The sequence below is a fragment of the Podarcis erhardii genome (assembly GCF_964252035.2).
Source record: "Podarcis erhardii genome assembly, chromosome: 3".
In the NCBI taxonomy this organism is placed as follows: domain Eukaryota; kingdom Metazoa; phylum Chordata; class Lepidosauria; order Squamata; family Lacertidae; genus Podarcis; species Podarcis erhardii.
The window spans coordinates 70488687-70732479 of NC_138507.1; the positions used below are offsets into that span (position 1 = coordinate 70488687).

A 243793-nucleotide genomic window follows, 5' to 3' on the forward strand; every position below is an offset into this window, starting at 1 on the left:
TGTACTAATGCAGAATGACAAACAGGATTACTGATCTATTTTAAATAGTAGGCAGGTGTCCCAACTACAAGATATAGACTGAGAGAGGGTCCCTTATCCTCCAGAAAAAGGACTGGTGGGAACATCCATACATGGACCTAGCCAAGGGCAGCAGGGAGGGGCGGCTGCCTCAATAAAAATCAATAAAAAATATAGCTGAGGCTCTGCCCCCCTAACAAAAATCCTGGCTACACCCATGCATCCATATAGAACTTACAACCTCAAGATTTTAGGGGGGGGATCCTAGTGAGGCACTCTAGAGTTCTTTGGGAAATACTATCCAAGGAAAAGAGAATAACCTCCAGAAAAATAATTTGGAGGAACCCAATTTATTTCACCCTGATACTGTAGAGCTTTTACACTGACCTCTGGGGAGAAAGATAGCAAGAGACCACACACTTTGGAATTAATGAGTGTTAAAATCAGCTTGATAGCCCATGCACTCACAGGGCAAAACAAGGCAGATTGTAGAACATAATAGCTGAAGAGCCACAGGGGAAAATGCATGTGCCAGACAGATGCCTTCTACAGGTATGCCAATATGAGAAGCCAAGATGGTGGAGTTGAGAGTATAGAATGGCATATTAGAACATAGTGTGCAATGTGCATAACAGAAACAGGAAGGATAGGAAACGAACCAGTGGGATACGGTTATCTGAATACAAATTTAGCAAAGAAGAGCATACTGAATGGTGTCACTATGTCAAGGTGGCCATAGGGTCACAACAAATTATAAATCTCAGACAAGGCAGACTCCCCTCACAAAATCACTTTAGGTGAGAATATCAAGTATTATTGCCATCCTGACCAAATTGTCTTGGGTGATTATGGTGGAGAGAGTGTAAAATCAAGCAGGCACCCAACGTTGGCAGTGTGCTAATGGGCAACAACTCTCACATAAATCTAGTATGTTGTTCTGGTCACAACAACGAGGTAGATTCTAGATACCCTAAGGACTGTGACCTAGAACAGTTGGTCATGGAACCAAACAGGTGAAGTGACTCTGGACTTAAAAGTGTCACCCAAGACCTGGTGCAAGGTATGTTCTTAAATCATTTGGAAACTGACCAGTGCTCTCAATTTCTACGTATAAAAATGGACAACTGCCAAGCAAGTCCAATGCAATCCCATTTGATTTCAAGAGGAAACTTTCCACAAAGATTGGTAAAAAGGAAGTTGAAAGTCACAAGAAGGTCAAATCTCTCCAGGCGGCTTGGGAGCTGTTCAAAACCACACTAAGCCTAGCTGGTATAGCACAGATCAGGAAAGGCACCACCAAGGCCAAGAGGATGCCAGCATGGTTAACCAAGTCAAGAAGCTTTTAGAAGGCGGCTTCCTTCAGAAAATAAAAGTGTTGCCCAACTGAGAACACAGAGCTTTGATAAAGAAATGGAAGCAGACAATGGGGGATGCAGAAGAGAGATATGAGCGGCACCTCCCTTTAAAGACTTAAGTCCAACAATAAGCATTTTTTAAAATATACCAGAAGCTAGGCAGGCAATGGGACTGAGACTTATCAGGACTGGGGGGGGGGGCGCGGTTTCCCTACTGGCAGACCCCCTTTAATAGTTTCTTTAATAGTTTCTCAGAAAGGAATCTGGATAGGCCAACAGGCGAATCCTACCTTGGGGTGGGGGGAGAGAAACTAGGCTGTCTAGATACCTTTTTATACTAATGAAGTTGTCAATGTATTTAGAACGGGGTGGGTTAAGTAAAAGATTGGGCAACAAATCACACTTCAAAATTATTTCAAACAGTCAAAACTACATTAGCTAGTTAGGTTGTACTTGCTTGAGGAGGCTTTGATTTCAAGAGCACGTGCAGAGTGCCTTGCAGGGAAGAGACTTTGAGAAAGGGCAAAGCTTTACATTGCATCTGGCTGGATGGCTCCACAGAGACAAATGAACTGAGGGGATGCTTCACATATTTATAGCCAGAAAAGCCAACCCCCTTCCTTAGAATATATGGTGAGCAACTGGAGAAAGAATATCCATTTCTGATCACGCAAGTGATCCTAAGTAGTCAGTCAGATTCATACTGAAGAGGCTGGTCCCACCTTAATGATTCTGGACTTCTATTACAAAAGAACTAGTTTAGAGGAAATATATATAAAAAATGTCCAGTAGCACCTTAAGACCAACTAAGTTTGTTCTTGGTATAAGCTTTTTGTCTGCATGCAGACGAAAGAAGTGTGCAGATCTGAAGAAGTGTGCATGCACACGAAAGCTTATACAGTGGTACCTCTGGATACAAACGGGATCCGTTCCGGAGCCCCGTTTGCATCCTGAAGCAAACGCAACTCGCATCTGCATGCGTCGCAATTTGCCGGTTCTGTGCACGATGTCATTTTGACCGTCTGCGCATGCGCAAGCAACAAAACCCGGAAGTAATGTGTTCCGTTACTTCCGGGTCACCTCGAGCACAACCCAAAAATGTTCAACCTGAAGCAACTTCAACCCAAGATATGACTGTACCAAGAACAAACCTAGTTGGTCTCTAAGGTGCTACTGAACAATTTTTTTAGTTTAGAGGAGTTAGCCTACTACTAAAATAATACAAAAGATTTAAACTTGAGACGAAATTCAAGATACTGCTTCCTCAAAGGTTCTGAATGCCAGGCACTCTAGGGGTTACTGTTGGTAGTTACCAAATTGACTGAAATAACCATTGCCAAGTATCAGTGACTGTATACAAATCTACTGTGCAACCACACTTTGAATACTGCGTACTTTTCATCATTCCATTTCAAAACGCTTACTGTAGGGTTGTAAAATATGCATTAATTGGCAAATGAAATAAGAGGATTGAAGCAACATAGGAAGGAAAGTTTCATTTGGAGCTTTTTAGCTTAGCAAAAAGGCCATGGGGTGGGTGGAATTAACATGTATAGAGATAATAAATGGTGTGCACTAAGTGGATAGGGTGTTTTCTTTTTCATAATATCAGAACCCAGTGTCATCCACTGAAGGTGGATTTTGGAAGGGTTTAAGTTAAATGCTTCTGCAACACACAAATCATGAATGAGGTCTGGAAAAGCCATATGTAATTGCATGCCAATGTATGGAAGTTTGCACTAGAGTTTCAGAGTTTTTGCTTTGGTACTGTGTCACATTGAAGCATAAAGGAGTTTGACATGTAGATGTAAGGCACCTTGGAAACAAAATCCTACCTCTCCCAATCATTTTCACAAAGCATAGCAAAAATTGTACTGTGACAGTGTTTGACATATCCATTCTAGTTAAATGCACTTAAAGAGGATGGTTGATGTTTAAACCAGCAATTCAGAATTCCAATTCTCCCACAGAAAATGCTTAGATGTCCTCTTTATCCCATGATAAGCACATCTATGGATTTCCACTATGGAAAATTTTCAGTCACTTCATTTAAGCACATTCCTGAGGCAACTATATTTTTTGTCAATACTTCATGACCACAGCAAAATGTACCACTTGCATTTTTTAAAAAAAAAACTTCAGTGGCAAGAGCTGTACATTCACTATGAGAAAGGGGCCACATACTGTATACTGATAAGAGCACTATAAAGCTTAAATGACTTTCAAGTACATGCTTTTATCTATTACAATGAAGACAGCATATTATAATGAAGGGTTCTATATAAACTGAAGTAAAGAAAAGCCCAACAAGTCTGCACAAGACAAACACAGAAGGACTAAATAAATTACATTATTAAAAATCTTTATTTAGGTTTGGTCAGTACAGTTAAGATAATATTGGAGTCACAGAGCAATATGCATTAACAGGATACAACAGTTCTTAAACCGAGTAACTATGCACACAAAATTCTTAAACATTCGGTCACCTAAAGAGAACGCACAGATGCATGGTGGCAAAACTGGAACACAGACTACTACAGGACTCCTTCACCAAGTTCATTTTAGTTATAAAACTACTGTACTGGGCAAACTTGGCAGTCATTACCTCACAACTATTATGACAATTTGAGTGTTATAACAGTATGAGTAAAGAATGCCCTTACGCAGCACAAGTTCTAGATATACACAGATTTGTACAGACATCATTGTGTTATACCTGGAAATAAAATTCGTTTCAACTTCACATTAACTCAAAAATATCTTGAGCCTACACAAACATCCTTTTAGCAACATTCAATGTAATTGTTAAAATTTCAGAAGTGGCAGAGGTATCGAAGCAAAAAACCCACAAAGGCAGAATTGTGACATATATGCACTAATCTGAACAGTTCTGGACAGTTTCTTCTCCCAATTTAAATGACACTATATAAAAATGTTGCAGAAAAAAGGTTACAAAACTGAACCCTGTACATTGACATTTGAGTCCAAACCATTCTGAACATGACGAGACCCCGCAGTTCTGTTACCTTTCACACTGACTGTTTTCTCCTCTTGAGAATCGTGATTGGAGTCTGTGTCATTTGAATGGTGAGTTAGAGAATTCTCACTACCAGTGGGAGAGTCTACACTTTCGTACCCAGTACTGAGTTGATTTATATAGCTACCAGATCCTCTGCCAGTTCTATCTTCAGAGTGGTTGGAAAGCTTATTACCATTGCTTGGTGAGGGTGGAAAGTCATCCTCTGTTCCACTGCCCTCTCTATAAAAACCAGGCCCAGCTGTCCTCTGATGAGACGAGCTGCCATTGCTTGGTCCATTTGCCATACGACTGCAGTCTTTGCTCATGGCTTCTCCCTGGTCTGCAGTTTCTGAAGTTGGAGTCCGGCTGCTACCTGGGGCTGAGGTTTGTGACTGCTGCTGCTGCTGCTGCTGATACTGAACCAACTGCTGGCGAGTCTCCTTCAATTGTTGCTGTAGGACTAGAATGGTACTTTGCATACCTTCTACTTCCTCATCAAGTTGGATGATGAAATCATTCAGTTCTACATGAAGAAAAACACATTTGGAGCATACACTTAAAATAGCTCATTTATGTATCCTAAAACTACCTCAACTTAGTTAATAACATATCCATATGTTGATGGCTTTGTGTACATATTTTTCCTAATCTACATAGCCAATACAGAGCTCCAAAAAAATAACTTCCACATCCCATGGTAGGACAGCACAACCCAATGGGTAGCACACACTCATGGGCATATACAAAGAAAAAGAACTAGAGAAAAATACAGAGCAGAAGACATTTCATAGAATGTTTGTTTTAATCTCAATATGCCTACCAAAATGATTATAAACGAAGCAGCAAGTTCAAGCAAATCCAAATGCAAAGAATTTTGCACCAGGGCCCAAATGCATTATCAGGCAAAGATTCTTCAAGGGGAAAAAACTGTTACAGCTATTGATTTGTTAAGATATCTGCAAAAGCTCCAAGGTTAAGGGATGGCAGTCCCAACCTGCATGGTTACATGTGTCTTCCTTATAACTTCTGGGCATTTTGCCTTAAAACATTTACTCTTAGCATACATCACCACATTTATACGTATTAATTTGCATGATCTTCTATGCTATCTTTGGAAGTGGGGAAAACTGGGGTTCCATGGCAAATAATGTTCTGTTTTTGCACCAGTAATGTTTCTGTACCATGATCCCTCATATAAAAACCTATGTAGTATATAATCACTAACTGTACATTTAAAAAAACTTCACTCACAGTGTTCATACCATAGCTGTCAACTTTTCCCTTTTTTAAAAGGCAATTCCCTTATTCAGAATAGGATTCCTCGCAAGAAAAGGGAAAAGTTGACAGCTATGGTTCATACATATTTGGCAATATGAATAAATGTAATATCAACATTCTCTTTGGAAGTTTGCTGTTCATCACCAGCCTGATAGAATGATACTAACAAGTATGCCAACACAGGCAAACATTAGCAATAACAACTTCATTCCACAAACATACAATCGTGATTTTTTCGGTATTTTCTATTATTAGAAAATTTCAATACCCAGTCAAGAGCAATTTAATTTCTCTAGTGCCTACAATCCTACAACTTGCCCCCAAAACTATTTCCAATGAAGGGTTAAATCCGTGTAATCCCTACAGCAAAAGTTTCCGCTAGTTGTGATACAAAGTGCTAGCATTATACCAAAGCACGCCATGTCTCTAACTCAAGACATCTATCTACAACTGAAGGTAAAATTCATAATAATAAATTAGATACTAATTTTAACTTTGTATGACTTCTTCTGGAAGTGTGCTGGTCAGAACTGGGCCAGAACAAAATTTATAAAGCAAACTCTGTGATCCTGATAACTACTTTAGGTACCCGTGTGCCTGTCTGCCACCAAAAGGGGCTTGGGTTGCTTTACAATGAAAAGCAGACCACCATGTTTTATCACATAATGCTGTTGTACTTTCCTCAATTTCAAATTAGTCTTCTGCTGTGTAGCAAAGAAGGCTTCTGTTTTAGAATAAAGTCCACAGCACCCTTGGAGGGCAAATTATCAAACACACACATATGCAAGTAGTCACACGTGACTATTTCCTAGTGGAATTCCTTCATATTCTAGTCAATCTGTTATTTCACATGTCACACTACATTTACCTTCATGAAAAACTAGCTTTATGTTTAATTTTTTGTGCTTCCATGGAATTTGATTAAATGAGCTTGAAATTATCCCTTTATTCATAATGTTTAAACATGCTCTACAGTGGAAACATAATACCCACATCATAACATTAACTGGTGAAGCCTACAGATAAAAGGCACTTTTTCTATTTTCTTTATTAAAAAAAACCCTTACCATCCTGACTGCTTTTAAGCTCCTCACTATATTTCTTCTGTAAAGCCAACTCTGCCTCAAGTTGTGCAATACGTCCTTGGGACAGCTGCCTTCCAAGTTCTTGATTCTCCTGGATAAGCATTCGACACTTCGCCATTAACTTTTTGCCTGTTTGGCTGTAAAGGAAAGAGCCATCTATCACAAAATGAAGACAATATTCTCTCATCTCCCTTTTTAAAAGTAGTTACTGAAGTGGTATTCCTGTATGTGTCACGCTACAGTATCTTACTGCCAGTTGTCATTGTACAAAGTCTCCCTATAGATACCAGAGGCTGATCCATCATCGTCTGCTGATCTTCTGGCCCTGTTCCGAGAAACTGAAAGGCAAGTTCTACAGTTGAACATTTTAAATGATCGAATGACTTTTGTTGTTCTTATACTCCAACTACAGCATGAAGCAATTTTCAAAAGAAAATGAACTTAGCTGTGCCTCTAAGGAAGGGGAGGTGGGAGAAATAAAGCAGTGTTGGACATAATGGGTTGCATCCAACGAAGTCCTAATCAGAGTAGACTCACTGAAATTAATCATGGCCATTAATTCCAATGGGTCTACTTTGAGCAGGACTAGCACTGGCTAGAACCCAGTATAGTCAATGATCTGGCTTGCAAGCAATGAACAATCTCATTTTACCAATATACTGGAGGCTCTAGTCATGACTATATGCAAAATTGCATGACTCTAACATCATGTTGCATAATAATGCTTTACAAAAGGCAAACTTGCCATACCAAGAATGCAAATGAGCAGAAAAGAATCCAAAACCTTAGGAAAAAATGACACAACCGCAGAGTACCAATAAAGGGGGGGGAGGAGAGGTTTTAGTCATGCTTAGAGATCGAGTAAAATCAATGGGACTTATTAATACCCAACTTGTCCCATTTAAATGGGCTTGGATCCAATCCAAAGGACTGAGATATGATTCAGAAGGGGCTCATCAAGAAATTTATTTTAATCCTCTTTCAGTGTTGTGCTAGGTATGCTGCTCCTGTGATGAGCAATGCAACACATTGCAATGCAGTCTTACCATTTCTGGTAAGTCATCATAGTGTGTAGGCTACTCTGCCAGAGCAGCACCATAGCCACGAGTCCACAGAGCTGTGGCCACTATGTGTAAGTGATCTGCAGGAGTTAAGCAGCACACTGCAGGGTGTTTAGCAAATAAGTTACAATATACTTTCCACAAACAGAAGCAGCTAGATCATGCCACTGTCTTACATATTTTAGCATATAACTGATTAATGCGCATGATCTAATTTATAGAACTGTGAGAGCTAGTTGCTTTCTTTCTGTGTGACTTCACACAAAAATGCACAAATAATATGCTATATATACACTTTTGTTTACATGTCCAGGATTTATGCAATCTTGTTTCAGTTCAGGAAAACCACTCAACATATACTAAAAGGCATTTCCATGTTTTGTCTAACTAAAACATGCAGCTGTGTTTTACATGAAACACTGCAGTTTCAGACATCATGTGATAGCATATGGCAAAAGGATACACTGCTCAGTGATATGAAGATGCTTTGCAGGCAGAAGAGCCCATTCTGATAGAAGGGCTGGGGGGGACTTCTACCTAAGATATTATAGACCTTAGTAATGCAAGGAAGATTCCAAAACTAAAGGAAACAAATACAGCTTCAAAATTTGTATGAAATAAAATCATGGGTCTTAAAAATTGCAGTTAATAGTTTCATGAACAAGGTAAGCTATGAAAATGTGACATATGATGCAAGAACAGTATTAGAACAAAATTTAGAACCTGACTGTGTCTGCACAATTTATTATCCTTTTAAAATATGTTGTTCTCTATAAAGGTTCCTGTCACTTACATTACCTATTTTTCTCTGGCTGGGACACATATTCTTGAAGCTTACCTATATGGATCTACTATAATCCCAGCAAATTTACGTTAACATTTCATTTTCCTTAATATGTATTCCTTGCAAATCCTGTATGCACCTACCCCAAAACTTTAAGCAGATATGTAACTGTTTCACCACCCAATTCTCAGCTTTTTTGCCTGTTCATACTGCAATCGTGGCTAAATAAAAGTTCAACGTTTGCAAGTGTTCTCTGCTATAATTCAAGACATAGAAGGGTACTTCACACAAGGCATTTTCCTACATAAACCTGTTCCACATAGGAAAACTAACCTTACACCATAATATGACATGTGCATGTGTTCTGAATACACGGAACCCACTGCTAATCACACATGCTAAGTGTGCATGTGCTGAAGTACATATCAGTATGCATCACATGTTATGGCATATACCTATTTTTTCTACATGGAAACAATGATCAATACAGAAAACAATTTGCATGAAGTGACCCTTGGTTATCACACAAAGCTGATGGCCAGGATCCAAAGAGCTGCTTTAAGTATACAAGAGGGGATTGAACAGCTCCTGATTTTTTTAAATTTTCTTTAATAACAGCCCTCATTAATTTCTGAAACTCTTCTCAGTTTCAAAATCATCCCTTGCATTATATGAGGCTTTGGTTCAAGAAAAAAAAAGTCAAAACCCTCAAACTCTTTGAAGGATGGTTCTTTGGATCTTGGCCTGTGCCTTCAAGAATTTCAGCCATTTCAGAATATCCATGATGCATTCTTCATGTCCACCTCCAGCACAACATAATCTCTTTAAGAACCTACATAGGAATTTAAGTTGCTGCTTATGTTCACCAAACTACTGTCTCGTATAAAAAAATCAAGAAACTATTTCTGTCAAGAAAGAGATTATAAATGGGTGAGAATGGCAACAACAGTAACAAGCTAACAGAATTGCAGGATGCTGCTGCAATGAAAGCTACCACCTATTTAACAAATCAAATATTCTGGTAAAGTTATAATTTTTAAGCATTTTCCTGTTAACTAGGAAGCCTCAATGATGCCACCCCCATAATTAGCATCACTATTGGATATTATGTGTGGTATCAGTGACAGTTAAAATATAGCATTCAGTGATTTCCCCCACTTTATCTGGAATCCTATGAACAAGGACAATGCAATACAATACTTAAAACACTGTTGAAACAGTCAGCTCTTGAGCACAGACAATGATCCACAAAAAGTGATGTGCAAATACAAGAACTGTTCCTTTGACCCTTCAGAACCACATTAATCTGTAGAAGAGTGAGCTAGTACTTTCAAGTATCAAGTCAAAAAGAAATTTTGGCAAAACACATGGAAGACAAATGATGAAAATATTTCTTGAAAGGGATAAATTAAGATCCCACCCCTTAGAGCTTTAAAATGTGTAGCAAAGTCAATTGTAAGGCATATCAAATAAAACTTAAATGTTTAAAGGGACGCGATTTCACAGTAAGTGGAAATATGTATATATCAAAGACCTGTTCAAGACTAAGATACTCATTTTTCTAAAAATCAAGCAAAACTTATTTTTTCCAGATGTCTATTTGAAGTGAAAACGAAGTAAGTTCATACTTAGGTTCATGTCACCTTAAGAACCCAAAAACATTTGAAGTCACCATCCTCTATCCAAACATGAATTGATTAAGCTAAAGTTCACAAATAATCTGTATGGCATCCCACAATTAAAACATACCTATGAGAAATGATTTTTGATTATACATTTAACAAGTTTTACAAAGTCAGTTGCAACATATTAAGACAGTTTTTGCTGTTTTCTCTGTTGGTCTTACCTCTGTTTTGATGCTAGACCTTTAAAAGATTTTCCATAGCATCACCCCAAGATGTTTGAAAGATGCAATTTGTTTTTGCTTCAAGGTTTTCTTTCGATGTAGACTCAATAATGGACAAAGCTTCATATACTACCACATTTCATATGCTGTAATAATTATCTAAAGCAGAGCTAAAAAGTACTTCTTAGAAGTATCTTTTATTTAACTCAACCAGTACTGCATTGGGAATGCTGGAACTGGAACATTAAAATATTTGTTCTTATATTTTACCTGCTATGAAACAGTCCTTAATTTTCTTTCTGTTATTATATATTGACTATTATAGTTCAATTATATTCGGCAGTCTTTCCATTGTGACCTCAAGAATGCACACTAAACTGTCCCAGACTACCATTCCTGGAAATCACTTGGGACATGATGAGGCATCAAAAAGTATCAACTCTTCTGAACTGATGCCAACCAGTGGGATGCATGCAATTTGCTTCAACATCATCTCTCTTCCAGAGAACAGGACAAAATCAAGTAGCAGCCTGTTCTACATATTTATATTCATACTACATGAAAGCTTCCCATACAGTAGTACGAACAGCAGTGTCCCCTGAACTATGCAGTACAACTATTTCAAGGCACATTTTATAGAAGGCTGCAGTACAAAAACTAGTTATACAGTGGAATGCAAATGCCCCAAACAAACTCTGAAAGTAACTACTACTGCAGCACCTTGCATAGCCTGCACATAGTGTCTCAGGATAAAAATTATGAATGGCACTTCTGCATGGATAAGGGCAGTAAAAGAATCACAACTAGTTTGGGGTTAGATATACTAGTTGAGATCCAGGATGTACACAACTGCTTCAACAAGGTTAGGAAGATGTAATTAAATTGCAACTATACGTACAGTACTAGATTTAGGAGTTCACATATTGCCAGCCATCCACAGAACAATTTGTTATTCAAAGCCATGAAAAGGTTCACTGAAGTCCTATGGAACCCAAATGCTAGGAAAAATCAACACTGACTGTGTGCGTGTTCTCACAGCTATTCAAAGCCGATTACCAAATGTGATTTAAACAAAATTCACCTCATTGAGTTTTGACCCAGCAGTTCAGTGAACAAGGAGGAAGTCCACAGTCTTATTGGCAAAACTGACTTAATCAGTCTCTAAGTCACTAGGTTTAGGGTTAAGAGCGAAGCATATTCCATTTTAATGTTTTACTCGAATTTGACATGATCAATTCATGATTTAAAATCTCTAGGTTCTCCTCCAAACTGTCTGTAGACATAGTGTGCCACAGACTTTAGACTTCTGCTTCTCCCTCTATTTTCTTCAAACAGAACCACTTCGCAAATGTCTACATGTTCTAGAAAGGGCACTTTTTCTGAGGTGGCCACTTCTTCAGAATAGTCCGACGCTGTCAGGCCTCTGAAGCAAAGGGGGGGAAAAGCTGAAACACAAGGTTCATCTGATAAGTTTTACATTAAGCATTACAAGCTGGACAGTATAAGAATGTGGCTTTTGGCTCAAAACGTCTGAGTCTTGGTGTGGAAACGAGTACGTGGTTGTCCCACCAAAGCATTCTCTGTCAGGGAAGTCTTGACTGGGGAGTATGTTTTGTTTACCTATCAGGTGTAAATTTCCAGGCACTCAGTTCATTTTGGGCTTGTTCCAGTTTGTCTTTAGTCTGTTCCAGTTCAGCTTTCATTTTTAGGAAAAACAAGTTGATGGCTGGGTCCACCATTGTTGATCTCAGTTGAGCAACACTTGGCTGCTGGACTTGCTTGAGGTACTGGATCTGATTCTGCATAAAAGGGGGTAAAATGATTACATTGGCATTTATAAGCTTTCATGAGCCAACTTAACCCATTTCAGTCTGATACCCCCATACAATAAGGATCTCATAATATAACATTTTCTTGAATACAACTGAACACCGAAACTGACAGGAATGCACGGAATTTGGATGCTTAGAATGGATCCAAAGAACAGGGCAATTTTGTGTTTGTTCCACCAGCATACTGGGTTCCTAGGATTTTTTTTTTATCATCTCTGTATCAACCTCCAGGAACTACTCCAAAAATTTAACCCATAGCACCTTCAGATCATCCACCACAATCAAGCGGTATACACATTTTATAAAATAAATGAATCTACATATGCCTTTTATTTGTAATTTTACACTTTAAGCTCCTCAAAAGCCAGAGCTATAAGTTGTTCTCAACTCAATTTTAAGTTGCACTAGTAGTAACTAGTAGGCTTACATCAAGTTCTCTAACATTGGCAGTAGTTTTCATCTTTGCATGCACTTCTGTAAAAAGGCAGGTAACATCAAAGAGACATTTGACTGGCCAATAAATATGTGGCTTTGATCCTTTTTTGGGGGGGTAGAATTTTTAAAACCATTTTTTTTACCTATCTTAGAGGAAATATGAACTTGCAGGACAGATCTCTTCAAAATTCATTGTTATTTGAATGAATACTACATTAGAGAAAATTCTACTTAACACATTTTCTTCTGCCAATATTTATTACTCAATGAACACGGGTACTGTGATATCAGTTGGGAAGTTCTAAATCAGAGTAACTTTTGTCTTCTTCTAGAATCCCCATCTCAAAGTGCTTTAAAGGAGCTACATCAGTGCTAAGAACCACATAGCTTGGCAAAAAGTATGAAATACAGCTTGCAGAAAAGGTGGCCAAAGCAACTGCTAGCCAATCTCTGATCTGAAAATATTTATGCAGTAAACTGCACAAAAAGTAATGAACATAAATGTATCAACTCCCAAGCTATGGACTGATAAGTTTGAGATTCTGCAGCATAAATAGGCATATAGCTAGAAATACCTCCCTAATCACAGTGATATTTCCCAAAGCCAACCAATATCCTAGTCTTGTCTGCTAGAACTATTCACAAACTGGGAAGCCAAGCTCTGCTTCTACATTCATACAGGTACACCTAAATTAAGTGAATTAAGTAAAACGACAAATTACTTGAAGGAAGTCATTCACAACGAAAAGTGCTGTTCCTCTTACTGTAGGTACAGAAGACAATAGTAAATACTGAGCCTGCTTCCTGAAATATCTTTGGGACTCCATTAACTCACTTTGGAAGTAGAGAAGACATATATAGATCAGAACAGCTGGGTCATCTTCGCCATACACCACCACAATTTGGCTACACAGAAGTTGTTTCAGCTACCTATGCATCACAGCAGAATTAAATGTGCACAGCATTTTATTGTTGTTATTTTAAAAGTAGCTATGCTTTGCTTAGGTCTGCTACTAATCTAGTGTAGTTCTCAGCCACTTAAAAAGATGAAGGCATCATGATTCATTAAAGTTTTCATTCTGCCAGGAATGTGGCCTTTTGACCAAAAAGACTCTGAAAAAAAAAACACTCATGCAACAGGATAGTTGAAGCAAACACCACAGGATGTTAATAGTATTCCACATACAGGATGTTAAGCTAAAAATAAATATATCAACACAGACACATTCATCTGCAACAAGTTGAAAAGCTTCACTTACAGTACACTCTTGCATCTCTTGTTCCTTAGTTGCCAGCCGCATCACTAGGATATTTTCTCTTCGAGCAGATTCTTGCTGTTGCTGCTTCAGCTTTTCTTCTGACTCTCTCAATCCAGTTACATCATTAGCTATTGTTGAATGGCAAAGCAAACAGTAAAGTTTTAGTGGGAGCCTATAAAGACCTTAAACCAAATTTTTGTCTAAGCAAAACAACTTGACCATCAAATTTGTTTGCTTCTGCTCCCCTATTGAATCAACTAAACCCACATACAAGAATTTAACGGGGAAAGGAATAGCTCTTCTACAGCAAGCAAAGCTGCACAAACACAGCAAAGATCAATTAGGAGATTCCTACCCTTTTTCTACCTTCCTTTTTCCTGTCAGCTGTCAACAACAGGTAGGACCAGTAGTCTATTATAAAGGAACTCCCCCTCCCTCTCCTCTTCCCCTACTTCCTCCTGAAATTTGCTTCAGAGGGTTGCTGGAACCCCCTGAACGGATTAGGAGAGAAAAGGGAGGGTAAGTTCCAAAGCACAGCCAGAAGTCCCTTCACTAATGAAACTACTTCACAGAATGCCACGCTTCATTTCTATTTCTAGGGACTAGTGATGATATTCCAGCTGAACTATTCAAAATTTTAAACGATGATGCTGTCAAGGTGCTACACTCAATATGCCAGCAAATTTGGAAAACGCAGCAGTGGCCAGAGGATTGGAGAAGATCAGTCTACATCCCAATCCCTAAGAAGGGCAGTGCCAAAGAATGCTCCAACTACCGCACAATTGCACTCATTTCACACGCTAGCAAGGTTATGCTTAAAATTCTACAAGGCAGGCTTAAACAGTATGTGGACCGAGAACTCCCAGAAGTGCAAGCTGGATTTCGAAGGGGCAGAGGAACCAGAGACCAAATTGCAAACATGCGCTGGATTATGGAGAAAGCTAGAGTTCCAGAAAGACATCTACTTCTGCTTCATTGACTATGCAAAAGTCTTTGACTGTGTCGACCACAGCAAACTATGGCAAGTTCTTAAAGAAATGGGAGTGCCTGATCACCTCATCTGTCTCCTGAGAAATCTCTATGTGGGACAAGAAGCTACAGTTAGAACTGGATATGGAACAACTGATTGGTTCAAAATTGAGAAAGGAGTACGGCAAGGCTGTATATTGTCTCCCTGCTTATTTAACTTATATGCAGAATTCATCATGCGAAAGGCTGGGCTGGATGAATCCCAAGCCGGAATTAAGATCGCCGGAAGAAATATCAACAACCTCAGATATGCAGATGACACAACCTTGATGGCAGCAAGTGAGGAGGAATTAAAGAACCTTTTAATGAGGGTGAAAGAGAAGAGCGCAAAATATGGTCTGAAGCTCAACATCAAAAAAATGAAGATCATGGCCACTGGTCCCATCACCTCCTGGCAAATAGAAGGGGAAGAAATGGAGGCAGTGAGAGATTTTACTTTTTTGGGCTCCATGATAACTGCAGATGGAGACAGCAGTCACGAAATAAAAAGACGCCTGCTCCTTGGCAGAAAGGCGATGGCAAACCTAGACAGCATCTTAAAAAGCAGAGACATCACCTTGCCAACAAAGGTCCGTATAGTTAAAGCCATGGTTTTCCCAGTAGTGATGTATGGAAGTGAGAGCTGGACCATAAAGAAGGCTGATTGCCGAAGAATTGATGCTTTTGAATTATGGTGCTGGAGGAGACTCTTGAGAGTCCCATGGACTGCAAGAAGATCAAACTGATCCATTCTTAAGGAAATCAGCCCTGAGTGCTCACTGGAAGGACAGATCGTGAAGTTGAGGCTCCAATATTTTGGCCACCTCATGAGAAGAGAAGACTCCCTGGAAAAGACCCTGATGTTAGGAAAGATGGAGGGCACAAGGAGAAGGGGACGACAGAGGACGAGATGGTTGGACAGCGTTCTCGAAGCTACAAACATGAGCCTGACCAAACTGCGGGAGGCAGTAGAAGACAGGAGTGCCTGGCGTGCTCTGGTCCATGGGGTCACGAAGAGTCGGACACGACTTAACGACTAAACAACAACACTTGTGAGAAGCAATGATTTATTTTTTTAGGTGCTCAAGTTAGCCTACTCCTGCAACAAAATATTGTACCATCTTAAAAAATAACACACTCTCTCTCTCTATATATATAGGCAAAAGCTTTTGTAGAGTTAAATTCGTGAGACACCAACATAGCATGTTTTAACTATTAACAAAGGATATTAAGTTCATAGAAGATTACATAACCTCCATAACAACTAGAAAGCTGAAAAGCAGTTGCCATGTTTAAAGGACTTAGAGGCACTTAAAGGGGATTAGACCATTACTGTGATTGCAGTGTCCCACAAACAAAATTCATGCTGTGGATCTATTAACATCTACAGATGACAGAGACAGCACATTGAGGGTGACAGAACTATAGTCTGGTATTTAGCTTTGTCCTAAAACTGGTAAAAACTTTCTGCTGCCAGTACAAACACACCAATAATAACGGCTTGGAGTTTCCCAAGACCCCAACTGGGAGAAAAGAACTGAACTTTTCTACAAACTGCATTTTGTTTGATATCAGTCAACAATAATTAAACTCATAATTATAATTAAACTTGAGATAGCGCTCTCTTGGGTGTGTTTAGAAAAAAGCTTGCTTGTCACTCTAGAGGTATCTCATGGTAACCTGTACAACTATTCTTTGGTGCCCAATTGTTGTTCCCAGTATTAATCCCAAGGTGGATATGTAAAGGCAAGCTTCTCTTTCCAGAGGGACAATTTTGACATTCAAATAGCTTAAAATAACCTGAACTCAAATCCCAAGGATACAGAGGAGTTCAACAACACTTACTTAAATACCACTTTACACTGATGTTTTCTGACTGAATGGGTTTATGTTAACAAATCAAACAAATCTGATTGCAAAGATTAAAAAAACCCCTCTTAAGTAATTTTATCTGTATCTGTATAAGCAGGTACTGACAGAGAAACTGTGGCTCGCCAAGATTTTGTTGGACTCCAGTTCTCCTCAGCCTCAGGCAGCAGAACCAACAACCCTATGATGGGAAGCATACGACCATATCTGGAGTGCCACAGGTTTCCCGTACCTGACTTTACAGCAAGAACCCATCGTATTGGCTTAAAGAATTCCACAATGATCAGAAGATGCATATACACAAAATATGATACACTTTATCATTCATTCTATATTAATGTTTTTCAAGAACAGCATACCCCAACCTGGTGCCCTCCATATGTTTTAAACTACTCCACCGCAACCAGCAGTCAATAACCAGGAATGATAGGATTGGAAGCCAAAAATATATGGACAGCACCAGCTGGGGAAGGCTGGTCTAAAACCATAGTTCTCAAACTGGTCTTTAGCTGTGACTGCAGAGGAGACCACAAAACATACATGATGGCTACAGGCAAGGTCACAGCACTGTGATTTTATGACAGCATTTCAGAAATCCTGCTTAAGCCTCCTGAAACAAAAGTAAGTATTTAATTATCAGATGCACCCACAGCACTTACAACAGTATCAGTTTAAGCAAGGGTTTCCATTTACTGCAGTTAACCAAACTACTGCAGACAGTAAGTGCTGGCTTAACGAAGATACCCAATGGGAAACCCAACGCCAGTCCCACTCATAGATCTCCTGAATTCATTTAACTTTAGCAGAGGCACTTCTAACACACCAACAACTTCTGAAAAGACTACCAAAAACCTTTAACATTAATTTGAGCCAGCCACTTTCTCACCTCCTCCTATGGGTTACCTGGAATACTTTTGTACAAAAGGGATGGCAGGATAGGAGACTAGATTAGGAAGCTTACACCAGCTGCTGCTAGTTATGTGTATATTTTATTTATGTCTGGGTTTTGTTTCTTTGTTGGGGTTTTTTAAAAACATAAACCACATTTAAGCTTAGTAAACACTGTATACCAATGACTTAAAATGTGGCTTGTGACACATCAATTTGAACAATGTACATCAGAGATAGGTTACTTAAGCCTGAGTGACTGAACTGGTAATGCCATTAATATGTCTGAACTCTAAGTAGATAGATAAAAGTAAACCTTTGAAGGGAACTACAGTTCTAAACAGTTTGTGGATCAGCTTGACCAAGCTTACTTAAAGGGCTGTTCAGATACTTTTCTGAGCTGTACAGAAAACCCAACCGCTTCCTCTTAAAAAAACTATTTTATTTATTATCACTTCTATTTTGCAATTGAGTTTCCACTTACAGTTAAGGTCTGTATATTTGCCCTCCAGAGCTTGCACATATGCTTCATACTGCTTCCACCTAATGAGGAAGGAAAATTGTTTTTGAATCTTAAATTATTAAATTATGGCATGCTTGGTGCAAAGTGGGAGTACAGACAAGATCACACTTAAACACACAATAGGGTATTCATTAAATATCTTAAGCTCTTTCCAACCAAAAACAATGAGCTATAGACAATCTCACATCTAGCACCACCCTAAGCACCTTTCCACCCTTCATTTCTGCAGTATTAAAACAAGTTTCTAGCCTCATATGTGAAAGACATGGAGAGTTTATTTCTGTTACAAACCCAAGACTGCCAAGGTGCAGACTCTTGGTCATACTCTTACATTCTTTCCTCTGGAATTCTCTATACAGTCTGAAAGTATATCAAATGACTTTTTTCCTTTTTGTATTCTAACTGCAGAATTTCCAGCTACTTGCCTTTGGATAAACAATGTTCTTTTTCTCCACAGCCAGTAGGAAAAGGTTTAGTGTTAATCTTTCTACCTCATTAAACTTAAAATTGCTTTTTAGTTCCCTGTTACCATGAAAATGGAAGTTATTCAAAATGAAACAGTTAAGAGATGCATGGTTTTTAAGTAGAAGGTAGCCTATCACTTTACCTTAAGATCAACTCCTCTCTAGGTAGAACCTTGAAGTCTGTATCACTGAGGCGAACCTACAGAACAAAAATAATCAAGTTCAACTATTTCCTCATGCGATAGTGAGAAAGAAATACAAATGCTACAGCTTTCAAGCTTACCTTCTTCGGAAGTGGTTCTTCATTAGTCATTGTGAATTCTGCATAAAAGAAACAAACACTATCATTATTTGGTCCTCTTACTACCATAGCCAGCATTTTTATGCCACCTGAAAATAATGATGCACTCCAACTGAACTGAGTCCACTGAACATAGCATTATGTACTTTCCAGAATTATGAAGAATTGGGCTCTATGTATTAGATCCAGACTACCCCTGGGCAGATCACCACCCAAAAGATTCTCCCATTGGAGGAGGTGGGGAGCCAACTTCTCCAATCCCTCCTGAAAAACTGGGTCAGAGGGTCCTTGGGAGATGGTGATGGCAGTTACAGGAATTCCTCTGCTGAAACTGTCTCTTGCTTTTTCCAGCAAGAGCCTCTGCTGGATCTTGGGTTCTTTCTGTCCAAGAAAGCAAATATATGGATCCAACCTCCTGTGTTGAGTGTAACTGTAACTACAGCTAACAGAAAGCTCATTTCACAGCACAGAAAGGGTTTACATGTAAGTTACTGGTTTAAGCATTTTTACAGCAGTACTAGGTATCTGCTTATACATATCTGCTGCAAAGTCTGAGAAAATGATCTGAATTAAATCCTACTGAAATCCATGACTTTTTAATTTTTTAAAACGTGTACTCTACCTTATGACCCTGCTGGGTTTCTGAGTTTTGTCCAATTAACACAACTATTATTTTGTATTCAAATACTTTTTCTGACATTTATAAGCTTTCCATATCTAATGCATGTTATGTCTCTATTGCCAAAAATCTTTGTAAATAATATTGATACCAATTATCTAATCATTAGTTATTGTCCCATATCTTCACTGACACCCTGTTTCCAGCTATACCGTGTCCTTGTTCCAAAGTTTTTCTGGCAAGAACTTTCCAGGAAAAGGCACTTTTGAATGTATTCCTGCAATTAACTGGCACTACGCCTACCTCAGAGACAGTCAGGGAACCACTATGTTGTGCTGAATTTAAAATCTGAACTTATCTTACTTGATGCTTAGCTTATTTTTTTAGTTCTTTTGTTAATAGTGTTTCATAGATGGTAATTGTTTTACTGATGATTTGTAACTGTTTCATTGATTTGTTAAGTATTATATAAGATTTATTCTGTATTTGTAATGTTCTATGATGTTATTTTTATGTATTGTTTGTATGCTGCTGGGATTCATTTGAATGAAAAGCAGCATAGGAAAATAATCAATCAATCAATCAATCAATCAATCTTTTGCAACTTTATTTGGGAATTATTCAATCATGAATGAGTCTTGCAACACCCAGATTAAAATGTTGATAAATCCATATAGGATAAAATATTTTCCTTAAATTACTAGCAAAGAGCAGGTACTTCTAAGAGCAATCAATATGTTTTTAAATCCCCAAGTCTCCCTCAGCTAGACTCATCACAGTATTTATTTTAAAGTCTTAAGGGGCCATATCTCTGGGCAACCTTCTGAGGGCTACATGCCAGTGGTGGTCAGGGCCTGAAGCAAAAGTGAGAGAAGGAATAAATGTACATTTTGCCTTTGTACAGTGGGCTAGCATCTGCACACACTCACATACCTTCTGTTCTTTATTCAGGTAAGCAACAGGCATTATCAGACTTCAAGAATACATTCATGACAGGCAAAAACACTTGAGGAGAGTGCAAAGCAGGATGTGGCCTAGGGAGAGGTCTGATGGCCAAACAGAGGCCTAGAGAGCCACTTTCATCTCCACGCACGCACGCACACACACACGGATCTCTATCCCTTTTATATAGGTAACTCATAAAACCAGTCTTTATTCATGGCTTCATGTTATTGTGTAAAGCTGATCAATAAGAACGAATTGTTCTTTCAGGATTTGTGAACTCAGATTTTGTATTATCATATCTGTGTTCAAGATGGCTATAGAAAGAAGTCATACCTATAACTCATATTAGCCAATGGCTTTAGTGAAGTTGCACACCACCCTGTGATCCTCGATAAGTTCCAATTTTTCTATTGCAAGTAAGCATCAATCCCTCTTAAGTCATTGTAGCTGCAGTGTTCAGTGCACATACTCCACCTTCAGAACGTGATCAGATCCATACTAGATACCATTCCAAAAGTAACAAACCCCATATTCATACCCAAACAACCTCATGAATGCAAGGACATGTGAGTATTATTATTTCCGCTGTTTTGCATACATTTTATTAACTATATTTGATTAAATAACCAAATTAAACTGTTTCAACATCAAAATGTAAGTTAAATATAAAGGTATTTAATTGAAACACTCAAGTATGTCATCTTAACTTTTATGATTCTGTCAAGTCACACATGTAAAATCTTTTGTCAGTTTTCATAGTATTTAAGAAAATAGACAACTGTGCTGTCATGTAACTAGATTTTATTTTCAGTGTATTATGAAGAAATTCTCTCATCCCTGACCCACTTCTGATCTAAGCTAAGCATCCATCTCCAAGCAACAGAGCAATCCAGGCTGAAACAAATATGGTGGCAGTTATGAGGAAAGTGCTTGTCTGTTTAAGTGTTCCATGCACATCCTATTATGTATAAATGAATGCATTTACTTCTAGAGTCAACTCATTCACGTTTTAACTTAGTATACCAGTGAACTCTTGGTGAGTTGTGACAGATATCAAATTTTTGGTTATGGCAATCAATCCAGACATTGTAAACTGCACCTGAAAATTACCTTGGGAAGGGGGCACCCAGTAGACTCCTTAGAATCTGACACATTGTGTAAAAGTTTATTGTTCTCAAAGGATATAAACTGGCTTGAACAGAAATATTTCCAGTAGTCAGTCTACAAATTCTACGTTGGAAATGCATCTGTAACATTTGAGATGTTACAGCATATACTGTACTTGTTTCGTTCCCCAAAGAGCAACCGAACTCTCAATAAATTGATACCACTGAGCAAGTTTGCACCTTAGCCTTACAATTTGGAAAAGTATACTGCCAAACCCGTATTTTCAAACAGACTTTTGATTAGAAAGCAAGTGTAACCTACATTTGCTTGGAAAAGTTAACAAACAGGGTTTTGTTTTGTTTTTTTAAAAATCTAATTATTGACTTTAAATTATTTATAAAATCGCTATTTTAAGCAGCGACAGTTCAAACCTGCTTTCTCTCTTGCCCCAAGTAGTGATGCCTGCAATCTGAGGAACCCATTACTTTCTAGCGAGCCAAATCGAGCCTAAATAACCCATCCATGTGACTTGCAGTCCAATCCCATCCTTATTTACTTCGAAGCCCCATTTATTACAGTGGCGCGGACTCCAATGCAGAGGAGGAGTGCAGTCTAAAGCTTTATAACCTTTCATATTCTGCGTGGGGAATGTCTCTCTGTGTGCATCTACCTGTCTATCTACATCTACGGCTGGCTTCCGATTCCCCCTCTATCCAAATGGCGTAGAAATAAAAACGTGTCGCCAAGTCCTTTCAGGTCTTACGGATAAAAGGCCTCCTCGTAATTAAGAAATCATCTAACGAGTATTTTAGAATCCCAGGGTATCCACGCTCCTGTCTACGAAGGCCGGTCCATAGTAAACAAGACAGGCGAGCAGAGGATGCCCGTCCCAAACAAGCTATCTGAAAAACGCTTTGGGGGGGGGGGAGTGTGTGGAGGCTTTTTTGAGGGGGGTGACGACAGCCATGAGGAAATGCCCGTAACGCAGGAAAAGGCGCCGAGTTTAAGGCCCCCCCCCCCCCGCTTCGAGTTACGCTAGTCCGGGAAGGCGCTCCCCGCCCCGCCCGTAGGATGGATGCCCCTTCCCGCTTAGGGCCGGCGAGCCTCGGGTCTCTCCAGGAGCCGTAGTAGCGGGGACTGCGGCGGGCGGATGCGGCCCGCGCGCGAGGAAGCGGAGAGAGGCCGCCACTCACCTCCCGCCCGTGGCGGCCCCGAGGCGGCGGCGTCGTCGTCGTCGTCTCCCGGTTGCAGCGGGTGCCTCCACGCCGGGGCTCGTGTCGCATCAATCAAGCGGGCCCAGCAGCACCTCTGCTTGGAGAAGGCCGCCGCCAACACCGCCGTCGCCGCCGCGCCAGCACCACCACGCTCGCTTCCCGCCCCGCTCTTTATTTGCTGCTTCGCTGCGCTACAAAATGGCGCCGGACAGGGAAATGAGAGGAGCCGCCGCCTCGCCCCTTCCTTGCCTCCCGCCTAGTCCTAGCGAGAAGGCAGAGCCGCCCGCAGCGCCGAGCCAACCGCTGCCACTCACCCACGGCTCCTCCCCCTCCCTCGGCCGCGCGCTCCCTCGCGCCGCCTTATCAACACTTACCGGCCCAGCGAGAGAGCGAGAGCGAGCGAGCAACTGCCCCTGCAGCAGCGCTTCGCCTGGCGCCGGGACTACTTCCCTCGCACGGCGCTACTGCCTCCCCCCCCCCTCCTTCCTTGGTTCAGTCTGCTTTTCTGTTCTCTCTGCGGGAAAGAGCCGCTGTTTGCGCGGAGGAGGGGGGTGGAGTCAGACGTAGGTATTCGGCCAAAGTTAGTGGGGGACGACGACTGAATGCCCCGCTTCAGTCTCTACGCAGTTGCAAAGCATGATGGGAGGAAGCAGGGTGGGTAGTAGCGTCGGCGGAAGGATTCGGAATCGCACCGTCTAACCACCTGCAGGAGTGAGGCCGAGCGAGGCGGAAGGAGACTTGATGTTGCTGGAGAAAGATAGTTGCGGCGGAGGCGGTGAAATTCCTACGCAGGAATTTCTTTTGAGTCCACAGGCTTATTTTCCGAAGGAGTGAAAATGGAGGAGTCGAGTCCGTTCCTATGCAGAATTTGGAAATCGGTGGCATTGAAGGGTCGCCTACCCGTGCACGCGATCGGGCTGTAATATTGGGTTAGAGTTACGAAGTGCCCGTAACTCCCACTGAAATAAGTGGAATTGCAGAATTATGTTTGCATCCAGGAACTTGACAAGTTGTATCTTTTTAGCTGTTGGGTACAGGACTCGCAACTGTGATACATTCTGTACCCATGAGGTTAATTAGAAGGGAACCGGTAAAGTTGATTGGCATTAACTTTAGAACTGACAAATTCATTCATAGAATTTGCGATTAATTTATGGAATTCACGGGCACAGGATGTAGAATATCTTTTAAAGGGATTCTTCTCAAGTTAGCCACCTTAGCTAAACAGTCCATAGCTGTCAACTTTCAGATTTCTAAATAAGGGATCAAGCAGCCTCGAAAATAAGGGACCAGCAGCCTCACCTGTCCCGGGGACAGTCTATGGGGTATCTAACAATCCGGGATAGCAGTGGGAACCGGTGCTGGAATAAGGCAATTTCCCGCAAAAAAAGGGAAGGTTGATAGCTATGAAACAGTCTTTGTGGTCAGAGGCAAAACTGAGTGTTGGAACAAAAACAACAGGTGAAAGTTGTCACTTTTTCTTTAAAAAAAAAAAAATTTAAAAACCATTTTAAACGAAGATAAGCCAACTACATACAGAGAATCATCTATGAATACCCTACAGCACTTTGTCAAAGTGTATAACAAACACAAATTAATATATATTAGCCACCATCACTTGAATGGTTGTCCACAGCTAAAAAGTTATTGTATCAGCATCAGTGGTCTGCAGGGTTTATACAAAAGCAGGCGGGGAGGAGAAAAAATAATAATTAAAGTATGTACTTCATTCAAGTCAAATTGTGCTGTAGGCCATAGGCACTGTTCTGCTATATGCCTCATTCTTTGTAGAATCTGTAAAGTCAACCCAGACTGCATAAAATTTACTATATTTCCCCTGGCCTCTTGCTATCTTCAATTTTCATGTCAATTTCCCCAATACTGCTACCTGCCAGATCACCCTATACCACCGGTCCTGGCAATGGTCGTCCTTAACAAATTGGTTCTAAGTTCTTTGTTTCTAATTCATGGTATATCCTGTACAGGTTAAGCAGAGCCAGTCCTGGGGTCATGGGTATTGTCTGCCTTGTGATCAAAGATATCTCTGTAAAAACATTTGGTGGGAATCAAATTGGGATTTAGAATTGAAGAAGAGGCATAATTCCAAGATTGCAGGTTTGATTCCCGTAACAGACAGCTGCACATTCTTATATTACAGGGGGTTAGACTAGATAATCCTCAGGGTCCCTTATAAATCTATAATTATAGCAGCTGCTGTAAGGGATGTCATCGTGTACTTTTGTTTCAGGTAACAAAATGTTTCGGTCTAGCCCTGAGTTAGGGTTGGAAGGAAAAGTAAGTATTGCATATAATTCAATTCCCTCCCAACCGTTCAGTTCTCTCTTATCTCTTTTTTTAAGAACCTTAACAAAATTTTGAGAAATACGGTGTATTATTCTGTGTGACATTTAAAGTGGGGCAAATGTAACTTGTGAACAATGGCAATGGGCATTATGCAAAGAAATGTGAGAAGGAATTTTTAAAGTGTTTTATTGTAGTTTCAACCTTTGTAAAACAACCCTTTCTGTGTTTTCTTAGCAGTGTTGCCTCCAGCATGTTGGCAGGAGTAAAATAAATAAATAAAGTACACTCATCACTAGAGGGCAGATCTGCTATATTATGAACAGAAAAAGAACTCTGGAATTAACTAACTCCACACACACATTTTTTTAAGGGGAAAAGTGTGCCTGTTCCCTATAGGCCCGGTAGAATTACCAGGGTTTACTTAACAGTAGCAATCCATGTTGTAATTCTGTGGAAATATCTTGTTTTCCATGTGTAAATATTAGTACGTTGACATGGAAGCCCCCACCTAACACTAATAGTATTTCAAAGTATCTGAAATACACCTATGCATCATTCTTACAGGTTTTTTTTAAATTCATCATGGGGTTTCCGTACTTGTATCTGCTAAGGATGGTGATGCAACAGGAAGAGCATCTTCACATGTGTCTGTGGTGCTATTGTTTAATTAAACGACAAAGTGTAAACATATCATCCTTATTCACTCAGAAGTGACCCTAAATCAATACGTTCAATGAGATTTACTCCCAGGTAAGGTACTTAGCATTGCCACCTTAAACTGTTATGGATGATGCTAAGGTCCTCTGGAGATTCTAGCTCTACAGAAATATGAGGGAATTGTGTCTCAGAGGTCCCGGCACTACTCTGGCATTACAACTCCCAGGTTTTATTACAGGGATGAAGGAGGAGAGAATAGTTAAATTTACACTTTAAGCTGTAGGCGTACTCACAGAAACTATTACTTCGCTTTTCTCTTTTTAAAAAAAAAAAAAATTCAAAAGGAAGGCTATATGTGGCAGTTGAAGAAAAGTGAAGATTGAAAACAGTATCAAGGTGGGTCATGGTATGAACAACTTTTAACAGAACCAGGGCCAATAAGATGAGCTTGTTCAGAATTTTACTGACAAGCAGAGTTGCCTAAAGAGGTCAAAAGTGGTCAACAATTGCAAAGGGAGAGACTCATAGGAGGTCCAGGCAGTGGGCGACTGTTCATGAAGGCAGCCTCAAAACAAGGAATATTAATCCTGGAGGATATGTATCAAATGATATTAGATAATATGTGGTCATAACTCATAAGATCAGGACACAAGAAAGGTGAAGCAGATGCCACAGCTGGAATTCATAGCTCTTAAAGCATTGGAGACTGGAGTAGTCTTGACATAGTGGCAGGGAACTCACAAAAAACAATGCCCCAGTGTAAATATGTAGTTACAGGAGTAACTGCTGTGAAGGGGGTTATAATTCAATCCAGTCATCTTGGATAATGTTTGTGTCAGAGGTTCTCAGATGGTGTTCTGTGAGCCACTGGTAGTCTTAGGAGCTCCATTCAGGTGGTCTGTGAAATTCAGCTTTATCATTGGTGGTGGGACCACAACTGGATGTCAAACTCAGCCAAGAGCATAAGGTCAAACAGATTCCTCACTGGCCTTGCAGACAACTTCGTTGTCCAGAAAGTGGGAGAAGCAACAAGAGGAACAGCCATTTTAGATCTGGTCCTAACCAGTGTTGATGACCTGGTTAGTGGGGTAGAAGTGGAAGGATCATTAGGCCCGAGTGATCATGCTCTTCTGAAGTTTACTATACAGCGGAAAGGAGCAGCCAAGCATACTAGGACTCAATTTCTTGACTTTAAGAAAGCCGACTTCATAAAACTTAGGGAAGTGCTGGGTGAGATCCCATGGACAGTAATACTAAAAGGAAAGGAAGTTCATGATGGCTGGGAGTTTGTTAAGAGGGAGATAGTAAAAGCACAACTTCAGGCAATACCAATGAGACGGAAACATGGAAGGTGCCTAAAGAAGCCAGGGTGGCTATCTAAAGAACTTTTAACTGAGTTAAGATTAAAAAAGGATGTGTACAAAAAATGGAAAAGGGGGGAAACCACCAAAGAGGAATTCAAACAAATAGCCAGCACGTGTAGACACAAAGTCAGAAAAGCTAAAGCACAGAATGAACTCAGGCTTGCTAGAGAGGTTAAAAGCAACAAAAAAGGCTTTTATGGGTATGTTCGTAGCAAAAGGAAGAACAAAGAAACCGTGGGGTCACTCAGAGGAGAAGATGGTGAAATGCAAACAGGGGACACAGAAAGGGCTGAACTCCTCAATGCCTTCTTTGCCTCAGTCTTCTCCGATAAAGAAAACAATGCCCGACCTGAAGAATTTGGAGCAAATGATTCAGCAGAGGAAACACAGCCCAGAATAACTAAGGAGATAGTACAAGAATACTTGGCTAGTTTAGATGTATTCAAGTCTCCAGGGCCAGATGAACTGCATCCAAGAGTATTAAAAGAACTGGTAGATGTGATCTCAGAACCACTGGCAGTCATCTTTGAGAATTCCTGGAGAACAGGCGAAGTCCTGGCAGACTGGAGGAGGGCAAATGTTGTCCCTATTTTCAAAAAGGGGAAAAGAGAGGACCCAAATAATTACCGCCCAGTCAGTCTGACATCAATACCAGGGAAGATTCTGGAGCAGATCATTAAGCAAACAGTCTGTGACCACCTAGAAAGGAATGCTGTGATCACCAATAGTCAGCATGGATTTCTGAAAAATAAGTCACCTGATCTTGTTTTTTGACAGAATTGCAAGCCTGGTAGATGAAGGGAACGCAGTGGATGTAGCCTACCTTGATTTCAGCAAGGCATTTGACAAGGTGCCCCATGATATTCTTGTAAAGAAGCTGGTAAAATGCGGACTTGACTATGCTACCACTCAGTGGATTTGTAACTGGCTGACTGACCGAACCCAAAGGGTGCTCATCAATGGTTCCTCTTCATCCTGGAGAAGAGTGACTAGTGGGGTGCCACAGGGTTCTGTCTTGGGCCCGGTCTTATTCAACATCTTTATCAACGACTTGGATGATGGACTCAAGGGCATCCTGATCAAATTTGCAGATGACACCAAACTGGGAGGGGTGGCTAACACCCCAGAGGACAGGATCACACTTCAAAACGACCTTGACAGATTAGAGAACTGGGCCAAAACAAACAAGATGAATTTTAACAGGGAGAAATGTAAAGTATTGCACTTGGGCAAAAAAAATGAGAGGCACAAATACAAGATGGGTGACACCTGGCTTGAGAGCAGTACATGTGAAAAGGATCTAGGAGTCTTGGTTGACCACAAACTTGACATGAGCCAACAGTGTGACGCGGCAGCTAAAAAAGCCAATGCAATTCTGGGCTGCATCAATAGGAGTATTGCATCTAGATCAAGGGAAGTAATAGTGCCACTGTATTCTGCTCTAGTCAGACCTCACCTGGAGTACTGTGTCCAGTTCTGGGCACCACAGTTCAAGAAGGACACTGACAAACTGGAACGTGTCCAGAGGAGGGCAACCAAAATGGTCAAAGGCCTGGAAACGATGCCTTATGAGGAACGGCTAAGGGAGCTGGGCATGTTTAGCCTGGAGAAGAGGAGGTTAAGGGGTGATATGATAGCCATGTTCAAATATATAAAAGGATGTCACATAGAGGAGGGAGAAAGGTTGTTTTCTGCTGCTCCAGAGAAGCGGACACGGAGCAATGGTTCCAAACTACAAGAAAGAAGATTCCACCTAAACATTAGAAAGAACTTCCTCACAGTAAGAGCTGTTCGACAGTGGAATTTGCTGCCAAGGAGTGTGGTGGAGTCTCCTTCTTTGGAGGTCTTTAAGCAGAGGCTTGACAACCATATGTCAGGAGTGCTCTGATGGTGTTTCCTGCTTGGCAGGGGGTTGGACTCGATGGCCCTTGTGGTCTCTTCCAACTCTATGATTCTATGATTCTACTACACTGGAAAGCTGCAGTAGTAGTAGTTCCACCAAATATAAGTACACACTGTTTAATAGTGAAATCAAATGGGGAAATACCCCAATCTAGAACCATATTTTATTCACTAATTGTTTTATGTTGGTGCAGAATTTGTTGTCAGAACTGTTCTAATAAGTTGATGTATTTCAGTTTTCTAAACTGTTGCAGAATTGTTTGTGATACATAAGAACCATTAACACTTCTGACTTCTCAATAAATCTTCAAGTTATTAAAAAGGCATGTGATGTGGAAAATGCGGCCACACATTATGTAACTATATTGTTTGTTTGTTCTGCATTTGGAAACCTCGTAAGATATCGTAACCAAATTTTGCATGACGGTTCCTGAGATCAATAAGCAGGTTTGTGTCTATGTATGCATGCCATTTTGAATCAATATGATGGACTGAACCTTCCAAAACTGCACTGATTTTTAGTGCATTAGTATTCCCAAGCAACACTGGGTTCAAGGTGCTAGTAATGTATATATTGGTGGTAGTGGGGTGTTTTTAAAAAGTTGGAGGAGCAAAATAAAAAGTCATCATGGCTACTATCCTGAATACACTTTTGAGTATTCCCTCAGACGTCAGCAGTTTTTACTGAAATAACACAGGATCATTTTGACAAAAAGGCATTACGAAATGAACTACTGATAACCACACATACACCCCTGCAACTATTTGTTAATGTTTATTTAGTGCAGCAGGAGTGGTAGATTCTTGGCTTCAAATTTTTGCTGGCATTCACCTTCAGAAGGACCTCTTAACTTTCATAGTTGCTGATTTACCAACTTTTCTAAACTCTATTATTTGATTACAGTAGCAGTTCACCTTAATATGACATTTGACCATCATTTGCAGTGATGACATAGGATGGTATCCAGCAAACTTGTTCCAGTCATGTAAGGACTTCCACTTGTGCCCTTGTACCTCCCTCTCCTCCTACCATCCTGCCCCCAATCTGTTTTAGGGGTTCCCCTAACCCTGCAGAGCAGATTTGAGGGAGTGCACAAGGAGGTGAGAGGGAGGGGAAGAGAACAACTTCATTGCAAACAACCCATATTATATCTTTTTGTTGTATACAGTACTTTAGAATATTCAGAGTACTTCACATAGAATATCATTAATTTTACGCTATCACTGTAGGATCAATTATTATTATTCCCATATTGCACATAGGGGACTCGGGTGGAGAAACAGAAGTTTGCCTTTCGCCTACTTACTCAACAAACTGAATTTCACAAAGGAAAGGGAAGGTGGTATGGCTGCTATAAGCCTGCACTGCTTTACTGCTGTTTATCAGCATCAGTAGCGTGAATACTCAAGAATAAGAAGTCTCCTTTGAAAAACAGAAGAGAAAGTGACAGAGCACCATTTGTCACCTACATCTGCTAGCTAGAACATATCATCAATGAACTATAGCCCATTTAGGACAAGGATGCTCTCCTGTCAGAGGCCTTGGGTAGCAGGCCTTTCCTTGCTTATAGATCCCCCCCATCTACTTACAGCAACAGGCCAGATGGTAGTACCACCAGATCTGCTAGTGCATTAGCACACACATTTACACAAACATCTCTTGCACACATGTCCACTGAAGGGCTAATTTAGCAGAATAAAAAAGTAGCATTCATGGATTCTTTACTGGAGATTATTATGTCCACATATGCACTTGGATTGGCTTTGATAACCTTAGGTCATTTGGGAATTTAACACAGACCAATATTAGTATGCTTGCTGCTGCTTGTTATAATTGTAATATTTATTTTAAAATGACTAAAAGTTTAGAGCTGGCTTCATGCCAATATAAAATGATTTGCAAGTGATAATACAGTTTTGAAGCTTGAAACACCACTATAGAATAATGCTGTACGCAAGCAAGGCCTGGACACTATACAGTGCCTGGACAATATATTTAATTACCATTGCAGAGATTGAGGTGAATAAGCGGAGAGTTATCAAATAGGAATTATGAGGGAGAGTCTTAAAGGCCCAGCTTTGCAGAAATGGAAAAACCAGAAAAGGTTCCATGTCATGAAACAGAAAATTTTGGTAGATAAGAGGAAAGTTGGGATGCAGTATTTACCCATCTGGTAACAGAAGAAAAAGGGAAAAGGCAGGGTTCTTCACTGTAACTTAGAGGTTTACTACCACAAATGGACTAGCAGTTCACAATGGAGCTCAATGTGATTTGTCGTGCATGTGATTGTTCAGATCTTTTATAAGACAGAATTTAATATAGTTTTATTACATACTATGTAGTAATTCATGATACTTATCTGGTTGGATACTCTTTAGCATTGCATCATATGTTCCAGGGTTGAATCCTGGCACTGAAAACAGGTTCCAGAGCCAAACTCTGTCTATGTGCTGAGTTTAAGGCACACTAGTTTGCATGCTCATATGGGAACTTCTATTGGCAAATCAGATCAACAAGGAAGAAATTAATGGGGAGATCATTATCTTGCACAATGACTTTCAGCAAAGCAGAAAAACAAATCTTCTATGTACAATGTTTTTGGTGAATCCTGAAGGTGCAGGTCTTTACCCTGGTCTAGGACCCCTGAAATATATATTTTCAGGACCAACACTATTTTTTTGCTATTGTGTTTTTTAATTGTAAGCTTTTTAAATTTTGTAAACTGTGTTTTTAATTGTTGTAACCTGTCATAGGACCTTAGGGCGAAGGCTGGGTAATAAATTTAATAATCATTATAATTATAATGTTAAGAATGAGTCTGCATTTTAAAGCAACTTGACTGATGATTTACCGTAGGTATTAACAAGCAATATGAAAGGAAAAGTTAAGAGTGGGCATGGCTCTTCTAGGTCTTGGTTGAGACTTTACTTTCTAGAGTTCATGTCTGATTTAATGTTAAGGTGTCTAGAGCTTAAGGATGCTCCTTAAGGATGGAAAAAGAAGCAGCTGGCTGTTTGACTTGTGCTGATAACATTGTTAGAGTTGTTATGTTGTAAACAAGTAACAATAAATAATTACAACAAATATTCTTCAGATTAACAGCACGCACAAGCTGGGGACCCTATTGTGAGGACAAAATGTTGTTCGTCTAATCTCTGATCTCCTTGGGGGGGGGGCAGGGAATAGAAACGATGATAAATCGATCATTTCGAATCGGTTCAGCGGGGAAACCCCGTGTTAACCTCCCCTGGGCTCCTGGGAGGAAGGCTGAGGGAGTGACAACTGCAAGTCCTCAGATTCAGGTAGGTAGCCGTGTTGGTCTGACGCAGTAGAAATATATGTAAAAATTTTAAAAAATGTCCAGTAGCACCTTAAAGACCAACTAAGTTTGTTTTGGGCATAAGCTTTCGTGTGCATCTGAAGAAGTGTGCATGCACACGAAAGCTTATACCCAGAACAAGCTTAATTGGTCTCTAAGGTGCTCCTGGACAATTTTGCAAGCCCTCAGTGAAGCTTCCCGCACACTAGCATCCTCCATCTTTTTGGCACGGAGACGGCATCACCTTCAAAGCCTCTCTGGAAGCGAAAACGCAACCTCAGATCCCTCCCGCCTGTCACGTGACGGCACGCTCAGCCGAGCCCTCCGTGACGGAGGCGCTCGAGGGGGTGGGAGTAGCCCCGCGCAGCCAATGAGAACGCGCGTGGCATTTTCGGGCGGTGCGAGGCGGCTTAAAGGCCAGGCTTAAGGTGCAGCAGGACCAGCCGCCGAAGCAGGACCTGGAGGAGGCATGGATGCAAGCGGGGAAGGTGTTGTGCTCGTGGCTGCTGTCAGGACCCCGGTCGGTGAGTGGGAGGGCGCGCAAGGCCGGCTGCGGCGGCTTTGGGCCTGGAAGGAATATTTTGCCCAATGGAGAAGCTCCGCTTCCTTTCTGATCTTGATCATTGATGTAAACCTCCAAAATGTATTTTGTCTAGTTAAGTTTTTACCTCTATCTTCAGCCCATTTTATTTTATTCTATTGCTTATGGCTAGTGGCTGATGCAAACAAGGATTCTTCTGATCTGATCTTTTTGATTGCGGCTGGAAAGCGAAGCATTCGCTATCGCAGTGCCTGCCCAGTATCATTTTAGCGCCCCTCCAGTTGAGCTGTAGCCCATTTCTCGTGGAAAGGGAACTGCAGACTCGAAGGAAGGGTGGGGGCAGTTTAGATTGGCCAGCCCTTCGTGGGTTTAAGAGAGGACGAAAGAGTGCGAGTATCCGAAGATGAGCTGTCGTTTTGATCCATTAGACGTCATCCCAAATCAACGTGCTTCTTGGCCCTAATCCAAAGTTAAATAATATTTTTGCGATTGCAACTACATGAAAGGTGGGCGTCTTGTCAATTTTGACTAAACTCTTCTCTGTTTTCATGAGGACTGCAAGCTTCTAGAGCCATTTCCCCCAGATCGCCCAAACCTAACCATGCAAACATGTCTTCTCGGAAGCCAGCCGGCCGCGTTGAGTTCAATAGAACAGGCAACCTAATCTTCATTTCGGAATTTCTCATTTTCGTGGAGTTCTTGTGGCGTAGAGCCGGTGGTAAATATTAACGTGGTCACTCCAGGCTCCGCCTCGCCCAGTGATTGGGTAGGAACTGTAGAGCCACCGGGTGGAGCAGCCCTGTGATTGCTTCGTGAGAGGCGCTGACGAATCGCGCTCTTCCTCCGATTGGCCTGCGCCGGGTAGAACCATGAAAGCTCGGCTCGCTTCTGTTCTCTCATTAGATTAACAGAACCTAATGCTGCTCTTTAGCCAGTCCTCTGCACAGAGATGGCTGCAAGGTAGTAGCAGTGCCGGATTTACGGATAAACTAAACAAGCTATAGCTTAGGGCCCCACTCTCTTCGGGGCCCCTAAAAAATTTAAAGGGAAAAAAAACACCTGGATGTACATTTCCAAAATATAAGATAAAAACAAATCAAATAAAACCTACATACAGCAACAGTGTTTTGTGTTGTATAGGCTCCTATAATGTAAGTAATGGGCCCCGCCTGCTAGCCTGCTCCCTAAAATAGCACTAGTTTGCTCATTTATATACATCGGGTGCCTATGATGTAAGTTACTTTGATAAAATACATATTGTTATGTGCAAATGGCTTTAGATACCTGTTAGATCCATAAATTACTATATAGCATATATTCAACACCAAAAACTGCAACAATTTGTTGTTGACAAAGGACAGCTGGACATATAAAGGGCCCCATTCCCTTCAGTAGCTTAGGGCCTCATCAAACCTAAATCCATCCCTGGGTAAAAGGATGTGGCTCTTGGGTCATTGGAGAGGGGGATCCAGGGTCGGCAACTCGCTTTGGGAGAAAGCTGCAATGCCAACTCCTGATCTCAAAAATGCAGCTCGAGTACCTCTGAACATGTGCAGAGTTGTTTTCAACATTGATTACATATGAGGGGCGTGTTTCCTCTGTGTGTAAACGCAGGACAAAATAGATTATTGCCTCTACTTTAATGCAGCCTCTTATCTGCTTCGAAAAGTTTACTCTTTTGTCTTCTATTTAAAAATCATCTTTTCCCACTCTTGATAGTTTATTTTTTTATTCTCCATACTAACTCTTAATATTCACACTAGTTATTGCACAACTTAGCTTTAATACATCTGCCTCTCTTTTTTTTTATTTGGCTTCACGCCAGAGTTTCCAGTTTGACAATGAATACCTTTTTTTAACCCATTTTGCACAAAGCAAGAGTGAAGAGCGGCACAGGCAGTGTGTGTGTTGTGGGGTATGTTGCATTGAGGAGAGAGTGCTTTCCCACCCCCAATTTAGATGATTTTGAGCATGAATGACTGAAACTGAAAGACAGCAAAATAGAAAACAAACCAAAGGGAGCCTTTATTTGCATAATACTCAATCATGGGCGTAACCAAGGGGGGGTTGGGAGGCCAGCTGCTCCCCCCATGATCGATTAAAACAGTAAAAATACTTAATTAACTGAAGTTCTGCCCCACCACCACCACATGAAGCCTGCCCCTCAACAATAAGTCTGCTCCCACCAACATAAATCCTTACTTATTGGGAGTTAGTCTTATTTAAATTAGTGAGACCAATTTCAAAGTCAGCATGGACAAGATTATGTTTCACTTATGCACAAAGATTTAATAGGAAACATAATTTGAGTCATATGTACAGTTCCAGTTATGCAACACCCCACCCTATATTACTTCATTTACATATGCCTTACTGGACCTGGATTCACAAACCTTTTCCTAAAGTACTTATTTTGTAGTTGAAAAAGGCCTGTCTGTAGTATAACAACTTAACTTGCATTTTATCTAGGATCCTTCAATGGTGCCTTGTCTACTTTGCACGCCCATGAGCTGGCTTCCGTAGCCATCAAGGAAACCTTGAAGAGGGCAAAAATTGAACCTAAAGAAGTATCTGAGGTTATATTTGGACAAGTCTTGGCTGCAGGTATGTCTTAAGTGAACCAGTTTTCTCAGGTGCTGGTCTGGGATCTGTTTTGCCCTCTTCACTAGGGCTTTTGTAATACTTAGGCAAGATATGCATTTATACTATGAGTCATATTTTTTAATCTTCCTCTACTGTACAACTTACCTTCTCTTCCCCTGTGTAAGTAGGGTTGCCAGTTTACAGCAAGTTGTCTTGTAACCTTTCATTGCCCCTGGCAGCCAGAGATGAAGTAACTGTGACTGCTCCTTCTCAGGTCCTGGCATCTGCCCTCTCTGTCACAACATATAGGACTCCCCATGTGCCACATCAGTCAGAACATGTGGGGGGCCACACAGCCAGAGAAGAGGCTTCATTGGTAAGCCACAGCTCTCTCACCTCCGGCAGCACCGAGGGTATTCAAGCTACAACAGTTTGCTGGATTGCAACCCTACCTACCAGTTTTATTCATCTCAATGCTGGTATATCAAATTTCCTGAGACCAAACACTTGGATTTTATTTGTGAGCAAATGGTAGCAAACACCCTCATTTACTCTAATTCATTTAATTTAAATCTCAGAAGGTAATGCCAAAATAACCTTACCTCAGGTTGCATCATAACTCATGGGAAGTTGGTTTATAAGGAGCAGTTGTCTTCTAAGGAATAATTGCTTAGTCGGAAGAGTTTCCCTTATCTTGAAAGGTCAACATCTAGAGTTTAAAAGCCTGTCACAACCCATCCCTACATGGTAACCAAGGGGTGGGGAGCCTTCTTCAGACTGAGGGCAGCAGTCCCTTCTGGGCAGGGGACGCATGTCAGTAGAGAGGGGGAAAGAGAAGAGGGAAAAGTCGATGGAGCAGTTGAGGTGAATTTGCACAGTAGGCTACTTTCTCCACACTCGCACATCCCTCTCTATCCTCCACCCCAAGAGCCAGATAAAGAGCTCTGAAAGGTTGTATTTTGCCCTTTGGCCTGAAGTTCCCTACTCTCCCTCATTCTGCGAATGAATCTTATAAAAATGTTCTTTGCCCACTCCTGAGTTTCCAGTCCACAATAATCCTATTCACTACCTATGCTCCCCCTGATACCTTCTCAGTCCCTAATCATGGTTCATACTTTCTTCCTAATCCCTCGCTTGCTGAGCCCCTCACAGTCTTCCCCCATCCAAGCTAACCTGAGATGGTCTTCCATGGTTAAGCGTCCTCTAGTAGACAGTTGGGGGAGGGCTAAGGTGACATAGGGTGCCCTCATAACAATTCTAATTGGCAGAACTGTTGTGCAGGGTTGAAAAGTGGTCAGGAAGCAAGGAGGTTTTATTTTGACTCCTGGAAGGTGCCCAGAAAAGGAACATGAAGACGGAGGGAAGGTGCAGAAGTTGTGTGAGTGGAACGTGGGAGTTCAAAACTAAATGAAGCCCAGCTCATAGGAATGTTGTAATTTATCCTGAAGGCACAGAAGCCCTAAATCAGGTGTCAGGGAAGAGCAGAAAACACTCTTGACACCAGTAAATCCAGAGCAGAGGTGACTTGAGCAACCCAAAGGCAGGTGTTGAAATGCAGAGTTAAGTGTAGGTTTTGGAAAGCAGTGTCTGGTTCTGCAAGCAAGAGCCAGCTACCCACTTAAGAACAAAACAGGATGCTTGAGAATATTGTAGCCAAATGGTGTTTCTGTGTCCTTTTTGCCTTTTCATATGGAAAGGAATGGGGAGGGCCGAAAGTTGGGCAGGGGGAAGGAATGAGAGCAATTGAGCCTGGTTGTCTCTGCATGCTGATGAATTCTTTCTATTTCTGCAGGTGCTGGTCAGAATCCTGCCCGACAAGCCAGTGTCGCCGCTGGGATTCCATATGAGATACCTGCTTGGAGCTGCCAGATGATATGTGGTTCAGGCCTGAAAGCCGTGTGCTTAGGCGCTCAGTCCATCATGATAGGAGATTCCAGTATTGTAGTGGCTGGAGGCATGGAAAGCATGAGCAAGGTGAGGCTTTTGCTGTTCATAAAAGGGCCCTCAGGCCCTCAGACTTAGTTGGTTTTTTTCAGATTAGTGGTTTGGAACAATTCTCAGGGCAGAAAGATTTGGACTAGTTCAGAATAGCCATTATTTGCATAGTGGAATCATTATGACTGAAACAAGGCTGGGTCTAACAACATCCCCAAGCTGTAGACATGGGGCGGCAGAGAGAGTGTGTAATTCATTGGTTCAGTTAAGTAAAATTAGACTCTGGACTTAATTGACTTAATGGGGGCTCCCCTCACTTCAAATCACAGTCCTGCTGTGTTAGAAGCCTTCCTGCTCATTCCCCTCTCTTTTTGCCCTAAAGTCCTGACATCACCAGTGGTGCAACCCCATCCAGAACAGGTAGGATCCTTTTCTAGTCAACTACTTCGCCAACTGAGCATACCTTGGATGTCTCTGGATTGACCATTTGCCCATGTATGGCCTGCTCAGATCATCATCAGTCCTCCAAGGGCTCTGGAAGAGGTATACCCTGTCACCTCCTACGCGATTCTTTCAACTGGGGTTGCATCTTCCATAAGCAAACCTTGTACTGCGGCCCCTTCCGTAGACCTCATTTGTTTATAGAAATCGGAATAGCTGTGACATGACGAGGGACTGGCCAGAAGAGACTTGATTTCCACCCACCTCCAAACAACGTCATTCTTAGAATTCTAAATGTGTCAAAATGATTTCCTTGTAGGCACCTCACGTCATTCATATGCGCAATGGATTGAAGATGGGGGAAGCCTCCTTGCAGGACACTCTGATCTTAGATGGTTTGACAGATGCCTTCTACCACTACCACATGGGTATAACTGGTAAGCCGTATGATTCTTCCAAATGGCATTGTCAAGTGGGTGGGGGAAGAGTCTAGTTCAATATTGGATATTATTTTTATTTATTAAATATTAGATGGACCATTTCAGCTTTCGCATTTCCTTCAGCAATAGCTTTAAACATTTATTTAAGCAACAGGCATACCTTTCCAACAAAACAGATTTGATTGTGTCATGAGTGAGTAAGCACTGAACGTTGGAGGCAGCAGGTTCCTATAGTTCATTACTGAACGTTTGATGCAATTAAAGCTGTGCTGTGCATATGGCAATGTGACTCTTGCTGCATCTTGATAATGAGTATATACTCCCCAATTCCTGGTTTCAGCTGAAAATGTTGCCAAGCAGTGGCAGGTTAGTCGAGAGGAGCAAGATCAACTGGCTGTACAGTCACAGAACAAGGCTGAAAATGCCCAGAAGGCTGGCTATTTTGATAAAGAGATTGTTCCTGTTCCTGTGCCTTCTAGGAAAGGTGAGTATGTATTCAAAGCAACACCTGTTCCGGGTGCAGGGCGTATGACTAGTTATCATGATCTGGATCTGTTTCTGTGCTTCAGTTCTTCCTCTGTTATCTGGGATAATGATCTAACTCAGAGGTGGGCGGAGTCTGGCTACAAGATTAGTAATTTACATGGTCACTGTGAGAAGTAAAGCGGAAATGATGGATGGTAACCATTTTACTGCTGTCCAGCTGCAAATTAATTTTTCAGAGGTCTCCTGTTTGAAACGGTTCTGAGCCAACATTTCCTGACCTTCTGAGAGCCAGTGTGGTGTAGTGGTTAAGAGCGGTGGACTTGTAATCTGGGGAACCGGGTTCGCGTCTCCGCTCCTCCACATGCAGCTGCTGGGTGACCTTGGGCCAGTCACACTTCTCTGAAGTCTCTCAGCCCCACTCACCTCACAGAGTGCTTGTTGTGGGGGAGGAAGGGAAAGGAGAATGTTAGCCGCTTTGAGACTCCTTAAAGGGAGTGAAAGGCGGGATATCAAATCCAAACTCTTCTTCTTCTTCTTCTTCTGAAACTTTGTCTTAAAGTCTAATTCATTTAACAGTACAGTGGTACCTTGGGTTAAGTACTTAATTCCGGAGGTCTATTCTTAACCTGAAACTGTTCTTAACCTGAAGCACCACTTTAGCTAATGGGGCCTCCCGCTGCACCGCTGGAGCCAGATTTCTGTTCTCATCTTGAAGCAAAGTTCTTAACCCGAGGTAATATTTCTGGGTTCGCGGAGTCTGTAACCTGAAGCGTATGTAACCTGAAGCATATGTAACCTGAGGTACCACTGTAAGTCAAAAGAGAGGTGTTGTTGCGTACCTTTGTACGTATTGGAAGTAGACAGGAGCTCTAGGTATTCTTCCGTGGGAGCACAGAGTTGCTATGAGTTGTTGTGTGAGTGTGTCTCCCCATTGTACTGCAGTAGAGGGCTGGCTCTGCAAGCACAGAGCGACTGCTTCCATAGAAGTGAATGGGAGAGGACAGGATGGGGGATGGGTTGGGGGCAGGGAGATGAATTTCCATTTGGATAGGGTACAGAGATCTTAGGTTCCATTTTAACTTCTACATACGTAGACAGTTCTTTCTGAAATACATGGTGCCTTGCAGGTCCGGTTGAAGTGAAAGCGGATGAGCATCCTCGCTCTGGTACCAAGTTGGAAACGTTGGCAAAGCTCAAGCCTTTTTTTATAACTGATGGAACAGGAACCGTCACCGCAGCAAATGCCTCAGGTTTGTTTAAGATGTTATAAACCATTTTTAATAGTGCATTTTAATTTTGTAACCCATCCCAGGACCCGAGGGTGAAGGGTAGGTAATTAAGGATCATAATGGTTACCACTTAAATATAATGCTTAAAATGCAGCTGCTTCAAGCAAATTTTATTTAACTTCAGACAGATACAATCGGGAATACTTGGGGCAGGGGAAAGGCATGTATTTTCTCCAACCACAGCTTGGGGCATTGCAGTGGGGTGGGGGAGGGGGAGGGGGAGGGGGAGGTGGAGGTGGTTGTTAGGCCTTTCCTCAGTAGAGACTTAGGACTCTACTAGACTGGTAAAGAAAAAACAATTTATATGCATTGTATGTGTGAGAACATTGTTTTCCCGTTTTTCTCTACCTGTTTTCCCTGTTTAAATTTACAATGCTATACAATTTACAATGCTATAAACTGAAACGCTTCTTTGATGTGTCTAGATCCAGCCTTAAAGACCAGTACAAAGTACTGTTTTTAAAATGCAGTTTGCCATGCAGAATCCCAAAAGCCTCTTTTAAAGTGTTGTGTTGTCCTTCAAAGTTGAAAGGCGTGTTTCTGTCCCTCATGAACCCTCAAAGGGGAAAACTCAGTATGGACTGAGCATGCTCAGTGGGCATGGGATGCTGATGACAGACGGCGGGAGAAATGGAAGCCCTGTAGGAATGAGATGGGAGTGTCAGGAATTCTGTACATTTTCTTGCAGGTCCTACTTGTATATACTTAACCCGATCTCAAAGTGCTGTTGTATATGTAGCCAATGCAGCAGCACCAAGCTGGGAACCCCCACCTTTGTGGAAGTACAAAGAAATGTATAAATCTTTAGGGGAAATCTGCAAGGGGAGAACCCTCAAAACTTCCCAGTGAGGAATAAGCGTGCTCAGTGGCCACAGGATGCTGATGGGCTGGGGCTGGGGGAGGTGAGAATGGAAAACTGGGATGGATAAGCTGGAATGTTTTGAATCCCGAACAGGGGAACTGAGCCATACCGCAACATTTTGTGGCAGGTCACACTTTTCAATATACCATCCTTAAACAATTTGGTTCGCCTAGGGCTTGCCAATCGGAAGGTCGGCAGTTTGAATCCCTGCGATGGGGTGAGCTCCCATTGTCCAATCCCAGCTCCTGCCAACCTAGCAGTTCGAAATCATGTCAAACTGCAAGTAGATAAATAGGTACCGCTCCGGCGGGAAGGTAAACGGCGTTTCCGTGTGTTGCTCTGGTTTCGCCAGAAGCGGCTTAGTCATGCTGGCCACATGACCCGGAAAAACTGTTTACGGACAAACGTTGGCTCCCTCGGCCTGTAAAGCGAGATGAGCGGAGTGCCACAACCCCAGAATCATTCGCGACTGGACTTAACTGCCAGGGGTCCTTTACCTTTACCTAATACTGATAACTTACTGATGATTACAATTTTGAAGAAGATAAGTGTTCCTATCAACCACTTTGAAGTTGTTGTTTTTTTACAATCAAGTGGTGTATAATTTTTATGAAATAAATGACTAAAATATGACCAGTTACAGATAGGTAGCCGTGTTGGTCTGCCATAGTCAAAACAAAACAAATTCCTTCCAGTAGCACCTTAAAGACCAACTAAGTCAGTTCTTGGTATGAGCTTTCGTGTGCATGCACACTTCTTCTGGTATCTGAAGAAGTGTGCATGCACACGAAAGCTCATACCAAGAACTGACTTAGTTGGTCTTTAAGGTGCTACTGGAAGGAATTTGTTTTGTTTTAAAATATGACCGTTATATTTGTATACGAGTCTCATTTGCCATTGCTTTCCAGTTGTGACATTGGGGGTGGGGGGAAAGCTCTAGTAATGTTTGTGGGGAAATCTACCTGTTAAATTTGGCACACTAGGTCATGGGGATAAGGATTTGGCCCACTGGCTAGAAAAAGTTAATTCACTCCTGTGCTAATAGGCAGCTGAAGGGCAGAGGGCAAAAGATTTCTACTGTGGTAGTTCTATCTACTTTCAGGTTTTACTCTACCTGGAGAACGCTTTCAATGGCATGTTTTGAGTCTCAAGCCGTGTCCCCTCTCTCTCCCCCCCCCCCCGCCCCACTCCACTCCAGGTCTAAATGATGGTGCTGCAGCTGTAATTCTCATGAAGAAAGCTGAAGCCCTTAAACGAGGTCTTGCCCCTTTGGCACGGATTGTATCCTGGGCCCAAGCTGGTGTAGATCCTTCTGTCATGGGGATTGCGCCTGTCCCAGCCATAAAGAAAGCTGTAAGTAATATATTGGGAACAGGGCGAATCTTTTCAGAATACAGTGGTACCTCAGGTTAAGTACTTAGTTTGTTCCAGAGGTCCGTTCTTAACCTGAAACTGTTCTTAACCTCAAGCACCACTTTAGCTAATGGGGCCTCCCGCTGCCGCCGCACCGCCAGACCACAATTTCTGTTCTCATCCTAAAGCAAAGTTCTTAATAAAATGATTTTAGAATGTTGTATCATTTTACTTTTGTTAGCCGCTCTGAGCCCGGCTTCGGCTGGGGAGGGTGGGATATAAATAATATTTATTATATTATTATTATTATTATTAACCCGAAGTACTATTTCTGGGTTAGCGGAGTCTGTAACCTGAAGCGTATGTAACCCAAGGTACCACTGTAGTTGGTTAGTCCTGAGTAACAAATCTTGTATTAAACACTCTACTTCCTCCCGAACGATATACTGTATTTTTCCGTCTATAAGATGCCCCCATATATAAGATGCCTGCTATTTTGGGGGGCTCAGATTTAAGAAAATGGGGGAGTGGAGATGTATCTTTGCATAAGGCGCCCTTTAATTTTTGACATTTTTTTAGGGGAAAAACCTAGTCTTATATACGGAAAAATATGGTAATTTTAAAAATGTTTTGGGCAGTGCCATTTTTCTAGAAAAAGAGGTGCTGGAACTCAGCATGAACGCCTCCCTTGTTCTCCTATAATGGCAATAGTGCCCACCTGAAAGGTGCCGGAACAGAGTTCTGGCTGAAAAAAAAGCCCAGATTTTCAGAAATCTTCAGTTGATGCTAAATTACTGTTTTCCAAGCAATGCACTCCTTTAGTTTCTATGAATAAATCTGAGACATTGGCACACATCGTTTCTGTGAGACTCATGCTATTTAATGAGCCTATGTGTAAAATTTTACATCTTCCATGTTAATGGGAAGGCTTCAAACAGTATTTTTAAAGTCAATAACCAACTGCCCATAGCATTACCCTGTTTTCCTAATGTCTGGAATCTAGTTGGTTATATTCTGCTTCTAAAACCTGAAGGCACACAGACCAGCTTTGCTGCTAATTGCTTGAAGCCTTGATGTTAATTACTTGTTTGCCCTTCTGCAGCTGGAAAAAGCAGGTTGGACAGCGGATCAGGTGGACTTGTATGAAATCAATGAAGCCTTTGCTGCTCTAGGTTGTGCAGTAACAAAAGAGCTAAAACTGAACCCGGAAAAGGTACGTCCTGAAAGCTCAATACTGGAATCATCTAACCTTATCTGACAAAGGGAGAGATAATTAGGTACAGCCTCTCTCAGATAAGGTGGGAGGCATTCAGAATAAATTTGCATATATTGGGGGTTGGTGAATATAGAAGGGCTCATTTCATTTGCAGAAGGGGATGATTTGGGGGGTGGAGAGCCTCCTACTTGAAGAAAAGTGTACACAGGTTTGGTAGGTGTTAAACTGTTGAGGGACGGGAGGGAAGGAGGAATTTACAAAAGCCGTTTCCTTCCTCCAGTGCAGGAATGGGGAAACTCAGGCCCAGGGGCCAGATGCACCTCTCCAGGCCTTGAGACTGACCTTGCCAGGCCTTACCACTCACTCTCTGAAGAGTGATTTTGCCTGCCAGGAATGCGTCCTTTACTACAATGATGCATCTCAATTGCATCAGAACTTGGTCACACCTCCATGCCCCTCCTAGTACTCCACCAAGTCTATTGGCTACCAGCCATCACTGGAATGAAGGTGCCTGTGTTGCTTTGAAGAAACTGGGGGTCACTCCCCTTGCAAATAGACAGTTTACCTCCCTCAACTCCCAGGGTTGTAGCCATTTTTTTCTGGAATAAATGCTGCTCATCAACACAGCTATTGCTGCCGAACTATTGCATTAGTGACTTTCCTCCCCCTAACTTGTCCTCTGGTCCTTTTTCTGACTCTACCTCTATTTTTTTAAAAAAAACCATTACAGATCATCTCTCCAGTGAAGGCTGGTTAGAATGTCATTGAAGCATCTCGTGTCTCAAACACTGCTATAATTTCCCTTCTTGCCCCTTTGTCTGCCTTGTTCTATGGTATACTTTATATTTAACAGGGACACTTAATTTTTGTGGCAGGTGAACATTGAAGGTGGGGCTGTTGCCCTTGGCCATCCTCTTGGAGCATCTGGTTGTCGGATCCTTGTTACGCTTGTGCATGCACTGGAACGAACAGGTGGAAAACGGGGGGTTGCTGCTTTGTGTATAGGAGGAGGGATGGGCATAGCCATGTGTGTAGAAAGATAATGGAAGTGTTTCAGTAATTCTGTATTTGTTGCATAGCTTCTAATTAAAACTGAAACTGTCTTAACTGCCGCCTCTTCCTTCAATCACTGTGACAACATCACTATCTCAGTTCCATCATTGCAAATGCTGTACCAACTTTAAATTACTAGTACTGTGTTGAATATAAACAAGTCAAACATACTGAGATCCATATAGTCACGGGATAAATATGGCTTAAAATAGCCAATAGCCAATCTGGCTGCTGCAGAGAGCACCTTAGTGGGCAGAATCAGTCTTTTGACTTCAGGAAAAGTTAAGCTGTTCTTTGCCCCACCCCAGCACAGAGCAAAAACCTTGGATACTGCAACTTTAGCGCTAGGCATAACTGCACAGCATTCCTTGGTGTAGAGAACCAAAAGCGTTGTATAGTGACTTCTGTTAAGCCCTCAAAAGCTCTTAGCCACCTTGCATTTTATTGCGTGCTTAAATATCAGAACAAATATGAGGACACAGCCATTTTTTAATTTTAAGTAATTAAGCAGAAGTGCAACAGCTTCATTAACACACTTGTACATACAAGACTACAAAGACTTTTACAGGAACAGTTAGAATAAAAATGCATTTAGTCTTCAATTGCTCCAGAATGAACTGCATCTTCATAGCATCCGCCTTTATCACCTTTACTTTCAGGGTGCAGCTTAATAACATCATCGATTCGAAGAATAGTAATTGCAGCTTCTGTTGCAAACTTCAGACTCTTTGTTTTAACCACAGTAGGCTCAAATACACCAGCCTGCTTGTTGTCACGTGGCTTTCCATTGATTAAATCAAGACCAATCCTTTAAAAACAAAGTTAATTGGTTTAATATTCCCAAATGAAGAGCTAACTTTTAATCCCAATTTTGTAACATTTTTGATACAGCGAGAGCAAGTCAACATTTAGCTCCTGTGCTCTTCCTCAAACTTTCATCCATTTTTGTCAACCTTGTACCTGAACGAAGTACACCACCAGAAAAACCTACCTTGGCAAAGCTGCTGTTACAGACACAGTGCTTAAGTCATTTTTTAAAGATGATTTGTATTGAGTGCTGGCATATTAAGATTAGAATTAACTATATATGATAGCTATATGTTATTGGGCTTGTGACAAACAATTCCACTTCTTTCTGCACTGTCACTTACCATTTCAAGTTTTTGCGTTCTGGATTCACTTGAGCTTCATTGTGAAATGCCCTGAGTTTTGCAACAAGATCTATAGCATCTTGAGCAGCATTGACTGCTAAAGTGTTTGGAATAACCAGAAGCGATCTTGCAAATTCTGCAATAGCAAGCTGTTCACGTGATCCCTAATTAAAAAAGGATTATATATTAGCATTTCAGAACTGTAATGCAAAAGAACAATGCCTTATTAGCAATAAATAGTCTATTGTGCTGAAAGTTAGTTGAAGTGATCCCATATAGGTATTCAGAATAAACTTATCCATTTGTAAAATCAATCTTACATTTAAAAATTCCCAATGCATCTTTCAACAATTATTAAGTGAATTATGGCTGCTCTCAACTGAAAAAAAGAACTCCAAAGCTACAATAAAACAAAGTTCACAGGCAGAAGTGTTTCCAAACATTTATTAACTAGAAACTTACCAAACATTTATTAACTAGAAACTTACCATGCTGGTTGCATAATTTTCTAGGTAAATAGAAAGTGCTGCTTCAACTGCACCACCTCCTGGAACCACAGACTTTGACTCTAATACTCTTTTGACAACACAAAGAGCATCATGCAAGGATCGCTCCATTTCATCACACATGAAGTCATTTGCCCCTCGTAATATAATGGCAGCTGTAGTCCGTGCCTTAGTACTGTTTCAGAAAGAAAGTGAAAGGTCCTTATTCCTGAGTTAGTTATCAAAAAAATTAATAGCTAATCTAACCAACCCTATTTAGCTATATTTTTGAGTTACTCATTTTTCATTATGTAGTTAACAACAACTGAATTGTGTCCAGTTTTATCAAGAAAATTCATGGTATCAGACTAATTACAGAGGACTGAAAGTAATCTATCCCACACATATAACTGCTCACACAATTTAAAAGGCATCATGGCAACTATCAAACAGGAAATTTCAAAAGATGTAGCAAAATATGCTGGTGCCAATACTTTATACAAGAGAATAATTCTTACTTCTTGATTAAGATTAATTCATCATCACAAATTCTTTCTTGAACCACTTCTTCTGCTTGTCCCAACATTGACGCTTCAAAAGTTTCTTCACCTTCCAGATTTGCCAGGGTTGAACACAGAGTGGCTTATAAAAAACAACACACAAGCAAGGCCTTTAGTATGCTTCACAAAAGCCACTTTCATTATGCCAAACAACCTCACTCATATTTGGGTTTTTAAGGTCCAACAAGTAGCAGTAAGCAACGTGTTTCTATATATTTAACTTCACTACTAACAAGACTAGCAAGCTGTGGTGTTAAGATTCAACGCTGAGATGTCTGTAGTTACCTCCAGAAGCCTTAGCAATACGTTTAAGATCTCTTTTTAGAACTCTGCGTACTCCCATGGCACCAGCATCCGCAAAGTATTTCAGACACATATCATCAATTCCACCAGTAGTCAAAACGACATTTGCGCCTGTGGCCAAGATCTTATGAATTTTCTCTTTAGTGATGTCAGCCTCTCTGCATGAGAGAGTAGGCATACATTAGTTAAACAGAAACAAACTCAAATATGAAATTAGTGGCCGAAAAGATAAAATGCTCCATAAAACTAGCTGTGATTTAATGTGCGATCTATCTTCCCAATTATATTAATATCCATTTCATATAAAAGACTTTCCAGACACGCATACAGGGCCTCTGCTAAAGATCTTTAAAGATCAAAAGTAGCATTTTGAAATGAGTTGGACGCCTGTGCAATTGACATGTGATCATAATGCCCAGTCCCATATAAAATCTTTGCAGATATATCTCAGATTAACTGCAGTTTCCAAACCATCTTCAAAGACAGCATACTATACAATTGTCTCATTACATACTATACAATTGTCTCATTTGAAGGTTACCAGAACATTCATCACCACTATAAGAGACTGGTAAATTAATAAAGTATACAACTTTTCCATCCAAACCTGTGAGATAGCTGAGTTAGTAAAGCTAAGAGTCCTATGCTCTCAGGATTATGGGTTTAAGACCCATATGGGACAAAAATATTCCTACATTGCAGGAGGTTGGACTAGATGACCGTTGTGGTCCTTTCCAAATCTACTATTCTATGATGCAAAGGTTGCTAGACCCCACAAAAAGATGGAGCTACATCAGATGTAGCCCTACCGCAACCTTTTTTTGTAAGGTGCCTGCCAGGGTATTACTGGCACTAAAACTAGGATGCATGAGCACTGGTCAGATAATAAAAGTTATAGTCAAAACATCTGGAAGGCACTAGGTTTGAGAAGGCAGCTCTACTGCTTTCAGTTATGGTACACAATTACAAAGATTATGGAGCTCCTTATTCAGGTAGATGAGGAAGCAAACTTGTGGGAAGGTAAACTGATTTAATTGATTTCAAATTAGCCATGAGCTTAGATTCACACACCAACACTTAATTAAAAGAAATCTGCTGCTGCTCTTTATAATCAACTTGAATTGAGCTGATTCCTTGCAAGAATAGTGATAGCTTGGAATACACTGCTTCAAAATTCTTAAGATTCCATATTTGCCCCTTGTTCTTTTTAAACATGTTTCACTATCTAAGACAACCTATATATACACACACTATCATTTTAGTTCCAAGTGTCCCCCCACAGCATACCTCTGCCTAATCTGGTCCAGTTTTTCAGGATCTGTGACTACGATCTGAACACCAAGCTTCATTTTAGTCTTCTGTAAGCTGAAGTCAAGACATGCAATCTTTGCATTTACTATTCTCTTGGGCATACCTTTAAAAAGGAGAAAAAACATACCACACATCCTAGGTTGTTTATTAAAATACAGTATTTCAAAATTATTTTTAAAAATCAAGTTAGGAATATTCTTTAAAATGTGCTATTAGTAATTCTTGTAGCAAAGTTATTCACCAAAGACCCATTTTCTTGAACCCCACTCTGTTCATAAACCCTCTAGGCTAAATCAGTGTCCATCCATTCAAATCATGCATTATTGATACACATTTATACCACAAATCTTTAGACATCTACTAAAAAGTGAGTCCCACTAAATTCAGAGGGCTTACTACCAGGTATGAGGGTGCAGAATTGCAGCCCGAGACAGAAGAGGACCAAGTGTCTCCTACAGCTTATTTAGTATCATACTTTCATGTTAAACACAAGTGTTAACTATATTTTATGCCATCTACTAACACTTAGGATTCCTCAGAAAAAGAAAGTGCATGTACTAACACAAAACTCTATTGGTTTGTTGATAAGAATGTGACCTTACTTTGGGAGCCCACAACACAGTTCAACGCATAGCCATTTACAAGAATGCTCTCTTTCTGACTGCGACCATGTGCCTTCAAAACGTTAACAGAGTTGATGGGATAGTGTGCTTGCCCTTTTGAATCTGTGTATTTTACTGCAAGTGCAGCATCCACTACCATGTTGGCAAAGAAGTCACTGTCACTATAAGAGCACTGTTAAGGAGAATAGGAGCAGTTGAGCATCTATTGAATTTACTGCACATCTCACATTAAAAAGACATTATAAATATCCAAGAGGGTTTCATAGCAGCTAAGACTAATGCCATTATACAGATGCAAGTTCTCTGGAAAGACATTCTTAAAGGAATGCCAATGATATCAGGATTAGACCATGCCTTTATGCCTCCCCCACTACATATCTAAGAAAAGTTGCTATTTTTCTCTTCAAGGCAGCACTAAATACTTTGCTTCCACAAACTGAAAGGATACATTCCAATGATTTTGGAGGACATTGATGTTTTAGCTGCATTAATAAGGCAGTCCCTGCCCAGCTCATCTGAGTTAATAACAAGGTTCTCATTGATGTATCGAACTGCCTCCCTGTTGAATAAAAGCACAATTTTTACAAGGTAGTTATGATTTAATTTTAATACTCTCAATGCTTTGACTACTTACAGAAATTATAACATTAACAGTAATTTCATCTCTTTGAAAATGGAATAAAGGCTGAAAATGAGTTATTTCCTTCAATGGCCAGCCATCATTGCAAGGATAGCTTATGAAAGAGTTTTAAAATACTACGCAACATATAAAACAACCAAGCTGAACCCAGCAAAAAATAAAATACAACCTGGATCAATTAGCTTAATCACAGCAACTTAAGGCTGCCATCCTATGGTGGCTTAGAGGGTGCGCGAGGGTCACAGACAGAATGGATCTCCTACACCTGCAGAAGGAGGCTGATCATCTCAAATCTCCTTCTGCAGGTGCAACAACCTCTACCATACTTGCTGCTCTGACAGTGGTCAAAGACAAAAATGTGGTCCTGCAGGCTTGTGAAATGAAGAGGACATTTGAATCAGTCCTGGGTACACTTAGACAGCACACACACACAGACGGGACTTAGTCCAATACACCTGGAAAGCATCAGGTTAGGAAATGCTGACATATAAAGCCTATGGCAGCTGTTCTGCCAATGTATCTCTCCTTACCTTCAGCATAAATTGCATATATGATTGGCCTGTCAGTTAAAAACCCTACATAAAGTAAGTCTTTGCCTGGTGTCAAAAGGATAGCAAAATGAGTGTCAGCTGATCCTTCCTACAAAGGACATTCCACATGCAGCATAACACCAGTGCTCTTTCCCTACTTGCCATCCACCTTTCTTCTGATGGCTGGGGCCATTAAATGTGCTGTCACAAAATAACATGCTGCCCTAAACTAAAAATCTTAAAATTCAATAAAACTAACAGGGAAGGTTGAAATTGCTCAGTGGTAGATTTCACCACTGAACAGTTTTCTTACTTGCAAGCGAGACGATATCCGCTAATGACAGAAGTGGGGTGAATTTTCTGTTTAACCAACTCATCTGCATTTTTCAAAAGTTCTGCAGCAATGATCACCTGTTAGAAATAACAGAGACACGATTTAACAATATGCAAGCTATTCTGTGAAAAAATTACAGCATAGTCAAGGCATAAGCTTAATGAAAAAAGAATGATGGTCTTAATGTGATAAGTTCATTCTCTTTAGCAGATAGAAGGTATCATTTGCAGGTCACACTTCTTGCTGGCTCTGGAGGGACCATTAAATTAAATTTCACATCCTTTCTACTTTTTCCAAGATTCCATGGCTTAAGAGGATTTGGCGCTGGCCTGGCAGAGTTGCCCTAGCTTATCCTGTCCACCACTGCAAACAGCAGCAGCTTTTGCTGTATGGGGCCCACTTCCGCTCATAGCCTGGAAGCTGAGTTCTCACCCCAAGTCCATGGCTGCAATGTCTTCCTCTTCCTCTTCAAAAGATAAGCACTTGAGAATACCTAGTGTCTGTGTAAGGGAGACATATCCTATCAGATGTCTGCTCCTTAAGAACCACATGTATGTGTCCAAAAACCCCCAACCAGCCCAGGCTAGGTGGAAGTGACACGGTAGAGAAGAAAAGAAAAAAAAAGCCTGTAGATTATGATGCAAGGATAAACATAGCTCAGTATATGCCTGTTGTCTTGTGGCAAGCAGGACCAGAAACTGGGTGAAGAAACAGAAGGCTCTTAATGCAGAACAGCATTTTTCATTTGCTTCCCCTCCAATTTTGACACAGTTCTATTACCCTATCAGTAATAACCAATGAAGTCAGAAATGGAACATGGGTTGTCCCAAAGGCATTTAAAGAGACTGGCCTGGCTACAGAAATGGAATCCAAATATGGTCTAAGAATTGTATTTGTTGGTTCTGTTGCTGGGCCAGACTTTAACAACTGCAGTGCTTTCCCAGGCAAATCTTCCAAAGAGGAAGTTGCTACTTTTGCTTGCTGGGAGATGGGGAAATGATGGCCCCATTGTGTTTCATTTGTAGGTGGTTACTTCTGGCTACTGCCAAAGCAGGCAGATAAAAACTAAGGTTTGTTCTCATGTTAATGTGAGAAGTTACTGAGTTCTTTGTGTAAATCACTGTGTGCACGAGGATGAAGAAAAAACAAATAAGCATCTTTCAGAGTACAGAAGAGAGTATACTCATCCCTATGCTGTACTGATGCCAGTCTGTCATTCAGAATAGCCAATGCAGTCCCAAAAACTTTATTCTTCTGCCTCAAGCTACTCCATCTTTTAATTGCACCACACCCTTACATGAACTTGCAAGAAAGAATAATCCTTCTGACAGTAATGTGTAACAGGTGTGTTTTCTTTGAATCCAAACTACAAGCATGCCCAAAATAATTAACAGTATGTACGGCCATTTCATATAGGATGAATACATTGTCAATATTCTCCTTCAGACCTTTGGCAGTCATTTATTTATCCCATAAGCATAGCCACGTATTTTGCAATGCAAATAAGTGGTAGTCAAATGGGAAGACTTTCTCTCCAATTATAACAGTAAACACAAGTAACCTTGTAAGTGGGTTCAGGAGCGTAACCTGTTTAAAGATAATTCATGGGAGAAAGGGCCGTATCTAATGCGGCAGCTCCTCTGGCACTAGGGATGTCTGTGTGCACAACTGGTCTTCAACTTCCCCTTGTATCCCTCTAGCCTGCCGTGTGCCCTCAAAATCAACTCTAGAGGACTGGAGGACCTTCCAGAGTAGATTCCAGAGGTGCAAGAGGGGAGGAAGAAAGGAAACCTAAGTGCTACTGCACCAGTGGAACCTTGCTAGTGCAACATTAGATACAGCCCAAGATCTTTTAGAGGAGCGTCTCCACCCCCATCGTTCAGCCCGGACACTGACGTCCAGCTCCGAGGGCCTTCTGGCAGTTCCCTCCCAGCAAAAAGTGAGGTTACAGGGAACCAGGCAGAGGGCCTTCTCAGTAGTGGCACCTGCCCTGTGGAACGCCCTCCCATCAGATGTCAAGGCAATAAACAACTATCTGACTTTTAGAAGACACCTGCAGACAACCCTGTTTAGTGAAGTTTTTAATGTTTTGATGTTTTAGCACAGGGGTCAGCAACCTTTTCCAGCCATGGGCCGGTCCACCGTCCCTCACACCATGTGGTGTGCTGGACTATATTTTGGAAATATATATATGAATTCCTATACCCCACAAATAACCCAGAGATGCATTTTAAATAAAAGCACACATTCTACTCATGTAAAAAAACGCTGATTCATGGACCATCCGTGGACCGGTGATTGAGAAGGCAATTGGGCCGCATTCGGCCTCCGGGCCTTAGGTTGCCTACCCCTGTTTTAGTGTGTTTTTAATTTTCTGTTGGGAGCCGCCCAGAGTGGCTGGGGAAACCCAGCCAGATGGGGAGGTTATAAATAATAAATTATTATAGTTCTAATTCAAACACATTAAGCTGGAGTATGTAGTTTTTAAACTGTTTATCAAGTCTGTGTTAATTATGGTATTTCGGCTTGACAGGTTGATTGAGCATACTTTGTTTCAACAACAATAAATGAATAATCTATGTGAAACAGGCTTTTATAAAATAGGCTAAGGAATAAATAGACATAGCAAACCTAACATTAAGTGGTTGCAGTATTTTTAAAACATCAATACAGCAGGTTAATTTATTATGTATCTAAAATAAATCATATATATGCTGTTCAGATTTCAAAGCAGACCTGAGTGGGGCAGCACAGAACAGTATTGTGCTCCCAGCCTTTTTTCAGTGCACATGAATCTACAAACATACACATACCACAGAGGTGGTCCCATCTCCAACTTCTTTGTCTTGTAGCTCTGCCAGTTCACACAGAACTTTTGCCGCAGGATGCTCTACCTCCAGCAATTTCAGAATAGTTGCACCATCATTAGTAATGGTCACATCCTAATATTCCAGACACAGAAATAAATAAATGATTGTTACTTAATATTAATCACAATTATGAAATATAATAGGAAACATTATGCAAATAATCATAAAGAACTGCTTAAGGGTCGCTAGGGACTTGCTCAGGGGTCCCTAGTTTTGGACTAACATTTCTAGCTGTCAGAAAATGTCACTGCCAAGTTCCTCTGCCCAACATCAGCCAAGGAAGCCCCCCTCCATCCGATTTTCCTCAGGTAAGGACAGGCTGGGAGAACGTCACCTTTGGCTGACCCTCAACATACAGTATCAGCACTAAGCAGCCTGTTTTTTGCTGCAGGTTTTACCAAGCAGCAACCAAGCAAGATCCCACCTCATTTTTCTGCTTCAGAGAAGGAACAGTTGGTGAGCTTACTGGTTTGGTCCTGCACATTTTGGTCATACAGCTACCAAATAACCTTCAGCTTTCCTTTCAGTATTGGAGCTGAGAAGAGGACAGGGATAACTGTGAAGCTGTTGGGAAAATCACCACCCACCCCTTTCAGCTTCAAAGTGAGGATGGAGACTGGTTGCTTTTTACTCTCACTACGATGAGCCAAAGTCCCACAAGTCTTAATTAAATGCCCATTAAAGGGACATTTTGCCCATATTTTGCAAGGCTGCTGAGAATGGATAACTGAATTAGCATGTATATTTATCCAATTCTGTTTTAAGCCAAACCCTTGTGACCAACAAGTTATGGAAATTATTTGAGTACAGTAATGACCATTCATAACGTAAGAATATTCTTCACAACTGAGAGCAGGGCAGTGGGATGGGGGAAGTGAAGACAAGCTACAACAATTAACCATGATGTTGTTCACTGCTCCTGCTCAAGCTGCACAGAAAAAGCTATTTGGTTCCTGAAATTAATTCCAATTGTGCAGATAAAATATAACTGATAGAATTCTACAGAATGGGGTAATAAGTGTGTGAAAACGGTCCAGATGCAATGATCCCCAAGCATGCACCTCCAGATGATGATGATGATGATCATCATCATCATCATCATCCTCCTCCTCCTCCTAGTGCCCAACCATTTAAGTAGCCAACAGCCAGGTACAAAATGTGCCCGGCGAATTTTGAACACTGAAACACATTAAAAAACATATTTAATCCAGGATAATTTTACAGACTTACTGAAAGACATATCTTGGTTGCACAGTGCACTTTTCTCTTAAAATGTACTCATAGAAAATAGTGTCTACTTACACCAATGTCATCCACCAACATTTTATCCAAACCAACTGGGCCAAGAGAACTCTTCACAATATTGGCAATGGAAGCAGCAGCCATAACTGTTCAGAAAAACAGATACATTTTCCTCTCAAATAGCGCCAAGTGTTTTTCTTAAAACAATAGGTTACGTGATACAGATGCTGCCATATATACACTTATTTAAATCAAATCCTTTTAGAAAAATAGTTAATTCTGGTTAAGAAAACCAAACGTACCACTTTGTTTAGTATTTAACTATAGTTAAATACTATACTGTATACTGTACCTCAATGTTATTTGTCCATGGTTTGAATGGGGGAACAAGTGTTTTGCGGAGAACCTCTAAGATGAAACAGAGCCTCCACAAGTTGTTCACAATCCATCCAGTTTTTCACAAGGAATGGACCACACAAGCATTTGTAATAGGCATTTTCTAGTGTAAGCACAGATCCATTATAACAGTTCCATGCACAGTGTGTCTAAATCTTCTCTGCCTCATGTGCACAGCTGAACCAGTCCAAAAGCAATTAAGTACATTCGCTGTCTTTATAATACTGTACTATGTTCTGCCATTTAATATAGGAGGAAGACAGTGTACATTCTTCTCCTTCAGACTATGGCAGGCTTTTCTTTATCCCATAAGCATAACCTCTTATTTGGTAATGCAAATAAGTGGCAGTAGAATGGGAAGGGTCCAACTCCTATCCGAGCACAGATTCTAAATAAACTTGTACCTGAGCTTGGGGGAATAGCTATATATTTTAATTCAATAGATTAAATGCAGTTTATAATGTTATAAATATGCACAATAAGGCTCAAACATGTTTTTAAAACAAATATAACTTTTTGTATGAAAGATTAAAATGCAACCTCTCACCACAGATAAACCAAATGCCAGCAATAAGCATATCAATGCAAGATCTCAATGGGGAAGGGGAAAGACAATGCTGATCAGGATTTTTAAGTTCCCCTCTACTTGTTACATCATCTACCACTACTTGGGATTTCATGTAAAATGAGAAAAGCACAGGTAACTTTTAGCTTTAAACAAATCTATATTCACTAGCCTAAATCTACAGTCACCAGTGATTTTTAAAATAATAACCTATCCAGCAGTTTATGATCATAGCACTTCTTAAATGAAAATGTGGTTTCAACGTTATCGTGCAAGATAACACTAGTACAGATTTTAAATGACATTATTTTGAACTAATGGAATTAGGTCAACTGATCACACGTTAAGATTCTCTTGTCTGCATTACACTCTGACAGAACTTTTAACCCATGGAGCCACGTGAAATTGAAAATTACATCCCAATTTAATGTTTTAATTACAAATCAGCATCAATAATTATTCTTTTTGTGGTTCTGCTTTGAAACATATTTTTTCAATCGGTTACATTTCCTACCGGAATAGGAGTGGGCTGCCGATATCATGGCATGGTTTCTCATAAATCCTCAATGCATCCAAATCGGGCTTAACAATGTGGCTAACCAAAGAGACAAGCTTCGGAAGCGAGCCCTGCCATATTAGGAAGCGAACTGCGCGCCCCGTCACTGGAGGCTGACGGAAAAGGAGCGGCTCCATCGCACATGCAAAAAGCGAATTATTTCACGAACGCGAGACCCGAGGCGTGGCGAGAGGAAAAAGGACTTGACCAAGTGACTCTCAGTTTGATCCTCCCGATAGATCTCTCCCCCTCTCTAGAGCCTCAGGAAAAGGACGCCTGTGGGGCAACCCAACGTTCGCCGCCTTGGCCAAAGGCCGCCCGTTAAGCGCAGGGAAGCCGGTTTCGCCTCACACGCGCGCCCGCCCCATCAGCCCCCGGGGCCCTAGCGGAGCCGAAGCCACCGTTAGCCTCCTGAGAGGGTTTCGGAAGGCCCCGAGGAAAGTAATGACCATTCCTTCTTTCGTTTTTTGTTTTTTTTACCGTTCTGCGTGCGGACATGCTCGCCGGTGCCCCGCTCTCCGAAAACCGCCAAAGGCCCGTCGAACGCCATCTTGACGAACAAAGAGAGCGAGGCGGCAACGCGCGTGCAGCACTGCAGACCTCGCGGCGCAAGGCTTCCTGGGTAAGCCCGCCCCTCAAGGCGGCGGCCGTTGGGAGGCTCCTAGCGTCGTCTTCGCCGGAAGGGCGTAAGAGATGAACCAATGAAAACGCGGGGCACAAGTTTACTCAGAGCCTGTCTTTTGAGTTTTGGATCGTGATTGGACCTTCCGCCGCAAACGAACGTTTCCTTCCTGTTGCGTAGCAACAAGTGAGGCGGTTACATGTGTTCTAGAAGATTCTAGAAAGTGGCCGGGATCCGAGGAGGCTCGCTTTAGGAGAATTCCCAGGTTGAATAACCACTTAGCAGCTCCTTTCCCAACCATTTTGAAGCCACTTTTGCTTGAGACTCACCGCAGCTTGTCATGTTGGGGGAAGCTAGTGATATTCCAATGAATTATTATAAATATTTATTATTGTACTGTTTAGAAATTAATCTGATAAATTCATTCCGGCAAGCGCCCCCCCCCCGCGGCATCCTTTCACAAACGACAGAAAAATCAGAGCCGTAGTGCGCAAGCGCACTTTGGATTGACAAAATCAAGCTACAGGGAGTTGGTGTCAAAATCGAAGACGTAAGAAAAAGCGCCGGACCGCTCCTCCTACGTAATAAAGGCTGCGCCGGATATGAGCGCACTGTTCTCTCTGTGAGCCTCGATCGACTCTACGGAAAAGATAAAAGAAAATGTAGAGGGAAATCCCATTGAAGAGGCGAATTCTGGGTTTTCGGTGGAAAAGCTGGTTTTAGCTGTGAAAGGGAGGAGGGGAGGTTTTCTGTGGCTCCTATACGGAACCCAAGTCCCCAAAAGACGTTCCTACTCTTTTACAGATCTTATTTCGTGTATTCCTCGCTCCGTTTCTAAGCATTTAAGGCATGCAAAGTCCAATGCCAATATAGTCCATTCTTGTAGCTTGAGGGAACTAAGATTGAAATATCGCAGGTTAGAGATGAGTTTATGAGACTGATTTAGATTCCCTTCCAAATCCTCCGTGCAAAACGCCGCTGGGTGTGTAGCAGTGGTAAAACTGCATAAACTGCCCTCCTGCAAACTCTTCTTCCAACCCAAATTCTGCGTCAGTTGATTGCAGATGCCTTGCATTCCTTTTACATGCTGAAAGCGCTGCACAGTTGCATGTGCAACAATAGATATAGGGAATATTTTATTTTCGCTGGCGGATCTCAGTTCCAATCCGGGAGAGGGAAGTATCTGAATATATCAAGTCTCTCATTTCGAAAACTACGGTCCCATCTACACTCTCGGAAAGCTATGGGTCTGTGTACCCAACATCAAGCCATTAACTCAAAGCGCTGTTCGTTTATAGGACCTTTCTATGGAGGAAAGCGGGTGGATTTCCTTGAATTGACCAATCAGAAGTAGGGTTACAAACTTGTGGCAGTGCCTTGCCCCCGCCCCCGGGGCGGAAACGGATTTTCTCTCCTATGGTTTGCATATAGATAGAGCTAAGGTGTAGAGCTGAAGCTCCCAGCTTCCCTTTGTAAAAATGGTGCTGCCATGTACCCTGTAGCGTGTGCTTCTCCCGGCGTGATGGCACTGAGGAGGTGGCGGCCTTTGCAGCTGAGGATCGTGGCTAGGGCATTCCCGGCAGCTGCTCAAGGTGCTGAGATTTGGATTTGAGTGTTAATATAGAATTCAGATGGATCCTGGGGAAGGAGCCCATTTAAGTGAACGGGAGCCTTTTCTAGTTTGGTCATACATATATTTTCTGGGAAGCTAACTACTGACTTCGGTTGAAATTTCTTTCAATCGTATACAGTACTTACTAGGTTTGTGTTCGATGATCCGATCCTAAGCATATATTCTCAGGAGTAAATCTCACCGAGAATCTGCTAACTTTTAGAACACCTGGGGTGTTCCGGGGAAAACTCAAGCACGTCTTACTCTGAGGATCGATGCCCAACTTCCCGTTAGTAGAAACTTACTATGTGCTTGTTGTAGTATTTGTTCCTTAACAAAGCTGCATGGCTTTCCCTCTCGCCCTTTTCTTTCAAAGGAGGAGCTACTGTGCAGTAAGCTTCTGCCTGGTTTTACTAATATCTTTGCTGAGGTCACATAATGCAAAGGTTTTGTTGACCTTGTACGCTGGAAATATTTCTGTGCACTGGGTTGTGTTAAACTTTAGTTTTTCTTTATTCATCTGCAGGTATCAGATGTAGTTCTTCTATTCCCAGTTCCAGACCTTCTGCCAAAGATGAAGAGAATACAAGAGAAAATGAGATTGTTGCCCCTGACTTCGTTAACCGTAATCCACGTAACTTGGAACAGTTATCTCTAGCACGGAAAGAGCGAGGCTGGAAAACCACATGGCCAAAACAAGAGTATTGGAATAGGTAGGTTATAAAAATGTAACACATAGAAGAATTCTACAAACATCTGAAGAATATTTTGCTAAGAAACAATATTTTCTTGTTCAAAGCTTTTCTTTTGTCTCCTGATACGTTTCTTCTAATCTGCAGAGAGCAATTGTGTTATCATGTTGTCACGCTCATGCTCAATGTTCTGAATCTCAGCCCTCTTCACAGTCATCCCTGTGAGCAGAGGACCTAAACCTTGCTTCATGTATGCTTTGTTGCAGTGTTTGAGTTTTGATTTGAGACTTGGAGAGAGGAAGAGGTGGTATTGTGTCAAAGTTGGCAGGGGGGAGTTCCAGGTATAAAGCATAAGGTTCTCCACTATAAATAGAATTCTTGGGAAACTTGTCATTGATACTATATCAGAATAATTGTTGTAGTAAAATAATGAAATGCTGTTTTTTGTGCCTTGCAATTCAGGTTACGACTTGAGCGAACACAGCATCATGTGGAGGCCTATGTTGTGCACTGCAGTGGTCGCATTGTGGTCTCTGCCTCCACTAGAGAGTGGGCCATAAAGAAGCACCTTTATAGTACTAAAGATGTCACAGCCTGTGAGAATGTGGGGCGTGTCCTAGCACAACGCTGTCTTGAAGCAGGAATCAACTTTGTGGACATTAGAGCTACAACTCCATGGGAGAGAAGTGGTGAGGCGGTAAGTAGATTACTTTGGAGTTTTAGGCTTCTGTTAACCTAGAAACTCCTCTTACGTTTTAAGCTCTTATAACAGCCTTGTTCACAGAGCAATTAATTTCTAGCAATGGAGTGCTAAGTGGTTCAACTGATGACAAGCAGTCTCCCTTGGTGTACTGTTTCACAATGTGAAACATGTCTGTATAGTGTTGCTAAATGTCACTAACACTAAAATGTGAAATTAGCATTGTTCATGAGAGAATCTCTTGAAGGATTGGGATAATCAATGGGAAGGAAGAATGTGTACCAGAAAGATCTTAATTTCACTTATAAGCTAATAGGGTCTGAACTGGGGGTGGTTGACAATGAAGCAGATCTTGGCGTCATAGGCGATAGCTCAATGAAAATGTCAACTCAGTATGTGGCAGATGTGAAAAAGGCATGAAAATTTTGTGCCAGGGATCCTTAGGAAAGAAAACAAAACAGCAAAGTCATAATTCTGTTCTTCAAATCTGTGGTGCAACGGCAGTTACAATACTGTATAAAGTTCTTGTTGCGCCACCTCAAAAAGGATATTATAGAGCTGCCAAAGGATAGGAAAAGGACAGCTCCCCTATGATGAAAGGTTACAGCTTTGTGGGGGTGGGTTGTGCGAAGGGGGGAGGTTAAAGAAAAGTAAGGGGATACATGATTATGCATGGGGTGGAGAAAGCAGTTAGAGAGGGTCTTTTCCATCTCTCATTGTATTAGAACTTGGGGCCATCCAATAAATGTTGGAAGATTCAGGACAGTGAAGAGGAAGTACTTCACACAGTGAATACTGAACCTATGGCATTTGCCACCACAGGATGTAGTAATAGCCACTGGCTTGGGTGGCTTTCAGAGCAGAATGGGGAAGTCAGTGCTTTCAACAGGTATTAGCCATGATACCCTCAGAGGCACCTGGTTGGTCACTTTGATCTATCCAGTGGGATCTAAGAATTGCAACATTCTGTATGTTGAATATAATAACACAAATTATATACTAAAGGTTGTGATTTAATTGTTTTCTCTTTTTTTAAAAAAAGGTCCAGAGATTCCAAAATGCTATGGCAGAGGGCGGTGTTGTACTGAAAGAACTGCAAAGAATTTATGAATAAGTTGAAAATTCATAAGAAGATGCTGAGAAATACTTTAGAAAAACCTGAAATTCTGTATTTTTAGGGGAAACACATTTTCTTCCTATGTTAGAATGCTATTGAAACATTTTATGTTAAATAAAGATCTAATAAAATGATGTTGGTGGCAATTGTTGGTGATACTTTTTTTAAAAAATATAGTTTTACACAAATTGGGCTGCAGCTGAAACCTCTTAGAAATAATTTCAGAGCAGTATAATCCTGCTGCCTTTTACAGCTTCTTGGTCATTGGTCCTGATCCATGAAACTGAAGCTTGATTAGGGCGCTCTTGCTGCTTTTCTATCAAAACTACCCTCATATAAAAAGGATCAGAGAGTGATTAAACAAAACAGAAATTAATTAGCCTGTGGTAACAGTGAAAAAAGTTACTGTTTGCTACTACTGCATGTACAGTTTAGTATTTTGCAGCTATTCTTGCCAAAAAACTATTCAGCAAGATGAACAGACTGGCCAATTTGGACTGTTTCAGCACAGGAATACATAGTTGTGTTCAAGTAGTGCAAGTAGATAAATAGGTACCGCTGCAGTGGGAAAGTAAACAGTGTTTCCGTGCATTCTGGCACTCGTCACAGTGTCTTGTTGCGCCAGAAGTGGTCAATCATGCTGGCCACATGATGCGAAAAGTTCTGTGCAGACAAATGCCGGCTTTCTCGGCCTGAAGCAAGATAAGCACTGCACCTCATAGTTTAGTTTGACTGGACTTAACTGTCCAGGGGTCCTTTACCTAAACTAGTTATGTTTTTTTGCTGTGATAAGCTTCATACCCGCTTTGACAAGAAAATCTAATGGGTGCAATTTGTCTCTGGGACTACAATTTAAATATACAATGAGGGCCTGTGACAGCAGTGGTTCATATTTGCCCTATTCATTTGCACTGGTTTCAGTCACCGTCCAGCAGGGGTGCCAAAACTTTTTTCAAATAGGGCCAGATTTGATGAAGTGAACATGCGTGAGGGCCAACCAAAGCTGGATTAGGCCCTCAAAACGGACTTTGGACATGCCTGCCCTACTGTGACAATAGCGTCTATACCACAATCAAGTAGGCCCCGTAGTCACCCTTACAGCTGAAAGTCAGTTGGGAGAAGTTAGGCTAACAATAAGTTTATGGTCGATCTCATTTGCATTTAAACATGCCATTTGCACTAATGAGCCTTGATCTTTGAATTAGCCTAATTTATTCTGCTCCTCAGTTTGTTAAGGTCAGAAAATCAAACTAGAACGGTTGATTTAACATCTAATTCTGTCACCAGGCCCATAGTCAGAAATGTTGTATTTAATCAAAGTTCTCACTGTTTATCTATTATCCCAGATTCTGAACAACTGTGTCAGTTATCCAATACATCAGGCAACCTTTCTCACGGTATATTGGTGAGGTGTATTACCCAAACCAAAGTGTTTTGAGTCTGGAGATTAATGGTTACATTGCGATTTAATCTTTCAAAGTGAGTATTTGAAAGTTTACATGTGCTATGGTTTATTTCTGAGTACTACATACACAGGATTTTCCTGCTTTATTTGCAATTCTGTTTATATGGGGTAAGGCCCAATTTTTAAACAGTCCTGATTACATTTAGGATCAAGGCTTAAATACTTTCACATTTTATTTATAAACATTTAAATAAAGTTTAAAAGGGCCCCCCAAACCCTTCACTTTTTAATACAGTATCGCTGCTGTCCATTTCCGCGAAGGATGACTCCTGTCCATTTAGCCACCGTGTGACACAAATAAGTCAGATGCCATTTCCCATATCAAGTGGTATGAGGGAAAGTTTTGGTTGCTTGTTTTTCCAGATGACTACGCCGGTGTTAAAAGTTCCTGCAGCCCTAGTTGGGAAGAAAGTGGGTGTTCAAGGAGAAAGGGGTTTTGTGGGAAATGATGGGTGAGGCGCCCCATGAATTTTTGTTGGGACAGCTTTTTTAAGGAGATCCGTTATTAACTCTGAAGAAACGTCTCCACCCCTATGGTTCAGCCTGGACACAGAGGTCCTCCTCTGAGGGTCTTCTGGCGGTTCCCTCACTACAAGAAATGAAGTTACAGGGGACTAGGCAGAGGGTCTTCTCGGTAGTGGCACTCTCCCTGTGAAACGCCCTCCTATCAAATGTCAAGGAAATAAACAACTATCTGACTTTTAGAAGACATCTGAAGGCAGCCCTGTTTAGGGAAGTTTTTAATGTCTGATGCTTTATTATATTTTTAATATTTTGTTGGAAGCTGCCCAGAGTGGCTGGGGAAACCCGGCCAGATGGGCAGGGTATAAATAAATTATTATTAATAATAATAGTCATTATTCTTATTATTAAAAAAATAGCAGGCGGGCATCAGGCTGAGGAAGGCTGTTATTATTATTTCCTGTGGGTGCCTGTTTAAAATATAACATAGCTAATTTTCTCACTGCAGATGGCGTCTGCTATTGTGAAGTAAATTGTTGCATGGACAACTATAAAAAACAAAATAGTCACAACACCAGCACATTTTGCCTATATAGCCCTACTGCATGGAAATATTTGATACCAAATGTTGGAAAACAATGAAATAGGCATACTGGTAATTATCTTAGCCTAAGATTATCAGGTGTTGACGAGATAAAGAACTACTCAACTTTTAGAAGATATCTGAAGGTAGCCGTTTAGGGAAGTTTTTAATGTTTGACGTTTTACTATGCTTTTATATGTGCTGTAAGACGCCCAGAGTGGCTGGGAATAATAATAATAATAATAATAATAATAATAATAATAATAATAATAATAATAATAATAATAATAAAGTTGTTGAGCCTTTGGGGGGAAATCATGGGTAAAAACACCCCCAATGCGAGGAACAAGCCTTCGGGGGGGCGGAGAGGCACCTGCTAAGGGCATAGTTTCTGTGGATCTGGGGAGGGGGCAGCCCATGAGTCGACCACCTTTAAAAGCTCAAGGGAGGCAAAACCAAGGCTCGCGTCCAATTCGCGTCGGCAATTCGCGTCGCTCCTCGTTGTTTCAAGGCGATGGGCGTGGCTTCCTCCCGGCTCTTCTTGTGGGGCGGGAATAGTCTCGATCCGCACGCGTGTCTGGAAGCGGGATGGATGTGGGAGCCGGGGAGTTTGAGGAGCAGTTGCCGAAGCTGCAGGAGCTCATCCTCGGCTGCGACTTTGTCGGTGAGGGAGATGCGGGGGGGGGGGAGCTATCCCTGCGAAGGCGGGGGGTGGGGGTGGGCATCTCCCAATGGCCCTCGGCTGGTCTTGGGCTTAGTTGATCGAGCTGCGGTAACGGGGAGGAGGAGAAGGGAAGGGTCCCCTGGGCAGATCTGCCCCAGTCCAAGCCTCGACCTGCTTGCATGGAAGCAAACCCCACTGAACTCAGTGGGAACCCGCTCACCCTCTCCAGGATTAGTATTTTTAAACTATTTTTTTTTTTTGCCACAATTTTGTTTTATTTATTTCATAAGATTTATACACCGTTCCATATTAAAGGAAGCAGTTTACAAAAACACACACAATAAAATCATGACCGTGCTTTAAAATATTAAAACATTACCTCAACTTTCTAAGCATCCTGGTAGGCTTGTCTAAACAAGAGTGTTTTAGGAGGCCTTGAAAATAGTACAGTGAAGGTTCCTGCTTGATTTTCTTTCTTTCTTTCTTTCTTTTTGTATTTTTAAACTAATATAACGGCAATCGTTGCAAGCATACTGGGAATTTTACTTCTGGAGGGAGAGCCAGTGGATCCCTTAGCAGAATGCACACGGCTTGTGCCATGTTAAGTCCCCAGAATTCATTAGGGAAGGGGAAACCAAGGTTAGTGTTTGCAGATCTGCTTCAGAGTAGCAGGAGTGGCTGGGGTGAGCTCTCAACTGCTACTGAAGGAGAGTTGAGAGGATAGGTGGCTTTAAAAACAAATACAGTGGTACCTCGGGTTACATACGCTTCAGGTTACACACTCCACTAAGCCAGAATTTTGCACAATGGAAGCCCCACAGAAAGTGCATTGCAGTACACCAGTCTTGAAAGGATCGGTAGCTTGTCCACAATAGTTCAGGTATCTGATTCCAGGACCGGCAAGAGGTTTTGTACCAGCCAAAGCTGAAAAAAGGTGCTCCTGGATACTTGGACCTCCAGTGACAAAACTGGGTCAGGAAAAGTGAGTATTTGCAGCTGGTCATTAGTGTTGTGCCAGGACTAACAATCAAGGTAAAACTAAATTCCAAAAGTTTTATTGTTATAATAGTTACAATTCTGATGAAACTTCTTAAAATCAACCAAACATAGTGGACTGGTGTCTCATGCAAAGTACTTGAGAGCATTGATGGAACCGGCAGAATATAAAATTACAAAAAATGCTCACAGTCTATTTAGGAGTAGTGGGGAAGGCAAATAGTTTAGTTTGGTGCCCTTTGCTGTGTTCAATTTGTTCTTTGTATTTTGCAGGCCTTGACATGGAGTTCACAGGTTTGCATTCTACCTTTCCACCCAGTAATCAGCACAGGTAAGTTTGTCTAACCATACAAATTTTCAGATGATGTGTACAGGAGTACTATAAAGGTGCATACACAACATGGAAGTATTTTATGATTTTCTTCCTCCCCTCCCAGCCTCTTTGATTCACCTGCTGAGCGCTATCAAAAAGCCAGACAGAGCGTCCAGCAATTTACAGTGAGTCAGCTTGGTGAGTTCTTTTTGAGTTGCTAAAACTCAAATGTAAATCCTATACATGCAGTATGAGTGAGAGACTGAGGGACATTAAGGATCTGGGTGAGAATGCTTGTGGTTGCCTTGTTTTGGGTTCTAGTGGGAGATTGAAAGGGACTTAAGTCCAGATTACCTCTTTTCCCTCTTTGAGCAAGGCATGAAACTGTTTCCAAAGGGCTTTTAAACAGACCAGCACTGCACTTTGAAGTCATGATAATTGGGGCTGCAAAACACAGCATCAATTAATGTTACCATGAAGTCATTCGACTGACAGGCAGAAAGCTCTGCCAAGTTTGGCCCACCAAGGGGTGAAGAGATAATGATGTGGCCTCTTGGCCAGAAAAGGTTCCCCAACTCTGTTTTAGAGGAATACTCTGTTTCCTGCATTGTTTGTTCAGAGTTACCAGAACAGAGGTGTCTCTTTCTCTAGGTATTTTGGGGGGTTGTGGCTCTTCTAGGAAGTAGTCAAGATGGAATTATTGGATATCTGCTGTGCAAATATGATTCTTGGGGCAGTATGGGGGAGTGTAATACATCTATGAACAATATAGATATAAGTCCCTCATAAATAGCCTCTCTACAAACACCTAAGCTTCCTTGCAATGTCTGCCAGTATTTGGTGCTAAAATTAAGGCCAATTTAGCTTTCCACCTGAAAGGTTGCTATTGTCATTTTCAGTAAATGACGAGATGGGTGGTATCCTTACTAATAGGCAAATGGTTCTATCATAGCTTTAGCCAAGGAATAGAGAAGAACACACATTTGTCATCGAAATGTCACTGTGTGCAGGTGCCTGTTTTGCGTGATAACATTTTACATTTTTCTTTCAGGTTTGTCAATATTTTCCAATGAAAAATCCAACAAGTACGTATAGTGTTTTCTTGTCAATGGTTATATTTAGCTGGTGATCACGGGATAAAAATGCTGCCTTTCAGCCCTTTCCCAGCAGAAATCTTGTTAGTCATTCTGCTTTCTTTGCAGGTACGTGGCTCATTCCTATAACTTTTTTCTCCTTCCCATGACATTTGGCCAAATGGATTCTGAGGTCTGTTTCCAAACATCTAGCATTCAGTTCTTGTCTCACTATGGTTTTGACTACAACAAGGTATGTTTTCTGTTACAAATAGACTAGGCAAACAAAATGTGGATTTTTGGACTTGTTTTGCCATTTAAGTACTGTTACGTCTTCTACTTGCACAACAGGCTTTCCCTCTTCTCTCCACATGCACCTCCCATGCCTCCTGAGTGGGTGGGTTGGAAGACCCCCCCAGAACAGCATGTGTGGTAGGAGGGAGGGGTCGTTCCATCTGGAAGCTGGGGCTTTGTTGCACTTGAGAATTTTAAAGCACTTGAATTTTTAAATTAATACTGGAGTACAGCCACTTACAGGATTGGTGTAGTCAAATGAACAGAAGGGATAGTTCTGGCACCCATATTCCTTTAACACAGAAACTTTCTGAGGTGTAACTTTTATCCTCCCTTCTCTCCCCACCCCCAAGTTTCTTAAAGATGGAATCCCATACATGAATGAAGCACAAGAGAAGAAACTTCAGCAACAACTTTTGCCCGGGAGCTTGATGGTCCACAGGTAAAACTGATCTTTCTGTGAGAGTCTGTGGAGCGTTCTGGTAAGTCCAGGTTCAAACTGGCTCACAAGTTTCAAACAGCTGCCTTGCTCTTCTATCTCCAGTACCTTTGAAAAGGACAAGCTGAAAAAAGTGATTGATGAAGTAACTTGCTGGGTGTCATCAGCAGAAGCGAAAGATTCTATGGTTCTACACGATATATATGGTAGGGGGCCTAAGCTTAGGCACTTTTGATTTCGTGTCCCACAGCCCTTGACTGAATTTGTTACTTGCTCCTTGCCCCACACCTTGAATTTTTGTATCTTTCCCTCTCACCCATTGGAGAAATAGAACCTTTGTTTTGTTATCACTGTACCTGTTATTTGTGAGTCTGAACATAAGGCTATGTACCATTTTTTTAATTCTGGGGTGGTGGGGAAGCACTACTGCAAGACCTGGCACCTTCACTGATGCAGCTTCAATAAAGAAAGAGAGAGAGAGAGAGAGAGAGAGAGAATACTACACTTAACAGAAAATGGATATGAAAATAAATTGGACTTGATAGTATCCCTTGCAGGGGCAGTATCCTTTTCCTCCATGCCCACAACTCTCCTGAAAATGATATACAGTATACTACTCTCAACATGTTCCAGAAAAACATGGGATTCTAGGAGAACCACTGCAAAATGCAGGTGATGTGACTGCATACATTAGAGAACACCCAAAACCTTCCTTGCTTGCCATAGAAAACTAGCCTTGAAATGGAAGTTTAAGCAGGATTAGAACACTGCTCTCTGGAAAGCTATCTTTCAACAGGTAGGGAGGGTTTAAAACATACCGGTAGTAGGATAGAACCTTTTTTATGTACGCTACAGCAGCAGCAAGAGTACTCATCGCAAAGCATTGGAAGAGGCAAGATCTACCCACCCTGGAAGAATGGCAGATGCAAGTAATAGATTATATGGAACTGGCTGAAATGACCGGCAGAATTCGAGATCAAGGAGAAGAGCAGGTGGAAGAGGACTGGAAGAAGTTTAAAGCTTACCTTCAAAAATACTGTAAAACCTTTGAATGTTGAGGACTTTGAAAAGGAAAAGAAGGGGTTCTAGTGATTGAGTTAAATAAGAGTACAAAGGGAGGGACAAAGAATGACAATGAATAAAGAATGATCTTGCTGAACTAATTACTACATAGAATACAAGATCGGGAGGCGGGTGGAAGTAAGGAAAATATGGTTTTGAAGGTTATAATTGGAAAGTGAGCTTTTATTTCTACGCTAAAATTTCTTTTTTCTTTTCTTTTTTTGTCTATGTTTTTCATGTTTTTCTTTTCTTTCTTTTTTTTGTAATGTCTATGGAAATTTGCTTTTTTTGTGTGTCATTTTGTGTAAAATGCAATAAAATATTATTTAAAAAAATAAATAAATAAATAAATAAAACATACCGGTATGTGTTGAGAGTGGAATCTCACAATTCATCCTCTTCCTACAAACTGCATTTTAAAATAGTACAGTGGTGAATTGAGAGATAAAGCCGTCTGAATGCCTGATCCTGTGTGAGTGTGTCTTGCTGCTTGTAACACCTTAATTGGATATAGACTTGGACAGTAGTGAAATCACTGCAGGGAACTGCTTCTTAAATGCAATCTTAAAATGCTGTACCATTTTTCTAATTCAGCCATCTGAGTGTTAGTGAAGAACAATGAAGCTATATCATGCTGTTCATGTTTTTTCTTCTTATAGGCTTCCAGGTGTTTGAAATACAGCTGATTCTAAGACGAGCTATTCAAGATATTTGGACGATTCCTTTAGGAGGTCAAAAAGTAAGTTTCATATTGTCGTGTTTAAAATGGAACTGGTGCATTCATAGCATCCAAGTCCTAGGAATACGGACATCTTGTCTTTACCATTGTGCAGGTTTCCATATATAGATCTTTGAGAATTCTTCTAAACTTTTGGCAGGAGTGTATAAAAACAATTTGGCTAGTATTTTTCCTGAGGTTAGATCTTTCTAAATAAAGGTCTTTAGGTCACTGGAGGCAGAACACTAAATTGGCTCTGTTATACTTTACTAGGCTGCCTCCCTGTTAGCCATTTATGGTACATCTATTCATTAATTGGACTCATTCCAATCTGGGTTCAGCCCTAGCGACAGTGGTTCCAATCCTACCTTCAGGACCGAGTCCAGAGAGCAGCCTTGGGAAGAGTGCCTTTCACCCCCCTGACGACTATGCTATGGGGTGCCATAGGGAGTATTTTATATCCAGTGCTATTTATATCCAGTCTACTGATGACACTCAGTTCAATTTCTCCATAACATCTGAATCAAGAGGGGCTGTGCGATCCCTGGGCCATTGCCTGGATGCAGTGGTGAAATAGATGAAGAAAAACAAGCTAAGCTTGAATCCTGGCAAGACGGAGGCACTCTGAGTGAGTCATACCTGTGTATGAGAAATTGGTTAGTTGCCTGCTGTGGGATGGGTTTGCACTTCATCTGAAGCAGCAAGTTTGTGGTTTTGGGGTCTTCTTGATCCAGCTTTGTCACTGGAGGCACAGGAAGCCTCAGTTGACCAACTGTGGCTGGTTTGACTGCTATGGCCATTCCTGGACCAAAGTACATTTATGCAACGGTTATAATTGGCAGTCCGAGGCCAGGGTGGTGTGATGAAATCTCAGCAGTTTACGCATGTGGGCTGATCCATAGGTGGTGCACAAAGCGCACACTTGCCAACATACAGCCTCTGTCCTGTCTTGCTTCAGGTGATGGTGAAGAAGATAAGTCCGCAGCATCGCTGGCAGCTGGAAAATACTTCTTACGATTCTTGTCAGAGAGAGCAAATTCTGTTCTCTGCAAGGGGTTTCACCAACCTTTTCCAGACACTAGTTAAAGCAAAGAAGGTAGATCCCACTTTCTTTAGGGTTTTTTTTAAATAAAAGAATAACAATTCAGATGTAAAGGCACAGTGGCAGAAAATTCAAAATAACTTTTGAAAAGCTTAACAGAATATGTATATATAAAGTTATACTTATACAGGTGATATCAATTAAAATTGTACTGGCCTAGTGATGGTTGAATTTTTATATATGAAATGACCAGAGCCATTGAAATTCAGCTGGTGATCTGTGATAAGCTCAATAAACTGATCATCGCTAGGCCTTTATTTTGTAAATTGCATTTCCTTTCTTAAAGGGCCTAGTATAAAACATATTCACATTAACCACTGTTCAGCAGTGCTGTGTTTTTGACAATCTTACCTTTCTCTCTGCAGCCACTGGTGGGACACAATATGCTGATGGATCTTCTGCATCTGCATGAGAATTTCTACAAGCCCCTCCCTGGTAATGTCACTTCCAGCTTCAATCACAAAGAGACTTTTGTATCCTTCCCCCAGTAGGATCCTTGCTCCTGATCCTTACCTTTGCTTTAGGAACTGATCTATTTCTGGTTATTGGTCAAGCTATTGTCAGCAGCTTAGTTGTTCATTAAGAAGCAAACATCGCCATCTTCTCTCTCTCTCTTTTTTTTAAAGAAAACTACGATGAATTTAAAAAGAACATACATGCCCTGTTTCCTGTTGTCATGGACACAAAGAACATAGCAAAGGCCACCTGGAAGGTAACTCTCATAGGCTGCTGATGCTCAGGATTGCCTCTCCTCTTGCCCCTCTCTCATTGTGTCAATGCAAGGGTCCATGGCTCAGCAAATAAGCACCTAGTTTGTATGCCGAATGTCCCAGGTTCAGTCCACAGCAAAGGATCTTGGCTACAGCTAAAAGATGCCTTTTGCTTAAAACATTGGTGGGCCACTGCCGGTCAGAGTAGACAAGACTGGCCTAGAATAGTTTAAAGCCTGGCAATTCCATATGTTCAGAAAATGAGCAAGGAAACTCCAATTTTGTCTCCTTCCCAAAGAGCAGTGACAACTTCTGTCTGTCGTCCACTATTTCTTCCCAGAAGTGGAGCAGCGATCTGCATTAGTGGTACTTGAGGGTTCTTAGTTCCATCCTGTTGTTGGGATTGTAACTCTTGTCTCTTGTAACACCAGTGTTTTTCCCACATGAAGGCAAAATGTGCACTGCAGACAGGACAATTCAAAGTGTTGGTGCTGACCTTTAAAGCCCTAAACGGCCTAGGTTCTGTATACCTGAAGGAGCGTCTCCACCCCTGTCATTCTGCCCGGACACTGAGGTCCAGAGCCGAGGGCCTTCTGGCAGTTCCCTCACACTGTGAGAAGTGAGGTTAGAAGGAACCAGGCAGAGGGCCTTTTCAGTGGTGGCGCTCACCCTGTGGAATGCCCTCCCATCAAATGTTAAGGAAATAAACAACTATTTGACTTTTAGAAGACATCTGCAGGCAGCCCTGTTTAGGGAAGTTTTTAATGTTTGATGTTTTATTGTGTTTTTAATATTCTGTTGGGAGCCGCCCAGAGTGGCTGGGGAAACCCAGCCAGATAGGCAGGAAATAAATTATTATTATTATTATTATTACGGTTAAATTCCTGACTGTGGTTGTAATTGTCACATTCAGCTGGGCTTTAGGGGAAGGGTGCATTATGGGACTTGACAGGTTTTCTTTGATGTGGTTGGCATTCCCAAGCTTGTATACTTGGATGCCTTGGGAACAACATGATAAACTTAATGATTGGAGGTGGGAGGATGTGCTGAAACTGTATGGCCAAACAAGTGGAAACCTTGCCTTTTGAGTCAGTGTGTGAATGAGAAGGTGATAGGACAGCAGTTTCTAGTCTCAGGTTACGGCTTTGATGTTCTATTCCTAAGGGCATGTTGTATGTTACAATCCTGGTATGGCTGCTGCTAAGATTTCTACCTGTGCGCATCCCAGTTACATGAAATAGCATACAGAACATTTCAAAGTAGCTGATTACTGATGAGACGCAGGTACCTCCAACTGACTGACCCACAGTGAACCTCTAGTTTCAGTTGTTCAGTAAATGTGCAGTAATCCTGTATCTTTATGAGGATAATGATGTTGGAGGGGTCAGGGCCTTAGAAGACAAACAATGGTATAGGAAGCTTCAACAGACATGTTGCACTAGAGTAGTTGATGTCCTATGCACTGCAATCCATTGTTACTTTGTGAACCTCCAGCTCTTTCCATGTCACCAAAAAGCTTTAAAAAATTCTTCCTTTTAAACAGGAGTTCCAGTTTCCTCGAGCTGAAAATCTTTTGGAGCTTTATAAAGTTCTGAACGGGTGAGCCATTTTATTTGTGTGTGTGTGTGTGTGTGTGTGTGTGTCGCCATTGGATTTATCACTAAGTTAGCCTGCCTGAAAAAGAACTATAACAAGTTGTTCCATAATTCAATCAGGATTTTTTTGGGGGGGGTGTCATGCCCTGCAGATGTTGACCCCGTGATCAGTTTAGATTAGGGTAGATGGTACTTTGTTCTTCCGTCAAATGTCTCTGAAGAAATTACACATTGTTTGCCCAGTAGTCCTGTATCCTCTGAGTGAAGTGCCCCTCTTAGGCTGCAGATCTCAGGGTAACATTAAGAGGCAGCGAATGGACAACTGCTCTGTAGAATTTAAGACCATGGGGAGCATAATTACAGATTGGGGAAGGGGCTTAACACCTGATAGGAGAAAATTAAAATTGTTGTCTTCTTCCAGTTTTGAAAATGTTTTGCATTGCACAGTGATTAACACCTATCTGACCACAATTGGTTTTTTAAATAATTCAAACATCCCTTGCCTCTTCTAAAAGAAAAAGACAGCCCAGTGTTTCTATTTCACTGGAAAGGCAAGACAAGGAGGACATATGATAACTTTTATATAAATAGGCACAATGGCTATATTCTACTTCTACTGTTGGAAGTAATATACCTTTGAATACCAGTTGCTATTCCATTCAGGTTGTATTTGCGGGCTTCCCATGGTTGGCCACTGATAGAACAGGATGCTGGACTTGGGTCTGATCCAGCAGGGCTCTTCTTAAGAACTGAAAGCTTGACAATTGATACCTTTCAGCAGTGACATGAATCCCACAAACCAGCCTTGTCCAGAGATCTTTCATGCAAGCGACTGCCTCAGATACGGTATGTCTGGCTATGGAAACAAATTCTTGGCGTGTAGTCATTAACCTGAATAAGTACTACGATTGATACGTTTTCAGTTGCTTTTATCACAGAGCAAAGTCACGAGGAGCTTTGAACAGGATTGTGATACACATAGCTTTGCATTTCTACCCCTTGCAGCACACATGCACCAAACTGTTCGTTCTGCCCTTGTTCCCTACCTACCATATTTTTCGCCCTATAGGACGCACTTTTCCCCCTCTAAAAATGAAGGGGAAATGTGTGTGCGTCCTATGGGCCGAATGCAGGCTTTCGCTGAAGCCTGGAGAGCGAGAGGGGTTGGTGCGCACCGACCCCTCTCGCTCTCCAGGCTTCAGGAAGCTATCCGCAAGCCGTGGGAGAGCTGTGCGAAGTCGCACAGCTCTCCCACGACTTGCGGAGAGCTGCCTGCACCCAGAAGCCTAGGGCGCGCTGAGCTCAGCATGCCCCAGGCTTCGGGCTTCACGCAGCTCTCCCACGGCTTGCGGATAGCAGCCTGTTCTGGGGGCTGGGGTTGAGGGAAGCTCGGGCTTCCCCCACCCCAGCCCCGCACCTGGGGGGGGGGATAATTTTTTTTTCTTTATTCCCCCCCCCCAAAAAAAAACCTAGGTGCACCCTATGGGCCGGTGCGCCCTATGGGGCGAAAAATACGGTACTACTACTGCAGCCCACAACACTGGGAAAATAGATGCTTAAGGCATTCTGCAAGGCCAAAATCAGCAGTGAACCTCCAACAGGCTTTGCATGATACTACTTCTACTGGCAGACCAAACTCAAGTGGGATGTGATCACAACTTAATGATGGGATCTGATGATATTCCTTCAGAATCCTTGTAGAGACTGCCATGCTCTAGATTCTTAGAGGTGGGAGGAAAACGGCAACATAAAACAAAAAGAAACACGATAGGTTGTCTGTGGAAGTTGTTTTGGGTCAGATCATTATAGACTATCTGGGGAGATGTTACCTTTTCTGTTTTGTTGGAAACCTTTCAGCTACAAAGGAGTCTCCTCACGAGGCAGCCTATGATGCATTTCTCTGCGGATCAGGTATGGGTGTAATTTTTTGTGTCTAAAATACCCCCTTCCATCGGCATTGTGCTAGTTCAACATATGGGGCAGTCTGTCTACTTTATTAATAAAGAAACTGTACAACCGGATGGGCGGGGTAGAAATAATAATAAATACATAAATACATAAATACATAAAAATAATAAAAACCTCTTTTGGATATGAACATTTGTGACAGAGGGTTTCAGAGCAAAACCTCATGTTCTTCCTGAATGACATATTTATTCTTATTTTAAAGTTTCTAACAATTTAGGCACTGTGCAGAGTTTTTTAAATAAATAAACAAACAAGCAAGCAAGCAACCACTGCCTACAGGCTTACAATCAAATGGATATGACACAAAAGAAATAGAGAAGGAAGAGAAAAGCAAGACAAAAAACTACCACGTATACATACATATCTAATATTGACCGGCTAGAATGGCCACTGGGGAGAAGTGGTCATTTCACTGGCAGAGGTTGTTTACCTCTCTCAGTGGAATAGTAGTTTGTCCCAGCTGACCCTGTGGAATGTGCTTTGAAGCCTGTCCTCTCCCTCAGGAGCAGCCAAATATAATTGTGATCATAACTCCTAACCTGTTATTTCTCTTTTCATAGCAAAGGGTGGGGGGGAATTGGCACGAGCAGAGCTGGAAAAGCTCTTTATGTGCAGTTTTTCCTTTTTGAAAGTTAGTAAAGGAACTTCTTGTAGATCCTATGCCTCACTCAGCACATGAATGTTATGGAATATTTGAAGACTTTTATTTCCTTTTAGTAGTGATAAGTACCTAGAGTATAAGATACAGTGATTTGGCTCCCGGAAGAGGCCAAATCAAGCCAATGTGCTTTTCCCTTTGAAGCTCTACAAGGCAGTCTTCTTTGTTTCTGCTTTATTGGTTTTAAGCAGGCTTAGGTAGCTAGCAGTTCTTCTTCCAGGAGCTGGTCACCTCAGTCCTTTATAGAGGCAACTAGAAGCTGCAGGGATGCTGTTTACATAACCAGCCAGGAGTTATTGCTGTTTTTCCTTTCATGAAACTAAAGAGGTACAGTGGTACCTCAGGTTACATATGCTTCAGGTTACAGATTCTGCTAACCCAGAAATAGTGCCTTGGGTTAAGAACTTTGCTTCAGGATGAGAACAGAAATCGTGTGGCGGCAGCAGGAGGCCCCATTAGCTAAAGTGGTGCTTCAGGTTAAGAACAGTTTCAGGTTAAGAACGGACCTCCAGAACGAATTAAGTACTTAACCTGAGGTACAACTGTACCGTGCAAAGATTTCTGCTTGCGCAATGGGACTCCCCTCCTCATGTTTGCCCCTGCATCCCTCAAAATTGGTTTGGAAGAACCCTCAGAACAGTGCAAGGAGGAGGCATTATGGAGTGCTTGTGGAAACAGACCAACTGAAAGCGTGGGACTCTGAATCCCCTCCTAAGTCTTTTTTAGTAAAGGTTTGAAGGCCAAAAAGATTGATGTCTTATTTAATCAACTCTCAGAACAATCTAATTCCTATTTTTGAGCATCAAAAAGCTTTTCTAGGAGCCTCCCCCCTCCCCCCCAATTTTGCAGTCTTATCATTTATAAGTTGCTAGATGGAACAATGGAATTATTTATTTTTCCAGTTCTTCTGAAAATAGCTCATTTGCTTCTTGACAGAATTTCTTGGTAAGTAAATAGCTTGAATGTTTCCCACTTCTGAATAATCTTTCTCACTGTATAATCTTTCTCACTGATGGACTTAAAATTGGTTGGAGGTGGCCTAGAACCCTACCAGTTTCATGGGCAGTGGCACTTGCTTCCCTAAGAGCATTGTGTCGTCTTTCCTCCTTGGCATTGTGTTAAAACGCACCTGAATGCTCCAGACCAGCAAACTGCTAAAACTTCGGCTTTTATAGAGCTGGGTGCACTTGCTGATGATCAATTAAGCAAGGACATTTGATTAGCAGCCCCTGTCCGCTACTTAGCCTATTAATTCCTATGGAAGCAGTAGGGGTATACTTAGTTTTTCTCCATTTTGGCTTTATTTTTGTTAAATAAATAATGACACAGTGTAATATATCGTGTTGTTGTTCATCTGGGGTTGTAGTTACCGAATTTGGGGTTGTATTTACCTAATAATGATTGCTATTATTAGGGTGCACTTTCTTTTTCTTATGACTGTATTTAGTAGTAACTGCTTGGTGATGGGTTCTGAAAGGTGATTTTAATATTTAAAGACAGGTCCTGTCAGCAACAGACCTTAGAAACTGTCATCAAGCACCCTTAAGACCCCCAAAGTAAATATCAGTATTCTCTTAATGTACGGTATAAAATATCCCTTTAATAAAATTAAAAAATCCCAGTTATCATACCAAGCTCCTGGGGGGCTTTAAAGACATTCTAAGGCAGGCTTCCTCAACCTCGGCCCTCCAAATGTTTTTGGCCTACAACTCCCATGATCCCTAGCTAGCAGGACCAGTGGTCAGGGACGGTGGGAATCGTAGTCTCAAAACATCTGGAGGGCCGAGGTTGAGGAAGCCTGTTCTAAGGGACCAGGTAGCAGTAGAAAGGGGTCAAATTGAGGAACTCTTTACTTTGGCATGGACTTCCATGAAATATAAAAATTAAAGAATTTATTGTATTTTATAACATTGGAATGTGTTGTGTGATGGTACTCTAGTTTCAGTTTGCATTACTGGGCGGAGGGAATTGCTCTGAGGCAGGTAGTAGAAGAGACCTTACCCTTTTCTAAGAAAAATAGTTGTGTGTGTGTGTGTGTGTGTGCGCGCGCGCGCATGCGCGCGCAATCTTAGCATTCCTAAGTTGTTCTAGTATATCATTTATTTATTTATTACAATCCACTGCTTCTCCTTAATTTAGTGATTCAACAAGGACTGCTCCCTCGTTTTCTCAGTACCTTGATGTATTGGCTGCATGTGTGAATCAAGTGAACATTATCCGAGCTGGTGTTCGGAAAATAGTGAGTATGAAATGTGAAAAGATTCCAGTTAGCCAGTTGCTAAGAGAAACCACTTGTGTAACATCTCCACAAGCTCAGATGGAATAGGAACAGGGAGCAGGAGCTCTTGTGAGCTCTGTCGTTTTGGAGATAGTTTTGTAGTTTGCATGGCTGAAGCCTGGGATATTAAAGAACAGAAGATGAGGCAAAGAGTGATGCTAAAAGGTGGACCCTCCAGATGTGTTGCCTCCAGATGTACCTGACCAGTGGTGAGGAATAATGGGATTCATCATCATCATCAAACCTTTTATTGGCATCACATACAAACATCCATAGTAAATCAGTACAAAGTTACCACCTCCCCAATGTCACAGAACATTTGTCAAATGAAAAGAGGCAAAACAGTCTAACGTTACATCTCTAGGTCTCCAGGAAGATCAGACGTCTGCAATGTGTTTCTGCGACAAAAAAACAAATAAAGATATTTAGCCACTAATTTGGTGAGCTTCTGTTCGTTCCCCAGTAATAGAAAATGTGTGACCTCCAACTCTGGTTTCCATTTGGGGATGCAGAGTTGATCTAGAAACTGCTGGCGGAGATCAGCATATAGTTTACATTTAAGAACCACATGAGTAAGAGTTTCCAGCAGGTAGTCTTCACATAATTTTTATATTTCATAATATAATAGAACCATGCAGTTGCACACATGCAAGGACACAAAGTAAGCTCATTTTATTAAAGTGCCCCAAACTTTCCAGAAGCTGGACAGAACAGTATTTCTTCATGATGAGGAAAGAAAACACATGCCCATGTCATCTGACAGACAATACAAATATTCATAATTTTCACAACAATACACTGTTTATCCTGTTCATAATTCTTGATCTTGGAGCTGGGGTGAAAATTGTGCGACTGCATTGTTGTACATGGTGATGCAGACTTTGGTTCAAATATACCCGGTGGGTGCAGTTTTAGCATACTGAATATGTTTGTATGCACATTTTTATATAGGATCACAACACTATAGTTATTATTGCAGTTAATTTATTAATCACCTTCTAAACCAGTGTCTCAAGGCAACACACAAAAAGGAAGTTAAAGGCTAAAAATCAACAACAGGAATGTTTTTGCCTGGTGCCTTCATTACATATTTTTAGGCGCCAGGGCAAAAACCTTCCTTCTCTCTCAGGCCTTTGGCTAATTAAGCAATTAATTGTTCTTGTTGTTGTTAATAATAATAATAACAGGCAACCAGAGCAAACCCTGCAAGCAAGGCATTATAGGTTGGCAGTAGTTTGCCCCCACAAGTTTGCCCCTAGCCACTGTGTTCTGCCCCAGATGCAGCCTCTGAAGGGTAGCCCCACATAGAACAAATTGCAGGGTCCAACCATGAGGTTGTCAATGCATGGGCAACCATGGTCAAGCTATCCTAATCCAGGAACAGGAAAAGCTGTTGGTAAAAGGCACTCCTAGCTACTGAGGACACCAGCAAACAATAAAAGGACTTGTATTCCAAAAAAAAGTCAGTCTACAACATCCTTGGCTCTTCCCTTCCTCAACCTAGCTAACAGTTCTTCATAGTGTGATCCCTTGTGAGGTCCGGGGCCTGGCTGCGACAACCAATGAGGGTGAGTGGACTTTCCCCTTCCACCCTCCCAGAGCCGTAACCCCAGGGTGCTCAAACCACAAATAAATAGCAAAAACTATTTTGGGGGATGTTCAGTGTGACTGATTTTTTTAAAAAATAACCACCAAAACCTGATGTTAAGCATTAATGTTAAACCACCAATTCTTACCTACCACTGTGTTTGTGTGTGTTGTGTTTGGCATAGTTTATTGAAATGTTTCATAATATTTAGACCCTTTTGTGAATCTTCCTCTTGGTGCCTTCAGTAGCTGAAGGGTTAACTTAATTCTTTTCTTAGAATTTTTCCGGTATGGATGACCCTATAAAGCTTCCACCACTCCTTATCATTAATGTGCGAGGATGGCCTGGGGTTGATGAAGAGCAGATCTATCGGGAGTTTAAAATCTTCTGCAGATTTGATGTGCGGCGGCTAAGGAGGAACCAGTTTCTCTTACTCTCCAATAATTTTAAAAAGTATGTGATCAAAAAGCAGTTGTTATTCTGCCAGTTTTCTCTGATATATGTTGGACCAGACAGAGTCTCATTCCAAAACATCTGGATTCAGTTTTACTTTAGTGATCCTCATGCAGCAGGGGAAGTATATGCTTATACTCTGCTCAATTGCCACACCCATGTATGCTCCTGGGTATTTGAAATGCTTTCAAATCCAAGGGTGCAAGAAACACAATGATACCCTTTGGAAGTGGAGGAAATCCAGTGTCCACGTATTTTCAAATTTAATGTAATTTCATATATATATACGAAAGCAAATATATATATATATATATATATTGCCGTTTTCAAGAATTTACAAATACAAATCTTACAATGTCATACTTCTAATACAAATACAGATCAAACTCCCCTTCCCCCTTTTGTGGTTTCTTCTCTTATTGAAATTTGTAACACTGCATTTTCCACTTTACTCCATTTCTTAATTATTCTATAATTAATAATACTTTTAACTGCTTGACTTAAGCTAACCCTACCAACGCACTTAGTTGCATACCACGATTTTTCAAATATTCCACAAATATTCTGCACTCCTTAATCATCCCCCCCCCCCGGTTTCTTAACACAACCGTTAATTTTGCCATTTTGGCATAATCCATCAAATTAATCAGCCAGTCTTACTTGGTTGGAACAACATCCTCTTTCCACCTCTGGGCAAAGACCATTCTGGCTGCGGTTGTAGCATACATAAATAGGTTTCTACGGTCCTTTGGAATTTCTGTATTCACTATCCCTAAAAGAAAAGCTGCTGGTTTTGTTTTGTTTTACTAAAAGTTATTTTGAACATTGTCTTCAATTCATTATACGTAGATCATTTCCCAGAAGGCTTTTGTTCACTTACAGGACTACCACGTCTGATAAAAATTAGCTTCCTTTTCTTTACATTTCCAACACAAATAAATACCAGGAGATAAATACCATCTATCCATCATTTTCATATATTTTTCTTTCAGTGTACATAACATGCTGTGAATTTTCAATCAACATTCCACAACTTATCCCATGCAGCCATTTCAATATTGTGACCAATGTCTCTTGCCCATTGAATCATCACAGACTTCACCTGCTCATCTTTTGTTTCCCATTCTAACAACATTTTATACATTATAGAAATTACTTTGTCAGTATTCCCTAGTAGTGCTCTCTCAAATTGCTTAATGCAATTTCCAGGACATCTTGGAGGGATTGCTAGTAAAGCAGAGAAAATAGAAACTTTTCTTCAGATTCTTTTTTTTTTTTTTACAAGATCAAAACATATATGTATTAGACTTTTAAAAGTATTTTTGAATTTGCACTCATGGGGTTTTGTAGGGCCATAGGTTGCCCGCCCTTGCTGTATTATTAAATGGCAGCAGACAGAGGAGTATATGGTTGCTTCAAATTCAAGCAGCGCCTGAAGGAGGATATTCTCAGGGCTTGCTTGCTCTCAAGTGGGGGGGGGCAGGATGGCACAGGAAAGGCTGGCATTGCAAATTGCCCTAACCTGGGTTTGTACTGGGGGTGATCTTGGGAGTGGCTGAGAGGTATTCTCTTTATTTTATTTTTTTAATTTCCCCCCAAAGTTGTAGAAGCGTATAAACAAAACCATCACACACCACCTCTTTGGTTGTGGGCTCAAAAGTGGGAAGAGAAGGGCACTTTTTGTTTTGTTTTTTTCTTAATAATAATAATAGTAATAATAAATTATTTATATCCCACCCTCCCCAGCCGAAGCTGGGCTCAGAGTGGCTAACAACAGTAAAAGTAACACAGTTTAACTAAAATCACAATCAATTAATAGAAATAAAATCTAAAATCAATTCATTCTAAAATCAATTCAGAATCAAATTAAGGGCAACCATTGGAGTAGAGTTCTGTGAGGATTACCAAAGGAGGCGGTCAGACTGTGCCTCGGCCAAAGGCCTGGTGGAACAGCTCTGTCTTGCAGGCCCTGCGGAAAGATGTCAAGTCCCGCTATAAATAGGGGGAGAAAGAGGGTGTGTAGGCAGATGGAGCCTGCCCTCCCTCATGACAGACAGTCAACATGTGGGCATGAGAGCTGCAAGAATAGGGATGAGTGACGGTGTGTTTAGTATGTATTGTCCATAAATAAATGGCAGGTGGGTAGAGTCTCTTTTGGGAGGGAATTGTCCGGTGAAAACAGCAGTTGGATCAACAGATTTACAGCTTCAAACAGCACCAGTTTGGGTCCAGAAGCTAATTTTTGGCTATCAGATCATTCTTCTTCTTTGTAGGTCAAAGTTGTACTTTTCTTAATTATTCTTACAGTGTCAGAATGGTTTTGAGAGAATATAAAAATCATCCCAACGTGCAGATTTCCCCATACCACCACTGGAGGCATTCTCCACAAGTGAATTTCTTCCTTCAGTAAGTAAAGTTAACTTTATACATAATCTCATTTTTTATTATTATTAATAGAGGCCTTGATGAAACTTAGCTTTTTAAAGTTATATCTCCCCCCTCCCACCCAAAAGTGAGGGAAGAGAGAGTGAAATAAATCCCTTCCTATTCTTGACAGTTTGCTGCAAAGCATGGATCTGGGTACATGTAGCAACTCTATATCTGTACTCAGTTTTATTTTCAGTACTTTAGGAGGTGGGAGACAAAATCTGAGGTGGTGATTAGGGGTGTCTGGAAAAGGTACATTTTCTGGGCTTCTTTTTTTAAAAAAAGAACTGTTTTTATTGATGGTTTTGATATTTCTTGTGAAGCACTTAAAGGTTTTACTACAATCAAACAGTATATAATTTTTGGTATAAAAATAGACATTGGAAGTCATGCTTGTGAAAGTGAATATAAAAACAGAGTTGGGGAGGGCTCAAAATGTTGATTGTTGTGGCTGATGTTCTCCTGGATATTCTTCTCTCTTTTCAGAATTTGTGGCGTTGTGACCTCTTGGTCTCTACTGGCATTCTTCCTTGGAGGATCTGCCAATTATGCTTCATAAGCAATCATCTAATAGAAGCATTTTTATCTGCTGTGTGTCCTTTTCTTCCTCATCATCACTGTAAGCGATACTTACAATATATTAAAATACATTGCAGTTCTCTAGTAGTCCCAAACCTATGTGTGGTTCCTAATGTGGGAAGTGCGATGGAAGAGCAGGCCATTGTAAAGTAGCGGATAAGGAGGGGTATATTTCTGTATTAAGATTTTGCTAGAAGACAGTCCATCATTCTCTGTTCCCAGCTGCATCTCAATCTGAATAATTGTGGTCTTTCAGACAGTAGATACCTGCACATAAATTTTCTCCCTTCCTCCTTTCCTCTCCTCCACTATGATTCTTTCTGGTTTTTGTATATATCGGCTACTCTCTGATCCTTCTTTTCTGTGGCTTTTGCCGAAGTTTATGTCGTGATTTGAGAATTCAGTCTCATTCTGTAGTCGTCCAATCACTGCAACACACTTCAAAGTTTTTTTTGGTAAGGTTAACATTTTTTAACCTTCCACAGGTCTACCTCTCTTTCAACGTCCTTGTTCTTGACCCCCTGACATAGCAGAAATGGACAAGTATCCTCTGGCTCAAATAAAAGATGCAGTTGACTCTGCTGTAGATCTTGGGTGGGTTAGATAGAAGTGACGAACAGCAAGATAAATTATCTGTAATTCATTTATTCTGGAGATTGGAATGCAAGTCAGCTCTCCTCTTTATATGAGGAATGTTGTTTGGTTTCTGAGGTGAGGCTATTTTCAAGTCTCCTCTTCGTCTGTTTGTGTTGTTTGTTCTGTGTTTGTTTCATAATTCAAAGCTCTCTCTACAAAAATCTCTAAGGCTTCTGAGGCGTTTTGCCTGCTCCACCATCCAATAGCAAAATATAAAAAAGGGTTGATGCTGCTGGTTATGGAATCAAATAACACAGAAAATGTAAACACTGGTATTTCTACTATATCATCATGCCAGTAGTCTATATTTTCCAAAAGTCTAGCTGACGCATCAAAAATTAGAAACAGAATAACTGTCGCTGCAATCGTCTTGTCGAGCATTGTTTGTGTTTTCTCCTGCTTTTTGATAAAAATGGCCACAGTACAAAAGACCATGATGGGCACAAAAATCAGGAAGTCGGTGATAACTTCAATTGTTTTTGCAATATCACAAGGGAAAGTGTCTTCATTCATAAGTGCATAGAATCTTGGATAGCATGTAAATTCTTCTACAAAAGATATTATGCATGAGAAGGCCCACAGAATAGCAGACACAATAGCTGAGAGGTTCTCTGGTCTGTGACGTTGACACCAGACAGGGGAAAAAAGTGACAGATACCTTTCAGCACAGAGAGCTGTTAATATATAGAAACTAGAGTTGCGTCCAAGAATATATGTTATCTCTAGAAAACGTGAAGTGTGTGCATTGATAGGAGCTGGTTCTACAAATAATGCAAAATAACTCAACAGATAGAGAACAACAACAAAATCAGCCATAGCCATATTCATGACATACACATTAAACTTATTCTTCTTGATCATATAGCGAAGAAACAAAATGACCATTCCATTTCCAACTAATCCCAAAATGCAGATTGGAATGCATATGATGATCATTGTTTCCTTTGTGTTGCCTTCATTGCTGACATTCTCGTTCTCTGCATCAGCAGCATGGGCAGATAGATTGTTTTTCTGTTCCAGCATGAGATGATCAGTATGTTCAGTAACTCTTCTCAACCTGCCAACATGAAACACATTTTGTGTGATTATTAGGTGCTGAAATATTGTAAAAGAGGCGGCAAAGTTTCAAGAGGATCTCCTGTCTGACAAAGACATTTGTGTTATAATGTTCACTAGTATTTTATTTTTGTTTTTAAGTTTGTAATCATTCATCTTGTTTTTATTATTGCTTGTAAGCTGCTCTGAGCCCGGCCTTGGCTGGGGAGGGCGGGGTATAAATAAAAAATTATTGAGACTTCCAGGTTAGCACCATCGCCTAATGGGGGATTCCCTCCGAGCTCCGGAGGGAATCGGCTCAGTGGGAGACGGGTCCTGCCGCGGCGGCGACGCGGGGACCCTTAGAAACCACAGGCGCGGAAGCCTGTGGACCTAGTGACTCGGCGGGCACCATTTGCGCCCCCCGACCCGAGAAGGAGCCTTTTTAAAGGCTTCGGAATGGGGGACAGGGAGAGGCGCGGTGCTGAGAGTCGACTGCTACTCCTACTGAGGGAAGCCGCATGCCATGGTCGGAGAGCGCTGACTTTTTCCTTTGAACATTTGGACTTAAAGTAAAAGCCTGTGAGTAATACGGAAATTGGATCTATAAAAGAAAGATTTTTTCTGAATTTGGCACGATCGGGGAAGACGCAAAGAGGAAGTCCGTCTCCCCTGCCTTGTAAACAACCTGAAGCAAGGACTAAATAATTAAGGTCGAGAGAATATCTCCTTTTTATTGGATTAAACTAATAATTACACGGATTGATAGTATAAGTAATTGTACTGGAGGATAAGAGCTAACTTTGAGAGCTAAAGTGCCCCCCCCGAGACCCGGGAGTGATCCGCGAGAGGAGCCTGCTGAGGAGACATAGAAGATTTTGACAGCTGTCAAATTAGCTGTCAAAGTGGGAAAAAATAGAGAACTTTGTTTCTGATGTTTTTGCTGGTTACATTAGCTACAATAGAGTGATAAATTGTTGAAAATAAAGAAGAATTGAAACAAGTTAACTGGACTTTTGGGCTGGAAGTGTAAGGAATACTTAATAACCAGAATCCCTCTAGAGGGGGTTCAGGGACACTACAAGAATGGAAATAGGTTGAAAAATATTAGCTGATCTGAACGAGGTTGCTTTTCTTGTGAGAAAATTGGTAGAGCAAAGTCATGTTTTGTCTACAGTCCAGGCAGCTGAACAAGAAAAGAAACTTGAGAATTTTGAGGAAGTAGAGAAAGAGATATTTGCTGAACAGGAGCAGCAGGAAGGAGGGGATGAAATGCTGCAGAAGGCAAAGGAGAGCCGGAGGCCTGTCAAGATGGATATAAAAGAAAAAAAGGACTGGATGATGAAAATTTGGTTTGAATTGAAGGAGGAATGGAAAGATCTCCCTTTGTGGAGATCTGAAGATTTTGGGACATTTGGACCTAAAAGGATTAAGAAACAAGTTTTGAGCTCCACCTTTAAATATGGAGGTCTGGCCGGAAGGAACATGGACATTTTTGGGACAGAGCCCTTCCGAGATTTGGTGGTTAATACAAAGGACTATCAAAAAAACCGGCAGAAAGGAACTGAGAGAGAATTAAGAGCCTCTGACGTGAGGAATCCAGGCTGATAGTAGATGGACTAATGGACAATGGTTTGGGGATTGAAACCGGGAAAGGGAGGGTGGGGTTTGGGAATCCGAAGGGTGTACAAATATATTCTGATCCTTTCTATTGTTTCTTTCTTTGCTTTGTTACTAGTACAAAAGTGGGGAATTCGTGGAAGGGAAACTGGGTCGACCTTAGAAAAAGTCTTTAAGTATCATGATTAATGCATATAAGTTAAAATTTGATACATAAATTGAATTAAATATAATAACAAACTAGGGTTAAAAATTAGGGATAAGAACTTGTTGAACAAATATTTGGACACGGAATACAAGAAGGGGAGGTGAGGGGAAGTCGTAGAAAAAAGTTACTGAAAATAAGGATTGTAAATGTTGAATGTTTTTTAATTCTGTCTTTTCTCTTTTGTTCTTTTTTCCCCTTTTTATTTTTTTTCTGGAAAGCTGTTATTGGTTTTTGTGTATTATTTGAAACCCCAATAAATATCATTTTTTAAAGAAAGAAAGTAAATAAAAAATTATTAGTAGTAGTAGTAGTAGTATTTGCAGGAAATGATCTCCCTTCTCTTCTTCACTGGCTGCTTAATACTCGATTGTTCAGGGGCCTATAAACCTTCAATTTAGGGGACATGGGATATCGTTGAAGTCTACAAAATGTGATGTAGCCTTTCATTGCCATCTATTGCTACTTAATAAGCCTTGGCTCTTTAGACACGTCTGCTATCTCATAACTCTTGTTCCTGTCATCCAATGCAAGAGAGGCAGTGGATGTGGTAAACCAGTGTTTGGAGCCAGTTCAGGAACAAAACCAGGGACTCAGCTACATTAATAAAGAAACAACAATTTGAATGTGCTATAAACATGCAACACGAGATGGTGCGAGAGAGCAGGACATTTATATATGTGTTTTTCCATTGTTGTTGTTGTTGTTGTTGTTGTTGTTATAAGGGTCTAATTTCTGACTCATTTATAGCATTTCCCCCCTCTGTGTAGATCCACCCCAGGTTGACAAACTGAAACTTAACATTGTAACTAACATTGTATTATTTCAGCAAGAGGGGTTTCAGATTCATGCAGCATTTTAAAATACCTCACAAATCATCTTAACTGCTCTGATGCATTTGTTAAGGAGAATGTAAGCTGGGTAGTTAATGCACATAACAATCAAGCATCATGGAGAATGTACACATGATTTGCCCATGAAGAAGGAATTGTGCACATTTCCTAGTTGATATACATAATCTCCAATAGGCCTTGGAAAAATCTGCCTATCACAATAGTTATATGCTTGACTTCCTTTGTCAAGCTGTGGATGTTATGCAGGGTCTTTCCACTAGACAACTGCATGATATGTCTCATTATATCCTTGGAACTCAAACTTCCATTTGTGGATCTTAGCAACATATACAGGTGTAGCTAATTCATCAGGGCAAACAAAACAGTTTCTGAGTCAAACTCAGGCAAGAAAGCCAATTAAAATGGATCCATGTAATAGGTGTTTTCCTACAGAGGCTGGAACTGCGCAGTGACAAGGCTTGGTGGTGGTGATTCCGGCCAGTCTCGGAGTCCGGGAAGAATTTCTTTAGGAGTGGTCTCAGAACCATTTATTTTAAGATTGTTGGAGCCACAGTCCCCTGGTAGATGTAAGAAGAGAAGAGAGGCAGGAATTGAGCAGCCCTGTGGTAGGCTGGATCCATTCAGACACCTTGTTCAAAGCTCAGGCTGGAACAGCTGGAACTGTACAGTGGCACACAACAGGACTTGACAGCATGTTCGATACCTCTGTGAAGCGGTCTGCACAAGTTTTGTTATACAGACCACTGCTAAACATTTTGAGTGTGTGCAGAGTACACTTGATGATAAGCTCTGCCTGTGTTTTGTCAAGTTCACATTGAGACTTCCCCCTCCCCCTTGCAAACCAACCATTTCATCGCCCTTGGCTCCCTAGCAAACTAGATGACCGATTGTGCCCTACAAGAATGAAAAGACACTTGGAAGCTATCATATGGACACCCTTTTAACAGAGAGACCAGGGCACCTTCCCAACCTGGTGCCCTCCAGATGTTTTGGACTACAACTGCCATCTCATCTCTGACTATTGCCCATGCTGGCTGGTGCTGATGGAAGCTGTAATATAAAAAAAATATTGGGACCATGTTGGCACCATGTTGTGGAAGCCTGAGCCATAGTATTTTAATGCATCTTTTTATATTATTTTAATACTATTGGTATTTATAATTCCATTTTAATAATTTCCTTTTCTGTTTGTAGCTTGTTCTGTTTTACCTGTGTATGCTGCCTTGAGTCCTGGACTGAGAAAAAAGTGGGACATAAATAAATATTATAAGGGTGGTGATGATGATGATGATGATGATGATGATGATGATGATAAGACAGGTGATTGAGGCATATTATTTGTGCTGGCTGCTTGTTCACAGGAAAAACAGATCAGTTCAGATATAGCCAGAATTATGAAACAGGCAAGTTCCCAGAATTCCCGCTAAATGAAGAGCTAATGAAACTAATGAAAATCTAAAAAATCAAACTGAAGTGAATGACTGCAAGAAATAAAAATAAATGCTAGTATGATTCCAAGGTTCTTTTCAACTTTCTTTGGTTACATTTCCGCTCACTGTAGGAGTTGTGAAAGCGTGACCCACCTCACTATGATGATGCGTGCTGTATGTAACAAAGAGAATATGAGAATCCCATGACCTCATAGCAACTGTTAGCCATAGTCTGGTGATGTGCGCCATGGCATCATTCTGGATCCATTTCAACCTCGCATCAGCTTTGGGTTTGACAGAGAACCTGACTTGATTGTCCAGGTAGATGCCTGGTAGAAGACTAGTAGGCAATAACAGCACAGATGTCTCAAAATAGGTGTGATACAACATTCCATACTTACTAATAAATAAGTATCAGCATTCCGCAGTAGCTGAAGTTTTTGAACCATCTTGGGGGGGCAGCCTCATGTAGAATGTGTTACATGCTTTACAGTCTGAAAGTCATGAGGGCTGCAGCCCTAAACATATTTACTGGGGAGCAAACCTGGTTGAGCAGAACGAGACTTGCTTCCATATAAACATGACCAGGATTATATTGCAAATATGGATGGATAGGTATCTTTATTCCAGTAGTAGGTACAGTCAGTGTATCAGCCAAAGCTGAAAGAGGTACCTCTGTTCCATAGCTTTTACTTGGTGTTGCAGGACCCATGTTGTGATAGTGATCACTTTCCCCTGTCTTCCACCCCAGACACCATGTCCAGGACTGATGACTGCCATAGTGTGCTGCTTATTAAATAGTTCAGGGTCTAGGGCAGTGGCTCCCAACCTTTTTTTGGCCATGCCCACCTAAGCACCTCTAATATCCTGATTCCCACCCCCCCGCATGACATATAATTCTTATTATTCAAAAAGTGAACTCCTATTCACGTGGAGGAAGCCTAAAAGGCCATTCACTGTTCATAACTCATTCTTGAATTGCCCCCCCCCTTAAAAACCAAATTGCCCCCCTGTGGGGCGGGTGTGTGCCCCACGTTCGGAACCATGGGTCTAGGGACTTCGCCTCAATGTGTCTGATCACCATTTTATAAAGAGGCGCACCCACCAAACAGCATGAATACAGGAGTATGAGAGGAGTTGTGAGTTAATTAAATTTAAAAATTTAAAATTTAAAAAATTAATTTTAGGCTGAATGAGGGAACTGATAGATCTAGCAGCACAAAGGATCAACTGTTGAATTAATTTGGACACAAGCAACTGAGCAAGCGAGGGAGGGGAAAACAACTAGCAATCAAATTTCCATTTCATTCAAGGGAGAGAACCAAGTGCTGCACCAAACAAACAACAATTCATTGGGGGAAACCGGATGACCACAAAAATCCTTTGCATCAAACACCAATCAACAGCTGCAGTTCTTGTACTCCACCCAATCCCAATCCCTGCTCAAGATAGAGGAAGTTACAGTAGCCTGATGAATCAATTATAACTCTTCAGAATTTTTGTCATTTGCAAACATGTTGCTTAAACACTGTGCTGCTCAAAATTCAATGGCAACAGACTAAATTTGCTTAGAATGATTAAACACCCCCACAGCAACTGAGCAAGAATCCAACAAGCACCATAAATTCCCGAGATCTGTATTCACCAATACAAACTGAAGCAGTCCTGACATCAGAACAGCCATGGCAAGCCTATGAGGTGAAAACCCTTTCATTGACCCCCATAAACATTATTTTTTTTAGTTTTGCTTCGGGGCAGCCAGTGATGGTAGCCCGCGTTATGCTGCGAGCAAACCAATCACCCTGCTATATTCAGTCTCTGCCGAAACAGAAAAGGTGGTGGTAGGGTTATAAACCAAGGCTGCCAGATGGCTACTTGCTCAACACAGGAAAAAATAATAAGCTCAGGAAAAAAGGGGGAGCTATAAACCCAGGCTCCTAGATGGCTAGTTGAGCAATGCTGAAAAAAACTAACCAAGCTCGTTCCAGGAAAATGCATCACATGACCACTCAGTTCACCTGAAGCACAATAGTGCTTGCAGTAGAGGTCTTCACCAAACCACATGGTGATGGATGGCACACGTGGACCAACACAAAATGGTCCCACTCGGATTCCTTCACGAGCCAATGCAAATCCACATGCAAACCTCAACTGGCAACCGGGAGGCACTCTGAAATCTGGGTGTGAATTTGACTTTGTGGCAATTTAGCTTGGAGCTGCTGGTTGCTGCCACTTGCTCTCCCCACTCCTCGGATGTTTCTCGCTGATCTTCAGCCTCTTCTAGCACTGTTGTCTTTGGCCTCTTACAGTGGCCCACACAGCTCCATTTGCAGCAAGATCTGACAAGGAACTATGTGCAAAGGAAGAGGCGGGCCTCATGTGAGGAGCAGACCCAAGTGAAGCTTGCTGTTCAGTTGGGTCCCATCCCCCATTGCATGAGCATCTGTCCCTAAACCGGCTCACCATTGGCCAATTTGGCAGCAGGCTTAGATTCAAACTTCTTGCTGGTGAGTAGGCCCTTTTGGCCTCCCGCCTGCCAGGAACCCTCCACTACATCAAGTCTGAATCAACCCCTTGTCAGATCTAAAGAAGGAGGCGGATGGCCCACAACACTGCTGCACCTATTACGAGGTAAGTGGACTTACTGAATGACTGCATTGAGAAAGGTCACGCTCAGTTTTTGGCGGCACAGCCACTTCTGCCCCCACTAATCTGTTGTGATGGACAGGCTACATGCAGAGGAAGGGTGGGAGGCACCATCTGGGGAACCCAAAGGGAAGAAGACTCTGATCCAGGGGATTCGTTGTGGGACGAGGAGGAGTGGTCAGAGGGAGAAGACTGAGCGGAGGAGTTGTCAGAAACTGAAGAGATAACATGGTTTTGTGAGCAGGAAGGGTCTTATGTCAGAGAGCAATCCAGAATCGGAGGCAGAAGCAAAGGCTGGAGAGGAAGGGAGGGCAAGAGGCAGAGATGAGGCTGATTGCTGAAGAAGCCAGGGGGTCTCCCCCTCCTTCTGTGACCAGCTTGCCTCCCCCTGGGTCACTAAGAACCAGAAGACGTATGAAGAGGGTGGAACAAAGACAAGGCATTGGAGTCTCAGATTGCTTGGGAAGGACCTGGGGAAGGTGGAGACGTTTAGTTAGACTTACTGGGAAGAGTTGCTATGGTCACTAGGCTTGGCCTCCTGAGCTTTTCTGTTTCTTGGAAGAGAGTTAACCATGTGAGTTATTGCTGTCCTGCTCCTGGCACCTGCCCTGACATATGTCACCTCTGCTGTCTAGTTTTGACTATAGTCCTCTACTTTCAGCCCATCTGCTGCCTCTGCCTAGGTATCCACCCAAAGGAGAGAGTGGCCCTAGTGCCATGCCTAGGTGGGTGTGTTAGAATCAATGTAAAGAACAACCTTAAAGTATTTGAAATAAATTTATTCTGAAACTTGGAAGGAACGTCGTTTTTTTCCTCCATAAAACATACACATTTATTTTTTTTAAAGAAATTACTTCTGAGGCCAAGGATATTGTCATGCCTGCTCCTGGTCCGCTGCTGTTGGCTCTGATGTGTCTTCAGTATCCTTTAAAGCCCTCTCAAGAAACATATAGAAGGGTTCAAAGCCTTTCTGCCTCTTCCAGCTTCCAACAATGAGGAATACAAAAGGAATGGTGCTGCAGGTACAAGAATCCAGTAACAGACTAATGCTAGTGAACATATAATAATCTATTGCACTTACCCAAAGTGAAATAATATTAACAAGTCTAACTGGGATAGTAAGCAAAAGAATAAGAATTGCTATGGCCACAATGGTTATGTCAAGTCTTGCTCGATGCTTTTGCTGTGATCTTTGCATTCTGATCCAAATGGCAAAAGAGAAACAGAAAATGCAGGAGGAAAAAATAATGACCTCCACGATGAGTGCCAGCACGCTTGCAGTTCTACAGGTGTTATAAGCCCAAGTACTGACTGTTGCATAGCAGGAAAAATATTCCACCAGTGACTCTAGGCCAGAAACAAACCACAAAATCACACACATCATTACCGAGAAATGCTTGGTCCGGCGATGTTGCCACCAGACTGGGAAATAGACAATGAGGAATCTTTCAGCAGTGAGAAATGTTATGACGTATATATTTGTGTCATATGCAAATATATGAAGTATCTCCATTAGACGTTGAATCACTAAAGAGGTTTCCACTCCTACGAGAAGAAAAGCAGCCACTTCAAGGTTAGACAAGATTACAATAAGGTTTGCAAAGATCACACTCAAAAAATATGGGCCTAACTTTGGCTTGTTGATCTTGAAGCAGTAAAGGCACAAGACAATTGCATTAGCTATTAATCCAATGATGCAGATGGGAATAGATACAGCCAGCACGTTTAATCTGTAGAAGTATGAAGCTTGCATGTATTTGACAGTATTCTTGTATGCATCAGTAGTGTGGGAAGACAAGGTGCTTGCCTTTGCCATCATGACATTATTGATGTTTTCCATTTTCCTTCTCAACCTGTGGAAATCAAATACAACTTGTAATTATTAAGGTGCTGATATTTATGTAACAGAGGTAGGAAATTTTGAAAAGGACCACCTGCTTGACAATATTCTAGTTGCCTATGTTTCAGCTGAGCACAGCTCAGTTCGAATTTGTGATCTCGCTTGCCTGGCTGCTTTGTACTGGATTGTAAAAGAGGGATATAAGCCTCCATTTGGAGGTACAGTGGTACCTCGGTTTAAGAACAGCCCTGTTTACGAACTATTCAGTTTACGAACTCCGCAAAACTGGAAGTAGTGTCCCAGTTTGCGAACGTTACCTTGGTTTACGAACAGAAGCTGAACGGTGGAAGGGCACCAGCGGCAGGAGGCCTCATTAGGAAAAGTGCACATTGGTTTAAGAACGGTTTCCATTTAAGAACGGAGTTCTGGAATGGATTAAGTTCGTAAACAGAGGTACCACTGTAATGAGAATGTCTGGCCACAACAAAATCTGTTGTGGACTTCCACCCACTCTTTCTACAGAAAGGTCTAGCACATATCATCCCCATGGATATTCCCTAGAACAGGGAGGGAGAGCACATGCCCTTCCAGATCTTGCTGAATTTCAACTCAAGTCACCCCTGATCATTGGCCATGTTTGCTGGGGCTGATGGAAGCTGTGGTCAAACAAAATGCGAAGGCTTAAACATTCCCCATCCCTGTCTGGGAAGACCATGCCCTTCAGGTTTGTCTGTTGAAAGCACTGGTAGGCCAGCTAACAGGTGCTGATAGTGAGCCACTCCTTGCCAAAGAATTGTTGAGAGCACATTAAGGGCTCATTTCCACTTGCCCACACTTGATGTCACATATGACTTCAGGCATGGAGACGGTGGGCATGGTTGAGGGGAAATGACCTTGTGGGCCAAATTGGGAACTGTGACAGGGATAATAAGGCCCATGCGTCAGAGACCCCCCTGCTGCCTGGTATAAAGAATGCATTCTCATGGCACATAGTAATCGCTGTTGTGTATTATCCCCCATCCCCAAAGGTAATGTAAAAAGATTAACACAAAGTACTCAGAAGCTCAGCTCATTTATGCAGTGCAGCCCTATTTCATGAGTAGTCTTGATTAAGAAGGAGAAATTAGACAGAAAAAGCTTGGATTTGTTTGATATTTACCTGTGTTTGATATTACTGCAATTACTGCCTCAGATCTGGTCTTTACGAAATTTCAAGTGACTCATTTAACATAGTTTTGAAGAGGCTAGTCAGTTGTTAAACAAAGACTTTAGAAATTTAGAGGGGAATTTGGACTAGGTGCTTTGTTTTTCCTGAGATTCTTAATTCTTTTTTACTTCTTTCTTTGTAAATAGTATTTCCAGAATGGTTAATTCCAAGGTGGCTGAGTATATAGAACTGGAAAGAAATTCAAAAGTTGTGTTATTTCATAGCAATCTAGATTGCTGTTTGTATCCTGACTGCTGTAGGACTCTATAATCTAACATATTATAACAGTAGTTTTGATACTGACTTTTTTAGAATTCTTCAGAGTTTTAAATTGTGTTTGTGTTTCAAATGATAAATGCTGGATAGTGTACCATGGATGTTTTTTTATAACCTGTTTTGCTCTGGATATTCTGTTGGGGAGGGGACTGATGTGTGCAATCATGGGTAGCAACTAACAGAGATATGGTTTCTGCACTATTGTAATCAAATTGAGAGAGAAAGAATACCATGATTTTGTTATTCTCGTAATGATTCAAGAAACATTGGACTTACTGCTTCAGGTCTCTGGACGTTAATCCATCCACAGATTCCAGGAGCTTCTGACATTCTGCACACCCATTGGATAGCAGATATTTTTTCAAGAATCTAGTTACAAATTTGGCCTCTGCTGGTCAATTGATCCCATATCCCAAGATAATCACAAAATATTGCTCAGACAAATCTTGTTCAGGCACAAGGTGGCACCATTGGATGGAATCTCAAAGTGAGGACACCACTTGTAGAATCCATCAGAGATGGTACTAAGGTCAAGTAACCCCACTGGACCAGGACATTTTCCAGTTTCTGGAGTAGTTGCCTTCATGTAGTAGTTGGATGCATAGTCATTATTGCTGCTGCAGTACAGGCCTGTTATGTGTCCATGTGACTACTATTCCTTTTCTGTTGTTAAGCTGTTGGGATTGGCAGGAACAACTGGCATTGAGGCCATGGAAGATGTGGTCACATGGGATGATGCCTAGCACAGATACTTTTACATGAAACTTCCTCAACCTGGTGTCCCCAGATGTTGGTCTCCAACTTCAGATTGGCCCAGGAAACATGGCCAGAGGTCAGTGAAGGTGGGAGTTATGGTGAAACAACATTGGGAGGTCGCCGAGGAAGGCTTCTCTAAAGGACATCTGAGTGATCCTGGCTTTACCTTCTCTCAGAACTGACTTACATCGTGGATTGGAATCAAAGTGGACTGAGGGAACTCCACCCCACTAAACAATCTTAGCAAAGCACATAGCTATGATGCGTTTTTGCTTCAAGAGACTTATGACTTTCCCATTGTAATTTTGGAGAGAAGTGCTGATAGGCAAATGACTAACAGATATCAGTTTTTCTACCTTTTTAAATCTTCCTCTCTTTGCCCCTCTGCCACTTCCACCAACAAAAAAAGGGGCAAAGTTGGAGGCATATTATTTGCGCAGTGATCTGCTTAACCAGGCATAGGCAAACTCGGCCCTCCTGAAGTTTTGGGACTATAACTCCCACCATCCCTAGCTTAACAGGACCAGTGGTCAGGGATGATGGGAATTGTAGTCTCAAAACATCTGGAGGGCCGAGTTTGCCTATGCCTGTGCTTAACTATCTGGTCACTGACAGGATACTCAGAATAAATAGGCCACATAGAATCAGAATTAAGTCTGGCAAGTTAATTACTTAGGTAATGATGGCAGTAACAAAAATGTAATGGTTACGAATCAAGCTCACAAAAGCAGCTGCAAGACAGAAAAGACAATACCGGTAGATGCACTCCAATGTTCATTTCAACCTTCTTTGATCATACTTCTGCTCTGTACAGAAAACATTCCTACAAAGTTGTGACTTGCTTCACTATTGTGAAGTGTAACAAACTGAATGTTGGAATGGATACAGAATGATATCACAGATGAGCTAATGCTCACCTTGGCTAACAATTGCTGTGAGGTCATGAGATTCCAACATTCAGTTTGTTACACAAGTGGAATTTCAAGCCAAAGAGCTGCTTGTGTTGCTTCTAAATCAATATATATCAGCATGATACTACTTTAAAAACTTAATTCATTTTTTATATTTTTTTAAAACATTTAAAATGCAAAACCAAAAAAAAATAAAATAAAAAAAAAATTTAAAATGCAAAATCAAACAGAGCGATGACCTATATTTCCAGTGAATCTTAGTTTGTGAAGCTCTGCCTTTAATATTTATAAGTAAATATAATTGTAGCTGTTGTGTGCTTAATGCAAACTCTCTGAAGAAAGTACAGTAATATTAATCCACAAGATATTCATCAAACGAAGCAGATTTACTAAAGCCAGTGCAATAATTTCTTTGTACCAGTAAAGCTGTGCTGCTGCTGTGAAGAAAAAAAACGAATTCCATGCTAGGGAAAGGAATCGAAAGGAATTATGCTGATACCATAATGCAGTTATACAAATCTATAGCAGGATTGCCACACATCCAGAATCTTCCGGACATAGCCATGCCGGTAGTGTAGATTTTGATGAATTTGATTAAAATAAGCTCAACAACTTTTGTGTCTGGATTTTCACTTTTTGAAACATGGCAATCCTAATCTATAGTGTGACTGCATTTGCCATACTGTGTACAATTCAGTCAGTTCACTTCAAAAAGGTTATTGTGGAATTGGACACAGTTCAGGAACAGTTCAGAAAAGGGCAATGGAAGTGACCAAGGAGGTGGTGTGAGTTAATCTGTGAGTTAAAGGTGCAGCTGGATAAGGCTATTAATGGAGGATAAGGCTATTCATGGCTCCTAGCTACATGTCTTGTGTTCTACCTTCACTGTCAAGAGACACTATGCCTCTGGCTACTAGCGGGAAACGAGTAGGGGAGAATGCTGTTGTGCTTATGCCTTAACTTGAAGGCTTCTCCCAGGCACCTGGCTGGCTTCCATGAGAAGGGGCCGAGATGGGGTGTGGGCCTGATTCAGAAGGCTCAATTTATGTCCTTACGTTTTTAACAGTCTCAAATATCTGAAGAGTAGTATTGCTAATTCCCCAAAATGAGCCTTTTCATGAATACGCATGGACAACACACATTTACAGTGGAACTTCAGTTTTCGAACGTCTCCGTTGTCGAACGTTTCGGCTTTTGAACGCCGAAAACCCGGAAGTAACTGCTTCGGTTTTTGAATGATTTTCAGAAGCCGAACATGCCACGTGGCTTCCATTTTGAGTTTCCCTGTTGTACTGACGATTCCGTATTCAGTTTTCAAGTTTTGAATGTTTTGGAAGTCGAACGGTCTTCCAGAACAGATTACTTTCGAAAACCAAGGTTCCACTATACATGCGTGTATAGATACAGGAGCAGAACTGATCATAGCATGGCAATGGAACATACATGTGTGTATAGATACAGGAGCAGAACTGACCATAGCATGGCAATGGAAGTGTTACGGTGAGCACCTGTACTTAAGATCTTTTCCCTGCAGCAGTGATAACACCAAGAGGTCTCTTTCTTTCCTCTGGGCTTCCAGACTCCTCACTTTCATCCTCTGTTGCCACTCCTAACCTCTTTTTCGTATTGATTGCTTGCCCTTCTCAACTGTCTGATCGTCTTGTCCACACTTTTGCTCTCCCTTGAGGACCTTTACTAAATGACCACATTGAGAAATGGTGATCACTGTCAGTCTTTGGTGGCTCAGTCACCTTTGCCCTCTAGTTTTGACTATAGTCCTCTACTTTCAGGCCACCTGCTGCCTCTGCCTAGTTGGCCACCCAAAGGAGAAAGTGGCCCTAGTGCCACACCTAGGTGGGTGTGTTAGAATCAATGTAAAGAACAACCTTAAAGTATTTGAAATAAATTTATTCTGAAACTTGGAAGGAATGTCGTTTTTTCTCCATAAAACATATACATTTTATTTTATTTTTAAAAAGAAATTACTTCTGAGGCCAAGGATATTGTCATGCCTGCTCCTGGTTCGCTGCTGTTGGCTCTGCTGTGTCTTCAGTATCCTTTAAAGCCCTCTCAAGAAACATACAGAAGGGTTCAAAGCCTTTCTGCCCCTTCCAGCTTCCAACAATGAGGAATACAAAAGGAATGCTGCTGCAGGTACAAGAATCCAGTAACAGAGCAGTGGTCGTCAACAGATACCAGTTCATTGATTCCACCCAATATGAAATAGCATGAAGTAATCTAGTTGGGACACTGAGAATCAGAATCAGAATAGCTATGACTACAATGGTGATGTCAAGTCTTGCTAGAGGCTTTTGCTGTGGTCTTTGACTTCTGATCCAAATGGCCAAAGTGAAGAAGAACAAGCTGGGGAAAAAAACGATGGCTTCCATGATGACTTCCACTATATTTGCAATTGTACAGATGGCAGTGTTAACATTAACGATTTCATATCTTGGATAGCAGGAAAAATATGCCATAAGTGACTCCAGGCCAGAAACCATCCACAAAATCGCACACATTGAGACAGAGAAATCTTTGAACCGGTGATGTTGCCACCAGACTGGGAAATAGACAGTGAGAAACCTTTCAGCAGTGAGAGCTGTGAAGATATATAAGGTGGTATCATATGCAAAAATATGAAGCATCTCCATTACACGTTGGACTACTGTAGGGGTTTTCATGTCTCCGAGAAAAAAAGCAGCCACTTCAAGGTTGCACAAGATTATAATAAGATTTGCAAAGGTCACATTTAAAAAATATGGGCCTAACTTTGGCTTGTTGATCTTGCAGCAGTAAAGGTACAAGACAATTGCATTAGCTATTAATCCACCAATGCAGATGGGAACAGATGCAATCAGCATATTTAATCTGAAATAGTATGAAGCTTGCATGTATTTGACCATTTTCTTGGGTGCATCAGCAGTGTGGGAAGACAAGCTGTTTGCTTTTGCCATCATGACATTATCAATGTATTCCATTTTTCTTCTCAACCTATAGAAATCACATATAATTTGTAATTATTAAGGTATTGAGTTTTTCAGTATTCCACTTCCCAAAATCTGGCAGAGAATTGCCAATTTTGAATTTATTTATGCTCTGCCTTGTTTGGCTGCTTGTAATAGGCGGATATCAGAATTCATCCCCCACCCCCCATGAGGAATGGTTGCAGCGTTCAGGACTTTCTAGTTTAGCAAAAATATGAGTAAGGAGTGATTTAAGTGACTCAGTTAATATAATTGGGGGGGGGACCATTTTTTTAAAGCAAAATCTTAGAAAATTCAGAGATGAATTCATATTAATGCTTAGTTTAAGTGGGACAAAGCACTATCCTATGGTAGAATACTCAAAGTAAGAATTTCAAAATAGCTGTTGCTGTTGCTGATACTGATTCTGCCTTCCCTTGTCAGAGACATGGCTCCTTCTTGCCTCCCTCCATCCCCGGCAGCCGCCCCCTTCCCCAATCGGGAAAGCCATGCTAAGTCCGCCTCCTCTCTTTCATTAGCATCGTGCAGACCTCTCCCCTGATGATCTCTCCCAGCAGCTCCATATAGATGTTAAAAAGCATGGGGAAGAGGATGGAACCCTGAGGGACCCCACAAGTGAGAGCCCAGGGGTTTGAACACTCATCCCCCATCACCACTTTCTGGACACGGCCCAGGAGAAAGGAGCAGAACCACTGTATAACAGTGCTCCCAGCTTCTCTAGATGGTGCAGAAGGATGTTATGGTCGATGGTATCAAAGGCTGCTGAGAGATCCAGCAGAACTAGGAAACAGCTTTCACCTTTGTCCCTAGCCCACCAGAGATCGTCAACCAGCGTGACCAAGGCAGTTTCAGTCCCATGATGAGGTCTGAATCCCGATTGGAAGGGATCCAAATGGTCCGTATCCTTCAGGCATGCTTGGAGTTGTTCAGCAACCACCCGCCCGATCACCTTGCCCAAAAATGGAAGATTTGAGACTGGGCGATAGTTGGCCATATTAGCCGGGTCTAAAGATGTTTTTTTAAGAAGCGGTTTAATAACCGCCTCTTTTAGCGTGGCTGGGAAGGCTCCCTCACAGAGGGAAGCATTCACCACCCCACAGAGCCCATCGCTCAGCCCTTACCGGCCCACTTTTATTAGCCACGATGGGCAAGGATAATGGAGACAGGTGGTTGGTTTCACTTGTCTAAGCAGCATGTTCACATCCTCAGAGGTAACAGATTGGAACTGATTCCATGCAACTTGACTAGCACTTCCCCACTCCGGCCCTGCTCCCACGGTGGAGGCTACCTCTTTCCGAAACTGAGAGACTTTATCTGCAAGAAACTTTGCAAAATCATTGCAGGAGATATTGGGGTCTTTTCTAGGCCCCGATGCCAAAGGCGGTTCTGTTAAATTGCGAACCACCTGAAAGAGTCTCCTGCTGCTACTTTCTGCATATGCAATAGAGGTGGTGAAGAAAGTCCTCCACGCTATCGTTATTGCCACTTGGTAGGCTCAACATTGAGCTCTAACCTGTTTCCGGTCCAATTCAGAATGAGTTTTCCACCACTGGTTCTCTAGCCGTCTCAACGACTGTTTCATCGCCCTCAGCTCCGGGGAAAACCACAGGGCTGTCCAGGCTCCATGCAATTGGAGAGGGCGCTTCATAGCCAGACAGTCAATAGCCCTGGTTAACTCCACATTCTAGCAGGCCACCAGGGAATCAGCTGAAATGCCATCAACATGGGATAAAACATACCCTACATTCTCTGGAAACCATTTCGGTCCATTAAGTGGTGGGGGTGGACCATCTGAATCGGTCACACCTCCCTGCAGAGGGGAAGGGTCGTGGAGAAGTCCAGATGAACCAGGAAGTGATCTGACCATGGCACTTCTTTAGTTTTGATTTTACTTAGTGTCAGATCACCCACGTCACTAGAGGTGAACACCAGGTCCAAGGCATGTCCGCGGTTATAAGTTGGGCCAGACTTATTCAGGGACAGCCCCATGGAAGCCATGCTTTCCATGAAGTCCCGAGCAGCCCCTTGTAAGGTTGTGTCAGCATGGGTGTTAAAATCCCCTAGAAGAACCAAACTAGGTGTCTCCAGGAGAACATCCGCCACAACCTGAAGCAAGTGTGGACCCCGCTTCCTGATGCTAGGCCTTTTCCCATCCGGCCTAGGGATGGGACACTTGCTTCCTCCACACTCACAGCAGCCGCAGTAAGGCATTTTAAGGTACAGTGGTACCTCGGGTTACATACGCTTCAGATTACATACGCTTCAGGTTACAGACTCCGCTAACCCAGAAATATTACCTCAGGTTAAGAACTTTGCTTCAGGATGAGAACAGAAATTGTGTTCCGGCGGCGCGGCGGCAGCAGGAGGCCCCATTAGCTAAAGTGGTGCTTCAGGTTAAGAACAGTTTCAGGTTAAGTACGGACCTCCGGAACGAATTAAGTACTTAACCTGAGGTACCACTGTATATGTATTTTAAGATTAGCAACTGCTGACTTCAACGAAATGCTGAGCAGTTGCAAAAACAAGCTAACTCCACTTGGAGGCCTTTCATATATTGCCTGAGCAAAATGGATTCCAACAAAAATGCAGTTTAATAGTTCAATAATAAAAGTTTCGCCTTCACCCCTTCTCCCTCGTTAGCAGCAACTAGAATTTTAATATTTTTGTTATGGGGAAAATAAAGTTTATGTTCTATTATGCTACTGAAACTTTATTTTCCCCATAACAAAAATATTGTAACTTTTCCTTCAGGGTTTTTTTTTTGTGTGTGTGTGTGTTTTGCGATAACAGATATAAGATTTTCTCATTGCCCCTCTGTCATTCCTACCCATCACAAAAGTACAAAGGCTAGGTATAGATGATGAGGGGAACTAGCAGAAATGTAGGTGTTTAAAAATCAAACTCACGTAAGCAGTAGCAAGACTGAAGAGTCAGTACTAATGTGATTGTACTCCAATTTTCATTTCAAACTTCTTTGACCATGCTTCTGCATAATATGATCAGTTCCACTCCTATGAAGTGTGACTTATGTAACAAACTGAATACTAGAATCTCATGACCTCACAACTACTGTCAGGTGTGATATAGTTACGCTCACAGTGATATCACCTTGTACCTATATACATATAGCTTCAAATGAAGAGAAGGAGACTGCTTTGATTTCCCTGGTAGATGACGTGTACCTGGAGAGAGAGTATTTATTTATTTATTTATTGAATTTATTTATTTATTTATTTATTTATTTATTTATTTATTTATCGAATTTATATACCGCCCTATACCTGGAGATCTCAGGGCAGTTCACAGAACAGAGTTACCTCATTTCATAGGCACCGACTCCTAGGAGCCAAGGCAGTTTGAGCCCCCCCCCATGTGTATTTGGAGGGGGCCAGGGTGTTTGGCCCCACCCCGGCTCCTCGCCACATTGCATAATGTCACACCAGCCCACCCCCGCCCCCGCATCCACTGGAGAAGCCAGCGCCTCTGCCTCGTTTGTTATCTCAGTCCTCTGGAGATCTTTTCATATCATCAGTCATCGTAACCTCTTCAACCGTCTGGACTGGTTCCGTTCCTGAATGGTGGAGAGATACCAGAAAGTGGGACTGGAGCCACTCCTTGCATGGTTTCTAAAAAAGTTTTGAAGGCTTCCATTTCCACCAAGGGAAAGGAAACAACTTTCTTACGGTCCACATATTGCACATGGAGATTCTCTAACCTCTCAGCCACAGCAGAAGGCAGGCGAACAATGCATCGTGGAGCATTTGTCCTTAGCCCTAGCTCAGAGACCTAGTCAGGGTTACAAGCCCTGCCCAACTAAAAAGGCCACAATATTCTTTAAATTAAGGTCCAAAAGCCTAGGAGTGGGGGAGAAAAGTCTTTGCCCGGCACCTAGAACTAGATAAGAATGGTTTCAGTTGTGCTTTCCCAGGCAGAGCATTTCCCATGCAGGGGCCATCACAGGAAAAGGCCTGCTATCTTCTTGCCACCTTCCAAACCTCCCATGGAAGGGGCATATGAGGAAGGGCTGCAGATAATGAGCTCTGGGAGCCTCTGGCAAGATCTTGGACAGCTTTGTGAAATCTTGTGAGAACTTCAAGGGCCTGCAGGAGAGTCTCCCAGAGCATGGTAAGCAAGGTGGAGAGCTTAAAAGCTCTCTCTGTGCCTGGTTTTCCCACCACAGAAGGAGCTTTTAAGTTTTCCACCTTGCTAACCAGATTCTGGGAAGCCTTCCTATAGGCTCTGGGGTGAACACACTCTCTCTCTCTCTCTCTCTCTCTCTCTCTCTCTCTGTGTGTGTGTGTGTGTGTGTGTGCACATTTTTATTACTTTTCAGTTACAATTCAGTAATAGCCTCATTATAAGAATACCAATTTATAATACAATTATTATCACCAATCGTTCAAATACTGATAATTTAGATAAAGATTGATGGCTTGATAATTTGCTTTAATTCTGCATTCAAAATCTTATTAATTTCCATTACATTCTGATCATAATAACAATCCCTTATACAACAACTGGAGTATTAATAACTTCTATTCATGTTGACACATTAAATGAGTTCTAAAACTGCAAGCGAGGAACTCAGACTATATCTTTTTTCTTCCTGTGTGTGGCAATTGTTCTGTCCATTGTGTTTCTTCCTGTCCTTGTAAGATGTTATGTCTCTCTTCGCCCCCCCTCCCCCCCGGTTGTTGCTGTTATCTGTCATGCCTTGGACAGAGCTGATATCCCACTGTTGTTCCAGAAATTTCTCCATTGCTCCGTCCCGTGCTTTGTTGTTTTGCAACTTTAACAACAGCTGCAAAAGTCACTCTGTCCCAATAAATAACCTGTTCTCATCATTTTTCCTCTCAGCCTGGGAAGAAGAGTGGTCTGTCGAACTGTAGATGACTCAATAATGAACCTTATCAATTCCTTGGCAGTTTGCAGACTCCTTTCATCCTTCTGTCCAACTGAGGATATATGAGCAATTATACTTCCAATTAAATTAAATTCCAAGTCCTCTTATAAATAAATTCCAAGTCACTCCATAAATAATAAAGGGTGAGGAAGAGTCAGCTCTAAGTTTCCATTGTAAACCTTTTGCAAAATAGAACTTCCCTCCCTTTTTCCTTTTTTTAAATACACACAGTTCCATTTAATGTTATATTCCATATGTATAATCCAATTTCTTCCATCCTTGCTTGTACAAATATAATTTGAACTAACATTCAGAGGAGGTTGCGAAATCATAAATGTAGAGAACTTTAAATAAAGAACTATAGGCTCCCCTCCCCACATCTTTTACACCTAATGAAGTCTTATCTCGAGTTCAAACCTTAAAGTCCTTGCAATTGGTTTTGTTCCACAGTTTGTGATCTCATCTCTTCTAGCACGTTCCTGTACTTTAGTCCAATTAAGTTCTAACGAACAGGAGAACCTCTGCTTCTTAATGGCAGCATTGGAGAGTTTTCACCAGGCAAAGTGATTTTGCACTCAGCGCCTCCCTGCCCCCGCATTCCATATCAGAGCAAGAGCCAGGTATTGAGACGGACTGCGAGTGAAGCCCATTTCCCCCATCCCTGGGGGGGAATTTGCAAGGAGAATTACCCTCAATCATCCTTGTTTTTCCTTTGCCAATGATCTCCTGCTGTCGTGGGGTCTGGTTCCATTAAGGCAGAGCGGAACCGGAAGCAGATCTCACCAGAATCTTCATAGGGAAGGCAAAGCCTGCTTGGCCCTCCAGCTTCAGAAAGGTTGGGGGTGCTCATGCAGGGATAATCCTGGGGTAGTTTCAACTATATATAATTTAAGTTTTATGTGCAACCCCCAGAACGCAACCACCCCAATGTTGTGGGTCAACTGTACTGCCTAATATTTTGAAAATCTCTAAGTAGTGTCATGTCTGTCTGTCTGTCTGTCTGTCTATCTATCTGTCTATCTCTATCTATCTATCTATCATCTATCTATTATCTATCTATCTATCTATCTATCTATCTATCTATCTATCTATCTATCTAATATTAAAACAAAAACACAAACCTAAAGCCAATAAAGCAACAGTAAAAACACAAAAGTCATATAAAAGCAAGCATACAGAAATCCAGAAGTTTCAGGCACATAAAACAGATGGCATGAGTTGGGGAAAATATGTACATGCACATGTTTATATGAACAGATCTGGCGGCAGCATGGTTAGCCTATGGGAGATACCATGGTGAGCTCTTGCACTTCAAAATGTTCCGTTCAGCATTGACAACACCAGGCTACTTCTCTAGCATTTGCTTCAAAGGTTTTCCTCAGAGATGTATGTACTGGATGCTGTTCTCAGTCATTCCAGATATACTTATATATCCACCAACATACTTCTTTTCTCTGGGCTTCCTGGCTTCTCGCTTTCCTCTTCTATTGTCCATTCACCTCATGAAGCTGTGATAGCTCAGTTGGTAGAGCATGAGACTCTTAATCTCATGGTTATGGGTTCAAGCCCCACATTGAAGAAAAGATTCTTGCATTGCAGGGGGTGGACTGTATGACCCTCGTGGTCCCTTCCAACTCTACAGTTCTCTGATTCTATTTGACCTCCTTTTCATAGTGGTTGTCTGCTTGCCTTTTTCCGCTGTCCAGTTACCTTGACTGCACTTTTGCTTCCTTTGTAGGATCCCTGCTTATTGACCACACTGAGAAATGTCAAACTCTGTGTTTGGTGGCTCAGTCACCTCCGCCCTCTGATTTTGACTCTCAGCCCACCAACTGGCTCTGCATAAGAAGCCATCCGGACTGGAGATTGCCCTAGTATAGGGCCTAGATGGGTGCATTAGAAATAATGAACACAACATCAAAGCATTCGTAATAAATTTATTCTGGAACTGTGAAAGAATGTCCTTGTTTTTCTATAATCATCTGATGCGGGGGTTGGGGGGGGGGAGGTTGGCTTCTGATGCCAGAGATATTTTCAGGCTTGCACCTCATCTGTTTTGGTTGACTCTGGCATGTTTTCTGTATCCTCCAGTGCTCCCTCAAGTAACATATGGAAGGACTTTAAGGCTTCCCACCTCTTCCAGCATCCAACAATAAGGTACACAATAGCAATGGCACTGCAGCAGATTGAATCCAGTAACACAGTAATGATTTTCAATGTAGTCAAATCTACTGGGAGTTTCCAAAATGAAAAAGTAAATGTAGCTCTGGTTGGGACATTGAAGATAAGAATCACTGTTGCTATGGCCACAATGGTAATGTCAAGTCTTTCTCGAGGCTTTTTCTGTGATCTTAGGGTTCTGATCCAAATGGCCAAAGAGAAAAACAACACGCTGGATGGGACAAGAACCACCTCAGTTATTAAGGATATTATACTTGAAGTTCCACATTGAGATTCAAATTCCTTAGCGGTTATGAAAAATTTTGGGAAGCAGAAAAAAAAGTACAGAAGTGACAGATTGCAAGACAACATCCATAAAATCACACACAGTATGGTTGAGAAATACTCAGGCCGGTGATGTTGCCACCAGACTGGGAAATAGACAGTGATGTACCTTTCAACAGTGAGAGCTGTAAAGATGTATAAATTGGTGTCATAGGCACATATATAGAGCATCTGGATTAGACGTTGAATTGGAGAAACTAGACGTACATTTATAGAATATAAAAAAGCAACTTCAGCACTGCAGAAGCTTGTCAGAAGATTTGCAATAGTAAGATTTAAAAAATAGGGGGTTAAGTTAGTGTGTTTGATCTTGTAGCAGAAAAGCCAAAAGACAATTACATTCGCTATGAATGCAAAGATGCTGACTGGAATAGTTGCAATAAAAATTGTTCCAAGCTCCTTGGAAAGTCTGTAGGGTTTCTTGGTTACACCAGCAGAGCTGGAAGGCGATATGTCTTCTTCTGGTATCACATTATCAATATAAGCTATTATTCCTTTCAACCTGTCAAAATCAAACATAACTTACAGTTACTATTAAGGTACCTAGATTTTGTAATAGCCGTAGGAAAGCTTCAAATGATCACCTGTCAGGCAAGGATGTTCTTGTTATTAGATTCTACTCCCACAATTTTTGGCAACTGGAGGGAATTAAGTGAATGGGATAAGGATCTTACCAGTAACTGGCTGGTGGGCATAGATGTCTAGGGACCTGTAGGTCAAGAGGAGGCTTTCCCTCTGAATTTCTGTGCTCCCTTTGCCAGACTTGGGCTGAGTAATACTCAAGCAAATGAGAATAAGAAGTCAATGCTTTTGGAGAGAGTAAAACAAAGAGTCTTGTTGCACCTTAAAGATTTATATTGTGGCATAATTTAGATTTGATGAAGTCAACTCTAGACCATGAGAGTTTCTGCTATGATAAACCTGTTAGTTTTTAAGGCAGCACAAGACTCTTTATTATTTTTGCTGCAACGGCCTCTTATGGCTAACCCTTTGCAATATTGGGGGAGGGGGAGAAAAATATTCACAGGCAAGTGGCTGTCCGAATTTCTGCCTTTTCTCTCCTCTTCCCCTTTTCATTCCTTTGCAACCATCACAAAATATGAAAGCTGGCCATATACTTTTATACAGTGATCTGCTTCACAATTTGATTACTGAATGGATGTTGTTGGGAGAAGCAAGTAGAGATACCCCAAATTATCTCTGGCAAGTTCCTATAAAGCCTGTTAAGCAGACTTGATGAGACTAACATGAATATAGATGTTGAGAATCACACTGAAGTAAGCAGCTGCAAAGCAGAAAAGTCAATACTAACATAGTTGCACTCCAATTTTCGTTTCAACCTTCTTTTCTCATTCGTCTTCCTCTCACAGTAATAGAATTCTGCAAAGATGTGACCAAGTGCCACTATTATGAAGTGTTGGTTGTGTAACAACTGAATACAAGAATTTCATGACCTCATAGTGACTGTCAGCCACAACATGATTAAACTCACATACTTCTCTGTACCTATTTAAATCTGGCTTCAGATCAAGGAAAGAGACTGCTTTGATTACCCTGGTATATGACCTGGAGAGATAGGGTAGTGTGACTTGATTTATTATCTCAGTTCTCTTTCTGCCCTGCCACACTAAATGACCGAGTTCGTTCCAATGCAGGAAGGGTATTATGTGGCCCCAGTAGTGGTGCCAATTCCACCAATCAAAGCTGTCAAGTGGGCACATGTAAGAAAAAGCGATCTTGTAGGTAAACTGATCCCAAATTATTAAATTATTAAGGGCTATGCATATGTATATATGGGCCATGGGTGGCACTGTGGTCTAAACCACAGAGCCTAGGACTTGCCGATCAGAAGGTCGGCGGTTCGAATCCCCGCGACGGGGTGAGCTCCTGTTGCTTGGCCCCAGCTCCTGCCCACCTAGCAGTTCGAAAGCACGTCAAAGTGCAAGTAGATAAATAGGTACCACTCTGGTGGGAAGGTAAACGGCGTTTCCGTGCGCTGCTTTGGTTCGCCAGAAGCGGCTTAGTCATGCTGGTCACATGACCTGGAAGCTGTACGCCGGCTCCCTGGTCAGTAAAGCGAGATGAGCGCCACAACCCCAGAGTCCTCCACGACTGGACCTAACGGTCAGGGGTCCCTTTACCTTTATGCATACTAACAGTAACCTGGACTGGTAGCAAATCAGCAAACAGTACAGATCTCTCAGCACAGGTGTTATATGCTGACAAGGCCCTTTCCTGTCAGCAATCGTGCTGCAGCATTCTGCACTAGCTGCAGGTTCCAAATCAAGCACACGGGAAGACCCACATACAGCACATTGCAGTAATCCAGCCTTGAAGTAACCAATTCAAGAACTACTGTGGCAAGGCTTTCCTGGTCCAGTAATAGCTGTCAAACCAGTCACAGCTGGTCAAAGGTACTTCTAGCCACAGAGACTACCTGAGCCTCCAGTGACAGCTGGATCCAGAAGCAGCTCCTTCAGGAGGAGTGCAACCCCATCCAGGGTAGGCAGCTGACCAGTTTTTGAGACATGGGAACTCCTCACCCACAGTGTCTCCATCATGCCAGGATGCAAGCTCCGCTTGTTTTTCTCATCTATTTCACCAGCGTGCCCAGCCAAATGGCTCAGGAATTGCACGGCCCCTCCTGATTCAGATGTTATAGAGAAATAGAGCTGAGTGTCATCAGCAGACTGATGGCACCTTGCCCTAAAACTCCTCATGACCATCCCCAACAGCTTCATATAGATATTATATAGCACTGAAGAGAAAATAGTCCCCTGCAGCAGCCCATAACATAGCTGCCAGAGAGTCGAAAGGCCAGCCATGCAGGATGACATATGTTCACTTGCTCCAGATCCAACGCATGCCTGAGACTTTCTACTGTAAATATAAGTATTTTACCTGCATAGTTTTTACTGCTGCTGTAGCTGAGAACCAATTCAAGACTACCAATAAGTAAATCCTATTTTAAGCTTGCTTCCACCATCTGTTGTCTGATTTCTTTGTTAAGCGAGGTAAATGAGAAGGGGGAGCCAGCTTCAATTTTGCTGCTAAGAATGGGACTTTGTTCAACCCACACATGTGGGCGCCTGGAGGGGTAAATTACAATTAATATATTCGTTCCTATCTATTAAAACCCATTCCACAATATACAGCTGAGGGATTGGGCTACAGAGTAGTAAGCTGAGACCCAGTGCCATACATATCCCACACTGTCGGAAGTAGGTGATAAATACCTCAGCTACTCTCCTCCCTCTGCCTCTTCACTGAGGGGGAACTCCACCAAACCAAACTTCCCCTCAACCTAGGTAGGGTAATATATTCACTATTTTAACCTTCATTTTTGTCTGTTCCTTATATTCCCTTGCAATGATATACCCCCGGTTGTGGTCTGGTGGTTCATCCTAGTATTCTTGGAAAGAAGGGTTCCTGAATTGCATACAGGGCCAGATTTAGGTTTGATGAGGCCCTAAGCTACTGAAGGGAATGGGGCCCTTTATATGTCCAGCTGTCCTTTGTCAACAACAAATTGTCACTGTTTTTTGTGTTGAATATATGCTATATGGTAATTTATGGACCTAATAGGCATCTAAAGCCATTTGCACATAACAAAATATGTATTTTATTAAAGTAACTTACATCATAGGAGCCTACACAACACAAAACACTGTTGCTGTATGTAGGTTTTATTTTATTTGTGATATATATATATATATATATATATATATATATATATATGAAATGTACATCCAGTTTTTTCCCCTTTAATTTTTTGGGGGGACCCCAAGAGAGTGGGGCCCTAAGCTATAACTTGTTTAGCTTATATGTAAATCCGGCACTGACTGCATATCTTAAGCCTGGTCAACTTGGCACACAGAGCAAAGCTGTTGTTCAAGGCTCACTATTTAACTCCATTCCCTAACTGGGCTGTGGCATTTCAATACCTTTTAGATAGACACAATGCCTATCTAAAAGGCATGGTTACTGCTCAGTCCCAACTGTGTCTATTCAGAAGTCAGTCCTATTGAATTCAATGGGGCTTACTTCCAGGTATGCCGAGTGAGGATTACAGGCCTAGTATTTATTTAGCAAAACAAAGTTGTCAGTATCACCAGGGTTACTCTCCAGTTTTCTTTTCCACCTTGTTTGATCATACTTCTGCATTTCGTAGAAGCTTAATCCTGCAAAGATACACCTCTTTGGTGATTTGAGGGCCCTGTTACCCCATCTGCAGATGACTTTTCCATGGTCCCTAGGTGAGTATTGTAGCCTACAAGTAACAAACAGTAAAAGAAACAAGTCATAATATATTTATTCAGGAACCAGAAATGCCAGTCTATATTCTTTGACTTAGAAGCCTTTTCAGTTCACATTTGAGGCTCTGGTTGCTTCTCAGTCTCCTCTTGTTCTACTTGAGTTCTCTCTGCTTTGCCACTCAAAGCTCTCTCAAGAAACATATGGATGGGCTTCCCTCTCTTCCAACATCCAACAGCAAGATATATGAAAGGGTTGATGCTGCTCTTGATGGAATCAAACAACAGAGAAAGTAGAAATGGGACTGGTGCATCTAGTGTTTGGTGCCAATATGCGATGGCATCAACAGTTCTAACTGTGAAAGAAAAGATAAGAAATACAACAGCTAAGATGGTGATGGTGATATCAAGTCTTGCTGGAGCGCTTTGCTTGGCTTCTCTTTGCATTTTGACACAAAGAGCTGCGGTAGAAAAAAGCATGATGGGTTGGAAAACCAGAAAAGTTATTGTAATTTCAAATATAGTTGCAGCTGTACAATCTGCTCTCTCTTCGTTGTGAGATGAAAGGAACCTTGGATAGCAGGAAATATAGGCCACCAGTGACACCAGGCAGGACAAGGGCCATAACACGGCACACACAATGATGGAGAGGTACTTTAGCCTGTGACGTTGATACCAGACTGGGAAGAAGACAGTGAGGTACCTTTCAGCAGTGAGAGCCGTTACCAAGTAGATGCTGGTATTGTATCCAAATAAATATATAATCTCCATTACACTTGAAAAGTAGAGATTGACATAAATTTGTGCCAAAAATGTGATAAAAACCATAATGTAGTAGATGTTTACAATAAGATCAGCAGCTGTCAAATTGAGAATATAAACTGAGAACCTAGTCCTCTTGATCCTGAAGCAAAGAAGCCAGAAGTCAACTCCATTCCCAATTAATCCCCAGATGCAAGTTGGAATAGATAAAATGATAATTGTTTCCAAGAAATATTGCTTCTTTGCCCAGTTCTCCAGTTGTGCATAAATTGTATTGATTGTAGCAGTGTGGGAAGACAAAGCAATTGCATCTGTCATGGCCTTAATGTGTCCACCAATTCTTCACCTGCTATAAATCAAACACAATTTGTCATTAGTAAGATGTAGTGACAGAGGTAGAAAACATCCAAGAAGATCACTTGACAGACAATATTCCAGTCCCATAAGCTTTGGTTCATCGTTCAGTCTTCTTAGTCGTGCTCAACTCTCCGTGACCCCATGAACCAGAGCATGCCTTGGAATTTCTTCTCAAAGCTTCTCCTTTTGTGCATGGAGTGTTCATGGCAAAATACTGGAGTGGGTTGCAAGTTCCTTCTCCAAAGCTTTGGTTAATAAAGGCTAAACTGGAATTTATTTTCCTCCCTAGGCTGCTTCCTCGGTACAGGGGCTTTCTGCATTCATTTAGATGACACGGGGGTGCTTTATCATTACACAATTTTCTGTTGCCTTTCGCTGCTTCTATGGTAAGCCCTAGCAGGTATCAACCATCCAGATACTCCCCCTAAAATATCACAACCTCCAGAAGATAATGCACCCCAGATCTACATGTTTGAAGGATTCTGTACCTGTTTTCTCAGTACAGACAGAAATTACAGTCAGTACTGGATTTTTCCAGAAGTCATCTGCAAAAGATGAATAGGAAACAGTCAAATTTGAGTTACAGGTAGGTAGCCGTGTTGGTCTGCCGTAGTTGAAACAAAATAAAAAAAATTCCTTCCAGTAGCACCTTAGAGACCAACTAAGTTTGTTATTGGTATGAGCTTTCGTGTGCATGCACACAAAAGTTCATACCAATAACAAACTTAGTTGGTCTCTAAGGTGCTACTGGAAGGAATTTTTTTTTTATTTTGAGTCAAATTTGAATATGTTTCAGCTATACGACCCTTCTGCAAGGAAATGTTTTGTACCAAATATACTCATATGCAGAAAAGCATTCAAATAGTCAATATTGCTTTACATAGCAATGAGGCTTTATGGTGGTTCAGTTTCTATCAAGTACCAGTGCTCTGTCATCTAGCTGTTGCGGGTAAGAAAATACAGCCTACCTTGCACTGGAAACATATTGAGCAACTCGCAAGAACAAACTCATTTTAGAACAATCACACCCTCAGGTTTTTTTAATGAAGTGAATGACAAGGTATGCAATTTCCTCATAATCACACACACACACACGTACGTACGTACGTACGTACGTACATGATGCCATTTGGCTAACTTCCATGATCCAAACTTCTGTTTCATGAAGTTAATTCAGGATATCTAAATGTGCAAAATATCCCAGTTCAGACCATCATTCCTCTCTTAATAAGCTTAGGTGTGCACACACCTTTTGCTCATGCAGCTCTTTCCCTCCTCTCTTCACAATGTGCAGCAGTCCAACCCAGGCATCTCCAATTCAGCACAGCTTTCTGTTTCATCTGAAATGAGAGTTACCAGGTTTCAAACAAGCCAGTCCTGAAAGTGCCTTAAGAGCCTTGGGCTCTGACACACCTTTCAATTTGTGCAGCCAAGATGGATTTACTAGTGACAGCAATTGGTTATAGGCTTTTCCCGCTAAGGGGCCCATATCTTGACTTCTACCGCCTCCGCAGCAATCTTTTGTGGCGCAGTCAGTTGTGCCATCTCAGGACTTTATCATCTCACAGTGCTGCATGTATAGACCAGGCCTTGCCCTCTGAACTACCTGCAAGGCCTGTATCAAGCAAACTCCGTCCCAGGGAGTCACTTGGCAAAGTGCATGCCTATTATGAAGAAGCCAGTTGAATGTGGTGAAAGCCCCACTAGTAGGGCCAGAAAAACACAAGTAGGATACAAGGCATTATCTGGTTCCTAGGCAACGTTCTAAAACAGGACTAGCAGGTGTGGCATTTGCCTCCTAGGTGAGTCATAAGGAAAGAGTTAAATGAGTGTGATGTGATTGGCCAGAGAGAAACTGATAGGAGGAGTTAGAGTTAGAGTCTGTGTTGTGTGGAAGTCAGTTGAGAGTTGGGAGTTGGTGAAGGAAGAGGGAGGATAAGTCTGTGGGTTGGTCGAGTTGTGTTGTGAGGGAGTGAGAGGAACTGTTAGGTGGAGTCAGATAGTTAGTTGGGATAATCAGTTTGAAGTTGTTAGGAACGTATAGGACAGTTAAGGAACTAAGATTAAGAAACTGACAAGAAAAATTAACTGAAACCTTAAACTTGTTCATGCTAAACAATAAACTTGATTATTTGTTAATGTTAACAACTGACTGGACTCCGTGTGTACCCGTGAGAAACGGGTTGGTGGCAGCGAAGAGGCAATCACAGTGGTGGCACAGGGATCAATAGACCGTCAAACGTCCCGGGACCCTGTGTGATCGCCACAAAAGGCAAGAAAGAAGGCAACATTTTCAAATAGATGCAGTCATCCAAATAGAGTAGGCTAATCTGTTGATCCAGCAAAGATCAGGAGCTCACTGAAGGTTTATAAATGTGGCTGCCCAGACAGAGTGCTTAGCTCCTTGCCTGGGTAATTTTTCACATGTTGGCTCTGGAAGTTTTAGGAGTACCTTGACTCTGTCACAAATTCTGAAACGGAGTTGTTGGAATCTGAGGAAGGGGGCTGCAAATATGGTTGCAAGGGTTGTCCAGCAGCTCTTGTGGCACAAGGGCTTCTGGTTGGAGGGGGTCCTTCTTTGGGGTTTGAGCAGAAGGGAATTTTCTTGCCATCTGTTTCATCTGTGGAGTTCCCACTATGTTTCCAGATTGTGGGAGTTTGACTCCAAGGTAATGTAACGCAATTGCATCTTCTGGAGAGAAGATGTCAGGGACAGGTGTTGGATGAAAATGTAATTCCATCAATTGCTTTCTCCTCTGACGCTGCCACAGCTATACCCAGGCCTCATCACAGTACAAAAGGTGCATGTACAAAAGGTGTACAGTGATCTACCCAACACCATGGTTATGACTGAAGGTTCTTAGGAAGGGGGGGGGGATCAAATTCAGTCTAGCAAATTCCCAGGACATTTGTTAAAGACATGTAATGATGTGACTAATGAAAATGATAAATAAAATATAAGCATAGTTAAAGCATTAAAAACATTTTAAAACACCAACAAGCATAAAATAATGAGCTTCAAGATAAACAAATAAATGCTACCATTATAGTTAACCTCCAGTTGTCTTTTCAACCTTAGGAAGCCACTCTTTTACTCTTCTCAGGCGCTTACTACTGCAAAAGTATGAACCACAGCACTGTGGTGATGTGTTCCTATGTAATAAATGGAATGTAAGAATCTTATGACCTCACAGCAACTGTTTTCTGGAGTGTGGGAACATCTACAATTTTATCACCCTCAGACATGGCTTTTTTAAGACTCGCAGAGGCCCAGGGGCAGAATTTCATTTGAGGGGCCCATGCTCTTCACTGTACTCTATGTCAGTGTAATTTCTCTTCCTCAACAGTTTAAAAATCATTTTATGATTTTTAAAAAAGCTGTAGTTTATTTCAGAAGCGGTAAGTTAGGGAAAAAACACACAAACAAAATTCAAACACAAACATGGTTCTCTGCAGGGGGATAAACAGTTCCTGCCAGATTTCCGGATTTCATTTTTTACTTATACCCCACCTATCTGACTAGGTTTCCCCAACCACTCTGGGCAGCTTCCATTATATATAAAAAGGTAATAAATGCAGGTGGGTAATAATGCAGACGGAGTCCAGAGAGAAAAGAAACTGATAACACTTTACTGAGGGAAACCTGACGAAAACAGTATTTAATACAAGGAGAAATAAACACAGTCATCTTCTTGTTCTGAATTCAAACTTTGTTCATAACAGGAAGACATATAACTTCAAATACAGGGGGGAAACTATATCAGAAATACACGATCAATTAGAGCATGCAGTACCTCAATACGCATCATGCCACTCAACGTGGTTGCTAAGCAGCACATCCAAACACCTCCCTCTTGCCTAGTTGGCTTACTGAAAACAGAATTAATCCTTAGATTACAAACTGAATGACCCCTGTTGTTACATTTCTAACATGGAGAAGGTTAAAGCAGCTAGGGAAAGTATTGAGGGTTTCAGCAGTGAGTGGAAAGATGCTGTCTGCACACCAGAGGCTTCGTTGACAGAAGGTTTTTAAAATAGTTCTGCTGTAATTATATTAGAATAGAAGTTTTTCCAAATCCAGTTCTATTGTTTCCTGGTTACTCTTTGATCCAAATCTCATGCCCATTGTCTCATATATGTATCCTGGTTCTGATCCAAGTTTAAACAAAGGCTATAGACTCTTGCAATTATGCCTTTATGCAAGATAAACAGAATTTCCCACTTGTTCTCCAATTTTGTATTAGTACCACTCCAGCCCATTCCCACAAAGTGGTTTAAAGGGACATAACTTATAGACAGACTTGCAGGAACATGGGATATTATATACCGAGAGCAGAGGGCAGCAACATTTGCTTTTTTGAAAAGTCAGACAACTTTCTCCACTCTTCATTCCTTACTGATTAAAGCAAATACTTTCAAAGGGCAACACTTCAAAAATCAGCTCATTGCAAAAGGAATTGTCTTTTTTAGGCTAAATACATTTCAAAGGAAGTAGAAAATAGGTTTAACTTGGTAATAATTGTAATGATAAAGTGAGAATGGGGTAAATATGCTTTCTTAATACATATATTTTACATGTTCGCTAGAGTAGGAGTGTGGCACCTATGGCCCTCCAGATGTTGGGTAACAACTCCTATAATCCCTGACCATTGGCTGTGCTGACTGGGGCTGATGGGAGTTGGGAGTCCAACAACTTCTGGAATGCTACAGGCTACTCATTCTTGCCCTAGAGCAGTGGTTCTCAGAGGGTGTGGCAGGAGAGGATAGCAAGTGTGGCAGGAAAATTAAGGACAAGCAAAGAAGCATTTAAACATTCCAGCGTAGTAGAGTATAGCATCCACACCTCTCTTCAAGAGCATTGGCTGTTCTTATACAGTTCTCCACAACATATTGTTGTGAACAGGGTTTTTTCAACTCTGACAAATATGAAAGATCACAAAAGAGAAAGGCTTATTTGTGTTGATGAGAGTTTGTTTCAAACTAGACCTAATATAAATCAGATTACCTAGAAAAAGCAAACCCACACCTTTCATTGAGTCTGTATACATGCTTAATGTACATATGGAAGGGGCTTGTTTAAAATTACATTTTGGCAATGAATGATTCATGTTCTTATGTAGCTGCATTGTTTTAAACTTTCTGGATGCCCCACAGTCATATTATAAAGTAGTTGTGTTCTACAGTATGTTATAAATCGTATTACTGCTAGGAGTTGTTTCTTTTTGTTTTCCAAAGTATTTATTATTGATAAAACATTCAGTGTACTGAAAGCAAAAAAATTTTCTGAAAGTGTGGCCCAGAGGAAAAAGTTTGAGAACCACTGCCCCAGCAACAATCCTTACTAGCTGGAGCTTATTTTCAGTTTATATTTTATTGACCTTTAAGCTGCACTTTTACATTAACTCCTCTGTACAGATCTCTTATCTGGGTCATCTGCAGACCGTCTGCCTTTGTATTCAAGATTCACTTCCTTTCTTCCAGATGCTTGTTGATGAACCACCTTGAGAAGCAACCAACTCACTTATGCCCCAGCAAGGCTCATGTACTCTTACACCTCTACTTTCCTCTGTCCTTTCCTCACTTTCCTTATTCTCTATCACATGACAAGGCACAAATGGCTAAGGACCAGGAAGACTCCTAGGTGAGGAATCGGAATAGGAGCCTAGAGAATTATTAGAATTAAGGAAGAATCTAAAGTATCTGTAATACATTTATTCTGGAGCTAGTATTCCCACGTGTAGAATAATTTTGCAATATACCTCTACATATAATCCTTTCTATCTTATGTCTGAGGCCCAGGTCACAGCCTTTCCTGTATTCATTGGAGCACTCTCAGTTCCTTCATCCAAGAAAGCTCTCTCAAGATATGTCTGGATGGGCTTGTTGCCAACCTCTCCTTTTGTTGTATATCCAACAAAAAGATATACAAAAGGGTTTCCACTGCTGTCTATGGAATCAAGAAAATGTAAGATTAAAAAGAGCACTGGTACATGTATGGTTGGAACCCAACGTGCCATGATATCAATGATCCTCACGGAAGCAGCAAACAGAATAAAGAGGAGAACTGTGGCCACAATGGTGATGTCCAGCTTTGCCGGAGGCGTTTGCTCTGTCCTCAGCATTCTGATCAGAAGGATCAAAGTGGAAAAGACCATGATGGGAAGACAAACCAGGAGGTTGAATATCACTCTGAACATTTTTGAAGGCTCACAACTTGCGTTCTTTTCGTTGACCGTGGACTCAAATTGTAGATAGCAGGCACAATACAACACCAGTGACATCAGGCCGGACAGACCCCATAAAATGGTGCACATAATTTCAGAGAGATACTTTGGCCGTCTAGCTTGATACCAAACTGGGAAAAAGACCATGAGGTATCTTTCAGCTGCAATAGCTGTAAGCAGATAGGTGCTGGCATTGAATCCAAATGAATGCACCAACTCTACTATATGTAAATGGTATATGCTGATCGGAACAGATTTCAAAAATAAAACGAAAGCTGTTACATAATAGGAGAGTACAGTAAGATCAGCAACTGCCATATTCAGGAAATACACAGTGAAGTTAGTTTTCTGAATCCTGTTCCAAAGAAGCCAGAAGACAATTCCATTGCCAAGTAATCCTAAAGCACAAATTGGAATAGTTATTATCATAATTGTTCTTTGCATGGCGTAGCCAGTATCCAGTTGTCCTGCGGGGTTTTTGACTCCACCAATAGTGTGGAAAGACAAGGAGTATGACTCTGCCATCTTGGGACTGTTAATGTATGAAGCAATTCTCTTCAACCTGCCAAAAATCAAACACAAATTGTCATTATTATGGTGTTGTGAAGTAGTGATAGAGGTAGGAAACCGTCAAGGCAAGAATGTTTGTATTACAATATTCCACTTGCCACTTTGGAATTTTCTCCCATGGCTTTCTTCTACATACTGGACTTTGTGTCTTTCTTTAGAGAGCACAGGCCTACAAAAACTGGTATGACCTTTCATCAGTTTCTGCAGTAAAACCTTAGTATGCATAACTCATCCAAATGAAACAGCCTTGCACAACCTGGTGCCCTCCAAACATTTTGACTGCAACTTCCATCATCCCTGTCCACTGGCCATGCTGGATGGGGCTCATGGGAGTTGTAATAAGGTGCGCAGCCTGGGAGTCATTTTGGACTCACAGCTGTCCATGGAGGCGCAGGTCAATTCTGTGTCCAGGGCAGCTGTCTACCAGCTCCATCAGGTACGCAGGCTGAGACCCTACCTGCCAGAGTGGTGCATGCTCTAGTTATCTCCCACTAGGACTACTGCAATGCGCTCTACATGGGCCTGCCTTTGAAGGTGTCCCAGAAACTACAACTAATCCAGAATGCGGCAGCCAGACTGATGACTGGGAGCGGCCGCCGAGACCACATAACACCAGTCTTGAAAGACCTACATTGGTTCCCAGTACGTTTCTGAGCACAATTAAAAGTGTTGGTGTTGACCTTTAAAGCCCTAAACAGCCTCGGCCCAGTATACCTGAAGGAGCGTATCCACCCCCATCGTTCAGCCCAGACACTGAGGTCCAGCTCCAAGGGCCTTCTGGCGGTTCCCTCCCTGCAAGAAGTGAGGTTGTAGGGAACCAGGCAGAGGGCCTTCTTGGTAGTGGCACCTGCCCTGTGGAACGCCCTCCCATCAGATGTCAAGAAAATAAACAACTTTCTGACTTTTAGAAAATATCTGCAGGCAGCCCTATTTAGGGAAGTTTTGAATGTCTGATGCTTTATTGTACAGTGGTACCTCGGGTTAAGTACTTAATTCATTCCGGAGGTCCATACTTAGCTTGAAACTGTTCTTAACCTGAAGCACCACTTTAGCTAATGGGGCCTCCTGCTGCTGCCACGCTGCCAGAGCACGATTTTTGTTCTCATCCTGAAGCAAAGTTCTTAACCTGAAGCACTATTTCTGGGTTAGCAGAGTCTGTAACCTGAAGCGTATGTAACCCGAGGTACCACTGTATTTTTAATATTTTGTTGGAAGCCATCCAGAGTGGCTGTGGAAACCCAGCCAGATGGGCAGGGTGAAAATATATCATCATCATCATCATCATCAAAAATAGCAGGTGGGCATCAGGTTGAGGAAGGCTGTCATTGATTATTATTTCCTGCAGGTGCCTCTGTTTAAAATATAACATAGCTAATTTTCTCACTGCAGATGGCATCTGCTATTGTGAAGTAAATTGTTGCATGGACAATTATAAAGAACAGAAAATAGTCACAACACAGCACATTTTCCCTACTGCATGGAAATATTTAATACCAAATGTTGAAAAACAATGAAATAGGTGTAATTATCTTAGCCTAAGATTATCAGTTTCACACTAACCCAATTTCACCTAAATACTAGCATCCTGTAATGAATAGCTGCAATAAAATACAATATATCTGAATTGGTAACTAGACTGGGCAACTTTATTAGCATGTACAGTACCAAATTTGGAATTCAGTTTTTATGTAATAAAATTATTGTGAAAGAAGAAATGAGTTAATGGGAATATCAAAATATAATACTGCTTTGGTTTGACATGCAGCCCGAGGGGCTCATGTGAACCTCCATGTCTTTTATTGGCAGCCCAGATTTTAAGGGATTAAGGAGGACTATGGGAAGGGAGGGAGAGAGAACTGGCAAAAACCAACTCTTTCTCCTATCCTGTGAGAAAAGTAGAAGGGGAATTCATGGTAATTTGGGATCCAAGCAACTGTTTTTGTCTGAGCAATGACAGAATATGTTTTTCAAGCGATTATTTCAGGGTATTTTGGAATGCCTTCATGACTTGGGAATAGGTATTTACTACTTGTCCATCACTTTACATGAAAGCAGTTATGCTTCTCTCTTGAAAACATGAATGGTATGCCATATTTGCCCATCGGACAGCTAAAAGATACTTCCCATGCCATCCTTAAATCCTCATGAACCCTTCTTTTTGTGTATCAGGTTTGTATTTGGCAGGAGGCAACATTCCTCCAAAGGACCCAGTGTCTTGGTTTCCACAGCCTAACTTTTAAATCCTCTGTTAATTTTGCTTATATTTATGATTTGGGAACATGGGCACACTACTCTTTGCTTAATGGCAAATGGGAAATGAGCAACTGTTTTCCTATGAATGTCAGCAGGGCACCCCAGGACAACCCCTACTCAGGATCAAAACAGGAGAAGAATGAGAGAAGGGAATGTGACACCCTCAGCTCTAAGACTTCAGCTCTATGTCTGACTTTCCAGAAGGCATATCTTTCTGAGTGGTCATGGTTTTATCTTCTCCTGGACCAGACATACCTCTTAGACTAAGGGCAAGATCAGTAGACTGAAGCAACTCCATCCCAGTGAAGCAAAAGTCTGGGCAAAGTCTCTAGCTATTGTGAAGTAATAGATGATTGAACTGAGGGGCCCGCTCATATTTGACTATTAAGACTGGTGGTCTAGAAATCTGTACACCATACTAGAAATGTGCCTTCTAAAGTATTTATCTCCCTATGCCAGTGAACTGGAAATAAATGTTAACCTTATTTCTGTAGAGAAGGCTTCAGAGGCAAGTGCCTGATGGAAATAAGACATCCTCACTTTACCTTTGTTTCCCTCATCCCTCCATTTCCACTCAAGGTACAGCAGTGATCTGTTTGACACTGTGCTCCTTAAAAATTCTCCTCTGTGATGCCTTTTAAACAGACGCATGTGAGTAATGAAACTCTTGGCCTTTCTTTTAATAAAATTAGTAAGAGCAATTGGAAGACAGAAATATGAATACTACCGTGATTGCTCTCCAGTTTTCTTTTCAACTTCCTGTGTTGATGCTTCTGTCCTTCTTAAAACTGTACTGCTGCAATTGTACGGCCCTCCTCAGTATGATGATGGGCGCCCTATGTAACAAACAATATGAGATTTTCATGACCTCACAAGAACTGTTAGCTGCAGTATTGTGAAGATCACAATATCATTACACTGGATGCAGCTTCCTACTCCAGTTTCAGATGGAGACTTTCTTGATCAGCCTGGTAGATGATGATTATGATAATTATAGATAACCTGCTCTTGGGCAAAGATAGAGATACATCCCCCCTGGTCCTCTCAGCAACTTTGATACCATAAGCATAGTTTCTTCTAGCAATCTCATTGTGGTTCTGCTGGCGGGAAGATACTTGAAAGTGGTGATAATAATTTTAATAATAAGTGGTTTCCACAGCCACTCTGGGCGGCTTCCAACAAAATATTAAAAATATGGTACTATGCTACTGCTTTCCATGTTAGAACTCTCATATGTGGCTTTATAAAGTTACAACCAGGGCTTTTTCTTAGTCAAAACTAACTGGAACTCATTTCAGGTACCTCTCAGGTGGGCACCATTGCCATTATAAGAGAACAAGGGAGGCATTCATTGTAAGTTCTGGAACCTCTTTTTCTAGAAAAATAGCACTGGTTACAACTCTTAATATCTTCAACTGTTAATGCTTCTTAATATCTCTTTGAGATTAATAAATAATGATAATATGAAGCCACAGGGTGATGTCATCCAGTAATTTCTGGCACCACATAATCAGCTGTACCCCTTTCTAAAGACAAAGGTACTGGGTCACTGTTTTGTACGCTTTGGAAATCTCTTGAAATGACTACTAGGACAGTATTCAACTAAAAAAAAAATGCATTGAGTGGACACCTTCAGCTTGCACACAGGGACTTTCCTCTATATTTTCTACCGTGTCCTGCAGTGTCCACAAATCCGATCCTGAAAGTTGGGGGTGGGGAACACCAGAACAAACTCAAGGTTTATGGGGGGGGGGATGTTCAATTGTGCAGAGAGAGAGAGACAACTTGCACTGGCAGAATGTTTGCCTTAGCCCTAGGTTGAATACAACCTCTAGAATGCACCCTGTGTGTAACTGCCTTTTAGGACAGCTCAGAAATGTCAATTTGTTCTGAATGCAGCAGCCTGGCTTTACTATTTATTGTATTAGCTGCAAAATATCCTCTTTACACTGATTTTGTATTTACTTTGTTGGTCATCAATGTATTTCTAGGCCAAATACAATTCATTTTAACTTCCAGTGCCCCAAATGATCTCATACTAGATATAGAATAGAATATAATCTCTTCCCTGAACTCTTTGAGTTGGGATCTGCTTGAGAGCTGTTATTTCAACTGCCGCTTCCACCTTGTGCATGATTAACAACTACTTGAAATACAGCTCTGGGAGTATTTTTTTTGGTGGCACCTATACAGTAATGTAGAATTTGCTCCCTAAGAAAATTTAAGACAAACTTAAGTCTCATTGATTTCTTTGGGCAAGATTCAAAAAATAATTGCAGTAGTGGGAGTCAGCACAACTGGTCCTCTCCTCATGCCCCTCTGCTCTCTCTGAATCAGCTCTTTTGGGGGGGGAGGGTCAGGAGAACCCCTAGAATAGCACACAGGCAGGGAAATGGTAGACTGTTCCACTGGAAAGCAGAAATGCTTGTGCTGTTGTAACGATTATATTAGTGTGACATTAAATTTCATATGACTCTAAGCTTGATGGAGTATGTTTCCAGTCATGTGAAAACAGCATGCTGCTGAGATATTGGTCTGTATTTATATTCCATACCTTATTTTTAATCAACTGTTTTATTGGAAGCTTTGATTGATGGAGGAATTTAGGACTGAGGAGAGCCTACCATCTCCAGAGCAGAAGGAGGGCTCTGGCATGAAATTTAAAGGTGGGTCCTGGTTATACTGTCATATGTAAATTGCCAAATTAAGTGAGAGTGAAGTCAGAAACGGAACAGATCTCTGTTGGGGTGGAAATCCTTTATTGAACCCTGGCACAATGTGGTGCATTCATCTACAGACTGTTGTAAATATGCTCATGTAACACAATACATTTGTAATAAGATTGGTTTAGATATATGTTTAATGTATATAATGAAATTCAAACTTAAAAAAAAACTTCAGTAACATTACTCTAATAGCTTCTAGAGCAGATTTGGGGAACCTGGGGCCTCCCAAAGGCTGTTGGATTCCAACACTCGTCAGCCCCCAGCCCATATGGGCAATGTTCAGTGAACGTGTGTTTGTTGTGTCACCACCACTTCTGTCTCATCCTTCCAGGATCGATGAAACACAGCAGAGAATGTCTCCCGAGACCTCTGCTGTTTTCGTCTTCCAACAAGGAAGTACACAAAAGGATTAATACTGCCGTTGATTACACTAAGAATGCAAGAAATATTAAAGAAAGCCCCATTTAGTTTTTTTCCTGGATGCCAGTATACGACAAAGGCTGAGATCCTGAGTGGCAATGCAAAGATGAGGAAGAGGACAACTGTGATAACAATGGTAAGGGAAAGCCGTGCTGAAGATCTTCGCCATACTTTGACCAACAGGCTTAGACTGCAAAGGACTATTATTGGAATAAAAATCACAAAAATTGTGAGAAGGAATAGATTTGCTATGGCATGCTTTCTGTAACATGGTTCTTCAAATGAAAAATAAACTCCCCAGCAGGTGAAATATTCTACACCAGTCACCACACAAGAGAAGATCCATAGAAGAGCACATAATATGGCCGAGAGATGTTCTGGCCGATTACTATGGTACCAGAATGGGAAAAAAGCACCAAGACACCTCTCGATGCTAATGACTGTTAATAGGAAAAAACTGGTGTTGTAGCCAAAAAGAGCCAAGATATCAATTACAGGATATATGTAGTTCTCAAAAGTTAGGTCCCCCCATATAATCACACTGAAAACAATGTATATCGTGTAAGAGATGACTACTGTGAAATCTGCAATGGCCAGGTTCAGTATATATACGGTGTATGTATTCCGTTTGATTCCACAACACAGAAACCGGAAAATGGCTCCGTTGCCAATTAGTCCCAAAATGAGGACAGGCATGGAAGCAAAGGTCACAATGGTGATGATGACTTCATCTCTGGCAGTGTCACTTCGTGTCTCATTAGCAGTATGATTAGAAAAGGACCTTGTCTCTGTAATCAGAGTGCTGTTGCACCCAGGTCCTGCTTGTGTTGGCATCTGGCTGGGCACTGTGGGAACACAATACCGAATTAAATGAGCCTTTGGCTTGGTTCTTATCAGGACACTTCCCAAATGTTCAAGAATGCTGTCTTCCCTGTGAAAAAAATAATAACTCCATTATTAGGTTGCTCAGTATTAGATCTGCAGATAGGCATTTCCAAGTGTTCCAAGGAAATGACACATGGGGATAGTATAGAGAGTCCCTAAAGGTATGGAAGAGAAAATTCCTCATAGATATATAGTGGTACCTCGCAAGACGAATGCCTCGTAAGACGAAAAACTCGCAAAACGAAAGAGTTTTTCGTTTTTTGAGTTGCTTTGCAAGACGGATTTCCCTATGGGCTTGCTTCGCAAGACGAAAACGTCTTGCAAGTTTGTTTCCTTTGTCTTGCAAGTTTGTTTCCTTTTTCTTAAAACCGTGCATTCACTTTGAGGAGCAACTCATAACACGCGGTGTGGTAGCCTTTTTTGAGGTTTTTGAAGACTTTGGTGATTTTTGAAGCTTTTCCAAAGTCCGTGCTTCGCAAGACGAAAAAACTCGCGGAACGAATTAATTTCGTCTTGCGAGGCACCACTGTAAGGCCAATTTAAGAGGCTTCACAAATGCTGCTTTTAAAGGAAGAGCCCATGACTCTGAGGAAGTGCTAGAGCATATGTTCTACCTACAAAACATCTCAGTTTCAATTATTGGCACCTCCAGGCAGAGCTGGGGAAAGGAGTATGGCAACCCTCACATTATTTTACTTTAGTTCACTATGCAGAAGATAAATGAGGTGTATTTTTGGAATACAAAGGAAATGTCTGGCTTATCAACAATGAGTGATTGTTGTCATTTGCTTGGTACAGAACACAAATGGTCCCCATCCACTCTCTGCCAGGACCAATACTTTAGCAAGCATTGTTGCTCCATTCAGACTGGAATGCCTGACTCCATCTGCCTACTTTTATGGTGCCCTGAAACAGCTTGCTTCACCCTGCTGTATGGCAAGTCCAGCCCTGGAAACAAGTCTATTTAAGGTGAAGTGGGAGAGTCGTCAAGCAGGAATGAGGCAACATTTTACAAAGAGCATTTTACAAAGAAGGCCTTCCAGATGTTGCAGGACTACAACTCCCATCATCATAACCACTGGTCACTCTAGCTAGGGCCATAAGTTGGCCAACCCTGGACTTTAAAAGAATGAAACCTTGTAAACAAAGATAAGATTGCTTGCACTTAATATGGATTTCGCAGTTGCCCCCCTTCACGTTGGTTTTATGGGTATGAAAATCTACGATATCTTTTTGGGAAGTGGTTTTTCTGTCTTCCAGTTCCGTCATGGTTCAGCCTCCTTTTGCAATATCATTGTCAAACTTGGCACAAGGGTTCCTCAGGTGGGGGCAGTAGTCTTTGTTGACATTTGGAGATTGAGTGCCATTTTGAATCAAGATGGGGGATTGAAACGTGACTTTGGTGTGACCTCACCCATTTTTTGGCATAGGTTGGGCCACCTCTCAAATTTACCATCAACTATCTTGGCATGCAGTTTCCTGTGCTGAGTATTGCAGTATTTGTTGATGTTTGGATGCCGGAAACCATTTTAAATCAATATGGTGGACCACAATGTGACTTTGGCATGACACCATCCAATTTTTGGCATGACGGGTACAAGCTCATACAATCTGGGCAAACCCAGGGAAATCCTGATCTGGCTCCAACTAAATTTGGGGGCAGGGCTAATGTTTGATTGGGGTTTTGAAACCCTAATTGTGAGGAAGACAGGGGGGAAAGGAGACAATGCATTCCCCCTCCCTACCGACAGTTGTACTGCAGAGACCAGGAACTCAACAGCTGCTGAGTGCAATTTAGTGAAGAGGGCAACCCTCTTAGGGAACATCTTTGTGAAGCAGCACCCAGTTTGTTCCCTGCAGCATCTAGCTGGCTGAGAACAGGAAGCTGGCCCAGTTTGATTCAGCAGGGCTCTTCTTATGTTCTTACTTTCCAGAAATACAAAATACATTATGTGCCACACAAAGTGATTTGTCTCCCCTCCCCCTGTAGTGGCCTTCCCCTTCCAATGGAAAACATATGTGTAGCTGGTATTTAAACCAAAGAAGGAAAAAAAAATTCAGCTTCTAATTCCGTGACTGATTACAAAACCTTATCTGAGAAATACTGCTGTATTCAATGTGAGAAATCTGTGACCCTGATCTGAACTCCAGAACTCCATTCCATGGGGATTCTCCCAGTCTCCTCTGTCTGCAAGGCACTTCTAGCAGAAGACTGATCTCTAAATTTGGGGTGACATTGGGAATTCAACAGAGGCAGCTAGGATTTTGCAGAGAGCGAGAGAGCGAGAGAGAGCGCTAGGATGAATCCTTTAGGGAGCATACCCAATATGGTCCTGAAACACACAAACACACATAGCGCTGGCCTTATTTCTTTGTGTGGAAAGAACAATATTCATAAGGGTCTCCTTCGTGTTTCCAAATTGAGGCTGCAAGGAATGCTAGCCCTAAGAGTACATTATCCATTATACCCACCCAACTTTCCTGAGAAGTGAGAAGTTCCAGGAGTGTAATCCTTACCAGGTTTGGATTGCCTTTGGAAGAAGGTCACTGGAGGCTAACTGATGTTTTGGAGTAACTACCTTTCTTTACAGATATACAAGTTAAGTATAGGTGGAGGCCTAAGGGACATTACTCCAAGATGTTTACAGAGCCCAACCTCAGATCTTATTGTCTTCCTCAGATTATTATTAATTTGAAAAACTTAGCTATTTTCTGATGGGGTATGTGTGTCATAGCTCCCTCTGCTGATCCCAATTCTAAATGAAGCTGAAGGCAGCTCCCCCAGCCTCCAGGACAACCAGCCTCATATAACCAACATGCTTAAGTCTAATTAATGCTTGAAGGGGTTGAGACCATAGAATTAGCTGTCCTGCAAAGCTTAGCTCACCTTGAAAGGAACTAGATAACCAATCCTTTGTTCCCCTTCAGTCTACATAAGAAGTTCAGCATGTGAAGAGGCTAAGCTGGTTGCTCCTGCTTTGCCGTATTGATCTCACAAGCAATTTTTCAGTTCCTTTGCTAATCATTTAGGAACTTTCATCACTTTGGAACTAAATGGAGTTTTATTACCTCTCTGACTGATGTATGGAAAAACACATGAACCTGACCTTTGGAGAGTTTCTGAGTAAACCATTTTTAACTTACTAAACATGTGGTCTTTTCCTATGCTAGAGGAAGAAGGGGCTATTTTGGAAGTCGCTTGGGAAGACATATTTAAAGGTCTAACAGTCTCTATTTCCATGCTTTGCTTTGCTCTGTTTTCTATCTCTACTGAGGTTCTCTCACCAGAGTACTTGCTTCAAACTTGGTTCTTGGCATCCAGGGAATTCTCCCTTTATATATATTTCTTTTTCCTTGCACCAACACACATATACTTTCTTTTCCCCTTTGTTTAATAATATGCTCTTGTGCCAATTCTCTCTCTCTCCCCCCCCCCCACCATTGTGCACAAGAACGAAAGTAGAACCGGCTGGATCAGGCCAATGGCCCATCTAGTCCAGCATCCTGTTCTCTCAGTGGCTCGGGAAAGCAGGATTTGAACACAAGAGCACTCTCCCCTCCTGTGGTTTGAAGCAGCTATGATTCTTGCACAAACAGCTATATCCATTGAGGGCCTCCCAACTCCTGTGCAACATCCTTTTCTCCCTTCCCTTCCTTTCTTGACTGCATTTTCTGTTTTGTTCTGCTGCTAGTTTTTTATTGGATTCTATAACACAACAGAACACACAAATTCTGAAGCATCTTAATGGTGTTATGAATGTGTGGGTGCCAGACACCCGAAGTACCTAGGTCCAGTAGGTGTTAGAATTTAATTAGGGCTTGGGATGTTAAAACTGGGGTATATCCAGTATTAGGCCGTGTGCTATTGACACGTCTAATGCTTTATGTAAGTCAAATGTAAAAAGCTAAGCCAGGCTAACTTCCTTATGAGGTGATAACCGGGAGGGGGGGAATGAACCATTAAGAGGAAAAATAATCAAAGGGTCTTGCCATGAGGGGGCAAATTGTTGGGCTCCCTCCCTCTATTCAGAGTTAGATAAAGCCAAAGCTTAGTGAGGCTAGGGTTAGAAGCAATATGGCTTAGAGAAGGGAGTTGGGAGTTATAGGACCACAAGGGAGTTGGGAGTTATAGCAACACATAAAATCCTATTCTAGGTTGCACCTATGGCAGGAAGAGTCTCTTGGAGTGCTGATTCTGTGAACCTCTCCACTGTAGGCTCAGGTTGTATATATGTGTAAGTAAACCATCTATCCTAAAGATACCACAGTCTCCGCTGTGGCTCATTCCTTAAAGGAAGCATGAACTCTGGGTAAAGCACCAGGAACTCCCTGGAATCTTGGAGATTGGGGGTGGCGTGAAGAGAAGCTGCCTCCTCACAAAGCAAGGCTTCACGATGGCCAGAAACCCCACACTTCTGCTGTGCCCATTGCTATGCATAAAATCGATACCCACCAAATACTTAGTCACTGAATTGGAGCCATGGTCCCAAGCACACTTACCTGGGAGTAAGCCCCACTGGACTTAGTGGAGCTTATTTCTGAGTATACGTATATAGGCTTAGGCTGCCAGTGTAGTCTGTTGGAATTTATCTGATGAACAGCAAAACAAATTGAGTACTGTAGAAGAAAGGGGGGGGGGAGCCAGAGAGCCTCACCAGTTGTTTTACTTCACTGTACATCTTAGCAATACCAAAAAAGGAAGAGCATGTCAGTTCAGTTTTCTTCTATGCCCCTGGAGGACAAGGTTCTGCCAATCTGAAAGCAGTCACATTTCTCTTGTTCAAGTGGACACATTATTTGGCAAACACGACCGATATCAGGGCCGGCCTGCCCATGAGGCCAGGTGAGGCAACTGCCTTGGGTGGCAGGATCTGTGGGGCGGCAGATCTGGCCTCTGCAGGCCCCATGGCCTCTTCTGCCACTATGCTCAGACGCACCAGCACTTAGTCACCACTGTTAGGAAGCCTGTGCTGTGATGAGGTTCGTTATGGGGAGAAGGCGTGGGGTGACGCAGGTGCACTGAGGTTTTGGCCAGTACCGCAGCATAAGCAAGCCAAAGCTGCAAGGGATGAGAGCTGGCTGAAGCCCATCTCCTCCTCATCCCTCACAGCAGCGGCTTGTATACACACCAGTACTGGCCAGAGCCTCAATATGGTTGCGGAATCTCGCCTCCTCCCTATGGCGAGACTCTGCAAAGGCTTTTCCTTGAGGAGAAGTGTTTGTGGAGTCTTGCCCCCACCCCTGATTTATCTGTCTGCCTCTTCCTTTGCTACTCTGCTTGTGTTGCTTCTATCCTTGACAACCTTGGCTGTTTTTGTTTAGTTACTTGTTGGCCTCCGTCTGTCTCGAAATACAATGAATTTATTAAAATAGTAGTATCTTGGAGGGTGTATTTGATTGGCTGAAATCCTGAACATGAGCAGTACAGTTAGGCAGATCAATAGAGGGTGTGTGTGGGAGGGGGGGGGAGAGAGAGAGAAGGGATTCTATATGGATGGAGTGCAAGCCTTATGTGAAGCAGGAATGTTGTGAATGGTCTCTAAGAGCAGGATCAGGTTGCCAACAAGGAAGAGACAGAAGCAGCCCACTAGGTGGGATGGAGTTGCTGTGCCAGCTTCCTGGCAGGTGGGCTGCTGCTGCTGCTGCTGAGGCACCTAACCATAAGCCTGCATTTTTATCAAAGCTTCTATATATTTCAATCAAGGCTTGTATTTAAAAATGAGCTTAAAAAAGGATTTTCAAATGTTTCATGCCAGGCAGAGAAAACCTTGGCCATTCTCCTAAGACAAGAGGGCCCCATTGATTTATAGTAGAAAAACAATTCTCAAAGTCATAAAAAGGGAGAATTACATATGCTGCCCCAAGGCTGAAAAAACACTGGGTAAGATAATACTAATGTGCCTCCCAGTAAAATGAGCCAGATCTTCTTTCTAAGGTTCAAAGGCCAGGAGCAAATGGGGAAAAACATTTAGCTAGAAGAAAGAGAGCATTTTTGGGGAAGTCTTTTTCTAAAGCCATTCTTTCTTAAACTGAAGAGGCTTCTTTTAAAAGCTCTTTTACTGAGTTTCTTCCTTTTTACTTTGAAAAGCTTTATTCTTTTAAGAGGCTACCTATGATAAATGTATGAAATATATTAGCTTAAATATATTGGCTTAAATGTAATTATGCAAAGGATTTAAGGAATGCTAGATTCTTATTTCATAGAGTCATATTGCAATAGGAGACCAGAGGGGCAAATGAGCCTAGCCCCCCCCCCTGCCAGACAGAAGACGCCATCCAAGCAGTCTTGATATATAGTTGTCAGGCATTTGTTTAGAAACATTAAATGAAGGAAATCTTTCAATGTTGATGTGAAACTCAAGATCCTTGACATCTGTTGAACATAAAAAATGTAAGATTAAACATTTGTTTTAGAAGGCAATAGGGCAAGGAGGGCAAGAGGTGAGCTGGTAATTAAGATTCCATGTAAGATATATTATTACTTATATGTCATATATATAGCTCTTTGTCTCCCTTATAAGGGCAAGGAAATGGGTGTATCTTTTGTGGGTGTATTTTTTGTGATTGGTTCTAGCAAACAGCCAATAGGAATTTCAACCAGGCTGATTGGACAGAGGCAGCCACAGGAGGAGCAAAGGGGGCTGGATTAAGGGAATATAAGTGCTGGCCAGAATGGCAGGAGGCCAGGCCAGAGCTTGGTAACCATGTACCACTGTGCCTCTTATTTATTTGTCTGACAAATAAATTACTATTTTAATTTCTCTATTGCTGCGTTGAATATTTCATTCCAGCTAAGCGTTAACCACAAGCAGGGTGCTACATTTTATGGTGCCGTGACTCGGATAAGTGGTCTGCTGGAACGCAGCCCCTTCGCCCTACTGGGCAGGGTACAAGAGAGAGGACAACTGCTTACCCAAAGCGCGCACTGGTAAATTTTTCCAGGGGAACGCAGAAGACTCGTCTGTCTGATACCCTGCTCACTGGCGGCGACGGACCGGGGGAAACAGGGAACCAACCAAGGGTAAGTGCACAAAGGGATTTTTGGCCCTCCAATTAATTAGGAGGAAGAGAAGTCTTGATCAAACTTCTGCGTCTCAGTAAGGGGAAACTGAGTACGCTAGGTGGTTGGGTACATCAGATGGTGATCTGGTGTAGGGAAAGGGAAAAATTGGGAGGTAGAGTGTGGTGAAGTATCCAGCGCATTGTATGTGTGAGAAAGTACAGAGCAATCTGTAGCTGACCCGAGTGTGGAGTGGGCAGTACTTCGGTTCCTAGTAAGGCGACTTCACTAGGCAAGGAAACCCACGAAGCGCGTCTGTGAGTGACTGAGTGGATACTTCACAGGGCCATACAATGGGAGTTGGGGGTTCAAAGGGGGAAAATACACCTCTTGAGTGTATGTTAAATAATTTTAAGAAAGCCTTCTCAGGGGCATATGGAGTCAAAATGACGCCAGAGCGCTTGAGAACGTTATGTGAACTAGAATGGCCAAAACAAAATACTGGATGGCCATCTCAGGGAACTTTTGATATAAATTTAGTGAGCAAACTTTGGACTGATATCGCCAAAGAAACTGGAGGGTGCCCAGAACAATTTCCATATATAGATTCCTGGCTGAGCACATTAAATAAAAATCCTCCATGGATAAGGGAATGCAAAGTCAAACGATGCAAATTATTGGCTGTAAAAGCCGAAGCTAGGAAAGGAATCTTGCCAAATAAACTCAAACCCATTTTTGAGGGGCCAGAGGAAGAGGTGCTTCCACCTCCACCCTATGCTCCACATCGAAGGGAGCTTAATCCAAACACTCCACCAGTTGTAACCCCAAGGCAAGAAACTGGAATGAATAATGGGAGTGGAGTCACAGAGTTTGATTCCTTGATAGATTATGATAAATATCTTCAGGAGGCATTGGAGTCCTATAATAAAGCCCAAGCAGAAGTGGTTATTCCACCTGTGACTCCTAATAGACCTCCATCTACAGTCTCCTTTAGTGGAACAACTGATTGCCCACCCCAAACCCCTGTACATCCAAGTCCCAGAGAAATATTACAGAAGTTACAGGGAGACCTTGCTCGGTCAGCAAGCAATACAGCCAGGCGTATAAAGCTGCTAAAAGAACGCCTTGCGACAGATACCATCCCCTATGATTTGAGGCCCCTAGAGCAAAGTGAAGAGAAAGGTCACGTAGTAGCCCCTCTTAGAAGAGTATTTGATGCACTTGAGGAGCCTGCGCTGGTTAATGGGCAACCCGGACCACGGCCACCTCGAACTTCGACCCTGCAATATATTCCATTCACAACTACAGATCTGATGAATTGGAAAACACACACCCCATCTTTTGCAGAAAAACCTCAGGCTATGATGGACTTGGTGACTTCAATAGTAAATACTCATAGTCCTACTTGGACAGATTGCCGCCAGCTCCTGAATACTCTGTTCACCACTGAGGAAAGGAGAGACATAATTGAAAAGGCACAGATATATTTGCGTGAGCAGGCCAGAGTGGGAAATATTTATAATATTGACCGTCATCTCCAAGATAACTTTCCCTTGGAAGATCCTAATTGGGATCCAAACAATGCAATTCACCTGGCCAGACTTACCACCTACCGCCAGACACTTGTGCAAGGTATCCGCAGGGCATGCCAGAAGCCCACTAATATGTCTAAAGTCTCAGAAGTAGAACAGAAACCAAATGAGAGTCCGGGAGACTTTTTAGAGAGGCTGCAAGAAGCCTATCGTATATGGACTCCTTTTGACCCTGAAGCCCCTGAAAACAGTAGAATGATTACTGCTACATTTGTGGCCCAGTGCGCTTCTGACATTCGTAAGAAAATTCAGAAATCAGAAGGATGGGAAGGGATGCTGATGAGCCAAATTATGGCCATTGCACGCCGAGTTTATCGGAATAGGGATGAGGCTGAGAAGCAAGAGAAGAAGAAGTGGCAGAAGGAAAAGATGGTGATGCTAGCCACAGCAGTGAAGCAAGACTACCGCCCCTTAAATGGAGGGCGAGGGCGAGGAAGGAATCCACCACTGGGAAGGAATCAATGTGCAAATTGCAAGAAGGAGGGTCACTGGAAGCGGGAGTGTCCTGAACCCCTGAGGTTGGAAGAAGTACGCCCAGGCCCAGGCCCAGGCTCCGGCCCAAGAAACCAGGGACGGGGACGGGGAATGATCCGAGATGGAAGATATCAGAGACCAGGACAGGGACGGAGTAGAGACAATTTCATTGGACTGGCAGAAGAGGATTTTACTCAAGACTAGGAACGACCGGACTCCATAAAGTTAGGCTTCCAGGAGCCCACGGTCACGATTCAATTAGGGAGCCATTTAATAGACTTTATGATTGATACTGGGGCTGAATACTCAGTACTCCCAGAACTATTGCAGAAAAAGGCATCCAAAAGTGTAATCATTAAAAGTGCCACTGGACAGTCAGCTAAGAGGTCTTTCCTCCAACCTTTGGAATGCCAGATTGGGGGACATCGTTTAACCCATCAGTTTTTGTATATACCTGAGTGTCCAATACCTCTCTTAGGCAGAGATATGCTGTCCAAATTGCAGGCCCAAATCACTTTCACTCCTCGAGGTCCAGAAATGAAACTGCCATCAAAAGCAGCAGGAATAATTACCCTCTCAGTACCTAAGGAACAATCATGGCGCCTAATGTCAGCCTTGCAAGTCCAACCCACATTGGATACAGAATTAAACAAGCTCCTCCGAACTCTACAGGTGCCACCAGGAGTATGGGCCGAAAATAGCCCACCAGGAATGGCTAAGAATATAGCTCCAATTGTAGTAACCCTAAAACCTATGGCTACCCCTGTATCTGTAAAGCAATATCCCTTACCCCGGCGAGCAGCGGAGGGCATCCAGAAACATTTGGACCGCCTATTAAAATATGGTCTGCTTAAGCCTTGCCAATCAGAATGGAACACACCCCTTTTGCCTGTTCGAAAACCTGGGACAGATGAATACAGGCCAGTGCAGGACTTGAGGCTCGTAAACCAGGCTATCGAGACCTTGCACCCAAATGTACCAAACCCATATACCTTGCTGAGTTTGATCCCACCAGAAGCAACATTTTTTACTGTATTGGACTTGAAAGATGCATTCTTCTGTTGCCGGCTGGCACCACAGAGCCAACCTATATTTGCCTTCCAGTGGGAAGACCCTTTGACAGGAACAAAAGGCCAGCTAACCTGGACAAGATTGCCCCAAGGATTCAAAAATTCCCCAACTTTATTTGGCACTGCCTTGGCGAGGGATCTAACAAGTTACCCCTCAACACCGGGAGAAAAGGTGGTTCTGCAATATGTGGATGATCTTATACTAGCTGCAAAGGATTTTGATACCTGTAAAGAAGGGACAGAGGAACTGCTCCACTTGCTCTGGGAAGCTGGCTACCGAGTTTCCCAGAAAAAGGCACAGTTATGTTTAGAAAAGGTCAAATATTTGGGCTTTGACATCTCACACCAACAACGAGCATTGAGACCAGAGAGGAAAGAAGCTATTTGCCTTATCAAGGAACCTACCACAAGAAAACAACTTAGGGGATTCCTGGGAACAGCAGGGTTTTGTAGACTATGGATACCTGATTTCAGTAGTCTGGCCAAGCCCTTACATGAAAGCACTCGAGGTGCAGAAAAGGACCCATTCGTATGGGGACCTGAGCAGAAACAAGCCTTTTTAGTTATCAAACAACGACTTATGGAGGCACCAGCCCTTGGATTGCCTAATTCGGAAAAACCCTTTCAGCTGTATGTACATGAACAGAATGGGATTGCAGCGGCAGTCCTGACCCAGAGATTAGGAAGTTGGAACCGTCCAGTAGCTTATTTGTCTAAACAATTGGACTCAGTAGCAAAAGGATGGCCTCCATGCCTAAGGGCAGTAGCAGCCACTGCGAGCCTTGTCAAAGAAGCTGATAAATTTACCTTTGGCCAGACGATGTATGTGAATGTACCTCATGCTGTTCTGACACTCATGGAATATAAGGGTAGTTATTGGCTAACGAACCCAAGGATGGCTAGATACCAAGGCCTATTGTGTGAAAATCCCAGGATTCATCTACGAGTAGTGAATATGCTCAATCCAGCGACTTTGCTGCCCCTACCAGAGGTAGATGATGAGGAATCACATGATTGTCTCCAAGTAATGGATGAAGTTTATTCCAGTAGACCTGATCTGAAAGATGAGCCATTGAAAAATCCAGATGTTGTATATTATACCGATGGTAGCAGTTACCTGCATGAAGGTGCCAGACGAGCAGGATATGCTGTGGTCACCAATGAGGAAGTTGTGGAAGCTGAGGCTTTGCCTGCTGGCACCTCAGCACAAAAGGCTGAACTTATAGGTTTAACTAGAGCTCTGCAATTGGCAGCCGGATGTAAGGCAAACATCTATACTGATTCAAAATATGCCTTCTTAACCCTGCATGCACATGGAGCTCTATGGAAAGAAAGAGGTCTAATCGGAGCCCACGGGAAGGCTTTGAAATATGGACCTGAAGTAGAAATCCTGTTAGAAGCAGTATGGGCTCCAGAACAGATTGCTGTAATGCACTGCAAAGGTCATGGACGAGGAAGGGATCCAATAACCAGAGGAAATCATGCTGCTGACAAAGCAGCCCGAGAGGCAGCCCAAAAGCCTGTGGGAGGATTTATAGCAGCCCTCATACCAGAGGTAGTTCCAGAAGATGTTAAACCTCACTATACCCCAGAAGAGAGGAAGTGGGCTGAACAGGAAGGAGCAGTTGTGAAGGACGGTTGGATGATCCTGCCGGACAATAGGATTTATGTACCTCATCATCTGGCAGGCACAATTGTAAGAAATTATCATGAATCTACTCACCTTGGCGGTACTGCAACTAGAGAGAGTCTCAGTCGGAAGTTGTATATTATTAATCTATCACAATTAGCAACTTGCATTTCACAGAAATGTGTTCTTTGTGCTAAAAACAATCCCAGGCAGGGACCGGTACAACCTCCTGGAATTCAGCATGTGGGATACGTCCCCATGGAAAGCCTAATTGTGGACTTCACAGAGCTGGTCCCTTCTAAGGGATTCAAGTATCTCCTTGTGTTTGTAGATACTCTTACCGGATGGGCTGAAGCTTTTCCCACCCGAACTGAAAAGGCACGAGAGGTAACTAAAAGACTCCTCACTGAATTGATCCCAAGGTTTGGATTACCTAGATGCATTGGAAGTGATAATGGGTCAGCGTTCATTGATCAAGTAGTACAAGATGTATGTCGAGTCCTACAAGTAAAATGGAGACTGCATACAGCATATAGGCCTCAGAGTTCAGGGAAAACTGAAAGAATGAATCGGACTCTGAAAACCCAATTGGCAAAATTAACCCAGGAAACGGGATTGGGATGGGTAGATGTGTTACCCATAACACTGTTTCGTGTTCGGTGTGCACCCACAAAAAGACTTAAGTTGTCACCTTTTGAGCTCCTGTATGGGAGACCGCCCTCCTTTGTTCAGGATATTCCAGCTGACCTTAAACAAATAGGAGATCATGTGACACAGGGACAAGTGCAATCTCTCTCCCGTGTTTTTGTTTCTCTTAACAGGTGGGCCCTCGAGCGCACGCCGTGCAGCATTGCCGAGCCGATCCATCAGTTCCAGGCTGGCGATAGCGTATGGGTGAAAGAGTGGAAACGTGATCCACTTGCACCTAAGTGGCGTGGACCTTACACCGTCTTGCTCTCTACTCCAACAGCGGTGAAGGTAGCTGAGGTGACCCCCTGGATTCATCACTCTCGTTTGAAGAAGTCCGAAGGCAGTTGGACGTGCAAAGGTGACCCCTCTAATCCTTTAAAACTAACTCTCTCCAAAAACCCCTGTATCTAGCCCTACCGGGAACGGGCTAGGTCACGGGCAACATTTGACGACCGGCCTGCTGCAGCCACAACCTGGAAGCTGGCTGACCTGCGCACGCCTGAAGCTTGAGGAGCGTCTGAACCAGCGACTGTGAACGGAAAGATTCTCTAATACAATTGATTGACTGCCCCCCCCCCTTGTGGAACAATTATCAGAGATATTACTCATTGGGGATCCTCGGGATATATGTTTTGGTCTTGGTGGTTCCCCATTTCTGTCACTGGGGGAATTATATTGGGGCTAATAATTATTTGCTATCACAATAAGGTAATCTTTTGTGGAAGGAATGCATATACTAGACATCAACATGATTTTATTATTAATCCTGATCCCTTGGGAAGGGGAAGGGTCCTTGAATCTGACCAAATTGGCTAAATATGGATTCAGCCATGACCACAATATGTGGGTAGGTTTAGCTGAAATGGTAGCTAATGTTGCAAATAGGACCAATTGCCTTGTTTGCTCTCTTGGGCCAGATGATTCAGAGGGAGGTATGCCCTTATTACCGATACCATTAGATGCTATTGGTATGGTAAGCGAAATGCCACACCAAACTGAAATACAGAATTTCCCCGGATGGAACTCAACTAAACCATTACGAGTTATACCTGTACAAGGGGAATTCTGTGTACATAAATCATCAGATGCAGCTGATTCTCCCATGATAGGCTCTTCTCATTGTCACTATACTTGGGATTATAAGAAGAATAGTCATACCTGGGCACACGGTACTACCTATCGAACTCGGAATACCTTGCCCTGTGCACCTCCTTTTATTCACGCATGGAAAGTGGTGTGGAACATAACTGTGACAGAAAAAGGCAATCTAACATACTGCACTGTGAACTCTCTACCCCTTTTGGTATTTCGCCTTCTGTATTCCCCGTACCAAAAACCTCAGACCCGATGGTTGTGGTGGATATGTGGAGAATGGGCGTACAAGAAACTCCCTTCCAAATGGAGTGGGACTTGTTTCTTGGGTTGGGTATTACCACCAATGTGGATTATGCCCACTAGTTCGGCCAGGCGAACACGAAGGAATGCTGATATTTCTCATATAGCAGGAGGAAGTACCCAAAGTTGGAGCGGTACTGATGATTGGCCACCAGAGCGCATTATAGCCTATTATGATCCTGCCTCCTGGAATCCTGGTGAGCTCATACAAGGGGCACGGGATCCTATTTATAATCTAAACAGAATAATTCGATTGCAAGCAGTAGTGGAACTTGTAACCAATGCAACGGCCCAGAGTTTGAGACTTATTGCACAACAGTTGGATGAAAGTAGAGCCGCCATTTTGCAGCTGAAAATGGGAATGGATTATGTACTTGCCAGGCAGGGAGGCCTATGTGGAGTCTTGAACTTGACAGGGAATGCCTGTTGCTTTAACATTTCTGATAATGGTGAGGCAATCCGTGTGTTGGCCACAAAGATGGAGAATATAGCACATGTCCCAGTACAAACATGGGAAGGATGGGATATGGGATGGCTCACCAATTGGTTACCTAATGTCACAGGACTCAAAGGGATACTATTGTCTTGCTTGTTTTTCTTGACAGTAGTAGTATTGGTTTTATGTATGATGCCATGTATCATTTCATGTTTTAGAAGTACAATTAGCAAGATGGTTTCAAATGAAACTCTACCTCATATCATGGCCCTATACAGAGCTTTACCTCAGGAATATGATGAAGGTCAAGCTATCAAGGACACTTGGGATGAAGGTCCTTGAGCTTGAAAGGGGGGAATGAGGCACCTAACCATAAGCCTGCATTTTTATCAAAGCTTCTATATATTTCAATCAAGGCTTGTATTTAAAAATGAGCTTAAAAAAGGATTTTCAAATGTTTCATGCCAGGCAGAGAAAACCTTGGCCATTCTCCTAAGACAAGAGGGCCCCATTGATTTATAGTAGAAAAACAATTCTCAAAGTCATAAAAAGGGAGAATTACATATGCTGCCCCAAGGCTGAAAAAACACTGGGTAAGATAATACTAATGTGCCTCCCAGTAAAATGAGCCAGATCTTCTTTCTAAGGTTCAAAGGCCAGGAGCAAATGGGGAAAAACATTTAGCTAGAAGAAAGAGAGCATTTTTGGGGAAGTCTTTTTCTAAAGCCATTCTTTCTTAAACTGAAGAGGCTTCTTTTAAAAGCTCTTTTACTGAGTTTCTTCCTTTTTACTTTGAAAAGCTTTATTCTTTTAAGAGGCTACCTATGATAAATGTATGAAATATATTAGCTTAAATATATTGGCTTAAATGTAATTATGCAAAGGATTTAAGGAATGCTAGATTCTTATTTCATAGAGTCATATTGCAATAGGAGACCAGAGGGGCAAATGAGCCTAGCCCCCCCCCCTGCCAGACAGAAGACGCCATCCAAGCAGTCTTGATATATAGTTGTCAGGCATTTGTTTAGAAACATTAAATGAAGGAAATCTTTCAATGTTGATGTGAAACTCAAGATCCTTGACATCTGTTGAACATAAAAAATGTAAGATTAAACATTTGTTTTAGAAGGCAATAGGGCAAGGAGGGCAAGAGGTGAGCTGGTAATTAAGATTCCATGTAAGATATATTATTACTTATATGTCATATATATAGCTCTTTGTCTCCCTTATAAGGGCAAGGAAATGGGTGTATCTTTTGTGGGTGTATTTTTTGTGATTGGTTCTAGCAAACAGCCAATAGGAATTTCAACCAGGCTGATTGGACAGAGGCAGCCACAGGAGGAGCAAAGGGGGCTGGATTAAGGGAATATAAGTGCTGGCCAGAATGGCAGGAGGCCAGGCCAGAGCTTGGTAACCATGTACCACTGTGCCTCTTATTTATTTGTCTGACAAATAAATTACTATTTTAATTTCTCTATTGCTGCGTTGAATATTTCATTCCAGCTAAGCGTTAACCACAAGCAGGGTGCTACAGCTGCATGGTGGGAGGGAGAGGAGCAAGGTGCAGGGAGGTTGGTGCAGTGCAAACACACCAGGAGGACCCAATTTTGGTGCTCCTGCCAGTGCATCTGCACCAATCTCTTTAATTATTTTATTTCAAAAAATGTACATACTGCTTGATTGTAGGGGGGAAACCTCAAAGCGGTTTACAAAAAAGATAAAACAATGAAATTAATTTCTAAAAAATGTTACAGCAATAATTTGAAACAAAGAGAAAGTTAAAACCACAACAGAAAGCACACAGACTTTCTAAATACCTGGGTGGGCTTGTCTAAACAAGAATGTTTTTATCAGGCCCCAAAAAGAATACAGTGAAGGTGCCTGCTTGATATAAACAGGCAGGGAGTTCCAAAGTGCATGTGCTGCCACATTAAATATTGAGTTCTGGCAAATGCGGAAGGGATTTTATGTGGCACCTGTAACGGTGCCAATTCCACTGATTAAAGCAGCCGGCTGAGCACATAACAGTGTAAGGTTATTTCCTTGCTACCTCATCCCTCTCTCCCACTAAGCAACAGCTGCCCAGCTGCCGGGAAGAGAGCATAGAGGCTCCACGCCGCCCGGTGAAGTGCTTCTGGGAAGAGGATATGATGTTGGATGTGTGTGAATGGAGAACTGGCACTGGAAAGGTATTCAAAGCAAAAAGCGCATCCATCTTTTTTTATATCTCCAACAGTCTTCATTACATTAGAGCAAAGGAAGCTGTGCTTTGCTGCTGATCCATGTACCTCAGTGTTGTCCACTCTGACTGGCAGTGGCATTCCAGGATTTCAGATGGGAGTCTTTCCTGGACGTGCCTCATCATGGACTTGTGATCCTCTGGCTCTACCAACTAGGCTACTTAGCCACCAGTACAAATAATAATCAGGCACATTTGCAGATTCACCAGTCAGAAAATAACTGCTTTCATGCTGTTTAAGCCAGACGAAATTTTCTGAATCTGAAGAGCAGCTAGAGAGGCCAGCTTGTAGGAAAGGAAAGGGGCAGAGAAACCATTGTTTCTCATTTTGAAGCATCACCCCTTTCCTTATGCTGCATTCCTTATATTATGCCTGGAGGCATATTAGTGCAATATAGTAGTGCATATATCAGTGCAATTGTACACGTCTACTCAGAAGCCAGACCCTCAGTTCTTGGGGGAAACAGAAGTCAGGAGAAAGATGCAATCCTGAACCAAGTTTGTTTCCTAAATTCTAGATTAAATTCTATCAATCATGGGTAAAATCAAGGATAGGGCTTAACTTTTACTCAGAGTAGACCCATTGTAATTAACTCATATTATGACATTAGGTTAATTAATTTCAACGAGCCTACTCTGAGTAAAACTTTGTTGAAAACTACCTCATATATTACAGTGACTAACAAAACAGAGAGATTATAGACTTAAGCAAAATGCTTCAGTTTCTGTCTTCTTCAACTGTTTGTATGTGAATCATAAATATTAAATTATATTATTACACAAAGATATTTACACACATGAATCTAATCAATACATTCTTGTTTTATATCAGACAGAAATATCAATATTAACCTTCTGTTCCACCTTCTTTATCATCAAAGAATAGAGAAGTAATCCATTTTAATTTCGTATCTAACCTTCCAAAAATCAATAAAGATTGCCATGCTTCCTTAAATTCAGGTTTTAAAGATTGGGCAGTTATCTAAATTAACTGAAAGGAGCAGATTGAATTGCTGTATAATAACAAAATGCATGTATCTTATTAGCACTACTTACCAATCGCTATCCAGGGAACTGTTTCAAAATATTTCCTTCTAATCAAGAAGAGATTTGTGGTCTCTTAGAATTGTAACAGCTGGAAAATATATCTTGCTAGCAGGAGAAAGAAGATGTTACTTCTTTGCTCCCACGTTATCTGCTTTCAACTCAATCAAACGCTCTTGCTGGACTTCCATTCGTTTTATCAGCATTTGGCAGACTGAATTTGACTGTCCAACAAACACATGTAATTATCTGAGAATATAAGGAGATGGAATTATATTTTCCCAAACCTAAGCCTATGACACATCTGGTCAGATGTTCATGCTGATCCTACCACGACAGGCTATGTCTATTAAATGTTTTCTGCAATCTCTTGGCAGAGGTTAGAAATGTTATACATACGAAACCTCAACAATTAGATATATTTTGGATTGGGAAGAATGCTGGTAACCTGGATAAAGTTTTGAGAGTTTAAATCTCAATAAAATTATTAGGAGCGTATTCAGATTGGCTTATTTTCCTATGATTGCCATATTTCAAAAAGTGAACACCTGGACACAATAGTCATTGAGCTCTTTGGCCAAAGTTGTTTACTTTTTTTGCAAAATCACCAAAATCATCAAAAAGTCAACATTTCCAATATGGGCTGTCATATGCTTGGGTTCTCACATACATTTTTGCTGCTTTTCGAAAATTCTGCCCGGATGACATTTTCGACAGACGAATCCTAGCTATGTCTGGGAAATTGCGGATGTATGGCAGCCCTAATTTTGCACATGATGTGCTACACTTGAGCAGATGATACGGTCCTCAGCACCGCATCCCACAATAATGAGACACACACAGAAATTCTCTGTAAAGACCTTGTTAATATCCTCTGCTAATTTCAATAGGGGTGATTCTTGGCTGATTTAAAGTGTCTCAAGGTTCTTCCTCCTTTTTCTAAGAATTGTGTCAGTTTTCTTGAGGTGTCTTTGGTGTAATTGTACAAATCCAGCATCCATCTGGTGAAAATTAGGAAAAGGCATAAGTCTACCATTCTGGGAGGAGTGAGTATGTATGTATGCATGTATGCATGCCTAATATGTATAGGCAGATTGCAGATCCCAGAAATGGTGTATGGATGCAACCAAGAGCTTTAGGTTGATAGTTTAATGCTTAACTTTATCTTAAGGTGGCCATTTAGGCACTGCTAAAGAAGAAATGTGTCACCAAGAAATGACGACAAAAGATGGTGCAGTTCTACCTAAATTTAGGAAAAATGGTTATAATCTAAGTAGAAGTGCTGTACATCTAACCATAGTGGGGAAGATTGTGAACAGGGGGTCTGTGCACATGTCGTTCACTGCTGTCTAACTGCTGATGGGCAACTTCAAGGCTTCTCTTTTTATGGTTCTTTACCTTTAAACCAGGTGTTCTTTCAACATTTGAGGAGTTACTTGGGAAATGGGAATTTCCCTTATTTGCTTCATAATTTACAGTCCTTTCCTAACAGAAAGGGCTTGTTATTATTATATCCTTATATGTATGAATTTATCTTTTCCCCCATTTTGTTTTGCTTTTCGAACTCAAAAGCTCTGACCTGAACATACACAAGCCACACATTGACCCACACCTGGATATTTAACAGGGCAACCTTAAACATACCTATTCAGAAGTCCCAGGGAATAAGCGTGTACACAGGCTTGCAGCCAAACAAAGCATTTGCTTCTGTAAGGCATTAGGACAGAAGTCAACAAACTTTTTCAGCAGGGGGCCAGTCCACTGTCCCTCAGACTTTGTGGGGGGCCGGACTATTTTTTTTTTGGGGGGGGGGGTGAACGAATTCCTATGCCCCACAAATAACCCAGATATGTATTTTAAATAAAAGGACACATTCTACTCATGTAAAAACACACTGATTCTTGGACCCTCTGCGAACTGGATTTAGAAGACAATTGGGCTGGATCCGGCCCCAGGGCCTTAGGTTGCCTACCCATGCATTGTGAAAGTAACCCTCCACTGACCTCTGCTGGTCGCTTTAATCCTTGGGCCCCTCAGCAGCCCTGGCCAGCAGGAATCAGGAAAACATTGGATGCAGCAATCATTACTCTGACCCACTGTTCCTAGGGGTGAGGACCGTCCTGCTTGGGTGGATTTGGGTGGGCTACATATATGTAGTCCTAAATACAATCTAATGATTACATGTACCATTCACAGGGTGGGTTAGGGATTCTAAAATAAAAGAATGCAATTTTGCTCATGTTCCCTTGTCCATACTGAGAATCACTATGGCAATATTTCAGAATAAGATCACACAAATTAAAATAGATTTAGACAGCATAATACTGCCACCCAATGGAAATAGCAATAGTATACGATTCGTGCTTTATCATCACAGCACACGAGAGGGAACCTTTGCTCTGCAGAAAGAATATTGGCAAATGTTAAGATATGTAAGAACCTTCCTCATTTACTACTGTCCTACTAATTGCATATCCAGGACTTGTTGGAGAGATTGTGTGAATCACAAGTGCATATTTAACTTGCTGCTCACACACCAGGCAAGAGGTAGATAGTATTTATTCACAGGCAGCTACACTCATTGATACCCAGGCACCTAGCAGAGGGCAGGTGAGGGTGAAGCTGACGGTGAGAATAGGGCAGCCGGGTTATCTTCTTCCAAGCTGGGATCACAGCAAGGGAGATGTCCAACAACCCTAAGAAGGAAATTAGTAACTCCAAATAGGGCTAGATTAGGATGTCAGTGGGCAGCTTGACAAGAAAGCAATAATGAGAGGCTTCATCTGAGGACTTGATCAAAAAGTGATCTCTGTATAAGAAGTCCATAGGAACCCATTTCTTGAGTTCTAAAGCTAGGAATAGGATTCTGGAAAATGGACAGTAAGGTGTGGCACATCTGGCTTGATATCTTTTTACCAAAAATACTGAAGAGAAAATCCAGGGACTAAACTGGATGTATTCCAGTACTAATTGTTCCCCATTGTGCCTGGAAACTGAATGGTACACAGCCCATCTAACAGAAGGAATTTTGGGAGGCTCCTTGTTTCTGAGCACTTGTCTGCACTACAGAAATTCATGATCCCCCAACACTTTGTGAGGATTGGCTCATGCATACATGGCTAACATGGGGGAATGCCAAAGCCAGCTGTTACCCAGGTGTGTTCCTTCCTTAGGCAAAACACACAGGTTCTTTGGTAGAAGGGAAACAGGAACAGAGAACCATTCACCGAGATGGGGAGCCAGCCATTCTATATTTCTCCTTCCCAATGGCTCTTGGCGCAACCTGAAACCTACATGACACAGCAAAGCCTCATCTTAAATTCTTTCCAGATGTGGGCACATGGCTTCACCACTAACCATTTGCACCCCCCTTTTTTTTACCATCTACCCAGAAGAGTTCTAGAGAACCCAAAAGCTTGCACATTGTTGTGGCATCTTTATTTTTTAAAATAAACTGATGCCTTTGATTGGGGAGAGGGATTTTAACTATTTAAAAGACTGGAATGGATTTGTTTTATGGCTCTAATGTTTACATTTTGTCCAATGTGTTTGCTCTTAGACAATTGAACCTGCTGATGACATGTCTACTTTACAAGCTCATTGCAAGGGTGTACATAATAAAGATTATAAAGCACTCCTCAAATCAAGATTGCTCTCTTTTATTTACACGGACTTGGAAACAAACCCTAGTGAACTCTGCAGGGCTTATTTCTGAGTAAATATGGGTAGAACTAGGCTGCAAGCTGGTTTGCATGACATGGTAAGCCAAACTTTACAAATAAGCAGCCTTCTTCCTCCTCCAGTCTTTTTTACTCCACACCACACAGAGCTAAGGCAAGGTGTCATTCAAACTATGGCTCATGGTTAAACTCTGTAATCATGAGTTCTAAAAAAGACTCTGGAGGACCAGAGGATGAACACAATGCAAGTGTCATGAGAACCAGGCCTGCATGTCCAATATAAATAAGTAATCACAGATCAAGCAAAATGTATTCAATAAGCAAAAATAAATGGTTTATTTTGAAAACACTTCCAGTAAACTCTGGGTGAAGCTTAGTCTCATGCCTTAATTGCCTTCGGAATCCCAATGAAGTTTTCCCAATGCCTCTTTTCTAAGAGTCCTGGAAGATTTCTCTGAACATAGGAAGAGTATGTACTTCTGAGACAGGTAAATGGTCCATCTCATCCAACATCCTGTTTTTATAGTGGCGAACCAGACACCTATATGTCCAAAAGCAGGACCCGAGTGCAGCAGCTGTCTCTCCACTTGTGAACCCACAGAAGCTTTCCTCCATTCTAGTAACCATCGCCCATGCTGAGTAAAACCGTTATTCTAATTCCTCCATGTAACAAAGAAGTTTCTAGGGGCCCTGTCACAGCCTCCAAACCCCCCCCCCCGTGCCTTTGTTTCTTTGGGAATTAGGCACTTGTGGCTGGTTCACGCACGCATGTTCCTCACTGCCACGGCTGCCTTGCACGTGTGGACCAGCCATTGTACACCTAACGCATCGCGTGCACCGCGTTCCCGGCGGGAATCCTTCCGCCCACCCGGCAGCTGAGACGCGAGTCGGAAGTGCTGAGCCCCGGAGTCAAATCAAGTGAAGCGGGCGCGCGCACGTGTGAACCAACTCTGCGGTTCTACGATTCCTATCCGGGGGCTTCTTCTGGGCTTATCCATTCTTGCATGCAGTCACCCGCGTGAGCTTCAGCCTGTGAGCGGCAGCCTAATCAGCCTATCAGCCTCGGCCGCTTCCCCCGCCCCTCACCGTCGGGAACCGGCCGCTCTTCACGCCCGGCCTCACATGACTGCCGCCACGTGACAGGCGCGGGGCGGGTCACATGAGCGGCTCTGGCGTGTGTTGGGGCGGGAGTCACATGACCCGCTTGCCTGTTCTCTCCCGTCTTGTGGACCATGTCAGCGGAGTAGCCCCGGAAGCTGCACCGAGAGCCCCGAGCCCCGCCATGAGACGCGACGCCTGGGCCCCGCCTGGGGGGCCTCGCCTGCTCCGGGTTTCCTCGCCTGGGGCTCGACCCGGGTTCCCCCTCGTCCTGCTGCTCCTCTCCATCGTCCTCCCGAGTCAGCAGGGAGGCAGCGCCGCCGCCGCCGCCGCGGCCCAGGGCAGCTTCAGCTACCAGGAGCTGTGCCGGTGAGTGAGTGCCTGGCTCGCCTCCTCCGTCCCGGGGAGCTGCCCCTGGTGAACAGCTGGCAGGGGCCCAAGGGCGGCGCGCGGAACCGGAAAACTCGAGTTGCTGCTTCCCCTTTCCGTGCAGCACCTAATTCCCCCCACTCCCGCCCTTCTGTATTCCCTCGGTTGTATTAGGGAAATGTGCGTTTGCGTGTCTGGTAAAAGACGCCTTCTGTGTTAGTTCGCAGAGGACGCAACCGCTCCTAATGCCATCCCGCCCATAGGTGGAACCATAGGTTTGTTTCAGACGTGTTATCTGTGCAGGCAGTGGGGCTGCTTTGTAACTTCTAAAGTGATTTTATGCAAGGAGAAGTGCTTTCTTCAAGGAGTTTAGCTGGGGTGCCATCTGCTGCACTATAAGAGTACAGTACTGGGCTGGAGCAGTGTCCTTAATGCCTGGACGTGAGGGGCACCGGCTCCCTTCCACAGCTTTCTATCAACTGTTAAAACAGTCTTCATTCCTAGGCAGTTTTTGTCTAGATAGTAATTGAGCTTTTTCACAGCTGTGATGTATTGACTCAATTACACTTTGCCAAAACATATTTGCATAAATTTTCCCTTGGGAGAATGGCATTGCGAAATGAACTTAATTGCCTATCTCAGACCTTCCTCTTTGTTAGGAAGTATAACTCGAGTTATTGCTTGTGTATTTAACTTGTTCAGTGGGTTGGATCCTGCACCATCAAAATAATTGCATATGGTATGCTTGGAACAATGCAAATCTAGTAAGCAGAACAGGTTTTTCCTGCTGTTAACTTGAAGTTGTTAATTTAACCTTTGCCTGCTCTCCTGCCTTGTGATAGCCAGCTCAAAAGTTCAGTATGTTTCGCTTTCTGTGGAAAGGAGGCTCAGACCCCATCATGTTTTTATGCAAACATTTATGAATGTATGAAGCTGTTTTAGACAAAGTCTCATATGATACGTTTAGCTGAAGATAGTTTCTACTCATTAGCATCAATTCTCCAGGATTTCAGACGGGCTCTTCTTGACTCTGGCTAGAGAGGCCAGAAACTTTTTGTATGGAAAGCATTTACAGTATCATTGAACTATGTCTCCTTCATAGGCAACTCTGTAATTGGAGTAGCCTAGCATGCATAGATGTCTTGCATTACTATGCTGCATCTTGTTACTTTAAGCAACTGTAAATAGCATTTATTCAAAATACTTAAATAATTATTTAGCACCTTTGGGTGTTCAAAATTCATTGCATATGCATTACATATCTCATTTTGCATTGCTATGGAAGAGAGAACCCCTAAGTGGTGAGATATTCCAAGCCCAATGAGGTTAATTGCTAATTGAAACTTTCCCTCCAAGGAAACAATAAACTTTGGATGGGGAGAACTAACAAGGCACAGGGGAAGCTGCCTTATACTGAGCCAGACTTTTGGTCCATGTATTCATTATTGTCCTCAATGACTGGCAGACACTCCAGAGTTTCATGCGGAAAATTCTCAGTCCTACCTGAAGATGACAGGAATTGAACCTGTGACCTTCTGCATGCAAAGCAGATGCTCTACCATTGAGCTATGACCTTTCCCATCTTACATCTCTCTAATAATTTTTTTACACTGATACAAGGCAGGTTTAGGCATGTCTCAATTAGCTGAGGTTGCTCTACAATCCCAGAAGATCACTGCTGTAGCCCTATGAAGGCTGCCTCAAACCAACACAACTAAACTCTTTGCTTCCTTTTGTTTCATCTTCTCCATGCACTCCATCCTTAAATAGTATATTTTCGGATCCTATCCCTGCAGATGAATTGTCTGTTCAGAAGAATATTCTTTAATAAATCCCTGCCAGTGTGGAAATTTCAGCAACTCTTGACTGTTTGCAAGTAACTGATTCTTTAGAGAATGGTTTGTCCGTATTTCCTGCCTTGCTATAAAATATGGCCTTCAGCAGCTATAACAGTTATCCCCATATTACAAATGGGGATACGCAGACAGAAGAATGCTTGAGTAAGGCCACCCATTGAGTTCATGGCAGAAGTGACATTTGAATTGGGGACTGCACTGATTTCTTGGCTTTGTCTTTTGGTCACTATGTTACACTATAATCTGTTTCTTCTGTTTTGTTGATTTTTACGTGGAAGTGGAGAGAGGCTACCATGTTGAATTGTAGATACATTTTTAAACCAAAACAAGAAATTGGTTATACTTGGAGTACATTTTGTTCAGGACTAAATCGGAAAAGCACTCTTTATGTGTGCAAAAATGCATTCCACACAAACAGTGGCTCATTGTGTGAACGAGGTGAGCTGTATACCTGCAGGATTTTACTGAAAAGGTTTTTTGTTTCATTTTTCCAGTGAATAAAGCAATTCATTGCTTTAGAGAATCTGTGTAGTATTCCAATGCAAGTGGGTTGGTCTCTCTCTGTGTATATTTATGAAACTGTTGGGTTGTGCTGTACCAGCAATTCCAACCTTGCCATTGTATAAAGTAGAACATGGCAGGTAATTTTGGCATGTGCCTGCAGGCTTGCAATTGAGCACAGAACAGAAATTAACAAAAAGCCTGATTGAGTCAAGATTAAAACTGACTTGGTGATGAACTGATGTGTCTTTATCAGTATCATTTGTTTTCAGGAAAAATATATATAAGTAGTGATGTTTACCAAAAACAAAACAGCAACAACAAAACAAATTGTTGAAACTTGGAAAATACAGAAATATTCTAAATTCAACACCACTGGTACCAGCACTTAATTTCACCTTAGTCAATCTTCTGCGTGTCAGCTTGCAATAACAGCTTCATGATCTTTCATAACTGCCTACATAACTGACTATATTTTCTTGGTTAAAAAAATATATCTATATGGTATTTTGTTTGGATATGTCCTGTTCTTTCTTGTTTTCCTGCCAGCATTTTAAATATGCTCTCCCTTGGTAAATTTCAGTGTGGAGTCTTTGGGATTTTTCCAATTATACTCTTGTCTGAGGTAGCAATATTGAAATATTTAGAACATTGCTTCTTAAATGCAAGATGTGAACAATATACAAACTTTAGTGTAAAGCCACATTTTAAAATTTAATCTATATATGCTTCTGATAAATTTTAACTATCCACGATGTGTTGAAATCCAACACAGTGCAAATAGGCAGATTTACGCCACTACTAATGTTACATTTCCAGAAGAGAGATCATACCCCAAATTACGGAGGGCAATCTGCCATATTTTTCCATTTAGGATGGGTTGCAGCTTTTCGAAGGGGGACTATTTAGAAAGTTAAGCCCTGACCTCATGCAGTTCAATGGTGCTTTGCAATACTGTTATAGATTAAGGGGGGGAAAATCTCTCGCTGTTAGATGCCTTGTTGAAGTAGATGCAGTTTGGGAGGGAGGACAGAAAAGCAATATCGGGCACCATTTGTTAGTTACAGAATTATCAGGAATTGAAAGATTTCAAGGAGAGGAGGAATAAAAATGTGTTGGTGTTACAGCAGAGGCCTTGGAGTTCTATACTGTATGTCCCCTTGTCCTATAGCCTGATGGAATGGCTACTAGAGATGACAGTGGCAGGAGAAATCTGATAGAGTTGGTCTTATGGTAGAGTGGATGGAGAGTGACAGTTGTCCATACGGGATCACTATATCTGTTCCAGTGCCTAGTGCACTATTTTTGTACTTAATTCACATTTCTGCCTTCCCATAACTTCTCCCCTTACCTCTGCACAGGCCCTCGTCTCCTGCACCCCATTTATTAATCTTTTGTAGCGTCACCTAAAAGTCCCACATTACATATCTATTTAAACATTTCTAGGCTGTTGCTTGGGCAAGGCCCTCACAGGGCATCTTACCTAAAACGACAATTTATTTTGGGTATAAAATGCCATCCATATTTCAGTTGAAATTATTTAAAATAGTAGTCTAACTAAAACAATAGACTATTATAATATATTAGCTGTAACAACTTAAAACGATTTCCAAAATCAGCACCATTTGTTGTTGTTGCCGATAGCCATCTGTCTCGGGAAACAATGGAGGAGTGTGCCTTTGGGGTGCAGCCAAACCTTCTACCGTTAAGAAAAAACAATCTGAAATAGGCGAGTTTCAAAAGCTTGTACTGATTGGGCCATTTGTATATCACTTGGGTGAGAGTTCACAAACTGGGGGGGGGGTGCTACTTGAAAGACCTTGTCTTGTGTCTGGGAGCGAGTTTCCACAAATGTGGGGCTGCAAATGGAAGGCTCCAGAGAAACAACCTTTTCAGTATCTTTGATTTTTAGAGATAGGACCTCTGGAGTTTATCTTGGAGTGCAGGCAGGTTTGTACCAGTGAAAGGGCTTCTTCTGATAACCTGACTACAAACTATTCAGTGGGTTCAGCATAGCCACTTTAAATGTGCTCAGGAGTGCAGCTGGTCCAATATCGGTGTTGTGTGCCTCACTAGCATCTGGGTAAATACTTTTCTTGGAACCAAGGATGGTGACCATTGTCACAATGTGAGACTGGGAACAAGACCTTGGCAGACTTGGTGACCCTGCTTGGCTACCCAGGCTAGCTAAGATCTGTGGGCCCATGGCAAAACAGTTAACAATTTAAGTTGCTTTTGTAATGAGCACAAGTCTCAGACTTGTTGATTTAAAAGTATTCTCTACTGATGTTGTTTTAAGTACTTTGACCATCAGTTGACTGAATTGTTTTGGGCCAGTCAATTGCCCAGCCCTACAAGCAATGCTGCTCTGAGTCAGGTTGGCTCCCTGGGTGAGAAGGGGGCCATGACTACTGTAGAATTGCTTACAGCATTAAGTAGCCCGTACTTCCCTTTGTCTGCCTTTGTGTCAGGGGCATAACAAATATGTTCCAGTTGACTAGAAGTCTCATGATTTGGGACTGGAAACTGAAAGCTTTTTCTCGCTGTTAACACCAACCTTTTTTTTTTTTTTTAAAAAGGGAAAAGTATACGGCTTTTCTTTTGAATGTTTATTCCGTGCCAGATTGCATAGATGAAACTCTTGTGTTCCAAGTTCTTGTCTGATTAATTGAGTCATTTTAAACATGACTTCAGCTGCAGGGGGCTTTCCATGGAGAAGCAGCTCCCATGACGTTAGTCAGGCCAATATAGTTAAGGCTCCTGAGATGAGAGTGCCTATGAATATTATACAGGTGACAGCACTGGGAGAAATACATATGCTTCCAAGGGTGAATATGTTTGCATGCAGGGGGAACAGGACCTGTTGTTCAATAAACACAAATGTGAAAATGGAAGTGTTAAGTGCCACTTCAGTTCTCAATAACAACTTGATTTTGTCTTCTGTAAGACACGCTGAATCCTTTGTCTGATGTTTTCCACTGGGTATGGCGCCTGTGGCCCTCCAGATGTTGTTTCACTCCCAACACCCATCTGTCCCAGGCATCATGGCCAATGGTTAGGGATGATGGGAGTTTAGTCCTCAAACATCTGTTTAGCTACCCCCGGGTACATAGTTACTTAGAAGTTTGTTATTGAAATATTAACTGCAGCTGGAAGAGTGTCCCTCTGAACTAATGGCCAATCTTCTATGACATTCTGGGAAAGAGGCTGTAGCTTGGTGGTAGGTGGAGCATATATTTTGCATGCAAAAGTTCTCAGGTTTGATCCCTGGTGTCTCTAGGTAGGACTGAAATACTGAAGCTAGCTGGACCTCTATGGAAGGCAGTGTCTTACATTCCTGAGCATTAAATGTTAATTTCAGAAAAAATACATCCTCTCCTCCTCCTCCTCCTCCTCCTCCTCCTTCTTCTTCTTCTTCTTCTTCTTCTTCTTCTTCTTCTTCTTCTTCTATAAATTTGTATTCCACCCTTCAGCTGAGGATCACAGGATGCTTCACAACTTTTAGTTTGTTCCATGTTTTTGAGGTGACAATAGATGGTTTGCATGTGTTTAGCGAAGATGAATTTTTATTTTGGTTAAACTGCTTCAGAATATAATCTGAAATGTGCCTTATCAGAAAGATGTTCGTTGTTGCATCTCCCTGCATTGCTGACAGTGTGCTGGAAAGCTCATTGGGGGGAGGGGTGTGTGTTAAATATGAACAAAAAGTTTGCTAGATTTAAGATGCTGATGAGTAGCCTGGGCTGAAACATGTATCTGAAGAAGTGTGCATGCACATGAAAGCTCATACCAGTAACAAACTTAGTTGGTCTCTAAGGTGCTACTGGAAGGATTTTTTTTTATTTTGTTGACACATGTAGTTTGGCAGCACATACTCACTGTACCTCCCTCCCACTCTTCTTTTTCAGTTATACGTGGGAAGCTGTTGATCCAGATAAAGTACACTACAAAATCAACCTCTGTGGTAGTGCCACAGGCTGTGGAGGGTCGAGTACCATTTGTGCATACGACATAAAAAGCAATGCCAGTTTCTCAGTAGGTAAGTCCAGAGGTTTGTCTGCTATATGGATGTTAAAATGTGAAACACCACCCATTAAATTCTCTTGCGTGTGCCTGTGTTCAAGGTTTCTCTCCTTGTCCTGAAAGCGTCATGTTCTTGCTGGTGAGCTATATCGCCTGCCCTTTGCAGCAGTTGACTTTTGGGGTGTGGTGTGCAAAGGGAGGAGAATGGCTTAAACTGATAAGGACTGCTTTAAAATCCTTTCTTTCCTGGCTTGTAATGCATGTGTATGTGGGTTGGCATCCTAAAGTTCAGTCTGGTTTTGTTTTCAGTCAGCAATTTGAGCAGGCAGAAATAATTGAATCCGTTAAGGCAAAATGGTTTGTTCACATGAAATCTTGCAGCAGCAGGCAGGGTATGTGGGCAGAGTTTTTGTTTTGGGGGGTGCTCTGGTCTCTCATCTGCCACATAACCTACGTGATGCTAGGAGCCAGCTGGCTTTTCTCAACCCTTGTGATCTAGCTTTCCTTGAGAATGAGGATTTGGTTCGCTCCTGTTATTCCTTCTACATGCCTTGGCTCCCTCCCCAAAATGGGTCCAGAGAGAGGGGTATGACATGACCAGCTCAGCCTAGAAGCTTCATAAAATCCATCTCTCTGCCATGAGCCAATTAAAGTGTTACACAAGCAACACGCACTATCCCTAAACTGATGATTAGTGATGGTGGAAGGCCACATGTTCCCTGCCCTAGATAAAGATGTAAAAGTTCTAGAAAGCTTGAAGCTGTGGGTAAAAAGCTTTTTCTGTCCCTCTCTTCCTTGGAAAGAACCATAGGTTGATCTGCCTGCAGAACAGGCTTCTGCTTGTGCAACAAGACTTTGCCTTCATCACCTCCTCCATACTCCCACTTCGCCCTGAAATATGCTCTTGAGATTGGGGGGATAGTTGCTTTAAAAGTAGATGAGTGGCACACCACCTCCAAGGTGGCTGTGAGGAAAACAAAATATAGAGACCCTCAGCACTCAATTCCACTCCTTGCTGGAAGAAGGGGAAAGGCAACTTTTCCCAACTTCCTTTCCCCCATGCCGCCTGACTCGCTTCTCTGGAGGGTTGTTTGAGACACCAGAACACTGTGAAAAGCTGAGGGGGTGGGGGCTGCAGGGGAAAGGGAAAGGGTTGAAAATGGATTCTCCCTTGTGTTCCTCCAGTGGGAACCTTTTCCAAGTAACTTCTGTGAATTGAGGCAGTCCTGGAGCACTAGGTTGGGATCCAACCCAGTTACTCTTTTATTTTAACTTGCCCACACCCATCCTGAAATGGCGGTGGTCATGTGTATATACAGTATATGTATATGTAATATTTTTTGCATTTTGTGGTGATTAAAAAATAGTCATACACTTTTATTAAATTATCATCCTCCAACCTCTGGACTTCAGTTTCAAATAGAACACATCCTATAGAACATTTCTAATTTTGCAATTAGGCCTCGAGAGCATATTAATTCTGGATGATTTCAAGGACTTTTCTTGGCAGCTGTTATAGAGGGTTAGACTTCTTACTTGTCAATGTAAGCTGAGTTCTGGAGCCAGTATCTTGTTCTCGGGGGTGGGGAAGAAGAGAACCATTGACCTTCATAGCCGCAGACTGTCTCTATCTCTTGCTCCTGACTGTGGAATAATGAAAGGAGTTGATTTCCTTTTAAGCAATATATAACTCCTAATAGTCCTGGCAGAGCCAGTCAAAAATCGAATCTATTTTCACTCTTTCTGAGTTGGCAAAAGTCCAAGCTGCAGCAGTGATGCTAGCTATGTTCTGCTGAGCATCTTCACTGACTTTGGACTTGGCCGTAGTCACAAGAGAACGAAAAAGACGAAAGGAGAGGGAATTTTATTGAATTAACTTGTACACAAGTATTTCTGGATGGTGGCACACTAAAGACTTCTTCAAAACTCCTTGGCAAATACATGGGTGTGCACTAACATGGGGAAATGAGACACTGAGGAGAAATTCATGCCTCCCATGATTTAGCCTTTGCTAAAACCATGATATAATTAAAAAACAGGGTGCTGCCCACAGACACTGTGCTCCTAGTTTTATGGCGTTAGACAGATGCATGGAGAATAAGGCTGTCAGTGGCTACTAGCCATGAAAGCTATGCCCTGTCTCCATGGTCAGAGGCAGCATGTTTCTGCATTTCTTTTGCAGGAAACCACAGGGTCCTCCTCCCGGGTTTCTCACAGATATCTGGTTGGCAACGGTGAGAACAAGATGCTGGTCTGCATGAGACATTTGCCTGACCCAGCAGGGTCTTCTATGCACTTACAGAATACATGACCGCAGACTAAGAATGCATTGTAGTCAGATGACTGAAGACTGTGCCTAGACCCACCTAGGGAAGAACTAGGCTTCAGTTTTTCATGCAGTGGCTTGCTAGGCAGGTACATTTTATTTAGCTGGGCCTCTGATTCATACAATGTGTGTCTCAATTGGTTTTCACGTGTGTGTGTGTGTGTGTGTGTGTGTGTGTGTGTGTGTGTTTATGGATGATTTTAAGAGCCTTCTTTTTGGATTTTCCTTTTATTGCTTTTTGTTGTGTTTGTTGCATTAGCTGGCTCGAGCACCTTTAATGGAAAGGTGTGATCTAGATAGGTGAGTGAATAGCTCCAGCTTCATGTTTTGGCTGTATGCCAAAATAAGAAAAAAAGAGCAGAGGCCTACTTTGCACAGAGGCAGCGAAGCTGGATTGCATCAGACTGCAGGTGGAGGCTCACCTGACTGGATGCTCTTCATTACGAAAGCTAAACTTCCTCAACGCTAGAAAGATGAAATAGAGATAGATGTTTCCTTGATATTTTAAAATGCTTCTTAAGTCACGAGCCAGCCTCCTCATTCAAGGTCAAAACCCACATGTTTCTCCCTGCCAAAAAGAACTAGCTGAGGGGGATGCCCTTGTTCTGCTTTATATGGCTTCCATATGGCTTGGCTCCAAAGCAGGGCAAGACCCTTCCATGTACACAAGTATCCCTGTAGAATTCTTCCCAGTTTTACACCCCCTACAGCCCCTTGTACCTCATCCCACACCGTTTGAAAAGGGTTCTCATTCCTTGGGAGCATCTTTGCTTTGGGTACTGAGGGTTTTCGTAAGGGATGGATCTAGGGGAACCCCGTTGCACAAGCATGGAGTTCTGCTGGCTGCTCTTGGGTGGCCAAGAGATCAGAGGAATGAGAGTAGGTTAATGGGACTTTCAGCAGTGGGTGTTGTTCAATCCATTCTTAACCTAAAGAGATTTCTCATGAAGGTGTTATACTACTCCAAAACATGTTTAGCTCAATCTTTGCACATAAAGGTAATCAAGATAAATGTGTTTTCTGTAAGTGAATATCAGGTGGGCTTTAAAAAACAACAACTACAATATGCCCTGTACTAAGCTTTTGAAATATAAGCATTTACCCTCTGTATTACAGAAGATCTGTTTCAAAGTATCAGTTCTGAATTGGTTAAAATTGGATTACGGAAGGCTTGTGTGGATTGGCAAATCCAATTTGGCCCAAGCTTCTATTAGTCTTACACAATAAAAAGCAGGGGTATAAATATATTTTGACTTCGTTGTTGCTTTGTTTAGGGGATTCCTCGTTGATGAGAAGTTCTAAACTGCTCTTGGAGTTCAACACTACACAGACTTGTAGACAGCAAGGAACTGAGCACAAATTACAAAGCAACATTAATTTCTATTGTGGGAAGACTCTGGTCAGTATGGCATTATTGCCAAAAACCTTTCTTGTTTTAAAAATATATGCAAGGACATATTTTCCTCAATTTTTAATGTGTTTTTGAAAACTAAGTTTTATTATTAAAACATTGAACATGATAACCGATACAAAAGTATAATTGATAAATCACAATAGGAAAATACAAACATGTTGAGAAATGCATTTTTTATATTTTAAAGACTTAATGTCAATTCATATGCTTTATTTCTTTCAATATGGTATCTGTTACTTTTAATTTATAGATTCTTTCTGCTATAAAGCTACCTGTATATTGTGTTTCCTTGGCTCTTCTGGAGTGCATGGGCTTTGTTTAGAAGGGATACCCAAACCAAATGTTTGTTTTTATCTCTCAGTAACTGTACAGTTAATCAGTCTATGCACACGGGTTGACTGTAAGATGTATTGTATTTTAGTTACACCTGTTTTCTCAGCCAACGTTAACTGACTGCCAGAGCAGCTTAAAATTAAGATCTATAAAAAGTTGGGCTACTGGGGCATGTTTTTCATGTATAATCGGGAAATAAAAGTGCATCTGAGAAGGCATCTGAGAACCCGAATTCTAATTAATTGTCCTGTTATTCCAAGTACCTTAGTTTGTGGTACACTATGTGTATGTACTTTCATATTCCTGGCTTCATTCCATATCTGCCAACTTGCCAACGAAAAGTCATTCAGCAATTAATTACCTGCTAGAGTGTTCTTGTTCTAGCTCTAGGTAATTGGTTTCTGTTACCCGTTTGAACGAGTAAGCTTTCTGTTTTTGGTTTAATAATGAGTAACAGCACACTTTGTATTTCGTCAATTTCTTAATCAGGGTTCCCCAGAATTTGTGACTTCAACCAGTTGTGTGCACTACTTTGAATGGAAGACATATGTGGCCTGCAAGAAAGATTTGTTTAAACCAACCGAAGAGGTAATGCAAGTTCTAGGCTGGAGTGGGGAACCTTTTTGGCTCCACATGCCAGGTCCTGATCAGGATCAGTCTCATGGGCCAAATTTAAAAGGAGGGTGGTGATGCCACCTGCCAATCATATGGCATCACATGATTGGTGGCTTGTCCCACCCACCTGTTAAAAACTCTTGCACAGGGTTACTGCTTGGGAACCACTTGGGACCCACATCACAAGGAAAGTTGTCAAGCTCATGCTCAGTGCTAAGCAAGAGAGCATGTGGCAACGGCAAGAACGGGAAGAGGGTAGGCGAACACAGGGAGGTGGGTGCGGTTGCTCCTCAGCCCTGTTGCTGGTTTCCCTAGTGAGCAAATCATAATGTCAGTAAAGAGCAGTCAGGGCTCCAGGCTGCAATGGACCCTTCTGGGACAATGGAGCCTTGACTAGCCTAAGCTATACTTCTAAGCATTCTAGCCCCAACCTGGTTCCACTGGTGAGCTATATAACCAGTACCTTGAATTAATGCACATTTTCATTGGCAGCAAGGCACTTACCTAACCATTTCAGCAAAACTTGATTCAATATCTACATCAGCTATACATGTTGAAGCATGATTCTTCCATAGGCAGGTCTCCAGTGGGAGTGTCTGTATCAGGATTCTTTCCTGAAATGTGTGAAATGGTCTCTGAAATGGTGTGATGCTTTCTCTTCTGCATGTCATTAGTGTGATTTAATTTCTAGGTGCCTTGTTACGTATTTGATGGAGACTTGAGGAAACGTGACTTGAACCCACTGATTAAAACTTCTGGAGGATACTTGGTAGAGGACTCGGATGATGACGTGGAGCTCTACATCAACGTCTGTAGAAACATAGGTCTGAACCTTGGCATACATTGTGTGTCTAGTATGCCTGCTTTTTGTTTTTCATCTGAGTCACGTTTTCCCCTTAGAAACTTGAGGCGTACCTTCCTGTGAACAGTCTGATACATTTTTTTTTTAACAGGTTGAAGCATGCTTAATTTCTTTTTGAAAATTATTTTGCTAGTCAGTATTTTGCAGTATCTGGTGACTCCTTGGGCCACTAAAATATTTTACTAGATGCATCATGATACTGTTTTACACGATCTTGTATTGACTATAATGACCTTCTTTTTTTTTTTTTTTTGAGACTTGCTTTTGGGATACATTTTCCAAATAGGCCATTGCCGTGGTTATATAGATGGAATGAGATGCTTCTTCTTTTCCCCCTTAAGGTCAGAATTAAGAACAGAGATTCCCCTCAGTTTTTCTGTCCCCACCACCAGGCTTTCACATCTCTAATTGATTAAGAGCGCATTTACTTTCCTAGCGGAATCTTGAATGCATCTGAACAGTCAAACCTCAGATGCATTCAGAAAAGAGTATTGCCTCAGACCTTTCAAATATGAACCAAGATACGCCTGAGTAACCTTTTTCCAGCCTCCATGCGTTAGAATCAAATAATGGTAGAGTTGAAGGGACCGTGAGGGTTATCTAGTCCCACTCCCTGCAATGCAGGAATCTTGTTGCCCCATGTGGGGCTCAGACCATGACCATAAAATTAAGAGTCTCATGCTGTGCCGACTGAGCTTCCCCAAAAAATAATTTTACAATGGACTTCCTCAGTTTAAGAGACATAGAAAACAAATCTCCTGTGTTCAAACATTCCTAAATTCTCTGTTGCATTGAGTGCATCATAATTTATTTATTTTTTACAGTTAAGATTTGTTAGGCTTTCTAGAGGAACAGTGGAACACAGGCAGCTGCCTTATATGAAGTCAGACCACGTAGCTCAGTATTGCTGACTTGGGCAGCAACTCTCCAAGGTTTTGGGTTAGGAGTCTTTTCCAGCCATACCTGGAGGTGCTAGGAATTTGAATCTGGGGCCTTTTGTTATAAAAAAAGATGTTCTGCTACTGAACTACACTCATTCCCAGATTTCCTCTTGTACGTGATTGTTATAGGATCTGTAGTTCAAATGCGGTCAGTTTTCCAAGTTACTGTCCCGACATTTCCTCTCTAACACAATGCTGAAGAAAACAAAGTAAAAGGTCATCTATGTCCCTGCTCAGCTTCTGATATTAGCAGATAATAGATCAATCATTAGTAGATGGATCAATACACCTTATTAGAACTGGCTTTGCCCATCTTAAGTTACTGGTAAAAGCTTGCGAGTTTTAGGAAACGATGCCAAATAAGGATAATATGTGGAGTTGAGATTATTCCAAACTTTTAACAGATCACTGGGGTAATACTAGTTTGTAAAGCTTACCCCTCTTAGGACAGTAAGACGTAACTCAAGAGTTACTAAAAGATTGTTCATATTCTCTGAAGCAGTGTTTCCCAACCTTTGGTCTCCAGCTGTTTTTGGACTACAATTCCCATCATCCCTGACCACTGGTCTTGCTAGCTAGGGATGATGGGAGTTGTAGTCCAAAAACAGCTGGAGACCAAAGGTTGGGAAACACAGCTCTGAAGTATTGTTTCTAGAGAGCCATTCAACCAGGAACTGTTGTTGATATGCATTGTGCATGCAGATATTGGGTACATTTAAATTTTTTCACTCTGGGTATTTTGAACAGAGTATCTTTTGCCATTCTAGAATGTTTCTGCAACCATAAAGATGTTAAGATAATTATTGCCTCCTACTCCAGCTTAGTGGGTATTATATGTAAAGATAGTCTTTGATTTCTGTAGCTTTGATTTTTCTTTTTTTTTCTTTTTTTTTTAATAATTTTTATTAATTTTCATAAACAAAAAACACACAAATAAAAACATTCATAAACAACACATGACTTCCCCATGCCTCCCCTTCACTGCACCCTTGTTTCAAATTTTTTTTTAGCAATCCTTCATTCCATTTCTATATTTAATTTCCCTCAAGATTCTCTTGACTTAAATATTTACAGCTATAATTCTCTGTTTCTTACCCCTTGACATTTTATCAGTCTGAGATTTTGCAACAGTTCTTAAGATATATTTTAAATTTTTTCCAGTCCTCTTCCACTGTCTCTCTCCTCTGATCACGGATTCTGCCGGTCATCTCTGCCAGTCCCATAAATTCAGTCATGTAGCTTTGATTTTTCAGTCTGGCCCAGCAGTCTCCTCGTCCCATTTATTCTTATGCACTACATGGTCAAAATTAAGTTTACATCTAAAGATTTAAATGGAAGACTTTGCCCTAACATCCTTCCTATGGTCTTATTTCTTATATAAACATTGTATTGACAGGAAAATCCTCTGTTGAAGGCAAGGGTTGTCCAGAGGGCAGTTCAGCTTGCCTGTTGAAGGATGGTCATGCATTTGACCTGGGACATCCTAAAGAACAGCTCAAGCAGCTTGATAAAAACAGGTATGACTTCAGTCTTACGGTATTTTAAACCAGGTTGAGGAAACCGGGTCCCCTATAGTGCTTTTTGACTCCCTTAAGTATGGCCAGCAGTCAGGAATTATGAGAATTGTAGTCAGCTAACCACTTACAAAAGCACGATCTAGAAACTTTTTAGTATTTAAATTTTATTAGTCTTCTTAGTAAGTTTGTGTCCTGCTTTGACTTTCACAAAAGAGTTGCTCAAAGCATATTACAAATACAACAGTAGACATCTGTTTGTAAAAATAAATACTGTTACTCATAAAAAAAATCAAAAGTTGTTAAAACAAACCTGCATATAATTTTAAAAATGAAAATAAAAATAAAAATAGGAGATCAACCAACAAAGCAACAATGATCCAGCCATTAAAACAAACGGTAAAAAGCACATGAAGATGGTGCTTGCAATTCAGTTCCTTTAGCAGCAGTTGAATCAATCATTTGTATGAAGGGAAATATGTTCATCTTCTGGTGGATTAAAAAGAGAAAGGTAATTTCTTGGGACAGGAAATTCCACACATATGGAGGGCCACCTCGGAGAGCTCTCCCAAATGTTGCCACCAGCCTTGCCTCAGAAAGCAATTGCACAGCAACAGATGAGCTGGAAAAATGGAGATTCACATAAGGAGGTGGTCCTTCATGCATCTTGGTCCCAAGACATTTTGGGCTTTGTAGATAACTAGCGGGGAGTGCCCGGCATTGCCAGAAACTTGTAAAAAATGAAAAATATTGTGATTTTTAAATGGATAGTATAATTTGTGAGTTTGGACCTGGCAAGCCCAAAATCAAATGAAATCACACCAAAGTCACCTTTTGGCCCAACACGTTGATTCAAAATGGCTTCTGGCATCTAAACATAAACAGAGATGATTTCCCTCACCTTGGGAACCCTCATGCTGAGTTTTGTGATGATATCTCAAGATACACCCAAATCTAGGGTAGGGAGAACAGATGAACAAACTGCTTTCCAAAATACGTAGCCAGTACCTTGAATTGTAGTCTGAAATGGACTGGGAGCCAGTGTAGCTGATAAACTAAAAGTACAGTGGTACCTCGTGTTAAGAACTTAATTCGTTCCAGAGGTCCGTTCTTAACCTGAAACTGTTCTTAACCTGAAGCACCACTTTAGCTAATGGGGCCTCCTGTTGCCGCCGCGCCGCCAGAGCACGATTTCTGTTCTTATCCTCAAGCAAAGTTCTTAACCTGAGGTACTGTATCTTGGTTAGCGGAATCTGTAACATGAAGCATATGTAACCTGAAGCATATGTAACCAGAGGTACCACTGTATAAGGTAGCTGTATTAAATCCCACTCTTGCTGTTTCTGCATGTCTCACACGGTCTCTTCTCTCAAACTCCCCCCCCCCCCCGTTTTTCCAGGCTTTCCCTGAGATACGAAAGCAAAATTAGCAATGCAAATGAGAGGCCTGACTTCTGTGGTGACCATGATCCAGCAGTGACTGTTACTTTTGTGTGCCCAGAGGGGAGGAAAAAAGAGGTAACTGATACCTGGGGTTTCAAATCCTGTTGCTTGATGGCAGAAACTGATGGACAAAATCCTGGGCCTAAAGTTGTTTATTAAGCAGAGCTTGGCTGGCCCCCTGTCACGGATGGTGTAGCAATGGATTTCCTTCATTGGCAGGAGGTTGGGTTCAATTACTTTTGAGCCAGCTTCCAACTCAGTTATTCTATATTTTCATTTAAAACATGTATACAGTGGCCTAAATGAACTAAATGATAGGTTAGTCTGTGAACATACAAACTAGGGAAACTCTGGCTTGTTCTAAGCAAAAGTTAGTTAAAAGTGGGATATTATTTCTTTGTTCATTGCATTTATCTCTCAACCGTTTTCTCCAAGGAGCTCAAGGTGGCCTTCTCTCCCTCCTCATTTAATCCCCACAGCAACCCTGTGTGGTAGGTTAGGCCAAAGATCATCCACAGTCACTCTGCTTCATGGCGGAGGGGGGACCTAAACCCTGATCTCCCAGGTCTTAGTCCAACACAAAGTGGTAGAAATCTAGAAGCATCATGGGGTGCATTTCAGCGAAGCAGCTTCTCCTTCTCTTTCCTCCTTCCTCCACACAATAAAATTACAAGCTCTGTTGCTTGTCTTGTTGTGGATCTACTCCATACACCACACCTTGTGTGTGCGAGTCTGTGTGTATGCAAAATATGCCTTTTGAACTTCGTAGGGGGCTATAAATTGGAGCCAACCCAAGGGAGTTTCTCTTCCCCTTTCTGGGCACACTTTTTTTTCTTTTGTATTAGGTGACAAGTCCCAGACTCACTGCTCAAAGTAACTGCCAGTATGAGATTGAATGGGTTACAGAGTCTGCCTGTCACAGAGACTACCTAGAGAGTAACAACTGTGTCCTAACCAGCAAGCAGCATGGTATCTATGTGAATTTGACACCCCTCAAACAAAATCCAGGTAAGCACCCTCTTTTTTTTCTAAGGGTGAAGCAGTGGCATCAATATAAACCAAGTTAGTAGCTATGGTAGAGGAAGAAGCATTGGTGCTAGTGTGTGGTATAGTCCTGTACAGGGCTGCACCATTTCTAAACTGGTCTGTGTTGAAAGTGTTCCTTATTGTAGGGCTGTGCATAGCCTCCCCAACCCAGGGACCACATGCTCTGCTCCCATGGCCCCTTCTTGCTCCTTCCATAGTTCCAGCATCAACAGCTTTCTACAGCCCAGGTGTACTGGTAGTAGTAGGCCCAGGGAGTTGCTGTGGCAATAGATCCTTGGGAACAGGCTGTAATGAGGCCAGGGGAGAGAGATGGAATTCTGCAGGGCACCTTTGGAAAGTAGTGCCCACCAACCTATGGGGTGCTGTTTTGCAAGCTGCTTTCCTGACGGGAAGAGCCTTGCAAAGGAGCACCTGCATCCCAGAGGATTGAGAATGGGCTGGGGAATCAGCAGCCTTCCCACCCCCTTCTCCACCCCTGGTTACGCTGGGTGGCCTGGGACTGTTTCAGCTTGACTTCACTTGTCCCAAGGCCAGATTCCCCTGAATCAGCCCGATGTGGCTGAATCCAGGACACAGCTGTAGTTTGTATAAATAGTTTGCTGCATGGGAAAAGTTAAACGTGGCTTGCCAAATTTTCTGGGAGCAACGACACATTTGGAAATCAAGCCAACATTTTGGTCACCCCACAAATACCCTTTTCCACAGAAGAAAATTGCTCACGCTTACCCCCTGCCCCTGGCTGCCCGCAGCAAAACTCAGACCTAAAAAAATCAACCCTCCCCCAAAATTTACAACTACCACAACAAAAACAAATAAGAATAAAAGTGGTTAAAAATAAATTTGAAGAGTCAGGGCCTTGGTGGGCACCAAGAGTAGGTTTCGGACCCCGGAGCTAAACTGTTGAGGAGAAAACTAGGTTGTAAGTCCCTAATACCCAGCTTCTTAGCTCATGGTGTCTGGAGACTGTTTCTTCCCCCTCCACCCAGAGGTGATGCAGTCTTGTGTGGACTGTACCAACATGCCCGCATTAAGATTGCAAAACCTCAGAATTGGATACTGCTCACCAGATGTTGAAACCATGATTAGTGAGCTGTTGGCAGAGCCTCTGTCTAAATCTAACGGGGAGGAAGAAGAGAGCTGTAGATTGTGTTGGCATCTGTAGTTGCAATCCTTAACTTGCAAAAACCAAATGTGTGGTTTGTGTCACATTGTGGTTGAAAGTTTTTTGGCGTTTTCGCATGGGTTTCTGAAGCAGCCAATGGAAAGAGCTGAACAGCGTGCAGCTGTGAGTTTGTGGGGCATGAGATGACAACACAAGCAGCTCGCTAACAGGGCTGTAAACTGATTACATAAGTTCTGTGGCTGTAAATGTGTGTTTCTGTCTGTACAGTCACCTAAATACTTTTACCAAACATGTGCTTCAATCATCACGACCCTCCTTTCTTTAGCGTATGTCACACCTTACGTTGCTAAAGACAGAGAAGAGTATTCCTATTATCTGAATGTATGTGGCAAAGCAGCTGGAGGTTACTGCAGTGATGCCAATGCTTCGGCGTGCCAGGTCAAACATGCAGCTGTTCCTCAGCAGAAAGTGGCAGGAAGGTTTACCCACCAAACTCTCAGGTGAGTGCTTAATTAGAAAACAGTCTTTGAGGGTTAGTATTTGTTAGGAACTAAAGTTCCTGCATGCACTGTTGGTTCCTGGCAATTCTAGATTCATAGAGTTGGAAGAGACCCTGAGGATCATCTAGTTCAACCCTCTGCCATACAGGAATATGCACCTGTACAGGGATTGAACCCGCAACCTTGGTGTTATCGCCACTACGCTCTAACCACCTAACTAAAGTGTGTTGTGGAGGACAATCCTGTTGGACTCAGGTCTAGTTTCTGCTTTTAGTTTTGGAAGAGAAGACCTTAACAAGACAAAGATCTTTTAGGCAGACGTAGAGCTAAAATGGATAACATTCCAGATTAGAAATCTGTTTGCCTCTTTTGAGTTGTGATACCCATCTAATGAACCTTTTTCTGGTTTCCATTGAGTATGGGCCACTGGTGAGCTCTTTTTCTTCCTTAAATTAGATGAGCTATATTTGAACATTCACCCTTTTGGCTTTTGAAATCAGGTATGCTGATGGAGACCTCATTCTGACATACCCAGGAGGAGATCCTTGCAGCTCTGGATTTGAGCGAATGACTGTCATAAACTTTGAATGCAATCAAACGGCAGGTAATGAACATGCTGGTTATCTATGGATCGCTTTGAGCAATATTCTGTGTCCTCCAAGAATACTTGCAGCTGCCCCACCACAGCCCTCTACCACTTGAATGCTAACAGCTCCTTTTGTTCTGGAGTCTAAAAGTTATACAAGCATTTAAGAAATGTTGGTAGGGAAGAGGATTTCTAATTAATGGAGGATTGGTATATAACTGGCTATTTGTTATGAGAGCAATAGAACGTTCATGTTCAGAGGTAGCATGTTCCTCAGAGTTCAGATATTGGGAGCAAAGCAGCAGAAATTTTGCTTTTTTACTCTGCTTGTGAGGTTCTTAGGTGTACTGTTTTCAGTGGCTAACCTATGGGAAGCTTGCAAGTAGGACCAGAGTACAATATGCTCTCTCCACGCATGATTTCCCAGCATTTGGTATTCAGAAACATAGTGCCAAGAGAGGCTCTTTGAATTATCCAACACCATTCTTGCATTCTTACCTATCAGATATTATAATGCACAACCCTTAATTCTTCAGAGAATCTTAAAATTCCGTAGATGGTTCTGTACCCAGTAGATGTACACCCTTCGCTTGAGAAGTAAAACTTTTCAAGCTAGAATTACCGTATTTTTTGCTCTGTAAGACTCACTTTTTCCTTCCTAAAAAGTAAGGGGAAATGTGTGTGTGTCATATGGAGCGAATGCAGGCTGCGCAGCTATCACAGAAGCCAGAACAGCAAGAGGGATTGCTGCTTTCACTGCGCAGCGATCCCTCTTGCTGTTCGAGCTTCTGAGATTCAGAATATTTTTTTTCTTGTTTTCCTCTTCCAAAAACTAGGTGCGTCTTGTGGTCTGGTGCGTCCTATAGAGCGAAAAATACGGTACATGCTCCCACATTAACCTGCCCAGGATTAGAGTTCCACCTCTGGGTGCCCTCACTCTTTGTGGTGAGGCAGTTAGCCAACAGGTTAGCGACGCATCTCCCCACATCAACTAATCCAGCACTAAATTGGGTATCCCTGGGTTTTTAATAGTTTCTCGACTGGTTTTCAGCTGCTCTGGGTAAACTGCCAGTGCTGTTGTTTTAATCATAAGTTATAAGGCACTCTGAGAATATTTTAATGGAAGGTGGGATATAAATGCTTTAATTTGTGTAATTTATATTTTCCTTATCCTAATTTTCCTATTTTTTAATGAACTTCTCAAAGACAATGATGGCAAAGGAAGCCCAGTGTTTACAGGAGAAACAGACTGCTCATACTTCTTCACCTGGGAGACCAAATACGCATGTGTAGCAAAAGAAGATCTTCCTTGTATGGTTACAGACAAAAGGAAAAGCTATGACTTGACACGATTGATTCGTCATTCTGGTATGGCAATTAAAAAAAAAAAATTAAGATATGCGCTACATTTTAAAACTTTTGTTCATTTTGCCTTATCTCAGATGTCCAATAATGTTTTAAACCTGAAAACAGTAATTATAGGGCTGTTTTAAGTGCTATCTTAAATGGCTTATACTCCTTCCAGGTGGTGACTGTGGGTGGTGAGAATTCTCTTTTTTCTCCTCCATTCCTGAACCAGCCCACCCCAGTTTGCTTAGCAACATCCCCCAACTCCCCAGAACAGATTTGGGGTACATGTATTGCTGGGGAGAGGGAGGGGAAGTCCCTCTGTGTGAATGGAAGTCTATACCACTGGCAGGTTAATACTGTAGGATGTTAGCCTGTTCAGTCACAGATTGGAGGCTGGTGACTTTCCAAATCAAAAGGAGTTTAGAGTTGGAGTTTAGAATTGTGGTATATCAGCAGAAAATGGCTTTGTATGTTCTGGCTGTTGGAACGCAGTGATTGTGTTGGAATTCTTAAGCTATCGGGCAACTAGCAGAGATCCTGCAGCTAGAGCACTTATATAATATGCTCCTTGGCAGATTTGTCCTGCCATGAGGTAAACTAACCATATTTTGGGATTGTTGCAATTTTTTTACTAAACTTCAAGAATCAGTGTGCATTACAGTAGTAAAAGTCTGGGGTTATATCAGTTCCTAGGTTTCTCTCTGGAATTTTTCACTACAACTCCATTTAAACACACTCTTGGCCAGTGATATTGCCTGTCTTTGCAGGCACCCAAATGGGCTCAGAAGCACTGCAAACCCCCTAACCAGCTTACAAGGAACACTAATGCTTCTCGGACCTTTTTTTCCTGGGTGACTTTCATCCCCTCAGTTATAAGCACATGATTTTTACTTGCGCTCTAATGGTTTTACAATACCCTGTGTATAATTTTTGTAGCATTTTACATAAAGCCCAGTTTCAGTAGCTCTATAAATTGTATTATTTCCACTGGTGGTGTTGTGGCGTTTATAGCATTCGTTAGTTGCTTTATACAAAGAGATAAAATCAATTTAAAGCCAAATATAAAATGGGTTACTATTCAAAATTCCTAAAATGCTCATCCAGCAATGCAATGAGGAGGACAAGTCCTACCCCACCCCACTAAAAGATGAGCCATCATACTAGAGGCTAAATTAACCACCAAAAGACTGACAAAATAAAAATGACTTAGCTTGGCCCCCAGAAACTGTCAAGTTGCCTGGTGTGCTTCCCTAGGGAAAGTCTTCCACAAACAGAATATATGTTGTACACCATCAGTCAGCATTCCTGATACCAGGTCAAAAGGTCTGTCAGATTTTCACTGTCACTCTTGCTTGGACTCCTTTTCCAGTTGTCCTTTCACCTAGCATTAGCAAGTTACTGCAAAAACTAAATCTTCTTGATGGGTTTTAACATGAGTATAAGTCATACATGATATAAATCTCTTTAATCTACTATGTTCAAAGAACTAACTGCAAGAAAAGACTAACAAAGACTAACCCATAATTGTTCAAAACGTAAGTGTAATGGGGCCTAAACTTGATATTAGGTTTTTTAGTTTGTGACTTGCAAGTCCACCGGACTTAAAAAACACACCCCAAAAACTGCCCCATTGCAAGCATGGAGAAAGAAGAAATTTTCAACAGGGCTGTAGTGTGTGTGTGTGTGTGTATGTGTGTGTGTGTGTGTGTTGTGGAGTGGGAGGGGCTTAACCGTTTCCTTCCTAGTCAAAGTTCTGATAAAAATTAGAATGCAGCAGCTGGCCTTTAGGAAAAAAGACCTGCATTGGTGCCAATGGCAACTTTCCCTTAAGGCTAATCACTGTTTGTGTGTGTGGAGAGAGATTTTAATTGGGATTGCATTCTGGGAACCCTTCCTCCCTGCATGCTTCAGGCCCCTAATTAAAATGCAGGAGGCTGTGCTTGCTACGAAGTAAACAAATTAAAAACCCAATGTACCGTTTTTTTCGCTCTATAACACGCACCTGACCATAACACGCACATCGTTTTTAGAGGAGGAAAACAAGGGAAAAAACATTCTGAATGAAACAGTGGATGTATCATTTTTGGGCTTCATGCTGTGGCCACAGACATGTGATCTGATGGTGAATTTGGGGTGACCCAATGCCAAAATCCTGAGAATTCCTGTGGATCCATGCTTTGTAACCACGTTTTTGCACCATTGCAGCCCCAGGCAACAGTGGGTGCGTGATTTTTTTGGTGCAGGCTGTAGCCATGGACATGCTATGTGATCTGATGGTGAATTTGGGGTGACCCAATGCAAAGATCCTGAGGATCCATGTGGATCCATGCTTTTTAACCACATTTTTGCACCATTGCAGCCCCAGGCAACAGTGGGTGCGTGATTTTGGGGGGGGGGGGCAGGCTGTAGCCATGGACATGCTATGTGATCTGATGGTGAATTTGGGGTGACCCAATGCAAAGATCCTGAGGATCCATGTGGTATGCTTTGTAACCACATTTTAAGTGGGGAGCGAAGGAAAAACAAAGAAGGGACATGAGAGGGGTGTGCAGAGAAGCAGCTGGCTAAGAATGCAGGAGAGGGATTTAACGGGTTGGAGGAAAGAAAGGCAAAAGTTTTCCCCCACCCAAGCCAGCCATCTCTCTCTCTCTCTCTCTCTCTCTCTCTCTCTCTCTCTCTCTCTCTCTCCCCCTCCCTCCCTCCCTCCCTCTCTCTCCCTCCCCCCCTCTCTCTCCCTCCCTTCCCCCCTCTCTCTCCCTCTCCCCCAGCAGCACCGGAGCTTGCCTGGAGGGGAGGGGCTTTCCCTGCTCTTTGTTCCTTTTCAGCAAACACAGCAACGAAACAGAGAAGGGTGGGCAGTAAGACCCTGAGGCAGAATGCAGGAAAGCAGCCGCTTCCTCTTCCCTTTTCCTTGAAGCGTCGCGATTTGATTTTTGCCTGGTTTTTCGGCTCCAGGGACCACACATTCGCTCTATAACACGCACAGACATTTCCCCTTCCTTTTTAGGAGAAAAAAATCTGCGTGTTATAGAGGGAAAAATACGGTAATTTCTAACTCTATATATTAGAAGCAATATGTGGTTTGACCTGCAGTTGAGCTTCTACATGGCCATTCATTTGTTGGACAGGGGATGGGGAACGATCTGTAATTTTAACACTACAGATAATATGGCTTTTAGAGGAATGTTAATCTAAAATGCAATTTCTTAATTTTAGAGTTAGAGCAGAATTGGGAAGCTGTAGATGGTAACCCTGTGGAAACAGAAAAGAAACGTTTTTTCATAAATGTCTGTCACCAAGTACTTCAGAAAGGAGGGGCAGTGAACTGTTCAGAAGAGGCATCTGTTTGCTCAGTTGGTGAGTAACCTCCTCGTATGAGTTCCCCACGTTAAAAGAACCACATTCAACAGTTGAATACAATGGTGTATGTGCTATTTATAAAATAATAATTCCTTAAAAGGACATACATTGGATTGCTCACTAAAACAAGTATCTGTATTTCTTGTTTGGTGTGTGGCTCTTTTTAGGTGAAGACAATACCACAAAAAACCTAGGGACATTTATGTCTGCTCCCACAAAAGTTGGAGAGAATATCCAGCTTTACTATTCGGGTGGCGATGAGTGTCGACCAAAAAAGACAATTGAAACAAAGATACTTCTCATATGCAAGCCAGGTGAGTACTCTGGCTTTTATTAAAGCCAAGGTCTGGTGATTCAGTCTCAAGCTGCAAACCCTCATGAAGGCAGTGGTGGTAAAGTCCATAAGTCAGGGACAGGCTACATTTTTCAGCCTGAGGGTCACATTTCTTGTTGGGCAACATTTGGAGGCAGTGTGCCAGTGGTGAATGGGGCCAGAGGCAAAAGTGGTCAAAACGATAAATGTAAAATTTACCTTTGTATGGTAGGCTAGTTTCTACACACACACTCACCACACTCTCGCTTCCTGTTCAGGCACACATTCCAGCAGGGCAAAAACACTAAAGGGATGTTGGGCTGGGGAGTGGTTAGGGGGAAGAGTCTCAAGGGGCAGGAGGAGGACCTGGAGGGGTACATTTAGCCTTCTGGCCTGAGGCTCCCTGTGCCTGCTATACATGCAGATCTCCCATGGCACCTGCACCTTTTTTTAAATTGGGGAGGGGGTGTAAGGACATGCAAAAATGACTCCTCTGAGGTAATGCACTTGGCTTGCTTCAGTAACTAATCTGTGTATCTGATCAAGTACTGGTCTCTTAAAAAATGAAGTGTGTATTTGGTGGTTCAGTTTAATAACTATCTGTATCTTCCCAGGTGACCTGGAAAGTGCTCCTGTTTTGATTAGTTCTGGGTACGACGGGTGCCTGTATGAGTTCGAATGGCACACTGCTGCTGCCTGTGTCCTGTCTCAAACAAAAGGTGACCACTGCAGAGTCTCTGACTCTCAAGCAGGTGAGTAACCTATTGAAAATGGTAAAGCAGCAACTGGGGCATGGGATTTCGGTCTGTGTCACAATTTCCAGCTTCTAGTTCAACTCCCTCTTTTCATCTAGCATCACTTGTCTCAAAGTAGCAGGAATAGAGCTGTTTCCATCTCTTAAAAAAACAAAACAAATCTGAATCCTACAACTTCAGAATTCATTGCCTGTCGTGCTCTGCCAGAGGCCTTCTGGAAAGACTTTAATACTGACTTTTCTCTACTGGCTTTTGCCAGAAGTTTTGGTGTGGTTTTTTTTCCCCATACAAAAAACTTAGTCTGTTTTTGTTGCTGGCCTAGATTTATGTTTTGCGATGGGCTGCCTCTATTGCTGGTCTCCCAGAATCCTATTCATGAGTATATTTTTGTTCTGTTTCTGTGTTTTTATTGTAAGCTGCCTTGAAAGAGTTAAGTCCAATGTAGCATATAGTTTAAGTAAAACAATCAAATGCTGTTGTATCCTATGCATTAAACATAATTTATCCTTTTAAAAAGAGTACATTTTGTTTCCTAGACGCGGCAGCTAAAAAAGCCAATGCAATTCTGGGCTGCATCAATAGGAGTATAGCATCTAGATCAAGGGAAGTAATAGTGCCACTGTATTCTGCTCTGGTCAGACCTCACCTGGAGTACTGTGTCCAGTTCTGGGCACCACAGTTCAAGAAGGTTACTGACAAACTGGAACGTGTCCAGAGGAGGGCAACCAAAATGGTCAAAGGCCTGGAAACGATGCCTTATGAGGAACGGCTAAGGGAGCTGGGCATGTTTAGCCTGGAGAAGAGGAGGTTAAGGGGTGATATGATAGCCATGTTCAAATATATAAAAGGATGTCACATAGAGGAGGGAGAAACGTTGTTTTCTGCTGATCCAGAGAAGCGGACACGGAGCAATGGTTCCAAACTACAAGAAAAAAGATTCCACCTAAACATTAGGAAGAACTTCCTGACAGTAAGAGCTGTTCGACAGTGGAATTTGCTGCCAAGGAGTGTGGTGGAGTCTCCTTCTTTGGAGGTCTTTAAGCAGAGGCTTGACAACCATATGTCAGGAGTGCTCTGATGGTGTTTCCTGCTTGGCAGGGGGTTGGACTCGATGGCCCTTGGGGTCTCTTCCAACTCTATGATTCTATGATTCTATGATTCTAAGTTGCTGGTGCATATCCAGTGACAGAATCTTGAAAATGCAACATTACATTGGTATTTTCTTTAATCCAATTACACTAGTGCAATGAAAATTGAAAACCTGGTGTTTTGTGTCCTTAAGCATGCATACTGCCACAAGTGTAGTGGGGTGGGGGGGTGTATACTTCGTGAAACTTGAGTGTTAGAATCATTTATGGGCAACTGTTTTAAGGTAGCACATGGAGTCTATTAAATCATGTTTGCCCATCTTACCTCCCAGTCTTTAAAACTTTTGTGCTGAACAAATGATTTTCATTCATTTCTGCTTAGGGTTCTCTTTTGACTTATCACCTTTGATGCATCACACTTACACAGCAAACACAAGTGACTATACTTTCTACATCAGTATTTGTGGCAGCATGTCAAACCAGTTGTGTGCGTCACAGTCTGCGGCATGTCAAGTGAAGAAAAAGTAAGTGTTGTTTATGCCTTCTCCTGCTCTGTGTGTGTACTGAGGAACACAGGTGGCGCTGTGGTCTAAACCACTGAGCCTCTTGGGTTTGCTGATCAGAAGGTCAGCAGTCTGAATCCTGCGACAGGGTGAGTTCCCATTGCTTTGTCCCAGCTCCTGCCAACCTAGCAGTTTGAAAGCACACCAGTGCAAGTAGATAAATAGGTACCACTGCGGCTGGAAGATAAACGATGTTTCCATGTACTCTGGTGTTCCTTTGCACCAGAAGCAGTTTAGTCATGCTGGCCACAGGACCCGGAAAGCTGTCTGTGGACAAACGCCGGCTCCCTTGGCCTGAAAGCGAGATGAGTGCCGCACCCCATAGTCGCCTTTGACTGGACTTAACCATCCAGGGGTCCTTTACCTTTACTGAGGAACCCATGCAATAGTGACTAAATTACTGGAACCTTAGGGTGAAGGACCAGTAATTAATAATAATAATTAATAGTAGTAGTAATTAAGTTCCACACTTTGTTGAACACAGTGAGAGTAACTTCTGAGTACTTATGCCCAAGATTGCACTGTGTTGCTGCACTCCCTCGCTGTTATTGAGTTAGTCCCATTAAATTCAATGGAACTTACTTTTGAAAAAATGCTCTTAGGAGCCTTCTGACTGCTAAGATTCTGCTAGCTTGATGTGGCCTTAAACAGAGTCACATAAGAGGAAGACTGTTGAAAGGAAAGGAAAATATGGAAGTCATCTGGGGTCCAAATGACTTATTTGAGGGCTTGTGGCAATGGGAGGTTTGACTTCTTAATTGGTTTAGCCCCACTCCTGACCTGTCAAAACTGCTTTTTAGCTCACCTGTGTTTCAAAATTCTTGTGCCTTGAAGCTTTGGATGGGGATGCTTCTGTTCAAGGAATGCAAGTATAAAAGCTTTATTGGGCACACAGATTTACTTGATTCGCATTCTGGAACCCGGGTTATCATATTTTAAGTTTGATCAACTGGAGTATAGCTATAGATAATAGTTTACCTTAGAACGTGCATAAGTTAGCACTTCCCTTCAAACGTATAATCTCAATGGTATGCACATCATCTAGGTACTATTTGTGTAGACGACAGCATGACTATCAGTTGTAAATAAGAAATCATGCCATAAGTTGTACCTGTGTCAACCAGAATGGATTTAGCCTGTTGTTGATTTTTGCTGGTGGGTTTTATGTTAGGTGGGAAATGGTTCCAAGAACTCAGTCCCATGAACTGCTGTTGCATAGCCAATTGGAGTCTCCAGTACCAACATGAAGAATGTAGGCAATGGTCCAGTATGCAAACAATAAATTGGCTTTGAGTAGAGAGCACTGATGGAAATAGCAGCAGGCATTCCTGCCTTCATACAGTGGGCAAAAGATGAGTCGTAAGGTTGGACTGTCAGACACTGCATGTATCCTTTAGGGCATTATATTAGCTTTTGCAATGCAAACTCATTGGTACTTGGGTACTTGCATCCCTAAAGGAAACCTATATGAAGTTCTGTTAATGTATATTTTTAGTGGCAAGGACACATGGAGTCTGGGGTTGCCCAGTTATGAGCTCTCCTATTATGATGGAATGATTCAGTTGAACTATCAAAATGGCACACCGTACAACAATGAGAAGCACATGCAACGGTCTACCCATATTACTTTCCTGTGTGATCGTGGTGCAGGCGCAGGTTCACCTGAATATCAAGTGAGTGCCAGTTGTGGATAATTCTTGTGCATCACATCCTTAGTTAAGTCCCCAATAGTTTAACATAATGAGAAGTTTAACCCTCCTAAGGGGAGAGGGAATGCCAGTTCAGAGGTATGTCACACACTGCTTTTTTAGATCTTCCTTTATGGGATGATTAGTAGCAGCAAGAGGCTTGCTTAATATCTACAGATAGTTCTTGGAGACTTCCATAATAGTTTTTAGCCTTAAGGGTACTTGCACAGCTCTGCATTAAAAGTTTTCCAGTAAAGCAGTCATTTTAGTGGTCTTGTGCAGAGGGTTTGCATCCCTGTAGTGAGAAGGAGCTCTATACACAGGGGCAGGTATGAAAAGTGTGTGTTAGAGAATGTTGCCAGCTGATGTTGTACATTTGGATATATCAACATAGATTTGAGTGGACTTTCTGACAGTAAAAGTTAAGCTTCCATGTGTGACAGCAGAATCATACCACTTTGAAATTAAAAATGGCAGTTTCAGCTTAAAAAAGAGCTCTATTGTCACTCACCTTTTGCAGTTTTAACTTCTTTGTTTTGTGTATATATGATTATGGTAATCTAGGCAGAAGACAACTTCACTTACAACTTCAGGTGGTATACCCAATATGCCTGCCCAGAAATACCCACAGAATGTGTTGTCACAGATCCTCAAACCATGAAGCAATATGATCTTTCACGGTAAGCAAAACAAAATTTGGTGAATGTAAAGTCTGGGTGGAAATGCTTAGCTGGCAAGTTCTTCCCGACCAAAGCACAAAACATACATTTCATAATTAAGATTGTCACAGATAAGATCAGCAATGCTCCTGCTGTGTTGCAAAATTTTCAAACAAATGGATCATAAAGAAGGAAAGAGGGTGTGGACATATTACTCACAAAGATTGTCCATTTGTAGTTATTGTTATAAAGTGATTGGTATTCCTGAATATGTGTGTGTGTGTGTGTGTGTGTGTGTGTGTGTGTGTGTGTGTGTGTATTTTTGCTTTCCTCATTTTGTGCTCTAAAACTGATCAGTATAATTCAGTTACTTTTTAGCATGCTCATTGCAATGAGATGAATGAATGAAGAAATCTGCGTCATTGATAATAACTTGCTAAAAAAAGTTAAAATACAAATTGATGTATCCAAACTCAATATTTTTGTTTTGCACATTTTTCAGTTTATCATTGTCTGCAGACAGGGATAATTGGCAGGCAGTGGACAATTCTGAGCAGGGTCCACGCAAAATATACTACATAAATGTCTGCCGACCTTTGAACCCCATCTCAGGCTGTGACAGGCGGGCATCTGTCTGTGAAATGACATACAGCAAGGTGAGCATTGTATCAGTGGAGTTCCTCTTCACTCTTTTATTTGGCCTGCCTTCTGCTCTTCCCTTTTGTATCTAATTTATTCCGGCAGGCAAATCTCCAAGTGTTTAATTAACTTGAGCGCCTCCTAAAGTTTAAAAGATTGACTTAGGATGCAGTCGAAGCCCCCATCTGCTGTGCTGGTGAGGGAGGATTGAACGGGGCAGAGGTCTCCCCTCACCCAGTCCAGGACAGCATGGGGCTCCTAGTTCTGACTGCATAAGTGCAGCTGGGTTGAATTGTAGCCTGTTGGCTTCCCACCAGCAGGAGCCTGCACATAGCCCATAAACAGGATTGAGCGGGGAGATCCTGAGCTTGCCCTACAGTCTTCACTTGACAGCATTGGATCTGAGTCAGGCCCAATTGCTGTTTCAGTTCCAGGTTTGGGGTAGAAAGGAGCAGGCTTTTGCTTCCGTCCAAATTCCACCCTAGCCAGCATGGGCTGTGGATATAATGGTGGCCATGCCGCACCCCCACTCCTGCCACTGCCTAGTTAAATTTTGGATTTCTCTTGTCAGTCCAGCAAGTGCTCTTCATAGCATGACTCCATATGTTCCTGAATTCATCATATAATTATTTTGCTTCAGAATGATTTTCTTTTTTCTAATTTCAGAGCGGTTCGCTTGAGGTTTCCATCAGTAATGTGGGGATTGCCCAACAAGAACCTGTGGTTGAAGGCCCTGGCAAAATCCTCCTAAATTATACCGGTGGCTCTCTGTGCATCACGGCGGAGGGTAAGAGTGAGCCTTTCACAAGCCTTGTCCATCTCGTCTGCTCCAAGGCCACTCTCGTAAGTTTCCAGCTAGCTTGCTTCTCCTCTCAGTGTGGTGTCATAATGTTATCTGATTAGACCACCAATATGTAAGAGCACAGAGCATTTGTGGATAAATACCCAAGTCTCCCTTGAATATCCTTTGTTATGAAATGCAGAATGATCTTACTAGTGCCCAATTGCTTAGCCGTTTCAAAATGGCGTAAAAGCTACTCATCTATGCTGGCAGTTGAAGCACGATTTTAAAGGCTGTCCAGTACAACTGATAAAGAGTTGGTTTCATTCCCCGCCCCGTCCCCGGGAAATTGCTAGCCTTGTGTTAGGCAGTGACTTGCTGATTACCACTTTTTTCTTGGTGTATGTTGGATGGCGGAAAGGATAAATTATTATTGGGAAAATTTCTAATGCTTTGCGATAAAATGATCACATTTGCTTTACAAGCAAAGAACCTGAAATCCTACCCTCCCAAATTACTGGACCAAAAATTTACAGCACACTTGGAATGTATCCCTATGGTGCTCTTGAAGCCAGGCTGCTTGTATGCATTCCTTGCCATAACTTTCTGACAACTTGTATTTTCAGAGTAGTAGCCCAAGATTCATTGAGATGAAAGAATGTGTTGCAGTTTTCCTGTGGGAAACAGAAGCTGCTTGTCCAATCACAACTGCAGCAGGGGATGCTCAGGTGAGTGGCAGAAAACACATGTGGACATTTGTGGGGGTTTTACCCATGTGCCATATGAATAGGTAAGCAGGCATCTTTACAACCCACTGCTGCTCATGTCTGCTTGAAGCAAAGATGCATGAGCACCCCAAAGCTTAATCTAAGAACTATTGCATTCTTGTAAGCCCCTGAGTCAAGCACTTGAAAAAGCTCAAAGGTCTTTGCGAGCACCGGCTCAGGTTCTTACAAAAAAGTACCCACCCCCCTTCACCTTGCCATTACCCCCAGCCCACCAGGGAGGAGGCCTTAAATGGGAAGGGCACAGCAGAGGCTGCTTGAGATCTACAATTATCAAATTTCTGATCTACTCAAAGCCTACTTGCAAAGTGTCTTAACGGGCTCTCCCTTCTGCAAACACCCTTCTATTTCCCACAGCATCCTTGGGAGAAATGCAGGATACTAGCTTCTAAGTGTCCCTAAAGAAATGCAGGTTTAATCGGAAGCAAAACTGTTAAATCCAGTTCTTAAGCATCGTTGGGTAGCTTTTATTTGAGCTCCCATGGTTGTAGTGAGAAGTGTGAGACATAGAAAGTACAGTTGTACCTTGGTTCTCAAACGCCCTTAACGCTGCAAATACAGAAGCAAGTGTTCTGGTTTGCGAAAGTTTTTTGGAAGTCGAACTTCCGACGCAGCTTCCACGGCTTCCAGTTGAGTGCAAGAAGCTCCTGCAGCCAACCGGAAGTTGTGCCTTGGTTTTTGAACATTTTCAGAAGTCAGAACAGACTTCCGGAATGGATTCCGTTCAAGAACCAAGGTACAACTGTACAATTAAATGGAAGGTTAGCTGGGTGTGACTTAACAGGGCACTGTTTCTGATGATAGAGCTGTAAAAGTAATTGGTATATGTGGGCACCATAATCCTCCTCGAAGTAAGATCTGATCTTTTGTTTGATACCCATTGGTCTATAAAACTTGAGATGAGCTTAAAATTGGTCTCTGAGGAGCTGTATCTAACCAGTACGGAAGATGGCCTTCTTGACTTGGAAATCAAGAGGGCTACAAGCATTTTGATGGTGCATATCTATCATATCTTATTCTCTCCTCTTGATAAATGGTTTTGTTTTTTACAGAGCTGCACTGTAAAAGATCCCAACAGTGACTTTGTGTTTAACCTGGAACCGTTGGCTTCAGAAAAAAAATACATAGCCATGGGAATTGGGAAGTCCTACATGGTAATGTTTCTTTTCCAAACACAATACTTCATGTCCTTTGAGTTCATGCCTTTTGTTTTTTGCTGCAAGTTAGTAATTCTATGGCATCTCAGATATTTTATTATATGTTGAATCTCTTAGCTAAACATTTGTGGACCAGCAGAGGAATGTGCAGTTAACAGTAGCCTGCCAGTTGCTGACTCAATTGGTGGATGTGAAACAGAAGATCTGAAACACATTCGTTTGGTGAAACTGAACAAAACTCTTCAGCTGTCTACAGAAGGAGAACTGTCTCTTAAATACACAGGTAAAGTTGTTACAAAGAGCCACTTGCTTCCACCCTCCTTGCAAGGTAGGGGCAGCTGAGAGAGGCCCTTCATGCAACACAAGCACAGGTAGAGCTGTGACTACTCCATTGGGTTTCCTAAATCAGGGCATGTAGATTTCCAAATGTATGATACCTTTAAGATGGTAGAGCTAGACCTGAGTCCTCTCACTTCAAGCAATAATTTAGGCAGAGCAGCTAGACATTGGGTGAGCCTGTGTTCAAATCAGCTCTATCATCAATGCCAGATTTCTCATCGAAGATAGTTTCTTAAAGGAATCAAGATAATGGAGTAAGATCAAAACCAAGGGTAGCAATTTTACAGCAAATCTTTGACACAGCATATGTGTTCGCTGTCCCACCAGCATCTTTGCAATTCACACAGGGAGATGGAAGGGGCCCACTGAGGCTGAGGGAATAGGCAACATTCCCTTGGGCAATGGTGACCAAGCCGTGTCCAGGCTTCTCGTTTTAGTCATGTGTTTGCAGGAGGGCTCTGACAAGGGCAAAGCAAGCACCCAGTCAAATAGGACCCTTGGGCTTACTAGATTGAATACACAGCCTAAAGGCAATGCTTGGCATCTTCTTTAGTCCAGGAAAATAGGTTTAGAAGGTGTTAAGTGGGGAGGTTCTCTCTTTGGTTCCTGTCAAGTGGGTTTATGACAGAGTGAAAACATCCCTTTGTGAATTCAAGCAAAGTGCAGCGACAGCATGCATCATTGACCTTCCCGTCATAGCTGGTGAATTTTCAGTAGACGCAAAATTCTAAAAAAGGCAGATAGTTGGAGCTCTGACCTTTTTTTGTCAAATAACTCATGTGGGTTTACTTTATACCTTTTGGTGTTTTTATTTCCACTCCTTAGGAATCAATGACACTTTCACTGTGACCTTTATCTGCAATCAATCCTCCTACCCCGGACAACTCAGATTTGTGCATGAAGAGATTAACTCTGCACGTAGAATTTATAATACTTTCTTTGAGTTTCACACGGCCTTAGCCTGCCCACCGTCTCCAGTTGATTGTCAAGTTACTGGTAAGTAAGTGAATGTAGGGAAATTCATTGGAAAGGTCACTCGGATCTGCTTCAGTGGTAGAGATGTCCTGCAGGTGGCATGTTTCCTTCCCCCTTCTCTTCAGCAGGTGCTGTGACTTGTTTCCAACATGCTTATAGTTTCCTTTCCCCTTAGGATGCACTTTGGGGTGGGTGGGAGACTGTTAAAGAACACAGAGCATAAAGAAATCTGTATTCCCCCTGCCACATACAGAAACCATATGTAGTATTTCCCCCACAAAAGCTGAGTTTACATTTCCCTGCCTTAAAACTGGGCTGCTTTGAAAAGCATTTGCCTTAGAACACCTGAAGTGTTTGACTACCATCAACTCACTGAAAGTTAAGGCATTCCACTCTAAACGAAATCCATTGGCTGTTCCAGCCAAAGGTTTTGTTTTTGTGCTTAATAGCATAGGGATTGTGACATTGAGTTGTCTCAATGGTTGCTTTGCCCTAGCACAGCAAACATAAAGAGGCAACCTCTATAAAAAATGTAGTGAAACTATTTTTCTGATACAAAATGGAGTACCTGACAGGTGCTTCCACAGGGGCCCTTTCCCCAAAGAGGCTTTCCGCCCTACTAAACCAACATCTCTCTTTAAAGAGTTGGGAGAAAAAATCTCTTCTCAGTAAGTGTTCTTGAAGAATGTTCATGGCAACACATGTTGAGCATTCAAGTTTTCAGTATGTTTTGGAGACGTTGAGTATTCTGTTCCTCCTCGCCTTTTTTTATCTGCCTTGTGTAGGCTGCCTTCTACCCTCCATTTTGGATTTTATTCTGGGAGAAGCTCTTCCACTCCCACAAGTCAAGGCATTCGGTTCTGGCCGGTCCCCTTCTCTGTGCCTCATTGTGATTTTAGCTGTTCAGCCTGTCTTTGCTTTATACTTCTTGGTTTTTACATGATCACACAGCATTTTGCTATTTTGGCTGCCTGGCTTGGATTACTGTAATCCTTTAAACTGGAGTCAACTGCATATTGTAGACTTAGCTTAATTAAGCATTTTGTGGTTTCTGGCATTACTATTTTTCAGATTCAGCTGGTAATGAGTATGACCTGAGTGACTTAAGCAGAGCAAGTGAGCCTTGGATTGCCCTGGATACATCAAAAGATGCAAAAGGAAGAACTTTCTTTTTAAGTGTTTGCAAGCGTCTTCCCCCCATATCAGGGTGCCCTGGTAAGCATTAGACTTGGTTTATGGGAATGGAGGGGCTATCAGTGCAACAGGCTATATCCCACCACCTCAGTTCCCCTTCTTCTTCTCTGACTTCCTCACTCCTGGCATTCTCTGTCTGCTTCACCTCTTTGCCCTGATACTTCTCAGCAGAGCTATCATAGCCCCTCTGAGTAGCTTTGGTGAATGCTTAGAGAAACTTGGCATTCAAATTATTCAGACATCCACGAGCCAACTCTAACTTTAACTTGCCGCTGAGAGAGGGTTGGTGAAATCCAGATGAACAGTTTCTGAGCCTTTTGATAGATGCAGAGATAGTCACTGCTACGTGTAGGGTGCTGTGGCATGTTATGGGGAGGCACTCTGGTGTGCAGGATGCATGCAGTTAATCTTATTTTCCTGCTCGGGTTTGATTAAACTTTGAATTTATATTTTGCTATGGAAGAACAGTTGGAACTGAGTTTTAGTTTCAGGAATCTTATGTGAAAATGCCAAGCTGGTGAGCTTTATGGCCAGGGCAAGCACCCTTAAGCTGTTAATAAAAAGGCAGAGAGAACTTTTATGGTAACTTCTTTTTACTAAAAAGAAATTGATTACAAAGTAATGGTTTTTAATAACTTAGAGGAAAAATACTCCAACATCAGTAATTCATTGACTTACACTGAGTTATATCCAAAGTTGACCTTCTTCGAGCAGGACCTGCTTCCATTCACAGAAGGGACTTTGATCCAGTAGAGACTCCCACTACAGAGATTGTGCCTGAAGTACAGGGTTCCTGAACTCTTTGAAACTGTTTTTCAGGGGTTTTAGGGGGAAAGAATCAGTTGAAGAGTCCCTTCTACTGATCTTCATGGGAGCATCCCACGGGTGGAGCTCCATTCACTGGATCCCGAAGTGCAATTGGTGGTCAGCCCAGGCACTGCTGGCTTCAGTACTCTTAAAGTGAAAACTGTTATGAATTACTTCTGACCTTCTTTTAAAAGAGATTAATGCAATTTTTTAGTGGAGTTTAAAAGCACATGTTTAAGTGTTCCTTTTGGCTGCAGGTGGTATAATTGGATCTTGTGTGAAATACGCGGACAAAGGTCAGAGTCTTGGCATGATTCACATGTGTCCTCAGGCTGCCGCTGATGGGTCCCTTAGTATTGTGTACTCAAGTGGGGACACGTGCAAAGTTAACAGGCAGTACTCAACGCGGATCATCTTCCAGTGTGATCAAAGTATGGTAAGTTTTTGGGTCTGTCTATTGATGCCGAAAGGTCTGGATGTAAAAAAAATTGACTTCCTTTAGCAACCTTGCAAGCCTATTGAAGGGCTTGCCTGCATAGCTGCAGCTCGCCCTTCCCATTGTGCCTGTGCAGCTCTGGAGCTGTGTTTGCATGCACTGCCAGGGTCCTTCCTCCACTTCCAGCCTAAAAGGACCAGTAGCCCTTCAAGTGAGTGAGTGAGTGAGTACCACACGCAGAGCTGCCACATAGCTGCATCCTTTGCTGCCCAGATGGTCATTTTGGAGTGATTACTGCTCATCCCAACAAACAAGGTGTGGCATAGGGACCCTTGTAACTTGCCACTAACATTTGATCATATTCTCTCTTTCCTCTTCCCCCATCTGGAGAGAATTCAAATGCTTAGAACTAGCAACATTATTTTGTTATGAGATAGGAAGCTGCTGAGCTCTCCAGAGTAGCTGATCAAGCTTGCTTCTATTTGCAAAGCATATAGCAGCTTATTTACAAAGCGGACTTCAAGAACCCTAATAATACTGACGTGGAATGTACATTTTACACCTCAGTATTGCAAATGAGTTGCAGTATTCATTCTTGTGCTCCAGTTTCCTGAGCAAGCAGGAAACTGGAGCATTTTTCTCTCATTTTTTGTGACGTTCTGAACTTTCAAATCGTTATGGTGAATTAACATAGTTCCAGGTAGACCCCTCTAAAAGCTGTAAGTATGTGGGACACATGTACATGTGGTGCCATCATCTGGCTCCTCATATTCCAGCTAAGACAGCCTTTCACTCCCCCAACTGCCATCTGCTCAAGAAACATCTTGCCCTGAGGAGAAGACAGATTTTGCTTTCAAAAGGGATTCTTCTCTCTCATTGCTTATGTTTGCTGTTCTACAATATAGTGGTAATTTCCCCTTAAAACATTTCTGTGTAATCTGCTTTGTGTGGTACAACTGAAAAGATTGTGTCAATATTGCAGTGCCTTGTGCCAAGTTCACCTGCCTTCCGTGGTTAGTATTAGCATTAGTTGTGCCAGTAGCTTGAAAAAGACCCTTCAGTGACACTTCAGGCTTAATTATGCAATATACTTTTGTCCAGGCTGATTTCCCGCACAACAGGTATATAAAATAACCCTGAACAGATCAGTGAATAGCAAGTATCTTAGATTCACAGGTTTTCTCACTACAAGGAATTTGGATCAATTTGAGTCCTGGTTACATGACTTAATGGTGGGTGAATTTATATACTGAGTTTCTATAAGGAGATAAACAGAACTTTATGTATAAAGCTGACAACAAACTCCTCCTTTTTACTTAGGGATCACCAGTGTTTCAACATGAAGACGACTGTGAGTTTGTGTTTCTTTGGAGAACAGTAGCAGCTTGTCCTGTGCACAGGGTTGAGGGTAAGTATTTGTAGTTAAATAAAATTATTTAACTAATGTGTCTAAAACTCTTGGCAAAAAAATAGTACATAATTGGAATGCAAGAAGAAATAAGACAATTCAGATGGCCTTAAATTATCTATCTACTGTGATTCCAGATACATGGCACGGCTGATCTTAACTTGCAAAGCATTTTGAGTAGAAAATAAGAAAATCATACGTAGCTTTTGTTATGGAATGATTGCATAAAAGTTTGCAAATGGACTCCTTTCTCATACAAAACAACTTTCCGAAAATAACTGCAACGTTCTGAAATGAAGAGATGCACAAATTCATATTCAGAAAATGTTCTCTCTGGTCCACCTTTGGACCGAGGCGTTGACCTGGGAATAAGGCTTTGTGTGCATGTGAATAACATTCCCCTGGGTGTGGTCTTCTTTTAAGGTGAGAACTGTCAAGTAAAAGATCCAAGGTATGGTCATGTGTATGATCTGACACCGCTTCGTGGGAAGGATGTGAAAGTGAGCACTGAGGAATACGACTACTACTTCAGAGTCTGTGATGGATTAACAGTGGGGAAGTGCAATGAACCAGGAACAGCTGCAGATGTTGTGTCGGCATGTCAAATTAAGAAACGAGACCCCAGCTTTAAAAAAATAGCAGGTAAGATGTCATTCTGGGATGTAGCGGCTTGGATATATCAGGGGAAGTTTGCCTGGCTTCAGAGGGGAGGATGCATGAAGCATCAAGGTGTACTTCCAGAGCAAATGTCCACCTTAAATAGTTTTATTTTAAAATCCACACATTTGTCTAGTATTTCTATCTAGGGGAAGGAATACCCCTTGACGTTCCTGATATTTCCAGCTACCGTATTTTTCGCCCTATAAGATGCACTTTTCCCCCTCCAAAAATGAAGGGGAAATGTGTGTGCGTCCTATGGGGCGAATGCAGGCTTTTGCTGAAGCCTGGAGAGCGAGAGGGGTCGGTGCGCTTCCCCCGACCCCAGCCCCCAGAACAGGCAGCTCTCCACAAGCCGTGGGAGAGCTGCCTGCACCCCGAAGCCTGGGGGCGCGCTGAGCTCAGCGCCCCCAGGCTTCGGGCTTCGCGCAGCTCTCCCACAGCTTGCGGAGAGCTGCCTGTTCTGGGGGCTGGGGTCGGGGGAAGCTCGGGCTTCCCCCGCCCCAGCCCCGCGCCTGGGGGGGGGATAAAAAGTTTCTTCTTTATTTCCCCCCAAAAAAACTAGGTGCGCCCTGTGGCCCAAAAAATACGGTAAGTCATCATGTAGCTGTGATGGCTGCTGTATGCTATTCCCACAGCTAACATTTACCTGTCTTCCATGGTTAGTATTAGCATTTGACCTTGAAGTCCACAGTTGAGAACTAGTAAAATAACCTTGAACCCAGTTGAGTTTGGAGATGGCATCTCCCTCCACATACTTCCCCCACAATTTCTGATCAGATGCAGCACTGTGCTCAGATTCTGTGTATGAACACATGCACACTCAGGCACTAGACATGCACATGTATGCATTCTGTAACTAAACACACAGAGTGGGGTGTAAATAAAGTACATGTGTACGCACACCTTTATTTTTATATAAATACATATTATTATATAATGTGTTTTGATTTCTATTTATGTTCTTGTTGGGCAGCCTGAAAACAAGTTAAGTATTGTGTATGCGCAGAGTGTTGAGTCATGTTGCCTGTAGAGCCCCTCTGGAGATGTCCTTGCATTTCTGTAGTGTATTGAGTGGAAACTGGGTTGGATAGTGGGAACACTGGGAAGAGGAGATGGGAAAGGGCCAATATCATGTCCCAGGTCATGCTCAGGTCAGCATACCCCCCACCCTCCCCAATTTCAACAAATCATCAATCTTAACATCAGTGGGGGTGGAATTGCTATTAAAAAACAACTAGATGAGTCTAAGCTTTTCTTTTTAGAGCTGTCATTCCTTAGTGTGCTTTGCAAGCTGACTACAAAATAAGGCAGCATTGGGGGACCCACTGAGCCCACAGGCCAAATTAGCTTTAGTCTATATGGCTAATGTTTACAGTCTAAAACTCCTATGCCTTCAGTTAATATACTCTTTATAACTCACTGTTCAGGTTTGAAAACTACAAAGCTGACATTTGAAAATGGATTAATCAAAATTAACTACACCAACGGGGAGACATGCCACAAGGTATATCAGCGGTCAACAGCCATATTGTTCTATTGTGATCCTGAAAGTAATTCGCAGGTAAGCAGACTTGGGTGTTAGTTTCAAATGTGATTGTCAAAACCCCTTATGTAACTTTTCCTGCAAAGCCATAAGCTCTAAGCACACAGAGCTGTAACCTCATAGAGCCTAGGTGGGCAGACATCAGACTTGCAGGATCTGCATGGGCTTCTTTTTTTTAAATAATTAACTGGAACCTAGAGATCCACCTTCCAGAGCCTGGTGAAAAAGAATAGTCTGAATAAAAATAGTCTGAACCTTGGAATTTTACTTTGCATGCCAGACTGGAGTGGAGACACAATAGTTCTGTGCACACAAAACCCCCCACTCTTGCTCTCCTCCCTGCCCCGGCCCCGGCAAGCTTTCTTCATTTCAGCTGTATAATTAAGAGGAGGAAAAGGAGTCATTTTTGTGGTGGTATTTTTAAACAACTGGGAATCAGGAACTTACTGATCTACTGCAAATCATTGAGACATCTCCCAGATTTACGTTCTGCCCCTGCTGGCTATATGTGCAGTTGGAGATCAGGGTTGCACAGGTGTGCCCAGCCCCTGAGCCCACCTGATGGGCCCTACATGAACACTTCATCCACCATGCACCCATGTGCATAGAGCTTGATATCTGCAAGTTCATTCCATAATTGCCATTGCCCTTCCCTCTCCACCGACTTTATGTGGCACCAATCATAATTGCACAGGTAGATCCTCATTCTGCTCTCATTCAGCTTATTTATATGCAGCATGTGAACCAGGTAAGTAGGGTGGGCCAAAAGTACTGAAAACCCAAATATTGTTAGGGCAGCTAAATTTGTTAGTAACAAAATTACTTTGTTTAAAAAAAGAAAAGGTAAAAACTGCTGAGCAAATAAAGTGTACTGTGAAAGCAGCACATGCCAAGGTGATGAGTTTGAATCCGTTATTTATGTTAGCCAAAATACTTCAGATTCACCCTTCTGATTAAAATCCATTTGGTCTTGTTTTAAATTTTTGTATGAATAGGACCACAGTGCATTTCCCCAGTATAAGATGTAGATGGTGCATTGGAGCAGAAGCTCCTTTTTGCAGATGGTTACTGTTTTGCATAATCCATAGTCCAGACCTCGGATGGGGTAGGGTTGTCTGCTTTCAGCCCTACTGGTCTTGTCGGCTTCTGTATGTAACGGGTTGTGGAGTGTTTTACCTTTCTTTTCTCAGCCAGTGTTTCTGAAGGAAATGGAGGATTGCACCTATTTGTTTGAGTGGCACACTCCTCTTGCCTGCCCACCTTCCAGGTCTATCGAGTGCTCCTATAAGTAAGTTGACTTCACCTGGCTGCCAAAACAATAAATTTATTTCCTCCCCACCCCTTCTTTAGGGCTTCCTGTTCCATCTGTGTTAAATGGTGATGCCTAGGCCATTAAAGCAGCTATTCAGTGTGATGATTTTTGGGGGGTGGGGGAGAACTCAGCAGAAACAACTAACAAGTGGGTGGTGGTGAGATGGTGGGTGTCGAAAGACCATCTTGTTGTACAGATTCTCAGATACGGAACCCCTAGATACTTGAGAAGCTTTTGCGCTGCTAGAGTAGTTAACAGAAGAGTGGTGGTCGTTCTGCTAGATAAGCTATGTGGCAGGACAGGAAATTTTGCTTGGATTTTTATGGCACTTTTTGGCACTCCTTACACTGCTGATGTGCTTTTCCGCAGGATGTATCCTGTTACCTTTTTTGCTGTAAAACGTCCTTTGTTCTGTTGCAGAGACAGTACTGGCAACTCATACGATCTCTCTTCTCTGACACGGCATAAGGAGAACTGGGAAGCCATTTCAATGACTAACTCTACTCAAAAATACTACATTAACGTCTGTAAATCTTTGGTGCCACATCGAGGAGCGGGTAAGAACTGGAGAGACAGCACAGGCTGCGTGTGCCCCCGCAGGCAGGAGTGGGGCCAAGTAGAGGGATTGAACAGGGGCAGGGTGGGAAAGAAGGGAGGCCACAGCTCTTTTGGGGACCACTTCACCATAGCAAGGCATTTCCGCAAACCCATGTGCTGTTAGAAGTGCATGGCCTTGACTGCCTGCTGGGTAAATGTTAGAACGCGGAAAGCCACACCCACTGACAATCAAGTTCTTCCCATTGCTGCTACCCAAACGTGTGTGTGGCAGTAGTGTTGGAGCCTGTAGCAGAGTGACCAGAGCCCCAAGATCCCTTAAGGAGAGGGGGAATACTTATCCCCACTTACCTCACAGCTAAGCATCCTGTCTGTTGCCTTGACACCCGGTGAAAAGCATAGCAAAATTTGATGTTGCTTGCAAGATAAGCTGTATATTGGGAACTGGAGTGTTATGAAGAAGGCAATCCACTGTGCACCCGCTCCGTCTTTTTTCTCATATTGGGCTTCTCCATGTAGAGAGAGCAGGTGAATGCTGTCTTCACTCTTTTATGGCTGCAGCTGTGTTATGAAACCTGCTGTGTCCTATTTAAGGCTAAGTGAAAGCTGTAAGCATCCTGTAATCTGATTCTTCTCCTAGCATTCTCTGTTTGTGCAACAGTGTACCAGTTCTGCCTCATTGTCTTAAAAATTACCCTGGAGCAAGGGAGGAATGACCTACATAGCTTCCTTGAAACTGAGAACATTGGTGTCCAAAGAGTTGGATGTGGGAAAAGAGATTAAAAAGTACTGTTGTAACCCACTGTGAATGCGAACATAGGTTTTTTACATGGTAAAAGAGTAGTAAATGGAACAGCTCCTACCTTTGATTGTGAACACACTGTCCTTGATTCCTATTGCTCTTTGCAATGTTTTTTCCTAACCCTGGTATTTATTTTTGTATAGTCGTGGAATGTGTTCTATCTTGGGAATAACAGCAAACCAAGACATACTTGGGAGTAGATCCATTTATTTCAGTAGGTCTGCTCTGAATATGACTTGTGTTGCGTTAGGTTCATGTTGCGTCTTTTCGGCTTGGAACGCGACAAACCCGGAAGTGTATACTTCCGGGTTTTGCCACGCATGCATGCACAGAAGCATTCTGCCACTTCGCACATGCGGAGAAGTGGCACTCTAGTTACAGACTTTTCGGAGTGCGAATGGCACCCCGCAACAGATGAAGTCTGTAACTAGAGGTACCACTGTAATGTTGTATACCTCCCTGTTTAATTGAAGGTTAATAAGATAAGATATTTTTCCCTGGCACACCCCAACTTTTCCCTGAATTAAGTTGAAGTGGTGTAGCCACCTCAGAAATGTGTGCTTGAATCGACTCTAAAGTTTTATGGTAGCTTTTCTTGAATATGTTATTTGTGCCAAGACACTACCACCACCAAGAGAATGTGGGGTAGGCTATCAGGCAACGCTAAACCCTTTATTTTCTCTTCCCCACCCTCTTTTCTGGTGCCAAACATAGATTTCTGTTCACCGGATTCTGCAGCCTGCCTAATGGATGGTTCCAAGTATATAAACTTGGGTGAGGTGTCTGAGGGAATCCAATGGCAAAATGGCATTTTTGTTATTAAATACATCAATGGTGAGAAGTGTCCAGACCAGATCAGGAAGAAGTCTACAATAATCCGCTTCAAGTGTGACGAAAATGCAGTTGTAAGTATGCCTAAGTAGGTTGGGTTTTTTATGTGTCTCCTCGCCCCCGCCCCCCCAATGTGAAGCGCCATTGCATAAGTTCCTGGGGGTAATAATGTACCAGGGGATTGGATTGGAATCTTAGATAGCATGCAGATGACAAATTTACCCCCAAATCTGCAGCTGTGGGTAATAAAACACTTGGCAGGACGAGGCAGTACTTGTGCTGCCCTGCGGAACTCGTCGCAGAGTAGTTCCCTGGAAAGGAAACAAACAGTGTGTGTTCCAGATTAATTTTGGGTGGTGACGAGGGTTCTATAACAGAAGCTTAAACTGATGGATGTCCAAGGGGATTTATGCTTTTGTGTCTTTTGGTCACAATAACTTTGCTAAGACCTTCTGAAGGGAAGGTAGGCTGCTACCAGGGGTCAACATTCCTGCTGCCTTCCCCCAAAAGGGTAAAGTGTGCTGCAAGAAATATTGCCAGTACCCCAGCACAGAAGTTTTGCAGAAGTTGACTTTTTCATATCCATTTTTGTCCAGGATTCCAAGCCTGAACTTATAACTGCCATTGAGGATTGTGAATATACTTTTATATGGTTCACGGCTGCTGCGTGTCCTCTGAAAACCAATGTGCACAACAATTGCACAGTATCCAACCCTCTTACAGGTAAGCCTTTGACACACGCGTGGGCCTGGTCAGGGTAGCTGTAATCAACCTTTAATCGTTCCGCCATGGGAGAGAGCAATAGTGGACTTAGGACTCTCAAATAACCATCTTGGGAGATCCCAGGCTAATCTGAAGGGAGCAGCCTCATACACCCTAGTGATAGTTACTTGTTCTTGCTCATGTCCATTGGTGGAACATAGAAAGCTGCCTTATACTGTGGCAGGCAGGCTACCCATCCAGCTCAGTATTGTCAACACTGGCTGGCAGCAGCTCTCTAGGGTTTCAGATTGACTTTTCCCAGCCCCACCTGAATATGCTAAGGATTATGCCTGGGATTGAGCCATGTAAAGCAAGAGCCCTTCCCTAACTCCTGAATCTTGCAGGTATATGTCATTCCTGTTTTATCACAGGGAATGCACCCATAAAATGCAAGTGGAAGGTTGCATTGGGGCTACAGTGCGATTGTACAGGATACAGCTATTCTGTGGAAGAAAAATGATGCCCAAATACCCACCGATAGGACAGAAGGTTATATGAAACAGAACACACAAATACTTCTGTGAGGGCAAACAACATAAGCTACCAATAATGTCACATTTATTTGTGGATTGTCTGTAATTATGGGAGAGTGGTTGCTACCTCATTTTATGGGCTGCTTCACACGTCACAGTGTGTATGCATGCACACAGCAAGGTTCTGCAACCAGTCACATATCTCTGGTGCATGTACCTCTATGGGTCATGTGCCTGTTCGCATTCCTAAGTGTATGTCTAAGTACACAAGAGTGCTGCTTTATCAGATCAAAGGCCCATATGGTGCAGCATCCTGGTTGACAGTGCCCAGCTAGGGGCCCACAAGGATACCCAATAGCAGCATTCACCCAATTTGTGTTTCCCTACAACTGGTATTCTAATCCTAGAGGTAATACATAGTCAGAAGGACAATTTCCTCCATGAACTTCTCTAATCCCCTTTGAAAGCAATCTGAGTTGATGGTCATCTTGTGATTTAAAGCATCACCAAGGTCTACTCCTTGGGTAAACAAAAATCTCAATTGCTCTCTGCAGGGAAGCTAAAAAGCTAAATTATCCTCTCCCCCCTCCCTTTTCTTGCAGGCCATCTCTTTGACCTTAATTCTTTAAAGAGGCAGGATGGTTATACTGTCCATGATTACAGGAACCAGAGAATATTGCAACTGAGTGTGTGTGATGAAGCCAGAGGTCCATGTGGCAGTGGAGTTGGTAAGCCTGGACATATCAGTGGAGCTCATGGAAGTTCTGTGGAGTTCTCATGAAACTGTCTCTGTACTTATAACCAAGCTAATCCAACCAGCAATTTTACTACTTTAATTGGAAATAGCTTTTACCCTGTATTGCTCTCCTTCCTGCCTACTCTGTGTACCAGTGCCACCTCTAATGTGACTGGCCATCCATGCATATGGGTATAAGATTCTTGATCAGACTGCACACTTCATCTGGCATGTCAACTAGGATTTGGGCCTATACAGACTGGGATTTTGCGGGCACACTTGAATGGCTGTTCCCATTGTTGGTAGGATGGAAATGCTGGGTGCATAGAGGAGGAAGTGCAGGATCATGCCCTGCAGCATGTGGGAAGTGGCCCAGTGAATCATCTAATCTCACCTAATTAAAAATGCTAACATTGAATTCTATTATTTTCTTGCACAAACTAGATGCAGGTCACAGTTCTTCCCATTTTATAGATTGGGAACTGAGCCTGAGAGCAAGTGACTGTGTTAAGGCTGCCCAGTGAATCAACGAACAATTTTAACCCAGTGTTCTAAGAACGAGTGCTTCCCACATGCTGTAACATTTTGTTCACACCCTCCTTTTTCTGAGCAAAGTCCTCAAAGTTCTCAACTACTTGGTGTAACTAATGTAATCCCTCTTAGTTCTGTTGAAATATAACAGCCCAAGGAGTGGATTGCACAGCTGCTTAACTCAAGCTTCCTTCCATCATAACCCACCCATTGCACTTCTAAACTTGTTAATAGGTGTCTGTGTCACTGGTGGCCATCAGCAGCCAGTCAGTGCTGGAAGACTGACCAAAGCATTAACTTATGAAGATGGAGTTTTGAAACTTAGCTACAGCGGAGGAGAGTCCTGCCCTGCAAATCCTGACCTGAAGTATACAAGCTATTTCAGCTTTGTGTGCAGGCCTGATGCTGGGCCAGGTAGCCAGCCCTTCCTTGTCTCCTTCGATGAAGCGGCATGTGCCTATTATTTCTCTTGGCATACGGCTTTAGCTTGTGAAGAAGAGAGTCCGGTAAGTAAATTGGCAGTTTCATCAAGCTCCTGTTACCTAAAATGTCAAAGTAACAACAGTGCCTGCAAGCAATATTTTTAAGTTGGAAAAGGCACGGGTTTAAGATGTTGGTTGTTTTTTTTTTAATGAGGCAATACAAAATTCTCAGATCCATAAAATTTGTGGTATCTTGTTCTTTTTTGTTGAAGGGGGTAGCTGGTGGCTTTTTGGTTTTGTTTTGTTTAGGAATAGATGTGTTCTGTTTAGGTAACAGTAGAACAGAGGCAGTATAATTGTGTTGCCAGATGAGAAGTTGAAAGTCCTGCCAAATAATGCAATTATTGCCAATAACTCTGGTATAGTGCAGGCATAATTCTACATTTGATTAAGGGAACAGTAGATATCCACAGGATATCTGGAACGGAATTCATATTAAACTTAACCAAATCATTAATGGTCAGTCACAACCCCCCCTCCATCCCAGGCATGGAGGGCAGAGCAAATTTGCATGCAAGGGAGTAGGAAAGGGGGGATGAATGAGTTCACAGTCCAACAGTGCAGTTCCTTGACACTGGGTAGCATTATGTCAATTCCAGAGCTCCGTGTTGTGAGTAACAGTCAAGAGAAGAAGAATCCCAACAGTCGGTCAATGGAGACCTCTTTTCCAATTGAGATTAATATATCACTGTGTGTTGGACAACTTAGCAGTGCTCTCAAAGCATCAGCAACTGCTGTGAAGCAGAAATGTCAAGAAGGGAGAGGCTAATCAAGGCCTTTAGCTGTTATTGCCTTGACCAATAAATAAACTGCAGAGTTGATCTTCTTGTGCCTATGGCTCAGCCCAGGAACATGTGTCATTTCACTGGTATTTGCTTTCAATCAAGTTTATCTAGGACCAAGATAGAAGTGACCTCTGCTGGAGAAGTACAAAGAGACTGAAGGGAGATTCAGGGTGGGATGGGATCAGATTGAACACATGATCAAATGAACACTTTGGCTTGCAGTGCAGTAGAGGGGGTGGGGAGCACTAAGAAAAGAACAGACCCCGATAAATTAGGTTTCGTTTTTGCTTGTTGCCATTTGGGGAATAGTAGCTGCAAGTGCTGATTTGTGGAAATTCCTCCCACTGCAAACAGGTGGAATGCTCAGTTACAAATGGCAGCACAATAATTGACCTCTCTCCTTTGATACATCGGACGGGCTCCTATGAGGCATTTGATGAGACGTTCGATGATTCCTCTGACCTTACTCCAGATTTCTATATAAATATCTGCCGCCCATTGAATTCCATCAAAGATGTCAACTGTCCACCTGGAGCAGCTGTCTGCATGGTTCCAGTTACTGGTCCTCCTATAGTAAGTTATCCCTATGTATCAAACAATCCTCTTTAGCAAATGTGTTAGTGTTTTCGTAATTCATAGCCAGTATGTTGGCTTATGGTTAATTGAGGGTCGCCTCTCTCTGGACAAGTCACTGATTCTGCATAGTGACTATTGTTATAACTGCATGTGGTCTGAACCACTGAGAAAAGAGGGGTGTCTTTGTACATTCTTCCTTCTCTCACCCTCACAATCCGGGGGGCGGGGTACTGTCCAGAAGTGGCTGCTTACAAAATCATGGTCTGTATCCAAAGAAGTGCATAACTTTTTGCTTGTACTCAAGGCTTTGGGGCTATTTTTTGAGCCAACAGATCCCCACAACTCTTGGCAAACCTATTTCAAGACAAAATATGTGTTCCAAAATCAATTTGTGGTCTGTGGGAGAGTGCGGTGTCTCCTTTCAAAGGAAAAAAATCCCATAAAAATTAGAGAAACAGGCAGCATTGAACTGTATTGCAGCCCAAACAATGTGGTGATCTTATTTTGTGGAAAGTCTGAAAATAAACGTGGAAATGTTTTTATTTTGCCAGATTGTTTTATGATGATCAAATTTCTGTTGGATGCTGTCCTAAGGCTTCAGTTGAAATTCTGGCAGGGCCTAACGGAGTGGTGGGCCCACAGCCCTGCTGTTCACACCAACCAGGCTAGAAGTTGGTGGGGGCAGGCAAATCTAGTGGGACCTCGGCAAGCTCAGTGCCTTCCTCTCCCGCAAAGCCACCATCTTGGGTCTTTGCACGGGCTGCTGCTAGTGGAGCGCCTTCTGGTGGCACTTCCGCCTGCCTGCCTGTTTAGCGAGCAGAATGGGGAACTTGGTGCCCAAGGAGCAATGTAGCCCACAGAGACTGGCAGAGCTGGGTGCAGGGACACCTGCTCAACTCAAATCCCTCCCCCCAGCCTGACACAAAGGGCCATGTGCAGAAGCCTCAGAGAGTTGTGCTAGTTCTGTTGCCTTTTTGCAGTACCAAAATGCAGACTTCTTGGTCCTAACTGTCTTTCTAAAGTTGCTTATTCTCTTTGCTTTTCCATCTTTGACACTGAATGAAGGCAGCAGACCAAAGACAGTAAGATGGGACAACCATGAGTAATACATTAAATTTGCCGCCTGGCCTCTCATATAAAGAGGGACACTCTTATAGCTGTTCTGTATGTCACGCGGGATGAGGTGGTGGAATTCTGGGCTGTTTCCCTTCAGGCTGCAGGTAGGGGAAGTGCGTTGTTGAATGGTCCACCATTAGGTGAAAGCTCCATTTACTTAATAAATTGGTACATCTGTAAGAATGCTTAAATTAACTTCTCTGTGTTACTAGTTTTTTCAACGTGAGGCTGCCTTCAAAAATCCAGTACCCTGCCTTTAGTCTACCATCATTGTACAACCCAAGAACATTGCCGCCTTGTTCCACATTACTTGTGAAGCTGCTCTTGCAGTTTCCATTGCTCATTGCCATTCCCCATGTGAAAAGGAATCCTCTCTTGGTTTTTTGTGCATCTTGTCTTGGTGCTCGCTGGCACTACTGGAAAATCATGCCAGTGCTTCGTCTGAAAGTGTCACAACCAAGTTAATTTGTTGTGTTTTCTCGTTTAGGATATTGGCCGTATTACTTCGCCTCCCAAGCTCAACCCTGCAACACATGAAGTTTACATTGCTTTTAACAGTAGCACTCCTTGTCTGGAAGATAAAAGTCTCAAGTATTCTTCTCTCATTGTGTTCCATTGCAGCAGAGGGACAAATCTGGTAATGGTCATCTTATTTTGCGTACTGCCAAGCCTGAATCAAGGGTGGTGGTGGGGAAGAGAAGAATCTTTGGGAGGAAAGGACAAAAGTGAATTGAGTGAAGGATGATTAAATCTGTTCCAAATGCTAATTTGCAAAGTGCCACAAGAGCCTGTAGTGCATCTGCTGCAGAGATTTTCAAAGTGCATTACACTCATGTCCCACAGAAACTCAAAACTCAGTACTAAAATCTTCCTTGACATGAGGTGGGAAATACTTATTTTGCCTCTGACCATCTTTGACCCTCAACTCACCCAAATAATACTTCTGATGAACTCTCAACCATAAAAGATGCTAGTTATTTCTAAACTCTATAACTAAGTCACCATTGCAGAGTTTGAATGTAGACCTGAATTCTGAAAACATGTTGCTCTTCCAAAATCCAGGTGTCCAAAGCTTTTTGTGGTTCAATTTTTTGTTGAGCAATGGGCAATAGGAAGGGCATGAAAGTTTAGGGTGGGGGTTAAGGAATGGAGTAGCTGCTACTGGAGAAGGGCAGGGAGATGTGCAAGGCATTGCCAGTTTTCTTGGGGTGTGGAAGGTATTGAGTATTTGCTAGATTTTCTTCACAAGATCTTGAATAGAAAGCTGGGATTCTTAGAATCCGTGTGTGTGTGTGTGTGTGTGTGTGTGTGTGTGTGTGTTGCTTAGCAGGTTCCATGCTTGCATATGAAGTACATGCAGTCAGAATACCTGGCATTTAATGTCTTTTTTACATCTCTGTGTACGTTTGGAAATGTTGCAAGCCTTGGCAGATGTGTGCTGTTAGCTTCAAAGGCTGTTCCTGCTTTTTAAAAATGTCTTGATGATTCTAATGTGAATTTAATGAGGGATGCTGACAGCAAATTACGCAGACAGCAGGAACACTGTGTCCATAATGTTCTATCAAGCCCCACATCACAGAGGTAAATTCTTCTGCTTAATGGGTCTAAGTCTGAGCATAAGTGCATGGCATGTTTCCAAAGTGATTCTCCATGTAGACAGCACAAACCTTGGGGGAGAAAGGGCATTTGTATTCTGCCTCATTGGCACAAGAGTTTCTGCAGGATGAGATTTCTAGTGCTACTCAGTTATCCTGTGAACCTTAATCACATGGGGGAGAGTTGATGTTATCCACTCACTCCTGCAGAGTCCATCACTGATGCCTCCCAAATCACCTCTGGCTTCTTGCACTACCAGAGTACATGGGAAGCAACTGTTTGGGTTACATGTGTTTGGGCCTCAGAAGTCAGAGCCATTGTCTAAAACACCATAAGGGGGTAGTGGTGGAGAGGAATAACGGTGGCAGATCAGCTTTTTATTAGCTACCTACAACCTTACCCAGCACTTGTCCAGATGAAGAAATGAATATATACCTTATAACAGTCCGAATGCAATGGGATTAATTTCGCTGGCAGCATTTGCACATCATAGTAGCTTACCGTGAACACACAGCTGTCTCTGGCATGTGCAGGAGCAACCAATCATAATCACAGGCTTAGTGTTGCACCCGAACCATGTTTTATTTTGATCCGACGAATCACAGTGCTAACCCAAAGTTTGCTCTTGAGTATCAGATTCCTAAATAAGAAGGTTGCAGTAAGCCAAGCCTAAACAATTTTCTGTTTTCTCTTGTTTGTGTTTTGGTGACAGGGAAAGCCAAAAATGATAGGGCAGTCCACCTGCGAATACATATTCGAATGGAGCACTCCAGTTGTTTGCCCTGATAAAGTGGACGTCTCGGGCTGCTCGGTGGCTGATGAGCAGCTGCACTACACTTTCAACCTGTCCAGACTTTCTGCAAAGCCTTACCAGGTGATGTGCTGCAAACTTTAGGTGCTGTGGCCAATGAGGGAGCTGGATGCCTTGAACTGAAACCTTGTTTCTGTCATGGTGGGGGGAAAGGGGTTGGTTCAAGCTTTGTGCTAAACGACGGATTGTAGCTCAGCGGCAGCGCAGGTGTTTTACCTGCATCAGGTCCCAGGTTCAATCCTCAGCATCTCCAGCTCAGTTGGTATGGCATCATATGCCAGCTTTGGTTATTCCCCTTCCCCAAAAGTATCCAGTCGGGCTGCTGCGAACTCCACTGCATTTGTCACTTGATTTGCCCCTATCTCCTTTGGGGGGAGGGGTGTAACTTGCATCTATTCGGTTCTGAAGGCTTTTGAAAGTTCAAGCGACTGTGTTTCGTGGGGTGTTTCCCTAGGTGATCTCACAGTGTGGACTAATAATACAATTCTTCCAGAATGGAAACTCTAGCTGGAATATTCAGGGTTTTTTTTCAGGGGAAGACCCAAAGCTTTTTGCAAACAATGGTTACATGGAACAATTGGGGTGTGTGGGGGAGACTGACTTAAGTTAGTATTTGAGTGGTTCCAGTAGTATTTATTTTTGAAGCATGCCTCTGTTGGTGGGGGACGCATGCGGGAGAGGGCTGTTGCGTTCATGTCCTGCTTTTTGGCTTCCCAAAGGCCTCTGGTTCACCAGCATGAGTTCAGAATGCTTGGCTAGGTGGTCCTGTTGTTCTGATTCTGCAGGGCTCTTATGCTCTTGAAGTTTTACTGCTTGCTGAAATTGAGACCACCATCTGTTTGCAAGCAGCAGCCAAAGTAAATATTTCCCATGGCAGCCTTCACGGTCCTCCTTCTTGTTTTCTCTCTTAAGCAACTAGACAAACCAAGATGACAGTAACACTGTGCTCTGTTTCTGCTCCCAGTCTTGTGGACGTCAGCATATTGGAGACATGTTTAACATTTTTCATTTACTCTTATTTGCACTTTAACAATGGTGTTTGCCCATACAGATCTCTGCTGGGTCCAAGAATTACCACCTAGGGGTGTGTTCTGGTGCTGCTGGTGTGCCCCAAGGAAAGTGCAAAGATGCAGCAGTGTGCCTGGTCTCGGGCAACAGTGCCGTCTCCTTTGGCAACAGAAATGAAAGGAAAATGGACTACCGGCATCAAGATGAAGCTGTCATTTTGCAGTATATGGGTGGTGATGAGTGCCCTCCAGGTAAGGCCTTCTAAAGCTAGCAAGAGTCTTTACTTTTGAGAAGGCTTTTAAGCCCACACCCATGTGGTAGTTAGACTTGACCAGCTTCTAAGCCAAAGGGGAACTCAAAGCAGCATTATTTCCATAGCTCATTCACCCTCGCAGCAGCCCTTTGCAAGAAGGAGGTTCTCATTTTTGAGTGAGAGGTAACTTAGCTGAGGCTAAGCAGACTGTAGTAGCCCTGGGTACTTTCTCATGGGAAATTTTGAAATGGAGCTTCTGCAAAGCGCAAAGTTGTGACCCTCCTAGGACAGCTTCCTGTTTCTTGTCTGATTTGTATCAATGCCAAGACAAGGAAGGTGGGCAAAACCCACCAGATCTGCATATCTTTCTAAGGCTGAAACTCTATTTGTGCCTGCTTGTTGTAGACTTGAACCTCATATTTCTGGCAAATTCAAAATCGTGTATAACAACAACAACAACAATAATAATTTATTTATACCCCGTCCATCCGACTGTGTTTCCCCAGCCACTCTGGGCAGCTCCCAACAGAATATTAAAAATGCGATAAAACATTAAACATTAAAAGCTTCCCTAAACAGGGCTGCCTTCAGATGTCTTCTAAAAGTCAGATAGTTGTTTATTTCCTTGACATCTAATGAGAGGGCGTTCCACAGGGCGGGCGCCACTACCGAGAAGGCCCTCTGCCTGGTTCCCTGTAACTTGGCTTCTTGCAGTGAGGGAACCGCCAGAAGGCCCTTGGAGCTGGACCTCAGTGTCTGGGTTGAACAATGAGCGGTGATCGTTCCTTCCTCCATATGTGTGTATTAAACACGCACAGTTTATATTGGGAAAAATAATAATTGAAAGGAATTAGCATGACAGCTGTGAAATAATTACAGTTTTGTCACAGTTAACAGCAGTCTCCCCCATGAAGTTATCAGTCACGATTGCATAACTAGTCATTGTGGATCAATGGGTTATCTGGCAAAGTTAATACCTAGGAGCAGATCCATTGAAATGAATGGACTTGTGTTCATCTTGCAATTCAATGTCAGTGGGTCTACTCTGAGTAGAACTAATATGGGATGCAAGCCATTGCCTTCAATTACGAGTGGCAGTGGCTACCCAGTGTGCTTGTCTGCAGGAATCGCCTGCTCATGAAAAGTGCAGCCTGTGGCTCTCTCTGTGTGTATTGATATTTCCTTTCACTTGCAGTGACTGATCTGGACGAGCTTTGTGTCTTCCCTTTCCAATACAATGGTAAAACGTACAACACATGCATTCAGGAGGGACGAGAGAGGCCATGGTGTGCCACTACAAATGACTTTGCAAGAGACAAAAAATGGGGTTTCTGTGTCAACGGTAAGCAAGATTTGGAAAAATGCTCATGCAGTTTGGGGCAGGTTCAGATGGAACAAGTTGGTAGCTAGGGGTAGAGCAGCAACCACAGGAAAGAAAAGCAACAAACACTTTTGTAGGCTTACTTAGGGTTGCCATGTTTTAGTTTTGGCCAAAGTTGTCAAGCTTTTTAAAGTTTTTTTTTTTGTTTTTTTTTTGCAAAACCTGGAATATAATGGTGCCAGCTATGCTCCCTGTGCTTGCAAATATTTCTCAAATTCTACATGGTTGCAGCCTGTGTACTGTGGTGAAATGGTGGTCAGAATTTGGGCGTGGATTTACAGTTGCTTATGATGGTGAAACCTTTGCTTGTGTCTTGCAGGAAATGGCCGCCGGGAATCAACTATTATTTTCAAGTGTGATGACAATGCTGATGATGGGAGCCCTCAACTACTGAGTGAGACAAATGGCTGTGCAGTGACATTTGAATGGAAGACGCAAGTTGTGTGTCCGCCCAGGAAAATGGAGTGCAAGTTTATTCAGAAGCACAAAACTTACGATTTGAGAGTGCTTTCCTCCCTCACGGGATCTTGGATCTTTGCTGACAAGACCAGCTCGTGAGTCTCTTTTACAGTTCTATTGGAAACCATATTCCCAGTACATTTTTATTTGAAGGATAGGACAGTCACCTTAGAAATGTTGGTGTTAACTTTTGAAGACAAGAGGCTGCCAGTGTCAAACAGTTGGGACTGTGCTTAACTGGTTTTGCACTCTTGTGTCTTTTGATCTCATTTCTTTGAGAATGCATGAGGAGTTTGTATCTCAAGGTAACAATGGGGAGGTATACCAGTAGAAAAGAGGTGCACATTAGCCAGGAATGGTGTTGCTCCTTGGCAGTGCCCAGTGTCATTGGAATACTGGGCTTACTATGATTCCAGAAGTTGCCAAACAGGAAAAGGTTCAGGACAGAACTGTTGAGGTTTATAGAAGACTTAAAAGGTAACTAGTACGAGGGGAATGGAAAGACTTGGTCCACTTAATGTAGAAGAAGAGATGAAGACATGAGATGGCGGTAGTCCCCAAATGATTAAAAGAGAAATGGAGAACACTACTGTGACACGCAATACCAAAATTATGGAAGATACTAGCAAATAGACAAATTACCCTATTTTTCCATTTACAGATAGGTAGCCGTGTTGGTCTGCCATAGTCAAAACAAAATTAAAAAATTCCTTCCGGTAGCACCTTAAAGACCAACTAAGTTAGTTCTTGGTATGAGCTTTCGTGTGCATGCACACTTCTTCCATGTATAAGACTAGATTTTTTTCCTTAAAAAAATGTCAAAAATTAGGGGACGTCTCATACTCTGAGCCACACCACCCCCATTTTCTTAAATCGGAGTCCCCCAAAATAGGGGGCATCTTATACATGGGAGCATCTTATAGACGGAAAAATATGGTCATTCAGTTTACACAATTTATGCAGGTTGCCGCATTCAGTTTTTCTTGGTGCAGAATTAAATGTTTTAGCCTAAAGTACACATAGCTATGGTAAATATGCAGTCATATACTAGGCTGATCTATTAATTTTTTTCTTGTCCTCATCCGTTTAAAGTTACTACATGAATCTCTGTCAAAGAGTCCACGAAGGACCCACAGGTTGCCCAGAACGAGCAAGTGTTTGCCGGAGAAGTCAGAATGGGGCTGTGCAGGTTCTGGGATTAGTACATACTCAGAAACTAAATGTAACAGGTATGTACCTAAATACAGTGCATTTTTTTTTTTAAAAAAAGGGGCAACTGAAGTAAATATTTTAATGTAAAATGTGTCTATTTACATTTATTACTCTAAACTGCTGAAATCTATATTATATTTAGTTTTCTATTTCTTCTCATCAGGGTCGCTTAAGCTAGACTTTTTATTGAGGCATAGACAGATCTTAACATTTAATACCCAACATTCATTGGTGTAATCCAGCCCCTATATAAATTACTAGATAGTCTGCTGTAAAGCCTCAACAGGCTGTGGATTCTGTCTGCCGTTCAGTACACTGGCCTGTGCAGAAGTGCCTTTAATACTTGGTAAAACCTTCCCCAAAGGACAAATACTCCTTAAACAATTGGTCCTTACCTTTTATGAAAGAGCTGCACTTAATCTTTGAAAACTAAATTCACAAACATTCTGATATATTTTGGGCCATTTGACCTAGCTGTAAAATCTTGAGCTCTTCTGTTACAAGAACCAATAATTACATTGAAGGAAATGTCACTAATGCAAGGTCAAAATGGGGTGCGGGTGGCTGGCTGGCATGATTTTAAAGTGTTGGTTCGTTTTTGGTTGCAAAGCATTGCTTGTGTTTTTGTGTTGGTTCAAAAGAACATTGTATCTTGCCTTTTAATTTACAAGAACGTGATGTTTCTGTTTCAGACGATAGAATCCTTGTCAGTTACTCCAACGGCCACGAGTGTCCACAGAGGAACAAAAAAGCAACCACCGTGATAGAACTGAAATGTGGAAAAACAGTTGGCATGCCAAGGTTTAATAGGTAAAGTGTAAAGAGTAACTGGCTGCTGTAGTGTAGTTGAGGGCCTCTTGAATGTTACTGTGATTAATGGGTACACCTCAGATATGTTGGTAGTACCTGCAGTGTTCCTTGAATTGACAGTGAGGGGAGAGAGAATTGCCACCTTTTTCCACATTCACATTCATAAGACTGGGATCCAAGGCTACTTGGCACTGCGACCACATCCTCACTGTTATTCTGCTTTGACAGGCATGGCTTATCCCCAGAGAATCCTCAGAAATGTAGTTTGCTAAAGATGCAGAGAGCTGTTAGGCGACCCCTATTCCTCTCACAGACCTGCAGTTCCCAGTGTGGCTTATCAGTTGCTCTTCCTTAGGAGCTCTGGGAACTGTGAGGAGAAGATGGGGGTCTCCTAACAGCTCTCAGCACCCTTGGCAAACTACAGTTCCCAGGATTTTGGGGGTGGAAGCCATGAATGTTAAAGTGGCCTGTGTTAAAGGACTTGCAACTGGGTGGAGTTTTTGACCTTGGTATCTTCAGGGTGACCAGTAGCCTTAGCTGCGAGTTTTGCCACAAAACAGCATAAACGGAATAATATTTGTGCTCTTGGCATGAATAGAAATTGAATTTGGTTGACCTGTAACAAGCTGAGGAAGGAAGAAATGAAGCAGTATTTAGATACATAAATCCTGCAATGTTTGAATTACAGCATATTATCATTTAATCAGCTTGTTCTGCATCACGTCCCCTTTTACTTTGTTCAAACACAACAGTGTCCCACAGGCATGAGTTGAAGTAAAAATGTATCTAAGTAACAGTGCCAGCTTTATGTTGGCTCAAGAGTCTTCTCTGGGTCTTGATATGTGGCACATTCTGTGTCTCTACATGGATTAGCGGGTGGTTCCTCTCCAAGTGTCAGTTTTTCTCCATTGAGTTCAGCCCTCTCCCATGCATCTTCCTTGGCGTACTTGGCAAGGCTTCTCTCTCACAAGCACACTCTGCTCTGCCAGGGCTAAGAAACAGAGACAGTTCTTGTTTACTTTTCCTGAGTCATTTTCTTCTTATTGAGGGTCCTGACACGAGCTAAAACTTGCCCCTTGGGCTCAGTAGACAGTTACTGCCTCAGGTTGTCTGTTAGCAACTTGGTGGGGATGGAATTTTAATTATATAAGCAACACCACCAACCACTAGGAGGTGCTGTTCCATGTCATTAGTGCTTACCTAAGGCTCCATGTTTTCCTTGTTCTGTCTTGTCTGTCACACGGTCTTGGAAATGTTCCTATAAAGAGCAGTTCTTTGTTGGAGACTTCTGCCACTTTTACTGCCAGATCTCTAATAAAACCTTCAGGCAAGAGGGAGTTGGGAGCCTGCTTTTAGCAGCTCCCCATCAGCATTATTTAGATTTATGCACTCCTGTCTGTGAGCTTTCCTGTATATCTTTACAAACTTCTTTCTGCAGTGCTGAGTGTCAGAAGCATTGTTCTTACAAGAATCTTGGGATACTATTATGCAGTTTGGCCCCGCTGAATAGCTGAGGGCTGTAGAATGCATGCATAAATACGCCATGCCACTTATATTTCCAGATCCTCTTCAGAGCCTCCTTTTGCAAAGTTATTTCTCTTTTCTATCCCAGTTCTCTCTCTTGTTTTGTTTCTAAAAGACAGTGTACATGCAACTGCATTCGCTCCCAGTCTTGATGCTGGTAATCTCTTTTTGTTCCTTCCTGGTCAAGTGTAATTTTATTCAACTCTGTGGTGTTGATGGTCTTAAAATGTGTGCATTCTGTGTTTCAAACTGGAAGATGTTTCTATGGGACACTGGCACTAGACTGAGATGCAGCAGTTTTGTTCTTTTGTTGATAACCAGGTTTTTCTGGAAGAGTGTATGATGTCCATGCAGGGATTGTGGTAGGGAGGAACGGTGTCATGAGTGGCTGTCTACTGAAGAGAGTTATTATCAAGTGAGCAGCTGCTGGAGGACAATGGTTCTCATACTTCTTGTGTAGATAGCTTAATTTCTGGGTCTCCTGGGGGGCTGCTTACCTATTTCCCTTCCACTTACATTATCAGAACCAATTCCATGTTACAAAAATCACAGGCCTTAGGTTGCTAAGAAGGGCCAGTTTAACTGGTGATTTTCTAGGGGAAAATTAGAGCACACCAGTGCTTATTAAGATAATCACAGACTCAGCGCTAGAGCCTTGTCAGCCTAAATGATAATCTGGTGCTGATCAAAATGGCCTCACTGTCCATCAGAGCAATTAAATCAAGTTTAGAGCTTAGAGCAGGTATTTCCAACTGTTCCACAACTTGCTCGTGGGCCACAAATTACTCTCTTAGATATTCTGCTGTAGAATAGGTGGATACACCTGGTGTGATTTCCAAGTTTAGATGTATTCATAGAAATGTGCTAAAGAGGGCACAGTTTTATCAACTTGAAATGAAACACTTGAATATAGACAGTCACAGATATGTCGCAAACAAGTCTTAGCTGTTCCCTCTCCATCACGCGGCCTCTACCATCGTGTCATTTATTCTTATTGCTGGTAAACCTTTTCCTTGCTTCTCTATATTTCCTGTTAGGATTGATGAAGAAAACTGTGCCTACTACATCACATGGGAAACTCGGGCTGCTTGCGCTGTGAAACCCCAGGAAGTAACAATGAAGAATGGCACAATCATAAATCCAGTGACAGGGAAGAATTTCAGTCTAGGCAATATATATTACAAGTAAGTATACTCTCCTGGTGTAAAAGAAGTGGTAGAAAAGGCAGGAGTACAAAAATTCCAGCCACTCAGTCGCTGCTTCAGACGTGCTTAGAGGTGACCAAATAAGATTAGTGCATATTGTAGAGTAGTATCAAGTAAGAACACAAGATAACACAATATACTTGAAAGAATAGCCTACTTGGAAGAGTCATGATAAGTTGGAGATGTGCTGTGCTGGTCTCCTTGTTAAATGGAACTGAACTTGAAATATGAACTTGGATTAACAATCAAGTGAGAAGAGGTGCTTAAGGTGACTAATGCATACTGAATATTTTGTTTGTTTGTTAACTCTGATTATATTTGTTCCCTGTGTCTTTTAAAAACCATGAATCTACTCTGTTTCAGATTATACAATGCTTCCGGTGATATAAGAGCAAATGGTGACACCTACGTTTATGAAATTCAGCTTTCTGCCATCACTCATTCAAAGCACCGTGAATGCTCTGGAGCCAACATATGTCAAGTTAAAACATCAGATACCCATTTTAGGAAAATTGGATCTTCTAACAAGGCTAAATATCATGTTCAGGGCAAGTACCTATTGCTTCTAATATTAACTTATTGGGTTACAGCAAACATGCTTCGCGATATGTCTTGGAAATGCAACATCTGTTGAGAAAGCATAGATCAAACATTAGTTTAGCTCAAGGAACTCCCTTATTTTTTCCCCCTAATCCAAATAGCTGCAACAAATCTAACACTGTTCTCTCTTTAAGAGGTCTTGAATATGAATAGGTAAATTGTAATTTCTTAGAAACTTTGAATCTTTCCTTTCTCTTTTTTGTAGATGGTGATTTGGATGTCGTGTTCTCCTCAGAGTCCCAATGTGGCAGAGACAAAACAAAATTTGCATCTTCAACCATTTTCTTCCACTGCAGCCAGCAGGCCAAAGAAGGCATCCCCCGATTCCTTCATGAGTCATCAGATTGCCAGTACTTGTTTACCTGGTACACCTCGGCAGTCTGTCCATTGGTGTAAGTGAGAACACTGAAACCTGTCACTTCTTTCCCTATGGGATAACAGAGAGGGGTTGTACATTATTAAAAGCCATGTTGGAATCTTAACACCTAATAACCACACAGAGTGGCAGCCATAGTAATTCTGCAGTCATAGTTATGTGGGTTAGATAGCACCTACCTTTTTTAAAGGGGTGTCGTGATTGGCAAATGGATCCCATGTAAAGACAAATCTCTGAGTCTCCCTAGTGTGTGTATATTAAAAAAAAATTTAGAATCCACTGATTAAACTGCTTATTCTGGATGCCTCTAGCTTTTCCTAATATAACAGCTTTTTTTTTTTAATTTAAGGCATTTGTGTACTGCTATTTATAAACATCCCAGGGTAGTACACAATACTAATGATATCTAAAACAATAAAAGACTGAAACTCAATAAAGTAATAAAATAAAACTAAAACTAGTAAGCCTTGAAGTTCTAAAAATCACAGGCAGAATTCTGAATTGGGTTTAGAAGCAAAAAGAACACTCGTGTACAAAAATAACCTTTTGGATACAGGCCCCTCCCTCTCAATACTGTTTCTTTTTATTGCCTGCAGAAGCTCCGAGCCAACAAACAATGAAACATTTGTAGAAGAAATTTATAAAGGCCTTTCAGGAAGAAGCCAAGCGGTTGGTGCCATACTGAGTTTGCTCCTTGTGGTCCTTACAGCATGCCTAGTTATCCTGTTACTTCATAAAAAGGAAAGACGGTAAGGAGGGATGGAATGGGGTTCCAGTTTTTCAATAAATTCCTGGTCCTCACCCCCATGCAAATTCAGTCCTCGCAAATCCATGCAGGGGCTATGTTGATCACTTCAACATAGATCACTTCAACAAGAGAGCCAGTGTGGTGTAGTGGTTAAGAGCAGTGGACTCGTAATCTGGTGAACCGGGTTCGCTTCCTCGCTCCTGCACATGCAGCTGCTGGGTGACCTTGGGCTAGTCACACTTCTCTGAAGTCTCTCAGTCCCACTCACCTCACAGAGTGTTTGTTGTGGGGAAGGAAGGGAAAGGAGAATGTTAGCCGCTTTGAGACTCCTTCGGGTAGTGATAAAGCGGGATATCAAATCCAAACTCCTCTTCTTCTATTTCTAGTCCATTGGGAGTACACAACCAGCAACAGGAGCACCAAGTTGCAGGTTTGATCCCCGTAAGGGACAGCTGCATATTCCTGCATTGCAGGTGGTTGGGCAAGATGATCCTCAGGTTCCCTTCCAATTCTATGATCTCTTCTTTGGGATACTTCGTTTTTGTGTGTGGCACAACTCTTCTTAGGGAACCTTGTGTCCAGAGGCATCCATGGTTACGTGCTTCATTGCAGAAACTCCCAAGCACTAGCACAATGGTCATTCTCCCATTCCTGCCTTCATGATTTCTACTGTGACCAATCCACTCCCTCCCTCCCCCCCTTCATCAAGTCACCTTCCTCAAGTTGCTCCTCAAAATTGACTTTTTCAGCAGATCACCTGCCTAAAGGTAAAGGGACCCCTGACCATTAGGTCCAGTCATGGCTGACTCTGGGGTTGCGGCGCTCATCTCGCTTTATTGGAGCTTCCGGGTCATGTGGCCAGCATGACTTAAGCCGCTTCTGGCGAGGTTTAACCCCCAGTGCCACCCGCGTCCCTCTCATCGCCTGCCTACATCCTGTTAAATCCTTTAACAACTGAAGAGGGGTGTTGTGCAGGGGAAGTATGCAAGGGGAAGTATGAAAAGGTTAGTGGGTGCTCTTGCTCTGAGCAAGCTCCTTCTAGTGCACCCTTCCACATAAAATATTGCATGTTTTCTTTTTAAGATGGCAGAAATGTGAGTTACCAGTGTAATGGGAAGACTGGGGAACCTATGGCCCTCCAGATGTTGCTGGACCTGTTGGCCTTGCTGGCTGGGGTTGATCCAAGTCCAACAATGGCTGGAAGGCCACAGGTTGCCCATCCCTTCTGTAGAAACTGAGGTAGGGCTAAGACAGCAGTTAATAATGGAAGTGAATGAAGTAGTGAATTTATCAGTGGCGTTTTACTCAAAGTATGTAATGCTAATGTTTGCTATTTTGTAGAGAGACCATGAAGCAAAAGATAGCCAACTGCTGTCGGAGAACATCTAATGTTTCCTATAAGTATACAAAGGTAATTGTTTCTCTGTGTGACTCAGAGGGTTTGCTCCATTTGACTATGAATTGTATGCATAGTTGCAAACTCTACTTAAAATCATACTTGTTTCATGTAATCAGGGGCTACTTGTGATATAATATAAAGTAGATTTACTTAGCAATTGAAGTCCTATAGAATCTCTTTAAAAAAACAAACTTGATTATTCATAACTTTGTTGTTGAGAGTCAGGGTTATTCCCTCCTGTCCTATTCCAGTTTTTGAAGAATCCTATGAAAGAATTTCCGTATGTCCAGGCTTCATATCTGATTGGTGTGGGGAATACTCAGAACATTGGGTTTTCTAATATGGCTGTGTTAAGGGATTTAAGCCAAATCTCTGAGAATTGAATTTATTTTTCAAGCTAAGTGCAGGAGCTTGGGAGCAAGAAAAAAGCATATTGATACAATGAATAGATCCAGCTCCTTTTGGTGTACATAGATTTCCTAAATGATTTCCCATTCCCAATATGAACTTCAGGGGACATAGTTAATAGAAATCCATATGGGGCCTGGGGTGGAGGTGAGGGTGCACTTTGTGGCCAAGAAATACACCAGGCTAAGTTTGTAGTAATTCCTTTAAAATGGTTGAATAGGAATTGTTTCAGCTATACTTTTATTTGTATGTAAGAAGAAATTTGCAGATTGGAAAAGTAAAATGAAATAGTTGGTCATAAGATGATGCCTTGTTCAGTCAGACCCATGGTCCATATAGCCAAGTATTATCTACTTGACGGGGAGCAGGATCTCAGACCAGAGGCCTTTCCCATCACTTGCTCCTAATATCCTCCCTTGGTTATTGCTTGATTTTTATAAACTGGTGCCAGGTTGAATTCTCCATGGTTCTTTGCCACTGAGCTTGTGATCCATTTCAATGACCTCATTCCAATATGAGGTTTATCTTGGGATCCATAGAATGGTTGTGCAAAGACTTTACAATTCTGTAGTTAACTGCACCCTCTTGAACATGACAGATAAGCACTGAAGAACTGAACGAGAACGAAATGGAATGGCTCATGGAGGAGGTAGCTGCACCCAACCAGAAGTCAGGAAACGAAGGGCACGAAAACGGCCACATCACCAGCAAAGTAGTTAAGTCGGATGCTCTCACTTCTCTTCATGTGGATGATATGGACAGCGAGGATGAAGTCCTCACAATACCAGAGGTGAAGATTCATTCAGCGAGGGGCGTCCAGTCTAGTAGGCTTCCTCATGACAAGACCCTTAACCTCCCAAGCAGCGATAAGCCTGGCCTGCTCAATGGCAACAAGAATAGCAAAGGCAGCACCGCTTTTGGCCAACGGAAGCTACAGAACTCAGTGAAGACAGCTTCCTTTCATGATGACAGCGATGAGGACCTGTTGAACGTTTAACCTTCATTGTGCCTAATCAAAATTCCATGTGTGTGTGTACATATATATATACATAAAGGTGGGACAAACAAAATACTTCCAACCAAATACGAAGACTTTAGCTGCAGATGCCTTTTGCAAGGGAGTGTTTCAAAGGGAAGGTGGGAGGAGGAAAGAAGGGTCAATCCTAGTTGTTTACAATGGTCTGTTTAGTGATTACTGGGTTTCTAGCATCCACCGGAATGAATTGTGGCAATTCTTCTCCTCAGCCAGGATTTGCACTCTCCCCGCTCTGTAGATTATAGAGGCTTCATAATGCTTCCAAAAGGTAGGCTCAGATCTGAATGAAGTCCCCTCACCTTCAAGACGAGACTTGCATTTTAACACTCTTATTTTTATTTATTGTTCTCGGTACTCAGGTTCATGAAAATAATAATAAGCAACTTGCTCTTCCTGCAGGCCAGGGTGTTTGTGTTACAGATTCACCCCATCACATGAAATGGAGATGAGGGGTCCTCTGTATGTTTGCTGGGTTGTTTTGATGTACATTTTGGAGCTGGTCTGTTTAAACTTGCCTGTACATTTGATTTCCCGTATCCTAACTTAAAATGCGTTATGATTTGAAAAGTGTTTTTACTGGAAGGTACAAATCTTCATAGCTTTAGCCTTGAACAGTGGCTGTTCGTTGCATGTTGAATCTCTTTTTGGGGGGTGAGCTTAGCCAATCACATTAAGTCATTCATCAGTATTTACAAAACTTTTGGTGAAATAACCCAGAGCTCTCCTTTAGCTTTGCTGTTTCTTTCGAAGAGCAGTAAGGAAGGCAGATGTTCACTGTTATAACTCCTCCTAATGTTGTCGTGATGAGAAGAACACTGTACCTCTTTTGAAATGCGATCCTGCTTCAGGGGCTGTCCCTTTTGGGAAATGGCCCTTCTGGAAGAGTCTCCTAACCCTACCATATGGAACTAATTTATTCCAAGCCAAGCTATGGAATTTCTAGAACATCAGCTTCACTGCCCTGGGAGAGATGTATGCCTGCTCAAAGCCACAGGCCAACAGAAGCCTTAATTGCACAGACACAAACTTGAATTTTGGCGGACACTGTGTGTGGACACTGAGAGGCTACAAATTTTGGGGGGTAATATCATTGAACATCCAGGTCAGTTTTGCCTGCTAGAGCCACTGAAATTAAAGTGTTGTTGGCAACATTGAATGAAGATCTCCCTATAGCTATTGACATCTACTCTGTTTCTGACGGATCTCACGGGCAAAGAGCAAGTTTCTATGGACAATGCACCAGTATTTAACACTGGCTAGAAGCTCTTCCTTGTTTATACCTTTTCCTATTTACACTGGTTTGCTTAAGGTTGGCTTCCACTTAGGAATCTGATTTAATGTAACAAAAAGTGTTCAAATGATTTCAATAAAGCTAAATTATGTTTCCCAAGAATCTATATAAGATTATTTTTTTGTAATTTTCAATAACCTTGTAATGGGTCTCAGAACAGTGATGGAGATGTAGAGAACTTTTCTGTACAATTCTGAGTACACATTCTAAAGATCTGCCAGACTACTACCACAGAAGCAGAATGAATTGTCAAAATCATTAGGAAGAGGGACAGTCCACTTCATTACTTTGAGTGGGCTTGGTTCAAGTATTTGACCAGCTGGACAGCCATGGGAGGCTGACTTCTAAGTACCGGAAACTGCAAGGGGCCTCTGGATCCCCACTGCACAGTAGAAGTTCCCTTGGTTTTCTCTTTGATGGGATGTATGTTTCCTGTTTCTGAGTTAGAAAATTTCAGTTCTGCTTCACAAAGGATTGGCCAGAATGTTTATGTCAAGTTAACTTAAAGCCAAGGGTAGTCTGAACATAACTACTGGATGTCTCGGAGTGAACAAAATGGCTGGAATGGCTTTTCAGAAGAATATTTGATGCTGGTATGTTGTTGTTTTCTCAAAAGGAAAGTGCTATATGGTAGAACAACTTTCAGAACTGTACTTTATCCCGTATGAACTTGCCCATCAGCCAAACTCTCTTGGAGGCCCTTCTCTGAGCACTCTGCCTTTTCTGGTAGGCAGGTGGCAACCGGATGTCTGCTTGCTCTGGTGGCCCCCAAGTAACAGCACTCCATCACTTGCTTGCCTGTTCTTGTTGTTTAGACACCTGGAGAAAGCCATCCTATTCTATTACGTTTCAATCTCACCTTTTTCCCAAGGAACTCCCCCTTTTAACAGACCTTGTGTGATAGGTAAGTCAAGAGCAATGATCACTGGCTCAAGGTTACCCAGTGATCTTTCTGGCCAAGTGGGAACTAACCACTACACACACTACCTTAGGCTTTAATCCAGATATGATTTGCCTTTTGCTCTTCCTTTTTAAAATGCTTCCATGTCTCTCCAAGCTGCTCTTCTAGACGTCTTTCTACTTTTTCTTGGTCCACAAATCTGAAGACCACCCAGATGATTGGCAGTCTCTACTAGGCAAGAAGCTTTACAAAAGAGCATAACCATTTTTTTAGTTTCTGTTTCTCTCTCCACTGTGCCCTAAATCTCCTTTTTTTTTGGTATTCTCTGTTATGTACCCTTGCACACGTGTTTACCATGTGTAAAGAGAACTTCATTGAAATGTGTATCACAGTGTCAGTTCAGAGTTGCATATCTGTACAATAAGCATTACCTCCGATGATTCCAAGCAGTCACAGGCATTTATCCATAATACGCAAGTGGTTTAATAGGGTAATATCATAAAAAGTTAGTGCAGGCAAGGGAGTGGTACAGAACTGGACTCAAATTACACTGCTTTATCAGTGCACAACATGGCTTCTGTGGTTACCAGCTCAGAATTGCTGACATGTTAGCAATGTATAGATTCAGCTGGCCCCTTCTGTTCTAGGCCTTGACCAGTACAGTCAAACTAATTGGCCCAGAACTATCTGTATTCCTGAAAAATGATGGTAGTGATGGAACATAGGATCAGTGAAGTTTGTATGAACTGCACACACTCAAAAAGCTCACCGATAACAACACAAGCCAAGATAGCAACATACAAGATTCCAACAGATGCTCTGTGGGGTAGGAATGCTTTTACTCACAGAACAAACAAACAGCCAACCGGAATATATTCCATTCTTTTTGTCACTACTGCTTCACTGCCTAGATGTTTCAAGTGGCCTTTTTCTGGCCAAGAATGACCAGGTTAACTTTCCTTCAATCTCTTATTATGTTTTCACAAATTTCCACTCCCCCTTGGGAATATGAACATGACACTTAACTTTATTAGGTCAACTAAAACAAAAAAATAATAATACAACTCTAATATCCATTATGGAGGAAAGTGAAATACCGGTACTTTTACGTCTGCCATGAAAGCCCGTGGACTATTTTTCCAGACTTAAAATCTACCTGAGATGGAAAGATAGGCCAAAGGGGGCCGGGACGCAGCAATTTTTAGATTCTCAGAATGAGGGTTTTGGGTACTTGGAGCTTCATTTTGTGTTGTGCAACTCACAACACAAATTACAACTTGAAACAGGCAGCACCTCAAAAACAGGTTTTGGGGTTTTTTTAAAGCAAAAACTGATATAAAGTGAGACTTGAGTTTTATGAACACCACTAATATCTACAAACACAAAATCTAAAAACATAGGAAGCAGCTGTCCTACCAGATCAGACCAGATACTTGTGAGAAGCTCTCATCCTGATATGGTCGCCTCCCCCCCCCCCCATTAGTACGCAATTATCCTTGAAGATTTAACGTAAGACATGCAAACTGATGCACTTCCAGTGCTATTGCAGAAAAGTAACCCAGCAGAGTGTGGCTGTACAAGCAGCAACAAACATAGAAAACAAGTGATGAGGTAGCAAACAGGCTTTAAGAAATCCAAATAGACTTCATGGCGCCAAGATAATAACATGCTGTGTAGATGGGTCTCCAGCAACACAGGCCAAACCAACTGAGCGATACATTAACTAGCTCTGAGCCATTTTCTGCATCAGTACTCCTGTTATTCACTGGACTTCAGTTTACATAGAACACCTTTACATTCTTAGGTTACCCATTTAAAAAAAGAAAGTCCTGGAATAAAACATTCTTGGGACGAGGCCACTGATCTTCCATGAATGCTGTGGCCTTGAAGATGATGTTAATTGTCTTCATAGAGCTCTATTGAGTGTGTGTGTGTGTAGTGGTTAAGAGCGGTGGACTCGTAATATGGGTAACCGGATTTGCGTCTCCACTCCTCCACATGCAGCTGCTGGGTGACCTTAGGCCAGTCACACTTCTTTGAAGTCTCTCAGCCCCACTCACCTCACAGAGTGTTTGTTGTGGGGGAGGAAAGGAAAGGAGAATGTTAGCCACTTTGAGACTCCTTCGGGTAGTGATAAAGCGGGATATCAAATCCAAACTCTTCTTCTGTAGCATGGGCATTGCAAGTGTAAAACCTGTCTTCTGTGGTGATCGTCCATATCAGTTCTGTGATTCTATGCATCGTATAAATAAAGAGAACACAAGTTGGGGGTATGCAGGCCAAAGTAGACAGGATCTGGTTCCATGAATTTGTCTAATCCTCCTAAAGCTAGTCTTGCTATACTAGTTGCCATAAAGGCTGTTTGTGCATTTATGCTCCATGAATTTAATGTATGTCCAGAGGGAGGCAGGGAGGGAGGGACTGGCTTTTCCCAGAATGGTTTGACAAATCAATCCCTCTTCCTAAGGAACGCTGAAAATTTTAACTCTGTGAATGGAGTAGGAGTCTCCTAACAACACTACATTTCCAAGGAATCGGGGTGGGGGTGGAGAATGACCCATGATTATCTACAGTGGTATCATAGTGCCTTTAATGAATGGTGTGAATGTGGCCTGGGCTTACTAGAGGCACATTTAGTCACTGACTCCTGCCCAGGATGCTCTTCAATGCACCTCTTAACTTTCCACCAAAGAAGTGAATAGCTGCTTTCTCCCATGGGAAGGAATGGTAAAGTTCGGTATCTGGGGATAATGTTGGAGAGGGGGCAAAACCCAACAGTGAGAGGCCCACCTTCTAATGGCAGGGGCCCCTTGTAGACTGGAGTATCCTGAGGTGCGTTGCATCCACAGGACTCCCTACAGCCACCTACAATGCTTTTGCAAGGGTATTATCAACAACAGGGTGAAGTGGGGTAGCATCTGAGGGACTGCAGGAAGCACACAATCTCTCTCTGTAAAAGCAGCTCCAATGTCCAAGGCTGGACAGATTTATCAGCCAGGGGTTTGTTTACCTCTGTCAAAAGGCTTTGTCACAAGTCAATGTTGTCTTTTGCACTGGTGACCTTCCACCTTTTATTTGCTTGTCTGCGACTAAATATGGCTAGCGACTCCACTTGAAGCAAAGTAGAGAAAAGGGGACCGCTGGATTTCTTTAAAGCAACCCATCTTTGTTGTGCTTCCCACTGCTTTTAACACTGAAGAATGCTAGCCTTCAAGTTTAGTTACCCTCCCCCCCCCATGAAGCTTATATAAAAGTTGACACAGATGGCTTAATAATTTATAAACTAATACTTTGACTTGGGGGTCAGACGTCCTGTTGTTTAAGCATATTTCTGCTCGGCACAATTAGAAACAGTGTTGTGAATGACAGGCTTTGTACAAAATGCCAAACTTCGATGACATTCTAGAGCACATTGGGGAATTCGACCTGTTCCAGAAAAGAGCCTTTTTTCTCATTTGCTTCGTCTCTGTTGCCTTTGCCCCGATCTATGTGGGAGTCGTTTTCCTTGGCTTTATACCTGAGCACCGTTGCCTGAATCCTGGAGCTGCCGAGTTAAGCAGCAGATGTGGCTGGAGCCCCGAACAGGAGGTGAATTACACAGTTCCAAATGGAGAGACTTTCACTCGTCAATGCATGAGATACAATGTGGACTGGAATGCAACTGAGCTGAGCTGCACAGAACCGTTGGAAGCCTTTTCCAGTAAGAAGAACTTCTCTCTTACAACCTGTCAAGATGGCTGGGTCTATGATCCTTCAATATGGTCCATTGTGAGCGAGGTAAGGTCATGCTGCTGCCTTTCCTGTGCTCTCCCTTGGTCTATTAGTACAGTCATCCCCAAGCTGATGACCTCCAGATGTTTTGGGCTACCACTCCCATCAAACCCAGCCAATGTGGCCAGTAGTGGGGGATGATAGGAGCTGTAGCTCAAAACATCTCAACGTCACCAGGGTGGGGTAGAATGCTCTGGTGAATAGCCCAAAACTGGGAAGAGGAGGGTGATGATGTGGGGTATCACTGTGGTATGTACAGGTGGGCTTCAGGAAATACCAACAACATTCCACATAGAGGAAAAGCAGTCATTTTACAACAGGTTAGGTTGCATTAATGCTGCCAGCCCTCATGTCAGATTCTGATGCTTCATTTGGAAGCTGAGTAGACACTGAAATCAATAGCATTCACTTTTGTTTCCTGAAAAATCCAGTACTTTTTTGTGATGGCCATCCTCTGTTTTTTTTTAATTTAGAAATGTTAGCTTCAGGTAAATAATCATACAGCTTGATTTACAGTTCACATAAATGAGGCTGGCCTTCACCAGCCTGGTGTCCTCCTGATGTTTTGGACCCCATTCTCAACCAGGACAGCCATGCCAGCTGGGGAAGATGAAAGATGTAGTGCAAAATAACTTGAGGGCACAATATGAGTTTTAACTACATTGTGCAAAAATGTGGAACTGCTCAAAGCTAGCAAGGTTCTTAGCAAGATGAAGGTAGATTGAGTAGTGATTGTGAAAGGAACAGGCATTTCTGCTGGGCTGTAAATCTCACTAGGCGGAGTTGACGCATTTCCACATGTAATGTAAAAGAAACAAATGGAAAATCTGTGATTTCCAATCTCTTAACTCCGTCACCAAAACTGAATGCCTCTGTAGATTTATGTGTCAATGAATTGTTAACATCAGAAACATATTCCTAGAAAGCTCTTATCTGGAGGTTCACTACTTATGAACCACTTCCTTAATTTTTTTAAAAAAGGTCACCCCTTGTGCGGACTGTGCCATTATATAATTTATTTGCTAGGTGGCACTGGACTTGACCACATCTGAGTGTGGTCAGGAGTTTCCTGTTGCTGTTCTGTATTTGTTTAAGAGAGACAATAATGCTCTTGTAGCATTATCATGGCTGGTGTGTCTTTTTAACATGCTGTAACAGCTCAGGCCTCCAGGTCAGAATTCACAAGGTCGTTGGTATACTGACCCATGCATTCAACATTGGATCAATTAAGAAAACTGATATCCCCATAACAGCTTTTCTCCTGACAGAGATATGTGGAAAGAGGTCCAACATGTGACCCACTGTAATGTTGCCACTGTTTCAGTAAGCCACAATATAGGCATGTTAGACCAGGCAGAACTACATGCCTCTTAAAAGCCTGGATTCTGATGATCCACATCTGATAATTTTTAGTGAAAGCAGGCATGTGACCACACTCAGAATTTCATCTGCTGGAAAGGTGTTCCACAAAGCTGAGGTTCAGATCCCACAAAAGCTAAAAGTGAGCAAGACCTGTGAAATAAGAAAGGTAAAGAGAAGCAAGACAACTGGCATGTAGTGGTCCTAAGGAAGAAAGAGCAAAGAGAAGCAATTTTTCAGGTTTTCACTATGACCTGGGGGTCCAAGGAAACTGGGTCCAGGAAGTGGCTAGCACAATCTAAGTGGCTTCTTTATGTGGAGGGGGTTTGTTGGTGCTCATAGGACAGATTTTATTCATTCTGAGTTTGGAGCTTGCCTCACTACCCAATAAGGTTCAGGCATTGCTTGACTCTTATCCAATCCAACTCTGGGTTCCTTGGATGTGTCTAAATACAGTTCCAAAATAGAACACGCTTTTCTTTTGGGGAGACACTGGCTTGTGCTTCCCACAAGGATCCTGACTATCTTGTAAAGGAAAACTACAAAGGTGGCTGAGAAGTGGAAACCAGGGAGAGGATGCAAAGGTAAGGTGTCAAGCTCAGAAAAAGTCCTGCTCCACTGGCACCCATGTGGTTGGAGCAAACATGGAAGAAAGTCTTTAATGGCAGTGGACTATGGGGAAATTGTAGCTTCCTCTGCCATCTGGTCATCCCTACATTCTAGCACTTAGAACTGATTTGTAATTTTATTCCTAATTGTGTCCCCACAGTTTAATTTAGTATGCGAAGACTCCTGGAAGTTAGATGCATTTCAGTCATCTGTAAATGCTGGTTATTTTCTTGGATCCATATGTGTTGGCTACATAGCAGACAGGTAGGTGCAGAATGATTAGGTAAAATTCAGGTAGCTAACATCAGGTCAGTTTTGCTGATACTATGCATGGATGGCAGAAAGTCATTAAATAATAATTAAGAAATGTTTGCTAATTTAATATTATATGCCACTATGTTACTGAATGTTTCTCAGTTTCCTGTTTGGTGTAAGCTTCTCAGGATTTGATAGTTTATTAGATCTGACACATACAGACTCCTTTGGGTACAGAATAATATTCCCATTAAGGCTTTTTGCAAAATCAAACCTCCATATGACAACTTTGAGATTATTATTTAAAAGTCAGGCAGTGGTACTACAGGGCATGGATTAGGTTTCAGCATGCACAGTTTTAAGAAAAGGAAGCAAGATGTTTTATCACTATTCCTAATAATACCCAGCATAGCAGGTACTGTTCTATTACTTAAGTGGATTTTTTTCACATAGCAAAATTGATACCTTCTCTCCTTTTCCCATCCACTGCCCAATCGCTGTTAAGTATGCTTAATTGCCATAGGACACATGGGAAATCAGTGGAATTGTTTAATATTATTTTAGTATGGTTGAATGAAACAATGGGCCGGGCCCTTTGCCTCCTTCTCCTTCCAGTATTCCTCTCTTAGCTCACTGCTTCCTCCTGCCACCAAGATGGAGAGTCTCATTCAGCATTATGTGAGCCTAAATTCCTCAGAAAATAATTTTATGAGGAAAACTGTTGAAGACCATCACCTCCCCTCAAGAATATTTGGCAAACACCCTCCCCTCATTTTACTACCTACAAATAGCAAGAACATAACAAGCTGCCTTACTCCAAGTCAGACCTTTGGTCCTTCTAGCTCAGTATTGTCTACAAACTGACTGGCAGTGACTCTTGAGGGTTTCAGGCAGGGGACACTCCCAGCCCTGCTTGAAGATGCTGGGGCCTGAACCTGGAACCTTCCGTATGCAAGGCAGACGCATTCCCACAGTGCAGACGATTTTGAGAGGCCATTTTCACTCAGCCCAATTACAAAGTCTTTCCACTCAATCTTGTTTTGTTCTGCTTGTATGATATATTTTAATATTTTATACATTTTAAACAGCCTCAAGGAGTGTGCATACACTAGAATGGAGGGGTAAAGGTAAAGGGACCCCTGACCATTAGGTCCAGTCGCAGACAACTCTGGGATTGCGGCGCTTATCTCGCTTTACTGGCCGAGGGAGCTGGCATACTTCTTCCGGGTCATGTGGCCAGCATGACTAAGCCAGAAATGGGCTAAAATAAATGGTCTGGAGTTAGGGGTGAGCAGTAAGATTGCCAAGTTTGTTGATCATATTAAAGTGTTCAGAATTGGGTTTTTTTATATAAAAAAACAAAACAAAACAACAACAACAACAGAGAGCTTCAAAAGGACCTCTCCACACTGAGAGAACAGGCAGTAAGGTGGCAGTAATATGTAAACAGGTGTAAAGTGATTCATGTCATGGCAAAAAATATCTTAAGGTTGTAGTGGATAGCTAGATGAATATGGGTTGATGCGCGGCAGCTGTAAAAAATGCAAATTCCATGCTAGGAATGGGGGAGGACTCCCCTACCGATATCATAATGCTATTATACAAATCTACGGTGCTGCCAAATTTGGAATACTGTGTTACCTCACATCAAAAAAGATATTGTAGAGCGGGAAATGGTTCAGAAAAGGGCGAGCAAAACGATCAAGGAAATGGCGCAAGTCCCCTATGAGGAAAGGTTGCGGCATTTGTGTGACATGATAGACATTTATGAAATTATGCATGCCATGGAGAAAGTGGACAGAATACTAGAACTCCTGGACATCCAGTGAAGCTGAATGTTGGGAGATTTAGAACAGATAAAGTACATCTTCAGACAGTGCATAGTTCAGCTATGGAACTCAAATCCACATGAGGTACTACTGGCCACCGACCCATGTGGCTTTAAAGGAGGATTAAAGGAGGATTAAAGGAGGACAAATAAATGGAGGAGAAGGCTATTTAAGGCTTCTAACCATGATAACTGTGCTCTTCCTCCATAGTTGGAGGCAGTAACACTCCTGAAAACTATTTGTTGGAAACCACAAGAGTGCAGAGTGTTCTTGTGCTTGGGTCTTGCCTGAGGGGGCCCAGTGTGAGAATAGGATGCTGGACTAGATGGTTCATGGCTTGATCCAGCTGACTCATCTTATATTTCATTGTTCTTAATTCATTAATGAAAGCATGCTTTTGCATGTGTTTTTGGGGAAAAACAAAACCCTTCTGTATCTTTTCTGTCACTCACCCTCAATTCAGGTTCGGACGTAAAACAAGTCTCTTAATTAACACCCTGGTCAATTCCATCGCAGGAGTTCTTGTGGCCTTGGCACCAAGCTACTTATGGTTGGTGATATTTCGCTTCATCCAAGGACTAATCAGCAAGGCCAGCTGGACAGCAGGCTACATTCTAAGTAAGTGTGACACCCTCATTGATGTAACTTCTTGTGGATGAAATAATCTGCCCAGTCACTAGTTCAAAGCAGATGCTGTTGGACTGCAGCTCCATTGGTCATGCTGGTTGGGGTCATGCTGGGAAAAACATTCAGAGAGCCGCAGGTTCTAAATCTGTGTGCATACACACTCACTCTTTTTGTCCTGGGCACAAAGGAGCTTCTGTATATTGAGTTTGTACAATGTGCAATAAGGGTCTTTGTGTATGAAACACAATCAATAATAAGATCCACAAAAATGAACATATACTTGCATTATTGTTCATTATCCTGTTTGTATGTGTTTGTTCTTCAAAGTGCATTGCTAATAATACATGTGGGGGGGCTATTGGTTTTGTTTTGTTTTATTATGTATTTTGTATTCTCGTTTTGTGTTTTTATGTTGTGAACCAGCCTGTGATCTTTGGATGAAGGGCAGTATACATATTTTAGTAGTAGTAGTAAGCAGAATGTAAGACCACTGGTCCATCTAGCTCACTATTTTCTACAGCAATAAAGCTAGATTTCAGTTCAGAACTGTCTTTGTGAGATCAACTCATTTATTTTCCAGTCACAGAAATTGTTGGTCCAAGCTACAGGAGGGTTGTGGCTATTCTTTACCAAACAGCATTTGCTTTCGGCCTCCTCATCCTTGATGCTGTGGCTTATGTGATTCCTCACTGGAGATGGCTGCAACTTGCCATTACTCTGCCGTGTTTCCTTCTTTTGTTCTACTACTGGTAAGGTGCTGTTTGCTTACGTTCTGTCTTCTGATTCAGTGCCAGTACTTGCCATCTCTATAAAACCAGTTTTCAACATCCTAGGAGGAATTTAGGTATGCACATTTCAGCCATACCTCCCTCCCCCTGTCCCTGCTAAGTACACGAGTTCATACTATCCATACATTCATTCATGGGCATATCTGCATGGATGAGTGCGCAGTTGCATGGTGCTGATCATGCACCGCCACAAAATAACTTTCTTTGCGTTCTATTATGGTGCAGTGTTGGAGCCTGGCAATGTATATCATAGCTGTCAACTTTCAGATTTGAAAATAAGGGATCAGCAGCCTCACCTGTCCCAGGGACAGACTACAGGATATCTAACAATCTGGCATAGCAGCGGGAAGCAGCGGGAAACGGCGCTGGAATAAGGGAATTTCCCGCAAAAAAAAGGGAAGGTTGACAGCTATGATGTGTATTGACACAAAAAGGACGAGCATCAGGGAGCAGTCAGGACTTGCATGGCTGAATTTCATTTCATCTTGATTTTACCATGAGTCTTCCTGCAACAGCCTCATAAGGCTGCTTTTCTGGAATCCTGCTTTTGTTTGCAGGTGCCTGCCGGAATCTCCTAGGTGGCTGATCTCTCAAGGACAGAATGGCAGAGCTATGGAAATCATGGGTGATATTGCTAAAAAGAATGGGAAAGTCATGCCTGCCAGTTTCGAGGTGAATTTTATACATACAAAGTAGTAGCTTCCTTAGTATGCTATTTTAACTATATGCTCCCTGGGAGGGCATCCTATGAGCCATTCACAGGAGCCAACTCCTAGGCCAAGGGGTCTTTGCCCCCCCTCAAATTTGAGAGGTCTGCCCCCCCCCCCAGTTGATGGGCATTGCCATTCAAATGGTGTGTGTGCACCACATCATGTGATGTGCGGTGGGGCTTACCTACCCCACCATATTTTATTTATGTTGGCATCCCTGGAGCCGTTGGTTAGGTCAAATCTATCCCTGTAATATTGGAGGCAGAATTCCAACATTGGGGAGGGAAATAGACTGCCACAGTTTACCGCTCTAGCAGAACCAGCTCCTCTCATGCCCTGGCCAAAGCAACACACAAACTCTGACCTAGTAAGGGGAATAAGAGGGCATTCCAGGGGCATTCTGGGAAGCAATTTGTATCTGGGATCTCCCTGTTTAAACTGTAAAATGTCCCTGTTCCTTTACCCTTGGTTAATATTGCAACAGTTATCTTATAGAGTATAAACCTTGAAGAAGAAAAAGGAGAAAAAGAACAGAATGAAAACCGGGGGCCTTCGTTGATGGATCTTGTGAGGACAACACAGATGAGAAAATACACTTTAATTTTGATGTATAACTGGTAAGAGACCCTTAACTTCATTATTAATTTTCTTGCTTGTTTAATACATGACTGCTCCCTGCACGCACATTCTTACTGAGGATCATTTTATTCATGACCTTTGTGTTTAAGGTTAAACATGCAACAGGGTATAGCAATAAGCCTGAGGTCCACATGTCGTTCATCAGCACACATGGGAACTCGGAATACAACCTGGATTCATGCTGTTAGGCCTTGCTTGCACAATCTGCCCATCTCTTTCTCGTAGTCAGTGAGACCTACTTGTGTAGTCATTTTTACTTGAGTGTCCCAATTCATAGGCAGGATGGAAGGGAAAAGGGTGTCCAGACCAGAGGCTTCCTCCCATAGGCTACCAATCTTCACACTGAACTATCCCATGTCAGGAGAAGCGTTCTATTCCATTCCAAGCATGTCATGCACTCATCCTGTCTCAAATCTCACCTCCCATTCAGCCCAGTCTTTTGGACTTGTCAAAGTATACCCACTGATTCTGAGGCAAGGGAGAAAGAGAGTTGATAATAATCTAGAGCTAGAGCTAGTCAAAAGAAAGCAAAAAGACTAACAGAAAGCAAAGCATGTTTACAGTATTTGTCCAATCCCAGTTTGCTTTTCCAATGTTTGTCCCCAGTAGAAAGAAGGGAGAAGGATGAGAATGGGAAGAAGGGAAGAAAGATAAATTAATAGATAAAGCCTCACTATGTATCAACTTCAAAGGTTAACAATACAGTTTGAGACCAAAATATCCTATATTGAGTGATAGTTCCTGGATATCTGTCTCAAATTTCTCAAAGGAACATGACTCCTTTCAGACAAACACATTGTTTCACATTTAACGCGGTGGTTCTTCTTTTCCTAGGTTCACAAGTGCCATCATGTACCAAGGACTCATCATACACCTGGGGATTTCTGGAGACAATGTTTACCTGGATTTTTTCTACTCGTCTCTAGTTGAATTTCCAGCAGCCCTCATACTCATACTTACGACAGAGCGCATGGGCCGCCGCTATCCCTGGGCTACCGCAAACCTGGTGGCAGGAGCGGCTTGCCTTGTTGCAGCTTTCACCCCAGAAGGCAAGTTGGTCATCTCCATTCATCCATTTCCCTGCCGGGTGAGAGAGGGGAGCCTTATTAATTCTGCCTGTCTGCTTCTCCTCTGTTGTGGGATATGTCTGCCCCTTCCAAGAAATCACTGAAGATTCCATATGTAAGGTGGTAATAAACGCTCAGTCAATATGGCCAACAGAAGCTGTTACACCATGTCATTCAAGAAGTAACTAGGTATTCCTTCTAATATTGTACTATAAAGGATGCGGCAGTGAAACTTTGGGTTGCACTGCACATTCCCCACAGTTTTGCACAAGATGTTGAGCACCACTTGACTTTTGCACAACAGTCATTCGTGAATTAGTTTATTGTTCAAAAACTGCACTCATGACTGTATGCACCACGCAAGATATTGGAGTGCATTCCATATTTATAGTCCAATTTCTCCCATCCTCACTTGTACAAAGATAATTTAAACTAACATTCAAAGGAGGGTTGCAGAATCATAAATGTAGAGAAGAAAACTTTAAATAAAGAAACCATAGGCTCCCCATCATCTTTTGCACTGAATGAAGTCTTATCTCAAATTCAAACCTTAAAGTCCTTGCAGTTGGTTTGTTCCACAGTTTTTGATCTCGTCTCTTCTGCCTGTACTTTAGTCCAATTAAGCTCTAATGAACAAGAGAACCTCTGCTTCTTAATGGCAACGTTGGAGGGTTTTTGCCAGGCAAAGTGATTTTGCATTCAGCGCCTCCCTGCTCCCCACGTTCCATGCCAGAGTGAGAGCCAGGTACCAAGATGAACTGCAAGTGAAGCTTGTTCCCCTTGTCCCTGGGGGGAATTTGCAAGGATGATTTACCCTCAACTACCCTTGTTTTTCCTTTGCCTAAGATCTCCCGCGGTCGTGGGGGCTGCCTCCATTAAGGCAAAGTGGAACCGCAAGCCCCAGATATTGGAGTGCAGGTCACATGGTGTGCAGCTGTTACTAGTGCACAGTCCAAGAGACTTCACCACCAGCAAAGCACTACAAGAACTCAAGGAGCTGGTTGATAAGATACAGTCATGTGCACATTGCAATGGTGCCTTGATGGCTGGAAATTGCTCTCCAGCTTTTGGAATAAGACAGCCATTAGAGAGTGGAGGCATCAGAGAAACAGTTAAAAGCACTTTGCAGATAGAATGAGGTGCTGGAGCTGTGAGTTGTCTGGATATGTATTTGATGTCTACTGAAACAGTCTATTTCCTTCCACTAGACACTGTTTGAATATTTGTATATAAAGCCAGTATCTCAAGGACAACCTAAGTCTTTAGTGTGCTCTCATCCATATCCAGAATACTGCAGCCACAAGCAGTGTCCAGGCAGCCCATGTCAGCAGTGTCGTTTGCTGATTTTCCTCAGAAATAGCTTAAAAACATCCAACTTCTTTGTGAACAACTTTGGGCAAAAGAGCTCAACAACCATATATTAGCTCTGCCCTTGAAACTTCTTACTGCTAAGAAATCAGAGATTTATCTACCACCAGTACTCTGGGAAATGATAATCTGTTATGTCATTGGTATTAATTGCCTTCCTTCAATGAGCCTTTAGAGAATTATATATTAATCTTTCCTTTCCAGATATGCACTGGCTAAAGGTTATTACATCTTGCTTTGGCAGATTAGGAGTCACGATGGCATTTGAAATGGTTTGTTTTGTCAATACTGAATTGTACCCCACATTTCTCAGGTAGGTCTTTTGACGACCAAAGGAAAGGTGACTTCTGAAATTGCTTTATATAGATTAATGCACATTTACATTATCACAGATTTACAGGTATAAGACTCTCCTGCGTACTCTCATTGAAAAGAAACTGAAATCTGTACTGCTATTCCTTGAGGGGTTTTCACATGTTGCATTCAACTCGTGGATAATCTGTGTACCAGTCCGCACAATAGTTGAGCTATACAAATCAACACAAATATACTCTTTTACTTTCATGTGTGTAGAAAGACAGCTTCTACCAATGTTCACATAATGTGTGAACATATCTCTGGATTTTTTTTGCTTCAAGGGGAATTTGGGAACACCCAACACCCCAGCATGGTGGTCTTAATAAATAAGACCTCTTAGAATTAAAGGTTTGGGGATGAGCTGGATTTTTCTTGTAACCAAGCAGTAACTATGGAAATATTTACCTTCCTATCTGCTCCAAAAAATGGTTGGAATGTAGGCATCTCTTTCTCTTCTGTAAGGAAAACCACAGTTGATAAGGATAAAGTTTTATGTTGGCTTTGAGGTCTGAATTCCTACACACACAAACTTATAATATAATGTGTGTTTTTTCTTTTGTATCAGAAACCTCGGTGTGATGGTCTGTTCATCCATGTGTGACTTCGGTGGAATAATTTCCCCATTTGTTGTCTATAGACTATCAGAAATCTGGTCCGAGCTACCTCTTGTAGTTTTTAGTAAGTAATCCTCTATTTTGAGTTGCTTGAGTATGTTGTTCTTTTAATGAAAAATCAAAATATCTCTATTCCACTTTTCTAGTTTAAAATCTTCCTAGGGAGACTTTGCCACCTCTGCAAAGACCCAGCCACCTAACCCTTTGAAGACAATGCAAAGGAGAGGATGTCTGAAGCAAATCTTAAAAAATTGTGAAAGAAATATGCTAGTTATAAGTTGTTTAGCCTGTAAAGGTCAAAACAAACACATTGAATTGTGCCTAGAAACAGACTGATTAGTAACAAACTTCTGTTAACATGGATGAAATATGTTCAGACAGGCACATTTCAATAACAAATCTAGCTGTCATGTTTACAACCAGCTGAAATTTCTGAGTAGCTTTTACAGCTCCCATATTAAAAACATTGCAGTACTGTATGTTGATGTTGCAATAGCATTTATGACTAGAGCATGAGTAGGCAAACTAAGACCCGGGGACCGGATCCGGCCCAATCACCTTCTAAATCTGGCCCACAAACAGTGTGTTTTTAAATGAGTAGAATGTGCCCTTTTATTTAAAATGCACCTCTGGGTTATTTTAGAGCATGCCTGGTGTTTTTACATGAGTAGAATGTGTGCTTTTATTTAAAATGCATCTCTGGGTTATTTGTGGGGCATAGGAATTCGTTATTATTTATTTTTCAAAATATAGTCCGGCCCCCCACAAGGTCTGAGGGACAGTGGACTGGCCCACAGCTGAAAAAGTTTGCTGACCCCTGGACTAGAGCAAGGCGGTCTCAGAACACCAGGGACCACAACTGACACATTAGCCTAAGTTGGTGGGAAAACTCTGGCCCAGTGGACATTAGCAGAGCGTCCAGTTTAAAGGCCATAAAGAAACTGCCCTCCTAAGCTGCAAACCGATTCTTTAAGGAGGACCACACCTCCAGTTAAAGTAGGCTGAATACCAACTACCAAGGATATTGAGTCACCAAACAAGTCTCTCTCTCTTACCTGTATTGCACTCCAGTTTGCTTTTTTCTCATCCTGTCTATTATTAAGTTTTGTTCAGCACTTCCTTGTCCTGTTTGTGAGTTCTTGATTTCCCCAATCTTCCTAAGCATGTTTACTTGGAAGTGAGTTGTGCTAAATTTAAGGGGGTGGTCTGCATATTGAACTACCTTTGTGATTTACAATGAGCTGGTTTTTTAAAATGTGCATTGCCGTATGTTGGGTCTTAACTGCCTTTTATGTGTTTCATTGCCAGCTGCAGTTGGTTTGATTGCTGCCGGATCAGTGCTATTTCTGCCTGAGACCAAAGGGAGAACTTTGCCTGAGACCATTGAGGACGTAGAAAACTTTCATCGGCACCGTGCTAAGCAGCTCAATTAATGACAAGAGAATGGAAAGTATTATTTGAAAATCAGTGTTCTTTCAGCTATAGTTTGTAAAAGGCTCTGAGAATTAACCAGCTTGTCTTGGAAATAAAACCATGAGGACTTTAACTGACTGTAATGTAAAGGTCATTATACTAATATATATATAGATAGATAGATAGATAGATAGATAGATAGATAGATAGATATTTGTCCTGTGTGTTCATCTGTTAAATGGATGAGTATTGTAAAGGTAGCATATAGTGCACATTTTTAAAAAAATAGTTCTTAGAAATGACCCTAATTCAAATTATGTTGTGATGATACAGTCTGATTGGCCATCTGTCTATCTTCAAACTTGGCTGAATATCTATTGTTCTGGGGGCATTCTTTTTGCAGGGTGGTGGGCCATTAAGAGAACAAAGGAACGATCATGAGTCATTAAGAAAGCAAAGGAGAGGGGGCTCTGAGATGGCAAATGGGTGGTTCCCCCCAACTTGCATATAGTGAGGACAAAAGCCAGAGTTTAGAGTTGAAAGTGTATGTAATGCGAACCAGAAGTAAAGTTACAGGTTGGAAACCAGAGAGGCAGAGCACAATGTTTGATTTCTGCTTGAATCCAAGGCTGTGGCTGTAGGAGAAGCAGGACCTTATTGGAGTGTTAATTGTGTGAGCCCCTCCATCATAGGCTCAGGTTGTATATATGTGTAAAGAAACCATATATCATAAAGAAACCACAGTCTCCCCAATGGATCATTCCCAAAGGAAACACGAATCCTGGATGAGTGTCTAGAATGCCTGGAATTTCACACTGAGAAATTGGCATGAGCTGAGAAAACAGCTTACATCATTAGATAACTGAAATGGGTGGACAAGATGGGCACAAGGAGGGGCTTGTGCACACACATGGGCACATGAGATGAGGCACACAGAAAGCTACATCAAAAACTGACCAAAATTAAGAACTTTGAGAATTTTCTTTGTCTTTCATTCCTGATTTAAGTATTTGACTAACTCCATAGTGAGGCTTAAAATACATTTAAATTGGGCCAGATTGCACCCAAAGTCTGTAGGTGAAGTGAACTAGATAGCCAGAATCAGAACATTTTTTATGGGGAGAATTGTTGCACAGTATTGGTCCTTCTAAATATTGAATGCAGTACAAAATGATGTAAATGACTTCCCTTTTCTTTAGAAACTGTCTATTTCCTGATGCAATGAATTATTCCTATTCATTTTTGTTTCCCAAACCACATACAGAATTTCATCATGTAGGGTTTGAGTCTATCCTTTGCTAGTATTGTTCTGGCTGTAAACTCTGTGAAAACAGCAAGTTTCGTTCTCATAAACTGATTTCCACATCTCTTGTTACTCATTCAATCCTTTGAATACAAACTGTCAAACTTTGCCATAATGGACTTTGACAAGTCTTCTATTTATTTATCTTTTTTAGTCCTCCAAAGCCTGGTCCAATGTTTACTCCAAATAAAGTCAAGTTCATTTATTGGGATTTACCTTCCACTAGTCCTATCTAGTAAAAGAAAGTGGGTGTAGGATTTGTGTGGCTGCGCTCTTACTTCATTATTAGCATAGCCCAGCCCAGTGTGGTACAATCAAGGGAAGACCTAGGGCTTCTCCACACTTTAACTGGACCTGTAGTTTGGTCATATTGTGTACTGATTAAGTCCCCTGGGAAAGGGTACCTATAGCCCTCGAGATGTTGCTGGACTATGACCACTATCACCCTTGATTATTGGCCATGCTGGCTTGGGCTGATGGCATTTGGCGTCCAACAACCTTTGGAAGATTAGTTTCCCCATCCCTGATCGATAGACTTCCCTCCAGTCTCACAGAGTGTCAAAAACACACTGTAGTTGTGAATAAGCAGCAAAGAATCAGAGGATAAAGAAAGTTCAAAAAATTACGACAGCCTGTGTGCATGTGTTTGCTCTCTTGCTCCATTTTTCTTTAATGCCAAATCAAGCGAAAATCATGCAGAAAATGGCTCTTCTTAATTAGTTGCCGCATCTGAGGTTTGAACATGGAGATAAATAATTTTTTCTTTTGGCCTTCCTTGCCTGTGGGAACAAAGCCGGAAGAGTAACATGAACAGGAAAAGAGAATCAGAAGTTTAGTCTTCCATGATTTTGGGGTCTAAATTACACTAAATACATCTCTTCAAGCTGTGTGAACCTTTTATTAAATGTAAATAACAGTTGAAGGGGACTTCCAGTCAGGCGTGCAAATGCTGGAGTGAGGAAGAGTTTGAACCTGCTGTGATCACAAAAACCACCCCTCCAAAGCTGTGATTTGCAGCAAGTTTGAAGTTTCCTTTGGCTCCAATAAAGACTTCCCTCCTGGTGTGAACAGCAGCTTTTGGAGGGGTGCTTTTTCATTAGGGCTGCAGTTAGAGGTAAAGAATTAAACTTCCTCTCTTCAATCTTGGAAGTCACAAGCCTCATTTCAGCTGGTGGGTCTTAACCTAACATCATTGCCTCCTCCTGGCATGCCTGCTAGTGAGGGCAGTATTACAGCAATCTGTGAAATGCATCTGTGAGCTGCCTTCCATTTAAAATCCCCTCCAATGGATGTTAATAGGTCTTTGTAGGACACTTGCCCCCAGGGGCCTGCCCAAGGGTGCTGGGTGTTGCTACCAGCTCTATTTGCCCTCACTCACTGGATCATCACCTTGTCATGGTGAGTGGGCTTGCATGTTCCTATGACCCTTGTGAGTGAAGCCGTTGGGAATCTTGTACTCCCAGCAGGGTCACTTAAACAATTTAAAGGGTCTTTTAAAAAAAATGTGGTATAAACACCAACAATTGGGAAATACTGGCCTGTGAGGGCTCTAGTTGGAGAACAGCCTTTACCAAAGGTGTCATGGGCTTTGAAGACACTCGAACTCAGGACGCAAGGGAGAAATGTGCTAAGAGGAAGGCACACTTGGCAAATCCACACTGTGATCAACTCCCGCCTGGAAACCTATGTCCCCACTGTGGAAGGACGTGTGGATCCAGAATTGGCCTCCACAGTCACTTACGGATTCATTTTTAAAACCGTGTTTATGGAAGACAATCTTACTCGGCTACGAGTGATCGCCAAAAATTAGCTGCCATACCTATACTCAAAACCTTAGGAAGAAGCAGACATATGCAATATGATTGGCAGGAACAATGAAGCTTCCAGATTGGCCATGTCTGGTATAAATATTAGAAGCCTAATTTTCTGTCTTTGTCTGACCAGTAGGACATTATCATCCACATTATCATGCATTTCAGGCTCCAGCTGTGACCACCCCCCACCCCTGATTTCATTTGCCCCTGTAATGGGAAATCACACTCTCCAAATCTAAATTTAGTTTTTGCTGGTTGCTCCTCTCCAACAATTCCTCCTGCTGGCAATATGTCGTTCCTACCCACCTTCTTCAGGCATGCAACATGAATGTGTGAAAAGGGCAGTGGGGTTCCGAGTATGAGCTCCACTTCCAACTACAGAAGACCTTCACAGGCTGAGTTTGAAGGCCTGGAGTGGGCTTCTTACCACTCTCTGCTGAATGCAGTTAGACTGAGACCTCTGCCTTATCAACATTCAAAGCACCTTCCTTCAAAGTCATTTAGGAATTCAGTTCAGAGCTCATCACACCTGGCTCAACACAGGAAGATCAAGGCATCTCACCCTGTGTGGAACACATGCCCCCAGGCACTCCCCTTTCCTCCTGGCACTGCTGAATGCCCAGCTAGAGCTCTCATTCACTAAGAATGCCTTTCTCTATAATATATGTTATACAGGACCATCCATACCTGTGCATATTTTCGGCATCTTCAATAGTCTCAGGTAAAGCTTTTCCTTTGGTTTCAGGTAAGAGCAGAACCAAGCCACCGTCAATGAGACCAATCACAGCTTCAGACACACGGCACAAACAAAAGATCAGTTGAGACAGACTACCCTATGTGAAACGATACTAAGGCACTATAGCAATTTGTAAGTCATGCCAATAAGATATTGCTGAACTGTATTAAAGGAAATGGCAGCATGTAGATGCAAGTTCTCTTCCTCTCCCCCACCTGCCGACTATTTTATGAGTGATCTCATTTTTCTCCAGAATGCCCCTTAGATAGGAGAATCAGCTGCAGTTCATAGGAATTCACCACAGTGAGAATATAGATTAAACGTATCACTTACATTTCAGAGTATCTCTGCATACTCCCATTCTTTTTCAAATGTCCAGAGGTGATTTTCTCTGAATTTGCTCTGAATGTACCATCTCTGGGCATTTGAAAAAGGATGTGAGTATGCAGATAATGTGTTCTAGAACTGAAGCCACTGTTTTTGAAGAGTAGCTTTCTGTCACTGAGAGAATGTGTTCAGAATTCTAAGACTGACAGCTCCTATATTTGAACTCTTTCAAGTCCTACTTAGGTGTTTGGTACCCGCAGATACCTATTGTGTGAAGCTGCCAGCAGGAATACATGGAACAAGACTCATCCCTTCAACAATGACTCTTGATTGGCTCAGTCTGAAGGAGGTTGATTGGGCAGTTTCCAACATCTGCCCTACAGATGCTGAAGCAGCTCCCTCCAGACTGAGCTGATCCCAAGTCAGTTGGGGACACTGGTGGTGCATGTGCTGTTGCCATGTATGCAGAAACAAATGCCTGGACAGGGTTATTCTTGGAGATGCTTAGGTAGGTAGCAGGGCTGTTATACTGCCAGATTTCAAAAGGGTAGGGGAACTTTGCTCTGCACCATTCCCTGGCTATTCCTACTGGTTCTATCATTTGCAACCCTGACTTTATGCTCCTCTGTAAACCTAATCTCCTTTCACTGTGCCATTCTAAAACTATCCCTGATTTGCAATAGAGAATAACATTACACAATAATTTGATAAAAATGAATTGTTTAGCAGAATAGCATGATGTGGATTGTTTTTGACAGCAGGAGTTAGGGTTTGTTTTTTTGGAGAGGACTATAGAAACTTAGCTGTAATGTCTTGCCAAGAAACCTCTGAGGTAAAGGAAGAAATCTAAGCCCAGCTGTCAGAAAAGCAAACATACGTTCAAGTAGTGTACAGGAGTTGGGTCACCAGGATCCTTTGGATATTTTGTTCAATTATAGGAACTGCCTGCAGGTTTACTGTCAGCTTCTATCTGATCCTCTTCACCATTAGGTATACCTACCTTAGCTAGGGATATTTGAGTATGAATTTGGAGAATAATGTGGAAAGAGCATGGAACAGACTTATGACTGAATGCATTCAAAAGTGGTATGGATGAGAGACTGATCTGCCTATCAGTCTACAGATGCAGATCCTTCCCCATAATGCCTCTGAGTCAGGACCTGTGGTCCTCCAGATATGGCTGAACCACAACTACCAGCATCCTTGATCATTGACCAAGCTGGCATTGCAAAATTAAGAGAACTGTGTATTTCAATGGATGGCTGCATTGGTTTGCATATTGTTTCAGAAAGTGAAAATTAGCTAGGTTCACATTTAAATTTGATTTCTCTCCTATCCCTAACTGGGGCAGGTGAGAATTGCAGTTCAGTGACATCTGGAGAACCACAGCTCCCTGTCCGAGAATGAATAATCTACCCTCATTCAACATAAAATAAGTAGTTCATGTTCTTACCAAAGACAACAAGTGGAAGTTCATGCCAGACATCTGCCAGCCTGTAGACAATGAATGGAGTTATGATCCCACCGATATCACACATTGAAGAGCAGACAAGAACACCAAGATTCCTGTAAAAATAAATGTGGAAGCCATTATATATATCACTGCAGAATCTAATATCACCCCCTTTGCTCAGTTACCCTAGTGCCCCAGAGATCCAGCCACTTGTGGAAACAAATGGAAAATAGAAATTAAAGCAGGTCAAACACTCTCATTAAAAGCTATTAAATTCACATTCCCTGCTAGCTCCTACTTCTTTATCATGTTCTCTTGAGGATTTTTAAAGAGTTGTTTTATTTCTGTTTGTACTTTTTTTTTTTACTTCATAACTGCAAGACAGGCATCTTGAGCATTTTTAAAAGAAAGATTGTCTACAAATGTGTTCATTAATAAATAAACTTTCACTTTTTTTCACCAGCTTATGAAAAGCAACAGTTAATATCATTGCACCCGCAGCCTTAGTAGAGAGCTCTACATTTGACTGTCAACTGGTCCTTTTGACAAAGGGACACCAGTCCATCCTATAGTATCAGAAGATGGCTCACTCACCTGAGGAAAGTTGGGTATAGTTCTGCATTGACCAAGCAAATCATTTCATAGCACATTGTAATGCCCATCCTGCCTATGCAAGCGGCAGTCATTTTAAGCCAATAGAGATCTGAAAAGACATTGAACACACTGTTAATAAGTTGAAAGCTTTTGTGGCTTCTTAGGTTTTCTCTGCAAAAATGGTATTAAAAGTTACATCTTCTTAGAAATTGTATTTCATGGGGCAAATACTGCACACAATACTTTTGTGTTTGTGGCACCTGGTATTTGTCAGGAAGTAATGAATCAACATTCACATGTACACAAACACACAGAGAAAATGAATTACACACAAATGGTGTTTCCTGCTTGGCAGGGGATTGGACTCGATGGCCCTTGTGGTCTCTTCCAACTCTATGATTCTATGATTCTATGATTCAATGATTCAATACACACAATACCCTGCAGCAGGGTGAAGTCATACTTGATATAGATAGCTTAGGGATAGAGATCCTGCAACCCTCCAGATATTGTTGGATTCATTCCTCGCTGAGTTGTAGTCCAGCAACCAGGGCCGACCCACCCATGAGGCAAGGTGAAGCAACCGCCTCAGGCGGCAGAATCCACAGGAGAATCAGATCTGACCTTCAAGGAATACATTGTCCATTGGTGGTGCTGTTGCCACAGTGGCAGCAATAGCAGTGGAGAGCTCCTTGGAGGCCAGATCTGCTGCCTCCTCAGCAGCCCCAAACCCAATGCCACCTCTCCAGCGGCCTCTTGGCAAATAGGAGAAACTGCTGGTCTCCTCCTACCCTTGTTTCCAATGTGAATCTTTATCCCCTCCCCCATTCCCAATGTACGTAGATATTCCCCCCTTCTTTTTCCTTAGCTCTTCACTCACCCCTCCTTCCCTGGTGGGGGAGTGATGCCATTTTGGAGTTCACCTCAGGTGCCAAAATGTCTTGGTTTTGCCTTGCCAGCAAAATTTGAAGGGTCACAGGTTCCTTGCCCTTGGGGCATTGATTCGGAGCACACATACACATTTGGATGACTGGGTTTTGCTGCTAGATTTGGTTACACTCAGGACGGAAAAGAAGAAGCTCAACCCTTCCCCTGCTAGTCATTTTCCTTTCAGAATCCCCACCCCTCTCAAGCTGATATTCTCCCTGCAGGTCCAAGTTCCTGTATATTTTGCCCTCTATGGAGAAAGCCAGAAAAAAGAGAGAACATATAGGTCCATTTCAGCACCCAACTTGCTCACCTTCAGGCACTAGGGCTGTAAGGAGACAGGCGGTTCCTGCTGCCAGATTTGCTGCAGCCCAGGGATAGCGGCGGCCAATGCGGTCAACTGTGAGTATGAGTATGAAGGCAGCAGGAAATTCAACAAGAGCAGAGTAAAAAAAGTCCAGGTAAATGTTGCCGCCACCAATTCCCATGTGCATGATGAGGCCCTGGTACAGCACAGAGCTTGTGAACCTAGACAAAAAACAGAAGCCAGGTGAAGCCAGACTCTTTCCTGGGCTGGGGTTGTTTTTGTGTGTGCAGAAAGCCTACTCATAGTTCTAGCCAAATATGTAAAGGTAAAGGGACCCCTGACCATTAGGTCCACTCATGGCCGACTCTGGGGTTGCGGCACTCATCTCACTTTATTGGCCAAGGGAGCTGGCGTACAGCTTCCGGGTCATGTGGCCAGCATGACTAAGCCGCTTCTGGCAAACCAGAGCAGCGCACAGAAACGCCATTTACCTTCCCGCCAGAGTGGTACCTATTTATCTACTTGCACTTTGACATGCTTTTGAACTGCTAGGGTGGCAGGAGCAGGGACCGAGCAATGGGAGCTCACCCCGTCGCGGGGATTCGAACTGCCGACCTTCTGATCGGCAAGCCCTAGTCTCTGGTTTAACCCACAGTGCCAAATATGTAGGGCAGCTTAAAATTAAATATGGGGCCTAATTGGAGCTATGTAGGCAGCCCTGAGGAGGACTGGCAGAGTGGAAAGTGCTTGTGGACCAACCAATGATGCTCACTACAGAAGGGGAATTAAAGAGTTCCATCGAGTCCTTTAGGGCTCTCCACTGCGAGTTGCATGTGGACAGGTGGTGAGAGGATTGTGCCCTAGAAATTTATGATTTGGAGCAATTGCTTTAATACAAAGTTTTGCAAGGACTTTCCTTACCAAGAGTACATCAAGATGAGGGTGTGTTTCCTTATCTGCGGTGTTCTCACCAGGTCCAGAAATAGAGGAATTGGTTTGTCACCCATTTCTTCCTCAGACTGAAGATCCTAGAAGGGCAAACAAGCAATGTTTGTATCATCGGGGCCTTAAGGGGGGTGCAGGAAAATGGATCATAGACTTGTAAGGTTGGAAGGGATTCTGAGGGTCATCTAGTGCAAAGCAGGAAGGAATCTAAACAAAAAGAATGGAGCTTGAAAGTTTCCAGTCATAGCTGCAGGGATTCTTATAAAACCTTAATGGGTGAAGGAGCTTTAAAAAACACACATGTGCAGCTTGATTTTAGATATAACCTTCAAACCACAGTGGGCTAGGAGGACAATTATTCTACAGGAAGTTCTAGTTCCCTGACCTATCAGGGAGCCATGTTTGCAGCCCTATGTGGGTTCAGGGTGGGAGGCGACCAGTGTCTTTATTCTCTTCTGTGGCCCAATGGCATTTCACATCCTTTGGGCAGCCCTGTGGGAGGGTGGGGTGGAACCAGCCACGGGTGAGCCAGTGATTGGACCTGTGAGTTTTTGTCTACTGTGTAACAACCTGTGATGGTGGGAGAGGTATTGGGCTGAATCTTTAGGAAGCAGGGATAGGGGAGGGGCACTCTGCTCCATGCCATCAAGAGATCCCCTTTATGAGTCTTGGAGGGTGGCATGTCCTGTCCAGAAGCCCAGTTAGGGGTTTACAGGCCATAGCACTCCCTACCAGTGGCTCAGTGCCTTCCCAGCACCAGCCAACCCCATCTGTTGGTTGACAGCATATCAACCAGCACTCAGCCTAGTTGATTAACAGATCCATGCCCATGCCGTTTCTCCCATAATCAATAAAGTTGTGGCCTATTTTACTCCAATATCTGGCTCCACTGATCACCCCTCCCAGCTTCATTGCATGTGGGACCAGAATTAGTTTTGAAGTTTACAAATGCTTCCATGTTTGCCGTATTGTGGCTTGCCAAAATGGCCTCTGTTTGGATTTCTAACCCATATACAAACTGTGCATCGGCGTGCCTTATGTAACTTTGAAGGCAAAATGGTTCGGGTTACCTGCATAGAGGGAGGCAGCTTCTTCCGGTTTCCCTTGGCAATGCGTTTAATAATTTTCAGGGCTTTGTCATTTTCCCGTTGGGCTATCAGCCACCTTGGAGACTCCGGAAGGCACCTAGAAAAGCAAGAAATGGGGCATTCCTAGATGGTAGCAAAATGCATGACACTGTAAAAACATTACTTGTAAAGAAAAAAGGGATAAGGCCATATGGAAGTTGGCCTGAGTTGCATGAGACATTTGAAGTGAGGACTGTCACCTCCATGCCAAATATCCTACACTGTGAGTTCTCTTTTACATGGTAAAATGCTGGATACCAGTCCCAGTCCCAGTGGCCAGTCAGATCAGGCACTGGTCAAGGGCCCAGGGGCTCAAAAGCATCCCTCGCACTAACCCTACCAAGCTGAGTCAACATGCTCCAATGTACCATCCTCCTTGCTTGGCTTGGTGGTGAACATGACGCAGTGGCTCTCTTGAATGGAAGAAGAGGAAGAAAAATACTGTGTTGGGAGCTGATGTATTTATATGTTGGGTGTCCATGTTGAGGAGTGGGGGCCCTCTGGCAGCACCATGTCAAAGGCCTCCCTCCTGGAATTGGACACCAGCCCTGTTGGGTACCTTCCAATATATCTAGCTAAGCTTCCATGCTGGTATTATACAGATGCCTTGGCTTTTTTGGCTGTAATGGAAATCTTGCTTACCAGTAATACAGCAAGAAGAAGAAGTTTGGCAAGGTAACTGCCAGTTGTAGCCACCTCCAGTGAGGAATTGCATAAGCGACAGCAGTAAGCACAAGGAGTCCAACGGTAAAGGCTACCTGGTAAACAATGCCGACGGTTCTTCTGTAGCTCAGGCCAACAAATTCTGTGACTTTTTAAGGGTGGAGAAACTTCATTAACATAAACAAATGGGTGCGGGAAATGATCTGAAGACAGCTCACACTAGATCTTCCATCTATTAAGTCACCTTGAACTTCATATATTTCAAATCTTGGTAGATTCCCACATCCCATCCCACCTCCCCACCGACCAGCCAAGGAAACTGTGGATCGACAACTCCTATCATCCTCAACCAACACAGCTGTTGTTGAAAGCCACTGTCATGTCTAGCCCTGACCTGGTACCAGATAGGGAGTCCTCAAAGGATGAACCAGACCCCCCCCCACCCCAGTGTGAAGACCTTAAGGTGCAGGCAGGGTCCATGGGAACCAGAGCTGAGAGATGCGTGTCCCTTTAAATTTTCTCCGTGAGGAGATCTTCCAAAAAACCTCTGGAGCTGTTAGAGGTGGCAGTGGACCCACCACCACCCAGTCCTTGAGAATGCCTGTGTCAAAAGCTCTGGGTCCAAGCCAAAAAGTAATAACATAGCATGCATCTACAGACCCAGGGTGTCATGCAGCTTTTCTTCTGAGTAAGGGCTCTCCTCATGAGTAAGCAATCCCTGAACTGCTTGAACTACTAGAAGCTGTAGTGAGGGTGTGGTCTAGGAGGCTGTCAGGAACTGACAAGACAACAGAGAAGAGGAAGAGGAGGAACAGGATCCTGGCAAGAGGTGTAGCCAGGACTGGGACACACCGGGGTAAGCTGGGAATGGGAAAGGAGAGGTTGGTGTAGGAAATACTCATGGAATAACAGAGGATGATGAGGGGATGGGGGTCGGTGCACAGGAACCAGAGCAGCAGGGCCCATCACCAGAGCCAGAGGGACCACTGTCTCCACGAACACAGCAGGCTCTGAGGCATAGGGCTCCAGGAGGCTGAGGCAGGCAAGGGCCCACAGCCCAGCTCCCTAGCTGGCCAGGTGAGGCTTGCTAGTTCTGGGAGGTTTGTGATTCCTCAGCTGGAATAGGATTGGAATAGGTGAGGATCACATGTTTCTTCAAGCCCAGAAGCTGCAATCAACATGTAAAGTACAAAAGGGACCTGATGTGAGGTGTCTTCTCAACTGCCCATGTTGACAAACCTCAGCTGGGATGCTGGAGGACCTTGAACACAGGGATTGACCCTGCTGCCAGGTAGGCCAGGGGTTCAGGCCAGAGTATATAAGGACTCCCTCTTGAGTCTTCTAGTTGCTGGGTTTTTTTGTTTTTTGTTTTGATGAGGCTGGGTTGTATGCCCTGCTGTATTCTACCTTGCCTCATCTTCTTGTGATGCTCTCCTTTTCTCTGGATCATGATTTGGGCCTAGACTGATTCTCTGTACTTCTGATTTGTCTGGATTATGCTGCACCAATCACCCTGTCCTTGTTGCTGACTGAGAGAGCACCCACAGGAGCATGGCAGCTGCCTGTAGATCTGTCAAAGCTAAGCTTCTACAGAGTGATTGGGAGCAGTGCTATTTTTCTAGAAAATAGGTGCCAGAACTCATCACAAACACCTCCCTTGTTCTCTTAGAACGGCAATTCTAAGAATTGAGCTCCCGTGGGTTCTGGATGGAAGAAAGCCTTGACTGGAAGTATATTTCTATTTAGAAAACAAAAGCATCCCATCGTTTGTTGATATCTTAGGACCCAAGACAACCCTGAGAGACTGATAATATTCTAAAGTTTCAACCTTATCAGTTCCATCAAATCACTGGAAATCCCTGTTGTTCCTAGGAGAAAAGTGAATGAGCATGAGATCTCTGGATTGCAGGCAGGAGGGAGTCTTTTCCAGCCCTATGTGGAGTTGCCAAGGTTGAACCTGGGACCTTCTGCATGTAAAGTTTAATCCCTATTAGATTAATTCCCAGAAAAGACAACTGTAAGGAGCCTTACTCAGGATATAGCCTGTTAGCCAACCCCCTTTGCTGACCAATCCTTGTATCAAGCGGAAAACCACCATCCACGTGTAGCTAGGTGCAAAAGCCATGAGAACACCAGAAATGGAATTTATTAAGATGGTGATTAACAGGCACCGTTTACGCCCAAACCTGTGGAGAAAAATGACACTTGTCAATATTATAAATATAAAGAGGGGAGAGGGACATGTGGAACTGCTTCACACTGCACCAGACCTCTGGTCCATGTAACTCTGAATTGTCTACTCTGATTCTGAGCAGCTCTCTAGGGCTGCAGACAAGGCTCTCTCCTAGCTCACATGGTGATTGAAGCTGGGGCCTTCTGCATGCAAAGAATATGTTCCGCTGTGGAGCTATAAAAATAAGCTAAATTACTATTGGACAAAACTAAAAAATAATTTATTTTGTTCATCAAATTTACCTTTTATTTTAGGATTGAATAGATTATAGAATCATAGAGTTGGAAGGGACCACGAGTATTATCTAATCCAACCCCCTGCAATGCAGGAATCTTTTGCCCAATGTGGGGCTCGAACCCACGGCCCTCAGATTAAGAGCCTCATGCTCTACCACCTGAGCTATCACTATAATCAATGCTTATGAAGCAGCTTTTCCACATCTTCACCAATTAACAATATTAACAAGTATGATTTTCTATAAAATCTGCAGCCCTGGTACCTCTTGGGATCAGAGTGCCACATAATTAACTTGTCTTGAAACTGCCGAGTTTGCCTGTATTCTCTCTCCCCATTGAATTTAACAGGACTTGCTTCTAAACAGAAGAGTTAGGCTTGTGCTGTAAACCAGCTGTTAATGGTGTGTACATACAAGAGTTCAAGTTTCTTGGGCCATCACCAGACAAAATGAAGGGAGCCAATTCTCATATGCAGCTGAGGCCAGTAATCGGTTCAGATATTTTAGCCAGCTCATTGAAGTTCAGTTAAAAACAATATTTTTCCAGCAAAGCTATGCTGAGTTCTTATATAGCCTGTGGCTATACAACAATAAATACTCCAATTGTATATATAAAATTTGACCTACCTGTCTGCCATGTATCCAATGCTTATGGAACCAACAAAAAACCCCACATTCACACATGATTGAAACAAGTCCAGTTTCCAGGCATCTTCACACACCAGGTTGAACTAAAAGAAAACACATCCAGGTCAGAGACAATGCAAAAATAAAATAAAATCCCATGCCTTGAGTGAGATTTCAAGATAACTGCAATTCCAAATCATTTGAAGAGCATCTCTCAGGACTATTTCATTCTAAAGTGTATGGCCATTTCAACTACCACCCTCCAACATCCCCATATACAAGCAGTATCTTAAGCAGAGTGGCTTTTTTGCGTAGAAGTTATGCTTGCTTATTTTAAAACATTTCCATGCCACCTTTATATCATTGTCAGTATGCAAGGCAGTGAACAAGCATCAAATGAAAGAACACCTTTAAAAATAACAATTAAAAATCAGATACGCAAACCATTAACAAACAAAGAGAAGCAAAAAGCTTTCAAAAAAATAGACTGGAGAACTTGGTTCCTAGTGAAATCAATGTCATGACTAATTTTTCACATTGAGTTCAATGGGACCTAAGTGCAGCTAGCTTAAGCTTGGAACAAGCATAATGTTAATAGCAATGCTGAAATCAATTGCCATGGATGAGGGGCTTAAGAACTATTCACAGCAAGTAATATTAAATCGCCCACCAAATGAACAGGGCAGACTTTGCTTAGTGCCTATTTGGTAAATACCAACGGTGCCTTGGGGGAACTGCCTTGCGGGAAAGAGTTTCACAGTTGGGAAGCATCTATAGAGGGGGATCATAGCTCAGCAGCAGAGCACATGCTTCTGCGTTCAGAAAGTTCCAGCTTCGATCCTTGCCATTTCCAGGTAGGGCTGAGAGAGATTTCTGCTTGAGACTATGAAGATTAGCTGCCAGTCCAAGCAGACAAGGCTGACTCGGTAGAAGATGATTCCTGTGTTCCAGAAGCCCTTCTTTCTTAGCAGCTATTGAAGGACATCCAAGGACTCTCTAAGCTGCCCAGCAGACTCATACAGATCCTTTCAGGGTTCAGCTGTTAATGTTGGTATTGCCTTCTAGAAAACAGCTGCTTACTTCTTACCTCAGTCACGATGGATGATCCTGGGAAATCATAAAGCCAGCCATCCTGGCATGCAGTGAGAGGAATATTGCTTCTGTTCCTGTAAGTAGTGGAAAAATCTAGTGGATTTATGCAGCTCAGCTCAGTTGCGTTCCAGTCGACATCATATCTCTTGCACTGGCTAGTGAAAGCATCCCCATGGGTCTCACCCTTTGGAAGGGTGTAATTCAGCTCTTCCTCAAGACTCCAGTCACAACGGTTTCTTAACTGGGCAACTCCAGGACTCCGGCAGTGGTGCTCTGGTATAAAACCCAGGAAAACAATACCAACATAGATGGGTGTGAAGGCAGCAGAGAGCAGACACAGCACAAAAAAGGCCCTTTTCTGGTACAAGTCAAACTCTCCAATGTGCTCTAAAATGTCATCTAAGGTTGGCATTCTTGCATTTGAGGCACCTCATTGAAAGTAACAATCTCATGTGTGCCTCTCAGCATTTTGTTGGCAGCAAAGCTGTTTAAAATAACAGCATGTAATCAGGCCAAAAGTCACAGGAAAGCAGCTATTTCACTTTGTAAATTGACAAACCATGCATTACAGTCTAACGGGCTATTTCACACCAAAGCTGAATTCTCTTTATGATGTCTCACACATTCTGCTGGCCGGTTGACTGATTATTCCATGTTATCCAGCCTGGGAACATTATGTTCATTAAGAAAACTGCATCTCTATTGATCAGCTTTTAGAGGCCATGACAGCTAAACTATAATATTGTAATATAACCAATACTTATTCAATCCAACCAAAATTCAGGGTTATTTCTCATTATCACTTCTATATGCGGTAGCCACTATTTTAGTCAGCATGTATTGTCTCATTTAGCCATCAAGTCTATAGCACCCAAACCTTGTGTTGGGAACTAACTGGGGGGTACCAGTTAATCCTGAAGTCCCACATGCATGTAGAGCTACAAGAACAACAAAATGGCTGACTGCCTGAATTCAAAAAATGTGCAGGGCTTGACACTCTTTAGCCAAAACAGCCCCCAGCAGAGCTTAAAACCCAGTGTATGCAAAATGTGGGAAATATAAGTTATTATACAGT

The 243793-nt window shown here is 42.2% G+C and overlaps 14 protein-coding genes and 1 long non-coding RNA gene across 32 annotated transcripts; 5 read left to right on the forward strand and 10 right to left on the reverse strand.

Annotated features, from left to right (window-relative positions):
* Positions 1 to 3718: 3718 nt before the first annotated feature.
* WTAP (WT1 associated protein) lies at positions 3719 to 23914 on the reverse strand. 3 transcript variants are annotated; one of them, XM_081856287.1, is made up of 9 exons: positions 23285 to 23914; positions 22890 to 23101; positions 19008 to 19045; positions 18868 to 18923; positions 18222 to 18280; positions 13973 to 14100; positions 12067 to 12245; positions 6738 to 6892; positions 3719 to 4915 (listed from the first exon to the last, which is right to left on the reverse strand). In XM_081856287.1, exons 3-9 carry the CDS (start codon positions 19035 to 19037, stop codon positions 4323 to 4325), a joined length of 1200 nt encoding a protein of 399 aa, XP_081712413.1. In that variant the 5' UTR covers positions 19038 to 19045; positions 22890 to 23101; positions 23285 to 23914; the 3' UTR covers positions 3719 to 4322. The 3 variants fall into 3 exon arrangements, with proteins under 3 accessions (XP_081712413.1, XP_081712414.1, XP_081712415.1); XM_081856288.1 differs by lacking the exon at positions 22890 to 23101; XM_081856289.1 differs by lacking the exon at positions 23285 to 23914 and having other exon boundaries at positions 22890 to 23158.
* An 8908-nt stretch (positions 23915 to 32822) lies between these two features.
* Positions 32823 to 44710, forward strand: ACAT2 (acetyl-CoA acetyltransferase 2). The gene is made up of 9 exons (XM_081856527.1): positions 32823 to 32981; positions 35468 to 35602; positions 37374 to 37555; positions 38277 to 38394; positions 38738 to 38881; positions 40011 to 40133; positions 42233 to 42387; positions 43490 to 43600; positions 44479 to 44710. Exons 1-9 carry the CDS (start codon positions 32927 to 32929, stop codon positions 44644 to 44646), a joined length of 1191 nt encoding a protein of 396 aa, XP_081712653.1. The 5' UTR covers positions 32823 to 32926; the 3' UTR covers positions 44647 to 44710.
* Positions 44711 to 45127: 417 nt separating this feature from the next.
* On the reverse strand, positions 45128 to 56862 carry TCP1 (t-complex 1). Its single transcript, XM_081856526.1, has 12 exons — positions 56703 to 56862; positions 54766 to 54851; positions 53407 to 53535; positions 50573 to 50670; positions 49538 to 49648; positions 49069 to 49250; positions 48443 to 48569; positions 47138 to 47313; positions 46811 to 46934; positions 46296 to 46488; positions 45808 to 45971; positions 45128 to 45464 (listed from the first exon to the last, which is right to left on the reverse strand). Exons 1-12 carry the CDS (start codon positions 56770 to 56772, stop codon positions 45248 to 45250), a joined length of 1677 nt encoding a protein of 558 aa, XP_081712652.1. The 5' UTR covers positions 56773 to 56862; the 3' UTR covers positions 45128 to 45247.
* A 1366-nt stretch (positions 56863 to 58228) lies between these two features.
* MRPL18 (mitochondrial ribosomal protein L18) lies at positions 58229 to 61111 on the forward strand. Its single transcript, XM_081856551.1, has 4 exons — positions 58229 to 58436; positions 58983 to 59169; positions 59611 to 59845; positions 60891 to 61111. The coding sequence occupies exons 1-4, from the start codon at positions 58334 to 58336 to the stop codon at positions 60960 to 60962; spliced, it is 597 nt and encodes a 198-aa protein (XP_081712677.1). The 5' UTR covers positions 58229 to 58333; the 3' UTR covers positions 60963 to 61111.
* A 1077-nt stretch (positions 61112 to 62188) lies between these two features.
* PNLDC1 (PARN like ribonuclease domain containing exonuclease 1) lies at positions 62189 to 111081 on the forward strand. 5 transcript variants are annotated; one of them, XR_014155119.1, is made up of 21 exons: positions 63880 to 64139; positions 65409 to 65466; positions 65573 to 65646; positions 66500 to 66533; positions 66651 to 66774; positions 67169 to 67257; positions 67360 to 67460; positions 68976 to 69055; positions 69993 to 70130; positions 70502 to 70571; positions 70763 to 70848; positions 72390 to 72445; positions 73220 to 73287; positions 74299 to 74352; positions 75970 to 76012; positions 77207 to 77306; positions 79211 to 79386; positions 81694 to 81792; positions 82300 to 82432; positions 105787 to 105852; positions 110978 to 111081. XR_014155119.1 is itself a non-coding variant. In XM_081856534.1 (19 exons), exons 2-19 carry the CDS (start codon positions 65417 to 65419, stop codon positions 82370 to 82372), a joined length of 1515 nt encoding a protein of 504 aa, XP_081712660.1. In that variant the 5' UTR covers positions 62189 to 62444; positions 65409 to 65416; the 3' UTR covers positions 82373 to 82432. The 5 variants fall into 5 exon arrangements, 2 of the variants coding, with proteins under 2 accessions (XP_081712660.1, XP_081712659.1); XR_014155120.1 differs by lacking the exon at positions 110978 to 111081 and having other exon boundaries at positions 105787 to 106682; XR_014155121.1 differs by lacking the exons at positions 105787 to 105852; positions 110978 to 111081 and adding an exon at positions 89486 to 91614.
* On the reverse strand, positions 82541 to 88102 carry LOC309338980 (mas-related G-protein coupled receptor member H-like). The gene is made up of 2 exons (XM_081856550.1): positions 87952 to 88102; positions 82541 to 84085 (listed from the first exon to the last, which is right to left on the reverse strand). The coding sequence occupies exon 2, from the start codon at positions 84049 to 84051 to the stop codon at positions 83116 to 83118; it is 936 nt and encodes a 311-aa protein (XP_081712676.1). The 5' UTR covers positions 84052 to 84085; positions 87952 to 88102; the 3' UTR covers positions 82541 to 83115.
* On the reverse strand, positions 91583 to 95794 carry LOC309338979 (mas-related G-protein coupled receptor member A8-like). Of its 4 annotated transcripts, none has more exons than XM_081856546.1 (3): positions 95652 to 95793; positions 93818 to 94054; positions 91583 to 92671 (listed from the first exon to the last, which is right to left on the reverse strand). In XM_081856546.1, exon 3 carries the CDS (start codon positions 92656 to 92658, stop codon positions 91693 to 91695), a length of 966 nt encoding a protein of 321 aa, XP_081712672.1. In that variant the 5' UTR covers positions 92659 to 92671; positions 93818 to 94054; positions 95652 to 95793; the 3' UTR covers positions 91583 to 91692. The 4 variants fall into 4 exon arrangements, with proteins under 4 accessions (XP_081712672.1, XP_081712674.1, XP_081712673.1 ...); XM_081856548.1 differs by having other exon boundaries at positions 95621 to 95785; XM_081856547.1 differs by lacking the exon at positions 93818 to 94054 and having other exon boundaries at positions 95652 to 95794.
* LOC309338976 (mas-related G-protein coupled receptor member A8-like) lies at positions 97696 to 101851 on the reverse strand. 2 transcript variants are annotated; one of them, XM_081856538.1, is made up of 2 exons: positions 101699 to 101851; positions 97696 to 98799 (listed from the first exon to the last, which is right to left on the reverse strand). In XM_081856538.1, the coding sequence occupies exon 2, from the start codon at positions 98784 to 98786 to the stop codon at positions 97815 to 97817; it is 972 nt and encodes a 323-aa protein (XP_081712664.1). In that variant the 5' UTR covers positions 98787 to 98799; positions 101699 to 101851; the 3' UTR covers positions 97696 to 97814. The 2 variants fall into 2 exon arrangements, with proteins under 2 accessions (XP_081712664.1, XP_081712665.1); XM_081856539.1 differs by having other exon boundaries at positions 101734 to 101838.
* On the reverse strand, positions 105619 to 107584 carry LOC309338982. Its single transcript, XR_014155123.1, has 2 exons — positions 107513 to 107584; positions 105619 to 106702 (listed from the first exon to the last, which is right to left on the reverse strand). It is a non-coding gene; the product is annotated as an uncharacterized lncRNA (long non-coding RNA).
* Positions 110494 to 114730, reverse strand: LOC309338978 (proto-oncogene Mas-like). Of its 5 annotated transcripts, none has more exons than XM_081856544.1 (4): positions 114615 to 114729; positions 112822 to 112912; positions 112061 to 112117; positions 110494 to 111564 (listed from the first exon to the last, which is right to left on the reverse strand). In XM_081856544.1, the coding sequence occupies exon 4, from the start codon at positions 111531 to 111533 to the stop codon at positions 110568 to 110570; it is 966 nt and encodes a 321-aa protein (XP_081712670.1). In that variant the 5' UTR covers positions 111534 to 111564; positions 112061 to 112117; positions 112822 to 112912; positions 114615 to 114729; the 3' UTR covers positions 110494 to 110567. The 5 variants fall into 5 exon arrangements, with proteins under 5 accessions (XP_081712670.1, XP_081712668.1, XP_081712667.1 ...); XM_081856542.1 differs by lacking the exon at positions 112061 to 112117 and adding an exon at positions 113742 to 113824 and having other exon boundaries at positions 114615 to 114728; XM_081856541.1 differs by lacking the exon at positions 112061 to 112117 and having other exon boundaries at positions 114615 to 114728.
* Positions 114731 to 117269: 2539 nt separating this feature from the next.
* On the reverse strand, positions 117270 to 121475 carry LOC309338977 (mas-related G-protein coupled receptor member H-like). Its single transcript, XM_081856540.1, has 2 exons — positions 121347 to 121475; positions 117270 to 118358 (listed from the first exon to the last, which is right to left on the reverse strand). Exon 2 carries the CDS (start codon positions 118319 to 118321, stop codon positions 117350 to 117352), a length of 972 nt encoding a protein of 323 aa, XP_081712666.1. The 5' UTR covers positions 118322 to 118358; positions 121347 to 121475; the 3' UTR covers positions 117270 to 117349.
* Positions 121476 to 123281: 1806 nt separating this feature from the next.
* LOC309338975 (proto-oncogene Mas-like) lies at positions 123282 to 189895 on the reverse strand. 4 transcript variants are annotated; one of them, XM_081856536.1, is made up of 2 exons: positions 189169 to 189895; positions 123282 to 124696 (listed from the first exon to the last, which is right to left on the reverse strand). In XM_081856536.1, exon 2 carries the CDS (start codon positions 124597 to 124599, stop codon positions 123625 to 123627), a length of 975 nt encoding a protein of 324 aa, XP_081712662.1. In that variant the 5' UTR covers positions 124600 to 124696; positions 189169 to 189895; the 3' UTR covers positions 123282 to 123624. The 4 variants fall into 4 exon arrangements, 3 of the variants coding, with proteins under 3 accessions (XP_081712662.1, XP_081712663.1, XP_081712661.1); XM_081856537.1 differs by lacking the exon at positions 189169 to 189895 and adding an exon at positions 129151 to 129768; XM_081856535.1 differs by lacking the exon at positions 189169 to 189895 and adding an exon at positions 142233 to 142603 and having other exon boundaries at positions 123283 to 124696.
* Positions 147045 to 212130, forward strand: IGF2R (insulin like growth factor 2 receptor). Its single transcript, XM_081856530.1, has 48 exons — positions 147045 to 147367; positions 153633 to 153763; positions 157348 to 157472; positions 158310 to 158408; positions 159127 to 159259; positions 161635 to 161755; positions 163152 to 163269; positions 164040 to 164202; positions 165690 to 165864; positions 166365 to 166468; positions 167657 to 167818; positions 171017 to 171157; positions 171328 to 171474; positions 172088 to 172225; positions 173699 to 173840; positions 175375 to 175552; positions 176132 to 176247; positions 176729 to 176882; positions 177532 to 177708; positions 178273 to 178374; positions 179484 to 179585; positions 179706 to 179871; positions 180753 to 180923; positions 181974 to 182117; positions 183161 to 183339; positions 184660 to 184747; positions 185171 to 185389; positions 186835 to 186968; positions 188141 to 188238; positions 188683 to 188819; positions 190334 to 190524; positions 191047 to 191173; positions 192288 to 192413; positions 193187 to 193458; positions 194574 to 194792; positions 196399 to 196548; positions 198220 to 198381; positions 199370 to 199577; positions 200775 to 200921; positions 201280 to 201514; positions 202512 to 202648; positions 203324 to 203441; positions 206003 to 206149; positions 206534 to 206718; positions 206976 to 207162; positions 207743 to 207895; positions 209236 to 209305; positions 210300 to 212130. Exons 1-48 carry the CDS (start codon positions 147060 to 147062, stop codon positions 210696 to 210698), a joined length of 7605 nt encoding a protein of 2534 aa, XP_081712656.1. The 5' UTR covers positions 147045 to 147059; the 3' UTR covers positions 210699 to 212130.
* A 3819-nt stretch (positions 212131 to 215949) lies between these two features.
* Positions 215950 to 228498, forward strand: LOC309338973 (solute carrier family 22 member 2-like). Its single transcript, XM_081856532.1, has 10 exons — positions 215950 to 216706; positions 218829 to 218932; positions 221216 to 221370; positions 221960 to 222128; positions 222725 to 222839; positions 223373 to 223494; positions 224351 to 224565; positions 226156 to 226264; positions 226874 to 226986; positions 228231 to 228498. The coding sequence occupies exons 1-10, from the start codon at positions 216311 to 216313 to the stop codon at positions 228353 to 228355; spliced, it is 1623 nt and encodes a 540-aa protein (XP_081712658.1). The 5' UTR covers positions 215950 to 216310; the 3' UTR covers positions 228356 to 228498.
* Positions 228499 to 229740: 1242 nt separating this feature from the next.
* On the reverse strand, positions 229741 to 243153 carry LOC309338972 (solute carrier family 22 member 2-like). Its single transcript, XM_081856531.1, has 11 exons — positions 242714 to 243153; positions 241627 to 241730; positions 240563 to 240717; positions 238511 to 238679; positions 237812 to 237926; positions 236718 to 236824; positions 235803 to 236017; positions 234563 to 234671; positions 233969 to 234081; positions 232140 to 232239; positions 229741 to 230417 (listed from the first exon to the last, which is right to left on the reverse strand). Exons 1-11 carry the CDS (start codon positions 243128 to 243130, stop codon positions 230351 to 230353), a joined length of 1671 nt encoding a protein of 556 aa, XP_081712657.1. The 5' UTR covers positions 243131 to 243153; the 3' UTR covers positions 229741 to 230350.
* Positions 243154 to 243793: the final 640 nt, after the last annotated feature.

Excerpts from the sequence above, each read along its gene's own strand:
- LOC309338976 (XM_081856538.1), bottom strand. The coding sequence starts at position 98,786 with ATGGAATACATTGATAATGTCATGATGGCAAAAGCAAACAGCTTGTCT.
- LOC309338977 (XM_081856540.1), bottom strand. The coding sequence starts at position 118,321 with ATGGCAGAGTCATACTCCTTGTCTTTCCACACTATTGGTGGAGTCAAA.
- LOC309338978 (XM_081856545.1), bottom strand. The coding sequence starts at position 111,533 with ATGACAGATGCAATTGCTTTGTCTTCCCACACTGCTACAATCAATACA.
- LOC309338973 (XM_081856532.1), top strand. The coding sequence starts at position 216,311 with ATGCCAAACTTCGATGACATTCTAGAGCACATTGGGGAATTCGACCTG. Across the intron at positions 218,933-221,215 it reads GTTGGCTACATAGCAGACAG|GTTCGGACGTAAAACAAGTC; the intron begins GTAGGTGCAGAA and ends CCCTCAATTCAG. Across the intron at positions 222,840-223,372 it reads TCATGCCTGCCAGTTTCGAG|AGTATAAACCTTGAAGAAGA; the intron begins GTGAATTTTATA and ends GTTATCTTATAG.
- TCP1 (XM_081856526.1), bottom strand. The coding sequence starts at position 56,772 with ATGGCGTTCGACGGGCCTTTGGCGGTTTTCGGAGAGCGGGGCACCGGC. Across the intron at positions 49,251-49,537 it reads TCCTCCAAAATCATTGGAAT|TGACAGTGACTTCTTTGCCA; the intron begins GTATCCTTTCAG and ends GTGCTCTTATAG. Across the intron at positions 47,314-48,442 it reads CTGGACCAGATTAGGCAGAG|AGAGGCTGACATCACTAAAG; the intron begins GTATGCTGTGGG and ends TCTCTCATGCAG.
- IGF2R (XM_081856530.1), top strand. The coding sequence starts at position 147,060 with ATGAGCGGCTCTGGCGTGTGTTGGGGCGGGAGTCACATGACCCGCTTG. Across the intron at positions 171,158-171,327 it reads GGCATCTGTTTGCTCAGTTG|GTGAAGACAATACCACAAAA; the intron begins GTGAGTAACCTC and ends GGCTCTTTTTAG. Across the intron at positions 193,459-194,573 it reads CTTGTGAAGAAGAGAGTCCG|GTGGAATGCTCAGTTACAAA; the intron begins GTAAGTAAATTG and ends CACTGCAAACAG.
- WTAP (XM_081856288.1), bottom strand. The coding sequence starts at position 19,037 with ATGACTAATGAAGAACCACTTCCGAAGAAG. Across the intron at positions 18,281-18,867 it reads AGAGAGGAGTTGATCTTAAG|GTGGAAGCAGTATGAAGCAT; the intron begins GTAAAGTGATAG and ends CTTCCTCATTAG. Across the intron at positions 4,916-6,737 it reads GCTTAAAAGCAGTCAGGATG|AACTGAATGATTTCATCATC; the intron begins GTAAGGGTTTTT and ends TTCTTCATGTAG.
- PNLDC1 (XM_081856533.1), top strand. The coding sequence starts at position 64,064 with ATGGATGTGGGAGCCGGGGAGTTTGAGGAGCAGTTGCCGAAGCTGCAG. Across the intron at positions 69,056-69,992 it reads TTCCTTTAGGAGGTCAAAAA|GTGATGGTGAAGAAGATAAG; the intron begins GTAAGTTTCATA and ends GTCTTGCTTCAG. Across the intron at positions 72,446-73,219 it reads CTTTATAAAGTTCTGAACGG|CAGTGACATGAATCCCACAA; the intron begins GTGAGCCATTTT and ends GATACCTTTCAG.
- LOC309338972 (XM_081856531.1), bottom strand. The coding sequence starts at position 243,130 with ATGCCAACCTTAGATGACATTTTAGAGCACATTGGAGAGTTTGACTTG. Across the intron at positions 241,731-242,713 it reads GATCATCCATCGTGACTGAG|TTCAACCTGGTGTGTGAAGA; the intron begins GTAAGAAGTAAG and ends GTTTTCTTTTAG. Across the intron at positions 236,018-236,717 it reads CTCATCTTGATGTACTCTTG|GTTCACAAGCTCTGTGCTGT; the intron begins GTAAGGAAAGTC and ends TTTTTTGTCTAG.
- LOC309338975 (XM_081856536.1), bottom strand. The coding sequence starts at position 124,599 with ATGCCAACACAAGCAGGACCTGGGTGCAACAGCACTCTGATTACAGAG.
- LOC309338980 (XM_081856550.1), bottom strand. The coding sequence starts at position 84,051 with ATGCTGGAACAGAAAAACAATCTATCTGCCCATGCTGCTGATGCAGAG.
- LOC309338979 (XM_081856547.1), bottom strand. The coding sequence starts at position 92,658 with ATGGAAAACATCAATAATGTCATGATGGCAAAGGCAAGCACCTTGTCT.
- ACAT2 (XM_081856527.1), top strand. The coding sequence starts at position 32,927 with ATGGATGCAAGCGGGGAAGGTGTTGTGCTCGTGGCTGCTGTCAGGACC. Across the intron at positions 32,982-35,467 it reads TGCTGTCAGGACCCCGGTCG|GATCCTTCAATGGTGCCTTG; the intron begins GTGAGTGGGAGG and ends CATTTTATCTAG. Across the intron at positions 35,603-37,373 it reads TGGACAAGTCTTGGCTGCAG|GTGCTGGTCAGAATCCTGCC; the intron begins GTATGTCTTAAG and ends CTATTTCTGCAG.
- MRPL18 (XM_081856551.1), top strand. The coding sequence starts at position 58,334 with ATGTACCCTGTAGCGTGTGCTTCTCCCGGCGTGATGGCACTGAGGAGG. Across the intron at positions 59,170-59,610 it reads AAACAAGAGTATTGGAATAG|GTTACGACTTGAGCGAACAC; the intron begins GTAGGTTATAAA and ends CTTGCAATTCAG. Across the intron at positions 59,846-60,890 it reads GGGAGAGAAGTGGTGAGGCG|GTCCAGAGATTCCAAAATGC; the intron begins GTAAGTAGATTA and ends TTTTAAAAAAAG.